Source organism: Crinia signifera, chromosome 4, assembly GCF_055691185.1.
Source record: "Crinia signifera chromosome 4, ASM5569118v1, whole genome shotgun sequence".
Taxonomy (NCBI): Eukaryota; Metazoa; Chordata; class Amphibia; order Anura; family Myobatrachidae; genus Crinia; species Crinia signifera.
Window position 1 is genome coordinate 161274677 of NC_139220.1, and position 259865 is coordinate 161534541.

General features: G+C 44.0%; 1 protein-coding gene across 1 annotated transcript; it reads left to right on the forward strand.

Moving 5' to 3' along the window:
• The first annotated feature begins 245 nt into the window (after positions 1-245).
• On the forward strand, positions 246-137699 carry IL17REL (interleukin 17 receptor E like). Its single transcript, XM_083180162.1, has 18 exons — positions 246-474; positions 7115-7142; positions 18909-19058; positions 21439-21548; positions 27229-27343; positions 35096-35140; positions 51306-51445; positions 52946-53017; positions 54609-54663; positions 80174-80331; positions 101494-101538; positions 108843-108900; positions 110039-110187; positions 112273-112338; positions 122634-122691; positions 123786-123893; positions 134993-135057; positions 136640-137699. Exons 1-17 carry the CDS (start codon positions 427-429, stop codon positions 135034-135036), a joined length of 1449 nt encoding a protein of 482 aa, XP_083036288.1. The 5' UTR covers positions 246-426; the 3' UTR covers positions 135037-135057; positions 136640-137699.
• The last annotated feature ends 122166 nt before the right edge of the window (positions 137700-259865 follow it).

Genomic DNA, 259865 nt, shown 5'->3' on the forward strand with positions numbered 1-259865 from the left:
ATTGTGTTATGTTATTTGTAACACTGTAGATCAGGCATGTCCAAACTGTGGCCACCAGCTGTTGTGAAACTATACATCCCAGCCATAGGCGTGCGCACGGGGGGTGCCAGAGGTGCACAGGCACCTCCTAATGACAGGCACCCCCCGCCCCGCACGATTGAAGTTACCTCTCCACAGCAGAAGTAAGTACGCGGCTCAGTGGGGCTGGCTGGCGCTGCTAACCAGTGCTGCGGCCGGCGGCCGCCACGGTTGGAACTACAGCTTCACGCAGGGGGCTGACAGACATGCGGGTGCTGGGCGGGGTTGTTCCTCCCCTCGGTCAGCAATAGCAACCGGCAGCCAATCGCGAGGCTGCCTGTTGCTGAATGGGAGGACGGGCCAGAAGTCACTGCTCAGGCACGAGTGATCTGAGCAGTGAGGAGCCTCATGTATGACTGTGCTGCCGGGAGCAGCAAATCCAAGCCAGCGCCACAGGTATCAGTGGCGGGCTGGGCAGGGGGGCAGGGTGCCATCTGCCCCCCGGGCCAGTACAGTGCAGCTGTTTGGGGCCGCAGGCATGCTGCACTTGCTCATAGCTTGCAGCCGGGAGACACACATAGCGCTCTCCCAGCAGCTCTGTCTGAACCTCTGCCCAGCGTATCCACAGATGCAGAGGTTCAGGGCTGGAGCAGTTAGGTCAGAGTTACATGCACACTCACAGTTCCTGATCTACTCAGTCAGCTGCTGTCCAGTCCGACGTGATTACTGAAGCCAGCCAGTCCCCTGGGACCAGCTGCCAATCAGCTGAGCTCATCTACATGCTGGCCCCTCCTCTCCTGTCTCCCAGCCTTTTCTCTTCTACAGCACTCGTCTCCTCCTGGCCAGCAAGCAACCACCCAGCCTCCTGCCAGCTCCACCCTTTTAGAAACAGGCAAGTGCCATGCATAGGGGGGGAATAATTATATGTTCAGTGTGGCTATGGCACTCATTTCAGTGTTTATTTATTTGTGTGGTGTGTGCAGTATGTGGGGGCTGTTTTTTCTTAATTATATTTGTGTTTATGGACTGTGTATGTATGTGAGTGTATGGAAAATATGTGTGTGACGTGTGTGTGTGTGTGTGTGTGTGTGTGTGTGTGTGTGTGTGTGTGTGTGGGGGGGGGGGGGGTTGGGGGGCTAAGTATGTGAATAGACTGCACCTTTTTTTAATGGAGAGCCCATAGATTTGTTGTATATAGTTCCAAAAGAACCAGCACAACTAAAGTATTCATGCAAAAAAAGACTTCAGCAAAAACATATACAAAGTTTAGCAGCAAAACCTAAAGTGCATGTACTGCATAGTCCAGCATCTACAGATGTAGCCACGTGACCTGGGCACACGTGGTAATGCACAGCTGTGTCTAGCCTTAGCCCAATGTAGTATGGAGTCTTGTGTATATTATCCACTACTAGGGCACTCAGTGGCAAAGCGTAGTGTCCCTGCATCTGTACATAGACCCGAGGTATCAATGAGAAATAATTAGCATATATGTCAGTGTGGTCAATGCAAAAAGCCCATCATCATGCAAAAAGCCCATCATCATGCAAAAAAAAAGTCGACAGCTATTTCAGTGCCGTTAGTGCACATTCATCATGGTCCTCTGCCTCAATGAAATGAGGCACCATTACCTGTATGATGCAGTTTCTGTCTTCGGGCTTCCGGTTCCATACTGGAACACATCTGCAGTGTGGTTGGTGAGATACAGGTGAGTTTAATTTCTGCATTCATATATGTATAAATGGTGCAGTGGTCCATGACGAAGGTGCTGCACTGAAACAGCTGTCAACCAGACACTATTTGTCTGCAGGATGATGATCTTTTTGATTTGATCATACTGACATATATGCACAAGGAATTCTGCTTTGATAGTTCATCGGTGTGTGCCATTACTCCTTGAGATAATAAAAAATATCTATCTATTTGCCCGTCACTTAGCGCGGAGGCTGGGTCACCCTGTGTGTATGCCCCTTTCTTTACACTAACACCCCATACACACCGGGCGACTGTGCCTTTTTGCTGAGCGATCTAGTTAGGCACAGATCGCTCAGCACACAGCGATGCACCCGAGATGTGTGCTGAGCAATCGGTCACAGCCAGTGTTCTCTGGTGATGACTAGATTTATACTGCATTCAGTATAAATCTAGTCAGGTGATGGTGACGCACGGGACCACACATCGCTGTCACTGGGGTTATCATGGGGCATTCGCCTATGCAATAAGTGAAGGTACAGTATCTGACCTGAATCCTCCCTCTTCACTCAGTCCTGCTTTATCCCCCCACACCCACCCTGTTGCTCCTTACCAACATTAAGCAAACCATGCCTCCAGAATTGTGATACCCATATTCCCAATACATGTTCTGGCAGAAGAAGAGGGGCCACTTGCTCGTGTGTGGCCCCCAAGCTGAAAGTTGCCAGCCAGCCCCTGACAGGTATAGTAAACTAATTTAAGGAGAGGGGGGAATGGAGTGGGAGGGGGGCACAGAAATATCAGAACATATAATATAACAGAGCTACTAAGTTATCTATTGAAAAGGGGTGGGGGCAAAATTTTAATATCAGATCCACAAGGAGGGAGTTGTTGAATAATAATAAAACTACAGGGAGGTGCCTGATAAATCAACAGTCTGAGCAGAATACAACCTAGAATGCTGGGTCCTGGTAGGGAGCAGCATTTGGCTACTCTCTACCCTCCGCCATCCATCGCCATGGCCCTGTCTGGTGCCTGCGCTGAGCTGCTCACACTGGCACTGACGAATATTTGAAATATGGTGCCTGTCTGCCAGCCTGTCAGAGCTCAAGGATTGCCAGCCAAAGTAAGCAATTGGCTGCTAGAACGCAAGCTTTGATTGACTCAAGAGCCAGCTCCATATTTCAAATGTCCATTAGCGCTGGTATGAGGTGCTCAGCAACACAGGAGCCCAAGGAGCACACAGGGCTGGGACGGTGAGCGCTCTTCTTCCCTCTTCTCTCCTCTCCTGTACTAATATGTGAAATCTGTATGGGGCCCTACTGGGAAAATTATGTGTAAGGGTCATTACTGGAGGCATTATATGTAATGGGCATTATGTGTGTGGCATAGTGTGTAATGGGCATCACAGTATGTGGCATAATGTGTAATTGCCATTACAGTATGAGGTGTAATGTGTAATGGGCATCACGGCGTGAGGCATAATCTGTATTGGGCATGAGTATGAGGCGCAATGTGTAGTGAGCATCACAGTGCGTGGCAATGTGTAATGGGCATCAGTGTGTGGCATAATATGTAATGGGCATCACAGTGTGTGGCATAATGTGTAATGGGCATCATGGTGTGAGGCGTAATGTGTAATGGGCATCATGGTGAGTGGCACAATGTGTAATGGGCATCACAGTGTGAGGCATTATGGTGTAAATTTTTGGTGCGTGCCTTCGGTTTTAAAATTTTTTGTCAAGCCCTGGCATATTGTGTAATGGGCATTATGGTGTGTGGCATTATGTGTAATGGGCATTACAGTGGAAATTTTTGCAGCACAGCTTTGGCGCACACTGTCCCTGTTTCTAATATGTGTGGGGCGGAGATGATTCATTCTGAATTGCATATACATAAATAAGTCACCTTCTATTTAGTTTGCATTGATGGAAACGCCCATTAGGCTGTGATGGACATGCCGCTTCAATGGTGCACCTCCTAAGAAAATGGGCTGCGCACGCCTATGATCCCAGCATGCCTTGCCATAGTTTTTGCATTCCCTAATAGCAATACTGTGGCAAGGCATGATGGGGCTTGTAGTTTCACAACAGCTGGAGGGCCATAGTTTGGACATTCCTGCTGTAGATGATTGATTCCAATTGTTACCTTATGCCAAGGGACAAGTCTATATGTATTCTAGATCTGTGAAAAGCATATTTCAATACATCAATTAGATTATTGGGTCAGGTAGGCCACACTTTTATTCAACAGAAGTGATTTTATTTACCAAAACCACAGGAGGTTGTGCAGTGTACCCGCCTTTGTTCCAAATCTGCCCATGCAGAGCAACCCAATGATTCTGATTTAATCACTTTAAATGAGAAAATGTATATTGTATTCCTTGGCCTTAAGATCCTAAAACACAGAAGAAAGGGGTGTGGATCATTTGCTCGACAGTGTCTAGGTTGAAAGTCAATAGGTTGACCACTATTGGTCAACAGGCATGTCAACACATGAAAAAGATTGACATGCTGGAAAGGTTGTCACATGCAAAAGGTCAACATGGAAAGAGTCACCATGGGAAAATTTCAAAGTGAGTTTTTCAGGTTTTTTTTGGTGTCTATATTGACACAGGTTGACATGGACAACGCATTAGTGTACCACGTCCCCTCACATGGCTCACTGCGCTCGCCGTGATCCGGGAACGGTGCATCACTGCACTCGCCGTGATCCGGGAACGGTGCATTACTGCGCTCGCCGTGATCCGGGAACAGTGCATCACTGCACTCGCCGTGATCCGGGAACGGTGCATTACTGCGCTCGCCGTGATCCGGGAACGGTGCATTACTGCGCTCGACACACTACTATATTCTCCCTCTATGCCCACTGGGATGGTAAAGTAGGAACAAGTCGTTTTTTATTTAAAAATATCATGAAATACTCATTTCAACCCTTTTCCATGTCAACTTTTTCCATGTAGACATTTTGACCATGCCGACCTAATGTATGTCGACCTTTTCATGTGTCAACATTCTGTCTGTCATCTAATAGTGGTTTACCCATTGACTTTCGACCTAGACTGTTGTCAACCCAATGACTGCATAATGAAGAATGAAAAACGCATCTCCTACAGCATGAGATTATTCTGGGGGTATAAATAGAGCTATCTAGAGAGCTGAGTCACTGACCCCAGGCTAAGAAGTGATACTCTGCAATGGATACATTGTGGGAACTGTCATGTTGGATTGTATTATCAAAGTGTGCTGTGCTGTTTATAAACCATTCTGTTCAATATACCACCATGTTTTCATCAACGGCCGTGCCAGAGTTATTTGGTACTTTGGGGCACATTTATTTATCCTGGTGATGTGGCTGGTGATAATGCCCTAGCCAAGCAGCTGTTAACTGTAAACTTACAGACTGAGTTTGAAAAAATAACAGTTAGGAGTGGATTGGCTGGTGCATTATTAACGGCACTTTATCACTTCACTAGAGTTAATAAATCTGATCCTATGTATCTTTACATTATGGGGTAAATTTACTAAGATGGGAGTTCTATTGAAGATGGGATATTGCCCATAGCAACCAATAAGATTCTATCTATTATCTTATAGAAGTTGCAAAAATTAATAAGTGGAATCTGATTGGTTACTATGGGCAACATCCCATCTTCAATAGAACTCCCATCTTACTAAATTTCCCTATATGTCTTAAAGAACATGTTAAGTTGCTGTTTGATTTTAATACACATAGACATTATTGAGCTTAATAAATTACCTGAAATAGCTGGTGTCTGTATACTGTATTAAATAAATAAATATATATATATTTTCGCTCATGAAATGAAGCCATACAGCGGTTGGATCTAAATTCTGTGAAAAGTTAATATTTTAACATGCTGTAAAATGGAATTAAATATTTTTGTTGTACGTGTTTACATTTTTATCTATTATTGTATTAATTATAATATGGTGAACATTGTATAGAGCGCACTTCTATATCTTTTTGTTATATGTATATATATATATATATATATATATATATATATATATATATATATATATATATATATATATATATATGCAGACCAGTTATATTGCACTCACAGTTCAAGTTGTTTTCTTGTGGGGTGCTCCAGTATCCCACCGACTCCTCCGTGGTACAAAATCCAAATAGAAGTAATTTAGAGCACTCACCACTTTTTTGCAGATAAAAGGTTATTTATTTGTATCCTCACATACAAATAAATAACCTTTTATCTGCAAAAAAGTGGTAAGTGCTCTAAATTAGTTATATATACATACATATATATATATATATATATATATATATATATATATATATATACTTGTATTACTATTATTCTGGAGCATTGTTTTTCTGTTATTAGATGTTTTCACTAACAAAGCAAACAATGCATTCTAGCTGAACAGTTTTGCATTCCAGAAATGCATTTTGTGGGTTGCTATTTCCATACAGTGATGTCACAGTAGCTCAAATATCTGCATTCTGATGTGTTTGGTCCATTTTAAAATTTATTATAACACATAAAGCTGTGAGATGTGCTTTGGGTTGTCTGTTATTCAGTAGCATGTTACTTTTATTGAGATGCTCTGAGAAGTTACAGTAGGTTAATGTTAATTTATTTTATGTTCACGTTAATATCTAAAATAATACATTTTGGGGACTACACAATTGAGTGGTTGTCTAATGGAGATTTTATACCACAACACAGTAAATTCAAGGGGCTTGATTCAGAGGTGCATGTTAACTGCATGATAAGATATGCAAATGTCATAGGAACCATCATGTGCAGAGATGTGCCCAGTGCCCGGGTTCTCTTTAGGGGGTGTGGCTTAATTACTGGAGGCCTGACCATGCACCTTTATAATAAAATACAATAAAAATGGAAGCACCTTCCGGGACACACTGCAGCCAGCACACAGCAGCATGTGCTGGACTGAGAAAAGCTGCTGCTGCTTTCAGGTAATGGGGGCCCCACTGGGCTCCTCTATCAAACCTGAGCCCGGGTAATTAGTACCCCCCCTCTTGTGTCACTGGATGCGCCCACTGTTGGCTTTTCAGATGCCCCACTTGCATACAGAGTCCCAGCATCAGATGAACACCGTATCTCTAAGCAACCCTATGGTTGCTCAGAAAGCCTGTTGCAACTAAGCTGCTGGGGCAGTGAGAATGCGTTCGAAGATGAAGTTGCTTGCTGTGACATGTCCCAAAAAGGTTGCAACACTTCCCTCCCTCAAACAGTCACTGCCTGTCAATCAATTAATGCACATTTGCAGTGCAAAAACATGTACAGTAGGAATTTTATCACCTCTTAATCAAACCCAAGATCTGTCATAAATCTTAAATTCAACAATAATATATATTTTACAAGTAATTTTATGTTTATTTTGTTTTGTTTTAGGCTGTTCACTGTAAAAGTAAACCATCATGTAAGTATGTTTATATATTTAAGATTTTTTTTTAGCATTGTTATTTATTACCAGTTGCTTATATAGCTCACATATTCCACAGCGCTTTACAGAGAATATTTGAATATTCACATCAGTCCCTGCCCCAGTGGAGCTTACAATCTATATTCCTTACCATATGTACACACACACTCACACACACAGGCGTTCTAGGGTTAATTTGTTGCAATCCAATTAACCTATATTTTTGGATTGTGGGAGGAAACCGGAGTACTCATTGGCATTGTTATATAAATGCAAATGATAGTGCAAATGTTACAACAGGCTTGCCGAAAATTGGGTCCCCCTCCCCCCCCCCCCGGGAAGGCTGGCAATCCTCCCGCATTTGTCAGGCACCCCCCGCAACCCCCTGCAGTGCCGCACTAATTACCGGTTTTCGTGGGTTCACGGCAAGGGGAGGGACTAAAATGACGCAATTCGCGTCATTTTGTGTAATTTTAGCCCCGCCCCCTACTCGCGGACCCGCGAATCGCGGTGTTTGTATGGATTGGGGGCGGGGCTTTGAGTCATCAACCCCCGTCCCCGCCCCCCTGACCTGGAGATCCGGCTGTCCTCTCCGGGCTTCTCCCGCAGAGGCAATTTTAAAAGTCGGCAAGTATGTGTTACAAGCATTTGCATTTTTATATAAACTTGCTCCAGTAATTACATCATTTGGTTACAGATATTATGTAAAAAGTGGAAGTTTCCGCTGGGTTATTTACCTATCACATGTAGGTCTTCAGTTTCCTTAATCTCTCTGAGCAGTCACAGGCCATAAATCTTAGCTCATGCTCTTTATTATGACTTCTGCAATGGAAAGAGGAAAGGCAGTAGAGTGGTAATGTATGAGTCACCACCTGCGACATTGGTAGTAATGTTTTATAGTCAATAAAATCTGTTACGTTGCAATGATTAATATATTGATGGATTAAAATAGAAATTTGAAGAGATTTACTTAGACCTAGTTGATAACAGTATGAGAGTTATTAACCTGAGGTGAAGTCACTTACAGTATGTAGGGCTATTGTTTCACAAGTCCGTAATGACACATTTTTCCTTTTCATGTAACTAGCAAGGCAGTGGGGCTGTTTATGAAAACAATTATCCAACAAAAAAGCTATTGTTTTCCCTTTTCTATGTCATGTGACCTGATTTTGCATCCTTTTATAACTAACAGATATGCATCTGCTATATTTTACAAAACAACAATATGTGTTTTAGTTTATATGGCAGGTTGATCTAGTATTTAATCATGCATCAATAATCCCAATTATAAACGAACTTGCTTTACAAAGTAGCTAAAACAATAGGTACTTGTGTATTATCCCAGCGCCCACGATGTTGATTGTACGGCAGCGCATCGCATGCAATATAGCGGCATGCGATCAGATGCGATTTTTAATTGTACAAGTACCCTGATGGGTGCTTACAATGTTAAATGCACCCCCATTGTCAACGCCACCCCCACTATCAATGCCAACCCGAAGTGTGGCGAGCGCAGCGAGCCCGCGAGGGGCGGCGATACGCGTCCTCTGACCTTTTCATACCCCCACTATCCAAGTCGGCGAGTGTGGCGAGCGCAGCAAGCCACCAAGCCCGAAGCGCAGCGAGCCCCGCGAGGGAACGCGGATTACTTTACATGTATTCCGTGTCCCCTCGCCGCGCTTCGGGCTTGGTAGCTTGCTGCGCTCGCCACACTCGCCGACAAGGATAGTGGGGGTATGAAAAGGTCAGAGGACGCGTACCGCCATCCTTTGCGTGCTGGTTGCGCTCACCACGCTTCGGGTTGGCGTTGATAGTGGGGGTCGCGTTGACAATGAGGGGGCATTTAACATTCTGGGGGCATTGAAAATTGTATGCACCCATCAGGGTGCTTGTACAATTAAAAATCGCATGGCATTGCATTGCATGCCATTTGCTGGCATTATTATTATTATTATTATTATTATTATAATTTTATTTATAAGGCGCCACAAGTGTTTCGCAGCGCCGTACAAAGGAACAATACAGGGAGACAAAACTTGGCATAACATTGAATAAATAACAAAAATACAGTACGAATAAAGAGCACCACAGTTCAATACACATTACAGCTTGGATATAAGTAGTGAGGACTCAATCAACATACAACTAGAGGCTTGAGGCCAATGATGGAGATGAGTATGAAGATGGTCACTGAGTGTTGGAGTATAGGAGAGCTGTGAGTGACATGTGAAGAGAAGTGGGCTTTGACAACAGGAGGGAAGAGGGCCCTACTCGGAGGAGCTTACAATCTAGTAGGAAGGGGAGACAGACAGATTACAAGAGGTGCAAGCGAGGGGGTGGTGGTTAGATAGCAGGATGTAAACAGGAAACAGGCAAGGGGTCGGAGAACCAGCTGGTTTATGCAGTGGAAGGGTACGCTTTGATGAATAGGTGAGTTTTCAGTGCCCGTTTGAAGCTTTGCAAGGTCGGGGAGAGTCTAATGGGGCGAGGGAGTGCGTTCCACTGAAGGGGTGCAGCACGGGCAAAGTCCTGTACTCTAGCATGGGAAGCAGTGATCAGGGTGGAGGAGAGACGACAGTCGTCAGCTGACCGTAGAGGGCGGGAGGGTGTATGAATGGAGATGAGGTTAGAGATATATGGAGCAATGGAATTAGAGATGGCCCTGTATGTGAGTGTGAGGTGTTTGAAGAGGATTCTGTAGGGGAATGGAAGCCAGTGCAGATTTTGTTGAAGGGGAGTAGCAGAGTTAGAGCGGCGGGAGAGGAAGATAAGCCTGGCTGCAGCATTGAGGACAGATTGGAGAGGAGCTAGTTGGGATTGAGCGAGGCCAGTGAGAAGAGCATTACAGTAGTCAAGCCGTGAGATGACTAATGAGTGGATGATCAGCTTAGTTGCACTCTGTGAGAGAAAGGGCCTGATGCGAGCAATGTTGCGTAACTGGAACCGGCAAGAATGGGCCAGGGCTTGGATGTGGGGTGCAAAGGAGAGGGAGGAGTCAAGTGTGACACCCAGGCAGCGGAGTTGGGGAACAGGGGAGATGATGGTTTTGTTAACAGTGATAGAGATATTAGTAGGGGGCATAGCTCTGGGTGGGGGAAAGATAATAAGTTCGGTTTTGTCCATATTCAGCTTCAGAAATCGCTCAGACATCCAGGTAGAGATGGCAGCGAGGCAGTTGGAAACTTGAGAGAAAACAGTGGGGGACAGATCAGGAGAGGAGAGGTAGATTTGGGTGTCATCTGCATAGAGGTGATATTGGAAGCCAAAGGAGTTAATGAGTGCACCCAGAGAGGAGGTGTACAGAGAGAACAGAATGGGGCCAAGGACGGAACCCTGAGGGACCCCGACAGGAAGGATAGAAGGTGGTGAGGTAGAGCCAGAGGCAGAGACTGAGAAGGAACGGTTGAAGAGGTAAGAGGAAAACCAGTTGAAGACTGTGCCAGAGAGGCCAATGTTTTGGAGTGTGTGGAGGAGGAGAGGGTGATCCACAGTGTCAAAGGCAGCAGATAGGTCCAAAAGGATAAGCAGGGAGAAGTGACCCTTGGATTTGGCTGACAGCAGGTCATTGGTGACTTTCACTAGGGCAGTCTCAGTGGAGTGAAGTGGGCGAAAGCCAGATTGAAGGGGATCTAGGATGGAGTGGTCAGACAGGTAGCTTGTGAGACGCCTGTAAACCAGCCGTTCTAGTATTTTAGAAGCAAATGGGAGAAGAGAGATAGGGCGGTAGCTTGTGGGAGATAAAGGGTCCAGGTTAGGTTTTTTAAGAATAGGCGAGACCAGAGCGTGTTTGAAGGGTGAGGGAAAGATGCCAGTAGAAAGAGATAGGTTAAAGAGGTGAGCAAGGTGGGAGCAGCCAGTGGGGGAGAGGGAACTGAGGAGACGGGAGGGGAGAGGGTCCAAGGGACAGGTAGAGGGGGGAGAGGATGAGATGAGTGAGCGGACTTCCTCAGCTGTAGTAGGGCAGAAGGATGACAGAGTGGGGTAGTTGGTAGGGGAGGATGATTGGGGTGGGTGGGATGCAGAGGGGGTATGGAAGGAGATATCATGTCGGATTACCTCAATTTTAGAGAGGAAGAAGGAGGCAAAGTCAGTGGCAGTGAGGGATGAAGGGAGGAGGGGTGGTGCAGGGCGAAGTAGAGTGTTGAAAGTATCAAAGAGACGTCGGGGATTGGAGGAATGGGAAGAGATGAGAGATTTGAAGAAAGATTGTTTGGTATAGGAGAGAGCAGCGCTGTAGGAGGAGAGAATAAACTTGAAATGGAGGAAGTCTTCCAGAGAGTGAGATTTTCTCCAGAGGCGTTCAGCAGAGCGTGCACATTTTTGCAAGAATCTAGTTATTTTGTTGTGCCAGGGTTGTGGTTTAGAGCGTCGAAGGGGAACAGTGTGGAGGGGGGCTACAGAGTCGAGAGCAGAGGTGAGAGAAGAATAATAGAAAGAGGCAGCCTGGTTGGGGCAAGTCATGGTTGAGAGAGGAGAGAGGAAAGTCTCCAGGGAAGACAGGACAGTGGGGTCAAGAGATCCGAGGTTACGTCTGGTGACTGTGGGTCTGGGCAATGAGGGGAGAGGGGAGGATGAGAGGGTGAAAGAGAGCAGATTGTGGTCAGAGAGTGGGAAGGAAGAATTAGAGAAATCAGAGAGATTACAATGGTGGGTGAAGACTAGGTCAAGGGAGTGTCCGAGATTATGAGTGGGGGTGGCGGTCCATTGAGAAAGTCCAAAGGAGGTGGTAAGGTCAAGAAGGTTAGAGGAGGCAGCATTATTGATGTCAATTGGAATGTTAAAGTCACCGAGGATGATAGAGGGGAGGTCAGAGGCAAGAAAGTGTGGAAGCCACGCAGCAAAGTTATCAAGGAAAGGGGAGCAGGGGCCAGGGGGGCGGTAGATTACAGCCACAAGGAGGTGAATGGGGTAGAAGAGACGGATAGTGTGTACCTCAAAGGTGGAGAATGTGAGGGAGGGCTCAGGTGGGATAGCGCGGAAGGTGCAGTTGGGGGAGAGGAGGATGCCCACTCCTCCACCCTGGCGGCCATCCGGTCTGACCGAGTGTGTGAAGGAGAGGCCTCCATAAGAGAGGGCAGCAGGGGAGGTAGTGTCAGATGCGGACAGCCAGGTTTCAGTGATGGCAAGAAGGTTAAAAAAGTGGGAGATAAAGAGGTCGTGGATAATTGGGAGCTTGTTGCAGACTGATCTAGCATTCCAGAGAGCACAGGAGAAAGGAAGGGGGGGGACAGGTGAGATAGTAATTAGGTTGTGTGGGTTGTGGGTGCGTGTGAAAGGTGTGGAAGTTGAGAGGGGGCGAGACCTGGCAGCAAGGACTGGTATGGGAGTGGATCTAGGAGCCATATTTCTGTGTAAAGTTGGTCAGAGTAGTGATAGAGTGAGATTGGAGTGGCCTAGAATGAGCAGTGAGAAGGTGGAGTACTAGAAGTGTGGAGAGCCTACAGGAAGTATAGTTAATGTATAAGTGAGACAGAGGCAGTGTGTGACAGCATTTAGTTCAGCATGGAGATCAGTGTCCAGGTTGTGCAGACTGTAGGTGATGATGAGGCAGGTAACTCACTGCAGTATGTTGATTGCTGGGGTTGCAGATGGAGGACGAAGTGTTCTTTGTTCTCCTGTTTCCCTCCTGTTCATCTCCTGTATATCTCCTATGTTATATTGCTATAGTCTGCATACTTTACACTAGAATACTTCACAGCTAGAAGACTACACAGCCAGAAGGCCTAACAGCCTAGCATATAGTGAATAAATAGCAGCACAGGTCCTAGTGATCCCCACCCCCTAACTCCACCCACACCTAATTGATTTATCAAGGTGTGATCAAAGACAGACCACTGCCCCCGCTAATACACAGACATTTCTTGTTTACTATATATTCCAAAGGCATGCGATGCGATATTTAATTGTACATTCTGGCTTTTTCACGTGGAAATCGCATCGCATACCATCGCATACCCTATTTAGTGGTATGCGATGCGATGGGCGCAGTGATAATACACAAGTACCAAACAATATATATATATATATATATATACCGTATTTATCGGCGTATAACACGCACTTTTTTCCCCCTGAAAACAGGGGGAAAAGATGGGTGCGTGTTATACGCCGATATGCGTGCTATACGGCGGTAATTTCATATAATAGGTGCGCGCCAGTGGTGTCCAGGTGTGCACCACTGGCGCAGCACCTCTACCCCACACCTCCGATCAGCTCCAGCCCCCCCCCCTGTCCCTGTGCTCCGGCGATCGGAGCTTCCCCGATCCCCCCGGCCCGCCTGTCACTTTACAGTGACGTCGGCGGCAGGCTCGGGTAATGTCGGCCAGGCTCGGAGGGACTCGGAAGCGCTCAGGCACCCGAGTCCTCCCGAGCCGCGAACATCCCCCAGCCTGCCGCCGACGTCACTGCTAAATGTGACAGGCGGCTAGGAAGGGGGAGAGAGGCAGCAGGGAAGCTCCGGCGTACTAACGCCGGAGCGGAGGCGAGGGGGGGGCGGGCTGCTTCTAACCTTCTGTGGTGGGTTTTGCTGGGGCAGGATAAACCTGCCCTGGTAGGTTTGTCCTGCCCCAGCACAACCCACCACCCAAGGGGTTAAAGCTCCTCCCTGCACAGTGACTCCTTCCTCCCTGGCTACAGCAGCGTCTGTAAAAAAAAATAAGTTTTTATTTAGAAATTTAACTTTTTTTCCTGAGATTTCCCTTTTAAAATGAAGGTGCGTGTTATACGCCTGTGCGTGTTATACGCCGATAAATACGGTATATATACAATATATATATATATATATATATAAGACTCGCGTTTCGTCACTGAGACTTCAACAAGGGGTCCTAGACCTTTTTCCAGCCAACTACTGGTGGCTACTGTACTCCTCTACCCACAGACTGGCCAGGAGCTGTGTGAAGACTAGTGAGCTTACACATGCCAGTACTGGTGTATCGTATACGCTCACTAGATCATTATGTCATTAGGTCGACACAAGCATTAGGTCAACATTGGGAAGGTCGACAGTCAACAAATATTTTGCATGTGTCAACCTAAGGCCTGGGAAGGCCTGTCGACCTTCAATGGTCGATCTAATGCATGTCGACCTTACAGTAGTTTGGTCAACCTAATGATCCACACCCTGCTTTATATGGTGCAGCATCATTATAGCGGTCCCTGGGCAGATATACAGCATTTATTGATATAATGCTGCTCCTCCACTCTATGGTGCACCTGCAGCTGCAGCACACACACACACACACACACACACACACACACTCTCACACACACACACACACACACACACACACACACACACACACACACACACACACACACACACACACACACACACAATTGTTCATTATCAAACAAAGAATGTCCTGGCCTCAGCTGTATAATAGTGTTTATGCATCATGAGGAAAGCAAGCATAGTGACCAGGATAGTTCTACCTTTCCAGAGACATCCGGCACCACAGTACTAGCTTAGTAGAATGTACAGACCTTATACTAAGACACAGACCTATGTCTAGACCAGGCATGTCCCAACTATGGTCCTCCAGCTGTTGTGAAACTACAAGTCCCATAATGCCTTGCCACAGTTTTGCTATTAGGAAATGCGAAAACTGTGGCAAGGCATGCTGGTTTGTGTAGTTTCACAACAGCTGGAGGGCCATAGTTTAGACATGCCTGATCTAGACCAACTGAACATGTGGTAGAAGGGGTGCGTTGTCTATTTATGTTCCATTCTTCACAAATGTCACTTTGGTGCTTATTCTGAGTCCCAGGCTGCTGCCACTGCTTTAGCGTCATTTGCTGGAGTCACCTCTATGACTACAGTAAATGCTAATGCTAGTAGGAACCCTTTCACTGGGGGAGAAACATGTAACTGACTGTACAGGGACAGATATTCCCATTTTGTGCATCTTTGGATGCCATAATACCTCATGGGTCATCTTTAGACACAACCATCGGTTGCACCATTAAAACCTGCACTAGCCCATAGTAGGAGTAGGTGCATGTGTAAGTAATGTAAGTTATTATGTTTCTGTATAACAATCCACTTCAGCATCCACTTATCCATCTCCTAGTCTGCTCTCAGTCACCGCCCAGGAACACATCATTTTCAGGATCTATAGGATATATAGGACAGTTCATCATAACTGGGACTCACGGATTCTAGACACAGGCCCTGTGCGACTTACATGCATGTAGCAAACATTGCTCAACTGTGGTCAACATAACATGTGACAGAATGAGCCCTAGGGGCCGATTCTCGATCCCTCATAGAGATCCGAATTCGGCCTCTGTCCCGATGGGTTACTCAATCACCGGGCCATTCAAGGCAGGGAGAGAGGGATGGGGGCGGTGCCAGGGCATGGGAATGCCCAGCATTTCATGGCCATCCCCATGAAAATGCTAGGCGTTCCCATGGTATGCGGGTGGACCGATGCCTGCCGGGGGCAGGCAGCTGGCCTCACATGACATCACCCTGTTTTTCATTCTGGTGCCGGTATATAAAAGCCAGTTGAGACTAACTTTAATTTGCCAAGGCAGGAGAGATCATTTGATGGTCGGCGGCCATGTAAATGATTTCTTCTGCAGCAGCGGCATGCGAGGGGGTGTGTCTTTGTTACACGTCTCCCCACATGGTTGCGAGGGGAAATGGTGGATCAGGGTCAGCACAAATCAGTAAAACAAAACTTGAAAAGGTCACCTCGACCGTTTGACTGTTGACCTTCCAATTGTCTACCTAATGCTTGTGTCGAGTTGCCGACACTGTCGGCCTTATCCATGTTTACCTATTTCATGTGTGTGTCGACCTAAGCCCTGTCGACCTTTAGTGGTCAACCTAATGTATGTTGGCCATCATAGTGTCGACCTAGCGACCATATCCCCTGGAACCAGCATGACTCGTGTGATGTTCTGTACCCTGCATCATAGGCGCTGATTCCATAGGTGCTCCTGGGCCTGAGCACCCATGGTAAATGTTAAGCACCCACCAGGCCCATCAGCACATCAGACTGCAGACAAGAGTACAGCACAGGGCCAGAGGGAGCGCGGCGGGCAGAAGGGAGCACGTGATGATGTCAAACCGCGCAGAAGTACAGCCTGTACAGGGCAGAGCATGGCGGGATGTCGGGAGGGAGCTGACCTCACACCGCCGGCAGAAGTACAGGGCAGAGTGCGGCGGGAGATAAATCACTACATATGCGTTCACTATATCAAATATTTGGACAATCAAAAAGTTAAACTCAGTACTTTGTAATATAACCTTGGTTGGCAATTACAGAGGTCAAACGTTTCCTGTAGTTCTTGACCAGGTTTGCACACACTGTATTAGGTATTTTAGCCCACTCTTCCATGCAGATCTTCTCTAGACCTGTCATGTTTTGGGACTGTCGCCAGGCAACACCGACTTTCATCTCCCTCCACAGATTTTTCTTTGTGTTGGGGTCTGGAGACTAGCTAGGCCACCCCAGGACCTTGAAATGCTTCTTACGGAGCCACTCCTTAGTTACCAGGGCGGTTTGTTTGTCATTGTCATGCTGGAAGACCCAGTCATGTTCCATCTTCAATGCTCTTACTGAGGGAAGGAGGTTTTTGGCCAAAATCTCACAAAACATGGCCCCATTCGGTGAGTTGAGTTTAAAAAGTTCTATTTTGCTCTGATCTGACCACATGACATTCTCCCAATCCTCCTCTGGATCATCCAATTGGTCACCGGAAAACTGTAGACAGGCCTGGACATGTGCTGGCTTAAGCAGGGGGATCTTTAGGGCACTGCAGGATTTGAATCCATGATGATATAGTGTGTTACTTATGGTATCCTTTATGACTGTGGTCCCAGCTCTCTTGAGGTAATTGACCAGGTCTCTCCATGTAGTTCTGGGCTGATACCTCACCGTTCTCAAGATCATTGATAACCCATGAGATGAGATCATGTATGGAGCCCCAGGTCGAGGGAGATTGTCAGTGATCTTGTATTTCTTCAATTTTTTTATAATTGCGCCAACAGTTGATCTCTTCTCACCAAGCTGCTTGCATATTGTCGCGTAGCTCATCCCAGCCTTGTGCAGCTCTACAATTTTGTCCCTGGTGTCCTTAGACAGCTCTCCGGTGTTGGCCATGGTGGAGAGGTTGCAGTCTGACTGTTTGAGGGTGTGGAGAGGTGTCTTTTATACAGAAAACCAGTTCAAACAGGTGCCATTAATACAGGTAATAAGTGGAGGATAGAAAAGCTTGATAGAAGTAACAGGTCTGCGAGAGCCAGAAATCTTGCTGGTTGGTAGGTGTCCAAATATTTATTTACCAGAAGAATATACAAATAAATTATTTAAAAATCATAAAATCATAACATTTATCAAAATCATATATATGTATATATATATATATATATATATATATATATATATATATATATATATATATATGCCAACAGATGGCATTGTTGTTTTTGGAAACACAAACAGACACTATATATATATATATATATATATATATATATATATATATATATATATATATATATATAATGATACGATGCAATGTCCGGCACTCCTATGTCGCAAGTAACGGTGCCCGGGTGCCTTCCTCTTCTGGGGCAAGCCCATACACACAACGTCGGTAAATGATAGGCGTCACTCCGGGGCTTGGTGTCAACCAAATTTTATGTGAAAAAGCGGTGTCACGGTCAACGCCGTTTCGGATAAACCGTCATCAGGACCATGGTCCTGATGACGGTTTATCCGAAACGGCGTTGACCGTGACACCGCTTTTTCACATAAAATTTGGTTGACACCAAGCCCCGGAGTGACGCCTATCATTTACCGACGTTATATATATATATATATATATATATATATATATATATATATATAGAGGGGGGTTGGCGGCACTCGGAAATAAATGGAGACCACGCATCTCCACCAGCGTGGTCTCAATTTATTTCCGAGTGCCGCCAACCCCCTCTGCATATTTGGCAGTCAGCCAAGGCCCAGCCAGGAGGGCACCGGAGGACGTAATTGCCTTTACATTTTTACAAGTAATTTTGCTGGAGTGCCTCCTCACGATCTTATATATATATATATATATATATATATATATATATATATATATATATATATATATATATATATATATATATATATATATATATATATATATATATATATATATATACACGTTACTGCAGCTGCAGGTCGGCACTCGTGCTCTTGGTTCAAAATGCCGCGGTGCCTTCTGGGGTGTTGTGGATATCCATGAAAAAAGGAGGCGGCACTCACTGAGTTAATGGTGTAAAACAAACTGCATTAAAAGGTGAACAGAGGCAATTACAAGGTAGCAGACTAGCTTTCAAAGCATTTGCTTTGAGCGGGCTTACTAGTGTGTATATATATATATATATATATATATATATTCACACGCACACCTTATCGTGTGTCAGTGATTGTGGACAAGCAGGCATGTGGTTAAGTTAATGGGGAAGTTGGCTCTGAATGATGCTAGATTCCTAAAAATGCCTCCTGGATATTCCCCGCCTTACCACTGTTCCTATATGTTGGGCTATAGGAACAGAAGTAACCAAATCACACTTTACTAAGAGCTACATTACAGTTACTGTCACTTGCCCCGACCTCTAACCCCCTCCCCCAGTGGCAGTTGTGTTATTAATTAGTTCTGACACCTACTGTAATGAGCACATCAGAGACAGGCCACACTAAAGAAGATAATTGCTATAATAGTAATTAGCATGGGTTGCTTTTACTTTTGTTTTCGCAGATGACATGTTATCTCTTTTTTGCCGGACTGCCCCTAATTCTTTATCGCCTCATGTCCTGGAACATATGAAAATATCTACAGTTATGAAGTGTACAGAGCCAAATCGATGTTCGCTCTATTTAAATGTGATTGGAACAGTCATTTTTGATGGTATGAACCTCTTGCCTTATTAATACCACTGTTCAGTATATATTGGTATGTAAATTATCATAACTGTGTATTCTCCCTGTGCTTGCGTGGGTCTACTCCAGGTGCACCAGTTTCCTCCCACAATCTAATACTGGTAGGTTAATTGGCTTCCAACATATTATCCTAGAATGTGTGTTTGTACATGTGGTAGGGAATATAGATTGTAAGTTTCACAGGGGCAGGGACTGATGTGAATAATCAAAATGTTCTCTGTAAAGCGCTGTGGAATATGTGTGCGCTATATAAATTACTAGTAGTAATAATACAAATTATATATATATATATATAAGCAGAAATTAGCTATTTGTAAAGCCTTAAAACAATTCTCTGATAAACCTGCGTACTGATCCTGGCGACTGCATTGTGAAGTGGAGGTACTCACTGTACACGTATGTATGGACTGGGAATAACTGTACAAAACAATACAGTTTCACTAATTTGTCAAATATAGTGATGTACATTCTGTAGATTTCCTTTCATTTGTAAAATATTTTTTTTCTCATCTAACTTCCCAAATATACTCTGGTTCACTTGCAAAAACAAATTCTTTCTCTAATGGACAAAACCAAGTGCACTACAGGTGGGGCAGATGTAACATGTGCAGAGAGAGTCATGCTGCTTTCACACCGCAAGACCTGCTTTGACCCAGTGTTTGAAACGTTCCTTAAAACGGGTCAGAGCAAGATAAACCCCTTGCACATCGCATGTTTAAAACGGTATATTACCGTTTAATTTGTGTTTTTGTACCATTCACACTGAACCTGTTTCTGCCCTCCTCACTCCCTGTATCTGCTGCGGGACGCCCCCTCCTCCTCTCCCGCCCTGCTGCTCCCTCGCAGACTACTAGGTTGAGCCATTGGGTGCCAGGCTGTACACCCACAGGAGCTGGCACTACCACCGCTGGGCACACCGCCACGGTGGCTGCCAGTGACGGGTTTAGCACAGCCGCGGACCAGCCTCTTTGTTCGCATATGGGACCTGCTCATTACATATTCAGTGGGTGGGGACCTGCTCATATATGCACTGCGCTGGGTCCCGCTCCATGCATATCTAATGAGCGGGACCCATATGCGAGCAAACTGCTGGCTGGATACCAAATACCGTTTCTGACCCATTCACACTGCTGGTCAGAAACGGGTAGGATCCTGCATTTTAAACGTTTCAAAATATCGCTTTTTTTAAATTCATTTGGGACCTTTCACACTGCAGCTAGAACCATTTAAAAATGTTTTAAAATCAACAAAATACTGTATAATAGCTGCGGTATGAAAGGGGTATCAGAATTGGGTGGGGGTTTGTACTTAAAACTGATCTCTATATTGCAGTGTAAAAAAAGCAGCCAGTATGTACCCTGCACAGAAACAAAATAACACCCAAATCTAACTATGTCTGCACATGTTACTTCTGTCCCCCCCCCCCCCTTCCTGCAGTGCACATTTTTTTCCATCTAATAGTGAATTTGCATTTGCAAGTGAACCAGAATTAGGCCCTTGGAGTATTGTTCTTGAATTTTCAGAAGTTTAATTGGTTGTCTCAACATGTATTCTTTGATGCATTACAATACTAGAACAGTACGTATTATATAAAATTAACTACTTTCTAATAAAAAGAACTATTGCAAAATACCATTCACCCAAAAATATACTGTTCCCACAAAATGAAAAATACAGAAATACAGCAAATCCTCTGCATATAGGTACTAAAACAGGGGTGGGGAGCCTCAGGCCCGGGGGCCAAATGCGGCCCTGTAGCCGGTCTGAGTGGCTCGGGAGATTCGGGAGATTTTAATCAACAGCAGCCGGAGACTGTCAGTCCTATTCAGCAGGACAATTTGTAAGAGAAATTTTTCCATATGGCCCCCGAAGGATTTTTTCCCCATACAAACAGCCCTTGGCACAAAAAAAGTTCCCCACCCCTGTACTAAAACATAAAAATTGCAGCTAGCACTTGCGGCGATTTAGGGTTAGGCTGCGGGGGTGGGTTTTAGGCTGTGTGTGGGGGTGGAGGTTAGGATTAGGCACTTGAAGGGTGAGGGTTAGGCTGTGGGGCAGCGTGGTTTGGTTTAGGCAGCGGGGTACGAAGGTTATTGCAAGGCACTAGCGGGGAGAGTTAGGGTTCGGTTGGCTGCAAGGGAAGGGTTAGGAATTAGGTTGCAGAAGGGGACGGTTAGGTGGACTTTCTAGATTCCCTGTATTGGGATGCTGGTTGGTGTCAATATTAACCAAAGCAAAAAGCATCCAGTAATAGCATATTTTAAATACTTGTCTCTTCTAAACATTCCTGTTATAATTGAAATGTATCAATACTCTTGTAATAATTATAAAATTGAATTTTATTTTAGAAAATATTCGTGGTGTGGAAATCTGCACAATGACATTGGCCTCCCAACATAATCAATGCATCCATGTGAGGATTACAAAGAATAAAGTAAAAAAAAACCACAAGCAAAAGGTAAACTAAAATTAAGCAAAAATCAATGCTTCTATAATGTTCACTGCAAACAATGTGCAGGGCAAGTTAAATGTTTTGTGAAACTGTGGATAGACAAAAAGTACAAAGTCCTGTCTCCTTGCGCTAGGAGTGTCCAAATATTCTTTGAATCTCAGATGTGGAGATATGAAAAATAAAAAGAAGATGTACAAAGATGTGAATTCTTCGTTTGCATATAGTATGAATCTCCCAAGATGTGTGGGGGGACAATCAGAAGAGGTTGTGTTCCCAACAGGTTCCAGTTGATCCACCAAGGGGAATCTTTTACGGGGTCACCCCACAAGTGCCTTATAGACAAATGCTTACATGTATGCTTACATAAACACGTTGGGGCGACTCATATAAAGGTATCTTTCTCAGATCTATGATATCCCAAAGCTCCAAAGATTTCCTCCAAGTTCCAGTTGTGAGTATATGGAACAAAGTAGAAACCAGATATAATGAGTTATCAATGAATATTAATATCCCAACATGTGTAAAGGACCAATCAGAAAAGGTGTATTCCCATAGTTTCCAAACGATCCAAATGTAAGGGGTCTTTAAGGGATCACCCCACTCGTGCCTTATATAAACAAATGCTTACACGTATGCTTACATAAACAAAATAGGGTGACTCATATAAAGGTATCTTTCTCCAGATGAAATAAACTCTCCAATATTCCAGATAAAAAAACGATTTAATATTCCACAAGTAGTAAAAAAGAGGCTCACATTCCTTCCAGTCAAACAAATCTCACACTAGTTGGTACCCGGGTAAAGTGCGGACATAACTGTATAGGAGCGATATGCCTCTCAGAAAACAACAATAGACACTTAGAATCAACGCGTTTCAGCACTCTGCGGTGCCTTTATCAAGATGTGTCTAAATGAGAAAACATTTTAAAAGTAAATTTAAAATGCCAAACAAGAAAGGTGGTAAAAAATATATATAAAGATTTAAAATAGCGCACATACCAATGGCAGGTCCTCCGTTTGTATATTCCTGTGGGGGACTGTCTCCACAGTTCCCTCCACGTGAAGTCAGAAGACCGGCAGAAACGCCAGAACCCATCTTCCGCCTTTATGACGGCGCCGAGACCGGAAGTACGCATACGCGTCACTTCCGCATTCAGCGTCCGTCTTGTGTGCGGCTCCCTATCTGGTCCGCTATACCAGACACATTCGTTCCTGGCTGTTTGTATGTATATAGCGGCGGCTACTTTACTGCAGTTTACATATCTTTCCGCTGAACGTCTGTCATAAAAATATATATAGAGACACAGCGGCGGCCATGTTGGATACTGGCATCTTGGGCAAAAATGCGCATATGGCAGCCATACATTCTAATTCCTATAAATTTCTGCCCCTATATATTTTTATGACAGACGTTCAGCGGAAAGATATGTAAACTGCAGTAAAGTAGCCGCCGCTATATACATACAAACAGCCAGGAACGAATGTGTCTGGTATAGCGGACCAGATAGGGAGCCGCACACAAGACGGACACTGAATGCGGAAGTGACGCGTATGCGTACTTCCGGTCTCGGCGCCGTCATAAAGGCGGAAGATGGGTTCTGGCGTTTCTGCCGGTCTTCTGACTTCACGTGGAGGGAACTGTGGAGACAGTCCCCCACAGGAATATACAAACGGAGGACCTGCCATTGGTATGTGCGCTATTTTAAATCTTTATATATATTTTTTACCACCTTTCTTGTTTGGCATTTTAAATTTACTTTTAAAATGTTTTCTTATTTAGACACATCTTGATAAAGGCACCGCAGAGTGCTGAAACGCGTTGATTCTAAGTGTCTATTGTTGTTTTCTGAGAGGCATATCGCTCCTATACAGTTATGTCCGCATTTTACCCGGGTACCAACTAGTGTGAGATTTGTTTGACTGGAAGGAATGTGAGCCTCTTTTTTACTACTTGTGGAATATTAAATCGTTTTTTTATCTGGAATATTGGAGAGTTTATTTCATCTGGAGAAAGATACCTTTATATGAGTCACCCTATTTTGTTTATGTAAGCATACGTGTAAGCATTTGTTTATATAAGGCACGAGTGGGGTGATCCCTTAAAGACCCCTTACATTTGGATCGTTTGGAAACTATGGGAATACACCTTTTCTGATTGGTCCTTTACACATGTTGGGATATTAATATTCATTGATAACTCATTATATCTGGTTTCTACTTTGTTCCATATACTCACAACTGGAACTTGGAGGAAATCTTTGGAGCTTTGGGATATCATAGATCTGAGAAAGATACCTTTATATGAGTCGCCCCAACGTGTTTATGTAAGCATACATGTAAGCATTTGTCTATAAGGCACTTGTGGGGTGACCCCGTAAAAGATTCCCCTTGGTGGATCAACTGGAACCTGTTGGGAACACAACCTCTTCTGATTGTCCCCCCACACATCTTGGGAGATTCATACTATATGCAAACGAAGAATTCACATCTTTGTACATCTTCTTTTTATTTTTCATATCTCCACATCTGAGATTCGAAGAATATTTGGACACTCCTAGCGCAAGGAGACAGGACTTTGTACTTTTTGTCTATCCACCCTTGGATGGTCCGGTGACCATCATATTTCTGTCTTGTGCAGCTTGGAGATTACAGCGCCATAGGTGAAATTGTTTCTTTTTCTTGGTTTTGACAAACTGTGACTACCTTTATTATAGATGACAAACATTTATGTTACATGAATTAACATTGCTCAGACTGCAACTGGAAATTCTGAAATTCAATTTAAGGTGAAAACTGTGGTCCCAATAAATGTATAGGCCCTTATCCAGATCTGATCGCAGTACAAATTTGTTCTCAAAATGGGAAAAGTTGTGTGCACTACAGGGGTGGGGGTGGGGGGGTGCAGATGTAACATGTATAGAGAGAGTTAGATTTGTGTAAGTTATTTTGTTTCTGTGCAGGGAAAATACTGGCTGCATTATTTTTACACTGCAATTAAGATTTCAGTTTCAACACACCCCACCCTAATTTAACTTTCTCTGCACATATTACATCTGCCCCCCCTGCAGTGCACATGGTTTTGCCCATTTTGAGAACAAATTTGTACTGCGATCAGATCTGAATAAGGGCCATAGAGACAGGAAAACCCAAAAATGTATTCTTGGTACTGCTTTCCTAGCACGGCGCCCGTCTCATTGATTGTATGCCTTAAGTTTAAGGTACTTAAGGCATACAATCAACGCGATGGACCCGATTTTTTAATCTCATGGATCTCATGGATCCCACTATCAACGTCAACCCGAAGCGTGGCGAGCGGCGGCGGTACGCGCCCTACGACCTTTTCATACCCCCACTATCCACGTCGGCGTGGAGTTGAGAATAGAATAGTGTGGCGAGCGCAGCGAGCCACCGAGCCCGAAGCGTGGCGAGCGGACGCGGATACCTGTGAAGCCCGCGAGGGGACGTGTATAGCTGTGATGGTATCCGCGTCCCCTCGCGGGGCGCGCTGCGCTCGCCACGCTTCAGGCTCGGTGGCTCGCTGCGCTCGCCACACTATTCTATTCTCAACTCCACGCCGACGTGGATAGTGGGGGTATGAAAAGGTCGTAGGACGCGTACCGCCGCCCCTCGCGGGCTCGCTGCGCTCGCCACGCTTCGGGTTGACGTTGATAGTGGGGGGTGGTGCACTATGAAAATGGCATTTGGGGGCATTTCACAAGTTTAATACACATTTCAATGCATTCTGATGCATTTCAGTGCAAAATCGGGTGCGATGCGATTTTTAGCATACGATCTGCATACGATGCAGGTCGTGGGAGCCGTGATACTCCACAAGTACCGAAACAAATCAGACGGAGATAAAGTACCAGCCAATCAGCTCCTAACAGCTATGTTTCAGGCTGATTTTGAAAAATGACAGGAGCTGATTGGTTGGTGCTTTATTTCTATCCACTGTATCTCTCTCCAAGGTTTAAGCTGGGTACACACTGGAGCGATGGAGAGTAGTTCCAACATCCTAGTCAGCCCAGATCACTCTTACACACCACAGCGATGTTAATGAAGGATGTAACGATCGCTGCTCCATCGTTCATTAACATGCATGATGGCACTCATGATGTTGCTAGGTTTGATGTGCAGGACATCAACCTTGCACCACCGCAAACGATCCTTCTGTCTGGGCGGCATATCGCCTCTTGTTACCTGGCTTTAGTATATAGACCTCTTAACTTTGTATATGTTTTCAATGTTCTGTAAAACTTATACAGGAAATCTTTCTTCACAACATATATGAGCATTTATAGACACCAGGGGGTACATTTACTAAGATGGGAGTTATATTGAAGATGGGATATTGCCCATAACAATCAATCAAATTCTATCTATTATCTTCTAGCAGGTGCAAAAATAAGAAGTAGAATCTAATTGGTTGTTATGGGCAACATCCCACCTTTAATAGATCCATATAAATACATTTATCCCCAGCTGTATGTGCCTATAATAGTTATTGGTAAGTTGTTAAATGGATATGTACTGGGTAGATTTGACAGTGGTCTACAGATGGGATGGGGGGGGGGGGGGAGATAAATCAAGCCATCTAAGAATTGAACCATAGTAACCTATAAACATCTGGCTAGCATTTAGCAAGTGCGTGCGATAAAATAGTATGTTTGTGCTGATTGGTTGTGGGCATCTTCTCCTCTTGTCAGTTTCTGCACTCTTTAGGATTAAAACATCTACCCTTATCTATATTGTTAAGGTATATTTTAAGTAGAAATTTTAATTTTAATGATGTATTAACAGTTGAAACTTAGCCAACATACTGTATTTATGATTAACACCCAATCTTCTAACCAAATCTTCTAATTATTTTGCCAAACAAACACCTCCATAAATTATTAATGAGTACCACATTATGTCCCTGATTCTGGTTGGCTCCCTAAGCAGCGTTATTTCGCCTTGTTGTAACGCCGCCCGCCGGCTTTACGAATGCCTGCCCTGGGCTCCGCCACACCCCCCTCCATTTATGGTGCCACGGAGACTATGTAAGTCTCCGAAGACGCCTGCATAGAAGCCCTGCACATGTGCATAAGCGATTATGTGTATGCACAGAGCTTCAACATCAAACTCCAAATGTGAACGCATGAGGACGTTCGCAAAACAGAATGAGGGCCTATATACCATTGTTTGTTAATTCCTATGGAACATATTTGGGGATTTATTTACCCAATGCCTGTCTTATTATTATATATGTATTGCAAATGTATTACTAATGCCAGACACTAATTCCAAATAATATGGAACAGATATGTTGAATCCTTCTTATGTATCGCTGCAGTACATAGCCAATTGTATCAGATATTATTTTAAATATGACATGGCATATTATTTCTACATGATTATATATTATCATATGTTGAAGTTATGATACCTTTATTGGCATGCATTTCAGTATTGGTTCAATAATGCAGGAAGTGTCTATTGTCGGTAATAGTGCGGGAAACCCCAGAAGCAGCAGATAATGGGAAGTAAATATGATTGTAATCTGGCTTTCAATTGTGTAATTTCTGGCACTTGTACGTCTGTTATCATCCCTGGCACATGTTATGCATTGACAAGAAGGAAGCTGTGATAACAAGTTATGATTCTGAATTTATGATATAATGTATTGTTTGCATTTTTATTACAGATACATGTTCAGGCTAACTGCTTTGAAGTTGGTGTTTCTGACCATGTTTATGTAACGATGAAAACAGTCCCAGATTATTGTAGCATCGAACTAAGGCAGCAGTATTATGTGGAAGGTAAGATAATAGGTTTGTACAGAAAAGATTCCCCAAAACCTCCTGGGCGCCAGACTTCAGCTGGGGAACACTTACGGGTACTAACCCTTAAACGACAAAAAAATACAGAAATAAATGTTCCCCTCAGCGCTGTCAAATCACAATAGATCTTCTATATCTCTTCAAGAAGGTCTTTTACAGGTGTTCTCCTTTCCACCCAGGTGCCATTGCGGCTATGACTCTCAAAAAACAATGATTTTCTCAAAAGACAATGATGTTATGAATCAGACTACTTGTGACCACTGGAGTAGCCAATGACTGCACTGCAACATGTCAGTTAAATAGAACTTTACTTACCTCAACATTGCAGGGCTACAATCCTGTTTCAAGAGGAACAGACATACAATAGATGCTTGGCAACCAGGCAAGCATCCATGGGACATTGCGCCTGGGGCCAGGACCCATAGAGATGATGTCGGCAGCTCTCACCCGCCGTAGCCGACTCCTGGTATCCCAGCAACCAGACGCTAGTACTATAACGCGACACACAGCATTAACGGTGACAGGATCTTTACATAACATGTGAAACTCATAAAACTATTACCACACCAAAAAAATACATACATAGAGACAAATACATAGCAAAGAACAAAAAGCATTGCCATGATTATACATGGTATTATACTTCTATCTATATCAATGTAGCAAAATTGTATTATCATACTTCATATAACTATGTTTACCAAATTTTACATTGAAGTTCTCCATACAATTCTTTCACTGAGTCCACATGGGGACACAGTGTCTAACCTATAGATCCGGTTAGCCTCTAGACGTAATAAACACTTCAATCTGTCACCACCACGGTTGGATTCTGGTACGTGGTCGATAATTTGATATTGTAGAGAAGTCAATTGATGACAATTATCCCTGAAATGAATAGCCACTGGATGCCCTGAATCCTTACCTGCAAGGGCCGCTTTAATCACGGACCGATGCAGGGCCATCCATTCCTTAAAGTTCCTTGAAGTCATGCCTACATAATTAAGCCTGCATGGGCAAATTATTATGTAGACAACATATCTCGGATCGCAAGACAGTAAGGGGGAAATTTACTAAAGGAAATTTGTAAAAAAATAGGTGTATTTGTATCCAGAAATACACTTATTGTTGACATTTACTATCCCGAAAATACGGCAATTCTTATTCCTATTGATAGCACATCAATACGACTACGAATTGCCGTATTTTCGGGATAGTAAATGTCAAAAATAAGTGTGTTTCTGGATACAAATACACCTATTTTTTTTACAAATTTCCTTTAGTAAATTTCCCCCTATGTGTCTGATGTTAAACACTTTGGCAGTGTGGATGTTTAAATGTGTTGCCTGTAATCAAGTAACCACATGTCACACAACATGGACATTTATAACACCCTGGCTTTTTGCACTTATCATAAGGATTATTCAAGGTGTCAAATCCAGATATATTGGTATGCACCAACCTATGCCTTATATTATGGCCAAAATAGGTGCCGATTTATGTTTTTGCTGGTGGGTGCTCATGAAAAAAATAGAGGGGAAAATATAGGGGAGGGGTGTGGCCTATTCAGAAAGTGGGCGTGGCCTCTGAAATACAGATATGTGTATATACAGTCTGGGAAGTGTAGAGTTTGTAAAATATGGTGAAATGTGTAGTCTAATCAAGAGCGCCTTTCCCCCAGCAGCCTGAATAGATTTCCAGCCGGTTCAATCAGCCGGCAAACAATAATAAAAAGCAGGACGGTTTGGAGAAATATATCATACAGGTGCTTAGTTGTTTAGAAGAGGCTCAGTCCGGTGTTTGTACTAGTATAGCAGAATTTAATGTGTTTAAAAAGCAATCTTGTAAAAAATATACATTTATGAAATATATAAAAATGTTCACTCACAAAAGAAGTCCAGTACTTGTTTAAAGAACAATCCATCCCGTGGAAGAAACAATGGGTACAGGCAGGGTTAATCAACAAATCTCATGCCCGTCCTTAGGCACCACGTTCCCTTTGTTGTTTAGCTGTGAAATAAATGAAATGCAGGCTGACTCCCCGCCGGCTACTGTAGCCGTGGTCCCGGCTTTCAGGCTGGAGATGGAGTTTGTACACTTCACACGGGGGGGACGACTAGAAACAGTGCTGCAGCTTCTTGCGCAGCTTCTTGCACGGCTTCTTGTGGGTCCGTTAAAAACAGAAGATAATAGGTGGTCCCAGATTTAACTTCAGTCTGAATCTGTGCGTGGCAAAGCCGTGCGCCCCCCAAAGGGAAGGGGCATGGCTTAGCGGGGTGGCACTCTTGCAAGACACTCCCCCATTTTTTTTCACTGCTGTAAGGGCATGTCGATGGCTCTGTGAGCTGCTGGCCATGCCCCTAGGTGAATTTATATATATATACGTATGCCCCTGTCTTCATTGCACCCCTGTCATCCCCCTGCACCTCTCCATCCCTCTACCTCTCCATCCCACTTGCACCTCTCCATACACCTGTCCCCCCTAAACCTCTGTCCCCCATGCACCTTTACTTCCCTTTTTCACTTCTCTGTTAACCCATCTCCCCTGTACCTCTTCGTCCCCTGACCGATATTACCAATTGGGAAATGGCTCCACTGATGAAACTGGATGAGGGATTGTAGGTGTGTACCCTCCAGTTGTAGATAAATAGATCGTTGTAGCGATGATAGGCTCTTGTATACAGAGAGCTTGGTAGAATCCTGATGGCAACCACTCTTTGAACTGGAAAGTCTCTTAGGGACCTGGCTTGGTGTCCCAGCAGCTCTGTTTGAAACTTTAAATCCAGATTTTTGGGGTGGTGCTCTATTATTTTCAGGGATCAAGGATGACCATCAGTGAGAGCAAACAGGTCCAGTGTGATGCTCAACGCGTTTCCCCGGATCAGTAAAATTCTGGCTTCCTCAGGAGCGAATGATTTGAAATGGGCCAAAAGCATAAAAAATGTTTATAAATATTCAGAAAATATATATAAATCTCATAGAGAAGAATAAATGAATCATATATATAGGTATATGGAATGTAAAAAATATAAAAAATAATAAGTATTAAATAAATAAATAACATGACAAAGACCAGAGAAATGTGTATATGTAGGTATTAATATTTATATTTATATTTAATTAATAAATATAATTTTATTCGGATTACCATCTGAACAATTATTCAGCCAGCGCTGGCACCTTGTATATTTTTCACAGGATATATAATATGATTGCCATGTGTTTAAATCCTTTTTTATTGACCTGAGAATTTTTGGAAAATTAGCGCTATATAATGAGTTATAATCGCTAGTAATATAAACGCCAAGATAATTTATTTTATCTCACTTCCATGCGAAATTATATTTGATTTTAAAGTAAGTATCATACCATTTGAGCCGTAGATGAATGTATGCAGTAACAGCCATCTTTTTTTTTTTTTTTTTATATATTTTATTAGTTTTATATTACATACAGATACATTTCACATACATATCAACCATTACAGCAATTCTCTTATCATATTACATTACATTATCACATTTTGTCAGGCGTACATCCGTATCTTGCCTGATAAGGACCTTTAATCTAGACATTTTATACCTATGTCAGCGCCATGACTAGGTTGCCTAATGGTTAACATCTTATACATAACAAACTACACATTACATAACACCCCAGCTATAGATTTCTTCCCCTGCCTCCTATCTTATTCTACATGATCTTAGGCTCGTGTTCTTATCGCATACATTGGACACTACCTTTGGACAGTCCTGCAATTCATTACCTATCCCGAACATCCTGCTCTCTACCCCTGAGATCGATCTAGAACTACCGCTCCTGCTACCCTCTCTAGTGCTAATACCCCATATGGTTATGACAGATTGATTTGGCTTTCTATGGGAAACTACCGATCCTACTACCCTGATTGGTGCCCTTTAGGGTTATACCATATTATTGGCCTTCGATTGGTCATATTTGCCAGTTTCGACGCTGATGGATTATCCCCCCACATTATAGATACTGACTGTGATGTGTTGTTTGTGTTTGTGAAATTAATTATTCTTTTAACTACTCATACTATGTGCAATTTGTGTTATCCCTAACCCCTACCTTCCTCTATTTCTTCCTTATTCTACCTCTTCCTTATTAATACTTGTGCACTCTACTGGTTGTCTGTATTACTTTATGTGCCTTGACCCTTCCCCCCCCCCCCCCCCCCTCCTCTTTTTTTTTTTTTTTTTTTTTTATTATTTTATTTCTTTTATTTTATTATAATTTTATTATTATATATTCCTTTTAGTGATGATTTGTGCATTTACTTCCATTGGATTATCTAAGTCCGATGGACTATTTTAGTGTCGGGCTCCCTTACCCCATGTGCCCCAAATCTTTTCATACTTGCATATAGTGTTCCTGTGCATGTATATGTATCTTTCATGTGAGGCTGTATAATCCACCAGCGATTCCCACTTCTTATAGTCTGGACCTGCATCGGCCAACCAAGTCCTTGCAATCATTACTTTCGCTAGGGCACACATATTTAAGATCAATGCTTTTGTATACCTACTTATACCACTACTCATAAATATACCCAACAGGCAGCATTTAACTGATAGCCACTCTTCATTGATGCCCATATCACTCATTGTTTGCTTAACCTTGACCCAGAACTCCTGTACATACGGGCATTCCCAAATCAGATGATAAAATGTTCCCTGGGTAAGTTTACATTTTGGGCATTTATCCGAGGTTCTTCCCCCGAACTTTATTAACCTTAACGGCGTTAGATATGACCGATGCAACACATACATTTGCACTTGCTGCACTCTAATTGAGTTTGTTGCCTTCGCAACTGCTGCCATCGCCTCGGTCCATTCCTCTATCCCCATCGGGCCCAAATCTCCCTCCCATTTTTTTTTCGTCTCGTCCATCTCCCCCACTTTTGACCGCAGCAGCATATTATATAGTTTGGATGTTAGCTTCCATTTATTATTCTCTCTCAGCATTTTCTTAATTGGGGAGTCCCCGAACACCGGCGGGTGTTCCTTAAATTGTACCTCAATCACACTCCTTAACTGGAGATATCTAATGGCATAGCCCCTGGGGACAGAGAACTCTTCTTGCAGTTGACTATATGATTTCATCTTACTGTTGTCATAGATTTGGCACAGCCTGGTTATCCCCAATTTTCCCCAAGCCTGGGCTATTTGCTGTTCCCTCGTTTCCCTAGTTCCCCGGGGTATGTCCAATGGATACTCCCTATCTAATGCCGTAAATTCCATAATCTTATTCGCTTCCCTCCATATTTTCACTGCTTGAGTAAGTATCGGAGCTTCTTTCCTATTTACATGCCCTTTTACCAATTTTTGGATCATAGTTATCCCTCTTTCTTCCTGGTTCAACAGATCGTAAATCCCCTCATCTTGCGGTGTAATTCCTATCCAATCAACTAGGGACGTCAATTGACTTGCCACATAATATAGTCGGAGGTCTGGAAGACCCATTCCCCCCCCATCCCTTCTCCTCATTAGTGCCGCTAGTTGTATTTTGGGGCGCGAATTACCCCATATAAAGGACGAGAGCAGACTGTTTGTTTTTCTAAAAAAGGATTCTGGTACATACTGTGGTGCATGTTGCAAGGCATATAAATATTTGGGAAGCACTACCATTGAAATTAGATTTACCCTGCCCATGTTTGTCAGGGGTAGCCTCCGCCATACCTTGATTTTGCAGTAACAGCCATCTTAAAGAAAACGCTATGTGCATGCGAGATAGAACTTTAAAGTAAGTGTCTGTCTGCATGCGGTAACAGGAGTTTCTGACTGATTGCCTACATTAATTGACATATATGTGTATGGACATTTAAGTAGGTGTTGGATTTTATCACTATTTTGCCTTTGGAACATTACACTTAGGTTGTTCCTGTTAAAAGCGCTGGTGTTCACCCAACTTTTGTAATTTTGGTACTATGTTATTGTTCCCAAAACCATATTTCGTGGTTTTTTTCCTATCCTTTGCCAGCATCTCAGACACATATACATGTATGTGTTATTGCACAAAATTGCAATGGCATCACATTAATGTTTATAAGGTTATATTTATAAAGCTTTGCCTTCTGCAAACTGACACCGTTCTACAGAATTCACCGCAAAATTTAAAGAGGCACAAACAATATGTGTACAAGCCAGGTTTCACAGTTAATAATCATACGACTCAAAACTTTTAAGCACTTTGCAGTTTGCTAAATTCAACAAACTTCTGAAATAATGTGTACTCCATCGTTGTACAAAGTAAATATAGTAATGCATGATCCTGAGCAACCTACAAGTACAGTATTTCTGCTCATGTACGCTGGGCTGGTGTAAAGGTGGCCATACACATGCAGATTTATCTGTAGATCTGGCTGGTTGGAACAAAAACACGGTTATGGATGAGAGCAAATGACAGTTGACCATCTGCTTGGAAATGCTGGAAAACTGTCAAACTGTCACTCATCCGTAACAATGTTTTTGTTCCAACCAGCCAGATCTAAAGATAAATCTTACTAGTGTATGGGCACCTTTAGGCTTCTCAGCACCCTAGACAAAAGGTATATCTACACAACACATCTGTTGGCAAGCTGCTCAATCAGATTGTGATGTCACTGGTTAGGAAAAAACATTTTGTATCCGAATTGCACACTGAGTGAGAAATATCTACATAATAATCAGATAATACGGAGATCTTGGTTGCATATATCTGCAGATATAGGGCTAAGCCCCAGGCCGTACCTCAAGGCGAATCTGTGTCACTGGGGGTCCCTAATACTGGGTATTGGTCTGGGGTGTGGGCCTACATCATGCCGGCACAGGCTGATCACCCCAGGGCAACACACAAATGAAAATTAGTGGGGGTTAATAAGAAGCACATAAGTGCTATGTTAGGAGGTGAAAGGTGTGATTAAAATAAAAAATATATACAATGTGATAGGAAAAATATAAGTGTTAATAAAGTGTTAGGGTGTGCTGACCTGAAGCAACCCAGCCATACCAACACAGAGGGCACCACACCCCCAAACCAATCCCATAAACAATATCAAATATGTCTGGGTCTAATACTGTAGCCCAATGTAAGGCCACATGATAATGGCTTACAACATCTGAGAGCCAGCTTACCTGGAGATACCCTGGCTTCTCCAAATGGCACTCTGGAGTCAGCAATCCCTCCTAATGCTGACCCATCTATGCCTCTCTCAACTACACAACACATTTGTTGACAAGCTGCTCAATCAGATCAGATTCTCAGCACCCTTGACAAAACTTATATCTACTTCCTCCTCCCCAACCACATACTGCCACAAATATACACTTTTTAGCCCATCAAGTGGAAGTGTGGAGGTGGTGTCTTAGAAATTCCACAATATGTAGCGAGGGACAAGATTTGCTTCTGTTTGTCCACATTTATATGATTGGCAGCCGCAAACTGCCAACCCAGGGCACCCCTGCAAGGGTGCCATGGCACACAGATTGGAAACCACTGGACTAGAGTAAACACAGAATGAGTTGGGGTGTAACACTTTGCAGCAAAGGGGTCAAATTAGGGAATTAAAAAATAAATGTAATATCTTAAGTCAAATGCATTTTTTTTATTAATTTCATTGTAAAATAATTGAATAATTATTTTTGTGTTTTCCTCCATGAATTCTACTTTAAAATGTCTTATTTTGTGTTTCCTGGTTTCTACTGTAAAACACATTGTTTTTATTTTTAGATTGTCGCAACAAGGATGTGGGAAGCAATGCATTATCATGTATATGTAAGTTACAATATTACTGTACCTTATTTATCAAGCAGAAATTCTGTTGTAACATGCAGGTTCCCCAATAGTACATTTTGTGATTTAATAACACGATCGGAAAGTTTCTTGAATAATTAACCTAGAAGCCTACCTAACTAATAATGCTGCTTAGAGCATACTTTTATATTTAATTATACATTACATTATATATGAATAATATACCAAATATTGTATCTAATAAGCATATTACAACTCTCCAATGGATATGCATATAATCTAGTCTACAAAAATAAAGTTTTTTCTTTTATCAGAATTAAACTCATTTTATCCATCGGACTCTTTTTTTTGTGACATACAGATATACTTAAAATCTGAATAAATTAATACTAGCATAAATCTAAATGATAAATATCCAACTCATTCTTGTGAGCCTAAAAAGTTGTATATGATGATTTTTGGGCACAGGAATTGCAAATGTCAATTTATCTGAACCATTTTTCCAGCCAGTGAGAAGCCTTAGAAATGGTACACAGCAAATATGCAGGCACAGTTCTTCGCAGGATCACCAACTTTACACAGGTGTGGTATGGGGTTCCGACAGTCATTAGCCTGACGTCGGGATCCCGACTGCCCGGACTCAGACAGCATGGCGAGCAAAAAAAAAGCCCCTTGCGGGCTCGCCTATTCTAGTCTCCCTCTATGGGGGTCGTAGACCCCCACGAGGGAAATAATGGGTGGCCGTCGAGCACCCAGCTGTCAGTGTTTTGACAGTCGGGATCCCGATGTTGGGTAAATGACTGTTGGGATCCTGACTGTCGGGAACGCGTCCGGCACCCCTTTACACCCGAAGTGAAGTTCATAACACTTTTTTACAAGTTGAGGGAAAGTTCTCCTATCAGATGTAAAGGTTACTTCACCACACACATCATTGTCTGGATGATTTAAACACTTTGTTTGCATGATTGAAAATATTCTAACAACTTATACACCAATATTGGGGATATTAAATCCCGGGTCACGACTGTTGGGCTGGCCGACAGCCGAGACCCTGTCCCGTACTCGGCTGGCTCCACTAAGAATTGGCGGGCGGGATTTAATATCTCGCCTGTCTAACACCAAAACAGGGGAGTGGCTGCAAGATACGGCTGTGGATTGTCGAGCTATGGCCTGGAGCTTGACAATCCATGGCCGTTCTAGGCAGTATGGGCCAGACTGCTTCTAAAGTCAGGTCCGTTCAGCCACAGTACAACTACAACAATACAAAAGTACATTTACCGTCTCTCAACACGCAGACGCCACTCGGTCTGAGTATCTGTATTCAGTCCTGAGCACAGTCCAAATAGACCGTCTCTAGCCAGTGCGCAGCAATATATAAGGTCCAGACAATAGGGTACAGTAAAGTTCTTCATTGGCCAAGAGGTCAGGTTTCGCTTCTCCTGATTGGTACAGTAAGGATGCACAGCTATGTCTGTCCAAAACTTTGTCATCATATGTCCAGGGTTCATGCTGTGCATCCGATTTCAGCTGGATCTTTCAGTTAGCCCTTCCTCATGGCATTGTATAACATAAGATATATATTTTGTCGATAACTTTTGAATGGATAACTTTTGAATGGTAAATGCTGCTCATTTCAAACAAACACCGGAGAGCTGCGAGTGAGAGACTGAGTGTGGAGTATGGGTTTATGTGTATTAGTATGGCTGCGCTCAGGGTTCACAAAATTATTCTTACTTGCTTCTATACACTATTTATGTAGCTAAGCAAACCAAAATGGCGGCCATACCATACTAGTGTGGCGTGGATGTAACACGACTTTGACAAGGGGGACATATTGTTTTTATGCTTCAGTCTGCCTGTCTGTGAATGTATGATAGGCCTATAAAGAACACAAACATTTGAAGTGGTAATTAGACATCTGTGGACCCCTGTGTTTTGTTTTTAGTTATACTGTATTTCATTATTGTGCTTTGGTTTTGGAAAAACCACACTTCAAATGTTGTGGTTTTGATTTTATTTTTGGTTCTGAAAAATATAAAAAAATTTAAAAAAGATAATTAATAAACATGTAAAAATGGAGGCATGGCTTGGACTCCATGCAGGGTAGACGTGGTTCTGCTGGGCTCCCAGTCTAGACTCTGATTAAAACCTTCTGAGCCAGACCAGGGAGGCTTCACCAGCACCCTGCACCACTGGAGGATCTCCGGCTGCCACCGCTCACCATTACTCCTGGAGCCGGCATTAGGGAGCCGTCGGTGGGGGATCTGCAGCTCGAGGCCTTCTCCCAGGACTGGAGCCGCGGCCTCGATTTCCGGCTGCCCTCCGGTGACATGGACGCTGCCGCGAGGACCGTGGATGACTGCCTATTCCGGGCGACCGGGGGTGAGTGTCGACCCCATCCTCCTCCCACCCGACGCCTGTCTCAGCGCCCACTGATTCCCGGCTCTCCTTGCCTGCGGATCCGGACGCCTGGGACCCGCGGCCTACCCCGATTCCAGAGCCACGGCCTCGGGTGCTGGCTTCCCGCCTGCGGCGCCGCACTGCTACGTGGACCGCGATCTGAGTGACGGGGTCGTCTGCCGGCCCCCAGGCCTTCCCGGCTCCTGACTGATCTAGGCGGTCGCTGCCTGCGGGCACAGGCACTGGAGGTCTGCGGCCTGTTCCATTCCAAGACCCGAGGCCCAAGTAAAGGTACCTCCAGGGGGGACATTCCCATCTCAGCCCCACTCCTTGTGCCAAAAGAAGTGGCTGCTGTTAGGACAGCCACACTGACCCTGCAGCACCACTGTGCCCACCGCAGTTTATACCAACCACGGGGCCCCAACATTAGAAGCCTGCACTGACACAGCATAGTATTCAGCTCCACTGCTCAGTGGGTGCAGGTGGGCACACTACTCTCTCTATTGTTTAGAGCCTGCAGCTTGGAAAGCCACCACATCGGCTGCCTACCACAGTGCCCCAATCCCACTTTATCAGCATCTCCCCACCAGCTAAACATCCTGATTACCCAGATCCACATCACTAACCCAGCATTTTCAATGCTTGCTGGACCACAGCCCTAACCCCCACCCTTGTTCAACCCACGGCTACACAGCCCATCTTCTCCAAGATAACACCTACCATCTGACCCACCCCCCACAACTTCGCTAAAGGCTGGTGTTTACTGTCTGATACATTTAGTGGTTATACACCTGCTGTCAGGGTCTCGGACTCACCAGCCTCCGGGTCACGGACTGAGCTGTATTTCGGACCGCAACCTCCAACATACATCTATCGTGGTGAACTGTGTCGTTTAAATAATAACTTATGTGTACCATATGCCTTGGATGGATAAATATATATAACAACAGGGGAACGGGTGCGGTAAAGAGGCCTCCCCAATGTCTTCTCCTATACCCCACTCCCCCAGCTCAGGGCCTTCTACAGTGACGGATGACTCTACAACTTTACCCCCATCCTCTAGGGACCTTTTTTCCACTAATGAGATCACGTACACATTGGCATCACTACTTGACCAAAAACTGACCCCGCTAAAAGAGTCCATTGATTCTGCTATGGCGCAAATTCTACAACACGATCAGCGGCTATCTGAAGCGGAGCAGAGAATTTCAGACTTAGAGGACGAGTTGGCCACGACCAAAGCTACCACTTCTTTACAGGAAAAACTACTCTCCTCCATCCATGACAAACTGGAAGTTTTAGATAATCGGAACAGGAGGAACAACATCAGGATAATTGGCATCCCAGAAAGTGTTAAACCAGCAGCCCTTATGCCCCTTGTCTCCGAATGGCTCCCGCACACGCTAGGCTGTGTTGCCCCGACCGATTTGATCCTAGTGGAGAGGGTGCACCGGGTGGGCCCAGACTGTCAGCAAGGCAGAGACAGGCCTAGGCGCATCCTGAACTATGCTGACAAAGTTAGCCTGATGGACGCCTACAGAAAATACTCAGACCTACGCTATGAAGGAGCCAGACTACTTCTTTTCCAGGACTTCTCATACTTGGTCGCTATGAAAAGGAGAGAGTTTGCACCGATCTGTAAAAGCTTGTATGAGCTGGGCCACCGCTTTGCTTTACTATACCCAGCCAAATTACGAGTTATGTATGATCGTAAACCCTATTATTTGGAGTCTCCACAATCAGCAAAAAACTTTTTGGACTCTGTGCCTCCGCAATCCTCCTCAAACATGTATGATGTGGACTAAACTCATGATTGACTACTGTTACGCCATCTCTTTCCACCTATACGTTCATGTCTGACAGACCGGTAAATTACAACCGTTATTTCATCTCTTTTACTGGTTTGCTATACCTTGTGGTTTACATTGGTTGTGTTGTGTATTGGATGGTTCGGATCTCTTTACTATCTATACCACCATGCCTATTGCAAGATCGGGGGAAATGTTTATGATGCCGGGGTCACTGTGGGTGTGGGAGTGTACCTTCACTGTGCCACCAGTGTTAGCGGTACCTGCAGGTATCTCGCTCAGTTTTTGATAATTACCCCTCCCCCCGGATACCTAATTGTTGACTACTTTCAGTATTGGTCGATGCGACCGAATATTTGGGTTTATGAAAATTTTTGAAAAATTATAGTTACTATATGTTTCTTGTTTATGATATACTGTATGGTGCATGATTTATGTTATGTGATGTGGAATGGCACTTTGGGTCTTCACTACCCCCTTACAGTCTGCTCGCTGGGACAGACTGGGGGATCCTTCTAAATTTACTCACTATAGTATACAGACCCCGATTGTGAATTGATTAACAATGTCGGTACTCTTTACTTAGATGGGCGCCCGTCGCGGGCATCGCGGGTACATTTATGTCTGGCCGCGACGCGACCGACGCGATGCCCGCGATTTCCCATTGAAACCCATGTTAAACATGGAAATCGTGTCGGTCGCGTCGCGGCCGGCCATAAATGTACCCGCGATGCCCGCGACGCCATGCTCCCGATTTGCCATAGGAATCAATGTTAAAAGGCCCGATGGACACGATTTTACTGTTAAATGGCTCAATGGACCCGATTTGGCCATAGGAATCAATGTTAAATGGGCCACAGAGCCCAAATAAGCCCAATTAACCCTTAAATGTCCCCCCAAATTTTTAACGCCACCCCACGATCCACGCCAACCCGAAGCGTGGCGAGCGCAGCGAGCCCGCGAGGGGCGGCGGTACGCGTCCTCCGACCTTTTCATGCCCTACTATCCACTAGGGCGTGGAGTGAGAATATAATAGTGTGGCGAGCGCAGCGAGCCACCGAGCCCGAAGCGTGGCGAGCGCAGCGAGCCCCGCGAGGGGACGCGGATACCTTCACAGTTATACGCGTCCCCTCGCGGGCTTCACAGGTGTCCGTGGCGACGCGGACATCTGTGAAGCCCGCGAGGGGACGCGTCTACCTGTGAAGGTATCCGCGTCCCCTCGCGGGGCTCGCTGCGCTCGCCACGCTTCGGGCTCGGTGGCTCGCTGCGCTCGCCACACTATTCTATTCTCACTCCACACCCTAGTGGATAGTAGGGCATGAAAAGGTCGGAGGACGCGTACCGCCGCCCCTCGCGGGCTCGCTGCGCTCGCCACGCTTCGGGTTGGCGTGGATCGTGGGGTGGCGTTAAAAATGTGGGGGGACATTTAAGGGTTAATTGTGGCTATTTGGGCTCTGTGGCCCATTTAACATTGATTCCTATGGCCAAATCGCGGGCATTGAGGCATTTAACAGTAAAATCGCGCTCAATCAGCCTTTTTAACATTGTTCCCTATGGGAAAATCGCGGTCATCGCGGGTAGCAGATTTTTATGTACCCGCGATTTACCCGCGATGCCCGCGATGACCGCGATTTTTACCCCCCGACGCCCGCGATTTCAATCGCGGGCGCCCATCTAGGTAAAGAGTACCGCAATGTCTACTCAGACTAATAGATTGACTCGGACACAGACTACATTGAAATTCATGTCTTGTAATGTTGAGGGCCTCAACTCACCGATCAAGAGACGAAAAGTAGTAAACCATCTGAAACGCATACGTCCAGATGTGGCCTTTCTACAAGAGACACATTGGGATATTAAGGATCCCAATGTGTTGAGAGATTCTTGGATTGGTGAGTTTCGGACGGCCTCCTTCACGGCTAAACGTAGAGGTGTGTTGATACTATTCAGGAAACACTTACCATATACTATACAAGAAACTTGGTTAGACCCAGAGGGCCATTTCTTATTTATAAAACTTGAGTTATGCGGATCTATCTACACTTTAGCAGCAATATATGCCCCACCCGGCCCTAACGCTTCCTTCTACACATCTATATACCAAGCTATTATCTTGGAAGGAGGGTGAACTAATTATTGGTGGAGACTTTAACAATGTGTAGTCCGAGGGGCTAGATAGATCGGGACGAAGGACCCAGACTAACACTATAGTTACCTCCTCTCCTGTCTCCCTATTACTCGACTCTTTAGGTTAGTGTGATCCTGGAGATGCCAACACTCCAACTCCCGAGAATACACTTTTTGTTCACACCCTCATGGTACTTCATCTCGCATTGATTTTTGGCTGGTTGCCAACTCCCTGTATCAACATGTGGTGGAGTCGGGAATAGGTCCGATAGACTTATCTGACCACGCTTGGATATGGTTCATGTTTACCTTAAAAAGCCCCCTTATCACATCATATAACTGGAGATTCCTCTCTTATTTGGCCCACTCAACTGATTTCACACTCCATTTAAAACTCGCCTTCTTAACATATGCTTCAGATAATGCACAGCATGTAGAAAATATCCACTTATTTTGGGCGGCATCTAAACCGGTTGTCAGGGGACAAGTGATGGAATATGTCGCCAGGAGATGCAAAAAACTAAGCCTAACTATTGCTGATTATAGTAAACGTCTGTCAGTAGCCTATAACAATTTGCTTCTTAATAATTCTGAATCGTCTAAGACGACATATATGGAAGCTAAGCGAGCCTATGACACATTGTGCACGGAAAAGGTGCAATTTTCTTATGAAATATCACGCAATCAATTTTCGTAGCTCTAATAAAACAGGGAGACTCCTGGGAAATCTAGTTCACTCACAGTCGCCCCCTTACATATATTGCAGATCTCCACCCAAAGTGGAACATTAACCTCAAACTCTAAGGAAATATCGACAACATTTCAGGACTATTATAAACATTTGTATGAATTGCCCACTGATAAGCCCATAGAGGGCTTACAATTTTTACAACAGGCCCAATTGCCCACACTCACCACAGAGGGATTCACTTGTCACCCCCATTACGGAACTAGAACTACAAGCGGTTATCAAAACTTTTAAAAAAGGTAAATCCCCAGGCCCTGACGACTTTAGCGCTGATTACTACCAACTCATGAGAGAGAACCTAACCCCTCACCTTCTTTCTTTATACAATTCTATACTACAGGGGAATTCACCTCTCCCAGACTTTACAGCTTCCCGTATAGTGGTGTTCCGAAAGCAGGGGAAAGATCCCAAACTAGTCCAGTCTTACCGCCCTATATCTCTCCTGAACCAGGATCTGAAAATCTTCACTGCGCTGTTGGCCAGGAGACTCCAACCGATACTGCATCGGATTTTACACCCGGCTCAAAATGGTTTTGTGAGAGGCCGTTCTTCCGTGCATAATGTCCGTACTTTAACAGCGGCAATCCTACACTACACCTCTTTGCAAAGCAAAGAGGCAATTATTGTCAGTTGTGACACTGACAAGGCATTTGACCGCGTCTCCTGGCGTCCTCTATTAAGGATATTCCAATTACAAAACTTTGGCACAGGTTTCATAAATATTTTTAACATGTTATATTCCTCCCCGGAAGCGTGTACTATTAATGGACTGAGGAAGGGGGAAGCCCAAGAAAGGGCTATATAGAAGCGCTGGTTTCTAAGTATCTGAGCGGTCCCACTAATGCACACCTTTTTGCTGCTCCCTGTCAGAGTATGTGTAACTCAGACAGAACAAGAAAGAGACAAGGACATGCAGTTTACACTGTCATGTACTATCAGGGAGCGCAATGGTGTGCACTGCAATAATCAACACTTGTTTATATCAATGTAAAAAATTTATTTAAAATAAATAAAAAGCAATAATTTTCAATACATATATGTGCACATCAAGAATTTTTGCAATTGCAAGACAGGACAAACAAGACTTACAACAATTAACATATAGAGGCTTTTTGGAGCATATTTGACTAGTATGAGGCTGGATAGTTTATAAAGTCATTTAAGGCAATGGTTTTTAAGCAAGGCTTTTTGTATATAATTACCAGTCCCGCATAGATGTTAGAGACAAATTCTCAAAAGATGGTGTGTCCGGCTCAGTAAGTGTCCATAATTCGGGTACACAATTGCCTCTGTGTAATTAGAGGAGCTCTCCTGCTCAGTATGGAGAGGTGGATGGTAGCTCTGCAACACCAATCAATATAGCTGCTGCTCCCGATGGTAGTGACAGCGATAGTCTGCGGTGATTAGAACCTGGTAGTCTGTGGTCAGCAACAAGCCGCTGACCCTGAGGCGGAGAAACGCGTTTTGTTGCTGACCACAGACTACCAGGTTCTAATCACCGCAGACTATCGCTGTCACTACCATCGGGAGCAGCAGCTATATTGATTGGTGTTGCAGAGCTACCATCCACCTCTCCATACTGAGCAGGAGAGCTCCTCTAATTACACAGAGGCAATTGTGTACCCGAATTATGGACACTTACTGAGCCGGACACACCATCTTTTGAGAATTTGTCTCTAACATCTATGCGGGACTGGTAATTATATACAAAAAGCCTTGCTTAAAAACCATTGCCTTAAATGACTTTATAAACTATCCAGCCTCATACTAGTCAAATATGCTCCAAAAAGCCTCTATATGTTAATTGTTGTAAGTCTTGTTTGTCCTGTCTTGCAATTGCAAAAATTCTTGATGTGCACATATATGTATTGAAAATTATTGCTTTTTATTTATTTTAAATAAATTTTTTACATTGATATAAACAAGTGTTGATTATTGCAGTGCACACCATTGCGCTCCCTGATAGTACATGACAGTGTAAACTGCATGTCCTTGTCTCTTTCCTATTAATGGACTGAACTCGCCATCATTCAGACTGGCCAGGGGGACGCGACAGGGCTGCCCACTATCCCCGCTTCTGTTTAACTTAGCACTCGACCCCTTGATTTGCACCTTTTGCCGGTATACTTCATGGCAGGGATTAAATTTAGGCGGGTCAGAGGTGAAGGTATCCGCCTTCGCTGATGATCTTTTACTTTACATTAGCAACCCTAGACTTGCTCTTCCTGGACTGTTAACAGTATTGGATACCTTCCGTGACATTTCTGGTTTCTTAGTTAATATCAGAAAACTGAGGCAATGGGCATCAGCCCTGAAGTCCAATCTGGAGTCACCTTCCCTTTCCGATGGACCACCAAATTTTTTACTTATCTTGGTCTGCGCTTCTCCAACAATATAGCAGATCTTTGTGATTTAAATTACTCCCATTTTATCTCCCAAATGTTAGAAGATTTTCAAAGATGGAAGCACCTACCACGGTCATATATGGGACGATGTAGCCTTTTTAAGATGGTCTCCTTTCCCAGACTTCTTTACCCAGTCCAGATGCCCCCCTTCTTGTTGAAAGATAACAATTGAAATTACAACAAACTCAATCTAATGGTGGTATCATCCTGCCGTGTATCCAAGATTACGCCCTAGCGGCCAACCTACGCTATGCACTGGACTGGGTGCAAAAATTACACCTATAGATCACTGGAACAATCTTTCCTTCAAGACTACACATTAGATGCATTACTCTATATATCACCCACATCTGTCCCGACATACATTAAGGAAAATCCACTGCTATATGCACCATATAGAGCCTGGCGCACCATACGTAAGCGACTTCACCTACCCACTAATGTCTCATTACACACGCCATTAATTCACGGGAGGAAACCCAGATCCTGTATTCTCTACTTGGCATCTCCAGGGGCTACGATCAATATTCCAATTTTTGAATGAAGATTATTCTAAACCCCTTACCCTTTCACAACTAAAAGAGCGTTTTCTCCTAATACAGTTCCCCCTATTTGCTTATTTTCAGGTCAGGAGCTACTTGACAAAAATCATACCAAAACTATATAAAGAAGGATCGGATAGAGCTTTCGACCTTATGATTGTATATAGAAAGGGTGGACAAATACCTACCACTACATCATATAGCCATATCCGCACTAATCTGGACCTTTCCAAGGTCAAAACGGGACTGGCACATTGGAATATGGCTTTTCTAGATATCCCAATAATATCCATTATCAAAGCCTCAATATCTTTGAACAAACTACTTGTGTCATCATCTTATGCTGAGATGCAATTAAAAATTTTACAGAGCATACTACACACCCAAACACCGTTTTTCGATGGGTATATCAGATGTTTCCAACTGTTTCAAATGCTTGTCCCCGGAAGCTGACATTTTTCATTGTTTGTGGACATGTGATATAGTGCAGGCCTTTTGGTTAGATGTTCAGCAGTTTATTAACCATACTTTGAAAATAACTTTTACCATAACCCCCTCCTGGGCATTGTGGAATATAAACACACCTGACACACACACACCCCTCCCACGAGGCACTAAGTGTCTCTTGGCAAAGATTGCAGCGGCCACAAAAAAAAAACATTCTTTCCCAATGGATCCATTCTAATCCCATTTCCCTACAACTCATGCTCCCAAGATTAAAATTGGTTTTCCAGATGGACTGGATTGAGTGCATGCTAGATACAGAAACCAAAGCGGCAAAGTTCTTTGACATTTGGTTACTATACATACTTTCTTTCCCTACTCAGGAAAAAGTCTGCGTTAGACAAGCGGTTGCGCTTACAACATGTAATAATTTGGCCACTCTGAAGAGGGGACAACCTCCTTTCTAAATTATTGCTAGGCACACTCCTTCTTTTATTCAACTTTTATATGGAAAAAGAGATATGTGTTCTTTATTGTTATGGCAGCATTGCCATTTTGGTCTTGTGTGCAGTGCCTCTGGTTACTCAGAGGTGCTGCTGCTGTTTTGCATCCTGCAGTACCTCTGTGTGGCCAGAGGTGCTGCTGTTTGGCCCTGCATGCAGGGTTGTGGTTGCTGAGGACAGTCCCAGCTGGTGTAATCAGCTGGGCTGGGCTGTTCTCAGAGTGCCATTCCCAGCTGCTGCACATGTGATTGATTGTGGGCCTGTCTCCATGTGCAGCAGCTATTGGTCTTAGCTGCCTTTTAAAGAGGCATTGGCCCTGAGCTCAGGGCCTTTGATAGTTCTCGGTTTGTGAGCTTCATGTGAGTTTGCTGAGAGCTTCTTATGCCATGTCCTTGTATCCTGAGTCCTTGTATCCTGAGTCCTTGTATCCTGAGTCCTTGTATCCTGAGTCCTTGTATCCTGAGTTCCTGAGTTCTGTTATCATGTTTTTGAATCTGTTCCTGTACCGTGTACCTGTTCCTGAGTTACGATAAAGCAGTGAGTTCCATTCATCCTGCCTCTGTCTGTCTGTGCCTCCAGCAGTTATTTCTGTCGTGCTGTCCCAGCAACTCCTAACATTTATGTGCTAAGAATAATGATGTTACTGTGTCCAATGTCAAGATATTGTAAGATGTAATTCTGAATATCACTATACTATTTATTTTTTGTTATTTCCGATGTACCATATGTCAACTTTTCTCAATTTTCAATAAAAATATATTTCAAACATGTAAAAATGATCATTAATAAAAATGAAAAAAAAAAATAAAAAAATGAAAGAAATGGCTAAAATCAAATAATTTTTGCAATTCAATTCCCAAAATTCAAATGCAAATGATACATTTTTAAACATGGGAAGATCCAAACTGAGATTTGGTTGAATTGGATCTCAGGAAATCCAGACTGGGTTTTGGTTTGGTTCAGATCCACAGAATTTGTGTAGATTCTGATTTTTGGAGAACTGGACCAGACATCTCTACTGATAACGATGACTGCTAGTAAACTAAGCACACAGATTGGGTCAGTCTGGCCAGTTGCATATTGTTCTGTGAAGAGCAATTACAGCTAACTTTCAACTCTGATTCTGCCACAAAAAAATAAAATGCAGTAACTAATGAAACTGAAAGTGTGATTAAAATGAGTTACTTTGGTATAAGCTGTCTAACTTAATGTGGTCAGACTCAGATTTAAAATAAGCCACTAAGAATTTTGTGACATGTCATTTTGCCGTCTTCAAAGTGAGCGACTTCAGTAGGAACAGTAAATGATGTGCAAATAAAGGGGGATGCTACAATTCACCATCCTATGCAACAGAACTAAATATTTACTTTAGTAACTCACTAAGTTGTGTTATGTAATATCTGCTTTTTTTGAACTTAGCAGATGTTCTATGTTACTATTGAAAATAAATAATTTAAATAATAGTATTCTGTACTTGTCCAAACAGGTTTTATAAGTTCAACATATGTGGCAATGTCCTTTTCATTCCTAACATTACTTATGGCCAGAAATCTAGATGATCTTTAAATAAAGCCAGAAAGTAAGCAGATTTTTGAAAACATATCCAGTGGTTTCAGATGTCTTTTCTATGATATATTGTAGTTAGTTCAACATAAGAGAGGTAATATTGCAATCTTTTGATGTGCCTAGAGACAGACTAATACAATCTACTGCAATGTCTTTGATGTGCTCTTCTTAACAATAATAAGTAAATACATCCACCAACAAAACATTTACTTTATAAAATTAGTATAAACATGGATCCTTCTTAAATAAATCATTTGTTATGCTTTTTTAAATGTATTCATTATACAGTTTTAAGTGTGGATTTTATTACCATGGTTTAAAATGTCTTTTCTGTGCCAAAATCTGTATACTGTAAATGGCACAGCATCTACAGTATGCAAACAAAAATTACATTCTGAACTATATTGTTAGTTATAAAACCAAATCGTTAGTGCCCATATGGTGAGACTGTGTGCATGATTCTCATCAGAACACTACAAAATCACAATGCATCCTAGAGGTGCTGGAACAGGGGGACAAGAGCAGAGACATACGGTGAGGTAAATGGCAGAGGAGGTACTGATTAGTACCAGTGCCAGATATGCACACAATAGATGAGCCCAATGGTTCATGTGGGTATTATACAAAGTGTAGCAGTATATACTGATGGGAATTTGGTGAGTTTTGGTCAGAGATGTGTGGACAAGCTATGCATAGCCATTGACTATTTACTTCACAATTTTAAATATTAAAAGGTTTGGAATTATTTAAAGAAGATATGTATAATATATTATTTCTATATTTCATATACTTTATATAGTCAAAGGTCTGACTTCTACTGGAGCATGACCGGAATCATCACTGACCAAGAGGGCAGCTCGCCTTCCCCCCAAAATATTGGAGAGTATCTAGTCAAAGTACTGGGTTTGGGGTGCCTGGGACTGCCATCTTGGGCTACCACAGGCAGTATCAGGATGGAAATAATACTTTTGGCGACAGCTCCAACTCTTCCTTCTCCTCAACCCTTATTCACTGTTTCCAGGGTGCTACTCCCCCCACCCCTACCCAGCTCCAGCCCGAACAGTTTGTGGCTATTTACTGTGGGCTGGCCCATCCTCTGAGACCTGTCTTGTGCTCCTCTCATCTCCCACAACATATGTTCCTCCCCTCTTCCCCTCAGCTCCCCTTTGTCTAAACACCCCCTTCCCTTGTGGCATGAAGTGTACCCTGACAAGTCTCATTACTTTCTATGCACAGCCTCAGTCAGGGTGTCATATGTGAGAGGTTCCTTTCTCTTCGTTCTCAACATAAAGTAACCTACATGTTTGTTATGTTTTGAGGCCATATCCAATATACACATTTTGTGGGAAATCACAAGACAAATCAAGATACTCTTAAAATGTAAGTATCCCAGGGGTCTTCCAGCAGATATCAAAGATATCAGCTGCGCTTACATTATTTCCCAATGCAATAGCAGTGGCATTATTCATTGTAGCCTATGGGCTACATATCACATAATTTATTGAGAGAGAGGTTTTCTGGATCCCTCCCTGGTAAAAGCCACTGGTGCATGTTTAGTCTGATGACTGTGCATGTGCTGTAGGTCTCCACATGCAAGTGATCCCTGATCACTTTAGCTTACACATTGCTGGGAAAGGGCTCCTATCGGAGTAGCTGTCCTTGGATGTGATTTTTAATACATCTCTATTCTCAGGGACCTGGTTGTCTGATTCTTCAGATACGGCCATTTGAAAATCGCCACCAGGGTCTTATGGATCCTCTAGTAGGTGGATCCACTGTCGACCATTCTCTTCTCATACAAGCACTACAATCCCTAGGTCTTCAGAACACAGCCCTGCTTGGTTCTCTTCCTACCTATCTAATCGCTCTTGTTCTCAGTGTTCGTTCTCTGATTCTACCTCCTCCTCACTACATCTGTCCGTCGGAGTACCACAAGGCTTAGTCTTAGGTCCTCAGATTTTTGGATCCTTGGAGTAACCAATTGTTTTGGAAGCCACTGGAGGTGTTATCCTGGTGATATTTAGAGCAAAGTGTACCCAAGTCCAGAAAGCCTTAATCGATTTATGCGGTATTGGTCCAAAAAGATGGAAAAGGTCTTCCAAGCTGGTGGGGCTCTGATCCAGGTGAGTGAGCAGGTGGGTCCAATCCTCAAGGTGAATAGGGGGAGTCCAAACGGCACCAACACATTTTGCTGAACGCAAAAGCTGACAGTGCGTTCAGCGACCCACCTGCTCACTCATTTTTTTATTAGTAATCATAGACATATAAAAAGCTTTGAGAATATATTGATACGATAACTAAAGTTTCCTCAAAAATTCCATCTTCCACTGGTTTCTTCATTAGTCTACTAAGTGACATTTTTTGATAAACTTCATCCAGTTGTTTTCTATTTGCCAATGAAGTATAATGGATTAGTAAATAAACAAATGATTTACATTATTTATGAATTAAAGTATGGATTTTAACAAGAAATAAGAGTACAGTGAAATCTGCCAGATTGCCCTTCCCAGTTCTCTGTCACCTCAGTTGAGCATATATGTACTGTATTGTAGTTGCTTTACAAAAAGTTTTCACGAAAATGCCAGATTATGAACAATTTTATTTAATAATCAACTAACAGGTTTCCTGGTAATAAGTAAAAACTCTCATATTTTATATGTTCTTGCTTTTTGCTTTACCTACTGATATTTGTGTTATTGTTATGTACTACATGCTGTTGCTGACCTCATTTATGTATCCCATAGTATAATTGCTATTGTGATGGCTTCATATTTTTTGTTTTGCTTTTTTGTCTCAATGCCACTTTTAATGATATTAAAAATGATAAATATTTAAAAAAAAAAATTATTAGGTTTACATTTTATAAAAATGAATGTTTTTTGACTTGGTGATTCCAGTAAAAAGATTGAGTTTTAGTTCTTAATTTTTTTTTTTATTACACTATGAATACAAGAGTTTGTAGTACTTTGGAGCATATGCATCAACGCTTGGATAGAGATAATGGGCCTTATTCTGGGGGAGCGAAGTTTAGTGTCCCCATGGGTGTTCCCATGTAAATGTGCCCGTGACATGTCAGCTGCCTGCCTGCTTCCCGTTCATGGAGCACGCAAATGTAAATCAACAGAGAGGTGTCTTACATCTGTGTGCACCTACCAAATCATTCAATGCTACCGACCATTGAATGATTTGACCCCTGCACCCAAGAATGCGAATGGATGCTAAAATTAATTTTCAGGCGTGCAGGGGAACTCTGTGAGCGAGGGGGGCATGCAGCTGTGCGGGAGCTGCATGCCCCAGCAATGTACAAACAATGCTCATGTACAAGCAATGCTGCGAATTTCACAGTGTTGCACATGGACTAGAATATGGTCCAATATGGATAGAAATAAAGTACCAGCCAATCAACTCCTGTTATTTTTCAAACCCAGCTTGAATTCTGGTAGTTTAGGAGCGCATTGGCTTGTACAATTTTTTCTCTTCACGTTTTGAGACATATGCCCCTTTGTGTGTCACACACATTGTATTGTTGTTGTATCTGTAACATTGCTATTGTGTTTTGATGACTTTAGAATACTTTTCAGATTTGAATAATGTCAAATTTAATAATGAAAATTTCAGTTTCTAAAACATTTTTTTCTTTTAGCTGGGAAACTAGATTACATGGTAAATGAGGAAAATAAAACGATAACAGTACATGTTTCAAACTTCCTGGAAGAGTACAATTACAATGTCCGGCTCTGTTTGAAACATTATGTATGTCATGACATTGGGGCTCATGCATTGGTAAGTATAATTGCTGCGAAAGAAATGCTTTCTATACATTTCACAGTTTTGTGTAGCTTGTTGAGGTACCTATCCATTAACAAACAATATATGGGGAAATAAGTATGATTTTAAGCATTATATATTATGATCTACTGATTATTTATATGGCTTGACAAGGGTTCCATAGCTCCTAACATAGTACATGATAAAATGAGCAAAACAGTGCAGCGCAAGGGAACGTACATGGAAACGTACATATAAACATTGCTTTAATTAAGAAACAAGGTGGCAGAATCTGGCAGGTGCCATTGTAGGTAATACAGAGTAGAGGATAGTATAAGTAAGGAAGGAATAGGACTTGAGGGAAAAGGGCTCTGCTCATGAGAGCTTACATTCCAAAGGTGAGTGGCACACAGACAGGGCTTACACAGGTGGCGCAGACGGTGAGGAAGGAACAGTTGGTTGGGATAAGAGCTGATTGGCTTTGATGAATAAGTGAGTCTGGAGAGACCATTTGAAGTTTTGTAGAGAGGTGATGAGTCTGATAGGGTGAGGTAGAGAATTTCAGAGGTAGTAAGCTTAATGTGCATTTCTGACAATCACTCTTGAAGTGGGCAGCTGTATCCATGGAGCAGATCACCTGATGCTACTTGAATAACAAATGGCTATACACTGTATTGGTAAAATAAGAGGAAACTCTCTGCTATGGCCATCAAATTCCTATAGAACTGTTACACATTAACATAGTAATATGATGCCAGTTTTATCAACTAGTGGATTTTCTGTAAACTTTCCTACACATCACCTATTACGGCGTTTACCGCTTTGCAGTAGTTTTTTTTTTAATTGTTTCCTGACTTCATAGCTCTTGGCCAATGTGGCTTCAAAACTTGGCCTGTTAGCACTTTCAGTTCCACTACAAATGAAACAACATTCACAAGTAAAACACTTACTTATGATAGTTGAGTGAATACATATAATTTTTAGAAAAGTTGCATTAAAATAGTCTAATGCCACTAGAACTAATGATGTTAATGTTTTATTTACTGTATGGAAAAATAAACTATTGAGTTTTAGTACACAAAACTGAAATAACCTTGTAGAATTGGTGCAGATACAAAGGTGGTAATGAGAAAAGACGACCCACCTCCATAGTCTTTATGGCAGTAAGAGTGATCAATATTGTCTTGAGCTTTCTGCCAACCAAACCAAGCTCTGCTTGTATTGTTGCCCAACTGTACTAATTAATTGGTCTCTTCTGATTATGTTTTTGACCTGTACCTGTTATATGACTGCTTTTTATTTCACATATCCCGGTTTTGCCTGTACTGACTAGACTCAATTTGCTGGTCTATGAGCATGTCAATTTCCCTATCCTGCTGAATGTCCCATTCCATTCCTACATGGTGCACATTGTTGTACTGTGGTGTACTGTTACCATAAAATATGGGAGTGTAGTATTTCTATACTGTTGTTCCAGGTCTGTACCATTTATCACTCTTTGCTTGTTTCTTATAGATAAAAAAGGAAAACTCTACTCAGTCTGTCATATTGCCATATTCGACAATTTTGCCTTGTTTGTGCATTGAGGTAATATATTAGTTATGATATACCTGTATTTGGTTTATTATTATTTTCTTCACATCATATTTAAAAATATATATTTGCTTAATATTCACTTCATACTTATAGGCCTAGATAGTGAATATCTTACTAATACATCCTATTAATTGATCCTGCTAATATACTGTACAGTGAGTATAAAGTGTAAACATGGCTGCCTAACCTGGTACACTAGTGGATAGGATGAAAAATATTTGGACCTGAGGATTATACCGGGAAATTACTCCTAGTGTTAGGATGCTGAAACACACAAAATGTTGTGTAATCTCTTCTGGGAGGAACCTACTCCATCCAGGGTAATCCTATATAGTGCGCTCAACACAGCTGTCTGACCTGGTGCCTTTGGTTCATGGAATGTTCAAACTATAGAAGTTATTATCCAAAATGGCTGCACCTAACATGCATACGCTTATTGTGCTAGTTTTTTTTACTATGGATCTGATTCAGAGTTGATCACTGATCAGCAAATTAGCTAATAAAGCGATTCTTGAATGACTGAGTATGTGTATAGTATGTGCGTGTGTATGTGCATAGTATGTGCATGCCCATATAGTGACAAGAAATGCTTATGGGTCATAAACGCAATGTGGACGAAGGTTGACTGACAAGAAGCCAGCATTTTGGGGTGTAAACTTGTCGTTTTCTGATAGTGTCTGGGTACACGGGAGACTATATATTGCCCAATCCAGCGGATCAGAGTATCATATCGGGTACATTGTTTAGTGTGTATGCATGATATGCATGCTCCCATGGGTCACTAGTAATATCCCTACTTCACAGCAGGTGGCGGACATTGCTAGCGATGACATGCTACAGAATGCAGCATATTACGTGGCTCCTATCATCACAAGTGTGTATGAACTTGCCACATGATGGTATCCAGATTTACAGCCCTTAACATAAGATAATAGTATAATCCTTACATATCACCACACCAGTGGCGTAACAATTGCCTTGCAGACCCCGCAGTGGCAGGGAGGTGCTGAGTAAGTGTGGGCGCCGGGGATCTGCAGGGGCTATCGCTGTGCTGACCTGCCTTACCCTCCACTTGCCACCGTGTCTGTGGCAGGGATCCGCAGACCTACCTGTCTGCGGTCCTGGCGCTTCTCTTGGCTCCCGCTAATGAAAAAGGACCCTCACAAAATGTCCACCCCTTACAGCAGACAGTTTTTGAGGATGCTAGGAGAGGTCGGCGTCCTCCTCTAGCATCTTTAAAAAGGGTCTGCTGTTAGGGGCAGATATTTTGTGAGGGAACTTTTTCATTAGCAGGAACCAAGAGGAGAGCCAGTACAGGAGATAGGTGGGGTCCGGTTACAGACGCAGTGGCGGTAGGCGGACCTGTAAGGCAGGGTCGAGGTTGTTTAGCTTCTCTTGGGAGGGGGGGGGGGACAGGGGGCTTGGGGGGGGGGGTTGCTGCCAGGATTTTCATTGGTGGTGGGGGTGCCTATTTCCTAGTTACGTCACTGCATCACACTTCTAGCATTCACTCTCAAATCCAACTGTTTGTATTTTTTTTTATAAATACTTTTTAATGGTAACAATTATTTTATCCATCAAGGGATGGTCAGCACTTCCTGATTCCAGAAGGACACAGCTTTGCCCCTTTAAGAATGGTAAGTAGTAATTATTCAATAGTTTAGTAGACTTTTTCAAATGTGATTGTTAGAATTCTATTGCACTGTATGAATCTGATGAGTGGTTCTAATGAGTCTTGATGAATAGACTTTATGTATAGTAAATAGATCATACTTGCCTACATCACAGTTTTTTTTCCCCAGGAGAGTAGAAGCAGGTGGGTGGGGGAAGGGACGGGGCTGGGAACAACATGTTGCATAAATCTGCATAGGATTGCATCGTTAGACTCCACCCCCTCTGCAGGTCTTACAGATTTCCTGTATATATTTCCACATACTGCCCACTTCACTAGGAGGTGGGCAGAATGCAGGAGGGTGCATGCTCTTTTGGGCTGCGGGTGAGTACACCAAAAACCGTGTGTCTCCCACAAGATCCAAGAGAGTAGGCAAGTATGAAATAGAAGTAATTTACAATTTATTTACTATATGTACAGTAGTATACAAGGTTCTGATTTAATATATTCAGTTTTTACACACATGGGCAGATGGCAAAAATAGTTATACAGTATGGAAAAGACAAACAGGTATTAAAAAGGCTCATGTCTTGTAATGTCATGTAATTTTTAGAGGGTTTTATCGCAGCTAGAGTGTTGCCGTTATAAATACAGAATATATTTGTTTTTTAAATGAGTTCAAAATATTGCTGACTGTATTTTAAAACTGCTTGATTAATTATTCTGTACAAATCAATTCTAAGAATTAATAGTAAATAATTACTGCACATGAAAAGTTTACTAAAAAAGCGAAAAACGGTTTCCTGATAGTGAGTTCTATGACACCAACCCATTTCTCATAAGTAAACACAAGCCACCATTACAATTGATTGTATATGTAATAAAAGTACATGCATAACATGTGAATGCAAAACATGGAAAATTGCACCAGGAAACATATCTAGAGCCATATACACACTATGTGATATTGTTAACAATATTGCTCAGAAAGGGGCTTCTGAGCGATATTGTTCACTATATCGTCAAGTGTGGACTAGAGTGTATACTAGTGTGGACTAACGAACAGCAGACGTGTAGTATATATAGGGCTTTAGGCATGTTAGCTTGGGGTGTGGATTAGTTCACAATGGCTAGGTATACAGTCAATATGTCCACATTGACCAAAGTCATGCATGAGCTTGACCACTGACACCATAACATTTTACTTGTGTCAGTGTCGACCGTATGCATGTTGACTAGGGATGCCAATCGCGGGGCATTTTTTCATTCAGGATTGAAAACATGCCTAATTCCGGGATTCCTGGGATACCTGTAATTTAGTTTGTCAATATAATGACAAACTTTAATCCCCCTCTCTCACCCCAAAACCAGTGTTACTTACCTGGGCGGTGGTGTGGGCTACGGTGGTTGGAAGCCCGGCGGCGGTAGTTGGGAGCCCAGCAGTGGTAAGGAGGTCAGGTTTTGGCAGATGATGTGGTGGTCGGGTGCTGGGCAGTGGTGTGGTGGGTGGGCAAGGAGCAGCAGACGGGCTGCGCAGCATGACCTCTGACATCAGGTCGAACAGAGCAGCACACCAGGGTCAGGAGCAGCTGGGTAGTATCTGATCTGGTCTCTGACCGCTTTCCAGCATCAAATTTGTGCATTTGTAGGCTAATCTCGGAATACCGGGTTTGGAAGCTCCAATACCGGGATTCAAAACCTGGCTTGCATGCATTGTCTGTCATTTGCTAGTTTATAGGGGATAAAATCCTTCATGTTATACTGAAGAAAGATGCAGTGGCGTAGCTATAGCTCCGCAGCCCCCGCGGTGGCGGGGAGGCGCAGAGAACATTTGGGCGCCGGGGGTCTGCGGGGCTATAGTTACCCACTGCTGTCTTGCCTGCCTTCATGGTCCCGTCTCTCCGTCTCCCGGCACCGGCTCCTGCTGCTATAATGAAAACTGACTCTTAGAAAATGGCTGCCCCCATACTGCAGTCAGTTTCTGTCTGCAGTATGGGGGCAGCCATTTTCTAAGAGTCCGTTTTCATTATGGCAGCATGAGCCGGCGACGGGACCGTGACTGCAGATTCGGCCGGGCAGGTACGAGCATCGGGGAGGGGAGGGCAAGGGGGGGGGGGGGGTGGTGCGCCGAGGGGAGCGAAAATTTTGCGGCGGGCGGGGGGGGGGGCGCATTATAGGTAGTTCCGCCACTGGAAAGATGTGTGACTGATCCTCCTATGATATATGAAAGTACATTTTATTATAATAATTAAATGTTCTGTTTTGTAATATTGATGCTGATTTTACAACCTGTGAATTTTTATGATTCATAAGGAGTTTGTCTGAAATGTGTCAAACATTGTTATTATATTTTGCTTGCAATTTGGATGCAATGTTATCACTTGAATCCCAACAAGAAGTGCTTTTTTCTTACACACGTTTTGTATTTTTACCATTAAAGTTTTTACTGAAACAAAAATTATAGTAAATCTGTTCTGAGAAATGTACAGCATTTCAGCTGTATAGCTAGACATGTATCGCACAAGGAGTAGGTATTCTGGGAATTGTCATCCTACAGACGAACAAGGGGACCTGACCCCAAAACTCTACAGTATGTTATTTTCTGTTGCTACACAAATATACTTCGTATGGGGATGAATGACAGACTGTTTGCATTCTTTGGACATTTTTTTCATGCATACATCTAAAGATTTTGTTGGGTACAGCCTGATCTTGGCAAGCACAAGGCACGCAGGGAGTTCATGGAAAAAATAATAAACCTGAATGTGAACTATGTCACTTATTATATATGCATTAGCGTAATTGTATCTGCATTTTGCAAGTAAACAAGCACAGATAAATACACATAAAGTGAATACGAATAAGCCTTAAGGAATGTTTGGGTTGCCATAGTTTTTCAAATGGAAATCATTAGGAGAAAATGGAATCACATTTACACATGGGATGTTGATGGACTTACCGCACTGTAAACAAATGATCTTTAGAGAACAGATGTGTAGAGTAATCTCTCCTCTTATTTTAGGTGACAATACTCTCAGTGATCCTGTGAATGTCATCCTACCTGAATCCCATCTTTGTACCTGATTGGAGTTATTTGTGCTCTTTCCTTCCCCTTTGCCCTTGGTTTTTACTTTTTTCTGTTGTACATTTTTGTCCTTCTCACTGTAAATAATAAGAATTTAGGAGTTTATACAGTAAATTAAATAAATTGTTTTACAATAATGATGCTGTTGTAAAATTTATCCTAAAGAAATTTCTGACAATGCTAATTTAAAATGCTTAAAAACACACACACACACACACACACACACACACACACACACACACACACACACACACACACACACACACACACACACACACACACACACACACACACACACACACACACACACACACACACTGCTAGGAAACAAGTACCCCAAAAATGTACCTTGTTTGTATTCTAATATTCCCAAAATTGTTTATGTGCTTTCATCCAATGTAAAATATGTATGCAGCAATATTTAAGTGTTATCAGTCAAATTACCCTTGACTTGACCTGAAGTGATATTACGTGATCTATGTTCCTGTTTGGGAAATGTAAAGAGTAAGTTATGCAGCTTTAGAGCAACTCTGCACCAGGAAAGTAAATGTATAAAAGTCACTCAAACTGCAAGTATAGTTCTTCTACATACACCCTGGCACTACTTTGTCACAAAAACATTTAAACAACAATAGCTGTTAGTACACCCTCATATTAATATAAGATACTGTGAGTGGAGCCACATTACAGTAAACCATATAGTCATGCAAATGACCAGGGCTTGATTAAGGGTTCCAGCCACCCTGTGCTAAACCTGAAAGGGCCGCCTCCCACAAACAATTTTTTCGCTTAAATTCAGCTAAAATCTGTAACAGGCTCAGGCCTCAGCTCCATTCATATTGCCACTTACCGGCCTAGCAACAATGGCAGTGGCATCAATCACAGCTTGGGGGATATCTCACAAGACCTTGCTGGACCCCAACTTCAGCGGCACCAGGAGGCACTCCCATCCCAGTGTGCCCCCCCCCAGGACCCTGCAATCAATGGTGCAGCTGCCCTAAGCTTTTCCATCTGCTCTGGCATCTTGACTGTTCCTGTTCACTACCTTACTTTCTTAGAAGACATTACTAAAGACATAACTTAATAGTGTACATTTCTGGACAAAACAGGTCTCTCACCACAAAGCTACTTTAACTTCTATTATTACATTTACATAAAATGTACATTCCTTACCAAAACCAGCCAATATCAGGCTTGGCCCTGTAAAGTGAGTGGTATGGAAAAACAAGGGTGGGCGAAAAAGATTGGGCCACTGCATACAGAGAATACTGGCTCAAACATACTAGCAATGGTTCAATTCTTGTACCTCCACTCATTGGGTACATGGGTACATAGGTAAATACAGTGCTATCTATTGCGACACTGTGTTCCAATGATTACGTCTTTATTATTTCATGATAAAAATACATGCAATCATTTTACAGAAACACAGTCTGGTCTAAATGTCCCAACTGACTACAGCAGTCAACAAACAAATTACATGATTGAAGAAATTAATTTAAACCACTGATTGACACACAATTAACGCTTTTTTAACATTCTTCCACATGAAATATGAATAAAATGTAGGGATGTGCACCGGCCACTTTTCGCGTTTTGGGTTCTGATTACCTTCAGGTTTTGGGTTCTCATGGGTTTTGCCAAAACACCCCCTAAACATTTTGGGTTCTAATTTAAAAAAAAAAAAAAGCATAAAAACGGCCAAAATCGCATACTTTTTTTTTTTGCAACTGCACTATAATTAACCTCAACAACATTCATTTCCACTCATTTCCAGTCTATTCTGAACACCTCACAATATTATTTTTAGGCCAAAAGGTTGCACCGAGGTAGCTGGATCACTATGCTAAGCCACACAAGTGTGCGGCACAAACACTAGACCGATATGGCACACTTAGCATCACCCCTTGACTGATACTGAACACTTAGCATCACCGCTGGACTGATACGGAACTCTTAGCATCACCCCTGGACTAATACAGCACACTTGGCAGCACCCCATGAATTATACGGCAGACTTGGCTCACCCTTGGAATTATATGGCACACATGCGGGCACCTTTGGACTGATACGGGACACATGGTGGCACCCATGGAATTACACTGCACACATGCAGGCACCCCTGGACTGATACAACACACATAGCATCACCCCTGGACTGATACAGCACACTTAGCAGCACCCCATGTTATACGGCAGGCTTGACTCACCCCTGGAATTATATGGCACACATGCGGGCACCATTAGACTGATTCGGGACACATGGGGGCACCCATGGAATTACACCGCACACATGCAGGCACCCCTGGACTGATACGACACAGCATCACCCTTGGACTGATACAGCACACTTAGAATCACTCCTGGACTGATACTGAACCCTTAGGATCACCCCTAGACTGATACGTAATTCCATGGGGGCACCCATGGAATTACACCGCACACATGCAGGCACCCCTGGACTGATACAACACACATAGCATTACCCCTGGACTGATACAGCACACTTAGCAGCACCCCATGAATTATACAGAAGACTTGGCAGCAACCAATGAATTATATGACGGGCAGTACGGATGGTGTAATGGTTAGCATTACTGCCTCACAACACTGAGGTCATGGGTTCAATACCCACCATGGCCCTAACTGTGTGGAGTTTGTATATTCTCCCCGTAGTTTGGTGGGTTTCCTCTGGGTACTCCAGTTCCCTCCTACAATCCAAAAATATACTGGTAGGTTAATTGGCTCCAAAAAAATAACCCTAAAATGTCTGTGTGTGCATGTACATGTGGTAGGAAATATAGATTGTAAGCTCCACTGGGGCATTTTGTTTAACATTTTTATTAACGATATTGGGATGGGGTTACTCAGCAATGTATCCATCTTTGCGGATGATACATAACTGAGCAGAGTTCATAAATCATCAGAAGATGTCACCACGCTTCAAAATGATCTTGACAATCTAGTTGAGTGGGCCAAAAAGTGGAAGATGAGGTTCAATGTGGACAAATGCAAGGTCATGCACCTTGGGAGACATAACCAGTGTGCTAGTTATACCCTAAGTGGGATGAATTGGGTAATTCAGTACTCGAAAAGGATCTAGGAGTCCAAATAGACAACAAACTGGGGTGTAGTGCTCAATGTAAAATAGCAACAAAAAAGGGCAACAAAATTCTCGCATGTATTAAAAGGGGCATGGAAACGAGGGACTCAAAAGTAATTATGCCTCTGTACAAATCATTGGTTAGACTGTACCTCGAATATGCAGTGCAGTTCTGGGCCTCGCACTATAAAAAGGACATCATACAATTAGAAAAAATCCAAAGAAGAGCAACAAAGCTTATTAGGGGAATGGAGAATTTAAGCTACGAGGAAAGATTAAACAATTTGGGACTATTTTCACTAGAGAAGAGATGTTTAAGCGGGGATATGCTCAACATGTATAAATATATTAGGGCCAATATAAGGAACTGTCAAATACCCTTTTTTTCTACTAGAAAGGAATCTAGGACGCGAGGGAATGAGATTAGATTAGAAGAAAAAAGATTTGGTTCACCTAGAAGAAAAAATTTCTTTACAGTTAGAACAGTCAAACTTTGGAACTCTCTTCCTGGAGAAGTGGTGTCGGCAGACACTATAAATACATTTAAAATAAGGTTGGATAAACATTTATTGGTTAAAAACATCCAGGGGTACGAATAAGTAACAATCTGTCTTTAAAATATAAGAACATACTATACAACAAGGGATAAGCTACTATAAACATAAGTTGAATTAGATGGACGCAAGTCTTTATTCAGCTTCACCTACTATGTAACTATGTAACTATGTAACTATATGTAATTGTAACCTTATATCCAAGAATGTAACCATATGCTCATTGTTACATAGAGATAAAGTGTTGTATGATTTTGTTGGCCATGTAATGTAATATGTAACGTGCTTATGGGCGAGATGATAGACATTGGAGCTAGTTGCACAGTATTAATGCACGAGTCAGGGATGATGCTGATACTGGCTGAGAGGATGCCGTTAAGGTCGCACGGGAAGATACTGGACACAGCGGAGAAGGGTTGGTGGTTGGACATACCTCACCGGGTTTCAGGAGCAGCGACAGCGGACAGCGGGGTAGCGGTGATAGCAGGAGTGACGAGAGGCAACGCAGCGGTGGCACGGAGAGAGTGACCTGCTGCAGCGGCAGCGGCGATAGCAGCCAGGTCTCTAGCGGAACTTCCCTATAGGCGAGGGACTGGGAGCCGCTTAGACCTGAGGCTGGTAGCTTACCCTCCCATCGTGGGGGAAGCGGAGTCCAGCTTCGCCGCCACCTCACGTGCCCCAGAGCCAGATAAAGACCCGACAGCGCACCTGTAAGCTAGAAGCCAGAGTGTGGTCCCAGAGCCCAAGCCGCCGAAAGTAACTCAGACGCTGCTCTGCCACTGTAAAGACCCGACAGCGCACCTGTAAGCTAGAAGCCAGAGTGTGGTCCCTGAGCCCAAGCCGCGAGGAAAGTAACTCAGACGCTGCTCTGCCACTGTGACTGCTACTAGCGGACATGAGTGTACCAATCACGAGGCAGCATTGAGAAACCCTGCTGGATAGCATAGCTAACCGTTAACCCCTCACAGCCCGGACAGAGACAGCCCGGATAGAGACTGGACAACTAACCGGTGAGAGCTAATGTAGTGCATAACTTTACATCCTACTATTTTATACGCCCACACGGATAGACTCCTATACACCATTTACTGTAGAGGCGATCACTCTGGGACTATCCAAGCTATCTACATTGACAATTTAACTGGATCAGAGTAATCGCTCACTATAAATACTGGACACGGGCCCCAACGCGCGCCAACATATGAGCTCACACTTAAGACTGTGTATCAGAATGATATATGTATCAGAGTGTTATATATCTGGCCAGATATAAGGTATAGAGAATAAGATATTAGCTTACTTGAATAAGGCTATGTTATGGGGAATTGGGTATTATAGTTATAATGACTAGGAAGGGAAGGGGACTTTAGGTGTCTGCAATAGGAAGGTGAATAGTTAGGGTATAATTAGAGTGTAAGAAGGTGATTGTATTGTATACGAAACTAATGTTATCAGAATCCTTGAAATGCTATTAATGTGTTTGTAGAATATATGATGTTGTGTATAGGAACTATAGAATATGTGTATATGAATTTAAATGATTAAACCTTGTTAGCATACTTACTTTCACACTGCATCCGTATCCGTGGAATCTAAGTCCTATAAAGCTGTAAAAGAAGAGAGAGGTAGGGTAGTCAGTCTGAATACTAAAATAAGTTTACAGTGATTTCCTAAGCTACACTATAAACAAGTTTAGGTGGAGGCACTTCGCTACTAGTATATAATTACCCATTACTGAGGGTTACAAGTGGAGGCACTGCCGAGATGGAGCATAGGGGTATTTTGTCGGAAAAGGATATATATGAATGGTGCATCAGGAAGGGGAGGAGCGTGAAGAGGTGTTTAGCTGTAGGGGGAAACTTCACAGAATTTTCAGATCGAGATGTCATCACGTGCATCGATAAGTTGTATGGGATAGTGCGACCTAAGATTATAGATAGATGGAGAGGAGACATGGGGAAGGTGGTTGCTTTCCTCATTGAGAATGAAAAAGACCTTGATAGCTGTTTGCTCCCGTCCATGGTGGTAGCTGATGAGGAGACAGGGAGACGATGGCAGGTCATATGGCCGATAAATGACGGAGAGACGGCAAGTTTCCCTGTATTTACAGAAGACAGTAATGATAAGGGAGATAGAGACGGTGATGCCGCTGAAGACGCTGAAGCTAGTACAAAGGGAGCTCAGTTCGAGACCATCATAGATAGAGTAGTTTCCCAGTTGGAGAGATGGCATTATGAGGGGAGTTATAGGAGACTGAGGTTATTCTCTGGTATAAGCCCTGTTCCTATTGGGGAAGAAACATACGAGGCTTGGAAGGAGGCCGCAGTACAGCAGGCAGAAGAATGGCAGTGCCCCGATAAGATTAAACGGCAGAGAATAGTCGAAAGTCTAAGGGGGCCAGCGATGGGGGTGGTACAAGCCGCTAGGAGAAGCAACCCACAAGCCACACTTGAGACATATTTAGAGGCTCTAGATTACGCATATGGGACACTAGAAGACGTGGGGGAACTACTGGCTAGGTTCCAACATACTTTTCAAGAAGTGGGGGAAAAACTCAGTACTTATGTAATACGGTTAGATAAGCTGTTATATAAGATAGATGAAAAGAGTGGGATAGAGAGAGGAGACGTAGATAAGAGCAGAATAAGACAACTGCTTCGAGGGGCTCAGACAACTGACTTTGTAGCACAGAAATTAAGGTGTTCAGTATTGAGAGATACTCCACCCACGTTCAACGAATTGCTCAAAGAAATTAAACAGGAAGAAGTATTGATAGAAATGAGAGACAGGACGGTTAAGAAGGTGAAAGTGGTAAAGCCCATCATTGAGAAAGATGCTTTTGAGGATAAAATATTGAAGTTAATAGAAGAGCAAAACAAAAAGATAGAACAAGTATTGACTGTACAAAATAACCATGCTAAGCGGGACTCTGAATTGACCGTCCGAGGCATGGGGAGAGGTTATAGAGGTGTGAATAGGAGATGTTTTGAATGTGGCAGACTAGGGCATCGGGCATTTGAGTGTATCAATGGTCAGTTTAACAGGAACAGGAATAATCTTCCAACTCCCACAGACTACGATAATGGCGGCCAGGCCAGCCCTGAATCTGATCAGGGAAACGAGTAGGGGAGAACTGTGAGCCCCTCTCAGTTCCCCCCAGGAATGAAGTAGAGGTAATGGGGAAAATTTGGTGGAATGGAAATGGTTCGATCCTGGAAGGACTTTTAGGACCCATACCATCAGTAACCGCAGAAATAAATGGAGTGAGATGTATGGTACTGTTGGATAGTGGATCGCAGGTATCCATTATATTTGAGCCATGGTATCAGAAGTACATACCCGAGGTTCCTATAAGACCCTTAAATGGATTAGTTATATGGGGACTAAGTGTAGAAAAATACCCATACAGATGGCGCCGGGCTCATCTTTCCAGGGGATGGCGATGGCGACGCCATTCGCCATTCCCTGCTCCGGCGCCATCTGTGTGTCGGAAGGGGACGCGCGCGCACGAGGTGTGCGCGCGTCCCCTTCCGACGGTGCTGCCGTCCTCGTCCGACGGGCGCCCGGTGCCCACACCGGGCGCCCGCACCCCCCCACAGCCGCTTCGGGTCCCCCCAGCCCCCCTCGAGCGGGAGGCGGACAGTATTGCGTCCGCCTCGCCCGCCGGCCGCCCGGATACTGAGACGCACGTGCGTGGGGGACGCACGCGCGTCTCAGTCAGATGGCGCGCCGTGCTGCTGGCGGATCGCCAGCGGCATGCTGCTGGCGATTCGCCAGCAAGCATAAGGCCTGCCCCATCTGTACTTAGGATATGTGGAGGTGGAGATAAGGCTGGGAGGAGACGGAGAGAGTGGTTTAACAGTCCCTGTTGTCGCCCTTATATGTCCCGAGATGGGAAGAGATGCCAACGAACTGCCTATTATTATAGGTACCAATACCAGATTGTATAGGGAATTGTCTAAGTGGTGTTTAGCAGAGGAGGGTAATGAGACACAGACACAGACTTGTAGAGACGATAGTTATGAATATGGTAGGTCACTCAATGTGACTGTAGGGCAAAGCCAATTCGAGTCGTGCTTCACCGGAAGTGACATTACTGGGGAAGAAAAGAAAGAACTCATAGAAGCATTAAAAGAAAAGGAGTCTGGTTTCTCAAAAGGGGAGTGGGACCTGGGGGTAGCCGTAGGGGTGGAGCATCAAATAAATCTCACCAACGATAGTCCATTTAGGGAACGCTCTCGCAGAATAGCCCCTGACGATTTCGAAGACGTTAGGTTACACCTTAAAGGGTTATTAGAAAATCAAATGATTGTTGAGTCCAGAAGTCCGTACGCCTCTCCCATAGTGGTAGCCAGAAAAAAGACGGGAAAGATAAGGATGTGCGTAGATTATAGAACCTTAAATTCTCGCACCGTACCTGACCAATACACCGTGCCTCGGATTGATGAAGCCTTAGACTGTTTACAAGGGAGTGGTTGGTTTTCTGTTCTAGATTTAAGGAATGGGTTTTATCAGATCCCTATGAGGAAGGAGGATCAAGAAAAAACGGCGTTCATATGTCCTTTGGGTTTTTTCGAATTTTTGAAGATGCCTCAGGGGATTAAAGGGGCACCAGCCACGTTCCAAAGGACTATGGAGAAGGCTATAGGCGACATGAACTATCGGGAGGTACTAGTGTATCTTGACGATATAATTGTTTTTGGGAAAACATTAACAGAGCACAATGACCGTCTTTTGAAAGTGATTGACCGGCTTATTGAGGGGGGCCTGAAATTATCAATAGATAAATGTATTCTGTGTCAAGCATCGGTAAAATACCTAGGTCATGTGGTGAGTCGGGAAGGGATAGCCACCGATCCGGAAAAGGTGGAGGCTGTTAGAGCCTGGCCAAGACCCACTAAGCTCAAAGAGCTGAGGTCTTTTCTGGGGTTTTGCGGATACTACCGGCGATTCGTCCCAAATTATTCGCAAATAGCGAAGCCCCTTACTGAATTAACTAAGGGATATCCACCTCCTAACAAAAAAAAGAACCCTAATCGGAACAATAACAATAAAGAACAGAAGTTGTATAGGCCTGAGGAGTTATTTGGGGAAAGGTGGACCCCGCCGTGCGAGGTATCCTTTATTCGGCTGAAAGAGGAACTCACCCACACCCCTGTGCTCGCTTATGCGAACCCTAATGACCCATATATACTTCATGTTGATGCTTCTCAAGAAGGAATAGGGGGAGTATTATACCAGGCTTGCCCAACCAGTAAAAAGAATAGACCTGTTTCTTTCGCCAGTAGGGGGTTAACCAGCAGTGAAAAGAATTACCCAACCCACAAATTGGAATTTCTAGCTTTAAAATGGTGTGTGGTAGAGAAGTTCCATGAGTATTTATATGGGGTGCAATTTGAAATTCACACTGACAACAACCCCCTAACATATATCCTCACCACTGCAAAGTTAGACGCGACCGGACATAGGTGGCTGGCAGCCTTAGCACTGTACAACTTTTCTATTAAATACAGACCGGGAGTGAGTAATATTGATGCCGATGCACTGTCTAGAATACCAGGGCGTCCAGAGCCGACAAGTGAGGATGAAGACTGGGTGGAGATTCCAATGGGAGATATAAAAGGAATGTGTCGGCAAATAAGAAATCAAAAGGATACATTACTCGTGAGTGAGTACTTGAGTGGTACTGGTGCTATAGGCTCCCTAGGTGCCACCCCAAAGGCTTTACCCCTGTCTTATTGTTGGTTGGGACGGTTAGAGATGGAGGGGTTGCCCATGATTCGGCCAGTGCAAATGAAGAGGGCGCAACTGGCTGACCGTAACATTAGAGACGTATATTATCTAATACTAGAAAAAAAACGCTCACCTGGAAGAACAACCTCGCTATCACTCTCAGAAAAGGCCAAACTCTTGAAGAGACAAGAGAAGTGGCTAGAGATAAGAGACGGGGTACTTTATAAAAAGATAGAGAGGACCAATAGAGAAACTAGCTACCAATTGGTCTTACCAGAAAGATTTAGACCCATAGCACTGCAGACTCTACATGACGATCATGGGCATCTGGGTGTCGAAAAGACTGTAGGACTGATGTCCCAGAGATTTTACTGGCCGGGAATGAGAAGGGATGTAGAAGATTACTGCCGCAACTGTGGAAGTTGTGTAGTAAGAAAAACAGTGGCTACCCAAAATGCCCCCATGGTGTCTTTCAAAAGTAGTGGACCCATGGATATTGTGTGGATTTCTTGACACTAGATGTAGGAGATGGGAAGAAATGTCACATATTAGTGGTGACTGACCACTTTACTCGTTACGCTCAGGCATACGTGACCCCTAATCAAAAAGCAATGACCGTAGCCAATACTTTATGGAATAAGTTTTTTGTCCATTATGGTCTACCCAATAGACTACATTCAGACCGAGGTAGGGAATTCGAAAGCCGACTGATTAGAGAAATCTGTTTATTGTGTGGGATTGTGAAATCCAAGACTACCCCATATCACCCTCAAGGGGACCCACAACCAGAACGGTTTAATAGGACTTTGTTGAATATGCTGGGGACACTCAACCCGCTAGATAAGAAACATTGGAAGAGACATGTAGAGCGATTAGTACATGCTTACAATTGCACTATGAATGAATCGACTAGATATTCCCCCTACTTTCTCATGTTTGGAAGGGAAGCTAAGCTCCCTATAGATGTTAGCCTGAATGTAAAACCAGAAAGTAAGAATAGCTCAGCGTTACCACACAGCAAGTATATAGAGAGGTTAAGGGAAGAATTGCAGGAGGCGTACCAATTGGCCTCAGAAACTGCAAGAAAATTGGGGTTAAAAAATAAGAGGATGTATGATAGTAAAGTAAGGGAACAGGAGCTTAGCCCTGGAGACAGGGTGTTGCTGAGGAAATTTGGGACCCCCAGAGGTGTGAAAATCTCCAATAGATGGAGAGAAGATCCGTTTATAATAGTCGAAAAGTTATATGATCTGCCAGTATATAAGATAAAACCTGAGGAGGGGGGAGAAAAAATGTTAACTTACCATAGACAGCACCTGTTACCTATTGGTAAAGAAGTTAGAATGGAAGGGCTTCACCTGGGGAGGAATACCCAGGAAAAGCAAGACAGACATCTAACTGATTATAATAATTCGACTCATGCTGTTGATGGGGAAAGAGAGGAAGAAATGTTTGATGAATGTTGTCCTGGACATTATTATAAAGACGAGGTTAGTTCTGATGCTGACAGTAACGTCAACAAGTCCTGGGAGAATACCTCGGGATATGCAGATTTGGAAGAGGGTGGTAGCGATGTGGTCAGAGAACAACGATTTAGAGATGATATGGGTGAACAAGGTAGTCCTGCTAGTGCCACCATAAATATGAGACCACAGAGGATGCGCATGCCGCCCTCAATTCTAACATATGATAAATTGGGAGAACCTAGTGTGATACCCGCCGTAATATACCCTTTGGCCATTTATGCATGGCCTTATTTCCTATCTGCATAGAATAAATAAATGAAGATGGTGATTTGGAAGCAAGCTCTTTCCTAATCACCAGGGGAAGAGAATGTAACCTTATATCCAAGAATGTAACCATATGCTCATTGTTACATAGAGATAAAGTGTTGTATGATTTTGTTGGCCATGTAATGTAATATGTAACGTGCTTATGGGCGAGATGATAGACATTGGAGCTAGTTGCACAGTATTAATGCACGAGTCAGGGATGATGCTGATACTGGCTGAGAGGATGCCGTTAAGGTCGCACGGGAAGATACTGGACACAGCGGAGAAGGGTTGGTGGTTGGACATACCTCACCGGGTTTTAGGAGCAGCGACAGCGGACAGCGGGGTAGCGGTGATAGCAGGAGTGACGAGAGGCAACGCAGCGGTGGCACGGAGAGAGTGACCTGCTGCAGCCGCAGCGGCGATAGCAGCCAGGTCTCTAGCGGAACTTCCCTATAGGCGAGGGACTGGGAGCCGCTTAGACCTCAGGCTGGTAGCTTACCCTCCCATCGTGGGGGAAGCGGAGTCCAGCTTCGCCGCCACCTCACGTGCCCCAGAGCCAGATAAAGACCCGACAGCGCACCTGTAAGCTAGAAGCCAGAGTGTGGTCCCAGAGCCCAAGCCGCCGAAAGTAACTCAGACGCTGCTCTGCCACTGTAAAGACCCGACAGCGCACCTGTAAGCTAGAAGCCAGAGTGTGGTCCCTGAGCCCAAGCCGCGAGGAAAGTAACTCAGACGCTGCTCTGCCACTGTGACTGCTACTAGCGGACATGAGTGTACCAATCACGAGGCAGCATTGAGAAACCCTGCTGGATAGCATAGCTAACCGTTAACCCCTCACAGCCCGGACAGAGACAGCCCGGATAGAGACTGGACAACTAACCGGTGAGAGCTAATGTAGTGCATAACTTTACATCCTACTATTTTATACGCCCACACGGATAGACTCCTATACACCATTTACTGTAGAGGCGATCACTCTGGGACTATCCAAGCTATCTACATTGACAATTTAACTGGATCAGAGTAATCGCTCACTATAAATACTGGACACGGGCCCCAACGCGCGCCAACATATGAGCTCACACTTAAGACTGTGTATCAGAATGATATATGTATCAGAGTGTTATATATCTGGCCAGATATAAGGTATAGAGAATAAGATATTAGCTTACTTGAATAAGGCTATGTTATGGGGAATTGGGTATTATAGTTATAATGACTAGGAAGGGAAGGGGACTTTAGGTGTCTGCAATAGGAAGGTGAATAGTTAGGGTATAATTAGAGTGTAAGAAGGTGATTGTATTGTATACGAAACTAATGTTATCAGAATCCTTGAAATGCTATTAATGTGTTTGTAGAATATATGATGTTGTGTATAGGAACTATAGAATATGTGTATATGAATTTAAATGATTAAACCTTGTTAGCATACTTACTTTCACACTGCATCCGTATCCGTGGAATCTAAGTCCTATAAAGCTGTAAAAGAAGAGAGAGGTAGGGTAGTCAGTCTGATTACTAAAATAAGTTTACAGTGATTTCCTAAGCTACACTATAAACAAGTTTAGGTGGAGGCACTTCGCTACTAGTATATAATTACCCATTACTGAGGGTTACATAATGGTCAAATATTCTCTGTAAAGTGCTGCGCTATATAAGAAACTGCTAATAAATAAACAAATATATAAATAAATAATATGACAGACTTGGCTCACCCCAGGAATTATGCGTCACACATGCGGGCAACCCATACCTGATACAGCACACATGGACTGATACGGCACAGATGGTGGCACTCCTGGACTGATACGGCACACATGGCGGCACTCCTGGACTGATACGGCACACATGGCGGAAGACATGGAATTATACGGCAGACATGGCAACATTTCTGCTGTAAAAAAAGAAAAACTTTTATTCTTTTAATTAAAAAAAGGAGCAGCACACCTGGAATTATACGGCAGACTCAGCAACACACCTTGAATAATATGGCACTCTTGGCTCACCCCTGGACTGATACAGAACATTTAATTGCCCTTGCAGTAAAAATTGAAAAAAGGGTAGCTCCCCTGGTCTGATACAGGACACATGGGGGCACCCCTGGACTGATACAGGATACATTTGGGCACCCATATAATTGTACAGCACACATGGGGGCACCCCTGGACTGATATGGCACTACTAGGCACCAGCAGACAGGTGGTATATATAGAGAATGAGATATGGCAGTAGTAGGCACCAGACAGGTAGATACGGCAGTACTAGGCACCAGACAAGTAAATACGGCAGTACTAGGCACCAGACAGGTAGATACGGCAGTACTAGGCACCAGACGGTAGATAAGGCAGTACTAGGCACCAGACGGTAGATACGGCAGTACTAGGCACCAGACAGGTAGATATGGCAGTACTAGGCACCAAACAGGTAGATACGGCAGTACTAGGCACCAGACGGTAGATATGGCAGTACTAGGCACCAGACGGTAGATACGGCAGTACTAGGCACCAGACAAGTGGATACCACAGTACTAGGCACCAGGCAGGTATATATGGCAGCAGGGCCGCTTAGAGGATTGCTGGGCCCCCGTAAAATTTGGGGGTGTGGCCTAATAACAGGAGGCATGGTCACATCCCCTGATGAGGCCACGCCCAAACAAACACCAGACAGGTAGATATGGCAATATTAGGCACCAGCAGAATGATATTATAATAATTATATTGCAGTAGGTAGGTACTGGTTGGCAACCCTGCAGGATAGGTGTTATGTATTAATTAAATATAATAGCCTAGGTAGTAGGTGCTACTAGGTAGGTAGGCAGTAGCACTGTCAGTGGCACCAGTGGACTGAGTAGGTACTGGCAGCCTCTATTCAGTGCAGGCACCAGCAGCACCAGTGGACTATATATATAATATATATAATATATTATATTATATACAGCACAGCACCTGAGGTAGGCCCCAGCACAGAGAAGATAGTAGTACTACAAGTAGACAGTTAGTTACACACAGCAGAATCAGTTCACTAGTTTACTTTACACTGCAGTAGTTACACAGCTGACTGTCCTCCTTGCTAGGGTGATCCCACCCTAAGCAGAGAGGACAGAGTACACAGCAGCAGTGAGGGAGTCCCAGCAGACAGCCCCAGCGACAACTTCAGTTAAATTTCAAGCCCCAGCAACAGCAGCGCCACCAACACACCCTCTCCCAACCCTCTCCTAGACTGGAGTGAAGATGGCGGACGCGGGAGCCGCTATTTAAAGCATTGCGAGAATCCGGCACCGGGCGATGACGTTTTGCCCGCGTGGCTGGTTCGGAGTCAGACAGGAAGCTCCAAGCGCCACTCGGATCCGGGCTCGGATTGATGACGTTCGTGCGGGCTTGGATCTCGGAAATCCGAGCCCGCACATCCCTAATAAAATAAAGCACAAACAATTCATCTGTGTGTTGGGATAAACAGTAGGTAGGTGGTGTGCCGGGTGATGGGTGCTGCGGCGCTGGAGGGACCTGGGTTTGGCTGGTGATGTAAAGAGATGCAGGAAACTTACCCCTGCTGCTGGCGTCCCTGCTGTTGCTCCGATCCTCTCCGATCTCTCTGCTGATGTAGGGGGGGGGGGGGGGTGCGTGGGTGATGCTCCGGTGGGGGGAGAGAGTTATGGATGGCGCTGACCTCCATTCGGGGGGGTGCTCCAAACTGCCACCCTCCAGCGGCCGGCGCCCTAGGCAAATTCCCATAGGCTGCCTAGTAGAGGCCCTGACCCCTGACCAGAAACCCTAATTGTACTGAGTACAGGCACCTGAGGTGATTTCCTTGAACTTGACATTGTCTAGATTATTTAATAATAAAATATTTAATGGTTTGTTAAATTGCCAGAAACTAAGGTGAATTAACTTTTGAACACTGAAAACAATTTTATGACTTAATGCAGTTTCTTTATTTGCGCTAAAGCCAGCCACACCAGACTGGTTGCATAGCAGCACATACTTTTTGTTCTGTGCGATAAGATTTCCACGGGAGCGCGCATTGCATGGTGCAATCGCACCGTGTATGGGCACCTTTCCATTTGGGAAGATTTTCCAGAACCTACTTGGTGCTGTGGTACATGAATCTTTTAAATGCTTCAAATGTTGCAATCTTTCCCTTTAAATTAGTCAGATGTAGATAAAAGTAAATGTAAATGCATACTGCACTATACTGGACCTCTAGCATCTGACAGGAAGGAGGTCCTTCCTGTCTGTTCTTGCCTGTGCCTGCTCCTGTGTCTGGGCTGCTGCCTCATTCCTTTCTTTACAAGCATTACCCCATGGCAACGAGCAATACACACCCAGTGCATGAAGCCCCTGGCAAAAGGCATTACCCCATGGCAACGAGCAATACACACCCAGCGCATGAAACTCCTGGCAACCAGCATTACCCCTTGGCAACGAGCATTACACACCCCTAGCAATGAACATGACACCCAGTGCATAAAACCACTAGCAATAAGCATTACCCCCTGGCAATGAGCATGACACCCAGCGCATGAATCCCCGGGCAACGAGCATGACACCCAGTGTATGAAAACCCCTTGCAATGAGCATGGAACCAAAAGCATGAAACCCCTGGCAATGAGTAGCAGTTTAAAAGTAATTAGTAGTCTTACTAATGGACATAATGTGTAATGGGCACTGTGTTGTGTATCATACTGTATAATTGGCCATTGTGGTGTGGCATAATTTATAACTGCATTGTGATGTGTGGCCTAATGTGTCATAGGCATTATGTGTGTGGTATACTGTATAATGGGCATTGCGGTGTGCGGGCATTACGGTGTGGTATAATGTGTAATTGTCATTACAGTGTGTCGTATAATGTGTAATAGGCATAGCGGTGTGGTATAATGTGTACTAGGCATAGCGGTGTGTGGCATGATGTGTAAGGGGCATTACTACAAGGAGGATAAATGGCAAATAATGTAAGGGGCATGAATCTGGATTTTTTTCCCTGTGGTGGCCAATGTCTGGGCGTGCAAGTAGCAAAACTGGAGTAAAAGGTAGTATTTTCCTGCAATGCCACGCCTGTGCACTGAGGCCACACACCCTTTTCTGGAGCGTGACGTCATTACCTTTCAGTTGGCAATTGGGGGGGGGGGACGGACGAACAATTATTTGGCTTGGGGGAGGGACTTGTTTAAAACTAAGTTTATTACCTCAACGTTTTGGGGACTAGGGACCCCGTTGTCAGGAGGAAACCACACAACATGCAATGTTCAACGCTCACCTTATGTAGAACGCGCCAGTGTCACATCCGCCGCCCACCTCACCGCTAATCACGGAGCCGCTACCACCTATACGCAGCACTGCCAGATGACCTCAGCAAGCCGCGGCACATTTGTGGTCTACATTATTATTTGCCTGTGTGGGCTTTATTATGTCGGGAAAACCTCGAGAAAATGTAAGGAAAGCATGGCACTTCATAGATCTGCTATTAAAGTATGTAATCTTGGTTGTTTTGTTAATTTTTTGTTGTTGTTTTTTCTATTATATTTTGTGTTACAGTTCATATATTTCAGCAATGTATAGTTCTAATGGAGATGTTGTGCTGGCCAACTTTGTTGGTTAATTAACCGGGAATTATATAACTTTATTGAACACTCACATAGCTGGTTGTGTATAATGGTTTCCATGGTTACTTTGCGGATTCTGCTCCATGCTGCGGACCAATGACATCACATGCAGCCGACACTGCACGCCGGGTGGGTGGTCCCCCCGCGGCTTTGGGCATTGTACACTATGGTTCTGGTATAAAGGTATATTATTTAATCTTTTGCATTGTACTTGACAATAGTTACAATAATCTTGCAAACCTGCTTGAAGAGCCTTTTTCTTTGGATTGCTGCCCCTCCGCTGCCTTATACTTACCCTTCAGGGAAGGCACCCAGCCAGTAGTTTTACTACAGAACTAGAGTGTTGGAGAAAACTGGAGAACCTGGAGGAATCCCATGCAGGGACATGGAGAACATACAGACTCCACTCAGATAGTGCCTTGGTGAGAATTAAACCCAAAACCTCAATGCTGTGAAACAGTAATGCCAACTGTGCTTCTATACATACATGACGAGTACAATTTGTCATATTCAGGTACAGGGTAATTAGGGAAGCCAATCACAGGGCACATTTTCAATCCCAGGATTTGGGATTGAAAAATACCCAAGCCCAGGATTCCCCCCAAAGTGGCCTCACCGTACCGCACATTTACTGATGCATGCTGCAGTGGGCATAGTGCTTGGATTGGTGCGGGAGGCAGTGGTGTGGGGTGGTGCGGCGTGCTGACGAGAGAGTGCGGCCAGGTGCTGGCGTGATGGTGGGAGTGCGGCCTGCGCAGCATTACTTCTGACTGCAGGCTGGGGATTGGGTACAGCCAAGCAGCACCTGAGCGGGTGATCCAATCCCGGGATTTTGGTATCCCATTAATCCTGATCCTGGTAATGGCCCCCCTAAGTGTAATCAAGGGCATAACTAGAATTTTGTGGGCCCCAAAACAAAATCTTAAAAGTCTCCCCCCCCACAATTTTCACTACAATGTCCTTTAGAGGGGCAGAAGAAAGAATGAGCAAAGTGAGAGACAAAGAGAAAGAGGGAGCAAAAGGAAGAGAAACGAGAGAGAGAGAGAGAGAGAGAGAGGGTGGCCAGGGAAAGAGAGGACGTTATGAAAAAAAAAGGGAATGAGAAAAGATAGAGGAGAGAAAGAAAGAGGAAGGGAGGAGGGCAATTAGTGTGAAAGAGAGAATGTTACAGAGGGAGGGAGAGAGAGAGTGGAGCGTGAGAGTGTCAGGGAGAGACAGGAGGAGAGATGGGGAGAGACGAAATTTCCAGATTTTTTTTAAAGTGGCAATGATTTGCACTTCAATAAAAAAAAATAGTTTTGCAGTATAAATGATTGCCGCTTTGAAAAATCTGGAGATTTCTTACAAAATCTCTCACTTTCTGTATCTCTCATCCTATTAAATTTCCCCCCTCAGGGAGAGAAGAGGGGAGAAAGGGAGAGATAAAGTTGTCAGGGAGACAGATAGAAACAGCACTAGTTGAGTGAGTGTGTGTGTGTGAGGCTGTTATGGCCAGATGTATCAAGCTTCAAAAAGTAAAAAAATGGAGACTGAAAGCAGCCAGTCAATCAGCTACTAACTGACTTCGTACTTTCTGGGTTTGAAAAATGCCAGGTAGGAGCTGATTGGCAGTTTTTTTTATCACTCTCTGATTTATCACTTTTGAAAGCTTGATACATCTGGCCCTTAGAGGGAGAGGGAGAATGAGAGAAAGGGGTAGTATGGGGAAAGAGGTAGGGATTAGAGAGAGAAAAAAAAAAAGACGAGATGGGGAAGAAAGAGCAGGGGAGAGCATTAGAGGAGAAACAGCAAGGGAGAGAGGAAGGGGTGGGGCAGACAGAACACAAAGTAGGAAAATGAGAGCCAAGAGAAAAAGGGATGGTGACCAAGAAAAAAAAAAATGGAAAGAGATGGAGTGTGTTTGGGAAGAAAAATTAAGATAGAGGGGCTGTGGTGGGGTCAGAGGGAGTGAGGGATGAGGAGGGAGAGGGGAAGGAGAGTGAGAAAAATAAGGGGGAGGGGGAAGAGGAGAGGAGAGGAGAGGAGAAAGGGTTTGGAAGGTTTTTGACTACTGGCTTCCACCTGGCAGTGACAGGTCTCCCAGTGCACTCACCATTGCTCTCCTGCTCCCAAACACCAGACATAGCTGCACCCCAGGGTCAGCCTTCCCTGCTCCCCAGGGCCGGCTCTTCTGCTCTCCAGCTCTCCAATGCAGCTAAAGAGGGTCAAGAGATTGCAAGGGATTGTCTGCTGGGTCCTGAGTGTAGTATTAAACAAACAAAAAAAAGCTCTCCTTTTGCTTATACTATATTTCAAATCAATACATATATAACACATCAATTCCTTCCCATTTTCAGAATGATTTAAGGCATGCTGCATAAACAATGCAGTGCTGTTTATTGAAACACTTGTGTAGAGCTTTCTCTATACATTTATCCGTCCAATCTATCTTGTGGAAACAAAAATCTGGCAAATTATATCAGCATATGAGAATTGAACATTTGTTCCATAACACTGGAATACAGACAATAGTCATTCAGACCAGTAGTGGATTTACCGCTAGGCATTCAGAGCATCCGCCTTGTCTCTTATTCTCCTATCTGTCTCTCTCCCTCCATGACTCTCTCTCTCTCTCTAAAGGGGCATACACACGGGGCGATTTCAACCCAATTTCTAAGCGATCCCCATGTGTATGCCCCCCCCCAGCGATGGTGATGCACGGTCCCACACGTCGCCATCGCCCAGTCAATTGCTGCCTAACGAGCCCTGAAACGCAGCCCATCTTAACCCTGTACGCGAACACATCCCCTTGCATGCGGCTGAAGGGGAGAGAAATCATTTGATGGTCGTTGATCATCAAAAGATTTCTCTCCCCTACGGAAATAGAAGTCATTCTGAACTGACTTTTATTTTCTTCAGTGTCCCCCAAAGATGGGGCAGGTGCTGACATCCTGTGATATCACTTGCCCCAGTAGGCATCTGCTGGCCCGCGCCCCAAGGGGAACGCCCAGCATTTTTATGGGGATGCCATAGGGTTCCACTGCTCCCCTGCCTCCCCTGTTACCCGTCATCTTCTCTTTCAGACTGGGCCGCAGCTTTCAAATATTCAAATCAGTGATCAAGTCTAAACTGGGTCCCATGAGCGATATTGTCAAGTATTTCACTTGAAACTCCCAGCATATGATATAACGCATACACACTGATCGATATGTTATCATTCAGTAACATCAACCAGTCCACAACCAGTCTGTACATGCAGATTCAGTATAGACCAGGCATGTCCAAACTGTGGCCCTCCAGCTGTTGTGAAACTACACATCCCAGCATGCCTTGCCACAGTTTTTGCTTTCCCAAATAGCAAAACTGTGGCAAGGCATGATGGGACTCGTAGTTTCACAACAGCTGGAGGGCCATAGTTTGGACATGCCTGGTATAGAAAATGTATAGACAATGGCAAGGGGGTGGGGGGTGCACGCATCATTCGTCATTTGTTACACTGGGTTATGCTTTGAACGAATTGGCATCGAAAGGCCAAAATCTGCAATATATTTCAATATATTGTCCATTGTGTGCATCTTAATGGAGGAGGCTCGCCCTTATTACAATATTTGCTCCCCTCTGTCCTTCATGCTGCTGCCCACAGGCTGTCTTATAGGGTGCAGTTCAGCCTCATAACCTTAGCTGTGAGAATATACAGGACACTGCCTCATACAGTGCAGCCCATCACCAAAAAAGACTGCGTCTGATCTGTTCTCTATGGAGACCCAGCATTGCAGCTCACTCTCCTGCAATCCCCTCAAAACTCTTCAAATGGTCTGGGAACTTTGCTCTTATCACCTCTGCTCTGGTACTGCTTTCAAAATGGCAACTTGTATGCCACTGTCCTCCTCTTATATGCTGCAGCTCACACTGGCCAGAGGTGCATTTTTTAGTGGAAGGGGTACAATATAAAGATAAAGATTTGCAGCAGAACTTAATAGGCACAAAAAGTTTAATGCACATCTGCGGCAACTGGGGTGCCACATTACCCATTTACTCTCCATTCAAGATGGCATATGGTACAGTACATTTGCAGTTGCTAGTACATTTTGGTCTGAAACCCCCAACATAGGCATCCAAGTCCTGCCTACAAACAAGTGCCACCCCTAGCCATGAGTCTAATGGGCCTAATGGAAAATTCACCATTGGCCACAGGCATGTCTGCATTTGACTCAGAATCACACATCCCTCTATGGCAGGGGTGGGCAATATGCGCCCTCCAACATGCTGGCACATCCCAGCATGCTATGCATCAGGTTCAGCATGTCCAAATAGCAAAACTAAGGCAAGGCATGCTGGGATGTGTAATTCATCAACAGCTGGAGGGCCGATTATATCTATGGTTTTTTAAGTAATGATTCCCTAAATTGTGTAACTCAATTGATCCCAATTCATCCAGATTGAAAATTTTAGGTAGATGGCAAAGGCTTTGAAAAAATGTAGAACAAACCTCAATGTTTAATATGCAATGCTAGTTAATTTAGCTTAGTCTTATTAATTCATTAATTACCTGCTATTTATATAGTGCACACATAGGGGGGTTATTCTGGTTGAATTGCAAGGCTGCAAATTTGAAGCCTTTTGAGTCCACCAAACCCCGCCTTGCGAATGGTGGCCTGGCCGCCATCCATTCACATGGATCCCGCTGCATCATTCGAGCAAACACCCTGCACATGCCCGGAAATGAACCAGAATAACCCCCATATTCCGCAGCGCTTTACAGAGAATATTTGAACATTCACATCAGTCCCTGCCCCAGTGGAGCTTACAATCTATATTCCCTCCCACATGTACATGCAAACATTCATTCTAGGGTTAATTTTTGATGGGAGCCAATTAACCTACCAGTAAATTTTTGGATTATGGGAGGAAACCGGAGTACCTGGAGGAAACCCACGCAAGTACGAGGAGAATATGGAAACTCTGCATAGTTAAGGCCATGGTGGAAATCCAACCCATGACCTCAGCGCTGTTGGCAGTAATGCTAACCATTACGCCATTATCTTGTAATCAAAAGTGATAATAGGGGTATCTGTATCAGTTTTGAATAGTTGATGCTCTACCACATGCTCAAAATGTAGCTTTCAAGGATTTCTGACAAGATCAAATGGTTTCTTACTGTAATATTGAATAAACTCTTTTAAAAACCTTGACATCTCTGATTTATTTAATGCAATGCTGTTTTGTTGTGCAGTATGTTGCAGCTTAGCAGGAGGATAGTTGCGGGTTACTTGTATTTTATTGTACTGTATTCATAGATTTAATTTCCTGAATAACAAGCCTAACAATTTGTAGTACATTAAAAGCTTGTTAAATGCAGTTTAACTATGGTTAAAGGTAAAAAAAGAGGGATGGAGCCCCTATATATTATATACACAATATGTGTCCAGAACCACCAGGACCTTGAAGCTAACCCTTATCCCTGTTAAAAGCTAAATTATCTCTAGTACCATAAACATGCTATCCAGCTACATTTCATATACTGTATACACATGTCGAAGGGTCTTAAGCAATTGATTTATTTCATGTTAAATGTAAAGCAAGGCAATGTGCTACAATTGAATCATAACATACAGTACATAAGACTGACAAAATGTGTTTATGTGATTATATTGACTGATTATAATTTATTTTAATCTAGTACTTATTTTGTTTTCCTTTACAGATACTGAGTGTCTATGGGACAGCATTACTTACAATCCTATAACGCAAGTGCTAGCCTGGAAGTCACCCTGTCCTGTTAATGTTGTAGTCAGTCTATGCTGGATGACAGATGATAAATGTATGGACATCCCAAACTCCGTAACTACCACCAGTGACCTGGTAAGGAATATATTCTTAAAAAGAAAGTTTGAAGCCAATGTTAATAGGCACAATGTGACTCTACAATAAAAAAATATTAATTATAGAGTATAGAGATGTGTCCTTATAAATGATTGCATCTTTTTACCTCAAAATGTATCTAAGTCACTGTGCTGATAAATTGGTATGTTACATGTGACATTTTGTCAAGGAGAAAATACAGGTCTATTGCGCCAACTGGTAACTCACACAGCAGAAAATGTCCCAGATGTTCAATGGTGGATGGTCAAAAGAGGATTCTAGATGACTCAATTTCCACCACATTGGGAAGAAAAGATATGGAAAATGTTGGCATTTGAGTTTTACCCATGCAGTCAGGATCGCCACTTGCAGTGCCAGAGTAAGGTCTTAATGGGCCTGGAACTGAAAATTATCAAGGGCCTATTATGCGCAATAATAGGGGTTATGGCCAGCACCTAAAAATGAGGGGTGTGTGACCAGTGTTCTGGTTGGGTGGTCTGCCCATGGGTGTGTCTATTTGTGTAAATACTTTCAACTAATTATATATATGTCTGGAAAAAGCAGGGGGCTGGTATAGGAAAAATGCAGGGAGGAGATATATTGGCAGGTGCCCACCAAAGGGCCGATGTCTTAAAATACTTGCGGGGTGAGGGGCAATCCAGTCATAAAAAAACTGAAAGCCAAAACTTGGTAGACAACATTTCATCACCTTTTATGTGGTCACCTAAGTTTACCACACCATATACCCTTATACATAGGTGCGGATTTATGTTTTTGCTGTTGGGTGCTCAAGCCAAAAATATAAAGGAGTGGCTTCATAGGGAAGGGGTGTGGCCAAAAAATAATACCAATTTATATTATAGAGCACAGTTGTCTCCAATATTCAAATTACGGCAACAGAGTTCCACATACATAAATGCCCCCACAGTGCAGGTACATAAATGCCCCCACAGTGCAGATACTCCGTGGACAGAATACACTATTTCCGGCATACTGTTTCCCAGGTGGCGGGTCCGGCGATGTGGGTGCTGCAGCCGCAAATTAGCAAATTAATATGGCGGCCCAGCAGCAGGACTCGGGCCCGTGGGTGCTCATCAATTTCCGTGGGTGCTCGGGCCTTTGAGCACCCATAGAATTGGCACCTATGCCCTTATACAAATCATGCAACACAATAGTAACCCCCTTATACTGTACTTGCCTCTTACACATTATGCCACATGGAATGAGCCAAAATTCACACTATGGCACATGGATTGAGTCAAAATTCACGTTATGTCACACAGATTAAGGCAAAATTCACATTTTGCCACATGGATTGAGCCAAAAGACACACTGTACCAAACAGATTGAGCAATAATGCACAATAAGCTTCATAAACAGGGGCATTGCGCGCATTAAAAATGTACACCATAATGCCCATTACATGTTAAGCCACACACCATAATGTCCATCACGTATTATGCCAAACACCATAATGCCTATTAAAAATGATGCTACATAAATGCTGCTTACCAACATGCTCATTCCCAGGGGTTTGATGCTCATTGCCAGGGGTTCCATGCTCATTGCCATGTGAGATTGCATGCTCATTGCCAAAGGGGAATACATGCTTGCGGTAACTGGGGGACAGCCGCCGCAGGGCAGAAATGACAGCCATTGATAGCCGGGCAGAGAGCAGGGGCTGCCCGGCTGTATTCAGAGCAATGCAGGTCCCGGCTATTTGATATAATACCCCTTTCACACCAGAAAATGCAGGGATTTACCCAGCCTAGTCATTGCATTTTCTGGTGTGAGGAGGAGAGAAAACGCCCCCCCCCCCCCCCCCCCCCAACTATATCTTCGGAACTAACTGACCCATTTACATGTTGGCTTCAAATGATTTTCAAATGATTTTGGTCCTGTGAAACAGGACCATTTGGTTCCAGAGAAATTTGTCCTCAAACAACATGAACAGCAGTGGCGGTTTTTACCTTTGGGCTGCAGCCCCCCCAGGTAAAATCTCTGCCTAAAGTGAAGCCAGATGCAGTCTGTGAGACTGCATTTGCTTCACTGTGACTGGCAGTGACTTCCTATTGGAAGTCTGACCTGCCAATCACTCAAGGCATCCCAGAGGGAGGTGTTCCCTCCCTCTGGGATGCCTCTCTCTGCGCAAATGCGTGGCAGCCCCCAAAATGGGTTCTGCACATGCACAGTACCACAAACCATACTGCACATGTGCCAGAACCCGATGAAGCTGCGAAGGCAGCCCACGGAGACTTGGGCCAGCGCATGCGCAGTATGTATGAAGTTACTACGCATGCACTGGCCCCGTGCAGGGGGGGGGGGGGGAGCCTGCATTGCGGCAGCCTCCCTCCTTTATAATGGTAAGAGCCGCCACTGATGAACAGCCTTGAAATTACATTTCAGAAATGAAAAAATTGGTTTACCCGCAATATCTCTAGAACCAATGAACCCATATGGACCAGCCTGGTATCAGATTGAAGGACCAGCGATTTGGGTTAGATGGAGTTCAACCTCGAGCTTCTGTGATGCCGTTGGAACCGGGTGGGGGTCGGAATTAGCGGGTCCTATGTTACCCATAATGATCCATATATGGTCCTCTTGTGCATCCTAGTCAACTACTGTAGGACCTATTTCTAAGTTAAAAATTAAAATAGATGCCCAGCACTAGCTGGTTAACATGGGATCTGGAGGCGTTTTGCGTCCCATGGTGTATTGAGGCAAGTTGTATGAAGACACATCTGTATGCACTGTTGCCTAGCAATACCTACAACTGTCCCCAAGGTGGCTTGGGGGAGTGGGTCACTTTAATGCAGCAGTATTGGGGGCATTATGTTTATAAGCAGCATTACTGGGGGCATTATGTGTATAAGCAGCAGTACTGGGGGTATTATTTGTATATGCAGCAGTACTGGGGGCATTATGTGTAAGCATACCTCCCAACATGACCCATTCCAGGAGGGACAAAATGCTCTGCTCCTGGACTTCCTTGCCAGTTGCAGTTGCTGATGTGGGACTGTACCACTGTCGCAAATTCAAATAGGGGAGCTACACCTGCCAGTGAGTCCGGACTGTGGTGTTTGAGGTGTCAGTTGGTGGGGCTCCCCTATCTGAATATTGGACTGTGCTGCAGCCCTGTAACTCTGCAACTGCCACTGGCATGGATGTCCAGAACCAGAGCATCTTATCCCTCCTGGAATGGGTCATGTTGGGAGGTATGTGTAAGCATACCTTCCAACTGTCCCGTGGGAACGTCCCAGTATTTTGGGACATTCCTGCGTCCCTCCCGCGGCCGGCAGTGTCTATTCTTTCAGGCAGAGGGGCTGGCGGCTGGCCAGCAGCTTACAGAGCTGCTGGGCATGCCCCCACAGCGGAGAAAATGGGGGTGTGGCCTCGTGGCAGTGCCGCGAGTATAGACCACGTCCCCTTTCTGGCAGGCCACGCCCCCAAAATTCCTGTCCCGGCAAGTCTCCTCCAGCAGTACTGGGGACATCATGTGTATCAAAATTTGCAGGCACATTGCTAAAGTGCAAGTGCTTCGCTACACAGCAAAGTTCAAGCACATGACTAGCAGCTCTCTGGCTGCACAGTCTAGCTGCGAAACCAGGTTCAGGGTAATCATGTTTCAGCTCACATCGATTGACGTCACACAGCCATTGTGGCCCACCCCCTGGTGGCCTGACCACTCCCAAAAAATACAGCACCCGCAACTCCACCTTTTTGCATTCCCACCGAGTCGACACCCGAGTCGCAATTTAAACTGTGGTCACTGGGAGTACGCAAATTAAATTCTCATGCATGCAAGCTCCTGTACGCACGCATGTGCAAAGGTAAGTAAATTGATTATTAACAGTTTCAGCATATTCTGCTGTACCTATACAATGTAAATAACAATAATAGAACAGTACTGAATGATAACAGACAGACATAGAGGTAGGAAGGCCCTGCTCACAAGCTTATAATCTATAAGGAAAAAGGTTAAGGGTCAGGAGATGAGGAAGTGAAGAAAAAAAAAAGTGAGGCTATGCGTAGACTGTACAGAGGGGACATAATTACATATGGAAGCTGTGAAGAGGTGAGTTTAACCCCTTCCCGACATTTGACGTACATTTACGTCATGGTCGGGAAGTACTTCCCGACACATGGCGTAAATGTACGTCATGGCTTCTAACTGTCACTGCGTCTATAGACGCAGTGACAGTTAGGTGATGTCTGCTGTCCCTGACAGCAGACATCCCCCCTCGCCGCCCAGGGGGGGCAGGGGTGCCCCCCCCGGTCGGCGATCGCTGTGATTGGCTGTTCAAATCTGAACAGCCATTCACAGCGTTTCCTGTGTTACCGGCGGCTAAGCCGCTCGGTAACACAGGGATCGGTGGTGATCGGTGCTGTCAAGTACAGCACCGATCACCACCGATGTGCAGCCCCCCCCTCGCACCCGCCGGGCACTGACCCGGCAGCAGCAGCAGCTCCCCCGGCTCCCCCGGCAGCAGGCAGCTCAGCGCAGCAGCGCTGCCCTCCTCCCCCCTCCCCCCCCGCAGCAGCAGCAGCAGCAGCATCAAGCTGCACAGTAAAAATAAATATATGTACTGAATAAATATATATATATATATATATATATATACACACACATATATATATATATATGTGTGTGTATATATGTATATATATATATGTATATATACACACATATATATATATATATATATATATATATGTGTGTGTGTGTGTGTGTGTGTATATATATATATATATACAGACGAGGATGGGAATGCACTCCTCTCACCACTCAGCTTGCCCGGTGCCTTCCCTGGATACCCCTGGCTTGGAGTCCAAATGTATAGCGTAGCATGGGCGGCACTCGGAAGTAACAAATCACACACAAGGCGGGTGTATCATCAACGTTTCGAGACTTTAATTCAATGTCTGATCATCAGGATATGATATCCTGATGACGAGACATTGAATTAAAGTCTCGAAACGTTGATGATACACCCGCCTTGTGTGTGATTTGTTACTTCCGAGTGCCGCCCATGCTACGCTATATATATATATATATATATATATATAGTCCAGGAATCCACACACAAGGTGTAGAAAGGAGAGCACTCTCCAATCACAAATATAATTTTGTGAAAATCCAAATGAGTTAAATAATGAAATAAAGAGACATCACAATCCTTGGAGGTAAAGGTGATATAATAGTATGATAGCCCCGACGTTTCGGTCCAAATCAAGGACCATTATCAAGGAGCCTAAGGCATACAGAAAACATAGGTCATATACACATTAACATTACAGCAGAAATGTGCATGAATACAGCAAAGTAAAGGTAAAGTCTTACATTGTCATCAAAGTATACAGGTAGTCAGCGATGAGGTAATCTCTGCCTTGTAGGACAGGACAAGATCAGCTACCTAGTGAGTGCAGTCCGGGTCCCGCTATATATACCTACCTAACTGTACCACAGAACCCAATTCCTGAATTCAAAAAACGTATTGACAGACTGCTCACCGACGGCTTGACTCAACAGTGGATCACCAAAGAGACCTTTGAATACTTAACAGTAGACTTCCCTGTGTGCCCCATCATATACACCCTACCCAAGATCCATAAATCCCACTCTCACCCACCTGGAAGACCCATTATTTCCGCCAGACTCTCTCTACTACAACCGCTAGCCATCTATGTGGACCATTTTTTGCAACCCCTGGTGACCTCCGGCAATACATATGTCCGTGATACCACTGACTTTATTGGAAAATTAAAATCCATCGAATTCCCACCAAACCCGATACTATTGGCCACTATGGACGTGTGCTCACTGTACACAGTGATCCCGCATACAGACGGGCTACGGGTACTGAAATCCAAGCTGGATGCCCGACCCACCCTTGAACCACCTACCAATTTTTTGGTCGACCTATCTGAAGCAATTCTTAAATGCAATCACTTTCTTTACCAACGCAAGTACTACATACAGGTGTCTGGGACTGCGATGGGGTCGAATTTGGCCCCGTCGTACGCCTGCCTGTACATGGCCGACTTCGAGGAGACCCACATCATGCCACAATATGGCCCGCAGATACTCTTCTACAAGCGCTACATCGACGATGTGTTCTTAATCTGGTCAGACACAACAGAAGCATTTAATCTGATGGTTCAATCCTTAAATGATCTCAACTGTCCCATAAAATTCACTCATCTCAGTGACCAGCAGTCCATAAACTTCCTGGACATCAACATCTCCATCAAGGATGGCACTCTGCATACCTGCCTATTCAGGAAATCAACAGACCGCAACACATTACTCCAGTCAACACCCTCCAGCCCTCAAAGAACACCTACCCATCTCCCAATACATGCGGGTCATCCGAAACAATTCAGACCAAGCCACAATGGAGGTTCAACTCCAAGAAATGACCCATCGTTTCTCTGAACGAGGTTACTCATCCAGCACCCTGAAACGCTGCCTCGTCAAAGCCAGATCCAACCTACTGCAACCACAGCCTAACACCCTGACGACACCTACAAAACCCCCAAGAATGGTGTTTGTAAACCAGTACGACCACGTATCTTCCAACGTCCAGAAGAGCTTAAGAAAGCATTGGCCCATCATCGCCACCGATAAAAACCTTAAACTACAACAATATGGACCTCCAATGATTGCCCACAAGAGAGGACCCAACCTGAAACAATTACTTATGCGCCCGATGGTGAACCCCACACCCGACAGCAGCATTACTTGGCTACACACTAAACGCCCCGGATGTTTCCGATGCACTGGATGCACAACTTGCAGCAGCATGACCCCGGGCCCTACCTTCCCGCACCCCCACTCGGGTAAACCAATAAAAATCAAATACCGCCTCCATTGCCAAATGGACCATATTATTTATCTCCTGAACTGCCCTTGTGGACTGGCCTATGTTGGCATGACCTCCAGGAAATTTAGAGAGAGGATGGCGAACCACAGGAATTCCATCCGTAGTGCACTTGAATCTAAGAAAGCAGATTTGCCCATCCCTAGACATTTCCTTGCAGCAGGTCATCAGAACGCCAACCTCCGATGCCGACTCATTGACTGGGTACCCCCATCACCCCGTGGAGGTGACAGGGGCCTGAGACTTAAAAAACTTGAGAGCCGCTGGATTCATAGACTTGACACAATCGCACCCAGGGGTCTTAATGAAAACAACCCCCTGTCCATTTTTCTGAGACCATGTTGATGTATCCATCCTCTACCTATATGTCTATATATATTATCTGTTGTTCTTGTGACACCTATGTATACATTGTCGATGCCGCTGGACCAACATGCATTTATGCTCTATCCCATCCATATGTATGCTCTGTATTCACCGCATAATTGTCTTCAGCATTTTTCCATATGTGTAGCCACGCCCTTTTGTTTGTGTAATTATTCACCTTTGCAATATCATGTCAGCCCCATTGTACCCCTCTTTTGCACACTACCATCTCCTCTTGTTCAGTTTTTAAGTTACTTTCACAATTTTATCTCTCTCACCTTTAGCACTCCCGGACATTTATGATTTATTTTCATTTAATTTCCACCCAGTTTTGCCTGGTTACTCGTTAGACTACTATACAGTGCCCTAAAAGGCACTAACTTTGACCCTTCAGTATTATCTGTAACCATTCGCCGTCTTATCTGCCTCCCCAGAACTCTCCTGCTTCTGGCTCCGGCTCTCGCTATTTACCCTGCCATGCGCGATCCCTCCTAATCCCATTTGACTAATTGTCTCTCTAATGGGTCCTGATTGACCCTTGATCATCCGTTTGCATTGTTTAACAAGTCCCCATTAGCGCAGTATTTTCATTCGCCGCTCCGTACTCATGTAACTATGACACAGCTCCCGGCTACCCGGAAGCTGTGCGGGTCAAGTGCGTTCCACCGACCACTTGACTTCCGGTATTTCCGGAAATCGCCTTGCGCTCCAGCAGCCTGACACGCAGGCTATTATGGCGCGATCTCCTGCTCCTTAACCCCTTCCTATGGGTATATATAGCGGGACCCGGACTGCACTCACTAGGTAGCTGATCTTGTCCTGTCCTACAAGGCAGAGATTACCTCATCGCTGACTACCTGTATACTTTGATGACAATGTAAGACTTTACCTTTACTTTGCTGTATTCATGCACATTTCTGCTGTAATGTTAATGTGTATATGACCTATGTTTTCTGTATGCCTTAGGCTCCTTGATAATGGTCCTTGATTTGGACCGAAACGTCGGGGCTATCATACTATTATATCACCTTTACCTCCAAGGATTGTGATGTCTCTTTATTTCATTATTTAACTCATTTGGATTTTCACAAAATTATATTTGTGATTGGAGAGTGCTCTCCTTTCTACACCTTGTGTGTGGATTCCTGGACTATTTTTGAGTACCAGCCTTTTGGCCGGTGCTTTTGGTTGGGCACCCCACTGTTGCTACTTTGGGTGAGAGTGCGGTCATTTGTATCTGTATATATATATATATATATGTGTATATATATATATATGTATAGATTATTGACAAACTGCGCCCAAAAGTCAGTCAATTTTAAACCAGTTGAAAAGTCCACTGTTTGTAACAAGCAGGGAGTATGGCACCAAAGTTCCAATCAAACTTGCAGCAGCTTCTTTCTCAATATGGAGATCCCTGGAACCCACAGGGCAAAAGATCTAGAGAGAGGCAGAAAGAAGGCGCTTCATGGTGCAGTATTTTAGTAATGAAAATTTTTTTTAAAACGAAAATCCAGGGTACAGTTTAACATGAACTCGTACCGTGTGTTAAAACACTGTGGACTGGGTACCACAAGGCATGGGTTTAAAACCAAAGGCAACACTGCTCACACTGTACCGGGACCTTGGTGTCACTCGAAACGCTGCAGAGCTGGCTTGCAGGGAAGCGTACGAAAGAGAGCCACGTCCAGGAGATCAGTGTCCAGAGTAGAAGGAGCGTCGTAGGCCACGCCCTGACGCGTTTCGTCACTGCGGACTTCGTCAGAGGGCGTGGCTACTACGTACGCTCGTACAGAATATAAAGGACTATCCCCGTCAATCAAGGAGCAGGTAAGTATAGGGTAATTGGATACCGCTGGTGAGGAGGAGGCGGCTAGAACACATCACGCGTCATCTCCGTGACGCGGACAGGGCGGGTGAATACACTGGATTGGCCGCCGCTAGTGAGGGGGCGGATAGGGATAACATGCGTCATCCAAATGACGCTGACGGGGCGGGTAACTATACGGTATTGGATCCCGTTAGTAAAGAGGCGGATACAAGTGTCCGGCATAATGCAAGTGACGCGGGCAGTACAGATAGAAATGCCGTACGTAACACTAGTGATTTCTAAGGGGCGGTTTTAAACAGGCATAAGCCAATAGATGCCTAGGACACATTAAGGGCATCATGCTGCGTAACTAATATGATATGTCTACTGCTTAAGAGCCCGGGCCACTATAAAGTGTAAATTAACACTGGGACATATAAATAGATGAAAACATATGATTACTTAATAAAAATTAGCAGCTTAATCCGCAAGAATTAAATAGAATAGCGGCGAGGCAGAGTACAACGCCTCAGCTCGCTGTCACGGGTACATGTAAATAGAATTGGTAAATGAAATTGGTCACAGGAGATACGGACCAATGGGAGAAAACAAAAAAGGGAAAGGGGATGCCACATGGTAATCGATCTCATTAAATGAGACGCCCCATACTATCAGTGTATAGTAGAAAAACAGGTATCTCGCATTAAATGCGAACTATATGAAAACAGAGGACAACAAAATAGTGCCCAGGATGGGAATAATTATACACAATATATAATATGCCAGTATAAAATGTACCACTGGTACTGATACTATGTGCGAGCAGGATGCCTCTTGGAATAAGACATAATTAAAACATTACATTCACAAAATAGAAATACATTAATATATTTCATAACAACTAACTAGCTCATACACATCTAACTAAAATCTCTCCAATGAATTAATCCATAAATCCGAGAGGTGGAATTATCGTTAGAAACAAATTATGAATTCATACATAAAAAACTTGACACAGTTTCATAAAGCAATCTAGTAGACCTTCAGTATTATATAATTATTGATCACGATTACTATAATATGTATTCAAAAAAAAAAAAAAAATATATATATATATTCTTATAAAAGACAACTACCAAGCCAGCTCAAAGCACTAGTAATGCAGAGCTAGTAATACAATCAAAGTGATTCTAGAATACAGCACTCCTTATTATACATCAGGATAAATAAGAATAAAGGCAGCACACCAGGTTTATTGGGGATACACTTAGTTTATGAACGGGGTTATCTCGTAACCTTCGTTCAATCCCCTGGGTACTAGTGTATCTAGTCTGAGTATCCATGTGGTCTCACGTTTGAGAAGGAATTTATCATGATCACCACCTCTCTTGCTGTGTTGTACCAACTCAATTCCTTTACAAGTCAAAGTTTTGGGGTCACAATTATGGACCTCCTTGAAATGTCGGGACACGCTATGATTGGTGACCCCGTGCTTGATGTTACGGAGGTGCTCCAGGATTCTAACCTTGAAGCACCGTTTGGTCTTACCGACATATTTCAAGCCGCACCCACATGTCAAAAGGTATACAACCGAAGTAGAATTACAATTGATGAAATTATTCACCTTAATATCGGTACCTTCTATTAGAGGACCTTTTTTCATGAAGGGGCAGACTTTACAATGATTGCAAGGGAAACTACCCTTAATACTTAGAAATGTTTCAGAGGGATGGTTAGTGCTTTCTAGTTGGCTTTTTGAGATGATAGTCTTAAGGGTCTTAGCCCGACGAAACACCATTTTTGGGACCTCAGGAATGTGACCAGCCAAGACGGGGTCCAATTTAAGGACACCCCAATGCTTCTTAAAAATGTCCTTCAGTTCTTTTTCGTGCGAGTTATATTGGGTCACGAACATAATATCATTACCATCGATGGTATTTGGTAATGACACTTGCCTGGCAGTTTTTGGTTGGAAAAGTTTGTTTCTATCCAATGAGCGCGCTCTTTGGAGGGCTCCTTCGATTACACTATGTGGGTAACCTTTTTCATTAAACCTACTGACATAAACAGCGGCTTGTTCATCAAAGCGTGTCAGGCTCGAACAGTTCCTCCTTAGTCGCAAGAATTGCGAGTAAGGGATGTTGTTCTTCCAAGCTCCCAAATGGCAACTTGAGTATTCGAGGTAGCTGTTCGCGTCCACACGCTTGAAGAATGTGGATGTTTGAATGGCTTTTTCAGTAGGAAAATCGGCCACATCGAGCACAATATCGAGGAACTCGATTCTTGTTCGGTGAAACGATGATGTGAATCTTAAATTAAAGGTATTGATGTTAAGACCCTCCACAAACCTATTGAAGGAGTCTTCATCACCCTCCCATATGATTATAATATCATCGATATACCTTTTAAGGAAGATGATGTTAGTACTCAGCTCATCTCTAATGGTGGTGGTTTCCCACTCAGCCATATACAAGTTGGCAAGGCTAGGGGCACAAATGGTGCCCATAGCCGTGCCACACGTCTGTAAAAACCACTCCCCCAAAAATTCAAAATAATTGAATTGAAGGACAAATCTCAAACAATCACAGATAAAAGTCTGTCGATGTACAGAAATATCGGGGTCAAGGCATAAGCGGTTAGCCACTGCCTGAATACCCTTTTCGTGTGGGATACTCGTATATAGAGCCTGTACATCGATGGTGGCAAGAGCAAAATTATCCCTCCACTCAATGTCTGCTAGCATTTCCAAAAGATGTGATGAGTCACGCACATATGTCTCAATCAAGGGTACATATTTTTTAATGTATGTATCAACATACTCAGATACACGCGAGGTCAGTGACCCCACCCCGGCGACAATAGGCCGACCCGGGGGGGGCACCAACCCTTTGTGTATCTTAGGCAAATGGTAGAATGTCGCTAGGTTTGGCGTTTTGTTGTGCAAATATTTATATTCATTTAAACACAATAACTTATCAGTTAAACCTCTCTTGAGAATTACCTCAAGATGGACCAAATATTCACCAGTTGGGTCACCTGCGAGTTTCACATAGGATTTCACATAGGATTTTTCATCCAGCAATAGCTTATATGCTTCTGATACATATACATCTCTGTCAAGTACCACTACACCACCACCTTTGTCCGCGCTCTTTATTACTATAGAACTGTCTGTTTGCAAGCAGTAGACATATCATATTAGTTACGCAGCATGATGCCCTTAATGTGTCCTAGGCATCTATTGGCTTATGCCTGTTTAAAACCGCCCCTTAGAAATCACTAGTGTTACGTACGGCATTTCTATCTGTACTGCCCGCGTCACTTGCATTATGCCGGACACTTGTATCCGCCTCTTTACTAACGGGATCCAATACCGTATAGTTACCCGCCCCGTCAGCGTCATTTGGATGACGCATGTTATCCCTATCCGCCCCCTCACTAGCGGCGGCCAATCCAGTGTATTCACCCGCCCTGTCCGCGTCACGGAGATGACGCGTGATGTGTTCTAGCCGCCTCCTCCTCACCAGCGGTATCCAATTACCCTATACTTACCTGCTCCTTGATTGACGGGGATAGTCCTTTATATTCTGTACGAGCGTACGTAGTAGCCACGCCCTCTGACGAAGTCCGCAGTGACGAAACGCGTCAGGGCGTGGCCTACGACGCTCCTTCTACTCTGGACACTGATCTCCTGGACGTGGCTCTCTTTCGTACGCTTCCCTGCAAGCCAGCTCTGCAGCGTTTCGAGTGACACCAAGGTCCCGGTACAGTGTGAGCAGTGTTGCCTTTGGTTTTAAACCCATGCCTTGTGGTACCCAGTCCACAGTGTTTTAACACACGGTACGAGTTCATGTTAAACTGTACCCTGGATTTTCGTTTTAAAAAAAATTTTCATTACTAAAATACTGCACCATGAAGCGCCTTCTTTCTGCCTCTCTCTAGATCTTTTGCCCTGTGGGTTCCAGGGATCTCCATATTGAGAAAGAAGCTGCTGCAAGTTTGATTGGAACTTTGGTGCCATACTCCCTGCTTGTTACAAACAGTGGACTTTTCAACTGGTTTAAAATTGACTGACTTTTGGGCGCAGTTTGTCAATAATCTATACATACTGTGTTGCTCTGCTGAATCCAATTGATATTCCTTGCTGCCCGATTGTATTGTCATTCTGTTTTCCTATCATTTGGTACTAAACAATTATATACACAATGTTTAGGAGCAGTGAACTTAATGCTAAGCGATCCTTAGAATGTAATAGAATTTTTGATGATAGAAACCCTGGTGTTGCTGGTAATTATGCAATTAGTGAGACTGGTGGTAGCCTCCTTGATTTGGAACGCCTCCTGATCAGGGAGGCTAAAACCTGGTGGGATATTAAAAGCTTGGACAGCTATGTTACTTGTGGCCGGATCCCAAGGGGTCTGAGGCTTGTCAAACATCCTACCGTTAATATTAACAATGAACAGTTCATAAAGGACTGGAATAACACTCTGGATGAGTGCTCCATGTCACTGATGCGACTGTTGATTAGTGAGAAAAAGAAACTGTTTGCTGATATTGAACAACAAATCGCTACCCTAATACCTACCTTAGAGGCTGCTTATTCGACAGAAGTACTTTCTGAAGCTAAAAAGGAAATAGATAAAAAGGTTTCCAATATTGAGTCAAAAATCATTGATACCAAACAGAAGAAATTTGTAAGGGATCGAAGTGATTATGAAAACAATCGAGTTAGAACATGGCAAGTGTCAAAAAGCAGGGATGCATTTGATCTAAATGTGCCTGACATCCAAATTCCACCCCGAACAAACAGACTACGGTCCCAACAGAGACGGGGGTCCTATAGAATGCCCCCACATGATAATTATAGGTCTGGTAATCGCCCTGATAGATATCAGGCAGGCTCGAGAGATAGACGCCAGGAGAGATGGCAAAAAGTACCTTTTAAGTCTCGTGGTAATAATAATAAATACCGTAACAATAGAAATCCCCAAAACTATTGGGATGAGCCTGTGTTTTCACGGAATGCACAGGAAAGAGGGCCTAATGGCAACAGATTTGAAGTCCTCCGCCCTGAATATGATAATGGCCGTTTTTTAGACGCTGGTCGACACGACGACCTGCGTATGTCGACACCGAACCGCACCCCCCTAAGGTTAAAAAGAAGACTCGGGGAAGCCGAGGAAAGGGAAATTCCAGGAAGGGAGCCAAAACAGAGATTGGTTCAACAATCGATAGCTCCACTGCCCCTATCACAGAGATAGTTGCTGGTAATTCTCCACATAATCTTAAAGGGGTTTTCAATTTTTCTAAGCGGGTGTTAAGTAATACAGAGATGTCGGTTCTCCAGAGAGGCCTATCATTTGCACCAACTAAAAGTGTAAACAAAGTAGATGTCCAGGTTGATCTCAATCTGTTTGCAAGACGCCTGACACTCAAACGCCATTTCCTGAAAAAACCATGTCCTGAGGTCCCCTTAGATGTCTCTCTAGATTCTTTCAATTCAAATCTTAAACTTAAATCCACCTATTACCCCTTGGAGTCACGTGGCCCTTATATTGATTTATTTGCCGAGTTGGTTAAAAAAGATCTTTCCAAACTGAATACTAAGATTCAGGAGAAACCTAATGTGAGTCTTAAAGAAAATATGGCAATTAAAAGCTTGCAAACAGACAGTTCTATAGTAATAAAGAGCGCGGACAAAGGTGGTGGTGTAGTGGTACTTGACAGAGATGTATATGTATCAGAAGCATATAAGCTATTGCTGGATGAAAAATCCTATGTGAAACTCGCAGGTGACCCAACTGGTGAATATTTGGTCCATCTTGAGGTAATTCTCAAGAGAGGTTTAACTGATAAGTTATTGTGTTTAAATGAATATAAATATTTGCACAACAAAACGCCAAACCTAGCGACATTCTACCATTTGCCTAAGATACACAAAGGGTTGGTGCCCCCCCCGGGTCGGCCTATTGTCGCCGGGGTGGGGTCACTGACCTCGCGTGTATCTGAGTATGTTGATACATACATTAAAAAATATGTACCCTTGATTGAGACATATGTGCGTGACTCATCACATCTTTTGGAAATGCTAGCAGACATTGAGTGGAGGGATAATTTTGCTCTTGCCACCATCGATGTACAGGCTCTATATACGAGTATCCCACACGAAAAGGGTATTCAGGCAGTGGCTAACCGCTTATGCCTTGACCCCGATATTTCTGTACATCGACAGACTTTTATCTGTGATTGTTTGAGATTTGTCCTTCAATTCAATTATTTTGAATTTTTGGGGGAGTGGTTTTTACAGACGTGTGGCACGGCTATGGGCACCATTTGTGCCCCTAGCCTTGCCAACTTGTATATGGCTGAGTGGGAAACCACCACCATTAGAGATGAGCTGAGTACTAACATCATCTTCCTTAAAAGGTATATCGATGATATTATAATCATATGGGAGGGTGATGAAGACTCCTTCAATAGGTTTGTGGAGGGTCTTAACATCAATACCTTTAATTTAAGATTCACATCATCGTTTCACCGAACAAGAATCGAGTTCCTCGATATTGTGCTCGATGTGGCCGATTTTCCTACTGAAAAAGCCATTCAAACATCCACATTCTTCAAGCGTGTGGACGCGAACAGCTACCTCGAATACTCAAGTTGCCATTTGGGAGCTTGGAAGAACAACATCCCTTACTCGCAATTCTTGCGACTAAGGAGGAACTGTTCGAGCCTGACACGCTTTGATGAACAAGCCGCTGTTTATGTCAGTAGGTTTAATGAAAAAGGTTACCCACATAGTGTAATCGAAGGAGCCCTCCAAAGAGCGCGCTCATTGGATAGAAACAAACTTTTCCAACCAAAAACTGCCAGGCAAGTGTCATTACCAAATACCATCGATGGTAATGATATTATGTTCGTGACCCAATATAACTCGCACGAAAAAGAACTGAAGGACATTTTTAAGAAGCATTGGGGTGTCCTTAAATTGGACCCCGTCTTGGCTGGTCACATTCCTGAGGTCCCAAAAATGGTGTTTCGTCGGGCTAAGACCCTTAAGACTATCATCTCAAAAAGCCAACTAGAAAGCACTAACCATCCCTCTGAAACATTTCTAAGTATTAAGGGTAGTTTCCCTTGCAATCATTGTAAAGTCTGCCCCTTCATGAAAAAAGGTCCTCTAATAGAAGGTACCGATATTAAGGTGAATAATTTCATCAATTGTAATTCTACTTCGGTTGTATACCTTTTGACATGTGGGTGCGGCTTGAAATATGTCGGTAAGACCAAACGGTGCTTCAAGGTTAGAATCCTGGAGCACCTCCGTAACATCAAGCACGGGGTCACCAATCATAGCGTGTCCCGACATTTCAAGGAGGTCCATAATTGTGACCCCAAAACTTTGACTTGTAAAGGAATTGAGTTGGTACAACACAGCAAGAGAGGTGGTGATCATGATAAATTCCTTCTCAAACGTGAGACCACATGGATACTCAGACTAGATACACTAGTACCCAGGGGATTGAACGAAGGTTACGAGATAACCCCGTTCATAAACTAAGTGTATCCCCAATAAACCTGGTGTGCTGCCTTTATTCTTATTTATCCTGATGTATAATAAGGAGTGCTGTATTCTAGAATCACTTTGATTGTATTACTAGCTCTGCATTACTAGTGCTTTGAGCTGGCTTGGTAGTTGTCTTTTATAAGAATATATATATATATTTTTTTTTTTTTTTTGAATACATATTATAGTAATCGTGATCAATAATTATATAATACTGAAGGTCTACTAGATTGCTTTATGAAACTGTGTCAAGTTTTTTATGTATGAATTCATAATTTGTTTCTAACGATAATTCCACCTCTCGGATTTATGGATTAATTCATTGGAGAGATTTTAGTTAGATGTGTATGAGCTAGTTAGTTGTTATGAAATATATTAATGTATTTCTATTTTGTGAATGTAATGTTTTAATTATGTCTTATTCCAAGAGGCATCCTGCTCGCACATAGTATCAGTACCAGTGGTACATTTTATACTGGCATATTATATATTGTGTATAATTATTCCCATCCTGGGCACTATTTTGTTGTCCTCTGTTTTCATATAGTTCGCATTTAATGCGAGATACCTGTTTTTCTACTATACACTGATAGTATGGGGCGTCTCATTTAATGAGATCGATTACCATGTGGCATCCCCTTTCCCTTTTTTGTTTTCTCCCATTGGTCCGTATCTCCTGTGACCAATTTCATTTACCAATTCTATTTACATGTACCCGTGACAGCGAGCTGAGGCGTTGTACTCTGCCTCGCCGCTATTCTATTTAATTCTTGCGGATTAAGCTGCTAATTTTTATTAAGTAATCATATGTTTTCATCTATTTATATGTCCCAGTGTTAATTTACACTTTATAGTGGCCCGGGCTCTTAAGCAGTAGACATATCATATTAGTTACGCAGCATGATGCCCTTAATGTGTCCTAGGCATCTATTGGCTTATGCCTGTTTAAAACCGCCCCTTAGAAATCACTAGTGTTACGTACGGCATTTCTATCTGTACTGCCCGCGTCACTTGCATTATGCCGGACACTTGTATCCGCCTCTTTACTAACGGGATCCAATACCGTATAGTTACCCGCCCCGTCAGCGTCATTTGGATGACGCATGTTATCCCTATCCGCCCCCTCACTAGCGGCGGCCAATCCAGTGTATTCACCCGCCCTGTCCGCGTCACGGAGATGACGCGTGATGTGTTCTAGCCGCCTCCTCCTCACCAGCGGTATCCAATTACCCTATACTTACCTGCTCCTTGATTGACGGGGATAGTCCTTTATATTCTGTACGAGCGTACGTAGTAGCCACGCCCTCTGACGAAGTCCGCAGTGACGAAACGCGTCAGGGCGTGGCCTACGACGCTCCTTCTACTCTGGACACTGATCTCCTGGACGTGGCTCTCTTTCGTACGCTTCCCTGCAAGCCAGCTCTGCAGCGTTTCGAGTGACACCAAGGTCCCGGTACAGTGTGAGCAGTGTTGCCTTTGGTTTTAAACCCATGCCTTGTGGTACCCAGTCCACAGTGTTTTAACACACGGTACGAGTTCATGTTAAACTGTACCCTGGATTTTCGTTTTAAAAAAAATTTTCATTACTAAAATACTGCACCATGAAGCGCCTTCTTTCTGCCTCTCTCTATATATATATATATATATATATATACATACACACATATATATATATATATATATATAGAAAGATATTCCCGACATATGACGTATATATACGTCATGGTCGGGAGGTACTTCCCGACCGAAGACGTATATATACGTCATGGTTTTAAACTGTCACCGCGTCTATAGACGCGGTGACAGTTTGGAGATGTCTGCTGTCCCTGACAGCAGACATCCCCCCTCGCGGCGATCGCTGCGATTGGCTGTTCAAATGTGAACAGCCAATTGCAGCGTTTTCTGTGTTACCGGCGGCTAAGCCGCTCGGTAACACAGTGATCGGTGGTGATCGGTGCTGTTAAGTACAGCACCGATCACCACCGATCGCCAGCCCCCCCATCCCACCCGGCAGCCCCCCCTCCCTCCCACCCACCCGGCTGCCGCAGCGCCAGCACCCCTCCCAACCCCCCACCAGCCGCAGCGCCAGCCCCCCTCCCAAAGCTAGTGACCAAAATGGGGTCACATGTGGGGGGGTTCCACTGTATTGGTGCTTCGGGGGTCTTGCTAATGCGACATAGCACCCACCATTCATTCCACCACCAAATATCACTCCTTCCCTTCTGAGTCCTGCCATGCAGCCAACTGGTATTTTTTGGTCACATGTGAGGCATTGCCATACTCGGGAGAAATTGGGGCACAGATTTTGGGGTGCTTTGTCTCCTTCATTCCTTGTGAAAATGAAAAATTTTGAGCCAGATCTGCATTTTTGTGTAAAAAATTACATTTCTTTACACAAAAATGCAGATCTGGCTCAAAATTTTTCATTTTCACAAGGAATGAAGGAGACAAAGCACCCCAAAATCTGTGCCCCAATTTCTCCCGAGTATGGCAATGCCTCACATGTGACCAAAAAATACCAGTTGGGTGCATGGCAGGACTCAGAAGGGAAGGAGTGATTTTTGGATTTTGCAGCACAGATTCTGGTTGAATGACCCCTGAAGCACCCATACAGTGGAACCCCCCCACAAGTGACCCCATTTTGCAAACTACACCCTTCAGGGAATTCATCAGGGGGTATAGTGTACATTTCAAACCCCCAGGGGTTTCACCAATTTTGATACAACTGAGCTGTGAAAATGAAAAATTAAATTTTTTCATTTTCACAGCCCAGTTGTATCAAAATTGGTGAAACCCCTGGGGGTTTGAAATGTACACTATACCCCTAAATGAATTCCCTGAAGGGTGTAGTTTGCAAAATGGGGTGACTTGTGGGGGAGGTTCCTAACTTTTAGCACTTATGGTGCCTAGAAACCTACATGGTGCCTAAAAAAAAATCTCATAAAAAGGAGGCTCCAAAATCAAGTAGGTGCTCCTTCTATTATGAAGCCTGTGGTTTGGTCACCGTGCACACTAGGGCCACATATAGGATATTTATGAATACAAAAGAATTGGGGGAATCAATTTTTAGTCACATTTCTCTAGTAAAATCTACTGTATTCGTTAGAAAAATGTATTAAAATTGAAACTCTGCAAAAAAAAAAGAAATTTTGAAATTTCACCGACACTTTGTTTTAATTCCTGTGAAACACATAAAGGGTTAACAAACTTCCAAAATGCTGTTTTGAATACTGTGAGGGGTGCAGTTTTTGAAATGGCATCATTTATGGGGGTGTCTCACATACAAGTCCCTCAAAGTCACATCAGAACTGAACTGGTCCCTAAAAAAATCAGTGTTTGAAATTTTCTTGAAAATTTGAGAATTTGCTATTCATATTTGAAGCCTCCTAGTGTCCAAAAAAATGAAAAGGAGGTTGAAATAATGATTGCAACATAAAGTAGACATATGGTCTTTGTTAGTTATTAACTATTTTGAGTGGTATGTTTATTTGTCTCACAAGCAGAAAATGTGACATTTTGCAAATTGCAAAATTTTCCATTTTTTCACGACATTTTGGTATTTTTCACAAAAAAACACAGACTGTATCGACCCAAATTTACCACTAATTTGAAGTACAATGTGTCACGAGAAAACAATCTCAAAATCACTGGGATAAGTAAAAGCAAAAAAAAGTTATCCCCACTTAAGTGAAACATGTCAGATTTGAAAAAAATGGCTCTGTCAGGAAGGGGTTAATACATTTGGCCCTGTGTTTAATATCGACGTGAGCATGTAGTTTAGTTTATGTTGCTTAAAATGTATCAGACCCACGGAAAAATGGAGCTATCTTTTCCTATTCCTCTTGGAATGTTTGTCATTCAAATATTGGGCCTAATTCAGTAATGATCAGATGGGGCCAAATTTGGTCCCATTCCAATAGTGGGTGGACTGCGCTTATGCGAATTTGCGCATGTGCAGACCCCCGGTGCGAACACCTTCGGCGAGTATCCTACTTGCTGAGGCATTCACACGAATAGGGGGAAAAGGGGGCGTACAGGGGGCGGCAGCAGGGGAACGCCCAGCATTTGATGGGCATCCACATGAAAACACTGGGCATTCTGCTTGGAACACAGGCGGCCCGATTCCTGCCGGCGGCCCTCTGGCAGGGGGCTTGTGTCACATGACATCAACGCCACCCCATTTTCAGCGATCTCCGATGGAAATAAAAGTCAGCGACCATCAAATTAATTGTCTCCTCTTTAGCCGCAAGCGAGGGGATTGTGTTCTTGTACACATCCCCTTGCATGCTAGCGAGGGGATGTGGGCGGCGCTGGTGGCAGGGGGGGCGTTTATAGGGTGGCTGCTTAGCGAGCGGACCAGAATACCCCCTTTATTCTTTATTAAACCCAGCGGTTGTAATATTGCTTCATAGTAAAGCTATTGATACACAATAAAGTAAAATACTTAGGTATCGTCTTTAGTGTAAGCATCTGATCTAAACAACATTGTGTTTAAAATACTTTGTATAATTCTTTCTTTCTATCATTTCAAATTTTAGGCTCTGTATTCTCAAGTAGACACTCATCCCAGTCTTTGCATGAAGGCAAGTATATTATTATTATTATTACTACCAGCATTTAAGACTGATACATTCTATTAATACAAAGCAATTATCCTAGTATATTTAATTACAATAACATATATTTAATTACCAGCTTTTTACAAAGTTGTTTTTGTTTAATTTCATTTATTTTAAGACCCAGGTGCACCACTGCTGTCTGACAGTCCACCATCAGGGGTAGTCAGTATTTATAAAGGATGTAATTTTCCAGATCGAGAGTTCGGATAGTCTTCTAATCACACACACATTAAGTAACCACTTAATATAAATCACGCAAAAGAGAATCCTACAAACTGATTGTTCATTTCAACTTAAACCCAAACAATCAGTGACTGTTTTAATGTCCGATTCCAGGGGCGTAACTAGATATCAGTAGGCTCCATAGCAAAAATTTGTAAGGGCCCCCCATTTACCAACTGATGGGGATAAATGTATGTAAAACATATTAGTTAGACATTAAAGATGGCCCCCTTCAGCTCTGGGCCCCATAGCAGCTGCACCCCTTGCACCTATGGTAGTTCCGCCCTTGTCCATTTCTGTTCTCATTTCCAGCATGTAAAACCAGAAGTACACTCTGGCCCATTCTCCATAAGAATCCTGTTATTGTTTCGTTGATTCAAGATGAACCTAAATGTATACAGAGAAAGTTTTCTGTAAGGACATTCTAGTGAAGAGCGAGCACACTGTCATCCCCAGTGTTGTAAAATCGACATGATATTTTAAGTGTGGCCAATGTCTTGGGTTCAAAGGTGTAAATGTAAATATTAAAATAAGTGGAATTGATACAAATAAATTATGTGAACAACAACATCAAAACATTTTTGTATTCAATAAGAAGAGGGTAGCATAGATCATTAAACGTACATAAGCATATTTTACAAAGGCAGGATATCCATGCCTTTACCAGTTATAAAGGCGAACAACTGAAGACATTAAGAAAGACCCAGAAAGTAATGCACATATATGTATTTCAATAAAGAATGTTTGTGTTTGACCTCATTGTAGCAAATTTACTAAGATGGGAGTTCTATTGAAGATGGTATGTTGTCCAGGGCAATCAATAAGATTTTACTTCTTATGTATTTAGCACTTTCTAGAAGAAGTTGGGTATTTCTATATTAATCGGTTGTGTATTTGTTTAATGAAAGTTTTTGAAAAAGGAAATGGACTGAAAAATGTGTGGAACCTATTGACCTGTTTGCCATTCAGTCACTTCCGTCGAGACGTGAGCACCTTCCACCTACTTAACAACTAAAACATTGCGGTGTGGAACGCATACAGGAAGTAGCATGCATTCCATTGCAGAGACAACATCATTACATCTCTTCCACTGTAGCAGAACAATTCAGTGGAGGCCAAACAAGAAAATTTATGCATTTCAATATGGCTGTCACAATTAAAAGTACTATAAACATATTAAGCAAAAATAGAACGGCCAGTATTTCAATCTTAGGGCCATGGGCACAAAAACCTGCCAGGGAGCAGATACAGGACAAAGTCAAATCTACATAAAATACATAAACAAATCCACACATAAATGCATATTACCAAAAAATGTGAAAACCAAAATATCACTTTAACATGTCTATAGAATATTTCAACCTTGCATAGATTAAATAAACATATATGTGTAGAGACATATATACATCTAATATACATACATGTTGTGTGTACACAAGCATATACACACACACACACACACACACACACATATACAGATGGAGCTATTGTCATTGTACCCACTGGCGCGCCAGCACACGTAGACGTGCAAGCATCTCAGACAAGCATCTCTGTTGGCAGCAACACCAATGCTGTAACATAGATACCGGCACCAGATGATGACATCACTAGTCATCCGGATCAGCCGCTACAGCCTCGGGAATCGGCGTGCTAAAAACTATTAATTAATAAACTGGTACAATATTACAAATGTAAGTCATAATACAAAATATCAAAACTATACAATCAAGGTAATATTTCACATTTATACAACAGTAAAAACTTAAAAAGCAGCAGCACTAAATGAAGGACTGATTAGCAGACCATCAGGAGGCAATGGAGCCAGTGCCCCCTTTAAGGCTGGCGCCTGGCGGCGTATGACTCCATTGCCCCTGAGAGTTCCGCCACAGGTTTGATGTGTTTGTATTATGCCTAGGACCGGCTCTGGTATAAAGACTAATTTAGTTAAATGGCGCTGGTTTGATGAAAGATTACACAAATGTTTAATAACAGTTTAAAAAAATCATATCATACAATTGCATAACAATAAAGGATGCAAAGATTTAAAAAGGTGAATATGTATTAAAAATCTGGACCGGATTACTGAGGAAGTAGGACAAATAGGATGTTCAGTCTCAGCAGATCAGAGTTGTGACTGATATGGGAAGTGAGTCAGGTTGCCCATTGGGCTGATAGTTACCACAAGTTGTTATTATTGATCCAATCCCAAAGGCAATGATGCAGAGATGTCCTCAGATATAATGGGGCATGGGGCCACAAATTGCGATGACCCGGTAGATGTAGAGAATGGCTGGATATTGAGACAGCCAGGGGTTTCCCACACCGCTAGAGGTTCCAATCTCGGGGATGGTATGTGACAGGTGTCCTCAAGGTTGGTGAAGCTATGTGACCAAGATATAGGTGATTTCAGATGGTCATTGCCAACCTTGATTCCTGTATTGGTGCAAATTAAGCGTGGAAAAGATGGAGATATAAATAAAAAAAGAAAGAACAATCTTAATAAGCAACACCAAAAGTTACAGCATAAAAACAATTAATATAGGTAATTATTTTTAACCTGGATACATTCACTAATTAAAAACTTTAATTGATTATCTGCGCCGCCCTGGGCTTGATCATTCAATTTCTCTGGAAAAACACTCCGTTCAGACATAAATATCAAAGCATATATTGCAAATATCTTTCGTCATAGACCTTATTGACGATGTATTGTATACTTGCAATTGACGTATATAATAATAGTGGTGGAATAGCGGCTTCCAATTCACTGTCTCCGTATTTAGTGATCTTTATAGACAGGCCATACTGATATGTTTTTGATCGAAGTTAACCCATGCACAATTCGTCTTATTTGCATTGTCATGTGACCAGGACACACAAGGAGCTTCAGATGATTAAAATGATATGCGGCATGCCTATATTCTGTGTGCGACTGTTGAATAAAGAAGCCTCCTGCTGGAGTATTTACTCACCTAGTCCTCTCTCACAGGATCGAGCGGCCAAGTTTTCTCAGGTGTGCCGTTTGCACACAGACGCTACAACTGTTGTCCTGCTCAGCCGTCCGTGAAGTACAGTCTCTGGGCGAGATGTATCAAATGGAAAATGCAGTAAAACCCCAGTTTTACCGCATTTTCCAATGTATCAAAAATGATACCGCATTGAAGGGTATCGCCACCTTTGGGTGGCGATACCCTATAGAAGCCTATGGGCTTCTTTTCGCCGCCCGCCGCCGCCGATGCAAGCCCGCCGCCGCCAACGCAAGCCCGCTGCCTCGCCGACCCCACCTCTGGCTTACCTTCCTGAAGGGTCCTCCTGGACCCCGGAAGGTAAACCCCTCCTCCCCCTAGTGAAGCAGCCGGACATCCTTCCGACTGCAGGGGGGAGGAGGAGGCGCCGGGGACAGCCTGCTTAGCTGTCCCCGGCATGAGGGGAGAGCCAGGCAGCAGGGAGGTGACGAAGACCCCCCGCATACCAGAGTACAGGTATCGCGGGGGGACTCTGTCACCGCACCGCGATGCCAGCCGCATATGTTAGTACATATGCGCTGGCATCGCGGCGGGGGGGGGGAGAGCGAAGGGCGGCGATGTATTTTAATACATCTCGCCCTCTGTCTCTTCATGCCGCACACAGACCGGACGCACACAAACACTAAGGCCAGTGCCGTAGGAATCAACCTCCCTCTGTGTGCTGCTTCCGGACAGGCTGATAGCACACAGGATAATCAATTAAAGTTCTTAATTAGTGAATGTATCCAGGTTAAAAAGAAGTATCTATATTAATTGTTTTTATGCTGTAACTTTTGGTGTTGCTTATTAAGATTGTTCTTTCTTTTTTTATTTATATCTAATAATTTGGTGTATATATATATATTAGAGATGAGCGGGTCCGGATTCCCGAGATCCGACAGATCCGAATATCGGGGATCCGGGCCAGATCCGAGCCGGCTCAGGAGTTCCCGCCTGAATTCCGGACCAATAACGAGGCCGAACGTCATCATCGCGCTGTCGGATTCTCGCGGGAGCGGGATCTTATAAAAGACGCACGGGCGCCCGCCATCTTCACTCCAATCTTGGAGAGGGAAGAGGGTGGTTGGGAAGCTCCGTGTGCTCCGTGCTGTGCTCTGTGCCATTTGCTCCGTGACCTGACCTGTGCCCTCACTGCCCTGTGCTGTGCTCCGTGCCATGTGCTCCGTGCTGTGCTCCGTGACCTGCCCTCACTGCCCTGTGCTGTGCTCCGTGCCATGTGCTCCGTGCTGTGCTCTGTGACCTGCCCTCACTGCCCTGTGTTGTAGACTTGAGAGTCAGTGACTGTTTATAGGCCTGAGCCCTACAGTGTGATTTAACTAACTAGGTGCTGCAGTGCTCACACGCAGGGGCTGCAGTGTCCACTGTCCAGGGGCTGTCCTGTGGCCCGTGCCCTGATGTGATTTATTTAGCCCTAAGCCCTATGTTGTGATTTATTTAGCCCTGAACCCTGTGTTTTTTGTGATTTAACTAACTAACTCAGTGCTGCAGTGCTCACACGCAAGGGCTTCAGTGCTGCTGAGTAGTACACTGTGTACAGGGGCTGCAGTAATACAAGGGGCTGTGTCCAGTGTGACGGCCTATATCTTATCCATTGTCCAGTGTCACGAGTCACTCACGACATATATCCTGTGTCCTGTCCTGTGTGACGACTGATGACATATCCTGTGTCCAGTGTGACGACATATATCCTGTGTCCAGTGTGACGACATCTATCCAGTGTCCAGTGTGACGACAATATATCCAGTGTCCAGTGTCACAAGTCACAACATATATCCTGTGTCCAGTGTGACATGTAATGTGTGCCGGCATATATCCTGTGTCCAGCGTGACATATATCCAGTGTCCAGTGTGACGACATATATCCTGTGTCCAGTGTGACGACATATATCCTGTGTCCAGTGTGACGACATATACAGTATCCTGTGTCCAGTGTGACGACATATATCCTGTGTCCAGTGTGACGACATATATCCAGTGTCCAGTGTGACATATATCCATTGTCCAGTGTGACTACATATATCCAGTGTCCAGTGTGACAGGGGCTGTGTCCAGTGTACAGGGGCTGTGTCCAGTGTACAGGGGCTGTGTCCAGGGGTTGTGTCCAGTGTACAGGGGTTGTGTCCAGTATACAGGAGCTGTGTCCTGTGTCCAGGGGCAGTGTCCAGTGTGACGGCTGTGTCCAGTGTACAGGAGCTGTGTCCCGGGTGGTGTCCAGAGGCTGTGTCCATTGTCCAGGGGCCGTGTCCAGGGGCTGTGTCCAGGGTAACGGGCTGTGTCCATTGTCCAGGGGCTGTGTCCAGGGTAACGGGCTGTGTCCATTGTCCAGGGGCTGTGTCCAGGGTGACGGGCTGTGTCCAGTGTCCAGGGACAGTGTCCAGTGTGAAGGCTATGTCCAGTGTACAGGAGCTGTGTCCAGAGGCTGTGTCCAGTGTGGTGACTGCTGTGTCCATTGTCCAGGGGCTGTGTCCAGTGTGATGGCTGTGTCCAGTGTACAAGAGCTGTGTCCAGAGGCTGTGTCCATTGTCCAGGGGCTGTGTCCAGGGTGACGGGCTGTGTCCAGTGTACAAGAGCTGTATCCAGAGGCTGTGTCCATTGTCCAGGGGCTGTGTCCAGGGGCTGTGTCCAGTGTGACAGGCTGTGTCCAGTGTAAAGTAAGAAAAATAAATAAAAGTAATAAATAAAATAAAAACACATTTTTGGAAGATGATGGAGGAGGAAATAGTGGGAGATCAGCAACCTGATAGAAGTGCTGAAGCTGCTACCACCAGTCATGACAAGGCCGATACCTCTTTGTATTTGCTCTTTGGAGCATTTCTCTTTTTTTGTGATAGTTTATTAAACTGCCACCCTGTCTGCCCCTGCAGTGGCACTCTGCCAGGTTGGAAGTGTAAGGTCCACATGTATGTGATGCCGACTGCTGTCGCTTAGCTTAGTCATCCAGCTACCTCGGTATACCCTTTTGGCCCAACTACAGTAAATGAAAACAATTTTGTAAGCTGTTAAGTGATAAAAATTGACTAGAAATAATAAGTGGAAACTAATGTTATTGGTTAATAATACTTTAGGGGCAAAAACAGGCCCAAATTCTGTTATTTTATTTTAGCCATTTTTAGCATTTTTTAGTGTTTCAGTTTGTCTGCATATGTTATACGGTATTGCAATGGAACTGTTTAATAATACTTTTTCTTCACATACCTCCCAACATGACCCATGCCAGGAGGGACAGAATACTCTGCTCCTGGACTTTCCTCTTAAAGTATGATTGCCGTCACCTGTTTTCCAACAGGTTATGGTGCTTCACCACAGGTGATGGCAATCAAAATTAAGAGGGAAGTCCAGGAGCAGAACATTGTGTCCCTCCTGGAGAGGTTCATGAAGGTACGTCTTCATACCATGAGTAAATTCACAAATTGTTGGCAAACCAATGCAGTCTGGGTGTGAGAACTGCTTTCATTGTCTGCATAGACTGGGCAGTGACTTGCACTAAGGGAAAGTAGCAGGTTGTGCATAGTAACAATCAGCATCCAGGAGCTCTAAATCTAGGTTTGTAAGTGTTCCTTTAGGGCAGGCAAGTCCAAATTATAGCCTTCCATTAGTTGTGAAACTACAAGTCCCATCATGCCTTGCCATAGTTTTGCTATTAGGAAATGCTAAAACTATGGCAAGGCATGCTGGGATGTGTAGTTCCACAATAGCTGGAGGGCCACAGTATGGACCTGCCTGCTTTAGGGAGTGTACTTTGTTGCGGGATGCAGTTTAAATCCCGACACTTTCTCCCTCTGTGGGTGTCCACGACACCCATAGAGGGAGAATAAATTAGTGTGCCGAGCGTAGCAAGGCACCAGGCTCGCTGCGTGGCGAGCGCAGCGAGCTCGCAAGGTGGGGGCGATCCATGTCCCCCCCTTGTCAGGATTTCGGCGTCGGGATTTTGAACGCCGGGATTCCGACCGCCGGGATTTCATATCAATCAACTTTGTTGCATATACTGAACTGTTACTTACATACTGTACGTATTTTTAGTTTACTACAGGTGTGAGCTCATGGGTGAAATGTCCTTTTGCTTCTGGACAATATTCAGGTAAAGAAAACAACTTAAAGTCTATGTCATGTTTTTCTTTAACTACTATAATATGTCAATCAAATAACGGTACTTGTTTCCTAGCACGGCGCCCATCGTGGGTGATCGCATACCTTAACTTAAGGTATGCGATGGACGCGACCAATGCGATTTTAGGCTATTTTTAGCCTTTTCCCGACAATTAAAAAATCGCGTCCATCGCATGCCTTAAGTTAAGGCATGCGATGCGACCGACGCGACCAACGCGATTTAACATTGAATGCATTGTATTCAATGTTAAATTCCTATGTAAAATTGGGTCCATTGTATGCCATTATAATGGCATACAATGCGACCGATGCGATGGACCCGATTTTTCATTGTATACCCACCCTGATGGGTAATTTACATGACAAATGCCCCCCCATTGTTAACGCCACCCCACGATGAACGGCAACCCGAAGTGTGGTGAGCGAAAGCGAGCCCGCGAGGATCGGCAGTACGCGTCCTCCAACCTTTTCATACCCCCACTATCCACGTCTGCGTGGAGTTGATCTTATATAGCGTGGTGAGCGCAGCGAGCCACCAAGCCCGAAGCGTGGCGTGCGCAGCGCGCCCCGCGAGGGGACGCGTTATACCTGTGAAGTAATGCAAGTCCCCTCGCGGGGCTCGTGCGCACGCCACGCTTCGGGCTCGGTGGCTCACTGCGCTTGCCACACTATATAAAATGAACTCCACACCGACATAGATAGTGGGGGTATGAAAAGGTCAGAGGACGCGTACCGCCGCCCCTCGCGGGCTCGCTGCGCTCGCCACACTTCGTGTTGGCATTCATCGTGGGGTGGCGTTAACAATGGGGGCCATTTAACCCATCAGGGTTGGGAAACAATAAAAATTTGGGTCTGGGGGGCATTTAACATTGGGGCCAATGTAAAATCGGGTCTCACGGACCATTTTACATTGGTTCCAATGTTAAAATAGCGTCGATTGCATCACATGCGATTTGGTTGCATGCGATGCGATCAACGCAATTTTTTGGGACCCAATGGATACAATTTCCATCGCTGGCGCCGTGCCAGGAAACAATACCCAAATAACTACACAGATGAGTAAAGGGCAAATTTTATATTTACATACTATATATTATTCTTATTTTCAGCTTGGGATATGAAAACACATGTTATGGATAACACCGTCCAAATCAGATTGTCATCAACGGTTAAAGCAAAGTTTTCTGTTTGTGTTTGTAATCGCACACAGCTTAATACTACCTGTAATCCACTTAAAATGTATGCTTTTGCATATGTGGTAAGTATACAAAGTACGTGGTTAGTTGCAAGTTACTTAACATTTAACTTCTCAAAATTAACCCTTTGGGTGTCAAGTAAATATGTAAAAATATTTGTAAAAATTGACAAGCAAACATTTTTATTCATCATAATGACCTGTAATATTTACCTTATATAGAAAACATAATATTTTTTTCCACAAAACATTTTATTTGAATTTATATAACAAATGTGAGTGACACTGGCATTTTTGTGGATATTTTGAACATCTTTCACAGAGATGTTGGCACTCAAAGGGTTAATGCAGTTACAGGTCCAAATGTGATACCTACAGTAGCATGTTACAAATCTAATGGGTTTATTCAGCATGGTCTACAGCGAATGTGCAAATCAAGCAGTTATCAATTGATGTGCGTCCATACCATTTGCATCACACATTCGCCAAGGGAATTAGCAACAGAAAATGTGTATGAATTGTTACCGTTATCTCTTCGCAGTTTAATTGACAGGAAGCCGACATTTGGGGGGTAACCTGACTCTTTCTGGGTATGTCAGGAAAAATGCAGGGATGTTTTTGTGGAGAGTCTATGACGTCACCATTGACCACTTCCACCCTGTCCCTGGGGGCCTTATTTTGGTTCATTCTTTCTGACAAAATCCTTCTTAGATGGACAAAACCATGTGCACTGCAGGGGGGCAGATGTAACATGTGCAGAGCGAATTAGATTTGGGTGAGTAATTTTGTTTCTGTGCAGGGAAAATACTGACTGCTTTATTTTTACACTGCAATATAGATCTCACTTTGAAGTAAAACCCCACCCAAATCTAATTCTCTCTGCACAAGTAACACCTGCCCCACCTGCAGTGCACATGGTTTTGCCCATCTAAGAAGGATTTTGTCAGAAAGAATGAACCAAAATAAGGCCCTTACTCACATTTGCACAGTTCGCATAAACTCTTCAATGGTTTGGGAATTGTGTATGCATTTGTTATCCATTCGCAATTCTCTCACAGTTTTGCAGTAGGCGTTTTCTCTTTCTGTCTGGGCTGCAGCTTTTTCCTTGCTGTGCACTGCGAATTCTCACATTAGTGATCCATGCTGAATAAGCCTCTGAGTGGTAGATTTATTAAGCTTGGTGAAGTGATAATGTGGCTGGTACTTCATCACTGGCCAATCAGCTTCTAACTGTGAAGTTACAGGCTTGGTTTGAAAAATGACAGGTAGGAGTTGATTGGCCGGTGATAAAGACCAAACACTTTATTACTTCACCGAGCTTAATAAATCTACCCCTGAGTGTGAAGTTACAGGACCTAGTGCTATAACTTGCATTTTACAGATCTTAGTTTTATACCTAGTAATGTACAGTATATAGAGTATGTGCATTGTAACTTTGAAATACTCATTATGTGCAACAGCTTCAAAGTGTATACCGTTTACAGCTAAAAAAATATATATAAACACATAGCCTCCATATTCATTTAGTACTGCTCACATGGCCTATTTTATTAACAGTTATTTACTGTATGTAGCGCTGACATATTCAGCAACACTTTACAGAGAATATTTGGTCATACACTAAAGTATATGCTCCAGTGGTGCTTGTAATCTATAAATACATACATACCTAGAGTCTAGACACACCTTGCAATGCTATTGCAATATGTGCAGCCCCTGAGATTGGGAGACGGGTAGATAATAGATACTCTTTATTAGGTTTCCATGTCTAAACCAATGCTTGTATGGTTATAGTAAATAGATTGTTTTATGAACAATCTCTAACTTTACAAGTTTTGTTTCTTCCAATAGTCTGCTAGCCTTTGTAGCAGCTGTGGACTGCTCAGTGGTGCTTAGTAATGATGATGGACTAGCAGGCACAAATTACTCACCCTCTTACTTGGCTACTGAATATTAGTCATATTATTATTCATATTATTAATGAAGACCATTGACTCTTTAGAAATGTAAAATATACTGTGAACAAAAATAAAATATTAAGAGAATTTAGAATAAAAAAAAAACACTCAATGCAACAACCAAATTTAAATATATATCAAATATGTGTTTTAATTGTTATATTAAAGTATATTTATTTAATATCCATAGGGAGCATCAGATCATGTAATTCTCAATTTTTCAAGATATATATGTGGCCCCAATATTTGTATTGAGGTAAGTGTACAATGTAGGCCAATATCATATAAATACGGAAAATGGTGCATACAATATACAGTATATTGTATTGAGTGAACATTAAGGGGGAAATTTACTAACAAAAATTTGTGGAAAAAATCGTATTTTCATACGAAAATACGATTTTATTTGGCGTATACGTATTTTTGGCATTTACTATTCCAAAAATACGAATTTTCGTATTCATATTGATGGCACATTCGTGTTTGTATTTACAAATATGAATGTCTACACCAGGCATTCCAAACCACGGTCCTCAAGGCACACCAACAGTGCAGGTTTTGTAGATATCCAGGCTTGAGTACAGGTGACTTAATTAGTACCTGAGTGATTCTGATTAAACCATCTGTGCTGAAGCCTGGATATCACTAAAACATGCACTGTTGGTGTGCCTTGAGGACCGTGGTTGGGAAAGCCTGGTCTACACCATCGATAGAATACAACAGAAATCACCATTCAAAAGAATGGTGACTCCTGATTTACTAAGCGGTCGTATTGAAAATACGGCCGCTAATTGGCGTGAAACGCTCGCGAATGGCGGGCCAAATACGGCAGGAAAATACACTTTATTTTCGTGTCATATTTGGCTTTAGCCTGCACGGATCAGTCAGATCTGTGCAGGCTTCAGTGTAAAAAAAAATAGAAAAATAAATAAAAAAACACCGGCAAATAGGGCTTCACTGACATGGACGCCGACATGGACCCGGACCAGGACCAGGACACCGGACCAAGACCCAGGGACATACCTACAGGCTCAAGATAGGTAAGTATCAGTATGTATGGGCTTTGGATGTATTAAAGTTGTATTTTTATTGTGTGTCAGTGTAATTATTTGACTATTTTTACTACTGTGGAACTACAAGTGCCAGCGGGCCCTTTAATGCCCCACATGCTGGGACTTGTGGTTCTCCAAGTCCCAGCTTGCGGGGGAGGCTTGCTGGGACTCATAGTTCCACAGTAATAAACAATAGTTTATTCTATTTTTTTTACACTGAATCAGCCCGGTGGTCACCGCTCCAGGGCCACCGGGGACAGCACCAGGCTTCAGCCTGGTCAGGTAAGTCCCCACTCCCCCAGGGCTCCTGGCCAGGCTGACTGGTCAGTAGGGATGAATGTTTTGGCCGCGGGACCTTATCTAATAAGTGTCCCCTGGCTGTGACATTACCCTGCTTTCTGGTTTGGTCTGGGGCTGGTTCTTAAAATACAGGGGACCCCTACTCATTTTGTCCCCCGTATTTTGGGAACCAGCCCCGGACCTGGGGCCTGGGGCTGGTTTTAAAAAATCAGCGAAGCCCTATTTGCCGGGTTTCCTGATTTTTAAGGGGGGGGGGGGGGGGGGCACGCTTTTTTTTTAAATGATTTATTTCTCTATTTTTTTTGACACACTGCAGCCTGCACAGATCTGACTGATCAGTGCAGACTGCCTGTACGAATTTGTATTAGCGGCCGTATATACGGCTAGCTAATACGAATTAATATGACATCGGAGGGTTACAAATTAGTCGTATTTGACTGCTTTGTAAATTCCCCTCCGGAAGACGACTTTGCATACGGCTGAAACAGCTGTATGCAGTCATATTCATTTGTATTAAGAATACGAATACGATTTTTTGTGTTTGTATTCTTAGTAAATTTCCCCCTTAATGTCAGTTCTGCACTTGTTCTACAAATACTTAAAATAAGAGATGTTTACCAACACCAGTGTTTTGCCTTTGGATCATGTTTTCTACAAATTTGCTGTCACATTTTTGGGTTCTGTATTTTTTAATACATTTTTTAAATACTGCTAAAATCACATATTTTGGGCCTTTTTTTATTCCAACAGTATTATTAAGTTAAATTACATAAATTTTAGTCAATGTCACTCAATATTGACCACCGCATAATATTCTTCATCAATATTGGATAAAATGTATCTGCCAACACGAAGCAATAAAGCAGCGGAATAAACAACATGTTTGTCTGTTTAGCCTCTTTGGTGGTATGCCCAGAAATTTCTAGGGCTGAGCTGCCCTGCAGGAGCGTGCAAGTTTTTGGGCATGACTCTGTGCAACACTGGAGCATACACATCACTAACATCGATCCCCCCACCGTTTCATACCTGCCCCCCCAAGGGATGTTTTATATTAAATAGTCTCAAAATATAAGATCGATCAGCACCTGATTTGTTGGGAAGGTTTTCTTTTGTAAAGAATGAAGATTCTGGCTTTGGAGACAAAGATGAAGATCACTGGGAATAATCGTAGACAGTTGCTTGTAGACTGGGAATAATTGGAGACTGTGGGCCAGATGCACTGAGCTTCAAAAGTGATAAAATGGATAAACAACCAACCAATCAGCTCCTGCCTGACATTTTCCAAACACAGTCTGTGACATGGCAGGTAGGAGCTGATTGGCTGACTGTTTATCACTCTCCATTTTATCACTTTTAAAGCTTAGTGGCTTTAAGGCTGTGAAAAATTGGAGACGACTGTGGCTTTAAGACTGTGTAGAATGAAGACTGTGGCTTTGGAGACAAAGATAAAGATTACTGAAGCAGGATGGACTGCCAAAACCGGGACCCACCTCTGAAGCAGGTTCAGTGGCAAACTGCAGCAACTGGTGGGCTAGGAGTAGCACTGAGAAAAATAATGGACCACCGGATGACAACAGCTGAACAAGGATTCCAGGGATTAATCAGGCAGCACAGAGCTTGAGCACCTTAAAGCAGCAAGTAACCTGAAGCAATGGCATTGTGGCTAAAGGCCAAGCCCCTTTTAAGAGAGGAGACTGCACCGGATTGGCTGGATGCACCCAGGGACGCAATTGGACTGATCTGATCTCCAACATGGTGGCTTCCTGTACAGGTGACACATGCAGGACCGGGACACAGCCCCTACCTGCCTCAGCTTCGCCTATCCGGCGTGCTCAAACACAGGTAGACTCAGGAACCACATTGATGGCCACCATGCTCTGTGCCCCAGGACCCAGACCCTGCTCTCTAGCTGCTACTGCTCCCGGGTGCTGAAGCCACACCAAGTGGTTAACAGGAATACCGCTACTACCCCTGCCCATTTCGTTTGTTTACCCCTTCTGGTATATTGGCCATTTGCCTGATCAATCTTGGTAAAAGCCCCTAAAGGGACTTGTTATACGTTCATTCACTGACTGTGCTGTTAGCCTGTTTTGGGATCTTTACAGTAAGTTAGAAAGATGGAGGTTTGGATGCACTGGGCCTACCACCTGAGAACTAGTACTAAAACATTGATTGTAATACACAGCTTTTTAGAGCTAAATCTACCCCTATGTGTGCAGTATTTCAAATGAAATTGTGCAAAGAATCAATAAACAAAAATGAACTCAAATGCATGTTGACATATTTCTTATCTGTGTATCTGGAACGTTAGTTGGTATGCTTCTGAACTAGTCTGTATCATCTGCATAGTGTTATAAAACAGATAAAAGCAATTCAGAAGTGCAATTTGCCAAATACAGATTTATTTTGCCAAAAAAGATAACATTCATACATAAATCTTAATTTTAAACAGTTTATCTGTTATGGAACCAAAAAATAGATCACTAATCCCATTGTTGGTCCAGTATCAGGTAAGTTGTTTTAATTCATATTTGATGTGCACCTGTTTTTCTTTTGGCTAAATAAGCTTGTGTTATACTTTTGGCCCAATTGTATCTGTTTCATATCCTTCCAAATGGATTAGATGCACTAATTCAAAAATTGACAGATCCCTACTGAGGTTCCAGATACACATGGGTTCCAGTTCCAGAGGAACAGTATTTTTTGCCATTTTTTTGTGGAATAGTGTGGGCTGTTTAACATGCAAGGAGGCTGGATGTAAGTGGACAGATCTGTAAAGTGGTATCGTAGAGGTATATTTATTAAAGTGTTGGGTTATAGAAGTGGAGATGTTTCCCATAGCAACCAATCAGATTGGATTTAACATGTATCAAGCATATTTTAGAAGATAATAGCTACAATCTGATTGTATAAAACCCGTACTTTCATAAAATTTACCCTGGAGAGTAGATTTGAGAATTTTGTTAAGTAAAGTTAATGGTAGACTTGATGATTGTTATTATAGGTGGGAGATAGGGACATGATTTTGCATTATAACCAACAATTAGTCAATTACTATTCTTTTTCTTGAATTGTTCTCAATTAAAAAAAAAAAAGCTCAGATATTGGGTTATTTAATTTTCTAAACCAATGACATTGTGTATTGAATAATTTGGGTGAGAGGGTTGTCCCTTTTCACTGAAGATAGAAGACTAGACGAAAGCTCAAGATAAGAAGAAGGCATTTGTCATACCTGGATATAGAACCAACAAATCCACGTCTTATGTGTGGAATCATTTTTACCCAAATCCTGACAACATTTGTCAAGCCATCTGTGGACTTTGTGGAAGTAGAGTTAGGGGCATACAGCATCTAGGAACCACTACCATATTATGTTGTTTGCAGCGAGCTTATGACAAGTATTTGATAACATCAGAAACTAGTGCTAAAATAACAACAAGCAGTCTAGCATCAGCTAGCTCCCTTCTCTCTACTAGATCTAGGCACCTACAATCTCCACTACCAACACCTTCATCCTCAATATTCTCAGTAATGATCATACAGATGTAGAGCCGCTCATTCAGCCTACCTATGGTGGTTTTACTGCCAGCCCACCATAGCGGCCAACAGCGCAAGGCGCCGCAATACATTTTAACAGCTTGGCAATTAGCGGTGGTATTGCCGGATGAGTGCAATACCAGTGATCATCCACCAGATGTCACTTTTTGAAATCTTCACTGCGCATGTGTCAAATGTGTGCTGCAGCGTGTGCATGAACTTCAAGTGACTACAGTGTTAAAAAGCTCTGTAGCGCAGGATCTACTTTGCTACGACTGTACTCAGGGGCGTAACTATATTTTGGGCGCCCCCCCGCCGTTAAAGGGAGGGCGCCCGGGCGCCCGCCCGCTCACCCTGCCCGCTCACCCCGCCGCATCAACCCCACCGCACCAACCCCGCCATCCCCCGCAGTCTTACCTACGTTCAGTACGCGGCGCTGGTCCCGGCTCCCTTCTTCTCGCTATGAGGACTACCACAAAATGTCCGCCCCCATACAGCAGACAGTTTCAGAGAATTTTGTGGTGGTCCTCATAGCAGAAGAAGGGAGCCGGGACCAGCGCCGCGTGCTGAAGACAGGTAAAGACTGCGGGGGATGCCGGCAGGATGGCGGGGTGTAACTATAGCACTGCAGCCCCCGGCGCCCGCACATGCACAGCGCCCCCCCGCGGTCGCGGGGGCTGCAGTGCTATTGTTACCCCACTGACTGTACTGTCCAGTAAGCTACAGTACCATAGATAGACAGCTCTTATCAGGTGTGTAGGCTAGTGGATTAGTGCGCCGCTCTGTATGTTGTACATTAAAGTACAGTATGCCTGAGTTTGATTATTAAAGGGAACTTATTTACAGAACTGTATATTTAACACAAAAAAAATCCTGCCTCCCTATAAGCTTTTTGTGCATCTGCACAGGCACAGACGCAAGTGCGTCTGCACGGATGCTAATGCGTCTCATTGTTTTGGTCGAAAGGTGCTAGGATGCATTTTAGTGGAAACTCTGGCCATTTGTATCAAGTGTCGTAGGCGAGTGGATAAGCGCGCCGCTCTGCATGTTGTACATTAAAGTACAGTATGCCTGAGTTTGATTCATAAAGGGACCATTTAAAAAAACAAACACATCGATAGTACAATAGGTCAGATAGAGTATACAGCATTTAATACACAAAAAAATCCTGCCTCCCTATAAAGCTTTCTGAGAGTCTGCACGGGAACGGACGCTAGTACGTCTGCATGGGCATGAACAGCTTTTATTGTACCGTACTGTAATGGCTACAGCTATAAGTTATATCTCTATAAGTATAATGGGGAGACAAAGCTCCTCCCCAAGTTCCTGGATGCCAAAACACTGTGTTTAGCCTTTTTATACAGTATTTCCTATTTGCGATACTCAGTAGTAATGTGCTAGGTCAGTGGTCAGGGAACTCGGTCCTCATTACCCCACACAGTGCATGTTTTGCTGGTGACCCAGCAGGTGCACAGGTGTACTAATTGCTCAGACACATTTTATAAGGTCCGCAGGTGGAGTTAATTATTTCACTTGTGATTCTGTGAGGAAACCTGCAAAACATGCACTGCGTGGGGTAATGAGGACCGAGTTCCCTGACCACTGTGCTAGGTGGACAATTGGAGGGATCCCTACCTACAGTTGCTTGCCACTTCACTTATTGATGTCATATAAACTACTGCTAGTCGACTCTGAAAGCCAAGAGTCTTCTCTTTCATATGGTACCAGTCTCAAGTCTCTAGGACACATAGAACCGGAGATATCAGGGTGCAAAGACACATTTTTCCCTATTGACTAGAACGGACCCGTTAATTCAGACCCACCATGGGTTCTGATGCTTGCAGTTATCCTTTAAGTTCATTTTAATTTATCCATAGTGTTAAGCTTTAGCAATGCTATGTTAACATGCTTTTACACTAACGCTACTGACTCTGTAACAAATGCTGTGGTTCTTGCTGCATGGAGTTGCACAAAAAGGCTTTTATGAAAAAATAATTTTTGTGTGTGCTTAGTTTTATTAAATATAACTTTCATAAATGTTTAAATTAAAAAAATAATGAGCTAGGTGGACAATTGGAGAGGACCCTACCTACGGTTGCTTCCCTTACTGATGTCATATAAACTACTACTTAGTCTGCTCTGAAAGTCAAGGGTCATGAGTCACAGGAGCGTCTCAGACACTCTTATTGTGGAGTAGTGTTTAACGTATTGTATTCAGCCCACCCCAACCCCCGCCTACCTTCCCCCTTCCTAGAGGGACTTTTTACAGAGAATGCAATAGAAGAGGCTGATTCAGTCAATCTTGCTGGGGGAAGGCACTTTACAGACATTGTGCGTAATGCATAGTACTAAACGTTACACGGCATGCTCTATGGTTCTTGTGCATTGACTTACACAAAAAGGCTTTTATGAAAACAGGTTTTTTATGTTTGTCTAGTTTTATAAAATATGAGGTTCGTGAATGTTTAAATAAAAATAAAAATCATAAAACCAATAAAAACATTGTTCCTAGCACCTCCATAGATTTTTTTAACTATTTGAGTAATATGTAGCACTTGCGTACTCAACAGCACTTTGTGTACTAAGTTGCACTAACAGTTCTTATTGTACTCTGCTGTAACAGTTACAGCTATAAGTGATAGCCCTATAAGTATAATGGGGAGATATTAAAGCTCATCCTTAAGTTCCTAGTCCTACAACCAAATTGTTAACACTAAGTGACTCCTCCCATTTCCAGGATTCCACAGAGGAATCCTTGAGCGCTAGGTTTGTTGCTGCTACTGGGGGTGGAACTTCATCCCAGAAGTGGACCAAGGAACACTAATAGTAATAGTAGTAGTTACACAAAACAAATGACTGTTAAAATATATATTGCAAGTATGACAAGACTCACCAATTCGCACAGCGAACCCTATGTCCCCATTACTAAATTCCAACTCAGTTCCATTTTCCCTGAAAAAAAAACAACAACATTCTTTTGCTGTACTAGGAAGTTAAAAAACCTAATTATTGGCTTACAAATTGCTATTGTACACACTGTCCACTTAACCACAGATATATGGACAGGTGATAGTGGGCAAACTAAAGACTACACGACTGAGACAGCCCATTGGGTGGGTAAATCATGTTCAGCAGCAGAAGCAGTATCTAGTAAACACCAGCTCATTCAGAGGCATGCTACTCTGTTTATCACTGCTTCACTAAGAGGCATACCAATGACAACCTCTTAGAAAAACTAAGGGATGTCATAGCAACATGGCTTACTCCACTTGGACTCTCAGGTTTTGTGATTTCTGATAATGACAGAAACATTGTAAAAGCATTACAGCGGGGTTAAATAAACACATGTGTTTTGCTTACACAATCATCTTGGCGGTGCAAGGATTATAAAAAAAAATGACAGGGGTATGCAGGAGGTACTGTCTGTTGCCTTTATAGACATTTTTGGCACTCAGTAACAGCATACAGGAGATTGCAGAATCTGCAAGAACAGTACAATTTGCCCTGTCATGAACTGATGCAAGAGGTGATAACAGGGTGAAACTTCCCCCTTTATAAGCTTCAGCATATGGATAAACAGCAAAAAGCCATCCATACAACAAGCAATAACATTGGGAGAGGAGGGGGGATGAACCTTTGCCCAGCACAGTGGATAGTACTTTCTATCTAGTGCAAGGTTCTCAAACCCTTCAAATTAACCACATGTGAAGTAAGTTCTGACAATTATACCTTGAGTCAGGTAATTCCCCTAATTAAGCTTTTGGAAAATCAGCTGGAGAAATTGTAGGAGGAAATGAAATCTGCAAAATATGCCAGACTTGTAGATCAAGTCTTTTATTCGCTTTGCCAAGATCCAAGGGTTGCCAATATTTAACTTTTTTACATTTTGTCAACATAGCTTGACGCTACTTTTAAGTCTTATCCTGTGTCTTTCTTTCCTAATGACCGAGATCTTAAGAGATGCAAAGATCTCCTGGTGAGCAAGGTGACAGCTCAAGAGACACGTGACACTACAACATCTCATTCTTTAGTTTATTCAGCGGCAGCCAGGAAAAATAACTCAGATTTCCCAAAAGATCCAGTGATAATACACATACAAGCGCCTTAAGTCCTGTTGGAGAAAGATGGAGCGCTTCTTAGCCAGTTCCGGGGCTCACCAGAATCCCCCCGCTGGCGAGATGGCACTCCATCTGACTGGGACGCGCGAGCGTCACACACGCACACACATCCCAGTTTCTGGGCGATGGGGGACTTGAACCCTTCCTGTCTCTGCTTCAGGGAGATGGGCAGGGTTAGGGAGGGAAGGGAGGGAGGTGGGGGTGAGCGTCGGGGACCGGTAGCGAGGCGGCGGGGACCAGCAAAGAGCTCCATTGGAAGGACACGTGCATGCGTCTCGTGCACGCGGGTCCCCTTCCGGAGGCTGGAACATTTTGGCATCTGGTTGGATTTAAAATAATTGCAAAGCATTAGTGACACCTGTATCGTAACTCCATCTGATACAGTAACCATCCAAAGAATGGTGGAGGATTATTTTTATGACAACATAAAAATAGGCATGTCAGACATGAAAAAGGCAATTTGGAGGCCCTTGTACAAACTTGCTTTGCGTTACTTCAGCTTCCCACCCTCCATTGTATAGGGAAGCCGGGAACCTTAGTGAGCGAATGGCACAGGAGGCTACTTCCTTAAAATGTGAAAGAGATAAGGTTCATCAAAATGAACTGAAAATTCTATGAGGAAGACCCTTCCCTGCCATGATATCACAGTAAAGAGACTTCTTTAATGGTGGAGATTAATGAATTTTGTGAGAGAAAGATCTGCACATTGATGACAGTGAGAATGAAAATTTATGATGATATTTTGCCACTGTAGAGCTGTTGCCTTTAACCGATTGGTGGCTTGTATTGTTGGAGCCCAAAGTACTTCAGCCATAGAAGTTGCAGTCCTTGTCGCTGGAGGGCTTGTTTTGTTAAACTGTGTATGTCCTTTTTAATAACCAACATAAGAAAGGGTGGGAGGGCCCAAGGATAATTCCATCTTGCACCACCTTTCATTTCGCCTATTTCTTAGTGACAGTGTTTCATAGATATTATATACTGTATATGAAATTGCCATGTTCTTTTGCTGCTGCTGTCGCTTAGTAACCATCCAGCTTGCTGCAGACTTTTTCCTAAAGTGGGTGAAAACAATATTGTGAGCTGTAAGGTGGTCTGCAAATAACTGGTAATGAATTAATTAGGTTAATAATACTCTAAGGGGAAAAAAGGCCCAAATTATGTAATTCTAAATCCCAATGCAAAGCTAGTCACGGTAATTTGACTGATGTAAAAAACAAATTCTGCTTAAAGATTCATTGGTTGCGATTTAATAGGATGAGAGATTCAGAAAAAGAGAGATTTGGTAAGAAATCTCCAGTTTTTTTTTATAAAGCGCCAATCATTTACACTGCAAAATCAAACTGGTTTTGCAGTGTACATGATTGCTGCTTTATAAAAAACTGGAGATTTCTTAGCAAATCTCTCACTTTCTGAATCTCTCATCCTATTATATCTCACCCATTATGTTCGGCAAATTGACCATTTTTTAACCCATAAAATATAGAGCATTTATAATGATTTAAATATAGAATGTTCTTACCAAATATTATCATCCCATTTCACAGACCATAAGGCTGGATGTAAATTACTCATTCCCTGTGCAGATCTGTGATATACCTTGTAGTGAGTATATTTGATTTTATTTATTTGAAAAATGACAAACTTTACTCAATCATAAGCAGATATGTATCAATAATTGGAAATGCAATATAGTAAACTATCGTCTACAGTATACTGTAGTATAATTATTTTTACATCCGTGTAATGTGCTGTTGTAATGTATAAGACAAGTAAGTATGGGCATAATCTATTGTAGAGATACAATTAAAGCAGGGTTTACATCAGTGAAGTATGTGACTATAGAGCTTTTTACTCCTTAAATTAAACAACATGAAATATTTAAGCATGTGGCAATACATTGTTTATTGAGGTCTGAGGATCATATTGTTTTTCATAAGGAGATAATCTATAGTATCATGGAACAGGCTTTGACATTAGATAGGAAAGCACTTTTATAGACAGGGATATATACATTATAAATGGAAAGTTCTCCCAGCAATCAGTGCTACAGATGAGTGTGCTCCATCTTTCCGTGCTCCATCAGGGGGCGCGCATGAGACGCTCGTGTGCCCCGTGGCGACGGTGCTCGGTGCACGGTGCGACGGTGCTCCAGCCGCCGTCTGCCACCTCCCCCGCCGCCAGAGCCAGTCCTGCCCACCGCCCTGCCCCCACCCCCCAACCCTGCCCATCTCCCTGAAGCGGAGACGGGCAGGGACCCCCTGCCAGCCACTGAGAGTCTGGGACGCGCATGTGTGTGAGACGCACGTGCATCCCAGTTTAATGGCGTTCCTGTCTGCCGGCGGTCGCCAGAGGGGATGTTCTGGCAGGCGCCGGGCAACAATGAGAGGGGCTCCATCTGTACATAAAACAAAAGCATGGAACACACAAATATCTTTATAAATAATAAAAAGCAAAAACAAACACAGAAAGGGTTATATAAACTAGAATCCTGTCACCAAATGCTATATTTCTACATGTAGTGGCAAATGTACTAGAGTTTCTAAAAATGAAAAGATGTGATGTTGCCCATAGCAACCAATCAGACAAGACCTATCATTTCTCTATTGCAAAAATGAGAAAGCTTTAGTTAACTTACCCTGTGTTATCTCAAGTCAATTTTAGGAAATGTAATATGTTTTTGCTTTGGACACTTTTAGAAGACTCTTTGGTCTCTGAAGATAGCCCTTTGGAGATGCTTATAGTGGGAGCAGTGATGATGATAACATCTATTATCTTTACACTTGCTGGATACAAAATATTGAAAGGTAAGTTTTTGAAAAAGACAATTACCATGACTTACAAATCTTAAAATAGGGCTGGCCAAACCAGTTCTCCAGATCTACCAACGGTCCACATTTTTCAAATAATCATGAATCAAAGAGAGTGCCACATGTAAAAATATAACAATTTATTGGTACCACATTAAAATAGTACTTTATAAAAAAGGCTTAAGCCTAATTTCAATCTTAGATAATAACACTTAATAAAGTGGGACATTCGACACAAATAATTAAGTTTTTCTCAGTCAGATGTACAGTAATGATCCATAGAGAATAGTACCAAGCTCATGTATAATTGGTATTCCAATTAGCAGAATTTCCGGTACTTATATGTTAGTTGGGTGCCCACTATAGTTAGTACGCTCATACCCCCACTATCCATGTCAGCATGGAGTTGATTTTATATAGTGTGGAAAGCGCAGTGAGCCACCGAACCCGAAGCGTGGCGAGCGGACGCGTAAAACTAAGCAAATAGCTTAGTGGGCGCCCAACTAACATATACAGTAAGTACCGAATTTTCTTAGCAGCTTGAAATCTCTTATGTAGAAATTAATTTAAACAAGGAAAGTCTCTCCACTCAATTGGCATTCTGAAGATTTTACTTGAAATGTTTAAACAATCAGATAACAGTGGCTAATGTTAATATATTATATATTAATATATATTATAATATATACTGTAATAGGCTTTTATAGCAGATTTCAATAACACTCCAGTCTTACACCTCATATATGACAGATAGCACTTAGGAACTCTGCAGCATCAGATTTACAGTTATAAAAATCAGTCAAAACTGACTTTTATTTCCGCCGCTGATCGCAGAATACAGGGTGGGCGCCCAAGTAGGCAGTGCCACGCCTGCACTCCTAGGGGAACTCCCAGCATTTTTATTGGGATGCCTATAAAATGCTGGGTGTACTCCTGCTCCAGCACCCTGTCCCCCCTTCCATGCCCCTCTGGAGCGAACGGCTTGAACATGTGCATAAAAGTGTATATGCAAACCCCAAACATCAGGGAAGAAGCATTAGGGTGTGTGGCGTATAGTGTAAGGAGCATTATGGTGTGTGGCGTATAGTGTAAGGGGCATTACGGTGTGTGGCGCATAGTGTGGGGGGCATTACAGTGTGTGGCGTATAGTGTAAGGGGCATTACGGTGTGTGGCGTATAGTGTAAGGGGCATTACGGTGTGTGGCGTATAGTGTAGGGGGCATTACAGTGTGTGGCTTATAGTGTAAGGGGCATTACGGTGTGCAGTGTATAGTATAAGGCACAATTTATAGTTACGCCACTTTGCATAGTTGATACTTGATATAGTAGGAGTAGGATATAGTAGGAGCTGCAAGCATGTTGGTGTCTTATAGTATTGCAGCTTTGTCTATTATTCTATATCTGAACACTATTAAATGGCATGTGTCGATTTTGAGCTGAAAGAAGCTCAGTTTCGGTGTTTTGAACTACTTTCAGCTTAAAAGTCCACAGTGTGCATGGCCCGGTGATGAGCACTGAAGGGCGCTCTCACATCATCGCCATCTGCTGCCATCCGTTGGGCTGTTTTACCAGCAGAGAAAACCACTTTACATAGTCTAGTACTATGGAGAGTGGTTCACCCCCTGTGAAAATCGCTGTGACAGGAGAAAATTGCTCAGTATGTATGCACTGAGAGATTTTCCGCCTAGTGATTGTCACATCATCGCTTCTCATACACGCTGGGAAAAAATGCCCAGTGTGTATGAGGCTTAAATGCGGAGGAGAGAGAATAGCTTGTCTTATGGTGGTGCACCATTTATAATTATGAGACATAAAACGTACCTTTTATTATTTATTTGGTTAAAAAATCTGCGAAATATGACGAACAAACATGTAACATAAATACAAGTGAAAAACAAGTGTGAGTTAAAAATGGCTTGTGCGGGTTCTCACTCTAATTACCTTATCAATACAAATCTGACACAATTTAAATATTCCCTCTGATGCTTAAATTAAGTCTAGGGGAGACTGTGTCTTTATTGAAATAGTGGTTGTGAACTGTATACAGTAGCCGTGCAGCTCCAATAGTAACTCTTCTATTGTGCCCCACTCTGTGTGGTTAATAGTGTAATGGTACCCTAGTACCTCTGTATTTTATAGTAGAAGGAAAGGGTATCCATACATATGGAGTAGGTAGCTGCAGGATTTCCAGGCACCGCAATTGGCAGATATCGTGCAGATAAATTGCAGAGTGGCTATGTGCCTAACAAGCGCAACTGCCGTGAGCTGCGTTCATGCGGGCATGAGAAATATCACTGTTAAGCCAGCGTCGCTATGTGGTGCTGCCGCTGCCGCTAGTCCCAGACTCTCCCTGTGAGGGACGAGTTCCTGTGTTGCCGGCTAGCGTGCACCCACCGTCACACCCAGCGCCGTTGGTATTGCGCACATCGGTTAGTTAGGGTGATAAGCGATCTGGTATCTAAGTACATTAGAGTCCTGAAAAGGACTAGTAAATACAGTCACAAACAATCGGTAGGTAATAGTGAGGGAACGTCCGCACGGCCTGGTCAGCCTTATGACCAATATGTAAGTTCCAGACTTACATTTAGGCTTCAATGTTTTATAATTAAAAGAGAAATGTGTTTACTTATTTAGTAACAGATACTAATTTACCTATTAACACAGCCGGATACTCTATTGCTACTGCTTTCACTGGAAAATGCTTTTGTACTTGTTAAATAGTGTTGCACTGTGTGTTGAGCATCAATAATATATTTGATGCATGTGCCAGATAAGAAGGCTTAAGGTCATACCTCAGATTGTTATTTTGTTCTCTTGCCTAGCATTTTTGCAACCAGTAATACAGGGAAATTCCCATATCACGAGACAGGTAGTGAATTGTAGTAATGCCAGCTACTGACTCATACCCTAATTGACACAGAGCATGTGGAACACCAACAATTATAATAGCTTACATTGTGATCTAGTTTCTGTCAATGACTACGCACAATAAGTACACTTCAGTTTGCAAGTTTCAGGGCTGGTTTGTAGTCACAAATGTAAGAACAGTGCATTAAAAGTGGATAAATAATAAACTCACCATCGGGTATCCCCCTGGCCCACCCCGACGGTTGATACACCTAAATACAAACTTAACTCTAAACCTTATATAACTTAACTTAAAATAAAGACACGACACAAAGTGCTGGCGTTTCAAAAAGAATGTCAAATTTATTTTGACAATTGGTGGGGGCACTAAAGAACGGTCACTATAGGAAAGGTGGGGTTAAAGATCACTAAGCATACATACAACGCTGGGTGACCACTCTCCCTGGTCAGCCACCAGGCCTGGTGGTGACGGCCATTCCCCGGACAGAAGCATGGCCCATGACAATCGATGTCGAGGGAGAGTGCACCCCACTACCTACACACATACAGAGTTCTTAAAGAATGACCGTTCTTTACCGCCACAGCCAGGCCCTAGGCCGCAGCCACAGCCACCACTAATAACGCTCAGCACCTTGAAGATAACCATGAAAATGTTGCCTAGAAAACTGAGCCACGCCCTGCATGCTCAGATGAATGTCATCGCTCCTGTACAGCTCTGGACACTGGAAGTCGATGGCGTCATGACACCCCCGCCGTTAACTAGCATGTATCTCTCAACAGCAGAGTTCACCTTCTTACGTGAACGCTCCAGGCGGGGGCACAATCTAGCGTTCCTCCAAACTCTCCTTGAGATCATGGAGGACCACACTAACACACAAGATGGCAAAAATTGGGCAATGATGTGGAGGTCCCGGATAATCACGGAGCGCAGCTCCAGAGCGGATCCCCGCCCAAGGTCATTCCCGCCTAAGTGGAATATAACGACCTTCGGGACCCCAAACTGCTTCACGGCCAGCATCAGCTGAGCCTGCAGCGCACACCACCTCATGCCCCGTACTCCTAGCCACCTAACCTCCTCAGCTTGTGGGAACATGCATACATCAGAGGCGAGATCCGCCTGCGAGGCCCAGTACACAAAGGAATGGCCCAAGATCCACACGGACTTAACGTCCTGTCGACCTGAAATATGCACACAAGAGGTTAGTTAGTAGGGGACTCAATTGCAACCAGCACTCACACACCAACCAGGTTAGAGAGAGAGAGGGAAGAGAAAACCGTGGCCGACCAGCTCTTGAGGCACAAAACACACCGCCCGGAGTAAACTAACAGGTACGCCATGTCAGATTGTAAATGAAGCCAAATTGTGCCCCCGGGCGGATGCGAAAACACACCTCAAGGCCCCCACTGGAAGTTGGCGAGCGCTTATGCGTCCAGTCGACCATGGTGAGCAGTGATAGATAAAGTCGGCCGAATGTACCTACGGAATGCTGCCGAGCGCCATCGACCCAGAGACTGAATCTCTGAATAGGAGCGGCCCTCCGCAGCCGCCGAGGTAGCAGCCCCAATCCGAAAGGAATGCGACCCAAATTCCTTTGGATCGAGACCCGTGGCCTCCAGCGCCCGTCCCAATCCGTGGCAAAACTGATACTTGGTGAGCGGTGACCCATCATCATGCATCAACCATGCACCAGGTAGGTCTGGGTGCACCTGCGCGAAGGCCGTAACCAACGCCACGGGGCACACCCCTTCCACCGCACATGGGAGCAAAGACAGCCACCACCCCCTACCAGCCTGGTCCGTCTTGGAACGGCGCAGGTGACATAGCACCGAATCCACATGGACCACCAGGTCATCCACGGTCAGTGGTGAGGGCATTCGCTTTGACGGCGCCACCAGCTCCCCGATCCTGAAGGCACCATGATAAGCCATTGCATACGCCATTCGGAACAACAGGACCTCATAGTCAGGCCAGCAAATGTCCCTCAGGGCACCCAGCAAGGCTGGGAGCAATGTCAAATCAATTGGTCGCCTGCAGTCTGGGAGCGCCGGCGAGGTGCGCAGCCATCCACGCAACGCCCTGGACACCAGAAAGGACCGGGACAGGTCCGCCCTACCATGCAGAGATGAAAAGATAGACACCCCTGCCAGCATCCTGCGTACTGAGGCAACAGAACACCCCAAGGAGTACAAACTCCAGACAAAGGACCCCATGGCCGCACCAGGTGTCTTACCTGCAGAAGGGGCAGACAGCCTAAACTGTTCCCCCTCGTGCCATCCTTCCTGATAGCACCATAGTGTCCTGGGCACGATAGCCCGCATAGCTAGCCCCTCCATTCCGGGCTGATCACCTGAAGTGCCGTGGACACGCCAGGGGTCCCGATAGCCGAGGTTCCAGGAACAACTGCCAGAGGAGGAGCCGGCCTGCCCTGCGAGGCCGAAGTGGCAACCGGCCTGAGCTCCCGGGCCACGGCACTAGTTGGGGACACAATTACGGGCGCCACCTGTGAAGAGGCTGTAACCCCAGGCAGCTCAGCAGGGGCTGGCAAAATGGCAGGGTTGGGAGCTGGCAGAGCCCCAGTAGGGGAAAGCCCAGACATGCGGTCCATAAAGGAAGTCAGAAGGGCCATAAACTGCTGTACTCCATTACCGGAAGTAGGTGGCAGGGGCCCTGCACCGCGTCAGCCAACAGAGGGGAAGTATTTTTGGGAACTACCCTAGACCCCCCTTTAGCGCTGCGGGACCAGCCTGGTCCTCTGCAACCATTGTCGCCTGGCCGGTCCTGCAGGAGGCATGTCCCCGGGGATGGACAGGAGTGACTGGGGTCCCACAATAGGGGGGTGGCCGTCCCCAGTAGCCTGCACTAGCAGCCCTACATCCCCGTCTCCCGCCACCCCGCTGGTCAGTCTTGGAATGCCAGAGAGGCGTGCAGTGCCTGTGGCAGGAGCAATGGCGGGGACTGGGCAGTGGTATCATCCAGGTGGCTCTGTCGCGCCCCCGGGAAGTTGCGCCATGGGCACTAGCTCTGTCCGACCCCCCAGGCTACTAGGAGGTCCAGGCGCCATTGCCACGGCCTACCCCTTAGTGATGGGAAATCTAGTTCATTTTTGTGACTATTATGATTATTATCATTATGATCTAGTTCACCCAAAAGATTAGTCTCGGCTTATACTCAAGTGAGGGTCCCACTCGAGTCAATAAGCTTTCCCAGTTTTTGTTGAAGACTTAGGTGCCTAGGCTTATATTCGGGTCGACCTACACTCGAGCATATATACAGCAGTTTGTCTGGCTCATTATTCCATCACCAACTCAGAGACTGAGAGGGGTGATTAGAACTAGATGAACCAGACTACATTATTACACGCAGAGCAGGGATTTCTAATACTAGCTCATTGGAGGAGTAATGGTCTTGTTAGAATGATCAGATAGGTTTAATAAATCAGATTATTTTTCATTTTAGAAAAGCAGTAAATTATACAGCACCCTTATACCCCTTTCACACTGCACTCGTAAAACGGTATATTGCCGTTGTTTCACATTTCAAACACGTTTAAGGCAAACGGAAAGTGCCAGAGTTAATTTAACAGTTAAAGATAACCGATATTTTAAAACGTTTCAAAGCAGAGTCCTACACGTTTTATGGGACATTTTTTATGCAGTGAGAATGGCTCGAAACGGTATTTAGCAAAAACAACAGACTACAGACCTGCCCCCTGCATTCTGCCTTGAAACGTGTTGAGGGGATCAAAACGGGTTGACTGATGTAAATGGTAATCAAATGGCATTCAAAACGGCAATCTACTGCAATGTCAAGGCTCAGATCCGTATTGAATATCGCCTTAAAATACAGCTCTGTTAAAATGTTTAGGAAGGGCGAAAGCGGCACTATAGGGACCTATTCATTGTTTAGCTCTGCAATATTTATCCCATTTTGGCTATTATTTTAACTTCCATAATATGCAAGTAAAATACCCAAATTCAGAGTAATATACTGTCACTATTTTTGCTTTTAAAATACAGTATTTAACATGTCCCTTTGCCCCAATGCAACTGACTTTAGAGAGAGATAAAGTAAAGCGTTTGCAAAATATCCAGTAAGTTTCTGTCATTTATCTTGCACAGTCTAAAATGTGACCTAAGCCGATCGGCTGCTAGGGGAAACTGCTTCACTTTATGTATTATGAAGGTTCATACATATCCCTCTTTGTCCTGTGGAGTAAACAGAGCTACAGTATATAACATACTATACATGATTGGGAGTGTAGCTCGTGACCGAATATGAAGGCAGCACGGCAGTGCATACTGTAGCTCTGCTTTATACACACAATACACATGCCTGAGCACGGCAGTGCCACACATGGCAGCCCAGAGGCACTGTACAGTCTCATTATGGCTGTATGAGTCAGAGATTAGTTTAGGGATCTGTAGGAAGTGAACTAATTGAACTACTGAACTATTTGCATGACTCATGAGTCATCAGGACAATGTAGATCCGCAGAGTCCAGACCATGTCTGATCTCAGCACTGCCACCTGTGGCAGCAATCATGTACTGCCTCCTGTGTATTGCATGAGAGCTGAATTACATGGCTGCTGCAGAAGCACCTACCCAGATCCCAGCAGCAGATTTAGCACAGCAGTATGCTCAGGACTCAGTAACAGCAGCAGCAGCAGCAGCAGCAGTAGTAAGTGTTTGGTATCTGGACCTATAGTATAGTGATAGTATCACAGAAAGGTGAGCAGCATGAGCACACATGCTCACTCACAGACACCCCACACATAGACTTTTGCTAGGCAGTGCATACTTTCATTTCATTAGATCTGTATTTGCTGGGCTTTGCTGTACATTTAACTATAGATTCAGTAATTAAAGATGCAGTAAATTAGCCTTATGTAGCTGCTGGGCTCTGTATCAGTGTGTTACACTGGGCTCTGTCTGTCTGTGTGTTACACTGGGCTCTGTCTGTCTGTGTGTTACGTCTGTCTGTCTGTGTGTTACACTGGGATCTGCCTGTCTGTGTGTTACACTGGGCTTGCACCCAGCTAGAAAGAGAAGGACAGAAAAGGAAGAATCTAACAGGGGAGAGAGAAGGTGAAAGATTTTAGAAAGATTTAGCAAAAGATAGAGAGACAGTATAAGATACTTTTTTTAGAGAGAGTGCTGCAAATGCAGCTCTTGCCTTACCAGCTTCTTGAACAGAGGGTGGTCACTCTAAACTCGTGATCATTCCTACCCTGTCTAAACCCTCCCCCTGCTCTGATAGGCCTTGTGCCCATCCTCATTACAATAGCATGTGATCAACAGCAGAGTGTACCCTGGGAGAACCCTCAGTGGTTTATGTCACCTCAGGCTTATCCAGCCTTCTGTGTTTCTTTCAATGTCATTCCCACCACTGCATTGGAAATAATGCTGTAATTTACATTTAATACACAGGACGCCCTATTTTCCACGTGTAAGATTTTCTGTGAGTGCAATGAGCTGTATTGGTAAAATTGCAATTCATGAGAAGTACATGGAACAGCTAAAGTGCATATATTAGCCCTTTTCACATGGTTAATACTGTATCTAGTAGTAGTAGTAGTAGTAGGTTTATTTATACGGCTAACTCTATCAATACTGTTATTTTCTGAGGCAGAATCCTATTTCTAGAGAGTCTGCATACTTTCGACTTAAAGTAGCTAATTACGGGATACGGTCATTGAGTCACCAGCAAGTTGTTAGACAGTCATTAGGTCGACATGCATTTAGGTCGACATGCAGGAAGGTAGATATGAGTCTAGGACGAGTCTACATGGGTAAGGTTGATAGGGTCATTAGGTTAACAGGGTCATTAGGTCGATATGGGTTTGGTCGCCAGTCAAAAGGTCGACATGGTTTTTTTTACTGTTTTTTGAACCGACATGTGCCGACAGGTTGCATTTCATGCCCTACCATCCACTAGGCATGGCAGGAGAATAAAATACTGTGCCGAGTGTAGCAAGGCACCGAGCCCGAAGCATGGCGAGAACAGCAAGCCATGCGAGGGGATGCGGTGCACTTTGACCTGTGTCCATGACGACTGTGTCGACAATCGGGTAAAAAACTGAAAAAAACCATGTCGACCTTTTGACTGTCGACCTAACCCATATCGACATAGACTTGTGTCGACCTTCCTGCATGTCGACCTAGACACATGTCAACCTAAATGCATGTCGACCTAATAACTGTCTAACAACTTGCTGGTGACCAACTGATCCATACCGCGCAAATTAAAAAGTAAAACAGGTATACAAGTTTCCCCACTCTAGCATAGTATTGATGTTCCACAAATATCAGTCTATAATTTCTCTATTGCATCTTAGAAAATGATAGACTTTTTGCTGTGGTCAACATCACATCTTTTTTAGAAGCTTTAGTAAATTTACCCCTAAATGTTCATTATAAAAGTCCTATTTTCAGCAATTACAGGCATGGGAAAAACAGTATCCAGGCTTAAGGATTCTGGTAGTCATAATACCAACCATGACCAGAGGTGTAGCTAGGGTGGAGCCGTTGGAGCACAAGCTCCAGGCGCCGACATCTCACCTAGCGCCGGAGCTCTGCCGCCGGCTCCCCTGCCCTGCTCGCTCACTCCGGTCTGCGGGGCACACTACCAGTGCAGGGAACTGGGAAGCGCATCGGGGTCTGCTGGAAGTGACAGGGAGAGCGCCCTCACACTGGGAGCCCAGATCTTGTGCAGGGAGACATCCACAACCCCAATCCACCTCCTCTGCTACACCGAGAGTGACGAGAGCCTCTGTGCCTGCCTCCCTCCGTTTGAAGCCCAGGGGCTCGCTGCTGTTTGGCGCTCTGCTGCTGGTGCCGGTGCTGCCTGCACAGCTGCGGGGACGGAGGAGCCTGGTGATGGCCTCAGAGTACGGGCTGAAGCTGTGCAGCCACGAGTTCATCCGTGCGGTCATCTTCACGTGCGGGAGGTCCTGGTGGAAGCGGCTGTCCCCGGAGCAGGATGAGGAGCAGGAATGGAGGAAGCCCGGGTACGGGGGGAGGTGCGGAGCTGACGGGAGGGGACCCTGTATATTGGAGAGCTCCGGGCACCGTGGAACCTAGCTACACCACTGACCATGACATCTTGTTAGTGAAAATACCGACTGGGTGCTCGGAAGGTCCCATAACCCTTTCCCGTACCCCTGCCAACCAGTGGTGGTTCTTACCTATGGACTGCAGGACTGAAGCCTCCCCCCCCAGGTAAAATCCTCCACCTCTCCAATTTTTTTAAAATCTCAAGTTTTTTTTAAAAAGCGGCAATCATTTACACCAGTGGTTTTCAACCTCGGTCCTCAGGGACCCCCAACAGTGCACGTTTTGCAGGTCTCCTCACAAAATCACAGGTGAAAAAATTAGCTCCACCTGTGATCTTTTCAAATGTGCCAGTGAGTAATTAGTGCACCTGTGTATCTGTGAGGTAACCTGGAAAACGTGCACCGTTGGGGGTCCCTGAGGACCGAGGTTGAGAACCACTGATTTACACTACCAAACCAGTTTGATTTTACAGTGTAAATGATTGCTGCTTTAAAAAAAGTGGAGATGTCTTACCAAATCTCTCACTTTCTGTATCTCTTATCCTATTACATTTCACCCCAGGTTTCTTTTTAATAAAAATTGATTTTCATGGATTTTTTTGTAATCATTAACAAATCAATAAAAATCAATTCCAATAAATGTTGAGTTTCAGGGGGTCGAAACACCCCTTTTCTAAATTATGATTTAGATTATTTTAAATGTTAGTAAATGCACATTTTGGTCATGAAGTACAATTTCGATTTAGGTTGATTTAAAATATATGATGATCTAGTTTTAGTGAATATATAGGTTAGAGTTATGTACTAATTATGCGTATACACATATAGGGCCTAATTCAGGCCTGATCACAGGAAAAATGTGTTTAAATTATGGGTAAAACCATGTGCACTGCAGGTAGGGCTGATATGAAATGTGCAGAGAGAGTTAGATTTGGGGGAGTTATTATTTTTCTGTGCAAGGTAAATACGGCAATTTAGATTTCTGTTTCAACACACCTCACCCAAATCTATCTCTTTTTTCACTTTACATTTGCCCCACCTGCAGCACACATGGTTTTGCCCATTTTGAGAACATATTTGTACTGCGATCAGGTCTGAATTAGGCCCATAAACAAAAATGATTCTATCGTTTACTATAAATACATGTTTAATAATGCAACATTATTTTTTTCAGCATGCCATCAAAAGAAACTGCAAAACAAAACATTACTGAAATGAATATTAAAACACTACTTATTGGTGAGTATTTGGGAATATATACTGTAAATCTACTTTTACACATGGACATACAGAGGAATATATATCAAACACTGGAGAGACATATGGGGTGATTCTAGTTGACTTGGTAAACTGCGAAAGTCGCAGCAATTAGAATCACCTCCATAATGTGCAGGAGCCAATCAGCTTATAATAGACATTTATTTAGATGAAATGATAGGAAATGAATGATATGAAATGAAAAGATACCTTTATTGTGGATAATAATAATATGTGTTAGCATGCTCCTAACCATTTGTAATGATTTGCTTGCTAGCAAGGGGATTCGGGCGGCATGGTGGGGTGGGGGTGAGGTGGGGATTGGCAGATGTTCTGTGGGCGGCACTTATCTGATTACTAGGGTAAGGCACTGGTATTTGGAGTTTCGCTACAGAAAAAGCACACACATAGGGCGTTATTCTAGTCAATTCACTTGGATGCGAATTTGCAGCCTTGCGAGTCCACCAAACCCAACTGGCAGATGCCGGGCAGCCAGCCCCCCCTTGCAGTGTGTGTTCGCACACAGGGCCTGAGAAAGGATATTTAACATAAATATCCATTTGTAGTCTGTGGGTGAACACTCACATCATTTAATGGTCCACTGGCCTGCCACACTACGCCCCCTGTCCGTAATGTTGGGGGTGTGCGCCCGGTAAAGTCTGTTCTCTGAGGCCGAACACACCTGGCGCATGCACATGCGCAGAAATATTCCAAACATCTATCCCCGTGTGAACGAATTGTCACTGCGAATGGACCTGAATAAGGTCCTAGTTGTAACCATCGATATCGATAAAGATTGTAAGCTTGCAGCAGGGCTCTCCTACCTCCAAGGGTCATGTCAGTGTGCATCCTGAAAATAGATTGTGATATGCACATTACGTTTTCTAGCGGTAAAATCTTAACCGTATGCAGTTAACTGAATCCCCTCAGCCATGTGCAGGTCTGTTTAATTGTACAGTATAAATGAATCACATACTTCCCAACATTTGAAATAATACAGTTGGGACTCCCGCGCATGGCAAAGTTGCACCTTCCTGAAAAAGGAGCATGGCTTTGTGGAATGTTGCAGTCTGAGTCATGACTTCCATTTGCCCTCACTGTGGGGGCATGCCCAGTAGTCAGTGAGCTTCCCATGGCTCCAGTTCCTCTTTTTCCCATAAATAGGCACCCTAAATTGGGACACTGCAGCCCACGGATGGTACAATCCCCCCAAAAATGGGACTGACCCACAAACATAGGGACAGTTGGCCGGTATGAAATCAGGTGCCAATGAAGAGCAACATCACCAGAAGGAGAGGTTAAAGGAGCTTTTCATACTTCCAAATGAGCGAAAGATGGCAGAACATATGATTTGGAATACCCAATCAGATCCTTTGCCTTAATTAAAATGAAAAAAGTTTTACAGGTTTTCTCTGTGAGTAAGTATAAATCAAATGTTAAACCAGGTGCTGATAAAAATGCTAAAAATGATTACTCGGATATGGCATATATGTCATTGAAGATAGGCTTGTATGGTTATACACTGTTTATGTTTACTTTGTTTTGTTTTCTTTCTATTCACCAGAGCAGTTTAGTGAGTCTACATTAACAAAACTAAGGGGAATGGCAATAAAGAGAAAGATCATTCTGCCACCAAGCAAGCTCATTTCAGATTGGAGATATTGCATTGCAGTTGAAAATATGTTATTCAGAATCTGATGTAAAATATTAATGGACACTATGATTTGCATTATGGTTGTTCATATTGCAGTTATTTATAATCAAAAAGTGATTACCCGATGAAACAATGCAAGATAACTTATTCAACCCTGGACAGTTATGTAGCACAATTTATTTTATTATACTTCCTTCCTACTGTATATTGCAGAATCACCAATCCACTGCCTTCAATTGTGTGTTTTTGTTATGTTGCATACCTAAACGTGCTTTCTACTCACTCATATCTGAGAATCCAAGATTTTAAAAATAACTTTCTAAAAGGTCATACTGCATTCCAATAATGTTCCTGTTATATTGTGAAGTCATCTAATTACCTCATAAGTATAAATAGCAAAGTATAAATAGCATATTACACACTTATCTGTGACCCTCAGGGGTATAGGGGAAACTTCCTGAGATCCCACCCCTCCCCCCGTAGGGATCAGGTTCTAGACTGCGTATTTGAATGATACATATACATTAAATTATACATGTTACATTATTCTGCACAGTGATTAGCTGTTATTAGTTGGGTACATTATGGTGCATGAACTAGCAGTATTTTTAGTGGCGTAACTAGAAATTTTACATCCCCCTACCAAAAAAAGTCTGGCACCCCCTTACAATTATTATTATTATTATAATTTTTCTACCTAGCTGCGTGTTGCCAGGGATTACATGCTTGTTACCAGGGGTTTCATTCAAGTTACCAGGGGTTACCTGCTTGTTGCTACGGGTTACATTCTCATAGCCAGGGTTTTCATGCTTTCCAGGATTTTCCTATTCATTGTCACTGTTTTTTTGATCTTTACCAGTGGGTTACATGCCCATTGCCAGGGGGTTACATGCCCATTGCCAAGGGGTTATATGCCCTTTGAAAGGGGCAATATATATATATATATATATATATATGTCAGTGGACCGCAGCACTCAGGACTTGGCGATGAATGGACACGTAGCCACTCTGGTGACATTTCAGCCTCTTTATTAGGCTTTTCTCAAAAAACTGCTTACATTTTTGGAGAAAAGCCTAATAAAGAGGCTGAAACGTCACCAGAGTGGCTACGTGTCCATTCCTCGCCAAGTCCTGAGTGCCGCCGTCCACTGACTTCATATAGATTGGGGCCCAGCGGCTGCTGTGACCCCACAGAAGGCAACAGGCAGGAATCCCCATTGGCGGAGTGCCAGCATCCAACACAGTGTATATATATGTATATATATGTATATGTATATATATGTATATATATATATATATATATATATATATATATATATACATACATACATACCACATGAAAAGCCTGTGTTTGTCCCTCTGCACCTTACTCTGTAGGAGACCTCACAGTCCCAGTGCTGCCTCTGATTAAAAACCCTCCCATGACTAGGCTGCTGCTTTTGTTATCCATGGGCTGAGAAGCATGTAATGAGCTCCACCAATCAGAGCTCAGCACACACGTCTCAGCATCTGCCCTCTGGTGCAAAGTGTCATGGGACTTAGTCAACTCCCATTAATGCACTGCACACTTGGCTCCCAATGCTCAGCACCATTAATCATTGTCACATTGGCAGATAGGTGAAGCTGCAGCACTACCCCACTCCCATGCACAAAACCTTTAGCTAAAAAAAATATATATTTTTTTCTTTGAAAAATACATGCCAACCACAGGGGGCCCCTAGCTACAGGGGGGCCCAGGGGCACTGACCCCTTGTGCCCCCATTATAATCCGGCCCTGCCTGTGACCCAAATACATCAGTAGATAATGCTTTGTGTGTATGGATTTTTATTTATAACAATGGTCCAACTATCTTCAAGGACAGACAGGTATTACATACATTATATGTGTATTACCAGTCTAACCACATTTTGTGCAAATATAGTTTTAAGAATTTTTATTTTATTTTAGATAGAAAAATGCTTATTTCAGATGATAAATGTTTTCAGGTCCCTTTATTTTCATTTATGCTGTATGCAAATGTAATTTCTAGCTATTTTGTTAACATTTTGTGTCATTTGCTTTATTTGTTATACCAAAGATATTTTGCTACCAAAATGATGAATTATATGATATATATATATATATATATATATATATATATATATATATATATATATATATATATATATATATAGCAGCATTTAAATATATTTGTTATAGATTTTATTGTGCTTTTACAAAATGTATAAAACAATATTTTATTACTCCTGTTATCAACGGTGGCTGTTGAGTCTTTTGTTGTACATAATTTTTGTTTATAGTAAATAACATTTTTCAGTGGCGTGCGGTGGGGTGAGGCAGGTGAGGCACAGCCTTTCCTGTCATAGCAAGGTATACGTCGAAGTTTTCAGTTTATAGCAACTGTATAAAAAAAGATCGTATTTTTATTATTCTAATCATTTTTATAGTCAAAAGTGTGGAGTGAAAAGTCTATGGCAGGTGAGGCAGTGCCTCACCTGGCTATGTTTTCTTCACCTCCCTTATCAAAACTCAGCGAATCTGCAGCAGTATATACTGCAGCACATGTGTATAATGCCGGCATGTACCCCATGGCTCATATATTGTGTGCAAATCTAGCTCTGATACTTACCAGGGACTCCTCAGCCATTTACCTCACCGCAAGTCCCCTCATTGTATGCATGGAGAGGACAAGTAAAGTTACTTAAAGAAATCTGATTTGGAGGCTCTCTGATCCATTGTAAGCAAGGCTGGTACACAGGGGCATAAGTAGACCTTTGTGGGCCCAGTAGCAACATTTTTAAGGGCCCTTTCCCAACTCAGGTCTTCACCAGAGTTGGTATGGCTAGTGCTGCACAAAAAGCTGTGGTTACTCTTGTCTATCAATTTAATGCCGGCCCAAAAAGCAACCCAATGCACCACACAGACTTTTTTCTTACCATTATTCGGTATTAAAATTCTGTGGGTTCTGAGCAGTGGCTGGCGGGGAGGGAGGTGAGGGTGTTGGGGTAACTTACTGTGCATTCATTTTGTCCACTGCAGAGGGGAAGGACTATTTTTCTCAGCTCGCTCATATTTACGTTTTTGTTTTCTCCTCTCAATGCAGCCTAATATCCGGATCCTGCAGCTACCTCCATTCTGAGATCGTGGTAGGCCGTTGTAGCCTATGGGTAGTCAGCACTGACCATGGGTCCCTCAGTGCACTCACAGGTCCCTGAGAGCTCATACACATGTGTTTAGCAGTATTACGAGGGGAGCTACATATGTATTAGCCTAGGGCGGCTGGAACCTTTAGGCAAGCCCTTATGGGGCACAACATTCAAATTGATTTTTCTTCACGCTGACATGCTCTGACAGCCCTTGTTTAGCCACGTTTAGGTATATAGGGCCCGATACTGGGTAGGAAGCAACGGATGCAGTGGAGTGATGAATTATGTGCGTACATGCTTATCTTGTTCATACAGAGTCGCAGTACATATTTTGACACATATTAACAGAATTGCATTGGGAAAGTATAAGGCAAGCATGTCCAAACTGTGGCCCTCTAGCTGTTGTGAAACTACAAAATCCAGCATGCATTGCCATAGTTTTAGCATCCCTTAATAGGAAAACTGTGGCAAGGCATGATGGGACTTGTAGTTTCACAACAGGTCCACAGGTGATTGTAATCATAAATTAAGAGGGAAGTGCAGGTGCTGTAGAAAGGATTTTGGGGCAGTACGGATGTTGTAATGGTTGGCATTACTGCCTTACAGCACTGAGGCCATTTACACTGCAAAACCAGTTTGATTTTGCAGTGTAAATGATTGCCGATTTTGAAAAACTGGAGATTCCTACCAAATCTCTCACTTTCTCATTCTCTCACCCTATTACATTTCACCCTATGAGTCTTTAGGAAATGGCTACAATGTTGCAACACAGGTTTACGGTGGATGCTTGCTTAGCTGGTCCCGGTGACATCACAGTAGGATATAGGCGGCAGATATTGTTCAGTACGCACTGTACGGCTAACTATATCTGCGGCATCTAGCGTGTATGGCCATTTACTCAGCAATGTATAAATGTGTTATTATTCAATTTATGTCCATATATCGCCATCTAGTGGATGTATTAAAAATGCACAGGATCAATTACAGTAAGTAATTAAAACAAAGGTTAAATAGATATACACAGGGCTATTTTTGTGCAGGCTCCAGCAGGAACTGTGGCCCTTATTCTAGTTCACTCTTTCTGACAAAATATTTCTTAGATGGACAAAACCATGTGCACTGCAGGTGAGGCAGGTGTAAAACCCCACCCAAATCTAATTATCTCTGCACAAGTAACACCTGCCTCACCTGCAGTGCGCATGGTTTCGTCCATCTGAGAAATATTTTGTCAGAAAGAGTGAACTAGAATAAGGGCCACAGTTCCTGCTGGAGCCTGCACAAAAATAGCCCTGGATATACATAATGGCTAACTATATCCACTCAGGTCATAAGCTCTTTGGAAACTGTTTTAGGCAAAAGAACTGTAGACTCTGCAATAATGTAACAGGCGGGTTAATTGTATGGGGAAAAAACAACATTTGTTAGCACAAGTAGAACTCCACTAATGTCTATTTTTATTTTATTTTATTGTTATAATAACTAAGGCATTATAATAACTAAGGCAGACACAATGAACACCTAGTACAATTGAAATTAAGGCAGAGGATTACAAACAGAAAGCAATGGTTATATTTAGCATAAGCCTTTATGATGAAATGATGATATGAGAGATAATTATTGATATATACTGTAATTGGTATGACTATTTGACCTTATGATTAGAATAACTGCTGACAGAGTTAAAGGGCATTTGTTATCATGAAACACTTGCAGAATATTCCCAAAAACCATGTTCATGGAGTAACTGTAAATATTACGTATATACCACATGTACCATGGAGAGATCATAGCAGATACATACTGGTGGATGTACTCCCAGCTGTCCCAAATTTTCGTGGATAATCCCATTTTTTGGACTGTCCCACCCACCGACGGCAGTGTCTCGTGGGGGAGTAGGGCAGTCTGGAGTCCCCCTTGTCCGTTGTTGCTCTTCTGAGCAGAACAGTGGTGAATGGATGCTGTGCATATGCACACAGTATCTATTCGGGGAGACAGATTGGCTGGAGGCATAGCCAGCTGCTTACACACCACTGCCATGCCCCCAAAGCAGTGAGCATGAGGCCACACCCATATATTGTGGCACACATGCAGGGCCGGCAACAGAAATCTTGTGGCCCTGTACAATGATATTTCTGGAGCACCCCCCCCCCACTGAATCGCAAACCCACACAACCCTCTTCTGCATGTACCAATAAATGTACCCATTGGAGCTGCTTAAAAACAATTAAGCACACAGTACTCATTTAATACTGTAACATGACAATAATGATGGCACTTCAGAGCTAAGCGCCTCACCTAACCTTTTGCGGCTCCAGATCCTGCTTTCAGGTACGGACTTCTCTCGTTCTCTGTCTAGCTGGCCTGGCTCCTGGCTGCTGCTTCCAGCTGGCTTCTGCTGGCCTACTGCAGCTGCCGCCTGCCTTGACTTGTCACTTACACAAAAGAACCCAGAGCCGGCAGTGCAGGCTGTTTGCAGAGTGCAGAACAGATGATCCGCGCATGTGCAATAAAAGTACAGGAACCAGAGACTGAGGCTACACCACCAGCGGCGGGTACAGCAGTGAGCCTTCATGCAGTACAGACTGAGCACCGATCAGCTCTGGGTTGTCCGCACACAGAGACTCAGAGTAGATGGCTCCGAGAGCCAATCGGCTGTGGACAGTGGGGCACACACACACAGTAGACGGCAGTGGCACACAATGAGTCAGTCATACTTAGCAAGCCACACACAGACAGTGCACAGTAGACGGCCAGGCTGTGGGGGTCGTTGACAGGCCAGCTAGTACAGGCAGTGGCCAGGATGGGCATGGAAGATCTGGGGCCATTCAGAACGCTGGGGCCAGACACACTTGTCCCTCTTGACTCCCTCTGTCACCGGCCCTGCAAACGTGTATGTCCCACTTCCCTGCAATCAAACGTTGGGAGATATGGATGTACTAAGCTCTGGATTGCTCTGATAATGTGAATTCCAGATGACGTTACCCTTTAGTAGCCTGTGGCCTACTATTTTGCGAATAATACTGAGATCCTTCCCGACAATAGCTACCAAACATTTGTTTCATTTGATTTTTTATTCATTCTAACCTTTGAAACCTAACAAAGGGCCAAATTCTATAAGCTTCAAAAGTGATAAAATGGAGAGTGATAAACAGCCAGCCAATCAGCTCCTACCTGCCAAGCCACGTACTGTGTTTGAAAAATGTCAGGCAGGAGCTGATTGGCTGGCTGTTTATCACTCTCCATTTTATCACTTTTGAAGCTTATAGAATCTGGACCATAGCCTGCACAGATCATAATGCTTCCAGTTCTCCCATGTACAGTATGTCTATCGTTTGAGGTGGTTTCCTGTCATTTGCCTGTCTTGTTTTAACTTTAATGTGTGTCGGTTTTGATCATAAAGGTCAAAAGTTACAGACTAGAGACACGCCCTAGATATCTGCACCAAAACAGACCTTTAGAATCTGACTGGTTGCCATTGGCAACATCCCATCTTAGTAAATTTACCCCAATGAAGTCAAACACAGTATACCCCTTAAAATAGGTCAGCAACTATTTGCATACACACAAGGACAAAACTGCTATCTCCATGACCTCTAACTGAATGAGTTCATACACTCAGGAAGAAGAGGTAAGATATCTTGCCTAGTCCTATTTGAGCAATCTTTAAAATATTAAACTCTCTCTCTGGGATGAAGCAGACAGGTGGGTACAGCGGAGGCATGGCGAGATGTGAGGGGGTGTTGTACCGCATAGGTGGACAGAGTGTGGAGTATGACAGCGCAATCACATCCTTGTGGCTACGAAAATGCATCTTAATGACAATTATGTTATAGGCCATACTTTACTTGGGAAGTGGGAGACTTGAATGCTCTTGTTGGCATCAAAGATTTGGGTGTCTCCTGGCCATTTTTGGTGGGTAGGCAACTATGCCTTTAGCTGTCAAGATATTATGCCTTAAATTTTCACAGCAGGGGTTAAAAGTAGTAGGGATGGAGTGGAACTGAATTCTACCCCCTGTAATGGTAGTTTAAACTAGTTCCACCCATAGGTGCTGATTCTGTGGGTGCTCAAGGGCCCGAGCACCCACAGAAATTGATGAGCACCCACGGGCCCGAGTCCCGCTGTTAGGCCGCCATATTAACTCGCTAATTTGCGGCTGCAGCACCCACATTGCCGGACCCGCCACCTTGGGAAACAGTATGTTGGGAAGAGTGTATTCTGTCTGCGGAGTACCTGCACTGTGGGGGCATTTATGTACTGGCACTGTTAGGACATTTATGTACCTGCACTGTGGGGGAATTTATGTACCTGCACTGTGGGGGCATTTATGTATGTGGAACTCTGTTGCCATAATTTGAATTTTGGAGACAACTGTGCTCTGTAATATAAATGAGTATTATTTTCTGGCCACACCCCTTCCCCATGAAGCCATATTTTTGGCTGTAATACTGTCACCACTTCTGAAGTGATGAAGTGCCATTAAGAGGAGCAGGCTCTGTGAATGCAGAGGACAAGGTGAGAAGGGACTGGAGGGACACAGAGGTGGGTAGCTGCTGGAGGGACACATGGGCATGGGCTGTGAGCTGCTAGAGTGATAGAGGCAGAGATGTATATAAGGGGCACTACAGTGGGCATTATGTGTATAACGGGTACTACTACTGTGGGCATAATGTGTAAAGGGCACTACTACTGTGGGAATTGTACAAAAGGGGCATTAATGTGGGTATTGTGTATAAGGGACACTACTGTGTGACGTAACATGTATAAAGGGTACTACTGAGTACCATAACGTGAATAAGAGGCATTACTGAGTGTCATAACCAGAATAAGAGGAACTACTGAGTAACATAATATATAATATTATAATATATAACCAGTTATATTACCAGTCCCCTTTTATTATCATTATTGTTGACTTTATTGTTCTATGACTTCTAAAGGTGGCCATACATCAGAATGACATTACACCCAATCATACAATCTCAATGGATTGTAAAATGGATTGTATGCAGATTGTGTGCACACAATCATGCAAAGACGGCCCCGGGAGATTGGAGGACTGGTCCTCTGATCTGACGTGCTGGACGTCAGATCAGTTGGGATTGGGAGCAGATTGCATGTGATGTTAAGCACATGCAATTTGTCTTTAGATGGCTCATACAACCAGAGTCATGTGACACTGCCTCCCTGACTAGCATAGAAGAGACGTGCAGCTTCCGGGCGGCCCATTGCAATGAAGATGCTTGGAGTCGCAGAAGTTTCCAAGCTGCAGGCTAAAGAGAGCTGTGGATGCCCTTTTGCACAATTCTGTCACTACTCTGAAAACTGTTTTCTGAGGATTGTTGCATTATGGCTATTTAATAATGGCATAATACAGAAGATGTGAGCAGATTGGTAGTTGCTGGCAACCTGTAAATTAAAAAAAAAGTATGAAAAAAACAGGATTTTTGGCACTCCTATCCTTTTGATCCTAGTAGACCAGCCCCCTATTTAAATGAAGCTTCAATCATACAATCATGCAGCAGATGGATTGTATGACTGATTGTATGACCGATTGTGAGTACATTTAGTGTCCAAAAACCTCCATGGACTGCTGGGAAATTGGACACAATCATGATTGTAATACCGGTCTTTCTGATGCATGACCACCTTAAGACTTTCAACATCTCAACCACCACACTGTGATGCCTAAATCATACAAATTATTGTTGAGATGTTGGAAAGTCTTAAATTGAACAAATTTGCAAAGGCTGGACCGTCTTTTGACAGGATTTTTTTAAAATTCTCCTGCGAAAAGGATCCAGTAATCAGACAAATCTGACTGCTGATCTCAGCACATTTGCATACCATCGCATACATTGGAACGGCAGATATCGGTACACTTTGGGAAATGGGGCGTGGCGTTGGGCAAAGGAGCATGGTAATCAACAAAGAAGCTGTGGCCACGCCCCCTTTCCGAATGTGTACAGGGCATGTTTTTGTATTTACCTTAAATGGCAATAGATTTGTACCACTTGCTCCTTGCCTTCACTAGTCTCACGGCTGCTAAAGTGCTGCTGATGCTCCTCCAAGGTGTCTGGAAACCACAACTGCGCTGTCTCCAGAGGCTTTACCTATGGTTCTTCAGTGCCACGATGCACTGTGGGACCCGCAACGCACCACTGGGTACGGGTGCAGAAGAGTTAAATAAAGACGGGATTACAGAATTCTCTATCTGTTGCTGCTGTCGCAGGGCACCCGATCGTCAAGCCGAGCAGGAGAAGTCAGGAGCCACCAAAAACTGGTACATTCGGTACACTTTTAGTTAGCCGGTACAGACCGTTAAAATGCGGTACTGTACCGGCAGAATCAGTACAGTTGGAGGGTATGCATTTGAGCATAATCCAGCCCACCTACATGACAGACTAGCCATCTGACATATTGTGTGATCATCGGGTCCGTCATACACATACACTGCAAGTATATCGGCCAGACTGCGCTGGCATCAATGTGACTGGCAGTGACTTCCTATTGGAAGTCTGACCTGCCAGTCACCCAAGGCAGTCCAATTGGGAGGTGTACCCTCCCTCCAGGATGCCTCTCTGTGCGCAAATGCGGGTCAGCCTCCAAAAATGGGTTCTGTGCATGCGCAGAACCTGTGACGATACTGTGTATGTGCCGGATTTGGGAACCTTATTAAGCCTCCGGGGGCTGCTGCAAAGGCAGCCCATGGAGGCTTGGGACAGCGCATGTGCAGTATGTATGAAGTTACTCGTACAGGGGACCGGCGACTGGGACCGGCAGCAGCGATGAGCACATCGGCGGCAGCGGAGGGAGGGGGGGGTGCGCATCGGAGCAGCCCCCCTCCTCTGCAAAAGTAAGAGCCACCACTGCCTAACCCCAGTACTTGCCACTGGGCTTCTGGTCAGCGGGATACTGCTGCCCCTATCCCTCATTACACCCTCCACAGCTTTCTCTCACTACCAGTTTCTTACATATAACTCTAAGGCCATCACCACACACACGGACCCCCTCACATTCCCTCCTGGAGTGGGTAATATTAGAAGGTATACAGAGGCGGTTTGGCCCACCGGGAAACCGGGCCATTTCCCGGTGGGCTGGACCAGATGTCCCTCCGGCTGGGCTGCCTACCTTGGTTCCAGGGCTGCCGGAACCAAGCGACTGCAGCCTGGTCCCAAACGGCAGCATTGCCCCAAAAAAATATGGCTGCCGCATATATGCATATATTATATGCACATATGCGGTGGCCATATTTTTTCTGGGTGATGCTGGTGAGTAGAGTCTGCACAATGGTCCCCCCACCCCCGGTCTGTATTGTCAGACCCCCCCCCCCCGGGCTGCATAGGCAACAACACCCCCCCCCCCCGTTCCTGGGCCGGATTTCTATCCCAATCCGCCCCTGAAGGTATAGAAATCCATACAACCCAACATGACCCATGCCAGGAAGGACAAACTATTCCCAGCATGACTCTACTCTAACCCAGGCATTCCCAACCTCAGTTCTCAAGTCACACTAACAATCAGGTTTTAAGGATATCAAGGCTTAAGCACAGATTATTGAACCAAAATAACTGAGGTACAAATCAGGTCACCTGTGCTCAAGCATAGATGTAACTAAAACCTGAACTGTGGTACTAAAAAGCTAAGAATACTTTAAACCCAGATAATTTTAGGGTACATTTAAGTTCTAGAAACTGAATGATTAAATTATTTACTCCTGTGCCCTAGAGTATTCTCATTTTTTCAAGGCACCGCTAGTCCGAAAGTTTAAATGTGACAAATTAAAAAACAAATATATTAAATCAAGTACTGTTAATTGTGCTGATCTGTCACCTTTAGGTTCAGTTTATGAGGTGGTAGTACACAGTTGTGGTCCGCACTTTTTATGATTGGCAACCCTAGCACGGGTGTTGACTATCACTTTGACTATAAATAATTAGCTTTGTTCCTCCACAACCAACCTGAGGCACTCCTGCCAGTGCCTCGCAGCACCACAGGATGCCTGGGGACACGGGCCCTTATTCTGATCGGTGCGGATTTCTCCGCATGCGTTCGTCCCGCCGATGGTGATCGTCTGCGCATGTGCAGAGGTCACTCTGCGCATGTGCAGGCGATTTCGCCGCACGTATTCTTGACACGCCGCACAGGGGGCGTAGAGGGGCGTGAGGGGCTACTTAGCCTCATTACCCTATGCATACGCCCCGCGTTTCATGGGCGTTCCCATGCAAACGTGGGGCGTATGCATGGTAATGAGGCCGTGACGCGTGTGTAGGGGGCGGGCATCTGACATCGCCGGATGTCAGCTGCCCGCCCCCATACATGATTTCACACGGACAAGTGTCCGTGTGGTCTTGTGTGGCGGGACCTGGTGGAGCGTGCGGCCCTGCATTCGATGTTCGGCGACCATCGAATGCAGGGGCTGCTCCCAAGACGGAGGAGGCGTATCCCCGTCCAATTTCATGCGGATCGCCACATATCCGCGTACGGACGGAGGTGGCGATCCATATGGAAGGCGGGGATTCGCCTGCACGGTCGTGGCCGCATATTCTGATCGGGCCGCACCGATCAGAATAAGGCCCACAGTTTGGTAACCACAGAATTAACTAAAAATGACTCAAATCCGATCATCCAGGCAGCCCCAGAACCCGGCCACAACAGCAGCAGCAGCACAGCCCAGCAAGGTGTTTTCCGCAGTGCTTCCGGTTCCGGCTTCATGCGGTGAACAGCTCCTCCGCGAAGCTCCCGGAGTAACCCGCTCAGCTCAGCATCTAACGGCCGTTAACAGCCTCCAAATACCGGCATCTCGCCTCCCCATCGACCAGAGCCGCAGATGGATCAATTAGCAGCCACGGCAACGCCGTCTAAGGTCCCGGCGCAGAGACATGAGAAACGCCGCACGGACTCTAACATGGCGCCCGACACCAACACGTCGCCCTCCTCGCCAGCGTCTAAAAAGGCAGCAGCTGCATCTCCCCGAGGGGAAACACCACAGGTACGCAAAGCCCTTGATGCACCCCTCACATACAGTGACATGGTGGATGCGATTAAATCCACTGTGGGACCCCTCCTGACTCAGGCTGTAGCTGACATTTCTACACAGCTTCAACACCTTACTAATAGGGTCACTGAATCTGAACACCATATTGGCGGCCTCTCACATGACATGGCTCAGACGCAGAATGACATAATAAGGCTGCAGAAAGAAAACCACCAATTATGGAATAAGCTGGACAGCATTGAAAATAGGTCCCGCAGGAATAATATCAGGGTTGTGGGTATTCCTGAGTCTGTGAAGGACCAGGAGCTTTTAACCTTCGCAAAGATCTCACTCCCTAAGATCTTGGGCATTTCAGATCAATGTACCGACATTGTTATAGAAAGGATCCACAGAATAGGTCCACTGAAAGCACATGACACGCGCCCCAGGGTAGTGATCTTCAGGTGCATGAACTACCTGCACAAACAAGCAATATGGACAGCGTCCAGAAAAATTCGCCCCCTCCTATGGGAAAATAACAAGATTTTGTTATTTCAAGACTTTTCTGTCGAGCTCACTAGGGCCAGGAAAGCTTTCTCGCCAATCTGCTCTGACCTAGTGAAAAATAAGAAAAAGTTTGCCCTCTTGTACCCCGCGAAACTGCGCATATACGAAGGAGATAAATTCTATGACTTCAATGACGTGCGTGACGCGGAGGCCTTTCTGAATGAACGTGAAGCAGCTGAATCGGGAGACATCACAGACCAGTGAAGTGCCCGATAGAGATAAAATCCTAACGAGTAATAATGGAGTCTGATATCACGTTTTATCCCGCTTGGATATTCGGACTTGAATGATACAGGCTCTATTCTGATAATCAGTCCCCCTATATGTTTATGGTTTAAAATATTGCACAATAAGTCCGACTACTACAGCTATTAGACATATTATATGATATTTGATGGTTATATTTACTTGTGTTTATGTCGTTAACTTGGTTACCTCCTGATAACACCTACCCACTCCTCTGACATCTTTCCCGGTAATATTAACATGGGCTTGCTCCGGAGCCACCTAATCCTAGATAATACCCACACTAGCTTGTCAACCTCTTTCAGGGACAAGCATAACTTCCTCCCTTCCCCCTGAGATTCTCTTCTCAGTACAACTCACCCATTTGCTCACTGCAGCTGGCAGCAGCATGGAAGCTACAACGCCAGCCCCCAGTTTAAACTATCTTCTTTACCTGAAGCTCATTTTAATAATACTCATCCTCCCCCTCCCTAAGGTTAGGATAACGACTCTCTACTACTTCACCTCCCCCCCTCCCAATCGACTTGAATTGGTAGTACTCTCTATTCAGGAATGCGGCTCCCCCTATACATGTAAAAAATTATCTTCTTTGCAAATCATCTATTACTACCACCCGATATGGGCTCCATAGATTATCGCATTGGATCCCTCAATGTAGGAGGGTTCCATTCACCCGCTAAGAGACGTAAAATCCTGCAGTACCTACAGAAGCAGAGAATGGAGATTGTCTGTCTCCAGGAAACCCACTTAACCCACGCAGAAACCCTTAAGCTTAATCTTTTCGGCTGGTCAGTTCTGGCAGCCGCCCCCTATAATTCGAAAGCAAGGGGAGTTGCTATCATTGCAAGAAAATCATTACAGTTATCTCCCACAGACATCTTCTCTGACCCAGAGGGTAGAATTGTAATGGTATCTATAGAGCTCTCCAAACAAATTTTCAAAATATGTAACGTGTATGCCCCAAACGCCTATAAAAAGACCTTTTTCAAACAGGTATTAACACTACTTCTCCCACATGTTAACGAAAATATAATCATTTGCGGTGACTTCAACCTGATTTCCTCGGTTTATCTTGACCGCTCCCAACCCCCCAACAGAACTATCACCCTCCCCGCCTTGGGAATTCCCGCTCTAGCTGCACAGCTCCAGGCAGTGGACATATGGAGAACATTTCACCCTACAGAAAAAGAGTACACATGCCTCTCATCAGCGCATGCAACCCTTTCAAGGATTGATTATATCCTGTTATCCTCTCACCTCCTCTCTAAAATATCACACACTGACATTGAAACAATAGCCATGTCCGATCACGCACTTATCTGGATGGTTCTAGCCACACTTCCAAATACCCCAGTCACTAGTAAGTTATGGCGATTCCCGACACAGCTATCAGCTTCCTCTCCCTTTCGCTCTAAACTAACTGATGCTTGGCTATCTTATAAGAAAGACAACCTGATACACGCGGAAACAAACCCTTCCTTATTCTGGCAGACTGCAAAATCTGTCCTACGAGGAGATATAATATCATATACCGCATCCCTACACAAATCTCAGTCCTCCTCTTACATTAGCACTCAACAAACACTAACCGACGCTTACACTCGCTACAAATCAAATCCATCTGCTCAAAATAAATTATCTTACCTCTCAGCAAAAACTGAATTTGATGAATTAGTACAAAATATGAGCAATAAACACTTATTCGCAGTTGACTACCGATACCACAAGTATGGTAACAAAACCGGTAAGCTGCTCACAAACTTACTCCGAGGCTCACGCCCTCCCATGACTGTACACCCCTTACGAATATCTGACGGAACGATTACTAATGACCCTAAGCACATATCACAAATAATGTCCTCTTTTTATGAGACTCTTTACTCTATCCCTTCCTCTACCCACACGGAGAACATACTCGTCCCTAACCCCGAGACTGTCTCCCATTCACCACCTGCCAAGGAAGTAACACATAGACCGCCACTACCCGCAAATTCAGCCGAAACGATATTCGACCACTATTTTCCTCAAATCTCCTCATTAAGCGCCTCAACTCTGACTTCACCTATCACCAACAAAGAAGTAACGCAAGCTATACGCCAGATGAAACCTTTCAAAGCTCCGGGACCAGATGGTTACACAGTAGAATTCTATAAAATACTTCTCCCCCATATCACAGATACCTTAGTTGCAGCATACAACCAGATGCTTGGCTCCCAACTATTTCCCCTTTATTTTAATTCGGCCATAATCAAATTAATACCTAAACTAGGGAGAGATTTATCCTTACCCGGCTCTTACCGCCCGATATCTCTATTAAACATAGAATACAAAATACTTACAAAGATATTATCCGAACGTCTAAAACACATTCTCCCCTCCATTATCCACCCCGACCAGACAGGTTTCATCACTAACCGACACTCAGTAGTAAATGTCCGTAAAGTCCTTGCAGTAATCCAACACACCTCCACACTACCAACACCCGATAAATACGCTATCCTATCATTAGACGCAGAAAAAGCGTTCGACATGATTCTCTGGCCCCACCTCTACAAAACATTAGAAAAATTTGGATTTCCTCCCCAGTTTATATCTCTCATAACTGCTATATACGCAAACTCCACTTCCCAAGTGTACTGCAATGGCCATATGTCAACCTCTTTCCCGATCTCTAGAGGAACAAGGCAAGGGTGCCCGCTTTCGCCACTCCTCTTCGCCATAGCGATTGAGCCACTGGCAATAGCGATCCGCGAGCACCCTCAGATTCTTGGGATTCCAATAAATAACTCCACTTTAAAAGTATCACTCTTTGCAGACGACATGCTGCTCTTCATAAAAGACCCAATAGCTAGTATCCCAGTGGTAATGGATTTAATACACAAATTTGGCAAAGTTTCGGGATATAAAATTAATATCGACAAGTCCGAACTCCTACCTCTAACAACACTCCCTGACCAGATCCATAACTCCCCTATCATCACTTCCTTTAAAATAGTTTCCGATAAAATTAAATACTTAGGCATTAATATCCCACCAAAATTATCAGACCTCTATAAACTAAACTTTACCACAGTGCTAACGAAATTAAATAACTCTGTTTCTAATTGGCTTCAGTTACCACTATCAATTTTAGGCCGAATAGCAGTGGTGAAAACCATTTTGTTTCCCAAAATCTTCTATATTATCCAGATGCTCCCAATCACCCTAACCAGAACAGATCTCACGTACTTTAATAAAATAGTATCGAGGTTCATATGGTCAGGTAAACGCCCTAGATTTTCCCTGTCAAAACTACAACTACCCAGAGCGAACGGAGGAATGCAGGTTCCTAATCTTGAACAATACACATTATCAGTATTCTTCAGGTATATAAGCGATTGGCTTCTTAGTGAATCTACATATACGTCAGCCCAACTAGATCAAGACTTATTCCATCCATACTCCCCAGCGGGACTGCTACACTCTGACGCTAAAACAATTCCCACTAACTTACGCAACAACATCATCTTTCACGACACTTACTCTGTGTGGCAAACCCTGAATAAAAAGCTCCATAGAGATCACCGCAGCTCTCCGTATGTCCCTGTCTGGGGCAATCCAGCTTTCCCTCCTTCTCTATCTAACCATAACTTCTACACCTGGAAAGAAAAAGGTCTCACTAATATATCCAAAGTCTTCGACCCTGGGGGACAGATACATCCATTCTCTGCTCTTCAGGAAAAGTACGCTCTCCCTCCGCAGCATTTTTATATGTATTTACAGACCAGACATTACGCTCTGTCTCTTCACAGGGCATGCACTGTTATAAATTCTCCCGATGTGTTAAATGCAGTGTTAAGATCAATATCCCTTGCTCCCTACCACACAAAGCAGCTCTATTCACAACTGAGTCTAATTGAATCCCGCAAATTATGGACAGTAATAGCAGCTCCGTGGAAGGAATGTATTCCCAACATAGAAGATATGGAATATCTATTGAAATCTTATAACAAAGCATACAAACACCTCCATTCAGCATATCTACAAGAAGTTCACTTCAGATTTCTACATAGAGCTTACATCTCTCCTGCACAGAGAAAACACTGGGTCCAAGAAGAAACAGGTATATGCCAGAAATGCCATCACCACTCCGCCTCATTCCAACACTGTATATGGGACTGCAGTAAAATAAAACGCTTCTGGAATAAAATTGGTCTCTTCATATACAACCTGCTAGGAATCCGATACCCACCAGAAATTGTTTCCTATATATTTCTTCATTTCGGTGCCCTGAATCTTCAGAACAACGCCCACACCATAATCCCACTATCGATTAAAATCATAACAGTTGCAAAGAAACTCATCCTAATACACTGGACCTCAAGACTACCCCCTTCTCTCAACGAACTCACACAGAAACTTTTACAACTTCTAATGTTGGAACGACGTTCCACCATGGATATGCATTCCGACGCCTCATCATTGCAGTTCTACAACATTTGGAAACCATTTATCTTTTACCTCCCAGATCCCTCTCGTAAAGACATCTTGAAACCATTCCTCAACGCTTCCTGGTTCCCAAGGGACTCTTAGCATCCATAAGACCCTCATAAAGCAATAACCCACCTCACCTTAATCCACTTACTGTTGCTCTGAACATGAGTTGTGGAGACAGAGAGGTTAAATATAGTGTTATATCGGGATTTTAATAACCCTAAAACTGCATTCTTATGTGTTTCCATTGAATTTCTGTCCTCTGTTTATGACTAAAACCTCTCTTCTTACCCAAATAGCCCAGCAAAGAAGTATTAATAGCTCCAACATATTCCTTCATAGCCGTACACCTCTCTCTCTCTATGTCTTTTCCTTCCAACATAACTACCCATACACTTCGAATTCTACTTCCATTCACCCCCTTCCTTATCCTATACCTCGGTCACTCCTAATCTTTCCCTAAACCTCTACTCGTTCACCCTAATATAATATCCTGCTCTACCTAACCTTCCTCTCCCCCACTTTTTCCCCCCTTTTTTTTATAGTCTAACACCATACGTTGTCACTTTAAGGCAACAAGGCTATCTTCTCACCTCCTAGCTCAGCATTCTCCATGCACCTAGGCACTCTCCCGCTCTGCTTTTGCCCAAGCAGTCTGCCCACACTACTTCTGGTATAGTTTATGTTAAACCTAGAGCTCCCTCGGAGCAAAGTTTTTATCACAGTATCGCACTTCGGATCACGGATCCCTGTTTGTAATGTTTTCATAGACTTAAGAGGTGCCTAACACCTTAGTGAGAAGCATTCCTATTGTCAATTTCTAATGTCAGATGCCAAATTGCTCATCCTTTGTATTGTTTTGTTTGAAGAAAAGACAATAAAAAGAATATTTAAAAAAAAAAAAAAAAAAAAAAAAAAAAATGACTCAAATCCTAAAGTTTTTAAAGGATTGTAATTTAGAATGATAAGTGCAATTTCACTTATATCCACTAGATGTCCACCTAATACTTTGGGAATGTTCTAATTAAAACATTTGAAGCTGATCAAATAAATAAGAGATAACCACATATTATAATCAATCAGTAATATACAATCTAACATCTAAGGTAAAATAGCAGAAATGTATGTTAAATTTCACATATGCTACACATACTATATTATTTCATTATTTGCCTATTTTTCAAGAAAAATACTGTAGTTTAATAGATCATCATTTAATGCAATGTATATATATTAAAGCAGTGGTTCCCAACTCTGGTCCTCAAGTACCCCCAACAGTGCATGTTTTCCAGGTCTCCACACAGAATCACAGGTGACATAACTAGCTCCTCCTGTGGATCTTTTAAAATGTGTCTGAAAAATTAATGCAGCTGCTGGGTGACCTGGAAAACATGCACTGTTGGGGGTACTTGAGGACCAGGGTTGGGAACCACTGTATTAAAGGATTGGAAAAAGGTGTTTGTGGAATGGGAGGGGCTTTAAAGTCACCTTCCAGACTACAATTCCTGGTGCTTAAATAATTGCATGGAAAAAAAGAACAATATTGGTCAATTAAAATTCACCCGCTGCTGCCTATGTTGGTGAGTAAGCCTATGCTCACAAAAGGAAGTTTGGAGGAAAGAGATTTGAACACAAGGAGCTGCTTGGTGAATGTTAAACTCTGAGTGGCCCATATTAGGAGGAGATGTTGGTCCTGATATGCCACAAGGAGTATTATGGCATACCCTCCAACATAACCCATTGCATTCGGTACACAATGCTCTGTTCCTGGACTTCCCTCTTAATGTATGAGTGCCATCACCTGAGTTGAAACACCCTTCTCGTCAATTACCTAGTTCCACAGAGGTGATGGCAATCACACATTAAGAGAGAAGTCCAGGAACAGAGCATTGTGTACCGAATGCAATGGGTCATGTTGGAGGTGGTTGCTGCACAAATGTACTCTGGACACACTGATTAGAAACAGATTGTACTTTATATAAGAAAAATCAATACAAATAAATTATACATAAATAAAAGCAGGCATTTAAATAGCCCAGTATAGCTCATGCATAATAAAAACATATATGTAAGTAACAATCCATCGTTTCCCCCAACTCCCTGAATGGTATTATTAACCAGTCTAGAACACTACATAATAATAGAATTCAGGGATATTAGTTATATATATTTGGGCAAATTTATGTGTAAGCCCCCAAGCAGTCGTCAAGACCTCTCTGTATATTGGGGGTCCCTAGCGCTATATCTAGGTGCAGGGTGTGGCACCCCAAAAACCAACACAAGCTATTGCATCTCATCGCATCGCATGCAATATAGCAGCATGCGATGCATGCAATGCGATTTTTAATTGTACAAGCACCCTAATGGGTGCTTACAATGTTACATTCCGGGTCATTTAACGCGAATATCGCATTGCATACCATCACATACCTTATTTAGTGGTATGCGATGGTATGCGATGGGCGCCGTGATAATACACAAGTACAGTTCATTTTATAAAGCGTGGCGAGCGCAGCAAGCCACCGAGCCCGAAGCGTGGCGAGCGGCCGCATAAAAAGATCCCGAAGCATGGCGAGCGCAGCAAGCCCCGCGAGGGGACACTGATTACTTGACGTGTATTCCGCGTCCCCTCGCCACACTTCGGGATCATTTTACGCGTCCACTCGGTGGCTCGCTGCACTCACCACGCTTTATAAAATCAACTCTACGCCGACGTGGATAGTGGGGGTATGAACAGGTCGGGAGGACGCGTACCGCGTCCACTCGCCACGCTTTGGGCTGACTTGGATAGTGGGGGTGTGCAAGGATTGAATAGCAAGCAAATCGGCAGCAATTGCCCGAAAACCGGCAAAAACTCGTCCGAAAATCGGCCGCAAAATCGCATTGCGGATTGAATCGGCTACAAATTGGCCGCTAAATCGTATGCGATTTACATTAAATCGGTCGCCGTGATAATACACAAGTACCTAATAGAATGTAAGTGTGTGCCACACTAGAGCCACCAAGCCAAACCAGTCCAGGGGCACTGCACCCCACACCACCATTACCCTAAATTGGGTCTACGATTATCCAGAAAGTAGCCACATGATAATGGCTCCTTACTTAAATATATCTAAACCAAGAGCTACCTACAGTACCTTGGAGCAACCCCACAATAATCCTTGTGGCATATCAGGACCCACATCTCCTCCTAATATGGGCTCCCTTCTGCCTCTAACAACATACACCTAGCTAGTGGCAGGTGCTCAATAAGTTTAGTAATACCATTCAGGTGCATGGGAGGAGGGGTAGCACTGAGTAAGTAGCAATCTATTGACACTATAGTATTTCACTGATTTGCTGCTCTGGGCTTTCTAGCTTGTGCTGGTTTTTGGGGTGCCACACCCTGTATCTAGATATAGCGCTAGGGACCCCCAATATAAAGAGAAGCCTTGACGACGTCTTTGGGGCTTACACATAAATTTAACCAATATCTCTGAATTCTATTATCATGTATATCATGTATTGTTCTAGACTTACTAATACCATTCAGTGAGCTGGGAGAAACCATGGATTGTTACTTACTCAGTATTACCCCTCCTCCGATGCACCTGAATGGTATTACTAAACTAATTGAGCACCTGCCACTAGCTAGGTGTAGAGGCAGAAGGGAGCCCATATTAGGAGGAGATGTTGGTCCTGATATGCCACAAGGAGTATTATGGCATACCCTCCAACATTACCCATTGCATTCGGTACACAATGCTCTGTTCCTGGACTTCCCTCTTAATGTATGAGTGCCATCACCTGAGTTGAAACACCCTTCTCGTCAATTACCTAGTTCCACAGAGGTGATGGCAATCACACATTAAGAGAGAAGTCCAGGAACAGAGCATTGTGTACCGAATGCAATGGGTCATGTTGGAGGTGGTTGGTTATGGGGTCGATCCAAGGTAGGTATCTCTTAGTTTAGAATATTTAAGTAAGGAGCCATTATCATGTGGCTCCTTGCTGTATAATCATAGACCCAATTTAGGGTAACGGTGGTGTGGGGTGCGGTCAGTTGTGTAACTACTGTAAGGCAGCCCCAGCTGCCGCTTGGGGGAGCAAGCAGCAGCAGGGTCTGTGTGGGTGCCGGCATGCTGCTGCCTGCCGCTGCCCACTGGCTGAGCACTGGAGGTGAGTTAGCCGCAGCACGGGTGCGGCCATGGCAGAGATGACAAATCCCCCTACTGATTCAATTGACTGTACACAGATCCGGCTATTGGCTACTGTGTACAGAATGGTCGTGCTTCCTCTATCCTGCTTCATCTTCTCCATTCACATGCCGGGGCAACAAGCTGAAGAGGAGGCCGGGAGGGATTGGGGGGCTACAAACTTTTTTGGCAGGGGGGAGCAAAATTTAGAGTTACACCACTAGGCCACTAGGAGAGGTCTTGACAACTGCTTGGGGGCTTACACATAAATTTGCCCAATTATATGTAACCAATATCTCTGAATTCTATTATCATGTATTGTTCTAGATTGGTTACTAATACCATTCAATGAGCTGGGGAAAAACCATGTATTCTTACTTACTCAGCATTACCCCTCCTTTCTACGCACCTGAATAGTATTACTAAACTAATAATTGAGCACCATACACATACTGATTACCCGGTACTTTTTGTGCTAAAATAGTATAGTTGTGCATGCGATGCTATTTTAGCACAAAAAGTACCGGGTAATTGGTACGTGTATGGGCACCTTTAAACATATATACAACTTTGTAATAATCACAAAAAAACATGGTTGCCTACCTGACTGACCCTCTCCTTCAGGGAGAAAATGCTCTGTTCCTGGGCTTGCCTGGTAATGGAGGATTACCATCACCTGTGTTGAAACACCTTTCTTATCAATTACCTAGCTCCCCACAGGTGATGGCAATCATACATTACCAGGGAAGTCCAGGAACAGAGCATTGTATCCCTGAAGGAGAGGGTCAGGTAGGCAACCCTGCATAAAAATTTGAAAAAAAAAAAAGTATAAAAATAAACATAAAAAAATCACGTTTACTTTAACCAGTGTTCAAGGTGTGAAACAGTATTCTTGCACTTTTCATTACTGGCCGTCCCTAGCACAGTGGCAGTGTTACTACCTCCAATGCTAGCCAGAAGCAGTTGCAGCATCTGTCCAAATTTGGCAGCAGTCGTAAGCAAATCATGTCTGTATCCATCATCCTTTGAAAGGTGGCTGGAGCCCCATGTAACCCATATGACAAATTCTTGATTGGAACAACCCTTCTGGTACAGAAACAGCTGTAATTTATTTTGGCATTCTCTGTTAATTGTAGTTGTCACCACTCTTTAGATAAGTCTGGAGTGGTCAAGTACCTGGCTGTTCCTAATCGTTCAATAAGTTCATCCACCCAAGGCATTATTATTATTATTATTATAATTTTATTTATAAGGCGCCACAAGTGTTTCGCAGCGCCGTACAAAGGAACAATACAGGGAGACAAAGCTTGGCATAACATTGAATAAATAACAAAAATACAGTACAAATAAAGAGCGCCACAGATCAATACACATTACAGCTTAAATGTAAGTAGTGAGGACTCAATCAACATACAACTAGAGGCTTGAGGCCAATGATGGAGATGAGTATGCAGACGAAGGTGGTCACTGAGTGTTGGAGTATAGGACAGCTGTGAGTGAAATGTGAAGAGAAGTGGGCTTTGACAACAGGAGGGAAGAGGGCCCTACTCGGAGGAGCTTACAATCTAGTAGGTTAGGCATAGAACTTTCACACACTGGCCCTTATTCTGGTTCATTCGCAAAAGCAAATTCCTTCTCAAATGGATAAAACCATGTGCACTGCAGGTGGAGCAGATGTAACTTGGCAGAGAGAATTAGATTTGGGTGGGGTTTTACTTTAGTGAGATCTATATTGCAGTGTAAAAATAACGCGCTCAGTATTTTCCCTGCACAGATAAAAAATAACTGACCCAAATTTAAATCTCTCGGCGCATGTTACATCTGCCCCCCTGCAGTGCACATGGTTTTGTCCATTTGAGACTCAAAAGCTATTTCATGGACAGGTGTGGGCTATTCCCTCATTGTTTCATCATGTGTGATTGGATTTTTTATATTATTTTTATGTTAGTGAGCATGTTTTAAAAAAAATTAAAAATTAATAATTTATCCTTAATCACCATCTTCTGTAAAATATTTGTTAATGTAACCACACCGCTAGTGGTTTTCTATTCTGTTTCTGTGAGTACAGTAACTAGTCCAATTCCATAAGTGTTGTTTGAAGCAGAGTATGATTGATACCTAAGCTGTAAATCATCTAAGAATTACATAAAGTAGTATTGTAGAAAGAGAGTTACCATCTAATAAGTTCAGCCATGGCTGTGCGGAGCTGCTACTGTATCTGCCTCAGCTGTAAGAAAAATACAATTTGAGCATTAAAACAGCCTCCGGTGTATAGTTGGTCCCACTGGGAATACATGTAGAGCTGTATTACGTTAACTGCAACCAACTGCATTCTCAGCACCAGTCAATGTACTGGTTTTATAATCTCTAAAGGGAGAAAGAAAATGATGTAAGGCTGCATTTACCAGAAGTTGCTGTAAAGCTTATGTGAAAATAACTTAGATCTTAGCTTTAGATTAGTACATGCTTTCTCAAGTGGAAAGGGGGTGCTTTAAGCCCCTTAGGAATAACAATGGTGTAATAAAAATTCAATGCGTTCTGAACAGTATTATTTATACAGCCCTCATAAGCCGCAGCGGCTTCTAATCAAACGGATTCCCCCATTGTAATTATTTATATTTATTCTTTGTGTAGATACATCAGTGTGTAATGTGCTAATGATGTGTGAAATAGCATGTAAAATATAAATGATATACAGTAATGAGTAACATCTGCTGTATGCTATTAGATCAACATTCATATTTAATAAGGTATATTATCTCCTTAGAAATCAATTGTTGTTATTGTTTACATGTTGTAAACAATGCAAAACACACATGTATACACTTGCATTTACAGCATGTACTGTCATTTACAGCTGAGAATAACCAAAACTCAATTTCACATAGGGACTACATGTCAAATGTCATATTATTATTAATATTATTAACAATAATAATAATAATAATAATAATAATAATAATAATAATAATAACAATACTAATAATAATTGCAACAACAACAATACTACTACTACTACTACTACTTTAATATTATTATTAATAATAATAATAATAATAATAATAACAACAATACTAATAATAACAGCAGCAACAATAATACTACCTTTACTACTTTAATAATAATAATAATAATAATAATAATAATAATAATAATAATAATAATAACAACAATGATAATAATAATAACAATACTAATAATAACAGCAGCAACAATAATACTACCTTTACAACTTTATTATTATTATTAATAATAATAATAATAATAATAATAATAATAATAACAACAATGATAATAATAATAATAATACTAATAATAACAGCAACAACAATACTACTACTACTTTAATAATAATAATAATAATAATAAGAGATAGCAAACAAAATGTGAAATGAAAAAAAATCTAAAATAAAATTTAGAGTAAAGAATACAAATCATTTATATTATATTAAAATAAAAAAATCAGTCCATATCTTGGTACTTATCTTAAATTCCCTGCAATACAAACTCTGTAGGGTTGACATTACAATATAAATCTACAGTAATAACTCGCCTCATCCATGAAAAAATGTGTTTTCTGGAAAAGGTGCATGTGTTCCTGCATCAATAGGTTCAGGGTCGGACAGGCCATGAGGAAGTCAGGGTAATTTTCGGTAGGCCTCACTGGCTCAGAGACTGCCCTCAACTGTGGATGGTGGAAAGCAGGGTGCTACCACTCAGTGCTATAATGCTATTATATTTGTGGCTGCAGACTGGGTCCAATTAATGACATTCCATAGCTCTAGTTAGTAACACCCCTTTCACATCGCAAAAGTAACCCAGGTCGATTCCGAGTTGTCGCCGGTTCGACCCTGGTCTCTGTGATGTGAAAGGCCTTTTCAAATTTCCCGGCATTCCGACTCAAGTTAAAAGAAGGATCCTTTTCACACTATGGAGGGGGCAGAGCTTGGAGACAGTGTCAGCTCCAAGTGCTGCCTCCTCCCCCGCCCCCTGATGATGCACCGACGCTCTACCTCGCCCCCCTCTGATGTCAGCAACCTGGCAAATGCCATGTCCAAATCCTGGATGCGACTCAGCATTTGCAATTCGAAAGGGCTCTTAGTGATGCAGTGTTTTGTAATTTATTTATTATTTATTTACAGTTCCTTATATAGCGCAGCAGATTCCGTTGCACTTTACAATTGTAGACAGTGATATAACAAACTGGGTAACAGACAGACATGGAGGTAGTAGGGTCCTGCTGCAAGTTTACAATCTATAGGTGTAATAAAATATACCTTTTTATTAAACACATAATGCAGTGGTTCCCAAACTTTTTTGAATCACGGCACCCTAGAGCATCAAAATATTTTCAAGGCACCCCTAGGCCAAATGCTTCTTACAAGATATTCAGAAAAAAAAAAATTAAATTAAGTGCATTGTGTGTATAGGTCACAGTTTATCTGGTGAGGGACAGGATTTGCTCCTGTTTGTCCACATATATTATGATTGGCAGCCACCAGCACTGGTTTTGCCTGGTACATTGACCATAAAAAATATGAATTGATCTTGGTCCACCAACCCAAGGCACCCCTGCAAGTGTCCTGAGGCACCCCAGGGTGCCTAGGCACACAGTTTGGGAACCACTGACATAGAGGATAAACATATATTTACTAGTATAATAGAGGCAGCAACTATTAGCTCACCTTAGCCTCTGCTCCCTACTCAGCCCCACCCCCTGCTCTTGCTGGCCTTAATGCTCCCCTCTAATTGATTCAAACTATTAAATGGCTTTGCTGGTGTGTCTCTACAGACGAGCGTATCTAGTATCTGGAATAAGATTTTAGAAAGAAAGATGTTTTTTTCATTGCTGCTTTATTTCCAAGCCTTTCTTTATTGTTTTCATGTCAGGCAAAAACATCAGCTTTCTAATAAACCTGGAATAAATCTAGAAACTCAGACTATGCACAACCTAGATTTATGTATAGAAAATGAATGAGGTACATTATACAACAGTTTATTTGCAATGTAAACAATGCTCTTGTCATGGATGTTGTCAGGCAGTGGGTTAGTGTAATGTCTCGATAATCAGGGGCAGGTTTATTAACCCTTTCCGTGACAACGTTGCTGATCCTCAAAATATCCGCTAAAAATACCTGCATTGCTCACAGTTGATATTTTGAAGATCTCTCACAGCAACGGTGGCACTCAAAGGGTTAAGCCTAGCGAAGTGATAAAGTAGCCAGTGATAACACAGCAGCCTATGACCCTGCGTATCAATCTAACCCAGCAATTAATAGCCAGCATGCTGGATAAATCTAGTAATATCACTGGCCCTGTCAGACAGCTCAGCACACATCGCTGACACATTGCTGTATGCCAGGGCTGGGCAACACCGGTCCTCCAGATGTTAGTGAACTACACATTCCAGGATGCATTGCATTAGTTTTGCTATGTGGCCATGCTGAAACTGATGCAAGGCATGCTGGGATGTGTACTTCATCAACATCTGGAGGGACGGTGTTGCCCAGCCCTGCTGTATGCAGTGGTGTAACTATAAATTTAGCTCCCCCTGCCAAAGAAATTTGTGGTCTGTCACCTACGGTACGCAGCTACAGTACACAGACACCGCTGCCCTCTACTACTGACTGACAGCAAACTCTGTATTCATACTGGACAGCAGGTATTTTTCAGTGAACCCCGAGACCGCTGGCTCCCTCAAGCCACAGCTGGGGCTGCCACACCATAGTTACACCACTGGCTGTGTGCCAAGTAACCTTGCTGAGCGGTCATTGCTCATAATGCTCAGGAAACTGCTATTTGCGTAGGCCCCTTAATTGCCACTTTTCAAACTCAACCTGTAACTTGACAGTTAGGAGGTGATTGGCTGGTGCATTGTCACCTACCACTTTATCACTTCACCAGGCTAAATACATCTGCCCCTCAGTCAGCTGTGGCTGTCCTGTGACGTTTACCTAACAGTGTTGGAAGATAAGTTCTTTCATTTGTAGCAATGATGCCAGCTTATCTAAGGGGTGAAAAATAAATACATTTTAGATGATCATGACTAATGTGAATTATATTACGTTGAATGTCCTTGTCTCTTCACCTATAACTATTCACATGATTGTTGAATTTCTATATATAGGGAGAATTTACTAAGATGTGTATTCTACTTCACATGTGATGTGGCTATGGGCAACCAATCAGATCCTGTCTACTATCTTCTAGAGCAGGCATTCCCAACCACGGTCCTCAAGGCACACCAACAGTGCAGGTTTTAGGGATATCCAGGCTTCAGCACAGGTGAATTAATTAGTAGCCAAGGAATTCTGATTAAACCATCTGTGTTGAAGCCTGGATATCACTAAAACCTGCACTGTTGGTGTGCCTTGAGGACCGTGGTTGGGAATGCCTGCTCTAGAGGGTGCTAAATAAATACGTAGATTCTGATTGGTTGCCCATAGCAACATCCCATGTGAAATAGAATACACATCTTAGTAAATTTCCCCCATAGTATGTCTTTTGAAATACAGTGCAAAACAGAACTGAGCATGCCCAAAGCAGTTATGCAAATTCAGAATATCATTTTGCTTTATTCCGCTAATCAGTGAGAACGCTTCCTTTTTTTCTATTTGTCACATTTTATGTATTCCCCAGATTCAATTTCCTAATGTATGAATCAATGAAGACAACTGTAATTATGTGCATTACAAACACTGTGAGCACTACTGGGGCATTTTAGCAGCAGCTGATAACTGAAAAACCTTTAAGTATCCCAGTTGGAGTAGAGTAGCGTGAATACATAAAGCTTTCTTCTTATGTGGGGGGATGGGTGTAATTAACTACACACACATATCTTACATACACCACCACACACACTAAGCCAAGATGCATGTTGTAGTATAAGTGTAGAATAGAGGAGCTTTATCCGCGCTTCTATTTATTGTTGAACAACTCTGTATTTAAATACACCAATTCTTTATATTGTAGCATGTAAATATATACTGTACAACAAAATGTATCATAACTACAGTATAATATTTTATGTCTTTGAAACTCAGTACAATAAATAATTAGAAATTGATTTTCCGGCTTCCATGTTCTATATCCCTCATTCTGCCTCTATGTTTGCTTGTTTTCGTAGTCTGATATGCACCTAAACAGCATGTGGAATCTGGGGGACTTGCAAGGCTGTGAAATTCGCAGCCTTGCAAGTCAACCAGAATAAGGACCATAGAGAGCAGAAATATTATAATTAGAGAGTAGTAGTATGTATCCTATAAATACAGATGATGCGCACTGTGGCGATTGAGTACAGCCCGGAATGGTCCAGACTCCAAAATGCCAGATTGGATTCCTAAATCAATCTCTGCCGCTGTGGAGATATTAGAGACCTTACCCATCTATTGCCGTCAATAGTTTCACATTGACAAAAGATCAACAGAAGAAAAACGTCGACATGGGAAAAGGTCGACACATGAAAAGATCAACATGGGTTTTTACAATTTTTCCCATCTATTTAGACACTTCATGCTTTACCATCCATGTGAATTTCTAATGGGAATGATAATGTCTGCTGAGCACACGTGGACCCTAAATTAGCAGTGGCGCATGCAGGGGGGGGGGGGGGGGGGGGAGTCTGAGTACCCAGAAACCCCCCCTGACAAACCACATTTTTTAATATGGAATATGGTTGCGGGTTGTGAACAAAACCGATCTTTGTTGGAAGTTGCCACTTTGTATTTTATTTAACACAGTCCTCTGGATTCCCCCACCTGTCAAATGCACTTTTTTAATTTGCAAATATACAAAGTTGCAACTTCCAACAAGGATTGTTACTAAAAAGTTCAGCTTCAATAGCAGGACTTGATTGATAAAAAAAGGTCCTACAACATTATCAGCAGGACTTGGTTTCTAATATGGCTTTCTACAGATGGAGCAGCATTCGTCACGTTCGGCAGCCACCAGAAGGGGGCGAGCGAGCACGAAACGCTCCCCCCCCCCCCCCCCGTTCTGGCGGAGCCCACCGCCGCCCTCCGCTGCCTCCGTCTGCATTTTTAGCAGATATTTTGCACATCTTACACAGCAACATTGGCACTCAAAGGGTTAATCTATTCGGTACATAGACTAGCTCAGTAGATACATAGATAGATAGATTAATATTGGGGTGCCCGATGACTGGCCGATAATCAGAATCCCAACCAACTGGGGCTATTCTCTTGTGGGGGTCCACAACCCCCATAGAGGCAAAATAGAACCAGTGGTGAGCACAGTGAGTCACCGACCCCGCAAGGGGCATTTTTGCACCAGCCACTCTGTCGGACTACCGGGATTCTGATGTCAGTATACTGACTGCCGAGATCACCACCATCTGCCAGTCATACCACACCCAGATATTAAGTAAATAATTTGTGAATCTATTTACACTTGTTTAAAGGACCAGGTATATACTGATTCACCTCAGTCTCAACTCCATGCGTCTCTCCACCCCTCTCTGGAAACTCCCCCTTGCAAATCCTGTGTTTGCTCTGACTAGTGTACATGATGCACTAATTGTGGTTCCACATGATCAAAAAAAAACAGGTTTGATGATTTCAGTACAAACAATATAACAATTTTCACTGGAAAAATATTAAATATTCAAATACTTATTATTTATTTTATTTATTACCAGCACACACATTGGTCCTTATTCTGGTTTACTCGGAAGGCTGCAAATTTTGCAGTCTTGCGAGTCCCCCAGATGCCGCCCGGCAGACGGCAGCATGAGATTTCGGTACTTATGTAGTATCTGGGCTGCCGATTTTGTGATTGTATGCCTTACCTTAAGGCATACAATCAGATGCGATGCGATGCGATTTGATGCGATTTTGCATAGGATTCAATGTTAAGAAGGTCCTGTTCATTTCCCCACTATCCAAGTGGGCATAGAGTTGATTTTATAGTGCGTGGCGAGCGAAGCGAGCCCCGCGCGGGGACGCATATTTATTAAAAAGTATTCTGTGTCCCCTCCTGGGGCTCGCTACGCTCGCCACGCTTCGGGCTCGGTGGCTCGCTACGCTCGCCACAGGTTTATATCCAACTCCATGCCCACTTGGATAGTGGGGAGAGGAAAAGGACCCCTTTTTCCCATTGAATTCTATGTTAAAATGGACTCAGACCATTTTAACACTGAATCCTATGGAAAAATCTTGACCATCGCATCCCATACGATTTGGTCGCATGCGATGCGATACGATGCGTTACGATTTCTAAATCGGACGCCCAGATACTACATAAGTACCGAGATTTCAAATAGTTGGGAATTGCAGTGCTCTGAATACAGCAGGGCAGCCGCCCACTGTCTGCCGGGATGTCACTTCTGCACGGCAGCAGGGGCTGTCCCCCATTACCTGTGTTGCCGTAGCCTGGGTGTCTTGTGGGTAACATGCTTCAGTGTCCTGCAGTACTGGAGCATTGTGTAAGCAGGGAGATGCGTTCTTTCTCCATAGAGATGCTGTCACGGCTAAAGGGCTGGATGGAGTCGTGTGGTGCACAGGAACCGGAGACGGACCAGGAGGAGTAGGATTGAAACGTGCAGGTTTAATAACTGATTTCATAAATGATAAACTTCACTCAAATACTTCTTTAAGTGACAGTTGGAATAAATTAAATAGAGTCCAGCACAATACTAATAACGGGCAGGGAAATCTGGAAACGTATACTTGGTGAGCCAGAGTACATAGATGAGGATCCGGAAGGAGGTTGATTTGATGACAGAAGAAATGGATCCGGATGACTGAAAGATGATGGAATGAATGAGTTGTATGAAGGAGGACAGCGGAAAGCTGTGCAGGGTAATTCTGGGACACAAGCAGGAACAAGCACTAGGTAGGACTTGCAGCATTGGTGTCAGGAGAAAACTTCCTTGTAGCAAGATGCAGGGAGCAAGGCACCAGAGTCAGGAGAGAAAGAGCCAGGATCCGGGAATCAGCTAGGAGTTGTGAATGACTCCAAAGACTCATTGCACTGACACTGAACAGCCTAGGCAGATCCCCTATATCCCCAGGGGATGGCTGCCATTGGCTGTCAGCACAGGATGAGGAGGGAACCTCCACTCTGGGCCAATCTGTCTCCTGCCCTCAACCAAGATGGCGACGCCGGCCTCCCGGCACCACTACTGCTGCCATCCCTACCCAGAGCTGCCGCTACCCGCACACCGCAGACTGGAGCCTGCACACGCTAGCCGGCGGCGGGCGCGGACGGGTGAGTACTGTACCCGCCGCGCTCCGTCGCGGCTACGTGTGACAGTACCCCCCCTTTTCAGGGTGACCCCAGGGCGCCTATGGGCCTTGTGCGGATTTCTCTGGAGAAATTGCTTTACCAGTTTTGGAGCGTGCAAATCAATGGAATCCACCCAAGAGTTCTCTTCGGGACCAAACCCAACCCATTCCACCAGATACTGGGTAAGAGAATTGCGGCAACGAGAGTCTATAATGCGTCTTACCTCGAATTCAGCCCCACTTTCGGAGTTAATCTTGGGCGGTTTGGGAATCTTCTTTTGATAAGAGTTCAACCTTAAAGGCTTGAGGAGGGACACATGGAAGGAATTCGAAATCCTTAGGGAAGGAGGAAGTTGAAGTCTATAAGCGACAGGATTAATGACTTGGATGATAGGGTATGGCCCAATGAACCGGGGAGCCAGCTTCATAGAGGGCAGACGGAGGCGTATATGGCGGGTAGACAGCCATACCCGGTCTCCGACTTTCAATCTGGGCGCTGCCCTTCTTTTCCTGTCTGCCATCCTCTTGTATCGGGCGGAAGATTTAAGAAGAGCGGTGTGGACATCCGACCAGATTTTAGCAAAGCGTTGTAATGAAGTGGTTGCTGCAGGAACTTCGGAAGAGGATAATTCTGAGAAATCCGGAGATCGTGGATGTTTGCCGAATACTGTAAAGAAGGGGGTGGTTCCGGAGGAAGAGTGATAGGAGTTGTTATGCATATATTCTGCCCACGGGAGAAGATCCACCCAGTCATCTTGGGACGACGAGACAAACAGTCGGATAAAGGCCTCCAAGTCTTGATTCACCCGTTCTCTCTGGCCATTGGTCTGGGGATGAAAGGCAGTGGAAAACTTGAGTTTGACCTGTACCGCGGCACAGAGAGCTCTCCAGAACTTTGCAACGAACTGTACTCCGCGGTCGGATACAATCTCTTTGGGCAGTCCGTGAAGTTTAAAAATGGTTGAGATAAATAGCTGAGCCAGTACTGGAGCAGAGGGGAGACCTTTTAGTGGGAAAAAATGGACCATTTTCGAGAATCGGTCGACCACTACCCAGATTGCGGTATGACCTTTTGAGGGAGGTAGTTCGCAAATGAAGTCCATTGACAGATGGGTCCATGGTTCTGTGGGAATGGTTAGAGGGCGGAGAGGACCAGCGGGAGTTGTTCTGGGCACCTTATGCTGAGCACATCTTACACAAGAGGCGACGAAGTTGGTTACGTCGTGGCGGATGGTTGGCCACCAATAAGAACGTGACAGGAACATCAAGGTCTTTTGTGCTCCTGCGTGCCCTGCGAAGCGGGAAGAATGTGCCCATGACAATATTTTCTTGCGGAGTTCGGGGGGAACGAACGTTTTACCTGGAGGAGGAGATGGCTGTACGGTTACTTGGGCGAAGACCAGCGGATCGAGGATTGGACGAGGAGGTGTCTCTAGGTCAGAGGTCGTCTCAAAGGAGCGGGATAGAGCGTCTGCCTTAGTATTCGTGGTTCCAGGTCGGAATTTAATTTGGAAGTCAAAGCGTTCAAAAAACATGGCCCAACGGGCTTGGCGGGCAGTAAGGCACTGAGCCTGTTTAAGAAAGGACAGATTTTTGTGGTCTGAATACACGGTGATCTTATGCCGTGCCCCCTCCAGAAGGTATCGCCACTCCTCTAACGCAGTTTTGACTGCAAGCAACTCCTGTTCCCCGATGGGGTAATTCTTCTCTGCTGGGAGGAATTTTTTGGAGAGGAAGGCACAAGGGTGTAATTCTTGATCCTCACCTTTTTGTGACAAGATGGCTCCGATCCCTTCCGAGGATGCGTCCACCTCGAGAATGAAGGGCCTGTCGAGGTCTGGTTGGAGGAGGATTGGTGCCATCATGAATGCTCTCTTTAACTGCTGGAAGGCAGAGGATGCTTCTGGCGACCATCGGCTTGGATCAGCTCCCTTGCAAGTGAGAGCAGTGAGGGGGGCAGCGATAGTAGAGAAGTTCCGGATAAATCGCCGGTAATAGTTTGAGAACCCTAGGAATCTCTGAATTCCTTTGAGTGTTGTGGGGGCTGCCCAGTCTTGGATGGCTCTCACCTTCTCTGGGTCCATTTCTATACCAGTGGCGGAGAGAATGTGACCCAAGAATGGAATGGACGTGACCTCAAAAACGCACTTTTCCAACTTGCAGAACAGTTGATTTTGGCGAAGACGTCGTAGGACTTCGGACACTGTCTGTCTGTGAAGTTGAAGATTTGGAGAGAAGATGAGTATATCGTCTAAATAGACTACGATGGAGTGGTACAGCAAGTCCCGAAAGATATCATTTACAAACTGTTGGAAGACGGCGGGGGCGTTACAAAGGCCGAAGGGCATCACCAAGTATTCATAGTGGCCGTCGCGCGTGTTAAAAGCCGTCTTCCACTCGTCACCTGGACGGATCCGGATCAAATTGTAGGCCCCTCGCAGGTCCAATTTAGTAAAGATTGCTGCCCCTCTGATCTTGTCGAATAGTTCTGCGATAAGGGGTAAGGGATAGCGGTTTTTAATGGTGATGTCGTTCAGGCCCCTATAGTCGATACATGGCCGAAGACCGCCATCCTTCTTTTTCACAAAGAAAAACCCGGCCCCGGCCGGAGAAGTAGATGGTCGAATGAAACCTTTGTTTAAGTTCTCTTGAATCTACGAGGACATGGCCTCAGTCTCAGGTAGCGACAGGGGATAGATACGGCCACGAGGAGGGAATTTCCCGGCCACCAGCTCTATCGGGCAGTCCCAAGGACGGTGAGGAGGCAGGGTGTCGGCACCACCTTTACTGAATACATCTGTAAATGAACGATATGGTGCGGGTATCGACAAGGGTGGAGCTGAAGAGGATGAAGGACAGTTACCCTCACGTTGTGGATGGGTCTGGTAGACCGGAAGGATCTGAGGAATGCAAGTAGACTGGCAATCTGTTCCCCAGGCCTTGACCTCCATATTGGTCCAATCGATGTGTGGGTTATGTTTGGAGAGCCAGGGAAGGCCCAGGACCATTTGGTGTGAGGACTGTGGAAGAATGAAGAATTCGAGGGTCTCTTGATGTAGAGCTCCTATGAGCAGTGTCACCGGGGTGGTCTGATGGGTGATTTGTCCACTACGAATTCGACTCCCATCCACTGCAGTGAGGACCAGCGAGTGATCCAGAGGTTGCACAGGCAGGGCATGTTGGGTGACAAAAGAAGAAGAAAGGAAGTTTCCCGCTGCTCCAGAGTCCAATAGGGCCTGAACTCTTTTTCTCCCTTGGGGACACACAAGGGTAACCGGAATGGTGGAATCAGAAGAAGAGGGAGATGGAAGCAAGACTCCTAATCGGACCTCCCTCGGGGAGATTAGGAGCGGTCGTTTCCCGGCCGCAGCGGGCAGGAAGCCAATAAGTGAGCTGAGGAGCCACAGTACATGCATAGATTCTCTCGCCGTCTTCGGGACTTCTCTTCGAGAGAGAGACGGGAGCGGTTGATTTGCATGGGCTCATCTGTTGACACCGCAGGAGGCGGGGTTGGTTTGGAGGCTGGTGCGACATTGGAAGGAAATCGAGGGCGAAGGCGATCAGAGCGATTCCTCTCAAGTTGGCGTTCTTGGAGTCGCAGATCGACTTTGTTACATAATGAAATGAGTTCAGCCAGGGTGGAAGGAGAATCGCGAGTTGCTAACTCGTCCTTGATGCGCCCGGCTAGGCCGTTCCAGAAGGCAGAAACGAGAGCCTCTTCGTTCCATCTGAGTTCGGAAGCCAGGGTTTGAAATTGTACGACATATTGTCCCACTGGGCGACTGCCCTGACGAATCCTTAGGATCTCCGTGGCTGCGGAGGACACTCTGCCAGGCTCGTCGAAGATGCGACGGAAGGAGGCCACAAATTCTTCATAGTTATTGAGGATGGGATCCGCACGCTCCCAAAGGGGGGACACCCACTCCAGGGCTGGACCCGCCAGTAGGGACACGATGTAAGCCACCCGAGTCTTGGGAGAGGGGAAATTGGAAGGCTGGAGGGTAAAATGGACGTCACATTGATTAAGGAATCCTCGACACCACCTCGGGGACCCGTCATATTTACTGGGGGTTGACAGGTGTAGATGGTGAGGAGCAGCTGGCCCAGGGGGAGCAGCAGAGGCCGAAGCTCCGGAGGTTGGTGCTGCTGAAACTGAGGGAGCCGCCTGAGGTGATGATAAGGTCTGGAGAAATTGAGCCACTTGACGCTGGGTAGTCTCTACTTGTTCCAATCGAGCCATGATGCCTTGAAGAACATCCGTCATGGAGGCCTGTGCTTCACCCGATTCCATCGGGTCAGTGCAAACTGTCACGGCTAAAGGGCTGGATGGAGTCGTGTGGTGCACAGGAACCGGAGACGGACCAGGAGGAGTAGGATTGAAACGTGCAGGTTTAATAACTGATTTCATAAATGATAAACTTCACTCAAATACTTCTTTAAGTGACAGTTGGAATAAATTAAATAGAGTCCAGCACAATACTAATAACGGGCAGGGAAATCTGGAAACGTATACTTGGTGAGCCAGAGTACATAGATGAGGATCCGGAAGGAGGTTGATTTGATGACAGAAGAAATGGATCCGGATGACTGAAAGATGATGGAATGAATGAGTTGTATGAAGGAGGACAGCGGAAAGCTGTGCAGGGTAATTCTGGGACACAAGCAGGAACAAGCACTAGGTAGGACTTGCAGCATTGGTGTCAGGAGAAAACTTCCTTGTAGCAAGATGCAGGGAGCAAGGCACCAGAGTCAGGAGAGAAAGAGCCAGGATCCGGGAATCAGCTAGGAGTTGTGAATGACTCCAAAGACTCATTGCACTGACACTGAACAGCCTAGGCAGATCCCCTATATCCCCAGGGGATGGCTGCCATTGGCTGTCAGCACAGGATGAGGAGGGAACCTCCACTCTGGGCCAATCTGTCTCCTGCCCTCAACCAAGATGGCGACGCCGGCCTCCCGGCACCACTACTGCTGCCATCCCTACCCAGAGCTGCCGCTACCCGCACACCGCAGACTGGAGCCTGCACACGCTAGCCGGCGGCGGGCGCGGACGGGTGAGTACTGTACCCGCCGCGCTCCGTCGCGGCTACGTGTGACAGATGCGATCCGTATGCAATCTCCCTGAGCCCTGGCAGTGCATGTAACCCCTGTCATACATCATGCAAGCCCTGGTAGAGTATGTAACCGTTCAACCCTGGGCAGAGAGCATGTAACCCCTGGCATACAGCATGCAGCCCCCCCGGCACAGAGCATGCAACCCCTGAGCCCTTGCATAGCATGTAACCCCTGGCATACAGCATGCAACCCCTGACACAGAGCATGCAACCCCTGGCAGAGAGCATGCAACCTCTGGGCCCTCGCAGAGCATGTAACCGCTGGCATACAGCATGCAGCCCCTGGCACAGAGCATGTGTGCCCTGGCAGAGCATGCAATCCCTGGCAGAGAGCATGTAATCCCTGGCATTGAGCATGAAACATTAAAACGCTGGCATTGAGTATGAAACCCATAGCAACGAGCACGTAGGTATGCAGCACTTATGTGGTATAATATATAATAGACATTACGACGTGCGGTAATATATGTGATGGGCAGTACAATGTGTGGAATATTGTGTAATAGGCATTACGGTGTTTGGTATAATGTGCAATGGGCATTACAGTGTTTGCTATAACATCTAACGGGCATTATGGTGTATGGTGTAATATGTAATAGTTATAACGTCGTGTGGCATGTGTAATGGGCATTATGATGTGTGGCATAACGTGTAATGAGCATTATGGCATGGGTATAATATGTATTGTGTGTGTGACGTGTAATAGGCATTATGTGAAAAAAATTTCCTCACTCAGGATGGGAAGTACTCCTTCAGGCCATGCCACTGGCATCACTGAATCCTCTCCCAAACGGAATTCCTCCTGGGGGGTTCCTACAGTGCTACACCTACTGCTGCCGCTGCTGCTGCTTCTGGGAGATGTTAATCAACTTGGAGAGGAAGTAGCAACACCACTAATGTTACTAAGCAATTGACTGTCCAACAGTCCTTTGCCAGGAAGATGAAGTGCTGTAGGACAGCAGTCATCCTATTGCAAAGCGGATTACTGCGTCCTTGACAATTATGTTGGTGTTAGACGTGCACCCGGTATCCACCATTAATGCAGTGGGATTCAGACAATTTATGGAAGTAGTGTGTCCCTGATACCAAATCCCGTCTAGATTCCACTTCACTAGACATGCGATACCCAGGATGTACAGAGATGTCAGAAAAAGTGTCCTCAGTATCCCGAAAAATGCGGTTGTACCCACTGTTCATTTAACCATAGACATGTGGTACATGGAAAACTAAGGACTACCACTGGGTAGATGTATCGCCTTCTGCAGCAAAAGCAGCAGCACCAGTAGCAGCATCTCAACACAGAACCGCCAGCTTGTATCAAGGTAGGCCACCCTGTGTATAATCAGTTTTACTAAGAGGCACAATTCACAGAAACCGATGCACGAATGCTGAGGGAAATCACTGCACAATGGCTTACCCCGCTTAGACTCTCCAGTGGATTTGTGGTATCTGTGAAGTTAAAGGGAGTGTGAGAAGAGACTGTGCGCAAAGGGTTTATAAGCAGGGCTGGATTTGTGCCTAGGCCCGTGAGGCACCGGCCTCAGGGCGGCACCAATTAAGGGCGGCAGGCAGGCTGACATTCTGTTAAATGGCACAGCGGGTGGGCAGTGGCGAGTGACGAGCGCCGCCGCAGACATGAATTATCATATGTCGGCGGCAGCGCCGCTCGTCACCCACCACTGCCCACCCACTCTGTCATGCACATTACATCACCGCTTAGTGGCTGGGTCCGACGGTCCCCCTGCGCATCTGGAAATGGCTCAGGCTCACTGCTGCCGGCTCCCGCCCATTGGCTACTTTACACACACATACAGTCTATTGGCTGCTGTGTATCCAGCAGCTGAGCTGAGCGGTGCGCAGATCCTCCCTGCGCTCAGTCAGTCACTGTGCTAATCACTGTACTAATAAGTGCCTCCCTCCCTCCGGGTCCTCCGTGCAGTGAGCAGTCCAGAGTGCTTAACAAAATATTAAGGTGGGCTACAGTTACATTTTTATGAAATATATAAATAACAATGTATATACATATATGATTACATTAAAATAGGGGAGGGGGGGGGCACAAAAATGTTGTGCCTAGGGGCGGCCTGACCCCTAAATTCGCCCCTGTTTATAAGTTGAAAGGTATGAGAAGAATATGCTATGGAAACGTGAGGGGATAAAAGGGATATAAACAGTACTTCCCTTTTATTCACCAGTTGTAATAAATATGAAAAGATATAAAGAATATACTGGTGTAATACGTTCACAACAATATTTTATTTTTCATAAGACACACTTGTATAATTTATTTATTATTTTTATTTACTTACAGTTTCTTATATAGCGCAGCATATTCCATTGTACTTTACAATTGGAAAATTGGTGCATTAAACTAATTACCCATAGAAAATGGGATAACAGCGTCAATAAAATGGAATTTTCAAATAGAATAAGATAGGGGGACTTTTACCAGACAGATGAAAAAAAAGAGGCTTGTCAGGTTATTGCTTGGCAGGTTCGAATTTCCGGATGATGCGACTGCCCGGGCCTCATTATAAACACTGTACTGGCTAGGTCTCCATTGCAAATAATTAGAATCCCTCCTGCTTGAAAAAGGATCCAGGTAGGATCCGAAACATGTTGCAGATGCAGGAGGGATTCTAATTATTTGCATTGGAGACCTAGCCACTGCATCCTTCCATCTGGACTTGCTGTGCTGAAGGAGCTGGGCAGCCCCGGGCTTCCTTCATGCACTGAAGAGATGCCATGCGCCTGCACACGCCATCTATTCAGTGATCATTTGCTTCTCTGCAGAGCAGAGCATTGGTGATCCTCGGCTCCTCCAACCTGCCCCCCTCCCCACGGGACATCGCAAACCATGGGATTGGATAGCGGGACAGTCTTCAATTAGTGGGACTGTCCCGCTGTTATTGGAACAGTTGAAAGGTATGAATCTGTGCTGCTCTCTCCTCCAAATTTGCCATCATATAAATGCATCTGTTTCTCCTCATGAAATCTTTGCGGTTTTAAATACATCAGCTTACAAAGCAAAATAGAGACTATTGTGCTGTAATTTTGACCATTAACAAAAAGGCAGCTAGAAAAAATCAAATCAAATACTTAAGCACTGAATTATTGTATGTTTTGCCATTTTCCTCTATTTACCAATGCTGTGATAAAGATCAGCATTAATAAGATGAATACAGACAAGATCCATCTTCTGGATGGATAGTTCATGTTTTCTGCTCTGGCTGTCTCATCTCCACTGTGAGACATTGCTTGCTTTTTTTTATCCAGACAGAAAAACCAGACAAAGCCATTTATCAATACTGCTCCAATCTGTCTGATTTTATTAGATATTAGATTTTAGCATTACAGTATAAAAGTTAGACTTATTTTTCAGCACAACACACTACAACAGGTGAATATTAAAAATAAAAGATAGCAGATATTGGCTAGAGATTAAGTTTTGGAACTTGAATTTCTATTATATAAGAATAGATATTAACATTTAAAAAACTGTGGCCTGCTTTTTGGGCACTGCAGATGCAATGTTGCATACTAAATTCTACAGAGAACATACTATATATCATCTGATGCCTGCTTCATTGAAAAATGTTAGAAAATCTTTTAATAAGGAAATCCACAGATGTGTCCACATACAGTAGTGCACATGCTCTGTAACTGGTGAGGTCAGTGGGAGGGGGGGGGGGGGGAATACACTGTGGTGGTGGATGGGGCAGGTGGGGGGTGAGGTAAGTGTTGCTTTGGTAATTGGGAAGCCCTAACATAGGGAGGGTAGTGATGTGATGGGGTGACCTATAATGTTGTGTATGTTGAAGATAGGAGGGATGTGTGTATAGTTGAGGTGTCTGCGCCAGATGGGTAATGGTGTAATAAGTGTGATGTGGCATTAGGTGGGATCGGGAAGGAGACACTGAGGATTAGTGGTGGATTTCACCTTAGGCACATGCGTCCGATGTGTAATGGTATAAATAGTGTGATACAAGGTTGGAAGGGGTTCTTGCATAAGAGTCCTGCTAGGCCGATGGCCAGATGATTTTTTTTTTATGCACTGTATCATAGCATTTCATATGCAGATAAAGCTCTACACAGAATATAGATATGCTGCTTTTAATTTTTATCATCACAAAATGTGTGTCCTTTTTGCATAGCATGCGCTTAGTGCAGTGGTAGCCAACCCTAGCCCTCGAGAGCTACCAACAGTGCACATTTTCCAGACAACCTAGCTGCTGCACAGCTGCAATCATTAATCACTGACACATTTTAAAAGATCCACAGATGGAGCTAATTAGCTCACTTGTGATTCTGTGAGGAGACCTGCAAAACATGCACTGTTGGTAGCTCTCGAGGACTAGGGTTGACTACCCCAGGCTTAGTGCTACCAAGTCACACCATGGCATGGCTGGAATAGGAGGGCTGTTTAACATGCAAGCAAGCTAGATTTATGTGGACAAATCTATATAATTCAAAGTGGTCATAATCACCACCACATTGCTTTGATTTATATTGATCCTATAGGCTTCAACTGCAACAAAGCTAAAGAGAAAATCAGACTAGTTTATCCTTCCCTTTCTTCTATTCTCTTTGTCCAGTATTAATAACACTAGGGACATGAGGTGCCACTGTTAATAACACTAGCAGTCACTGCTGCATCCTTTGTACATACATTGGCATTGGAGTTTGGGCAGACCTAATTTGCCCATTAAAACTAGGGATGTGCAACGGGCACTTTTCGTGTTCCGTGAAACACGTTTTGGGTCTGTATCTCAGGCAGTGTTTTGAATCTGGATCTGTTCCAAAACACCACCGTTTTCGTGTTTCGTGTTTTGCGTTCTTATTTTTTTTTTATTATAAAAACTGCTACACTGGTTTTTTTTGCTCCTACGTTATTATTAACCTCAATGTCATTAATTTCCACTCATTTCCAGTCTATTCTGAACACCTCAACCCTCACAATATTTTTTTTAGGGAAAAGGGTTGCACGATGTAGCTGGATAACTATGCTAAGCCACACAAGTGTGTGGCACAAACACATGGCTCATCTAGGAGTGGCACTGCAGCAGCAGACAGGAAGGCCAGTATTCAATGCTCCCGATTCACCGATTTTTCGGCGAATCAGGCTGTTGCAGTGAATATTTTCACTGAAAATATGATTCACCCTATTCAATTTTCACTGTTCGCCGAAATCGAACAGTGAATGCCGGCCAGTTCTCCGTTTCATGCTCGCTGCAATTCGCTGGTGTATTTCAATGGGGTTTTCACTGGGATTCGCCGAGAGTGTATTCAATGCTCAAATGGAGAACTGCTTTGCGAGCACCTCAGTGAAGAGAAACTTAGCCGAAGGCACTTGCAACTAGGGCCTGCACATGTGCATAGGTGGCAATGTGCATGCACGGAGTAAAAACATCAGGGACGGGGCCGAACTCAGACCTGTACAAACAGGTCTGAATCCCATGTGTTGACTGATAACAACAATTTAACTATGGCAAATAAGAAAAGAACGCCTGAAGCAGTCCTTGTCCATTATACCTAACAGTTAGTAAAATGAAAATATACTCATACACAATTTTCGGAAAAAAATCATTGAATTGAACATAAGATGCCCAATAACCTTTTTCTAAAGACTTTCTTAAATATAAAATTAAATTATTATTTGTCTTCATCCATCAAAATCCAATAAAGACAGAAAACCAAACAACTAACAGTCCATTTTAACAAACACTGTGAATGTCCTTAGTATCATAGGTCTGCCACCTATGATACTAAGGACATTCCAGAACTCCCATTCCCCTCTAGCCAATTACCGTAGGGTTTTTCAGATTGTAGGTTTTTCCTCTCCATTGAAATGGTACTTCCATACCTGTGTCGAATAGCCAAGAGTTGGTTTCTATAGGGCAAGAGATACCCATGTGGTCTATAAATACAGTAATAGAGGAAACAAGGTAGTCTAGCCCTGGTTCTGGATATATTTTAGATATTATTTTATTTTTATTACCCAGCACCAGTAGCAGCTCTAGATGAGGGGCTGCAGCACAGTTCAAAATTTAAATAGGGGAGCCATACCTGCTGCAAGTGAGTCGGTTTGAAATGGCAGTTGGTGGCAGTTGGTGGCAGTTGGCGTCGTTGCCCTATTTCAATTTTGAAGTGTGCTACAGCCACCTCTCTGTAACTGCCACTGCAGAGCACTGAGCATGGCAAAGGAAAAGCACAACTTACAGAATGTATTTATGCAATTTTTCAGAAATGAGAATTAATGCAAATCCGGTGTCATACATTTTTTGTGCTAGCTGGTACTAGTGACTAAGGTTTTTTATTTACCTACAATTTTATTAACAGAACTTGTGCTATTATAATCGATGGTCGAGCACTGCAGTAACTCATCGCTTGGCAACTGTGCATGGAATTAACTGCACGGAATACAAATCTTTTGTTCTTTATAAATTGAATAAGAGAAATATTGATATTTATTATTTTATTCCTTTTGAAGGTAGTGTTTGAATCACACAATTGTTAGGAAAAGCTCTGCTACATTTGAGTATGTGCTGTTTTTCTTTTTGTAAAACAGATGGGAGATTTGAGAGTATGAATAAAGTATTTTTAAACAGTTAACATGAAAGGCAAAGCTGGTGTGTAAATGTGAAAATACCTTTAGTAGCATTCATACAATCCATCCTCTCCCTCAGGCAAGAAGTGCTGCTTCCCACCGTTTTTCTGTACAGAAAACACTCTGTTCTACTTTGATTTAATTTGCACATATTTATTTTGTTTCTTCTCTGCTTCCAGACAGAGGGCTTCCAGTCACTGAGCTTCCCTTAATTGGGGTTAGTATGCACATCCACTATACCTAAAGCATTATAAGGAAAACATTGAGCATTATAAGGAAAACATTGTCCCTTATGCTGCTTTCACACCGCAAAACCTGCTTAGACCAGGTATTTAAAATGTGTTTTTTTTTAAACGGGTCAGAGCAAGTTTAACCCCTTTCACATCGCATGTAAATACCTGGTCTAAAGCAGGTTTGCGGTGTGAAAGCAGCGATGGGGAGTGACCTCTTGGAGGTATAGAGAGGGATCAGGCACCAGAGCCCGCACCTAGACTGCCAGCAGGAGCTCCTGCACTGCAGGCAGGGAGGAGAGCTGCAGGACGCTGGAAGGGTAAGGGTAGGGGGTCGGACACTGAGCAGTAGCTGATCTGCTCTGAGCCAGCGCAGTGCATATTTAATGAGCCGGACACTCATTACATATGCGCATATGTAATGAGTGGCTTATTACATATGTGCATATGTAATGAGTGTCCGGATCATTAAATATGCACTGTGCTGGGGACCAATAGTGTTCACTGCTGCCTGGGTACCGTTTCAGACCCGTTGAGACAGCAAAAAAAAGGGTCTGAAACGGGTAGGACCTTGCTTTTTTTTTTTTTGAAACGGTAAAATCCCTTTCAGACCGCACATATTACCGGTTTAAAACAGTTAAAAATCTGCAAAATACCATTTTTTTAGTGCGGTCTGAAAGGGGCATAAGTGGACCACTAATGCTTCAAAAGGTTTGTTTATAATATGAATCAAAGGATGATGATAGCAGTAAATTTATACAAAATATTGTATGTATTTTCTTCTAAAATTATATTGGGCAAAGACAAAATACATCATGATTGTTGACATTTTACAATATATATTAAATGGATTTTCAATTGCTAAAAATTTAGATGAATGATTATTTTGTATGCATTCCCTAATAACAATTTCCTGTGCAGCTTTTTCTAGCCTGAAAACCAGTTTGTCATACAGTGCTTCCATCAGTAAATGGAAGGTCTCACACTGAGTGATTGTCTCGGTGAGTTTAAAGCTGGCCATACACTACTGCAGCAGTGTATGGTCAGCTGTTCCCCGCGAGCTGCCCGGGACCTTCCCGGACTGCAGGGTCGCATGCAATCAAGCACATGCAGTGTTTTGGGATATGGTCGTTAGGTCAACAAGCATTGGGTTGACACCATTGGGTCAACATGCTGAAAGGTTGACATGGGTATAGGTCGACAGGACATTAGGTCGACACAAGCATTAGGTTGACATGTGCTAGGTCGACAGTCAAAAGGCCGACATGGGGTTTTTCACTGTTTTTTGAGCCAACATGTGCCAACAGGCGGTATTTTGGCTCAATCCATGTGGCATTATGTGAATTTTGGCTCAATCCGTGTGGCATTATGTGAATTTTTGCTCAATCCATGTGGCATTTTTTGGAATTCGGCTCAATCTGTGTGGCATTATGTGAATTTTGACTCGATCCATTTGGCATTATGTGAATTTTGACACAATCCATGTGGCATTAATTGAATTTTGGCTCAATCCATGTGCCATTATGTGAATTTTGGCTCATTCCATTTGTCATCATGTGTAAGGGGCAAGTATAATGGGGTCTAGCATTTTGTTGCATAAGGTGTAGAAGTCGTATATGGTGTTGTACACTACACTCAAGGACACGCCCCCTGTTGTGTGGCCACACCCCCTTTTCCAGAGCGCGCCTTAGGCGCGCACACAACTGCATCCTTCCCCTTTGTCGCCATGGTGGGCCTGCATTTTTTAAATCCCAGGGCCTATTTTTAATCCCATTCCCACCCTCTCTCTGCCGGTCTCTTAGCATGTACACTGGTACCACTATCACCGCCCCTCCCCCACCTAAACCCTCTTTTATCATGGTGCCCCCCCTGTCATTTTATGCTGGATCCGCCCTTGGGAGGGCCCGAGGTAGCTCATACAGTGATTTTGAATCTATACGTATTTCTACAAAATATGTGTTTTTAAATATTGCTAAATGTTATGGTTTGTTATTGTCTTCTTACAGAAAAAAACAAAAAACTGGAACATAATTTCATAGAAAGCCATATCATATGACCGAAAGTAATTCTGAAAAGGCAGGAAAAGGCCCTGTATTACAATGTCGGTGACATCCATCTGTCCTTGGAGCACGTTCTTTGGGATACACAGTAATTAAAATCTTTCTGGTTGAGTAATATTTTCAGTGATTGCAACCTTTCATGTTTGATTAATGACCCTGATATTTATAGAGAAGATCATCTGGTGTAGCACATCCAGTGACATTCAAATTAATATATGGACATTTTCTACATATTAACATCCAAAATAGTTTTATTTCTACCATATATTTTCAAAACATTGTAACAATAGGAAATGTTGCTTTAGGAAATTCCATTCTGGGAATTCAAATGGCTTTAATATTATCTCATATCCTCTGGGGAAAGGAAATGTATATGTGGTTTCCAATTTTTATATAAACATTTAACTCCATTATCAATACCTCAAAGGACTGCCCATCTTCTGAAATAAAGCAATCATAATAAGCCTACCTTATTTGCATTGGCAATAGCAGAGACAGGAGATATTCACTTACTCAGAATGCTTTCTTGGCTAAAGTATCTAAAATTGCCAAAAGAAGATTGTGTTCTGCAAGGAGAGCAGTGTGCCCATCTTGGAAGGGTGAGTAGAGTAAAGGTTCATCACTAGAGACAGGATTATATGCAACATAAAAAGCTTGAAATATGCATGCAAATATGCATGAAAAATACTTAAAATATGCATAAAAAGTATTAAAATATGCTACATTAAATAATCAAAAAAAGTAATTTTTAACTTATTTATTTAAAAATCAGCATACAATTAGTTGCAAATAAACCTTAAAAATAGGCCCACAGCATCTGCAGATGTCTAGTGCTGTACACAGGATTTTTTTCTTCCTGGCTGCTACAGCATACTGCAGCGTCCATAGCTCTTCTTGCATCAACTTCATCTCCAAATGTCAGCATAACGTGTGAGGGCGGCGCAGTGGAAGGCTTCCTCCGTGCACCGCATACTCACTGTGACATGGCATTTCCTCCGCGCCAGATGATGTTACAACCCTTCCGCCCACCTTCTCTGCTGCAGAAGTCTCTCTCTTGGTGTAAAGTCCCAGGCCAGGGGCAGGCAAAGGTTCAGGAGCTTCATAATGACATCCGCCCGACTGACTTTTATCAACATGGATCGGCAGTCTAGAGCAGTGTCAGATTCCCACGGATCCCCCCACTGTGCACATATTGCCCCAGCCTGCACACTCTACTACTACCTGGCCAGCAGCAGCAGGGCAAAACAGTGCTGTAACTCGTGGGTGGGATGAGGGCAGGGCCTAAAATATGCTCCGTAACTAGATTTTAGGTAACATATGCAATAACCAGTGAGAATGGGCAAAATATGCAAATGCATATGCAAATGCTTATAGTCCTGTCTCTATTCATCACGATGATGGGAATCCCAACAGGGTGTCAGGTTCTGGGTCTGCTGTGTTCCCGGCCCTGACCGTGGTGAACCAGTGGAGGGCGCTGTGTAGCGGAAGGCCGGAGGCCTGATGAATGACATGCACAGAGGCACTGCCTTGCGTACCAGAATGTTGGCTGAAACCAGAAACAGAGGCGCGGAGTCTAACCTGCCAGCGGTATTCACCAGAGACCCCCGCAAGGGGATATGGACTTCGCTGCGTCTGACAGGCAGGTCGCGGCCCTCTGCCCTGGTCCTCTGGACGTAGGCGGAGAGTGGTAGTGATATTGGAGACACTGGGAATTGGAATAGTCTCTAGAGGGCACAGTGTGAAAGTGTCAACACTGATGTCGACAGCAGGGTCGATGAGATCACTCAACTGCACGATGGTTATTTTGCAGGAGGCTTCTGGAGATGGTATGCCAGGTAAAGATGGTAACAGGAGTAATACTCGACTGCAGAGTGGAATGGCAGGAGTCTTCTGGAGATGATAAACCAGGTAGTATGCAGGAAACTGCGAGAGGTACACGGGGAGACCGGATAACCAGGAGCCTTTGGAAACAGCTGAACACAGGAGGGACTGAGGTCAGATGAACACATATTCAAGGCGATGACTGTGAGTTAGAAGCCGGAATATATCCCCCTTGCTGCGCACTGATTGGTTAGCGTCAGCAGCACCAATCAGTCCAGGGAAAGAGTGAGTACACCTGAGAGGTGTGCAGGTGTGTGGGTCAGAGGTCATCCTGGCTGGACCGCGGGATTGGACCCTCTGGTCAGCTGAGCGCATGTGTCATGGCGGCGCCCATGACGCGCGGGCTCCATCGTGCCGGCATGTCGATTGCACGGGTCAACACCAGCCAAACATGGGACATCTCGCCAGGCGCTAACAGCTACCAGAGGCCTTACTCTCACCGCTGACCACCGGGAAGGTAATGGACGTGGTCTCAGACGGGGCTGAGACCCACGGTTTGTGACAGTACCCCCCCCCTTTTAGGGTGGGCACCGAACACCCTTTAGGCTTGGACGGGTTCTCTTCGTGAAATACTTTGATTAGTCGGGGGGCATGTACATCTTCTGCATCTGCCCAACTCCTCTCCTCAGGACCATATCCTCTCCAATCAACGAGATATTGGAGATGCCCATACCTCCGACGAGAATCAACAATTTTATTAATCTCGAATTCTACTCCCCTGCTGGTTTGAACTTTGGGTAGTGAGGGTGAGGAAGTATGGAAGCGATTCAGGATGAGAGGACGTAACAAAGAGATGTGAAATGAGTTGGGGATGCGTAAAGATTTGGGCAACTTCAGTTTGTATGCGACAGGATTGATCCTTTGTAGGACCGTATAGGGACCAATGAATCTGGGAGCAAATTTCATAGAGGGAACTCTCAGTCTGAGATTCCGTGTGGACAGCCACACTCTATCTCCTGGGTGCAACTCAGGAACAGCTCTTCTCTTGCGATCTGCAAAGAATTTATACCTTGTTGAGGCTTTCGTGATGTTGGAATGAACCTCTCGCCAGATTTGAGAGAAATGGTTAATGGCTGCTGCGGCTGCAGGTACCTCTATCGCTGGTAACATTTCAAAATTGGGGGGGGGGGGGGGTTTGTCCATAGACTATAAAGAAAGGGGAATGACCAGTGGTTGTGTGGTACCTGAAATTATGAGCAAATTCTGCCCACGGGAGGAGTCTCGACCAGTCTTCTTGCGAGGATGATATATAAAGACGAAGGAAGGTCTCCAGATCTTGGTTCACCCTTTCTGTCTGACCGTTGGATTGGGGATGATAGCCTGAAGAAAACTTTAATTTGATTTGGAATGCATGAGACAGAGCTCTCCAGAACCGTGCCACAAATTGTACCCCCCGATCGGACACAATTTCGCTAGGCAAGCCATGACTTCTAAAGATATGCTGTACAAACAGCTGAGCCAGAGTGGGAGCGGACGGTAGGCCGGGTAATGGGATGAATCGGGCCATCTTGGAAAACCTGTCAACTATTACCCATATGGTGTTGTACTCTTGGGATTTGGGTAAGTCACAGATAAAGTCCATTGAGATGTGAGTCCAGGGACGAGATGGAACGGACAGAGGATGGAGCTGGCCGGCTGGGGCTTGTCGGGATACTTTGTGCTGTGCACATTCTGGACATGATGCCACGAACTCTTTTACTTCTTTGCCAATCTGTGGCCACCAATAGGATCTCTGAAGAATTTTTAATGTCCCTTGAGTGCCAGGATGCCCAGAGAACAATGACTTGTGAGCCCAGGAAAGAAGCTTCTGACGTAATTCAGTGGGAACGAAGATTTTACCAGGAGGAGGTACAGGCGACACCTGAGTGGGAGCAAAGGCGATGGGGTCCAGAATGGGCCGATTTTCCTGTAGGTCAGAATCTTCTTGCATGGAACGTGATAAGGCATCCGCTTTCACATTCTGAGTGCCAGGACGGTATAACAGCTTGAAAGAAAAACGAGAGAAAAACAAGGACCAACGAGCCTGTCGGGGGTTCATACACTGGGCAGACTGGAGGTACAGGAGGTTTTTATGATCTGTGAAGATCGTCACGGGAAACTTGGCACCTTCTAAAAGATATCTCCATTCTTCGAGAGCTAATTTGATGGCCAGTAATTCTTGGTCTCCAATGGAGTAATTTCTTTCTGCTGGAAGAAACTTGCGAGAGAAGAACCCACAGGGGTGGAGTTTTTCATCACTGTTCTTTTGAGATAGTACAGCACCGACTCCTATGTGAGAGGCATCTACCTCAAGGAAAAAAGGTTTGTCGACATCAGGCTGGGACAGGATAGGAGCAGTGACAAAAGCTTGTTTTAAAAACTGGAAGGCTACGATGGCTTCTGAGGGCCAGTTGGCTGGATTAGCCCCTTTTTTTGTGAGTGCGGTGATGGGTGCAATCAGCGTGGAGAAGCCTCGAATGAATTTCCTGTAGTAGTTGGAAAACCCTATGAAGCGTTGGACTGCTTTGAGGGAAGTGGGTTGTGACCACCCATTAATAGCCTCTAACTTCTCTGGATCCATACGTAGGTCGAACCCAGAAATGATGTATCCGAGGAAGGGCACAGAAGGGACTTCGAAAGTACAGATGGCGCCGGGCTTGTCTTTGCTGGGGATGGCGGAGGACTCGCCACCCGCCATCCCCCGCCCCTCGCCATCTGTATGTCGGAAGGGGACGCGCGTGCACGAGGTGCACGCGCGTCCCGTTCCGACGGTGCTTTTGCCCGGGTCCCCGCCGGCTTCCCCGGGTCCCCGCCGGTCCACACCGCCCCCCCGCAGCCCTCCGCAGCCCTGCCCGTCTCCCTGAAGCTGGAGACGGGCAGGACTGCACCCGCCGCGCCGCCTCGCCGCCCGGCTATTGAGACGCTCGTGCGTGGGAGACGCACGAGCGTCTCATTCAGCCAGAGCGCCAGATTGCTGGCGGATCGCCAGGGACACGGTCCTGGCGCTCCGCCAGCAATAATAAGGCCAGCTCCATCTGTACATTTGGAGATTTTGCCATACAGTTTGTTTCTGCGAAGACGAGACAATACTTCCTTGACCTGAGTTCGATGAGAGGATAAGTCTTTAGAAAAAATGAGAATGTCATCGAGGTATACCACAAGGCAAACGTAGAGCATGTCCCTAAAGACCTCGTTTACAAATTGCTGGAATACTGCTGGGGCATTACAAAGACCGAAAGGCATTACCAGGTACTCGTAATGACCATCCCGGGTGTTAAATGCGGTCTTCCACTCGTCACCTTCACGGATTCTTATTAAGTTGTATGCCCCACGGAGATCCAATTTGGTGAAGACTTGGGCACCTCGCACTCGGTCAAAAAGTTCTCTAATAAGAGGAAGGGGGTAACTGTTCTTGACTGTGATACTGTTTAAACCCTGGTAATCGATGCACGGACGGAGGCCTCCATCTTTTTTCTTTACAAAAAAGAAACCTGCGCCTGCTGGTGAACTTGAGCGCCGGATGAAGCCTTTCTGAAGATTCTCTTGTATGTATGCCGACATGGCTTGTGTCTCAGGAACGGACAATGGGTAAGTTCGACCTTTAGGGGGGAATTTCTCTGAGAGAAGGTCAATTTTACAGTCCCAATCACGATGAGGAGGAAGAGTATCAGCGGACTGTTCGCAGAACACATCAGCGAATTCCCTATAGACTTCAGGGAGACCAGGAAGAATTTTTACATTGGCTGAACGAGTGGGCACCACTGACTTGATACACTGCTGTTGGCAATGAGAACTCCATTGCTCGATCTGTAGCGTCTTCCAATTGATGTTTGGGTTATGAAGACGAAACCAGGGAAGACCAAGGACGATTTCATAAGAAGATTTGGGAATAACGAGAAATTTGATCTGTTCCTGGTGCAGCATGCCGACTCTGAGGGTGAGGAGACTGGTACAGAAGCGAACCTCACTGCCTGGGATTCTGCTGCCGTCAACTGCTGTCACAGCTAGGTGTGGAACTAATGGTTCCATTGGAATCTTCAGTTTAGTGACCAGGTCTTGAGAAATAAAGTTCCCGGCCGAGCCGGAGTCTGCCAGGGCGGTACTGGAATGGGTACCAGTAGGGGTATCCAAAGATACGGGTAAGACAAAGTCATATTCTGGAGGAGATTTTGCCACTTGACCCAACCTGACTCCTCCCTTGCAGGTTAGGCCCGGTCGTTTCCCGAACGCTCGGGACAATTGTTAATGAAATGGCTAGGAGCAGCACAATATATGCACAGGCGATTGCGCTGCCTACGGGTGCGTTCTTCGGGAGTCAGTCGTGATCTACCCACTTGCATTGGTTCTTCACGCGTAGGAGACTCAGAACGAATCTTGGGAGAAACTTTGGGAATTAACTTCTTGTGTTTTTCTAGTCCTCTCTCACGAAGACGTAGATCAATCTTGACACATAGAGATATGAGATCTTCCAAGGGGGTAGGAAGGTCGCGAGATGCCAGCTCATCTTTGATCCGGTCAGAAACTCCTAACCAGAAGGCAGCTGTCAGGGCTTCATTGTTCCACTGTAATTCAGACGCGAGAGTTTGAAAGTGGATTACATACTGCCCCATGGGGCGGGACCCTTGCTTAACCTGGAGGATGTCGGTAGCTGCTGACACGGGTCGACCTGGCAAGTCGAATATGCGGCGGAAGGTCAGGAGGAATTGGTCATAGTCTGTCAGCAGAGGATCTGCTTTTTCCCATAAGGGTGATACCCACTTCAGGGCTGAGCCAGTTAATAATGACACCATGTATGCGATTTTAATTCTGGCCGTAGGAAAGTTATGAGGAACCAATTCGAACTGAATTTGGCACTGGTTGATAAACCCTCTGCAGGTCTTGGGGTCACCATCGTATTTGGTGGGTGCTGGCAGGTGGAGACGGGATGATGAAGCTGGTGTTGCTGATCTTACGGTAGTGGTTGACACAGAAGTCGACAGGGACTGTTGCAGGGTGTCCAACCGACTGGATACATCTTGTAAGAATTTAATCACCTGCTGCTGAGTAGCTTCTTGGGTCTCCATTCTGGCAGCAACATTTTGAAGAACCGCTGGTCCCACACTTGGGTCTTGGGCCGAGTCCATCGGCCTTGAATATACTGTCAGGTTCTGGGTCTGCTGTGTTCCCGGCCCTGACCGTGGTGAACCAGTGGAGGGCGCTGTGTAGCGGAAGGCCGGAGGCCTGATGAATGACATGCACAGAGGCACTGCCTTGCGTACCAGAATGTTGGCTGAAACCAGAAACAGAGGCGCGGAGTCTAACCTGCCAGCGGTATTCACCAGAGACCCCCGCAAGGGGATATGGACTTCGCTGCGTCTGACAGGCAGGTCGTGGCCCTCTGCCCTGGTCCTCTGGACGTAGGCGGAGAGTGGTAGTGATATTGGAGACACTGGGAATTGGAATAGTCTCTGGAGGGCACAGTGTGAAAGTGTCAACACTGATGTCGACAGCAGGGTCGATGAGATCACTCAACTGCACGATGGTTATTTTGCAGGAGGCTTCTGGAGATGGTATGCCAGGTAAAGATGGTAACAGGAGTAATACTCGACTGCAGAGTGGAATGGCAGGAGTCTTCTGGAGATGATAAACCAGGTAGTATGCAGGAAACTGCGAGAGGTACACGGGGAGACCGGATAACCAGGAGCCTTTGGAAACAGCTGAACACAGGAGGGACTGAGGTCAGATGAACACATATTCAAGGTGATGACTGTGAGTTAGAAGCCGGAATATATCCCCCTTGCTGCGCACTGATTGGTTAGCGTCAGCAGCACCAATCAGTCCAGGGAAAGAGTGAGTACACCTGAGAGGTGTGCAGGTGTGTGGGTCAGAGGTCATCCTGGCTGGACCGCGGGATTGGACCCTCTGGTCAGCTGAGCGCATGTGTCATGGCGGCGCCCATGACGCGCGGGCTCCATCGTGCCGGCATGTCGATTGCACGGGTCAACACCAGCCAAACATGGGACATCTCGCCAGGCGCTAACAGCTACCAGAGGCCTTACTCTCACCGCTGACCACCGGGAAGGTAATGGACGTGGTCTCAGACGGGGCTGAGACCCACGGTTTGTGACACAGGGGTTAGGTAAGTATTCTTACCTTTCTCCTGACCCACATGACCTTATCCCTTCCTCTCAGCAGCCTAATGCTAACATTCCTCAATAGTGTGTGAGCCTAACTACAATATCCCAGCTCCTAAACCTAACCCCCACCCAGCCCATAGCCTAACCCTAATCCCCCTTCTAAATGCCTAAAAGTGGCCATACATCTACAGATCGGTTGTCAGAATGGGCTGGTTGGAACAAAAACCAGGTAATGGATGAGTGGTAGTTTTTGGATGTTTTCCAGCATTTCAAAGCAAATGGTCAACTGTCATTTACTCTCATCCATTACCAGGTTTTTGTTCCAACCAGCCCAATCTGACAATAAATTTGTAAGTGTATGGCAGCCTAACACTAACATTTCCACCAAACCTTACCCTAAGTCCCCCCTAGGGCCTTAAACTAACTGCTCCCATTCCTCAGACTAACCAAACCAACATACTTTTGTTTGACATCCCAGCAGTTGGGATTTCATTGCCAGAATCTTAGTTGAGGTCAGGATTCCAGTGCTGGTTTTGTGGAAGTAGTCAGAATGCCGGCTCCGGTATTGTGAACATTAGCATTCCTACCGTCAAGTTGCTGAACGCATCCTCCATAAAGGTAGGCTGGTTTCTCCCCATTTCCAACTGTTTCATTCAAACTTGCAATACATAAGCTCTTTCATATTCCATGAGATGTACCTCTTGACCTCTAGCAAAGCTAAGGAATTTCAGTTTCCTAGATTAGACAGGTTAGCAAAATCTATCTGCCATGACAAACACAATTTAGACCAGAAAAATTATTTGCCACATTTTAGCAGATTGGAGAAAAGGTAACACATTTAAATGCAACGGTTTTGGAGAATGACAGTTAGGTGTCCAAATATCTGCCCATGGTAAAGATGTAACCTGGCGGAGTTATAAATTACTAAATTTGAATTAACGTTACTGAAGATAAAGAAATTGTGTATGGTGTATTCAGATCTAAGCTGCTGGGAACTGTATAAAGTAGACTCTGAAGGACTGAAAATTCACTGCAGCCACATCTACTCTCACGCCCAGCTCTGTCTATCCTCAGTGAGGGTGTGTGATCTGTTCTGGGAATGCAGGGTCAGCCAAGCCTCCTCCCATCACCAGTGAGGATATACAGGGCCAGATATGAGAGCAGATGCGGCTGCAGTGCAGCAGCACACTGCTAAGAAATAAAAAGCAGTCAGTGGGCTCAGGCTGTTGGTAGCACAAATAAATACAAGGAAAGGGCGCAGCCCCAGAGGTGGCCCCGGCCCTATAGCAGCTGCACGTTCAGAACCTTCTGTAGCTACACCCTCAGTGGCAAACGCAGGATTTTCAGAAGGGGGTTTCCAGAGGGGCGGAGCAAAGCGCGGAAATGGACACTTAGGTGACCCAGTATATGCCGGGTCAGTTAAAGTATTATAGATAGACCAAATGTATATAAATAATAATAAAAACAAATATATATATACATACATATATATATATATATATATATACATATATATATCGCAGGTAGATGGGTGGCACTCACGGACTTAAGTAATGCAGGGAATATCAATAAGACTCCCCACTCAGCTTAGCTAAGCTGAGTGGGGAGTCTTATTGATATTCCCTGCATTACTTAAGTCCGTGAGTGCCACCCATCTACCTGCGATATTCATACCTCCAGGGGAGGCACCAGGCACCGTACAAACGGATACAACTTATGGAACACGGGAGTGCTGAGAACCTGATAAGAATATACATATATATATATATATATATATATATATATACAGGGGCATCAACAGCAGTGTAGGCCCCTGGGCATAGCAATGTATTGGGGCCCCTACCGATCCTCCAGCGGTAGGGGTGGGGGAAGCTTTGATGTCCCACAGGTGGTAGGGGGTATTATATCAACCGCTCAGCATGTAGGGCCTGGATCAGTAATTTCCACTAATTACCCCTTTACTGCACAGATGGTGGGAGATGAAGGCATTGGGCTGAATAAAGGGGCCCTGATACATAACTTCCAGGGTGGTAGAGGATGTTTAATACGCAGAGGGGGGTGTATAATGGAGTGGGCTTATTATTCATAATTTTCTGGTGGGAGCACAGCTTGCTTGACTGCAGATATCTCCAGTTCCCGGAAATAGATTTTAATGGAATTAAAAACTAGAGAATCCCACCTACCAAATGTTATTGAGGACTAGGGGATGAGAGTTCAGGAGGCAGAGCAATCTGCCAACGAGAATATAAAACTACATACCAGGTGTGTGGAGCTGGAGCAGTAACCAGCTGCTGGAAGGCTGATATCTCTGGTTCTGGGAACAGTAGAGACAAGCTACTAATGTCCATCAAAGAAGCAGAGTCCCAGCTTTTGGAATATACCCTCAGAAAAACTCTAAGTCAGACAGAACCTGAAAGATCTGACTGGGAAGGGCAATTAACAGGCTTGGATGGGGACCACTGCTTTGAAGTCAGATATCTCCGGTTCCCAAGGGCCGATTTTTAAAATTCTTGTACCCATGGAAAGAGGGGATCCTCAGCTTTCAGCCTACTGGGGGGGTTTCTGGGTACTCGGAAACCCCCCCTGCGTGCGCTACTGACCCTTATGCTTCAGTAAGGGCGCTGGATGACTGACCCACAGTCAGGATTCCGACAGTCATTACACCGACATCAGTTAGGGACCCGATGGGCAGTGGCTATTCTCCTTCATGGGGGTCCACTTCCCCCATAGAGGGAGAATAGAATAGGTAGTGAGTGCAGCAAGCAATTGAATTTGTTTCGCTTGCGACGCTGTCCCAGCAGTCGGGATTCTGACGTCAGGCTAATGACTGTCCGTGTGCTATACCACACCCCTTCAGTAAAACTTAACATGAGTCACAAAAAAGTGGCTGTAGTTGAGGGCAACTGCAGAAGATTTTTCAGTACTTGTTTCCTAGCACGGTGCCCATCGCATACCATCGCATGCCTTAATTAGTGGTATGCGATGGTATGCGATGGGACCCGATTTTTGGGTCCTAAGAGCCACACTGTACAATTTTAAAATCGCATTGCATGCCATTAAAATGGCATGTGAATACATGTGAAGTTATCCACGTCCGCTCGCCACGCTTCGGGCTTGGTAGCTCGCTGCGCTCGCCACACTATATAAAATCAACTCCACACCGACGTGGAAAGTGGGGGTATGAAAAATTTGGATGACCCGTACCGCCGCCCCTCGTGGGCTCGCCACACTTCGGGTTGGTGTTAATAGTGGTGGTGGCGTTAACAATGGGGGTGCATATAACATACTAATCACCCATCAGGGTGATTGTACAATGAAATCATTGTTTTGATCGCATCGATCGCATCGCATGCGATCTGGTCGCATGCGATGTGATGAGATCGATGCAATCAAAACGATGTACTAAGATTAAAATCGTGGGCGCTGTGCTAGGAAACAAGTACCGATTTTTCTACTACTTTATGCTAATGCAAATATGCATTCAACCAGTGCAGGGATCATATATCTGCAAGCAGAAACCAGTGGTGTCCTGTGATTGCACACAGGCTGCAGCAACTGTCATCAATAGGATCTGCACAAGCCCCATTTTACTGTATTTAACCAAATAGAAAGAGGCTTCTCTTTTCCATACACATGACTAACAATAACACAACATTTTTAAACAAACACATCATGGAAGAGTTACAGATAAGGAAAGGAGGTCAGAGGAACACATGGGGTAAAGGTGCCCACACACTAGAAAGATCTGCGATCTTAAGATGTGCGCATAAATTAGCCTTGAAATCATTGGTCCGTCCTGGACAAAAGATTTCAGGCAAGCGCACAGCTTTACCAAAGATTTTTCTGAAGATCCCATGTGCCAGGGCCGAAACTAGGGTTTCCGGCGCCCGGGGAAAGGCAGTCTTTTGGTGCCCCACCCCCTAGTGATGCTGCTGCGCGCCGGATGCGCGCCGAAATTTTCGGGGGCGTGGCCTAATTTGGGGGCGTGGCCTATAATCGCTGCTCTCCCGCGAGGCCACGCCCCCATTTTGCCGCTATGGGGGCATGACCCAGAGGCTCTGTGAGCCTCTAGCCATGCCCCCAGCCCCCTGGCTGCGGGAATAGACGCTGTGCGCATGCGCACAGCGTTTATTCCCCGCTGCTTAGTTTGCAGCTGACAGGGGGGACCGACCAAATGACGCCTTGTCCCTGGCGCCGGAGACCCCCCCCTCCCCGCACAGTCCTCTCACCGTTGAAGCCGCAGCCGCATCTTACTTTGACTTCGTCCGTCTCCTACTAGCGCTGCGGCGGGAAGCGCTGATGACTTCAAAAAGACTTGCCGGACGCTGATTGGCTGAATTCAGCCAAACAGCGTCCGGCAAGTCTTTTCGAAGTCATCAGAGCTTCCTGCAGCCGCGCTAGTAGGAGATGGACGGAGTCAAAGTAACATGCCCGCCGCTACAGCGTCCACATACACCGGACCTCACAGCGCCCCTCACCTCCAGCGCCCGGTGCGCGTGACCCCCCAGCCCCCCCCTAGTTACGGCCCTGCATGTGCGTTCCTATGGATCTTTTGTTAAATCTTCTCATCTTTCATGCAGCACGTAAGATCAAAAGATTTAGCAAAAGATCCACGGGAGCGCACATCGGACCGATATCGGCCGCTTTTCGACCGATTATCGGTAAACATCGGACAATCGGCCAAAAAATCAGGTGGTCAAAAGAGCGTATAGAGAGGGGGTATCAGAGGAACATATGGAGAACAGGCCAGAGGTAGAAAATTTTCACTTTTACTAAAATTGTCACTGCTCAGCTACCTTTTCTCATAAATTAGTGATTCATACACCTAAACCTCCCTTAGCAAATCTTCCATAAAATGGCTAAAAATACATCAAAATCCATCCAGTGGTTCCGGAGATTAGCAAGAATTAACAGACAGACAGACGCTTACCAAGGGCTTTATATATTTAGAGATAAAAATATTAAAATACTGCTGTGTGAAACACATCTGTCTCACAATAAATATAGGTGCATCAAAGTGATTACACAGTTATATATATTAAGTGCCTTAATAAGTCATGTTTCCTGGCAGCTTTTATTTTTTGGGTACTTGTGTATTAGCACGGCGCCCACGATTTCCATCTTATGACATCTTATACAATTTAAAATTATATACCATTGTATATGGCATACAATGAGATGAGATGAGATTTTAAATTGTATAAGCACACTAATGGGTGCTTTTAATGTTAATTGGCCCCCCTATAAGATTTTTAATTGTATAAGCACTCTAATGGGTGCTTACAATGTTAAATGCACCCCCACGCCACCCCCACTATCAACGCCAACCGGAAGCGTGGCGAGCGCAGCGAGCCCGCGAGGGGCGGCGATACGCGTCCTCCGACCTTTTTATACCCCCACTATCCATGTCGGCGTGGAGTTGATTTTATATAGTGTGGCGAGCGCAGTGAGCCACCGAGCCCGAAGCGTGGCGAGCGCTGCGAGCCCCGCGAGGGGCTGCGTTTTACTTTACATGTATTACGCGTCCCCTCGCGGGGCTCGCTGCGCTCGTCACGCTTCGGGCTCGGTGGCTCGCTGCGCTCGCCACACTATATAGAATCAACTCCACGCCAACATGGATAGGTGGGGTATGAAAAGGTCGGAGGACGTGTACCGCCGCCCCTCGTGGGCTCACTGCGCTCGCCACGCTTCGGGTTGGCGTTGATAGTGGGGGTGGCGTGGGGGTGCATTTAACATTGTAAGCACCCATTAGGGTGCTTATACAATTAAAAATCTTATAGGGGGGGCCAATTAACATTGACAGCACCCATTAGTGTGCTTATACAATTTAAAATCTCATCTCATCTCATTGTATGCCATTGTATGCCATATACAATGTTATACAATTTTAAATTGTATAAGATCGGGTCCCATCACAGCACATCTCATCTCATTGCATACCATATTAAGCCTTATGGTATGCAATGCAATGGGCGCCGTGATAATACACAAGTACCATTTTTTGTTTTAAAATAGAAAATACGCTATTGTACACTGTATTATTCTTAACATAGTCATTTTACGTGTGAATTGCTGACTCCAGGGCCTTCAGGCCTTGCATAGAAAATGCACTGTATAAAAAGCAGTTCTAGAGTTGTCCATTTTATTGCATTTGTTTTTAGTGATTGAAATATGTCTGCATAATTTATTATCCATTTATCTTTCTGTGTCTAGTTCCGAAAGTAATTGTACAGCTTCTTTTTTCCCTCCCTAATCTCTATTATCCTCTGCTTTCCTCTCCACTCAAAGATAAAAGACATAGGATTAGTACTAAAGAAGCCTTCAGTTGCAGGTCAGTCTCTAGTTGATGATTAATAGATGACTGTTCTCGGGACTAAACCTCTAAAAATGGCATTTGTATTAAACTTTAAATTAATGATCCTAAGATGGTGGCATCACATATTGATAGAGTGTAGTGGTTTCAACATACTAGAAACAGATGATTAAAAAAAACATTATCTAAATTGGGCATATATACTTTAGCTGTGGAATGGATCTGTTTATTGTAAGGGTCTCTTATGAATAAGGGCATAGCATGGTCAAAGTGTATGGAGCAGGTGCATCCAACCATCTCCTATATTCTCCCTGCTGTCTCTATGGCCCTTATTCTGATCGGTGCGGATATTCCCGAATTCTTACGGTGCGGCCCGCACGCCACGGTGTTCTGCCGCGTGCGGCCATCGTCCGTAGAAACGCCCACGTGTCCTCCGCATTCGGACGGACTCACTCTTTAAGAACAGGGCGTGTTTACGGACGACATACAAACCATGCGTGTGCGGGAGAAACACTCCGATTCTGCACGGTATTACAGAGTATTACAGAGTATGCACGGGAATACCGCATCCGAACGGGAGCCAAGCGGTGCTACCGCACGTAAGCGGTGTATTTACGCCAAAAAACCCACTATTATGTCTATTCTGCAATACATCACATGACCCACTTATTCAATTACCTATCCTCATACAAAAATGCTTATTTGGAATTGGAATCAATTAGATGCCAATATATCCTTACAAGCATGCCTAACACATGCATTGCACACATTAACCCTTACAGCAATTGAAGTGCAATGGTTTGTATTAGACCCTGTGTAAAAGATTATAAACAATCTACACATATACTGTTTAATGTGCAAATAAAACCAACAACTGTGAACTTGCATAAACCATTTATTTGAATGCAAAATTAACATTTAAATAAAAAAATATAAAATAATAAATTAGATAAGTAGATCTCGCAGGTCCTGGAGATCGGCTAGTAATAGCCGCAAATGGTGCTCCGCCCGCAGGAGGGCCCCACGAACCCCCTCATCTGCCGGTGTGGTGTCATCTGTGGGCATGTCAAAGGGGCAAAAATTAGTCATGATATTCATGCATACATTCAGTGGCGGAACTCCCGGAGGCAATGGAGTCATCTGCCGCCGGGCGCCCGGCTGAAAGGGGGCACAGGCTCCGTTGCCTCCGATGTTCCGATGCCAGGGATGCCGCAGTTATGTTATGAAGCGGTCAGGCGCCGGGTGCGAGTGCCCCCCCTCTGGGTGCGAGTGCCCCTCCCCCTTGTACGCAATGGCTCATCAGCGCTCATCGTCCTCCCTGAGCGGGCTTCTTGCTGGCTGCTTACTTGTTTGCGGAAGTCACCTGTCAGACGAAGAGCCGGGAGCCGTACACTGAAGCGATGGGAGCTGCTGCCGGGAGAGTGACAGACAGTCACTGAAGATAGAAGCAGGGCGGTAGACGCTGAGGGTGAGCGTTAATTCAGTAAGTGCCTGCCCAACACACTGCAGTAAAATCTCTCTCTCTCTCTCTCTCTCTCTCTCTCTCTCTCTCTCTCTCTCTCTCTCTCTCTCTCTCTCTCTCTCTCTCTCTCTCTCTCTCTCTCTCTCTCTCTCTCTCTCTCTCTCTCTCTGTGGTGGGATCGTGGAAAACGGCCACAAATCCTATATATATATATTTATATTAGGGGGGGGGGGGGGGGCACAAGCATTCATCTTGCCTCCGGGCCCCTCAGACAAACTTACGCCACTGCATACATTTCACATACTGCGACATAAATTGCACAAATGCTAGGTGACATGTGTATATATATATATATATATATATATATATGTAGAGAGATAGAGACACACATAGATAAATAGATATGACACACACATATATACATACATGCAAACTTATTTACTACATACTGTGTTTTTTTCCCTCTACCCTTTACTCTGCAGAAGACATAACAGTTATAGTGTTTCTTCTCATTCACAACCCACCCATGACTAACCAATGACAAGCATGTCATGGCCTCCGTCAATAAGAACTTGTCACAATCTCCTCAGTCTAAGTTCAGTGATGGTTCGTGGCATGGGAGTTATGCAAATGTCAGGAATGCACAGTACACATCCTCAAAATCATAATTCAGTCTAAACCAACCTACAATTCTGTGAGGGCCAAAAAACAATCTGAACTACAGGGGGTGTTTAGGTAGAGGAGGCTCCAGGGACACTGGCAACTTGTGACTCCATTCCAAGGTAGGCCGGCCCATACTCCATTTATAGCATACATCCTATAGTTTATAAATAACATTCAACAACAATATAGATTCCACTATATGATGGGTCAGAATCGAGCCTTGCAGCAGGTGAATTTAATCCACAAATGATCCACTCATCCCTTTACTCCAGGATCCTGTTTAACTACAACGGTTATGTGGCAGTCAAAATGGAGCTCCAAGCCATCCCACAAACCTGTGTAATTCAGAGGTGTCCTGGATGAAAGGGATGCCTTGGACACCCCATCTAACCCGTACCTGTATCTGTAGCTACCCACTTTGAGTTCTGTATTAATAGTATTGTACCAAATTTTTTCTTCACCACTGCTACATAACAAATACCAGTACAACTACTTCATGAATGATGCATTATGTAAACATACCGATCTGATGGGACTCCGGTGCCTCACACGCCTCCTCCCCCTCGGATTCGTCCAACTCCGGGGCAACCGTGGCCTCCTCAGCCACCTCCTCCGCCAGCTCCTCCGCCACCATCACCTCCTCCACCTCCTCCTCCGCCACAATCACCTCCTCCACCACCACCACCTCCTCCACCTCCTCCTCCTCCGCCACCAACACCTCCTCCACCTCCTCCTCTGCCACCAACTCCTCTTCCACCTCCTCCACCACCACCTCCTCAGGCACCTCCTCCTCCTCAACCACCTCCTCCACCATCTCCTCCACCTCCTCCACCATCTCCTCCACCATCTCCTCCACCTCCTCCACTTGCTCCTCCACCATTTCCTCCTCCTCCTCCACTTGCTCCTCCTCCACCCTCGCCGCCACCTCCTCATCACGCTCTTGGAGCTCTTCCTCAGCCAGGGCTGCCTCGGCCTGTTCCCGTGCCTGTCGTGCTCGGGCTCGTGCTGTGTGGTAGAAAAAAAAATCATGGTCAATGTCGGGTCATTGGGGCACATGTATTAATCCATAACAAGCCATACATGGAAGGGTGATAATGTTGGCAAACGATGCTTGAAAGTAGCTCCTTACTGGTAATGGACTCCAAAATGTGACATTTAAGTTATTAAGTGATTGTTAGTAATTTGTTCAATCATTACAACCCTGCCATTTATCAATATTGAACACATATTAGATCTGGCACATTGTATGCATCAGAATCATGAATGCTATGTCATTACATATAAAAGCCACATGACTGCATGTTAACCAGGAAGAAGCACACATAACAGTCTATGGACTTTTAAACCCATGGACACCCACTTATCATGAGACACATTTTATTGTTTATATATGCTATGATGTCAGTGCGAAATTTCCTAGCTAAAATACTCACAATCAGCTATTTCGCCCCTAATCTGCTGTAAAAGCTGGGGCTGGCGCCTGCGGAGGTCCGACCACCGCCTCTCTAGCTGCCCGATGGTCCTCCGCACCCGAGTGCGTGCGAAAATCCTGCGCCCTGCCGCAGCATAGGCCCGCCGCTTCTGCCCATTAGTGATAAAGGGCCCCGCACGGCCCAGCCTTGTCTCCATGACGGAGACCAGAGCCCTCAGTTCCGCAGGCGAAAAAGGCTCTGCCCTGCGTGTCTCCGCCATGTTAACAATGGCATCAATCAACCAATCAGGTGGTGGCATTGGTTTATCACAGTTATTTGTGTTAATAACTTTATTGTTCATCTTTACATGAACAGCGTCTCTGCGCCAACACAAATGGTGACAAATTCGCATGCCTTAAATACAGTAGTGCTGATGTATGGGAATGAACAAATCTGATATATATAAAACACAGTGTGTATGCACTTAGCTTAATGGATATCATATCTACAAGGACCATGGAAGAGCTTACCTTAGACCCTGACAAGTCCAGATCTGGAGAAAAATGATTCTAGCAGCAACTCACTATTTATAGGCCTCTCACATGTGTGGTCTATAACAGTAGTGATGAGTATTGCATGACTTGTGGCCTGGATTTTCTAAGGGATTGGGCTACTTTTAGCTTGCAATCAAACTCCACAATACCACAGTAGTCATGAACCAAATGTCATGTCATGCTAGCAAATAGCATGTGTATTGTGCGATAGTCACAGGTGTATCAGAAGATTCTATGCAATGTTAGAATTGGTGACCAGTATTTCATGTCGAAGTTTCGCCAGGTTTTACACACGTATGCGGCGCGAAAAAACAGCGACGTACGCTCGCGCACGGAACGCAGCTGCCGCTCATGTCCGCCAAACAGGATACACAAACAGTATATAAAGGTGTATTAGAATGTGACAATGTTGTTGCTAACATGTCTGGATCACAAGCAGAGGTGGACCAGGAGCTGCAGCAACTATTTGACCACATGGACTCCAGCACCTCCTATGTGCCACTGCACATGCAGTCAGTGGGAAATGAGGAGGCTGCTGGCCCTTCTACAGCAGGGCAACCTGCACCTGACCATTCTACAGCAGGGCAACCTGCACCTGGCCCTTCTGCAGCAGGGCAACCTGCAGCTGGCTCATATGCACCATCAGCAGAATCATTTGGAACACAACCGGGGACTTCACAAGATAGTACCATGGCCAGCACTTCAAGTACAGCGACACGTGCCAGTAGGCGTGGGCGTGGCAAGGGGAGAACGAGGGCAACAGAGGAACCAAGTACAAGAAATAAGGCATATGAAGCACAGGAGCTTGCCATCCTGGTTCCCCGAGCACGTGATTGGATTGAGTGTCCATCGGAGAGGCTGACACACACACGCAGATGGAAGATTTGGGAAGACATAACGGCAGAGATTAATGAAGTTGCGCCACAAGTTCGTGAGGCGGACCATGTCAAGAAGAGGCAAGTTGTTTTGTGATACATGTGCCCAGTAATATACAAGTAATGATTGAATTCATGCTTAGATGGATTTGGCAAATGGCCGGTGAGGTTGTTACGATACACAGACATTATTGACATGTTATTTAGTTGAGAGTTAGAGTAGGGTGATTGTGAATGTGTATTGTAACGGTTGATATCATAGTTGCATGTAATGTTATCTTTTTGACATTAAGCACATGTCGTAATATGGAGCACAGAGCAATGGCTGCAACAGCAAACATCTGGAGTGACATGTATTAATATGTCAACTTACATTGCAGGTGGCAGGACTTCAAAACCAACCTGAAGAGGAAGATGACCAAGCGGTGGGAACACAGCCAGAGATCTGGGGCCGGGCCCATGCCATCAGGGCTAGAGTTCACCCCCCTGGAGTTGATGGCCGAGAGCTGTATATCAGTTGAGGAGGTCAGGGGGGTGAGCACGATGGATAGCGAGGCCCCAGCTGAAGTGTTTGCGTCTTTTATTGAAGGTAAATATTTGTCATGCCATAAGCTTGTGCAAGTAATTATCTTAGAATGTGTCCTAATTGTGTTTATCATTTTCCACAGACACCCCACTGCTTGGTGACGACTCTGCTCAGGAGGTGGAGGAGTCCGTGCCACCTGGCCCCAGTGGTAGGCCTGTGCAGCAGCAGCCATCGGACCAAGCCGATTTGGCCGCCTTGGCCCACATGCTTGGGGACATAAACCAGCAGGGAGAGTTGGCATCAGAACGGATGCGTAGGACCGAGGAGATCATAGCGAGCTTGGTCAGCACCCAGCAGGCCATCGCTGGGAGCATGCAGGCCATGGCTGAGGCGCATCAGGCCATGGCTGCAAGTGCTCAGGTGCTGGCCGAGCAAGCCACCCGCCAAAATGATCTCCTCCTCCACCATAATGAGCTTATGGTGGAGCTAGTTAACAGCAACAGGGTCCTAATGTCATCCGTTTCTGGTGCATTACCACCAGCAACACTCCCTGCTGGCAGGAGGGGTAGACCAGCCAACCCCTCACCAGCATCTGCTCCACCTGCCCCAGCATCTGGCCGTGGCCGAAGAGCTGCTGCACAGGCCAAGGAGCCTACCAAGGCCAAACGTGGTCGCAAATGAACTTGTGGCTGCATTAATCTCCACCGTTATGTCATCCCAACTCTTCCATTGTGCTGTGTGTGTCAGCTTCTTATGTCCAATCACGTGCTGAGGGTAACCAGATGAGCCCTTGCTTCAAATGTCCTTTTTGGTTCCCCTGTTGCCCTCTTTTGCCTGCCATTACTGTCAGCTGTACTTGAAGTGATGTTGCTAAGTCCCCGGTTGTGTTCCAAATGATTCTGCTGATGGTGCATATGAGCCAGCTGCAGGTTGCCCTGCTGCAGAAGGGCCAGGTGCAGGTTGCCCTGCTGTCGAATGGTCAGGTGCAGGTTGCCCTGCTGTAGAAGGGCCAGCAGCCTCCTCATTTCCCACTGGCTGCATGTGCAGTGGCACATAGGAGGTGCTGGAGTCCATCTGTGTGCAATTATATTTGTTTTGTATTATAATTTATTTTGGTACAATCCTGCCATGATTTTGTTTTTGTTTTTTTTTTTTTATTTTTTTGTCATTGCATCACAGTGGCATTGACTGAAATGTATATAAATAAATTTATTTACTTTACAAAAATTGTGTGGTTTCATTAGGACATGTCGAATACACATGTGTATTGCTAGTATTAATATTCAGTCATGTCCATTGTTAGCAGGTTTAAAGTGTGTGACAAGTACAGCATATGTGGCTGATTAATAAGGTTTCCTTGAAGCAGCAATGGTTTCAATTAAAGCACTGACAAGCGTCCTATTAGTGAGTAATGAGTAAAGGAGTCGATTCTATTGGGTTCAGGTGTTAATGCTTGTAGTCATTAGGCGGTCCGTTCGCCTACCGCAGGAACGAGTGGTGTCCGCAAAGCAATAGTAGCCTTTTGGACACCGCACATTTCTTCCCTTTTTGTTCGCGTACATTCGGAGTGGTATCCGAATGCACGCCCCCCAACATAAGTGTACTCCCCCGTGTCCGCCCATGTTTCCGCCCCGTTTTGCCCACTTTGAAACTACGCCCATGTGTCATTCCGCATGACGCCCATAATACGCCCATATTTCCCGACTGATTGCGGTGAACAGTTTTGTACGGGATTTGCCCAAACAGGTACGGAGTCAAGGCGTGGCACATGCGCGTTGCGTTCTCCACGCATGCGCAGACGCCGTAAAGACGCGATCCGAAAGTATGCGGAAAAGTACGCGTCAATCAGAATAAGGGCCTATATGTGTCTATAACCAGGGCTTAAAGTGGTCCTGGAGAGGATGTGGAACTTATTTCCCACTGCTACTTGTGCTATGTCAAGAACTTAGAAATAGCGGAATAGTGTCACTGATCTTACATCTCCTACGTCTGATTAGCACCTTTTGCAGGTGGGGGAGGTGTATTGGGAGGGGCAGTTAAATCAGGATGCACATATGTTTCTTTTGGCTGATATAATCAGTATAGTTTGGGAAGTCAGTCCTTGGCACGTTAGGGATCTAGTGTCTGAAGGGTCTAGTTATAACGGGTCAGATTTAAATTATTAGTAGCGTTATACCGGCGTTAAACCAGAGGAAACCAGAAGGTAAACAGCATACCAACATACTTCTGAAGGACTGCATTAAAACCACAAAACTCAGGAACATTATGTGGCTTCACCTCTCCTTGGCCATGAGAAAACCTGGACCAGGCCCACCACCCCTCCTTTATTTATTATATATTAACAGTTTCTTATATAGCGCACACAGATTCCGCAGCGCTTTACAGAGTATAGATGAACAGTCACATCAGTCCCTGCCCCAGTGGAACTTACAATCTATATTCCCTACCACATGTACATGTGCACACAGACATTCTAGGGTTAATTTTGTTGGAAGCCAATTAACCTATCTGTATATTTTTGGATTGTGGAGGAAACTGGAGTAAACCAACGCAAGTACGGGGAGAATATACAAACTCCGCACAGTTAGAGCCATGGTGGGGATCAAACCCATGACCTCAGCACTGTAAAGGCAGTAATGCTAACCATTACACCATCCGTGCTGCCCTCATGGTGAGCATGGAGCTGTGAGGGGAAGCACCAGGGCCAGTCTATGTAGCAACGCCTCTCCATTTTATTATAACTAGGAGCCCCTGTGTTGTCACCCCCTCCCTCTTCCACCTGTGTGAACCGTGCCCCCCCTTCCCCCTGTGTAAAAAAACATGAACCCCCCCCCCACCCTTTCCCCAGTGCTAGCCGTGTCCCCCTCCTTCCCCCTGAGTAAGTGATAGCCCCTCCCCTTGGGTCACATGATGTCCATGCACAATAACTAAGACAGCAGATGTCCTGTAATGTTGAATTTCTCATGCAATAACTTGTTTGCTTTGTGATACACTCATGAATAATTATATTAAGTAGAACCCATTCTTTTTTTGTAATAAAAAATGACTATCTGGAGCTATTGAGTTCCATTATTGCATGTATTAATTAGTAGAAATAAAATGACAGTGTTATATGATATACAGTATCAATACAGTGTGGAAAGCATAAAATAACTTATATTTTATTGAAGGGGGTTTACCTAACTACTAATGGGCATTCTAGAAAAAAATGGAGTTATTGATTTCTTAAGAAAAATTGCAGTAATAAGTTATCTATTCCATTGTGGGATTTTAAGCTATGTATATTGATCAGAAGAAGTGTGCTTATTGATCCACAGTTATTGATTAATGTGCAGCAATACCTATTCCTTCCATTTATTTATAACTACGGTGATTATAGGCGGCCTGTGTTTTCATTAGCTAAGAGATTGGTATCATGTATTTCCCATTAGTATATCTAACTACAGCCACTGGCATAACATTTAAATTGACTCATTAGTATAAACAGTCAACGAGAGCATCGTGGCATGGCTACAAGTGTTAAGCTTTTATTCATTGCCCAGATTTATGAACATATATAACGAAAATAATTTGCGTGATTTACCTTGAAAATAGACACTTTCATAGGGTATCTGCAAATATTAAGCATCATTGGAATATATGAACAGGGATCGCAGCAGATATTGGAGATTACGGACCCCATGTTATAGGTTTTATGGCTCCTGCTTAAATGCAAAATGTAAAAATCTCTGGAATGTGAATCTCTGAGAGAGGGATGAGAACAGCTGTTTATGGGGGTTGTTTCCCATTACATCATTGGAATATGTGTATGGTTGGACTGGTCCATATCAGCAAAGGAGAGAGACCCATCTCGCCCTCAATAAAACGGGTTCCAGACTCTGCATTTGAATTATACATGATACATAGGTTTTATTTTACTGATATTAGTCTGGTACATTACAATGCATAGACTCACAGTATTTTCTATATGTATTTGTCAAGGGGTCCAGCTCATGTAGTTTCTAATTTGAAGGCCATCTACCACTGTATTACCCCCCCCCCCCCTTCCCTAGTGGTTGCTTCCTGCTCCAGTCTGAAAATGTGTATGGGAGACTGCAGCAGTTATCTGAGATTTATTGTGGCCCCCCATTTTCCATTACAACAGCAGCTGCCATAGGTTCTGTTGGGGCTGCTAAGATGGCAAACCTACAGTACCAAGACTTGCATTGTGGAACTTGGCCTCATTAGCTAATTCAACCTTTAGATGTCTTTAGCTATTTCAGTCTATGACCTGCAGTACACTATGACCTGCTGAAACATGTATAGTCTAATGACCAAGCATGCACAGTAGTGCAGCAGGTTCCCGAACCAGGAAGTACTTTAACAAATCCCATGGTACATTCCTATGGGCTCCTGTGGTATATTCCAGAGATCCTTCATTTCTATGTGACATAATACTGTAGGTGCCAATAACAAATTATAATTATGTGACCAATTCCTGATTATTAATTAATTGCCTTATAATGGCAAACTTGCTAACTGATTTGGGAGGTTTCAGTGTTAATTATGGACAATTACAATTTAATATAATAATAATAGTTGCTATCAATTATATTCAATTTTTATTTATTTTATTACTTAATCGTACAAAAAGGCATATACACGGTGCAATGTATATCAGCTCAGTCGTGGACATGATGAGTTTAAGAAAGTATTGGGGTAATCAAAAACATATAGAAAAGAAACAGTTCCACACAACTGCAGAGAGCAGGGGAGAGGAAGGAAAGGTAGATTGAGTATCATCATATATATGAGAGAGAGAGAGAGAGAGAGAGAGAGAGAGAGAGAGTAAGAGAGAGAGAGAAGAGGACAATGAACAGAACCTTGGGGGACACCTACAATTAGTGGTAGTTGGGGGAAGTGACATCATAAGAGGAGAAAGAAATAAATGGACAGAGAGAAAGGAGGACAGCAAGGAAAGGGAAGTATCATGCAGACCAAGGGAGTTAAAGATTTGCAGAAGAGAGTGAAAAAGCAGCAGAGGAGTCGAGAAGAATAAGCAAAGATTAGCGACCCTTACATTTTGCAGCATGGAGAACATTGCAGACTTTTGTGAGTTTCAGTGGAGTGGAGACGGAAGCCAGACTGTAATGGATCAAGTAGGGAGTTGGAGGAGCGAAAGGCATTAAGGCAGTTGTAGACACTCTACTCAAAGAGTTTGGAGGCAAAAGGGAGTAGAGAGATGGGACAGTAGTTGGGGAGGGTGTTTGGACCAATGGTAGTATTTTTTTTAAGGAGAGGGGAGATAAGAGAATACTTTTAGGCAGAGCAGACAGTGCCCGATGAGAGGGATAAAATGAGGAGGTGGATTGGATGAAAACAAATGGAGGTATGGAAGGAAACAGGAGGGGATAGTGTCAAATGGGGAGGTGGTGAGGGGAGGGGGGAAAGGATGAGGACCATGAATTCCTCACCAGATACATGAGAGAAGGAAGTGGATGTGGAATTAAGTGACAGAATCAAGAGCAGAGAGTGAGGAGGGGAGGCGGAGGTGGGCAGAAGAGGGAGTTGACAGTGGCAGAGTGGAGCCATGAGTTTATAGACAGGGAGGAGATGCGTTTCTTGAAGTATAACTGTTTATCAAGGGATAGGGCAGCACTGAAGAATGAAAGCATACATTTTAAATAGAGGAAGTCTTCCCTAGAGCTTGATTTCTTCCACTTTTGCTCAGCAGCATATGGGCATTTTTGCAGGTTTCTGGTGCATTTGGTCTGCCAGAGTTGAGGTGTAAGTTTGCAAGGGTGAAGAGTGGTTGGTGGAATGACAGAATCTAGAGTATAAGAAAGGGATGCATTATATAGGGGGAGAGAGAGAGAGAGAGAGAGAGAGAGAGAGAGAGAGAGAGAAGTTAAAGGGGGAGGATAGGGAGACAGTGTTTGTATGTTCATTCATTGATTAAAATCACCAGATCATTCTGGTCACACACAATGATGCAAATTTTGCAGCTTGCGTGTGATTTAAACGCCACCCGCCACCCTCACGGATGCCACTCCCCTCACACGCCGAGTTCTCCTGCACGCATCTGAATGGATGCTTAGCACAAACATCCATTTACAGCTTGTGTGCTGAGAGGAATTACTTTGATTGTCGCTAACCATCAAATGATTTGTAAGGTGCACGCAAATCTAAGACACTCTCTGGTGTCTTAGATTTGCGGCTACCTTGTATGGGAAGAGGGCGGGAACTGACCTATGGTGATGTCAGCTGCCCGTCCCGAGCACCCACGTCATTGCCAAATTACCATGGGAATGCCCAGCACTTCTAGGTGCTAACGGGATGGTGAATAACAAATTGCCTGCTTGCACCAAGCGGCTGCACAAGTGCATAAATGCTTATCCTCATGCGCAAAAGATAAACATCGCTTCCCTGTGCGAAGGAGCAGTGGAACGATAAAATTAGAATGACCTAAGTGCAAAAGTTCCATGAAATAATAGACAAAGTATTGTGTGAAGTAATAAATAATTTATAATTTATACAAAACTCCCAGTGCATCCACCATGTAAAGGCTATCACACCCATGCTGTTAATGAATATGTCTGAGTACTGTATATAGTTTTCTCTTGTCACCAGATATTATTAGCACTGATGTTTTACACATTAATGTTTCAGAGTATGTTAGCGCTGTATCAACTTAACATGTAATTTGTGTCAATACTTCAAAGAAATATTAACAATATTATGCCAACATTTGTATTGAAAATCTCGGCATAACAAATCATTTATCAGTTTGAGCGTCAAGAGATACAAATATAGTAATCCTAGTAATAGTAATTATATAATGTGAAGACAGTTCTGCAAAACTAATTGCTATATTTGTGTCATGCGATGCTCAAACTGAGAAAGGATTTGTTATGCTGAGATTCTTGATACAAATGTTGACATAATACTAATTATATTTTTGTGAAATATTGATACAAATGACATGTTATGGATGCCAAGGAGTGCCATCACACATTCTCCGTTGGAACGTCGTGTTAGCGTAAGTATCGAGGTGGATACTCCCAATGAGGCATGGCCATGCTACTCCAACTGAGTAATGCCCCCATAAATTACTGGTGCTCAACAGATTTCATGACAGCCTCGGTAATTTGCTGTAATGAACTGAGAACTGTGTGCTTGTATGCTCCATGTTGCCCTTGGGAATCTTCTGTGACATACTGATCCCACCTGTTATATATTGGAAATCATGTTTTAATTATCTTCTGACCAAAAACAGAAATGATTTAAGATTTCGCATGGAGAATCAAACAATCTGGTCTTAGTCATGTTACGGCACAAGCAGATGTTTCTAATAAGACATTTCTTTCAACAGTAATTAAATGTTTGATAAAGGGAATGCTTTCAAGGCAGAGTACAGCAGAGAACAATTTAGATTCATGCACCTGTGTGTGCTCATTAGTGATGATGTGGTGCTTATTTGTCATATTTTTCAAATTAAATTATTTTTGATCATCTCTGCAAAACATAAGATTAATGATATCTAATTTTAGGCCTGTGTAAGATTATTTAACAGGGCAATTTGATTGCTTCCCTGCAGAAATGAATGTGTCAAATCTCATTTGAGCTCCCAGGTGTTTGGTTTGAATTCATGCGTCTCTGCTGGAGTTTCCTGCCACATCTAGTTCATAGCAAAAACATTTCTCTGAAAACAAAAGGGTTTATTATTTTTCAAAGGATGAATTAAAATCACAACCTACTTTAGGCTAACTGTAAAACAATTATATAAATCAAGCTAAAATAAAGAAAAATAAGGAATTACAATTAAAATTGTTACGTTTTCCAGTGCTATTTAAACTTGCAATTTAGTAAATCTTACAGATGGATAATGTTTCTTATGGAATGGTAGTGTCAACTGAAGTCCCATAAATAGGGTGGCCAATCCCGGGATTTGGCCCCCAAAACTCCATAATTTCAATCCCGGGACTGGAGTTTCCAATCCTGGGATTTCGGGAGTCTAATGCTGGGCAGCATCTAAATGGGTGCTCAGAAGCTGCCCGGCTTCTCCCGTCCCCGACAGTGCAGCTCTGCGCAGCATGTTGAGGTCAGAGGTCACGCTGCTCAGGCCACACAGCCCGCCTGCATCTTGGCTACGTCTGCCCTGGCTGCTCCATCCGCCTCTGTCCTGGGCCCACCCCGGCTCCATCAGCCCCTGCTTCATCAGCTAGCTTGCCCGCCTGGCTTTATCAGCTAGCCCGCCCGCCCCACTCCAGCAGCCCGCCCGCCTGCCCGGCTCCATCAGCCCGCCGGTCCGGCTCCATTAGCCAGCCTGCCTGGCACCCGTTTTTTTTATTAGGGAGGCAAATTTCGGGATCCTGGGATTGATCTTTTTTCAATACAAAATTCCAGGATTGAAAAAATGCCCCGGGATTGGCATCCCTCCCCATAAATAGGCTTACCATACTATCACTTTATGCCAAGACACAAATTAATTATACAGGACCTCTAGCTACTTAAAATGGGTGGAAATGCAGGTTTGAAGACAGCCACATAATCTGTGCTTTTCTGAATGCCCCTTTCTAAACAATTGCTCTTCTCTATTATATCACAACTAGTTAAAAACACATAAAAATGACTGCTTCTGCAAAGTATTTTCACTTTGATCTATGACAGTTTTTAGCCCACAAACTCTCCACCCCACGCCCAGTAACTATCTGCTCCTACCTCCAATCTCTGTCTTCACAGCTCCCTCTCTCCATATCCAGCAAATTCTAAACAGATCAGTGTCCCTGCAAACATTGTTTTTACTTTCTGTTATAAAATCTTTTAAGGTCCACACACACTGGGTGACTATGCCCAGCGTGTATGGACGTGCATACACACTGAGCGGCTTTCCCCCTGCCCGGCGCCGACGGAGGGGGGAGGATGGCGTTGCATAGCGCAGCGCTATGCAAAGCCGTTCTGAAAGCCGCTCATCTGCTGGTATAACCAACAGATGAACGACTTTCCCGGCGCTGATGCGGGAGCGCGCAGCAGCGCTCACCACTCATCGCCGGGGCAGACACACTGGGCGGCTTTGAGCTGAAAGCCGTTTAAACTGGGTGTCTTGAGTGACTTTCAGCTCAAAGTCACCCAGTGCATATGGGCCTTTAGCACACAAAGGTTAATTTGGTCCTTTGAGTGGCCTCTAGTGGTCAGTGGCAGTACTTCACCTCATAGAGATGGAGTAGTTCAGAGTTTATATATATATAGAACAGTATAATCAGTATTTTTGTAAATTTCAATATATGTGATAAATACAGTAACTGTTTGCACAGTACAGCTTTTATTAAATGAATGGTAAAATGTGAATGCTGTGGGTCATGCTTTTGTTTCTTATAAACATGTATGCCATGCCCTATTGGGCCTATTGGTGGAAATGCTTTGAGTACTGTGGGCAATGTTCCCTCTAATTTTACGAAGGCTGTGTGCGGCAAAAGATTTTGGCTGTGCAATTTTGGAAGGAAATTTTAATTTTTGTGTGTCACTTATATATAACTGGAAAATGACGTTCAGTATTTGTGTTAACTTTACTTCAAAATGATATTAAACATTTAAACATTCAAAACACAGCACACAATGTAGTTAATGAGTGAAACACACATTAATTGAGTCCACAACTGCAAAAAGGGACCACTGCTGCTTTGTGCGCTCTGTTGTAATGTCTGTGCGCATGATCCTCGAGTTGTGTGCGCGCGCACGTGCGCACAGCTTAGAGGGAACACTGACTGTGGGCCTCATTTATTCTCAGATGCTGGACTGATTCTGTAACTACTGTCCAATTGATTCTTTAATGCACATGGGATGAAGCTAACGGCTCAAGGTAGGGAATAGTATAGAAGTGAGGTTGTACAAGTGTGAGTAGCTTAAGTGGGAGCAAGGTAAGATATCAAAAAGACAATGGTTTTAGATTTCATTTAAAGTTTAGAAGCTTGAGGGGGGATCTGATTGATCTTGGTGACTGGAATGAGGTATAGATCTTAAATGGCATCACAGATAGTATTTCAAGATACTTTTGATATGGTGCTTTTGTTGAAGGTTCTATTTATGTGAGGATGAACAATTTAAGTTGTATTCTGTAAAATATAGGATTAAAGCTGTGGACACACAGTCAGGCTCATGTACGGTTTTGACTATCCAATTTTTACTATCCAATTTTAGCTAACTGCAGTTTAGATGTACTTTAGATTTAGACTATCTTGCAATTTGGCCCTGGGCTAAATACATTCTACAGGTGAGATAGTCAAGATATACTTGCCGGCACAGTCTATTTTTCTATGCGATACCAACTAAGTAGAAGATTTCCTCAGCATCACATCGGCATCGAATGTGGTTCAACGCTATGTAGTTCTTACTTACTTTCCATTCAATTTTAACTATAGAGTCAAAATCAATAGCAGAATTGCACCTTGTATCCACAGCATTACAGTAGAGTGATGTAGTATGTGGAGATTTTGTTTCCTCTTTGATAAGACTAGTAGAAGGCAGTGGTGATGTTCTGGGAGAGACTGGATGTTAGGAAAAAAGCAGAGTGGGAGCCATGTCAGACATTAAATGCAAGAAAAGAAGATAAGGCTAATGGGTGCGCTATAAAACCAAAGTGCAGCTATACACACACTCAATGAGTAGAAAACACCTTAGACTACTCAAAATGTACAATGGTTGTGAAAAAGAATGAGTAGGTGCAATAGCGCTCAGAGGTAACCAAGTATAGAAATAGTTTTAACCATATAATATAGTACCATACATAAACCTATACATTACACATCTGAGGTCAACAGGTAAGTAAGTAATAGGATGGATGGTCCAACTTCAACGATTTCTCCCCTTATTCTGTGTGAGGGGGAGAGATAATAATAGGCAGCATAGTGCAGGTCAATCGAGTATAAAAGGTTTTAATAAAGACAGCACACTTACAAAGTGGTGACTTTCATAAAAGCATGTAACAGAGTGTTCCCGGCAAACAGCAGGCATACAGATGTCTGTGTGGAGTCCTCTAGTCTGGGTCCCTTGTGTCCGGAAAGCAAGGGGGGCTCAGTCCACGGTACTCCACTGCCACGATCCTTCCACCAGGAGCCACAATGTCCAGATACACGCTTAATGCGTTTCGGAATTAACTTCCTTCGTCAGAAGCGTGTGATTAAAATGTCCATACAGAGGCATATATATACCCACAAACATTAGACATAATACAAATCAGCTGCCGCTAATCGGCATCCAGCATCCGGTTTCCCCGTGAAACCAATATGGAGGTGCGTTCCATTCAACGGAAATGCGTCACCTCGTGTGTTCCATTTCCCGGAAGTCGGCGGGACAACGTATTCTAGCCGTCTCCGGCTGAGCGTGTGATCGCCGCTGAGTGTAAATTAGCCGCTAATTGCCGCTGAAGATACAGGAAATGACGTTTGCGTGTCATACACACGGAAATCCTTCCCTGTAGTTTGACACTTGCGTTCCAATCGGTTTGTTTTCAATTTGAATTTAGATTGACCCGGTCTCATAGGGAATACTGAATGTAAACGTCTCAATTTAACTTAAGAAGAGTTTGAGCTCAAACCATTCTTAAGTTAAATTGAGACGTTTACATTCAGTATTGGTTCACTATCTAGTTCACCTGTTAAAGTGGTGGTGGCTGATATGTATATTTTAGTCCAATTTATCCTAATGTTATATTTTGCTCTTTCCCCCCCCTTTTTTTCTTTCCTTTTTAGTGCTTATATAAGTTATTGTAAATGTACACAGCATCGGATTTCCCTATGAGACCGGGTCAATCTAAATCCAAATTGAAAACAAACCGATTGGAACGCAAGTGTCAAACTACAGGGAAGGATTTCCGCGTGTATGACACGCAAACGTCATTTCCTGTATCTTCAGCGGCAATTAGCAGCTAATTTACACTCAGCGGCGATCACACGCTCAGCCGGAGACGGTTAGAATACGTTGTCCCGCCGACTTCCGGGAAATGGAACACACGAGGTGACGCATTTCCGTTGAATGGAACGCACCTCCATATTGGTTTCACGGGGAAACCGGATGCTGGATGCCGATTAGCGGCAGCTGATTTGTATTATGTCTAATGTTAATGCCTCTGTATGGACATTTAATCACACGCTTCTGACAAAGGAAGTTAATTCCGAAACGCGTTAAGCGTGTATCTGGACATTGTGGCTCCTGGTGGAAGGATCGTGGCAGTGGAGTACCGTGGACTGAGCCCCCCTTGCTTTCCGGACACAAGGGACCCAGACTAGAGGACTCCACACAGACATCTGTATGCCTGCTGTTTGCCGGGAACACTCTGTTACATGCTTTTATGAAAGTCACCACTTTGTAAGTGTGCTGTCTTTATTAAAACCTTTTATACTCGATTGACCTGCACTATGCTGCCTATTATTATCTCTCCCCCTCACACAGAATAAGGGGAGAAATCGTTGAAGTTGGACCATCCATCCTATTACTTACTTACCTGTTGACCTCAGATGTGTAATGTATAGGTTTATGTATGGTACTATATTATATGGTTAAAACTATGTCAGACATTAAGGCACTGGGTTCGGGAGAAGAAATTTTTTTGGGGTATTGCCGACAATTATTTGAGAAAATCTCTTATGCCAGAGTTAAGCAAAAGTAAATTACACATATAACATATATATATATCCCAGTTCTAATACTCAGGAATTTGCTGCATCCAGTAACTAATTTAGTTAAAGTTTCACTGCTAAATGGTGGTATAATTAGCAATCTCAAAATAATGCAACAATATTATCTATAAAGTATTATACACATTCAATCCAGAACGACAAATAAATAACTGGGAATAATGGGAATGAGGAGGTGTTCAATAAGTACAAAGAAGTAAATAAAAGGTGTAAAGGGGTAATCAAAGTAGCTAAAAGGGAAAATTAAGAGAGCATAGCCACAGAGAGCAAAACCAATCCAAAGAAGTTTTTACCAGATACATGAATAGCAAAATAAAAATAAAAGAGAACATAGCCCCATTAACCAATATCAACAGAAATAGCATTACAGAGGATAAGGAGAAAGCAGAACTGGCAAATACATTTCTCTCATCTGTGTTTACTAGGGAGGAGCAGACAGTGGGTAACCACAGGTACCATAAATGGGAAGTGCCAGCTTGAACTAAATATTGAATTTACAGATGACTTAAAAAAGAGGCTCATCAAAACAAACAGATCCCCAGGACTGGATGGGATTCATCCTAGGGTTCTAATGGAATTAAGGAAGGATTTAGCAAACCCTCTGTATTACATTTTTGAGAACTAATTTTCCTCTGGTAAGGTGTTTAAGGATTTTAGAATAGCAGAGGTAGTACCAATATTAAAAAAAGGAAAAAGGGATGACCCAGCAAATTATAGACCTGTGAGCTTAAAATCAATAGTGGGTAGTTTTAAGGGATGGTATCCAAACACATTTAGCCCAATAGTATAATCAGTATTAACCAACATGGGTTTGTGAAAAATCGCTCATGCCAAACAAATTTATTAAGCTTTTATGAGGAAGTCAGCAACAACAACCACAATGGAAATGCTGTAGACGTGGTCTTCCTGGATTTTGCTAAGGCTTTTGATACCATGACACATATGAGGTTGATAAACAAAATGGATGATTTGGGGCTTGGGGTAAAAATGTGTAGATGGGTAGGGAACTGGCTGTGGAATAGAGAACAGAGAGTGGTTGTAAACTGGACAGTATCAACTACAGATGGAGCCGCAGTCATTAAAGCATCTCAAATTGCAACGATCGCCAGCCATCATCCCCTGCCAGCCTGTGCGGTGCACCAGTATGGGGCACACATGTACGAGACGCTCATGTGCCCCATTCTCATTAATGGGATGCGTGAGCCCGCCCACTGCTGCCCTCCGCCGGGGCTCGCCAGCTAGTGAAATCTGGCGAGTTCTCAGCAATAACGAGGGCGGCTCCATCTGTATTAAACCAGTACTAAGTGGAGTGTCACAGGGGTCGGTGCTAGGGCCACTTTTATTTAACATATTCATTAACAATAAAGGGGTGAGATTACTCAGCAAAGTTTCCATCTTTGCTGATGACACAAACTGAGCAGGGTGATTACAACAGATAAGAATCTCTCCACACTTCAGAGCGATCTTATTAAACTAGAATAGTGGGCAAAAAAAATGGAAAATTATGTTTAATGTGGATAAATGCAAGGTTATGCATCTTGGAAGACATAACCAGTGTGCTAACTATAATCTAAGCAGGGTTGCTTTGGGTATATCAGAACTGGAAACGGATTTAGGAATTGATATTGATAACAAACTGGAGTGTATGTAGCAACAAATAAGGCCAACAGGATACCAGTGTGTACAAGAAGGGGTATGGAGACTACTGACTCAAATGTAATTATCCCACTCTACAAAGCATTGGTTAGACCAGGGGTTCCCAATCTTTTTCTAATCACGGCACCCTAGAGTATCAGAATTTTCCATGGCACCCCTAGGCCCCCAAAAATATATATGTATCAAATTAAGTAGATTTGGCAGGATTTGGTTCTGATTGTACACATTTTATGACTGGCATCACCAGCACAGGTTTTGTTCAGAAATAATTGATCATAAATCATTTGAATTGGTCTTGGACAACCAACCCGAGGCACCCCCGCAAGTGTCCCAAAGCACCCCAGGGAGTCTAGGCGCACAGTTTGGGAACCACTGGGTTAGACCACATCTAGAATACAGAGTACAATTCTGGACCCCGTACTATAAAATGGACATAGAACGGGAAAAAGTCCAAGGAACGGCAAATAAAAGGGTTGGAGAATTTAAGCAATGAATACAGATTGAAAAAAATTGGGATTATTTACGCTAGAAAAAAAATGTTTACGGGGAGACAACCTAAATATGTACAAATATATCAGGGGCCAATATAAGGAACTGTCAGGACTCTAGGACACGTGGGAATGAGTTTAGACTAGAGGAAAGAAGATTTTGTTCCCTTAGAACAGGGATGGGGATTGGAACCTTCGGCCCTCCAGCTGTTGTTGAACTACACATACCAGCTATTTGGCTCTGCTAAAACTGTTGCAGGGCATGCTGGGATGTGTTGTTCAACAATAGCTGGAGGACTGGAGGTTCCCCATTCCTTCCTAAGAAGGAAAAATTTCTTTACATTCAGGGCAGCCAAATTGTGGAACTCTTTTCCTGGAGAAGTGGTGTTGGCAGACACAATAAATATGTTTAAAATAAGGTTGGACAAACATCTATCAGGTAAAAACATCCAGGGGTACAAACAACAATCATAATCTGTCTTTAAATCAATCAGAATTCACTATGTATAACATGGGATGAAGCAAATAGATCATACACGCTAACCATGGTTGAACTCAAAGGAAGACTTTATTCGGCTTTAACTACTATGAAACTGGATATTTATTTTACTTTTAAAACATAAATATATATTTCCACACATATTTAATATGATATAGTTTCCCTTACAAGCTAGTCCCATTAATCTCTCCTGGCCAGTTGTTTTGGTGCACATTATGGGCCTGATTCAGGTTGGGTCAGTATGGACTGAATATGGCCCAGTGACTGATGTCATGGATGAAAATACGCATGTGCAGACCCGCTGTGTAAATGCCTTCAGCAAGAATCACACTCGCCGAGGCATTCGCACTGTGAGGGGTGGGTACAAAAATGGTGGGTACGCCCAGAAAAACACTGGTCATCCCCCTGTGAAGAGCAGGCATGTCGTTGCCTGTTTGGGGTGAGCGGATGATGTCACATGACATCAGATTATGGGTGAAATCTACTAAAATAGGAGTATTATTTCACATGGGCTGTTGCTATGGGCAACCAATCAGAATGTACTTCTAATTTAATTAGCACCTTCTAGAATATAAGAGATAGTATCTGATTGGTTGCCAATAGCAACATCACATCTGGAATAGACCTCTCATCTTACTCTATTTCCCCCATGTCTATCAATTATTAGAATACAATAGAAAAATAATAGTCAAAATCTGATTGTTTGCTATGGGCAACATCACCTCTATTCATTTTTAGAAACTTTAGTAAATTTACCCCTTAGTGTCTACACCTGGCTATCATAGACTCCTATGTTACTAGCCTTGGAGAGAGATAAAGTGGACGAGGAGCAAACAGGATTTTCATGAGGGGTTCCCATACATGTATGTATTTATGTATTTGATGTGTGTATAATTTTATATATACTTTATACACACATATATTTCTGTACATACACATGCATACAACACTGCACACATACAGTTTACATACACAATGTGGACAAAACTACACACACTGCATACATACTCTTCACATATATACACACATAGCACACATACATTCGACATATACACAACATTAGCATACATACACTGGGCATACATACTCACATTGTATAGACACAGCATAAACACAGGCACACACAGTATACACACACAGCATATACACACAGTGACAGACAGCATACGTACACACACATATTATATACATGTATGCACATAATATACACAAAGCATGTTTGCACACATAGCATCCATACATACAGCTTGTACACATAAACATCCATGTACACACACGTAACATACAGTACACCCATAAAGCCTATGTGCACATATAGCATCCATACATACAGCTTGAACACACAAACACACATATAACATACACACAGTTCTTTCCCCTAAAATAAACATAAAGACAGTTACTCCCTCAACCAGGCAGCATAAGTACCTAAGCCCCCAGGATATAGCCCAAACGGATTCAGTACTGAATCCCGGTGGTCGGGATCCCGGCGTTCAGAATCCCGACGCCGGAATCCCGACAGCCGAAATGCCGACAAGGGGGGGACGTGGATCGCCCCCCCTTGCGGGCTCGCTGCGCTCGCCACGCAGCGGGCCCAGTGCCTCGCTACGCTCGGCGCGCTAATTTATTCTCCCTCCAGGGGTGTCGTGGACACCCACGGAGGGAGAATGTGTCGGGATTTCGTGGTCGGGATTCCGGCGTCGGGATTCTGAACGCCGGGATTTTAACTGCATCCCGCCCAAACACCTGCCTGCCCGTCACTGAGAAATGAGGACAGTTGTTCACTGTATTACCACGATAAGCTCGACACTATAACAGCTACATGGGGGACTGCCTGTGGGGAGCGGCATGCTAGCTCCCCCTACTTGCAGCCAGCTCAGCGGCAGCCTGTCTCTCTGCAATAGGAGACAGCTGCCAGCAGTCCTATGCCTGAGGCTCCATCTAAAATCTGAATAAACATCGGACACCTAGGCTGATAGACTGGTGGGCAGGGGGGTTTCTAGATACTTAGAAATCCCCCTGCATGCACGCATGGTGGACATTGATAAAGTACCAGCCAAACAACTCCTAACTGTCATTTTTCACACAAACCCTGTAACATGGCAGTTACGAGCTGATTGGATGGTACTTTATCCCACACACTTTATCTCTCCATGTCTTAGTACATAGACTCCCAAATTTAATGAATGAAATATTGGATACGACTTTCCTCTCAGATGCCAGATGTCTCACTAGCACATAGGCCCTTATTCTGGTTGACTAGCAAGGCTGCAAATTCACAGCCTTGCAAGTCCCCCAGGCACCTCTTACCGTCCTGCCTGCCTACGCACGCACGCACGGTGGGTTCGCTCGCAAGGCTGCAAATGGATGTTTACCATAAACATCCATTCACAGCCCATGAGGAAACACCCACATCATTCGAACGTTGCCGACCATCGAATGATGTGGAAGGTGCATGCATATCTAGGTGACTTTTAGGTCACTTAGATCTCTGTGCGCCTACAACAGGAGCTGGGTGGGCAGCTGACATACTGCATGGTGATGTCAGCTGCCTGCCCCCCGCACCTGCGTCACTGGTTGATTTCCATAGGAACGCACAGCATTTTCATTGGAACGCCCATGAAATGCTGGGCATTCCCATGGGCAAATCCCTCGGCCCACCACCCCACGTCCCCCCGCCTGCAGTCTTGGGCGAATGGTTTGTTTGCCATAGCCGTACGCACCCAGTGCATGCACATGCGCAGAAATGCAAATGTGCACTTCACAAACATCGAGCTTGCATGCGAATTTGTATGCGAGGGAACGGACCAGAATAAGCCCATACTGTGTGCCTCTACTTTTCTCTTATGACTTGCACTACTCTCTCTCAGAGCATGCTCTGCTGAATGACAGTCTCCTACTCAAACCAGGGAACCATGGTGCCTTAGTTGCTGTTCATTAAGTCCAGTGCTGTCCAATGTAGAAGAAAATCAGCCTCGAATTTGCAGGCTATTATCAGTACCTCAATCTATTTAATATGCAGGTATTACTGCTGCAACTGTCAATCACCGTGAGATGCCACAGAGGTGTATATGGAATAAAATGCAATTAAGTTAAACACACCATATTATATTATATTACATCATTATTTGTAAATGAACTAACTTTTTAAGAGTTGGCCGACAAGCATTAGGTCGGCACCACTAGGTCGACATGGGTCTAGGGCGACATGGGTTTAGGTGAACATTAGGTCGACACAAGCATTAGGTGGACAGTGTCTAGGTCGACAGTCAAAAGGTCAACATGGGGTTTTTCACTGTTTTTTGACCCGAATGTTGACACAGTTTAAAGTGCACCACATCCACTCGCAATGCTTCGAGCGCGGTGCCTCGCTGTACTTGGCACACTATTTTATTCTCCCACCACACCCTAGTGCAGGCATGTCCACTATGGCCCTCCATCTGTTGTGAAATTACAAGTCCCATCATACCTTGCCACAGTTTTGCTATTAGGGAATGCTAAAACTTATGGCAAGGCATGATGGGACATGTAGTTTCACAACAGCTGGAGGGCCATAGTTTGGACATGCCTGCCCTGTCGGCACATGTCGGCTCAAAAAACAGTAAAAAAAAACATGTTGACCTTTTTACTGTCGACCTTGACACTGTCGATCAAAAAACCCATGTGGACCTAATGACCTGTCAACCTAAACCCATGTTGACATTGATCCATGTCGACATATGCCCATGTCGACCCAATGCTTGTCGACCATCATGCTGTAGACCAAATGACCGTATCCCTCTGATAGACAGCGTTGTATAGCTGTGCTATTTAAAGAAAAATGTCAGTTTTGTTAACATGACTGAAATGTTTTTGAAATGAGAAGACCATTGATTGTTGTGAGCATGCAGTAGACAGACCACTGACTAGAGGGCACATATCAAGTGATGAGATGTTTTATGACACATACAAAAAAGATATTTGCTGCTGAGTGCATTGTGGGAAAGATAAAATTGGTGCCTGAATACTCCAGTAAAAAAACAAATATAGCATGGCAATAAAGTAATCCTATTTTTTTGAATTATGTTTTTAAGTATCAAACCTTATAAGGTTATCATCATTGATTCAATGAAAAGTAACACATTTTATGCAAGTTTGCAAGTTATGCAAGTTTAGGTGTCCTAAGTTTAGGTGTCCTAATCGTTGGTAACTTTGGGGCATTAAATGCAGCTTGACAACTAAATAGCACTCATTGCTCATACTGTACATTGTACAAAAATAGTCTGATACTGTACATACAGTTTATATTCAGAAGACTGGGCATAAATACAGTAGCTACACATATTTGCAGCGAGGGGTGGATTGGGGACTAAAAGTGTCCCTCATGTGGGCAGCACCACATCAACAATGCATGGAGCCAGAATAACATTAGGTGTGATTACTACTTCACTAGACTTAGAGACATAGGTGACAGGCAAGGCTCAAACATCAGCCGATGGGTGACGAATGCCGGCGGGGGGATGACTACTCATTGTGCAGCATGGCCCACCTGTTATAGAGTAGAAATAGACTGTACTGCACAGTCTATTTCTACTTGAGATACCGGTCGAGTGGGGCCGTGCATTGTTATTGCAAGCCCCCTTAACACTGTGCAATTTTGGCTAACTTTCCTTATGATTTTGACTATATATAAGCAACAATGAAGGGCGTGGTACCAATTCACGTACACAACACAATGCGCCAGGTAGAGTTCCTTAGACACACTGCGCCAAGTAGAACCCCTTAGACACAATGCACCATGATTATGCACACCATAATGCTCATTAGACATTGTCAAACACTATAATACCCATTACATATTATGCCACACACCGTAATGCCCATTACATATTATGCCACACACCGTAAGGACAATTACATATTATACAACACATTTTAATGTCTATTACATATTATGCCACATGCTGTAATACCTATTACATATTATACCACACACCATTATCCTATTACATAATACAGTATCTTGCCACATACCTAAATGCTCATTGCCAGGAGTTACAATCTTGTTGCCAGGAGTTAAATGCTTGTTGCCAGGGGTTCATGCTCATTACCATGGTTACATCTCTTTGTCTGGGGATAGCATGCCATGGGTCTCATGCTCATTGCCATGGGGTATTACATGCTCATTGCCAGGGGGAATGACACACTCATTGCCCAGTGGGGATTACATGCTAGTTGCCACAGGAGATTATGTTCTCATTGCCAGGGGGAGTTACATGCTCATTGACCAGGAGTGGCCACATGCTCGTTGCCCAGGGAGTGTTACCTGCTCGTTGCCCGGAGGCAGGACCGGACTGGCCATCTGGCACTTCTGGCAAATGCCAGAAGGGCCGATGGCTTTGTGGGCCGATTTTGTGCATCATTTGTTCAGCACTTTCAGCACTGCCACCTGGGCGTCGTCGTGCTGAGCGCCGCCTAATTTGCAAAAGCGGCATCATGCTGGCGATGCTGTACCATCCAGGCTGAGCAGCCAGTACGGGTGGCGGAGCTGAGGGGCCGGCCTTGTGACCGCGACGTCCATGTCATTAATTTCCCGTGGGGGGGAGAAGCTGAACACAGGGCCCCGGGTCCACCAATTCATCTTACCTGTCCGTAACATGGATGCCAGTTCAGTTTAACAACACCCAGGCAGCACACAGCAGCTAGCTAGCAAAGCTACGGCCGCTAGCCAATAGGAGTTTGCATAACGGCAGTCAATCAGGTGCAGCAGCTGCTCCTGATTGGCTGCCAGGCTGGGAGCACAAGTGCCACAATTTAAATCTGATTCCTGCCACTGTCTCCGGTTCTCACTGTGCCTGTGCTCTATGCCAGCATTGCACAGAGCCAGCGGTAACGCGCAGTGATCCGGGACTTTCACCTGCGCTAGCTGCTGAGTTGCGGCCAGCGGGACTCAGTGCTCCTCCTGTGTGTAAGCTCTCCCCCACAATCAGACCTCCCGCCGCAGCATATCCAATATTAAACACCGTTATGCTGCGCTGGGATGGCGCTGTGCTGCTCTCACCAGCATCCATCCAGTCTCAATCATGGCCTACATCACAAAACTTACCAGGAAATCTAAAAGATCTTGTAGACTATGGCAGACTAGATGGGCCAAGTGGTTCTTATCTGCCATCAAATTCTATATTTCTATGTTTCATGCAAGCACTCAGAATTACACACTGGCGAGCTTCCTGCAGAGATGAGCTGACTTGGGGGATACAGCAGAGTGGGCCATAATGTCAGGAGCTGCGCTGAATAAGGTATTTGGTGGTGCTTGTCAGTGTCAGAGGCCACAGACAGAGCTCATAGGAGGGAGGTGTTCAAAGAGATGGCTGATAGAGAGCTGATCAGCGAGACATGAGAGCTGCACTGTCACTAATGGGTCTTGGTTAGGAGGCAGACTGGGCCAGCAGTCTGTGTGAGCATGTGGTGCCCTGTACCAAGGAGAAGCCAGATAAAAGAGTCAGCCAACAAGACAAGGGGGTGTCCCATCAACTGCTGAGCCTGAAATACTGCAAACAGGTCTGTTCAGTCTTTCTGTTTGTCACACATGTCTATGGAACCCATCAATAATTATATAGTGATACCCTAACAACCCCCTCCCCCTGCATCCTTCCTTCCCCCTCCTCTTCTGCAGCCTAACCCCCTAGTGCCTTACCATACCCTTCCACAACCTAACCCTCCCACCTCACAGTCTAACCGCCCCAGTGCCTAACCGTAACCCTACCTACAACCTCCCACTGCTAAACCTCCTCTTCCACAGCCTAATCCCCTAGAGCCTAATCCTAATCCCCTACAGCCTATGCCTAACCCTTCTTCTAGTGCCTAACCCCTCCAACAGCCTAACCCTAACAACGCAGACCCTCTACACAGGGCATCAGTATTTTTGCATGTACAATGCAAAATAGTCAAACTGTACATACATACTGGTACCCTGTGTGCCCCGAGGTGATGCCTTTTCTCCGGGCACACATGCAGAGTCTCTACTTCGGGATTGGTGCCCAAAGCCTATTGTTGTACCTGGGCCCAACACTCACTAGTTCCGCTTCTGATCACGTGTGTCGGACAAGGTAAATTTCCAACCAGGAAACAGGAATAATTGCCATGGTTATTGCTTATTGCTTTGCCTTTGAGTAGATGTAGTAGTTTACCTGCTGTATATGTAATTTATATATCACATGGCTTTTCTGACTGGCAATATTATTTTCTTAATTCGAAAGATTCTCTTTGGAGTGACCTCATTATAGAAAATATATATAGAAATGATTGCGCCCAATATATTAGATTGTTGTTGTGTCAGATAGTAATGTGTGGGTTTTGAGGAAAAAGTCACAAGCAGGTGGGCCTGTTTGGTAAAAATGCCAGGGCCAATTTTTGGGGTTGCGTGCCAGCGTTCTTAGAATCCGCACTTCCAGGTAGTGCTGGGTGCTCTGAGCTTCCCCTTCATATGCTACAGGTGCGGGAGCACCTCTAGCATCTGTCCTCAACCAGGTGGCAGCCATCTTTGGAGGGGCACAGAGTCTCTGTCTGTATGCAGACAGAGACACTGAGCCCCTGAGGCGCCACTACCCGCTGCCCAGCTCCTATGAGGTTTTTTTCTAATTTAAATGTAAGGAGCGGGCTGTGGATCCAGTGGCCTCACGGGTGGGCGAGTAAACTTCCTGGTAACTTCAATGGCCAATCCGCCACTTTTTGCAGTCATTAGAAAATACAGTTTAAAGAGTACAAAAAATGTATAATCTGTAAAATCACTGTTATAATGTACTTTATTTTAGAAACATCATACATTCATTAATTATTCTGTTTAGAATATGTATTCTGGTAAATCCTTTTGAAAAGAAAACATGCATGTACAATACATATTCTTTATTATGCATAAAAATGAAATACTAAGCCATCATATAATCATTCAATGTCTGTAATTTATTTGCCATAAAAATTATAGTAAAGATCTCTTTCCTCAATTTGACTGGCAATGTTCCTAGAAAGCTGCAGTTACGAGGCATGGAGCCTAAAATGGTATTTTTTTTATTTGTACTAAGAGCTCCAGAGAATTGTCAGTTCAATCATTTACAGATCAGGCTGTTCAGAAGCTTTCATAAGCACTTGAACAATGTGAATAAATGGAGTCAGACTGCCCGCTAGTACTCAGAATGCCTGCTTGTTCTACCACACAGCAAATAAAGGTCTCTCTCGTGGGATTGCAACCTTTTACATGTTTATGCTTAATGCACAGCATTAGATATTTCTTTGTTACATCCCATGATACAGGAAATGTATTGTGGGAATAAATTCCTGTTTTTACTAGATTTTTTTTTTCCCTTTATCACTTTACATTTTATACCAAATTGGAAATAGCTTAGTAAGAAATATTATAATTTGTTAAGAAATTGCAATATTTCATATTGTCCATTTAATTGCTCCAATATACTAATAAAAAATGTAGATTTAGGGAGATGCATAATAATAATAATAATAATAATAATAATAATAATAATAAAAATCATTGCATGAACCTTGTGTAATTGACTTGCTTTTTCTTTATTAACAAATAAATGTCTGGTTCCCAAAATATTTTTTAAAAAGTGTCCACTAGATGGTGCTGTTGAAGTACAGTATTACTGCTACCCTGGCCTGAAGGTATTGTCTAGTAAAATAAAACAAAACAAAATTTCCATAGTAACAAGACAAATTTTGAAATATTGCCAAAAGAATTGTAAATATTTTTTAAATATATATTTTTTTAACTGAAAAGTTTACTTGCTAAGCAGCAAGTTCTTGACCTGAACTATAAAAAACAGATAGAAGCCTGAAAGATGGTGATCAAGTATTTTTATGCAGAAAATTTAGAAAAAGAGATAACAGGCTCATCGGGACTCAGTCCATTGGAAATGAAACTCTAAAATATAAAAATTTTGTGGCTTTGCGTTTTACAATGGCCCATATTCAATGTGGCGAGGGGGTTAAACGGCGGGGATTGACGAAAACAAGCGACCCTCGCGATAAACCCCTATGCCGGCCGCTCACCCTTTTCTATGTTCTAGGGAAATCCTTGCTGTCCTCTGATTCCCCCAAACAGCGAGGCTCGTGGCTATTGCAGGGAGCCCACTGCATTTAGCAGCAAGCCTTTCTGTTTTAGTGGCAGCACTACAAAAACCTAGCGATGGGGGAAACGGCGTGTGGAAACGGCGTGTGGAAACGGCGTGTGCAGGGGGTTAATCTAATACTGACTGTGTGAGCTGTGACAGTGAGCAGTTAGCACTACTCACTGTCACAGCTCGCAAAAATCATTGCATATACCCAATTATCTTAATTCAATAGATTTTTTGGACTCTGCTTGAGCAGAAAAATAAAAATGCAGTGATACATGAAACAATGTGACAAGGTGCAAAAGTGATGTTTTGTATTTTACACCTTTAGGGCAAGATTTAATAGGATGCAAATATTTTGCGAGTTTTAAAATCGCATTAAATCGCACATGAAAAATGTGCGATTTTGTAAGCAAACTTGAATATTTAATAGGATGCAATTTTTTAGACAAAGTTGGAATTCGCATGGTGATTTAGTGCAAATTTTAGTACGGAAACAGTGCGGTTTTTAGTAATGAAAATGTGTGATTTTTTTTAGACATGTGCGGTTTTTTTAGACATGAAAGCATGCTGTATTAGTAAAAAAAATGGCGTGGAGTCCCCCCTCCTGTGCATAACCAGCCCAGGGGTCCTCCGTATTTCTGAAACCAGCCTCAAACTCTTGGACCGGTCTACCTCTATTAGATCTCGCCCTTAGTTTTTTTCTCAGTTTCAATTAAATTTAAATGTATAAATCATTAAGCCTATGGGAAACAAAGAATAAGAAAAAGAGGTAAAGAAAATGATAAATAATACTACACAGACAAATACTTGTGTCCAGACCACTATGTTGTATAGTTGCAATGCACACTAGTGTTTTTGGGCAAGGTAATAATATACAAATAATTCTTATGGTTACCAGATTTGTTAGTCAACATATAACTGCATCAGCATTACTAAAGGTGTGTACACACGGGTGCGATATGGCTTCCGATGTTAACGATATAGTGCACATCGGAAGCCATATCGTATACGATTGTGTACTTTTCAGGGCTTGTGAGCCCGATGCGCTGCTGATGCGTGCTCCCGAGTGAGCGCAAATCGGCAGCGACATAGTGAGGACAGGCAAGACTATATAGTGCAGATCTGCACTATATAGTCTTTGTGCCTGAATACTCACTATAGCTCCGGCGGCCAGAGAGAGAGGGGCTTCTCCTGGGGCTGCGCTGCAGGGCTGATGACCCGGAAGAAGTCCGCCTAAAGAGGAGGGCGGGGGGGTGTGGCCTGATGTCTGCACGGCGGGGGGGAAGCTGTTTGATGTGCCGCGGCCCCGGGTGTCGCAGCACGCTGACATCCCGGCACCCTGGTGACAGGTACTGTCCTCTGCTCTCCTTCATGTTCTTACACGGTCTACATGCTGCCGTGCGATGCGAGTCCCGATGCCATCAGATCGCATCGGGACTCGCATCGCACGGCAGCATGTCGACCGTGTGTACACACCATTACAAGATAAATGCAAATCCTCTTACTTGACACTTTAAAAAATTTGAATTGGATTAACCATTTCCAAACATAGATTTAGCATTGACTTTACCTTGAAAAGTAATGGCAATGTAGTGTAATAGTAACAGCAATAACCATAAAACTGCATCTGAGTTGCACTGTGCACATGTCCTGTTGGTTGCAGACAGGTCAGCCATCAGGGATGCAAAGAAGGAGGAGCGGCTCAACCTAAGGAATCAAACAGCCAACCTATAACACGGGTAAATTGGGGCGTGGCCTAGCGTCATCTCTGACCGGAGTTACCTGTGGGGATTTCTTGCCGTTTGGACGTGTGGAGTTCCACTGCCGCAGCTGCTGCAAAGTTGGACCGCTGCCCGAGTGTAACCACTACAACACCTGGCTGCTGAGACAGCACGCTTATGCCTTATATCTGCGGTGTTTAGTACCGCTTTGTCCGGTACGTCATTTATGCCATCTATAACCTATGTGTACCTTGAATAAAAAATTACTTTTTAAACAGACTCATGCACTATAGAGCGCTCGCTCTCCTTATTTCTTTGTAGACAAATACCTGTGGATCCAGGATTGCCTCACCTGAGGCGGAGAGTTTTTGGAGCTGCCGGGTTTAAAAAACTGAGTACCTGTCATACACGTGGAGGAACATTGTGTGGTACCTGTTGCCCAATTGGACAATTGACATTTTACAAACCCTTATTTCTTGCGCACTGTTAGTTTGTTCTATCATATATATATATATATATATATATATATATATATATATATATATATATATATATATATATATATATATATATATATATATATATATATTGAGTAATTAGAGGCTGGCACACCATTGCAAAAGTAGAAAAATATTTTATAAAGTGAAAAAAGGTATCCAATAACTTGCAGCGGAGTTGTTCAAAGAATACAAGTAATACTTATCAGCCATCACAAAAAGCTTCAAAGACAGGACATCAGATACATAGAATCCACTGCAGGTCAGCCATGCTCAACAGCTGTTTCGGCGTGGGGGTGTTGCCGTCGTCAGGAGCATATTTGACTGAGACAAACAGCGCATATATATAGTGTCACTAAATAGCCTAATGAAATTGAAAGCATGCTCACCTGTGCTGTACCAGCAGACAGACATAACTCCTTAATCTCACCACAATGTCCGGGCGGCCGGATGTGACGCGGCGCCACTTCCGGTGTGAGCCGGTCAGTAGCGTCGGTCTCCACGGCAACCAAGACAACGTTGCCTGGAGATAGAACGCGGGGAAGCAGGGTGACCCGCCCACCGCGTCCGTCACCAGGGCAACGGCCGACACACAGAAGCACCGCGTGAAACCAGCACAGACAACAAGGCAAAAAGCCCGATCGCTACGCTGATCACGCCAGGGCTCTAGGTCAGCTAACAATAGAGTGACATGTCAACTAGAAACCAGAAAAACTGGAGTCCTGCCGCACATCAACTCTATAGTGGGAGAGAAATACTTTATAAAAATCAAGAATGGGAGCGCTACAAAAAATACAGGCTGATAGGTCACATATATAATATGCGCGAATGTCAATAAAGGCATAGTGTCTGAGAAATGACATTAATATAATAGTCACATTCATAAACAATACATAAAAAGGAAAAAAAGACACAAAAAAGAACATAAAAAAAATTCTGAAAAATTTGTAAAGGAACACATATTTATATGAAGCAGTGCAGGGAAAGTTCTTCATTTAGTCCCTGGGGTGCCATGCATCCAAGCCGATGAATCCAATAACATTCTTTTTGGAGTAGCAGCTTGCCACGATCTCCTCCTCTTCTTAGTGGGGCTACATGGTCTAAAGGCAAAAAATGAAAATCTTTAAATGTATGATTACTGGATACGAAATGCCTTGCAACAGGTGGTGTATTAGAGTCCACAACACTAAAAGCTTTTTTGATGGAAGAACGGTGTAAATTAATTCTTTCTTTTAAAGTCCGTATAGTTTTTCCAATGTACACCATTGGACAAGAGCAAACAATCGCATAGATCACATATTTACTGTCACAATCTAAATAATGATTGATAGCATATTCACTTCTTGTGACAGGGTCCATAAACTTGGGGCCAGTTATCATAAACTGACAATTCACGCACTTGGCGCACTTGTAACTACCACTTTTTGCAGAGAGCCATGTGACCTTTTTCGGTGGCTGGATATCGGACTTAGCAACAATGTCCTTAATACTCCGGCTTTTTTTGTAACAAAATAAGGGTTTTTCCCTACAAAATTGTCCCATGGTATCATCCATCTGCAAGATGTGCCAGTGCCTCAAAAAAATATCCTTAATCCTCCCAGAAGCGATGGAATAGGTGGAAACAAAAGTTAAACGATCAGAATTTTTAGATTTTTTATTGGCCAGCAATAGCTCATCACGAGACAGTTCCATACATTGCTTTATAGCATCGTCAACTTCACTTTTAGGGTAACCACGCTCCAAAAATCTGTTGCCCATCTCGCATAAGGATCCATGCAAACAGGTAGTATCAGAAGTGATACGGACTACTCTTAATAACTGCGAAAGGGGTAAACCCTTTTTAAGAGGACGGGGATGAAAGCTCTCATTGAACAATAGCGTATTTTTATCAGTGCTTTTTCTAAACAAGCTGGTGCTCAATACACCCCCATTATTAGAGATATTCACATCCAAAAAACTAATTATGTTGTCACTAAAAGACATAGTGAACCTAATAGATGTTTGCAAAGCATTTAAATGGTCAAGGAATGCAGTCAGAAGCCCAGCACCACCAGTCCAGATTAAAAATAAATCGTCTATGTAACGAACGTAAAAAAATATATAAGGTGAAAATAAATCATTAGCCATGATGTTTTGATTTTCGTACATATGCATAAACAAATTAGCATAGCTAGGGGCCATGTTGGACCCCATAGCTGTGCCCTGTAATTGTAAATAAAAAGAATTTTCAAAAAGAAAATAATTTTTTGTAAGAACAATTTCCATCAAAAGTAATAAAAAATTTACATTAGGGCCATTGTACTCTGGACTGTTGGTAACTAGGCCTCTGACTGCATCCAAACCTTCGACATGTTTAATGTTCGTATACAAACTGGACACATCCAGTGTCACCAATAAAGAAGATGGCGGCAGAGTGCCCAAGTTTTTAAGTTTAATCAAGAAGTCTGTTGTATCTTTAAGATAATAAGTGGTATTTTGCACTATAGGTTGAAGCCAAAAATCAACGAATTGAGACAATGGTTGGCAAAGTGATCCACATGAGGACACTATGGGACGACCTGGGGGGCAAACAAGGGTTTTGTGTATCTTTGGTAAGATATAAATGATGGGAATTCTGGGATGGGTCTGTGTCAGAAAATAAGCTGTCGATTCGTCAATCCAATCATTGGACAGGCCCAGATTGATAATGGCATCAATCTCCTTCTTGTAAGCATAGGTCGGGTCATAGGTTAGTTTCTTATAACAGGTATTATCCTGAAGCTGCCTAGAGACTTCGTCTACGTAGTCAGTACGGTTTAATAACACCACCCCGCCCCCCTTATCGGCAGGACGGATGATTAGGGTGGCGTTATTTTTTAAAGACATTAGAGCTAGATTTTGTGACTTAGTCAAATTAGAATAGGAGATTTTTTGATCATTAATGAAAGGCAGGGTGTCACGTTTAATCAATCTGATAAACATATCAATGGCCGTATTGGCACAGGGCGGATCAAAAGTACTAGAAGGTTTAAATTTAGAGACTGCTCTCATAGGACTAGGGTGTTTAGAAAAATAGTCTTTTCATTTTAACAGCCGCATAAAGCGATATAATTCCACCTCAAAGTCAAATGCTCGTTGTTTAAAGGTCCTTACAAAAGACAAGCCCTTTGTAAGAACTTCAATCTCATCACTATTCGGAGTATAATCAGACAGATTAAAAACTACGGTCTCCCTCTGCCTTTTCTGTTTGTCCTGCGATGTAGTCCTTCCCCTTCTACAGGGTTTCTTATGGGGTCGATTTCATTAGGCTATTTAGTGACACTATATATATGCGCTGTTTGTCTCAGTCAAATATGCTCCTGACGACGGCAACACCCCCACGCCGAAACAGCTGTTGAGCATGGCTGACCTGCAGTGGATTCTATGTATCTGATGTCCTGTCTTTGAAGCTTTTTGTGATGGCTGATAAGTATTACTTGTATTCTTTGGATACCTTTTTTCACTTTATAAAATATTTTTCTACTTTTGCAATGGTGTGCCAGCCTCTAATTACTCAATATACCATTAAATCTATGGACTGTGCACCTACTTACCTGGAATCGAGAGTTCAGAAGTGTGCGGACTGCTAATACCCAGATTTATATATATATATATATATATATATATATATATATATATATAGCGTGGCTGTAACTGCAATAGGTACAAACAGACAGCGGCACTCAATGGGTTTTTCAAAAAAGCACCATCCCATAGCCTTGATACAAGGCCTGCCTTACTCGCAATTTTTGCGAGCAAGACGGATTACCAACGATGACAGTGAGGCACTCAAGGAAATAGAGAGCATGTCTGACAAATTCAGAATGAGGGGCTATGACCCCAAAAATCTGGAAACAGCAAAGAAAAAAGTTTTCAGCAAAACCAGAGAAGAATTAAAACAGGTAAAAAATAAAACCAAAGATCTGTCCAAAACCATGACTTTTGTCAATGATTTCAGCACCATGAGCAACACTGTTACAAAAGTGGCCAAGAAATATTGGCCCTTGATTAACACTGACTCAGGCATAAAACCATTACAATCATCTAATCTCATGATAGGCCACAGGAGAGGTAAAAATCTCAAAAATTGGTTGGTATGCAACGATGTATCCAACAGACAGCACACACCATCCAATTTCCTGTCCAAAAAGCCAGGTTACTACAGGTGCACCGGGTGTGCCACCTGCAGTCATCTGGAGGCGGGTTCATTCTTTACCCACCCCAGATCTGGCAGAAAATTCCCAATTAAACACATCCTAGGGTGCATGTCCCGATACGTGGTCTATATGATCACCTGCCCGTGCAGTCTCGTGTACGTGGGCAAAACGGTCCGCACGTTCAGGGAAAGGGCTGGTCAACACCGTTCTGCCATAAGGCTGGCACTCAGTGGCAAAGATGTCGATCATTCCGTGGCCAGACATTTTGTCATGGCCAAACACTCCCTTGCCACCCTCAGATACCGTTTAATTGACCACGTGCCAGCATCCAAAGGAGGGGGAGACAGAGAGCGAGCGTTATTACAATTAGAAACATTTTGGATTCACAAATTGAATTCAATAGCCCCTTTAGGGCTCAATGAATCAATCTCTTTTTCTTGTTTTTCTTGATTTATCAGGCTAATCCGTCATGTAACTCTTTTTGCGTATTGCCATGTCGACACACATAGTGGACACACGGCAAACTTACTCACATGATTTTTTATTGCCAGTTTTGTATTGCCGTTAAATGTGTCTTTCTTCGTTTGCATGACAGTCACATATTTATACACTATGTCACTGTATTCTTATCTATTATGATATACTTCGGCTTACTCTTTTGTTTAGGGTTCATCCAACCTGCAATTCTGTCTCATGCAACAGCACGTAGCAAAATGTATACACATGCTTCATGTGTCATTTTTTTATTTATTTTTTCCATATTGTCATATATTGGTTATTGATTTCGCTTTTACTTGACACGTAAATGGTGCGGTTCTTATGTTATTGACACTGCACTTTAAAGACATCCTTTTTTTCTTTTATCTTTCTTAATTATTGTATTTATTCACTGTACCTGTGCCCTGAAATTCCCCCTCAAGTTGCACCAGTCTGCCTAGTTCATTTCCATACACACCAGCAGATTCAGCAGCAGGGACGCGGTCTTATTTTGACAGCGCCTGCTACCATCCCCCGGCTACAGTTGCACAGAAGCACCAGCCGCACTGGGGTAGTCCCGTCAGTCACGGGACAACTGGACATTCCACGGATGCCAGTTGGAACATGCGCAGTAGAGCGCATTTCCCCGTGAGGTTTGAGCCTACTCTCCTCCCGGTACAGTATGACGCTGATGCGTTTGCACACGGTATTCCACCGCAACCCAATGGGGGAGGGACACCGCGCAGCAGCTCACATGGTTGCACTGTTTGTTCTTTAAAAGTTTGGTGAGTACCTTTTGTCATTTGTGTTCTTGATAAAAATCCGGAAGGATTGAAACGTTGAACTGAAAAAAAAAAAAAATAGAACTGAACGTACCTGTGTCCAGGTGTTTGATTTCTCTGTAAAAACCGTAGAGTGCCGCCCGAAAACCCTGCATATTGTTGGTGGAGATTTGTCCCTACCTGGGAAGGCACCAGGGTGAGTTCAATTATTATATGTGGAGTGCCGACCCGACGACAGATATATATATATATATGGAATAGAGAAGTAGGTGGACCCTAGGCGCATGAGAGGGTCTCTCACTCCAGCAAACAAGGGGTCAGCAAAGTCAGAGAATTTTAAGCTGATCACACTAAATCCATAAATCAGATGCAGCCTCCTCTAGGACTCCCAGGAGAAATACGAAAGATCTGTTAAAATAAAGCACAGGAGGGGCGCTCCATAGTGTATCACAAAGTTTGGTACTTGTGAGTTATCCGGGCTGCCGATTTTGTCCTTAACTTAAGGACACCCGACCGACGCGATGCCCGCGATTTAGCCGAAATCGGGGGCATCACGTCGGTCGTGGCCGTTAGAAGGGGCCGCGACGCGATGCCCGCGATTTCCCATAGACAGTAATGTTAAAAGACACGATGGACCCGATTTCCCATAGACAGTAATGTTAAAAGACGCGATGGACCCGATTTCCCATAGACAGCAATGTTAAAATAAAATGACAATGTGAAATTGGCCAATATGGGCATTTCACATTGGATATGTTTTAAAAAAAAATGTTTCATGGCCCCCCACCACCGTTAACGCCACCCCGCTATTGACGCCAACCCGAAGCGTGGCGAGGGGCGGCGGTACGCGTCCTCCGACCTTTTCATACCCCTACTATCCACTAGGGCGTGGAGTGAGAATAGAATAGTGTGGCGAGCGCAGCGAGCCACCGAGCCCGAAGCGTGGCGAGCGCAGCGAGCCCCGCGAGGGGACGCGGATACCTTCACAGGTATCCGCGTGCCCTTGCGGGCTTCACAGGTGTCCGCGTCCCCTCGCGGGGCTCGCTGCGCTCGCCACGCTTCGGGTTGGCGTCAATAGCGGGGTGGCGTTAACGGTGGTGGGGGGCCATGAAACATTTTTTTTTTAAAACATATCCAATGTGAAATGCCCATATTGGCCAATTTCACATTGTCATTTTATTTTAACATTGTTGTCTATGGGAAATCGGGTCCATCGTGTCTTTTAACATTGCTGTCTATGGGAAATCGCGGGCATCGCGTCGTGGCTCCTTATAACGCCCATGACCGACGCGATGCCCACGATTTCGGGCGCGATGAAAAAATCGGCAGCCCGGATAACTCACAAGTACCGAAAGTTTTAATAAGAACAGGTATAAAACATCCAGGTGAGGCAAACAAAGTACCCGTACCAAACAAAGATCTGCTGTGGGCTGGGTACCACACGTTTCAAAATTGAAATAGCCAGGCAACCTCCTACCGCTGGTCCGGGGCGCTGCTGGAAGCCATGATCTCCCACTGGGCAAGCAGCATGTCAGGGAACTACGCAGGAACAGATGCGGTGGGAGAGATAGACAAGGAGAGAGAAGCCGTGACAAGCCCCATCCTAACGAGTTTCGTAATGCAACTTCGTCAGATATATATGTATATATTTAGTTTGTTTGTATATATAGATTTATATATATACACAGCGCAGCCCCGGGTGCAGAACAAAATGAGAGGGAGAGTGAATTTTAGTGGGTATCCTGAACCCACACAGGGCACTGTGCACATTTGGATGGTGGGACCAATAATGTGTCTACAGATGCACAGAGATGGAGACAGAGTGGGCATCTTAGGAGGAGATATATCAATCAGCTTTAAGGTAACAGTTCTATAAAATTATAGGTAGCACCTGATTGTTTGCAGTGCTCACTTCTTCACTCTTTTCTTTGCTTCATACTTTATTGTTTATACATCTCCCCCTTAGTGTGAAGTTTATCTTACACAGCATTAGCACAAAGACACAGATGCGGCTGCATCAAAAGATGAAGCCACATCTGCATCCAACTTAGAATCAACCCTTTTGTGCTTTGCCATGGCAGCTGTTTCTTGCATGATGGTTCCTCTGTAGCAGTGTTGGGCAACTACGGTAGGTACACTTTTAAGGGCTGTGTATGCAGTCTTATTCCCTCAAAAAAGGGTAATTCATTACCAAAATGCTTGTTTTGCATTATACAATGTAACAAAAAATGCAGCAGTCATTTCACTTTCACTGATCCCATAACACAAATAGAGCGTACACACTATGCAATCTTCTGAATGATAGCAGATTAATTGTTGGAAACATTATATTTGCTGGTGTTAATATGGCATAGTTATATAGGCACACACCAGCAGATGACTCCAACTATGGACAGCCCAGAAACTTCACCTGTGCTTTTAGTTTATTGAAGGATAGCAGGAACTCACTGTTGTACACTGGCTCCCAGGAGTAAGGAGGATACTTCTATCTCCCATCATTCCACACTATACAGCCTAGAAACAAGATGGCTTCTGTACATGCATAGTAGTGTTCTTCGGGTCCATTTTCGCATAGACTATAAAGCCTCTTTAGAGAATATGAAGACTGGAGTCTATGCATTAGTTCACTCCTCTATTAACATATATCATGTACAGAGATTGTATCCAATGAATTATCCCTGTATCCAATTTGCAATCATCATATAGACCAGTGCCAAACTTCAGAGTCCAACATATCGTGTGGTTGTGTGGTCCTGCATAAACACTATACAATGTACCAAAGAACAGACATTTATAAACATATATGAAGCAGTGCTATTAATTAAAGCGTGATTACATGGGATTGCCTGAAAGTAAAACACATTTATAAAAAAATATATAGAATGTTTAAAAACAATTAATATACAACTTGGTAATTTTATAGAGCAGCCTTTTATCAGCAGAGGAAATATATGGCTTTGATGGAGTCTTCTAATAGGAATGGCTGAATAGATGAACAGCAGCTTTATGATTTTGTAAAAGTCTCACCACTGATTATTATGGTATATTTTCGACTTAGGTCCGAAAGTCCTCACTATGATGCGGTTGAGATCTGCTGTTAAAGGGCCGCTGGAGGGTAATCAAGGACCTAGTGGAGCCTCCCAATTGACCACACCAGGTTATCACCTTGAGAAAAGCTGACAGAGTTCAGTGAAACGCGTTTGTGGCATTGTGAGCAGCATGACCATTGGCACAAGATTTGAATCCTCTACAAGGCTATTATTGGATTGGCAAGCATTCATCTAATACAGCGAACTTTATCCACCAGCATTTACAAAATCATAAAGCTGGTGTTCATCTATAGTCCTGCTCTAGAGGTTTACTATAAACCTCACCCAAGCAGCAGCTAATCTGTACTGAAACACATCAGCGCCTAGTTCCTCCCTTTTTACTTTGGTAAAAAATCTTACATACTATACAATGTGCACCACATCCTTCATTCTGTCAGCTCATCTGAAATGCAGCACATGAGATGAGACGACACAGACTGGGTGTACACACTATAATATGGTTGTTCAGATCTGCCTCAGGATTATATACTGTATCTGACAATAAATTGTATAGGGTGTTCCTAGCTTTAATATGAGTAATAAATGACCCAATGCCTCATTTAAGCAAAAAAAATAAAAATAAAAATCTGAAAACAATCTGTAATAATGTATCAGCAACCATTTTATTATAATATAAGTGTTAGAAGCTATGACAAACAAATGTAACAATTTATTATGACCATGTGGATGAACATATTTTCCATTATCTTATGAAAGTTAGGCATAAGGTTGGAGCAGGCCTAATGTAACACAATTCTGCAGAAAAGTTTCAGTTGTTAAAATCTTGAAATTGTTATTTATAATTTTCCTTGTGTGCGAACAGACGCAATGATTTTGTAGCACCCTGGTACATAATAGATCTTGTCTAAATATAGCTTATTTTGCTTTAACTAAGTAAACAGTAGCCATGCATATGTTCCCAAGGATAAAGAAGACCATGTATTGCAGATTGCCTGTCCACCCTTCTTTGATTACAGATGTTCAGTGTGAACACTGCTGATGCTGCAATACTAGTTGGGGGTCCTGTATGAGATCTCGGCAGTCAGAATCCCGGTGGTCGAAATACAAACGCCAGGATCACTACTGCCACAATAACGACAGGGGGGTAAGCACAACGTTGCCCCTTGCTGGCTTGCCTCGCCTCCCTAATCGCACTGCAGGCCAGGTGCCTCGCTAGGCTTGGCACACTTATTTATTCTCCCTCTGTGGGTGTTATGGCACCAGCAGAGGGAGAATACGTCAGGATTGTGGTGGTCGGATCTTGACCGCATCCCTTAGTGGGGTATTCAATTAGCCACAAGGATTACCCCAATCTAACTGGCATGAAAAATTGCCGTAACGAGGGGAAGTCTATTTCATTAAATAGCATCCCCCCCAATACAAAATATAGATATGCAGTCATGGCAAACCACTGATTTTGTATAATCTGTTCAATCAATGTTTTTTTCTTCACACACAGGACCATATTTTTTATTGTCTTTTGCCTCAGACTTTACCTCACAACTCATGGAGCTGCAAGGTAAAGTCAGCAAAAACCCCCACAAAATAAGTCTGACTGAAGGGACTCTCACTCTGGGTATTCCCAACTAATTGAATACTTCCGGTGTGACAATTAGCTGAGCGGTAACCCAATTGAATACCCTAGATTGAATACCACTCTGCTTCTCTCAGTCACATGTACTACAGTTGTTTGCTACACAAAGTTGGTAGGTGTATGTCACGACCACCATGGCTGCTACCCAGTTCCCCTGTGCTGTGCCTAGCCCTAGCCCTAGGTCCTCCATCAGCGTGTCTCCTACCCTGGCGCTCACCTCCGCTCCTGTTCCTTGTGCTGGTGGGGTGCATATTCCCGCACTGTCACCACATGGTGACAGTGGTGCTTTGTGCTCTGGTGCCCTGCAGGGCATGGGTGGCATGAGATGTGAGCCGCCATGTGTGTCTGTGCCTGGTTAGGCGTCTGGCTGGAAACGCTGGCAAACTGCGCAGCTGCGCACACTCACCGCCGGTTGGTTTCTGTCGCCTCTGATGGCGGCCGCCATCTTTTGGGATCCTGCAACCTGTACTGTGTGGCTCCACTTCCACCTGTCAAATGGCTATCCAATCGCCACACAGCTCACTCCTTAAGTACTGACTGGCCGGGCAAGACCGGCAGTCAGTACAATGATGTCCATGCCTATACATCATTGCTCACTCCTGGCTGTCTGTAGTGGTTTCTACAGTTCTTGCGCCTTCGGTGAAGTTCCCTTCTAACTGCTGATCGCCTCACTGTTACACCTGTGTACCACGGAACCTGCTGCCACCAATATGGACTGGACAAGGTTAGCCCCCCAAAGGGGTTTTATCTTTATCCTCACTCCTGACGGTTATTCTCCATGGTCACTCCTGGTTCTGCAGCCATGATCCAATCTAGCAAGGCTATTCAAACTTCACCATTCAATCTTCAACCAATTATTCTTCCAATCATCCAATCCTCATTCTAGTATTCAACCCTTCATCCGATTCTTCATCCAATCATCCAATCCTCATTCAAGTATTCACCACTTCATCCAATTCTTCATCATCCAATCCTCATTCAAGTATTCAACCCTTCATCCAATTCTTCATCCAATCATCCAATCCTCATTCAAGCATTCAACTCTTCATTCAATCCTCCAATTCTTCATCCAATCATCCAACCCTAAAACCAATCATCCAATTCTTCAACCAATACTCCAATACTTCTTCCAATTACCAAGCATCTCCATCCTCTTCAATAAAGTATTGTATTATTGACTTTTATCATTCCATAACCTACAGTATATTATTGTGCCACCATTTACAACCTGTATCGCAGTATCTTCATTAAATAAGGTTTTACTTCATCTCATTGCTTCACTCCCTTTTGTCATTAATGCAACAATCTTATATCAAAGCACCCAGCCTCCATTACACTCCAGCTGGTGCTTCACGAAACGTGAGAGTGTATAGCAGATGTGAGCAAGAAGATTAGTCGACATGTTGACTCCATATCAGAGTAAGTTTTTAAATGTATACTTACAATTGATGCCACAATTTATAAATATTACGTCTAAAATTCTTCTTTGTGTTTTGTTTCCAGTACATGAAAAATTGTTCCTTTTTAGGAACTTAGGATGTCTAAAGTTCAGGTGAAACTTGGAAAAAACACACTAGTCCTCACCAATTAAAGTCTTGCATGGTTATTACCACTCCTTTTACTGCCATCTGGGGGTCTGATAAGTGGCTTTTGCAATATTTTATAAAGGAAAATGAAATTATCTACCAAACTTTTTTTTTAAATGTACATATAAAATCATACCAATAACGTTAAGTGCATCTTTAATCCAGATGTTGTATGCAATATATGAAATATATGGGATTATCTGTCTGATTATTTTATAAACATTTGACAGGATCAGCAAATATACGTAGTAATTGTATGCCAAATACCTAAACTGGATTTTCTATATTCATTTGCGCTAGAGGTGTTTTGTTTTATGTTTTATCTCTTCTACGAACCACAATTGTCAGAATTATTATTTCTCATTTTTATAAAATTTAAGAAACCTATCAATTTCAGCTTTTCAGATCTGTTTTAAATGCAACATAAATATTAAATATCTGAGCCAAATGAAAGAAACACATCTGAACGCATGATTGCCGTAATGTACATGAGAAATCTATAATGGAAAGTCTAAATGATGTTCAGGTCCAGACATCTGAACAGATGGTATGTAAAGCCCAGCGGTTTCATGCACACCAGCGAGGAACAGCAACATACAGTTCATAACAATTAGATAAAAAGTGATAAAACATCTGTTTAGAGATGAAAGAAACACTGACATTAATAAATTGTGCTATCTATCTATCTATCTATCTATCTATCTATCTATCTATCTATCTATCTATCTATCTATCTATCTATCTATCTATCTTGTAAATTAAAACTGCAATGAAGATAATTGTTTTGTTTCAAATGCTCAAATCGATAAAGTGACGACATAGCATGTGCAGCATACTGTATATCAGTGACAATTCCAAGCTGTTATCGACAGGACAGTAAGGTCTTGGATCAGTGTACATGCTTAGTATGTATCATGCTTTATTGGGTTTGTTTTAGCATGGTGCCTAATGAAGGCCTAATTCAGACTGAATCGAAATGCACATATTTTTCTCAAATGGGCAAAACCATGGGCAGTGCAGGTGGGACAGAAGTAAAATGTGCAGAGAGAGTTAGATTTGGCTAGGACGTGTTTACATTGAAATCCATATTGCAGTGTAAAAATAAAGAAGCTAGTATTTACCCTGCACAGAAACAAAATAACTCACACAAATTTGCACCACCTGAAGTGCATACGGTTTTGTCCATTAAAGAAACAATGTGCTTTGTCTGAATCAGGCCTGGAATGTGATTGTAGGAAATAGTTAAGAGGGGTAAACTGCACATGAGATAGGAAAGCAGCTCTAATTTAGAAGTGAGTTAATTAGTTAGGGTAGAGCGCTAGGGTAAAAGGGAGTTTGGCGAGTGACACCCGAAAAAATAAATGGGTTAATGGTAAAATGTTTACACTCCTTTTAGAGTATGTTTTGGTGTGTGGAGAGGTGGCCGTGCTGTCCCTACTAACCCTAACCTTCGGAGGCAGCGGTATTCTTCAGCTAGATGCTGTCTGCTTGTAGATGGATTTTCTCCCATTCGGCTTCAGTCCCGGGACACGGCTTGATGACATCAGCGGCTATCGTACGGGAACTTCGGGCAACAGCAGGTTCTCTCCTCAAGTCTCCAACGCGTTTTATGCCTCACAGGGCACTTTGTCAAGGATGACTTTACTACAGCAGGACGCTTTATTTATACTAAAAAATATTCAGGAAGTGTGTTTGATTTAATCACTTCCGGATTTCGATAAAAGCGGGAAACACATGTCAAATGTGTCCCAGGGTTTCTCTATGGGATTTTTAATAAGTATTTTTTTCGGATAGTAATGGAAGTAGGTTAATAAAAAATATTCTCAATAGTTTTGGCTCTGGGGTAAACTATACAAATATAGATAAAAATAGGATATATATATATCTATATATATATATATATATATATATATATATATAGATATATATATATCTATATATATATATATATTGTATATCAATCCCCAGATAGAACAGTCCAATCTAGAGACAGACAGGTCCAGCACACCTCAGCATGTCACATGCAGTAAAATCATTTAATGAAGCAAATAAGCAGTACAGGGTTTCATTATACTTAGCATCCGTGGCAGTAGCTGAAGACAGCAGTATAATTTTATATCCACAGGCATAGCCCTGACGGGCCGTTTCGGTGTCCAACCACCTTCATCATAGGGCATGCCCTATGATGAAGGTGGTTGGACACCGAAACGGCCCGTCAGGGCTATGCCTGTGGATATAAAATTATACTGCTGTCTTCAGCTACTGCCACGGATGCTAAGTATAATGAAACCCTGTACTGCTTATTTGCTTCATTAAATGATTTTACTGCATGTGACATGCTGAGGTGTGCTGGACCTGTCTGTCTCTAGATTGGACTGTTCTATCTGGGGATTGATATACAATATTGATTTATCGTCCTGGCACCCTGATTGATACCTCTACTAGGAGTGTGCGTTTCTTCCCTACACCCTATATATATATATATATATATATATATATATACACACACACACACATACTGTATATGAGTGTGTGGTCACAGGCCACTGCACCCTAACCTGGGAAGTGGGTGCTGTTTGCACCCATTCGTAGGAATGGCGAGTGTGTTGGTACTTCTGTAATATATATATATATATACTAGGTGATTCCGGGCGCTCTTCACACCGTCGTGTGGGTCTTCGCCCCCATTAGAAGTAGAAATATAAGTGAGTATGAGATATAGTCTAATTTGCAGAATAATGTGCTTAAAGTGCATTTGAGAGCATAAATGTTGGAAGCATGGATGTGTGTGTGTGTGTGTGTGTGTGTGTGTAGTTGTAAGTATTGTAGGCATGGATGGGGGTGTGTAGTTGTGAGTATTGGAGGCCTGGATGGGTGGGTGTGTAGATGTGAGTATTGGAAGCATGGATGTGTGTGTGTGTGTGTGTGTGGTTGTGAGTATTGTAGGCATGGATGGGGGTGTGTAGTTGGGAGTAATGGAGGCATGGATGGGTGTTTGAGTATTGGAGGGATGGATGGATGGGTGTGTGGGTGGGTGTAGATGTGAGTATTGGAAGCATAGATGTGTGTGTGTGTGTGTAGTTGTGAGTATTGGAGGCATGGATGGGTGTGTGTAGTTGTGAGTAATGGAGGGATGGATGTGTGTGTGGGTGTCGTTGAGAGTATTGGAGTCATAGAAGTGTGTGTGTGGGTTAAAATCACATTGATGCGTTAGTGGGCAAACCTAGTAAAGTGTACTGTGTTACACAGAGTTTTGAAGGCACCTTGAAGCAAATGTCAAAATCATAAGACATGTGTATTTTGGAGTTTTGGAGGCATGGATGGATGGGTGTGTGTGTGTGTATTGTGTATTTTTGGAGGCATGGATGGGTGTGTGTGTGTGTGTGTGTAATTGTGAGTATTGTAGACATGCAGGGGTGTGGGTGTGTGTAGTTGTGAGTGTGGTAGGCATGGCTGGGTGTGTGTGTGTGTGTGTGTGTGTGTGTAGTTGTGGCATGAATGGGTGTGTGTGTAGCAGTGAGTATTGGAGGCATGGATATGTGGGTGTGTAGTTGTGAGTATTGGAAGCTTCGATGTGTGTGTGTATATTAGTGATTTTTTGAGCTATGGATGGGTATGGGTGTGTGTTTGTGTGTAATTGTGAGTATTGTAGGCATGCATGTGTGGGTGTGTGTAGGTGTGAGTGTGGTAGCCATGGATGGGTGTGTGCGTAGTTGTGAGTATTGGACGCATGAATGTGTGTGTGTGTAGTAGTGAGTATTGGAGGCATGGAGGGGTGTGTGTCTGTGTGTAGTTGTGTGTATTGTAGGCATGGATAAATGTGTGCATTTGTGGGATTTTGAGGCATGCATAGGTGTGTGTGTGTGTGTGTAGTTAGTATTGGAGGCAAGGATGGGTGTGTGTGTGTAGTGAGTATTGGAGGCATGGATGGATGTGTGTGTAGTTGTGAGCATTGGAGGCATGGGTATGTATGTGTGTGTGTGTGGGGGGGGGGGGTTATTGGGTGCCATAAGACATAAAAGGAAGTGTGCTAAAGTTTAAAACTGAGGTTTCAAGGGAGGAGAGGTGTGTTAAAAGAGGGGTTGGTGGTGTAGCGGGATCCGTGCGGGTGTGGGAACGGGGCATAGAGGCTGAGCAGTGTTAGGAAGGGGCACATACCTCCCAACAGTCCCTATTTTAGCGGGACAGTCCCGATTATTAGGGCCTGTCCCGCTGTCCCACCCGCGGGCGGCAGTGTCCCGCGGTGAGGGGGGGCTGTTGGGAGTCCCCCCTGTCGGCTGCTAAGCAGCGGTAGGGATGGCCATCGACCATCGATGATTCAAAATCATCGATGGTTCATGGCCGATGTCGAATACTTTTGCCATCGATGGGGGAGTACCAGATGGTTTCCCTCCATCGATGGAATAGCAAAACGATGTTTTTTTTTTTTTCGAAAGTGCTGGGACACGGAGCATAGCTCCGCCCCCGACACCCGCGAAGCCCCACCCCCGTGTTTTGATTGGTCCACAGGCCAATCCATCAAACACAATGTATGACCATCGATATGTAGAAATATCGATGGTCATCCACTGCATAGTTAAGCACTATCGATGGCCAGTTGCCGATTTGCCATCAATGGCAACCATCGATGGCAATGGCAACGATGGCCATCCCTAAGCAGCGGGGAATAAATGCTGTGCTGGGGGCTGGGGGCATGGCTAGAGGCTCACAGAGCCTCTGGGTCATGCCCCCATAGCGGCAAAATGGGGGCGTGGCCTCGAGGGAGCGTCGCGAGTATAGACCACGCCCCCGAAATTAGGCCACGCCCCCGATTTTTCCGTCGCGCATCAGCTGGGTCCTGCCGGAGGATCTTCAAAAGTTGGGAGGTATGGGGGCGGTGAAGGGGCGGTGACGTTGGATAGAGTGCGAGGCTGGGGGTGTAGCCGTGATGCTGGACTTGTATGAGAGTGAGGGGGGGGGGTGTCGCGCGTTGTGTAGCTGCTGGCTGAGTCAGGAGGCTGGTGGGGAGGGGGGTTGCGCGGTGCGTTTCCTTGGGGATGCCCTATGGCCGGGCATGGGGTGGTGTGCCGTGGGATGAGTTGGGGGTGGGGTTTGCGGGCGGTGAGCAGCCGTAGGGCAGAGTCAGGACATGTATGGGCGGGAATGGGGAGTGGCGGCCGAGGAGGGGTGTGAGCTGATGTGGAGATCGGAAGGCAAGGGGGGTGCTGTGTAGAACGGAAGTGGCCAGGTTTTGCAGTGTGGCTGACGGTGGATGGGCCTGTCAATCACCCGTGAAACCCCGCCCACCATTTGCCACACTGCGTAGACTGACAGATCTGGCTAAATATATAAGAGATATATATATATGTAGAATGGGACGAATCCCAATACGGGCACTCACCAGGATTTCACGTATTTGACAGCTTCTTTATTGTTTATCCAACCAGAATTGCTTATCTGTAGGTCTACGTTTATATATATATATATATATATATATATATATATTTCACACTCACCCAATCCACGTAGCATATATATATATACACACACACACACACACACACACACATACTGTATATGAGTGTGTGGTCACAGGCCACTGCACCCTAACCTGGGAAGTGGGTGCTGTTTGCACCCATTCGTAGGAATGGCGAGTGTGTTGGTACTTCTGTAATATATATATATACTACGAAAACCAGGACACCCTGGTTGAAACGGCTGTTGGGTCAGCTGCCTGTACTGTCTGTATAACCATGCGTTACCTTTAATACAGAGTACTTTTTTCATCTACAAACGAGTGCTGGTCTCATTTTGCCTCTTCTGCCTGCTATCTGCTACGTGGATTGGGTGAGTGTGAATTGTATTTAACCCTTTATGGACCCTGCACCAATTGGATCACCACATAGTGAGTGCCTTCCTGCCTTTTCCTATATATATATATATATATATATATATATATATATATATATATATATATATATATATATAGAGGACAGGGGTTTGGCACTCCTTGTAACAGCAAAAACAGCAGCGCCGGTGCCTACACAGAGGATTGGTAGGAGATTTGTGGTGAGGCACTCGTGGCAATTGTAATCCAGAACAAAGCTAGCCAACAGGAGATAGCAGCAACGTTTCAATTTATTACTTCAAATTTTCGTCAGGTTACACAGAAGCAAAGATAAAAACATACCTTTATAGCACACTACACCAGAGGAGTGAGGCTGAGATGCCGGGGGTTTGGGACGACGCCCACAGGACGCCATATGATGACATCACCTGTTCAGCCAGTGCACAGTGACTGGAGAGTAGAGTTACCATAGAAACGGTAAACAAAGACAACTCCTGCACTGAGGGGAAAACACCATAAATTACAAGAGAGTGTGGGAAAGGGGAGCTGGAAAAATATATATAGATGCAGGTAGCGCTATCTGCATACAATCTCAGGATGACTTTCAACAAAAATGCAGGCAGCGCTGTCTGCATGCGATCTCAGACTCACTTCACAAAGGGATGTAAGAAATGTAATAACCGCAAAAATAGATGAGAATAAATGTAACAATATCATAGTGACTCAAAACAGACAATAAAACATTATAGCGGTATATACAGAAAAGGACAGTACTAATAAAAAAAAAAAAAACAGACGATATAATGTTAGCAGCATCAAGTAAGAAAACATATTAGCAGCATCAAGTAAGAAAACATGTAAGGGCATAGCAGCATTAACGAAAGACAGCAAACGAAATTTGCTCATTAAGGCCTTTCGGCGCAATGGTGTTAAGGCGGTGTATCCACCGCGCTTCGCAGCGCAACAATTGGGTCCCACGGTCCCCACCACGGATATTGGGAGGCACCCAATCAATCATCCTATATCTGAGACTATGTAGAGGATGTTTATGCTCGACAAAATGTCTCGCCACAGGGTGTTCGCTGGCACCAGAAGTCAGTGCCTGGCGAATGGTACTCCTGTGCATGGTCATTCGCTCCTTGAATTTCCTGATGGTTTTGCCTATATAAGACAAACTACAAGGACAAATCAACTGGTAAATAATAAAGGAAGAATTGCAAGTTAGATAATGCCGGATTTTAAAAGCCTGTCCAGTGTGGGGGTGATTAAAGGTATCACCTGTCAAGAGAAATTGGCAAGTGGTGCATGCACATTTAAAACAGCCTTTCTTTTTATTGGCACCCAGCCATGTCGTGATTTGCGGTGCAGGGTCAAAGGAGACATTGGTTTTAACCAAAATGTCCTTTAAACTCCGACCCTTAGAATAACAGGGCATAATGCGATGCTCACCAAACGGTAGAGTCGTATCACTTTTAATCAGGGGCCAATTGCTTTTGACCATGGTGGTTGTATCAGTGGAAACAACATTATACCGGTTGACCCAGGGCATAATTTTAGACATTGTTTTGTCTTTGGGTCTAGGTTGTAATAAAGATTCACGGTTAAGTTGTAGAACTCTATTTTTACATGCCAGCAAGTCTTGGCGATTAAAGCCACGTGCCAAAAATTTATCGATGAGGGCATCGAGCTGGAGATTGCAGTTGGCTTGATCGCTATTAATGCGATAATAGCGCAACATTTGAGAATATGGCAGTGACATAACAAGACTGCGGGGGTGACAACTTGTTGGAGATAGCATGGTGTTGCGATCGGTTGTCTTGGTGTACACACTGGTGGTGATTTTACCTGAAACAAGGGTCACCTTAACGTCAAGAAAATGGACCTCCACATTTGAGGTCTCAAAGGTAAACTTAATTGCATTATTAGTAGTATTGTGTTTGGATATTAAATTATGCAATAAAGCAATATCACCTTGCCAGATGGCAAACAGGTCATCTATATACCTTTTGAATACAATAAAATGATCTGCAACCAAGGAATCAGACAAAAAAATATCAAACTCTGCAGAAAACATAAAAATGTTGGCATATGACGGAGCTACGGAGCTGCCCATTGCACAGCCCCGTAGCTGTAAATAAAAGATATTGTTGTAAATGAAAAAGTTGTTATGCAAAATTAAATCCATAAGTTCAACCAAAAAATCAATTTTCACAGAGTCAAAATCACTGTGAGAAATAAGAAAACGTCTCAAGGCAGAAAGACCCATGGAGTGTGGAATGACAGTGTACAAATTTACCACATCAATGGTGGCCAAATGGCAATCGTCGGGCAAATTGGGGAGTTGGTGGAGAATCTGTAAAAAAGTGGTGGTATCCAAAAGAAAAGTCGGTTGTGTCTTGATAAGGGGCTGCAAAATATCGTCCAGATAAGTAGCTGAAGGTTGTAACAAGGACCCACATGCCGACACAATCGGGCGTCCCGGGGGAGGGGATAAGCCCTTGTGGATTTTAGGGAGTGTGTACAGGCACGGGGTAATAGGAAAATCCGGTATTAAGATGGCTTGTATATCCTTGGAAATAATCTTGGCATCAACGCCCATCTGAAGAATGTTGGACAGTTTCTGTCGACATTGTAGAGTAGGATTAACTGTCAACTGACGATAAGTGTCGACATCAGCCAGTTGCCTCATTATTTCTGTATGATAATCGGACAGATCCTGGAGGACCACAGCCCCACCCTTGTCCGCCTGTCGAATAATGAGGTTTTTGTTATTACTTAAATTTTGTAATGCCAGCCGTTCAGATGGCATGAGATTAGGATGGACATTAGAGGAGCGTTCTATTATATCCGGTAAACCTGCATCCAGCATTCTTGAAAAAGATTTAATGCTGGCGTTGTTGGAGTAAGGTTCAAATGATGACGCTGGTGCGAACTTTTTTAATGTCGGTGGCAAAGGTGGTTTAGCTGGTTTATTGGAGCTGGGTTGGGAAGAGAAAAATTCTTGTAGTTTAATTTTTCTGACCAGTTCATGCTTCTCAATTTGCCACTGAAGATCACTAAAAGGGACAGAGGGTACGAAAGAGAGTCCATGATTAAGGAGTTTAATCTCACTTGTAGATAATTCATGGGACGAGAGATTGAAAATTATGTTCTCGGATTTGTTGGTGGGCGACCCGGACGTCCGCCTCCTCTTCCACTGCTGCCCCCTTCGGGTATGGCGCCTCTTGCGTCTGGGTTGGGACCACCTCGACCCTTCTGGGGATGCCTCCCTAAAGGGCCGGCTTTGGCACCTTTAGTTTTGCGCTGATCAACCTCACTGTTGGAGCTAGTATTATCAGCTGATGTCTCGGAATCGAATTGATCGATATTCCTCTGCGGGCGTCGTTTATTGCGACGAAAGAAAGGTTTTCTGGAGGAATCTTCGCCAGAGTTGCCTGCCAGCCACCTGTAGACAGTATGTCTGTCATAGTCCATTTGAACTTTAACCAACTTTTCTTTTTTGAAAAGAATAAGCTCCCTTTTATAAGATGCCAATTGGCTTTTCAGCCTCTCCAACCAATCAGTTTCCTTTTCAGCTACCAATGTAGCTAGATGGATAGTTTCAAAATTAGAAATTTTTTCTTTAATTGCTGCTAACTCCTTCGATGATTGCTCCACGACTAGCACCATTAAATCGAAGGAGCATTTATTAAGCGTTCCGATCCAGCGTTTACAGAACTGGGGGTCGTAGCGCCCGATCGTCGGGCAGTTCCTAACGCGGAATCCACGAGGGATCATTTTGGATTTATAATAGTCGCTGAGCGACAGAGCATGAAGATGATAGTCAATTTCCTTCTTTTTAAGGCGCAGGAGATCCCTATATATAATATCAGTTGCAAGGGATTCCTCTTCATCATTGATGCCACCTTTCAGGATTATGGCATGAATCTCAGCCTCAGAAAGGGAATGAATATCGCCTAAAGGAAAATTAAATTGTCCGATGCTCTCTTCATCAACCATATTGGATGGTGTGTATGGTACACCCAATCCAATAAGTGAGGCACAATAGAAAAACAATGAAAAAATGTAGAAATCACAGCAACCAGTCCCAGTGAGAATAGAAAATGAACAAGAGGAGGGGGATCCCAAAACAGACGGTGCTCAGGTAACTCACTGATGCAGTGAGACAAACAAATAAATGCAGGGTGCCTCAACTTGCAGGCTCCTTGTGGCAGGGGAGCAAGCAGATTATAGAGGACAGGGGTTTGGCACTCCTTGTAACAGCAAAAACAGCAGCGCCGGTGCCTACACAGAGGATTGGTAGGAGATTTGTGGTGAGGCACTCGTGGCAATTGTAATCCAGAACAAAGCTAGCCAACAGGAGATAGCAGCAACGTTTCAATTTATTACTTCAAATTTTCGTCAGGTTACACAGAAGCAAAGATAAAAACATACCTTTATAGCACACTACACCAGAGGAGTGAGGCTGAGATGCCGGGGGTTTGGGACGACGCCCACAGGACGCCATATGATGACATCACCTGTTCAGCCAGTGCACAGGTCGCAATAAACGACGCCCGCAGAGGAATATCGATCAATTCGATTCCGAGACATCAGCTGATAATACTAGCTCCAACAGTGAGGTTGATCAGCGCAAAACTAAAGGTGCCAAAGCCGGCCCTTTAGGGAGGCATCCCCAGAAGGGTCGAGGTGGTCCCAACCCAGACGCAAGAGGCGCCATACCCGAAGGGGGCAGCAGTGGAAGAGGAGGCGGACGTCCGGGTCGCCCACCAACAAATCCGAGAACATAATTTTCAATCTCTCGTCCCATGAATTATCTACAAGTGAGATTAAACTCCTTAATCATGGACTCTCTTTCGTACCCTCTGTCCCTTTTAGTGATCTTCAGTGGCAAATTGAGAAGCATGAACTGGTCAGAAAAATTAAACTACAAGAATTTTTCTCTTCCCAACCCAGCTCCAATAAACCAGCTAAACCACCTTTGCCACCGACATTAAAAAAGTTCGCACCAGCGTCATCATTTGAACCTTACTCCAACAACGCCAGCATTAAATCTTTTTCAAGAATGCTGGATGCAGGTTTACCGGATATAATAGAACGCTCCTCTAATGTCCATCCTAATCTCATGCCATCTGAACGGCTGGCATTACAAAATTTAAGTAATAACAAAAACCTCATTATTCGACAGGCGGACAAGGGTGGGGCTGTGGTCCTCCAAGATCTGTCCGATTATCATACAGAAATAATGAGGCAACTGGCTGATGTCGACACTTATCGTCAGTTGACAGTTAATCCTACTCTACAATGTCGACAGAAACTGTCCAACATTCTTCAGATGGGCGTTGATGCCAAGATTATTTCCAAGGATATACAAGCCATCTTAATACCGGATTTTCCTATTACCCCGTGCCTGTACACACTCCCTAAAATCCACAAGGGCTTATCCCCTCCCCCGGGACGCCCGATTGTGTCGGCATGTGGGTCCTTGTTACAACCTTCAGCTACTTATCTGGACGATATTTTGCAGCCCCTTATCAAGACACAACCGACTTTTCTTTTGGATACCACCACTTTTTTACAGATTCTCCACCAACTCCCCAATTTGCCCGACGATTGCCATTTGGCCACCATTGATGTGGTAAATTTGTACACTGTCATTCCACACTCCATGGGTCTTTCTGCCTTGAGACATTTTCTTATTTCTCACAGTGATTTTGACTCTGTGAAAATTGATTTTTTGGTTGAACTTATGGATTTAATTTTGCATAACAACTTTTTCATTTACAACAATATCTTTTATTTACAGCTACGGGGCTGTGCAATGGGCAGCTCCGTAGCTCCGTCATATGCCAACATTTTTATGTTTTCTGCAGAGTTTGATATTTTTTTGTCTGATTCCTTGGTTGCAGATCATTTTATTGTATTCAAAAGGTATATAGATGACCTGTTTGCCATCTGGCAAGGTGATATTGCTTTATTGCATAATTTAATATCCAAACACAATACTACTAATAATGCAATTAAGTTTACCTTTGAGACCTCAAATGTGGAGGTCCATTTTCTTGACGTTAAGGTGACCCTTGTTTCAGGTAAAATCACCACCAGTGTGTACACCAAGACAACCGATCGCAACACCATGCTATCTCCAACAAGTTGTCACCCCCGCAGTCTTGTTATGTCACTGCCATATTCTCAAATGTTGCGCTATTATCGCATTAATAGCGATCAAGCCAACTGCAATCTCCAGCTCGATGCCCTCATCGATAAATTTTTGGCACGTGGCTTTAATCGCCAAGACTTGCTGGCATGTAAAAATAGAGTTCTACAACTTAACCGTGAATCTTTATTACAACCTAGACCCAAAGACAAAACAATGTCTAAAATTATGCCCTGGGTCAACCGGTATAATGTTGTTTCCACTGATACAACCACCATGGTCAAAAGCAATTGGCCCCTGATTAAAAGTGATACGACTCTACCGTTTGGTGAGCATCGCATTATGCCCTGTTATTCTAAGGGTCGGAGTTTAAAGGACATTTTGGTTAAAACCAATGTCTCCTTTGACCCTGCACCGCAAATCACGACATGGCTGGGTGCCAATAAAAAGAAAGGCTGTTTTAAATGTGCATGCACCACTTGCCAATTTCTCTTGACAGGTGATACCTTTAATCACCCCCACACTGGACAGGCTTTTAAAATCCGGCATTATCTAACTTGCAATTCTTCCTTTATTATTTACCAGTTGATTTGTCCTTGTAGTTTGTCTTATATAGGCAAAACCATCAGGAAATTCAAGGAGCGAATGACCATGCACAGGAGTACCATTCGCCAGGCACTGACTTCTGGTGCCAGCGAACACCCTGTGGCGAGACATTTTGTCGAGCATAAACATCCTCTACATAGTCTCAGATATAGGATGATTGATTGGGTGCCTCCCAATATCCGTGGTGGGGACCGTGGGACCCAATTGTTGCGCTGCGAAGCGCGGTGGATACACCGCCTTAACAACATTGCGCCGAAAGGCCTTAATGAGCAAATTTCGTTTGCTGTCTTTCGTTAATGCTGCTATGCCCTTACATGTTTTCTTACTTGATGCTGCTAATATGTTTTCTTACTTGATGCTGCTAACATTATATCGTCTGTTTTTTTTTTTTATTAGTACTGTCCTTTTCTGTATATACCGCTATAATGTTTTATTGTCTGTTTTGAGTCACTATGATATTGTTACATTTATTCTCATCTATTTTTGCGGTTATTACATTTCTTACATCCCTTTGTGAAGTGAGTCTGAGATCGCATGCAGACAGCGCTGCCTGCATTTTTGTTGAAAGTCATCCTGAGATTGTATGCAGATAGCGCTACCTGCATCTATATATATTTTTCCAGCTCCCCTTTCCCACACTCTCTTGTAATTTATGGTGTTTTCCCCTCAGTGCAGGAGTTGTCTTTGTTTACCGTTTCTATGGTAACTCTACTCTCCAGTCACTGTGCACTGGCTGAACAGGTGATGTCATCATATGGCGTCCTGTGGGCGTCGTCCCAAACCCCCGGCATCTCAGCCTCACTCCTCTGGTGTAGTGTGCTATAAAGGTATGTTTTTATCTTTGCTTCTGTGTAACCTGACGAAAATTTGAAGTAATAAATTGAAACGTTGCTGCTATCTCCTGTTGGCTAGCTTTGTTCTGGATTACAATTGCCACGAGTGCCTCACCACAAATCCCATATATATATATATATATATATATATATATATATATATATATATATATATATAGACTTTGTTTGTATGCCGGGCACACCTCCGAATATACTCAGCTTTGCAGGTGCCTTCGTCCAGGGGTAGATATAGACTTCGAAATGACGCGGCACTCCAGACCATACAATCGGTGCAAAAAGACTTTATTTTCAAGCAACGTTTCAATAACGCCTGAAGAAAATACCCACGTATTGAAACGTTGCTTGAAAATAAAGTCTTTTTGCACCGATTGTATGGTCTGGAGTGCCGCGTCATTTCGAAGTCTATATATATATATATATATATATATATATATATATATATATATATATATATATATATATATATATATATTATTTTATGTAGTATGCTTGTTTAGTTTAAATATAATATTTATATCCACAATACTCTGTTAACAGTAATGAAACAAATTGTATATTGATTATGTTACATTATTGCTATCTTTTATACATTTTCTTTTATGTTAAATGATGGCTAAAGTGCTATTTTTGATATATTTCATGTTTAAATTATAAAACATGATATCAGGGTAAACTATTCAATGTTAAATTCTAATATTGCTACATCATAGTCACAGATATAATTCTATTGAGCTGATTTGTGTAAAATACATTGGATATATAAGGTGCTGAAGATCACATTATGGACTAATCCATAATCCTTTCTGAAAGGTAACAGATGGTGTATGCTCTGTGAGAAATGCAACCCTTAATAGACTCGAGGATTCTACTCTGGCACAACTAAGAAACCTAGAACATGAACATGAACTGAACACAATATATAAATGAAACACGTTATACAGAAATTGGATAACTAATATAAATGGTTTATTATATACGCATTATACCTGTAATTATGTGCCGTTATGAACTCTGCTCTTTTTATCTAATTTGTTTATAATAATAGACATACAGTAAGTGCAGTTTTTTGCATTTACAGTAGCTGATAAAGTGCTTTTTTCCTCTGCATTATCTTTCTCTCTTGTATTCTTTTAAATCATTATAGATTTATATACTGTATGTGTTAACCAATCCTTATTCCCCCTTTAGCAGAGAAAGCCAAGTCCTCCAGACAGCATTTTGGCCCGCTTAATTGCATTTAAATCGGTACTCTTTACCTAGCACGGCGCCCGCTATTACAATCGCGGGCGTCGGGGGTAAAAAATCGCGGGCATCGCGGGCATCGCGGGTAAATCAAAAACGGGTGCGACGCGATGCCCGCGATGCCCGCGATTTTCCCATAGGGATCAATGTTAAAAGTCAGATTGGTCGCGATTTTAGCGTTAATTGGCTCAATGCCCGCGATTTTTACATAGGAAACAATGTTAAATGGGCCACAGAGCCCTAATAGTCCCCCTGAAGTGTGAAATGGCCCCCACAATTTTTAACGCCACCCCACGATCAACGTGAACCCGAAGCGTGGCGAGCGCAGCGAGCCCGCGAGGGGCGGCGGTACGCGTCCTCCGACCTTTTCATACCCCCACTATCCACGTCGGCGTGGAGTTGAGAATAGAATAGTGTGGCGAGCGCAGCGAGCCACCGAGCCCGAAGCGTGGCGAGCGCAGCGAGCCCCGCGAGGGGACGCGGATACCTTCACAGTTATACGCGTCCCCTCACGGGCTTCACAGGTGTCCGTGGCGACGCGGACACCTGTGAAGCCCGCGAGGGGACGCGTTTACCTGTGAAGGTATCCGCGTCCCCTCGCGGGGCTCGCTGCGCTCGCCACGCTTCGGGCTCGGTGGCTCGCTGCGCTCGCCACACTATTCTATTCTCAACTCCACGCCGACGTGGATAGTGGGGGTATGAAAAGGTCGGAGGACGCGTACCGCCGCCCCTCGCGGGCTCGCTGCGCTCGCCACGCTTCGGGTTCACGTTGATCGTGGGGTGGCGTTAAAAATTGTGGGGGCCATTTCACACTTCAGGGGGACTATTAGGGCTCTGTGGCCCATTTAACATTGATTCCTATGTAAAAATCGCGACCAATCTGACTTTTAACACTAAAATCGCGACCAATCTGATTTTTAACATTGGTCCTTATGGGAAATCGCGGCCATCGCGGGCATCGCATCGCACCCGTTTTTTAGTGCATGCGATGGTCGCGATGGTCGCGATGGGCGCCGTGCTAGGTAAAGAGTACCTTTAAATCATAGTTTGGTATTTGCACATTCCCAAATAACCACACAGTTACCCATCTACCCACCTACCCATCAATAGGAAACTGTACTGAAAATTAGAATCTTACAAAAGCAAAGTTACTTACTTTCCCATGTAACCTAGAACAAATAATTCAATATAAATCACACATGTGATTCAACTTTCTTAAAATGCACAATATTTATAAAGAAACACTGTAGGTATTTTTCATGAATTCTCCATACAAAGCACTCTGACATGTATTCCTAAGAGTCTAAAGGCCCATACACACTAGAAGATTTTAATTTCAAAAGACATAGCCAAAATAGACTTCACCAAACTAGTGCGTACACACTGAGCTATTTTCCCCAAAGAGCAAGAGATTTTCAGGAGACAAAAGACTGCTTCAAATCTTTCATTATAATGCTATTTACATAATGGGCGGGGTTTGAATACCAAGGGTGGGAGCAGGGGCCACTTTATCCAGTGCATTTCTGTTCTTAATTACCGGGATGTCCGGATTAATCCCGGATGGGTGGTAACCCTAAATAAAATATATATTGGTGGCCAGTGGTGGCAGTAACGTATACATGGCTGGCCTGCGCTAGCCATGTATACATTGCTGCCATAATAAAATCTGAATTGGTGTCCAGTGGCAGCGATAATGTATGCATTGCTGGCAATGTATACGTTACTCCATGAAAAAATACATTGGTGGCCAGTGGCGGCTGTAACATATTCATTGCTGGCCTGCACCGGCAATGTATACGTGGCCACCATAAAAATTATACATTGGTGGGCAGTGGTGCCAGTAATATATACATTGCTGGCATGTGCCATGCAATGTATATATTACTGGCTTATAAATTTACATTGGTGCCCAGTGGTACCAGTAATAGGTACCAGTAATATATAGATTGCTGGCTTACAAATATGCATTGGTGCCCAGTGGTACCAGTAATATATAGATTGCTGGCATGTGCCAGCAATCTATATATTACTGGCGGTACTCTTTACCTAGCACGGCGCCCACGATCTTGATCGTGGGCATCGTGAGGTAAAAAATCGCGTCGGTCGCGTCGTATGCGGGCTAAAGATGCCCGGACGCGACGCGACCGACGCGATGTCCACGATTTCCCATTGAAAACCATGGACATCGCGTCGGTCGCGTCGCGGCTGGCCATAAATGTGCACACGATGGCCGCGACGCGATGCCCACGATTTGCCATAGGAATCAATGTTAAAAGGCCCGATGGACACGATTTTCATGTTAAATGGCTGAATGGACCCGATTTTACCATAGGAAACAATGTTAAATGGGCCTTAGAGCCCAAATACTTACCCTGAACTCTGAAATGGCCCCCCCAATTGTTTACGCCACCCCACGATCAACGTCAACCCGAAGCGTGGCGAGCGCAGCGAGCCCGCGAGGGGCGGCGGTACGCGTCCTCCTAACTTTTCATACCCCCACTATCCACGTCGGCGTGGAGTTGAGAATAGAATAGTGTGGCGAGCGCAGCAAGCCACCGAGCCCGAAGCGTGGCGAGCCCCGCGAGGGGACGCGGATACCTGTGAAGCCCGCGAGGGGACGCGTATAGCTGTGAAGGTATCCGCGTGCGCTCGCCACGCTTCGGGCTCGGTGGCTCGCTGCGCTCGCCACACTATTCTATTCTCAACTCCACGCCGACGTGGATAGTGGGGGTATGAAAAGGTCGGAGGACGCGTACCGCCGCCCCTCGCGGGCTCGCTGCGCTCGCCACGCTTCGGGTTGACGTTGATCGTGGGGTGGCGGTAACAATTGGGGGGGGCCATTTCCCAGTCAAGGTTGCCTATTTGGCCTCTGTGGCCCATTTAACATTGTTTCCTATGGCCACATCGGGTCCATTGAGGCATCTAACAGTAAAATCGCGTCGGTCGGGCCATTTAACATTGATTGCTATGGGAAATCGGGTGCATCGCGTCGCGGGCATCGCGGGTACATTTATGGCCAGCCGCGACGCGACCAACGCGATTTCCATGTTTAACATGGGTTTCAATGGGAAATCGCGGGCAACGCGTCGGTCGCGTCGCGGCCAGACATAAATGTACCCGCGATGCCCGCGATGGGCGCCTTGATAGGTAAAGAGTACCTTACTGGCTTATAAATATGCATTGGTGACTAGTGTGGCATGTACAGTATATGCTCTGTGGAGCATTGCAGCTAGCCGGGGGATGTCCGGGGGTGCGGAGCATTGTGCGGGGCATTGTGCCGGGCTGTGTGGAGACAGAGACACACAGCCGTGCAGACAGAGAGTTGGGCGCAACGGAGCGTGGCGGCGTGGGAACGGCGGCAGGGTGAATATGCAGGGCCTGGAGGGGGGGGGGGGGTGCAGGGGGAGGGAGCAGGTGGTCAGCTGGGCTGAACGTGTCTCATCTTTCAGCTCATCGGCAGCCGTACACACACAGCAATGATGGATGATAACTCATCCATCATCGCTGGCATGCTGGTAAAACCAGCAGATGGGAGACTTTGCTAGCAATGATGCGGGAGCGTGCATCATCGCTAGTCTCCCATCGATGGCCCATACACACCATACACACTCAAAACAGCTATTTTCAGCGAATTTCAGCTGAATATTGCTAAGTTTGTATGGGCCTCAAGACACACCTTAAGTACCAAATGTGGCTTCTTATAAACTGTGAAGCCCAGGACAAAGCCCAGAACCCGTTCTAACTAGCACCTCGACAAAGGGGTTAATACCCCGAAACGTTGGTCTTCTTTTGGACACAATACAGCACGTTTTATTGACCTCTGAGTGCCAGCCTTTCTTTCTCTCGTATAATATATATATATATATATATATATATATATATATATATAGAAAAAACCGTAGTGCAGGTGGCGCTGATGATTTTCAAGTCTCTAATGAGTCCAGCAATGTTAGCCCTTTAAACAAAGAGCCACAGAAGTTTCACCAAAGTCCAATGATATAGACTGCAGCTCCCTCAATTGGAAAATGACCAAGCATCCAGGGTCAGGACGTATGAATCTAGAGAAAATATAGAACAGAGGGGCGCTCCATGGTGCATGTAAACGATATATTTATTATGGAGGAACAAACACTCCTTAAAAAGGATAAAAGCAATTGCTCGTACCAATAAAAGAACAGTGTGGGCTGGTTACCACATGATAAAACAAACAATACCACAGCAAATCTGCTCCAACCGCATCTCCACTGGCATCAGGTCGACAGGAACTCGCAGACGCTGGGTTGCGCCGACAGGACTCGGAAACCGGAGGCCGGGGACACAGGCAGAAGGCAGCGCCGGGACACAGTCAGCACGGGTATCACTGACCAAGCCCTAACATGTTTCGTCAGAGACTTCGTCAGAGGGCGTGGTTCAGTGACTACGCGAGGATAATTTATCCCAACTATCCGCCAATCAGAATCTCTGAAATGCCGGTGATGTCATAT

Bases quoted from the DNA above. Each gene is read 5' to 3' on its own strand.
- IL17REL (XM_083180162.1), top strand. From the start codon at position 427: ATGTATGACTGTGCTGCCGGGAGCAGCAAATCCAAGCCAGCGCCACAG. The intron at 475-7,114 runs GTATCAGTGGCG...GTTTTGTTTTAG, and splicing joins AATCCAAGCCAGCGCCACAG to GCTGTTCACTGTAAAAGTAA. The intron at 122,692-123,785 runs GTGAGTATATTT...GGACACTTTTAG, and splicing joins GATCTGTGATATACCTTGTA to AAGACTCTTTGGTCTCTGAA.